Here is a 288,358-nt window from a genome sequence, read left to right on the forward strand (position 1 = left end):
ATTCACCCCGTCACATTTATTTAACGCTCAATGTGTCATAGGCTAAATATGTCATGAAACATACATACAGTACAACAAACAATCACACAAAAACACAACAGCCAGGAAAATGTCATTGTTATTACCATAATAACAATAATATAGTAGTGTATAGTAATTCTTGTCTTTTCATGTCCTAATTTAAGATGATTTTCTTTCTTTCTTTATGGAGGTACCTATTGATTGCTCTATTCTGCTGAGGCATAAAAAGTCCAAATCAAATTTCCACATAATGGACAATAATATTTGTATCATAGCCCATTTCTAATGTAATCATGTGTGTTGGTAATGTCACGTGTGATGACATATATTGTATGCATAGAACACTCTGTGTGGCAACTGTGTAGAAACACCGGATATTTCTGACAGGATGTAGGATGTGTATAAAGGAAGAAAAAGGTTTCTGTCAGAAGTGGGATTCGAACCCACGCCTCCAGAGGAGACTGCGACCTGAACGCAGCGCCTTAGACCGCTCGGCCATCCTGACTTGGAACATGACACAGGCAAAGATTACAACTTATAGAGCATACCGCCCGTCCATAAACTACAGTCTGTCATTCTTACCAGACTACTGTATTTGTTTACTGGAAGACAGCGTTATTCTGTTTAGTGGCTCAGCAGCAACAGTGGATCAACTACATGGCTCTCTTGCTCCCTCTGCTGGTGTTTTAGCTTTAATGGCAGCCTACAAACATCTGCCTGCAGCTGTAATCATCAAACTCATATGCTGGGCAAAACCTAAACATTTCAAGGGAATGAAAGTACAGATCTCTTTTCCTAGTCAGACTGAAACCAATGACTTCCTGCTTGCAGCTAATATTGGCTAAATATCTTGTTGTTTTCTGTGTATTCAGATCAAGCAACAAAGTTTTAATGGACAAACCATGCAGGAGTTAGCTGGACTCTGCTATGTACCAACAAACATGAGATGTTTGCAGCATGTGAAAAATTAACTTTTAAGGAAATACGGTCATGCTTGAAATGAGTTTTTGTTAGCTCATTAGCAATAACAGCAGCCACAACTAGCCACACTGTAAAGACTGTATTTGTACAAATAGATGTTGATTTTTTTTGTATGTGTAGGCTACAAATACTCTTTAACACTACTATATATTTTAAAAATGTGAGAAAATCTTCCTCTTCAGGTCTTTCTACTGTAGAAACACTCACGCCCTACTCAGTGTCACAATAAAACGTGTCTTGATTCAGTCAGCAGAAACACAATCGAAATAGACTGGATGTGTTTTCTCCATGTTTTACCTTCAGCAGGGGTTCCTAACCTCATCCCTTCACCTGTTTGGTGCACCCATGACAAAGATATAAACCATAAGACAGGTACCCGACATCACTTTTCAACCCGACTGAGTATATATCATCACCAGCATCATCAAAACACCAAATGATGGAAATTCACACAGAATAGTGTCATATTTTTTTTCTAATTGAGGCCCTCAAACGCTCAAATAATTCATATTCTGAATCTATGTTCGTTGTTTGTGCTTGGTGGCTTCTTCTGTTTCCTGTGAATGTGTCACTCAGTCTATAGAGTTTCTAATATGGAGCATCTGATTAGGAAACAAAACTTGTCAATGAATTAATGTTAATGTGTGTTTTTCCATTAGCAAGATGACAGAAGTATACTCATGGTCTTCTGTGTGTGTGTGTGTGTGTGTGTGTGTGTGTGTGTGTGTTTGTGAGAAAATCAGTTGACCTAAATGTTACCTGAATAACAAGAATTTAATTGAGAACTTGTTTGGCAGCGTGTCGTAAAGTGTGTCTGGGTTTTCCCTACGCATACTTGGGCAACAGCAATAGAAAGGGAGGTACCAGAATAATTATTTGAAAATGTTTCCAAACCTTTTTTACGTCACACTGCATTCATTCATCTGTAGCGTCGAACAGAGCCGGTTTCCTGAACAGGTTTTCATGTTTCATACTTTCAGCTCTTTTTGCAATATTGATAAATAATATGCCCCATGCATTCTGCGTTATAAAACACATCTGCATAATATATAAATGCTGGAGCTTGTTGTAATGTCCATGGTTTAACTGTGCAGTGAATAGATAACGTTCTCATTATCATCCAGATTTAACATTTCTTTCACCTTCATCCTGAGACTGTTTTGTCCATAAACTGTGTGTGTGTGTGTGTGTGTGTGTGTGCGTGCGTGTGTTTGTGTGTGTATGAGAGAGAGGAGTCGTGTGGTTTCTGTCTGGATGACGTCTCTGAGCCTATATGATGAATTTTAGACTAAATTTGAAGACATAAATGTTCTTTGACCAACCCATCCAGCCCGACCTCCTCCCTATGTGGTGTTCGTCACACTTTATACTTCCTGGTACACAATATATACCGGTATTTACGAATTACAGTGCATTCACTTTTTGTAAGTTTAGCTATGACCGTGTGTGCATGCGTCTTTGTGTACCAGATGATGTGGTGTATATATGGTGAGTATGTTATGAATGATGGATAGGAGATGGAGTCATTTACATGGGGACCTGGGATTACATCAAAAGTATACCTTGGAATCATCTTTCTCTCTCTCTCTCTCTCACAGCCACACTGTGTGAATGTGTTGAGTATGGCTGTCTGTCTGGCCAGTAGGTGGCCTGTGTGAATTGTTGCAGCAGTGTGACGACGGAGACTCGGGGGGCTTCAGCTGGATCAGGAACTATGCTTGCTGGACGGAGGAAACTTCTGGACGGGAGGTGTCAGAATGTAACCAAACCACATAAACATGGGCTTGTTCCTTCACAGCTCGCTGGGAGGGCAGCGAGGAAGACAAACAGGCAGGCAAACAGATAGATGGCAGACAGACAGACAGGAGGGGGTGTAAGACACAGACAGACCAATGGGAAACAAATGTGATTTGAAATCCGTTTTTTAAGAAAAGGTTGAGAAGCTTCCCCTGCCTAACAACCAACCTTTTCTTTTCTTTGCTCCTCTCTCATGTTTTCTCTCCATCTCCATGTGATTCTCTCTCTCAGTTTGAGGACAATGTGATGGATATCTGTTTTAAAGTCCTAGACAACTCCAAGGAGGCCCTGAAAAACTCAGAGATGGACATTGAGCATTGAGCTGATTCCGTCTCCGTCAACAGGATGATCATGATCTCTTCTATTTGCTGCTAAAACAATACTTCTATACTAAACAACTTCTCTTTAAATTGTATTCAGTTTCTGCACATGAAGGCAACAAATGTCCCTTCAACCTTCCTGGAGATCCACTGGGAGTACTTAAAGGGCCAGTGTGTTGGATTTAGGGGGATCTATTTGTAGAAATGGAATATAATATATATAATTATGTTTTCAGTAAGAATTGTTGTGTTTTTGTTAGCTTAGAATGAGCCCTTCATATCTACATAGGGGGTGGGTCCTCTGCACAGTCCGCACAGTAGCACAGAACCAAACGAAAGGACCGTGAGCTACAGAGTGCAAAACCGTGGTACCGCCAGCCGCCGTCTGACTTCTGTTGCTCCTAAATTAGTGTTATTATGGTAATGATGGCCTTTGAGCGAGGCGAACAGCGTTACCACGGTTTTGCACTTGGAGGCTCACGTTACCGCAGTCTTGGAAAGGGAGAACTGAGGGGAGGGGTACTTAGTTGGTTGCAATCTGCAACCACACCACCAGATGCCGCCAAATCCTACACACTGTACCTTTAAGAAATAACAGACACTTTATTTTTTTAATTCGAACTATTTAACTGACAGTATGACTCCCTCTTGTAGAATGATTTGCTCTGTACAGTTTTGACTGTGAAGGCCAATGCACACTTTCATTTTTTTGTAGACAGGAGTGTGGGATGAAATGTCCATGGGCAAGAGAAGAGAGAATTCTCACACACTATCCTTTTACTTGCAATGAACTTTATTTAGAAATACAGCGTTTCAGTCCTTAGACCTTCATCAGGTAGCGAAATGTATTTCTAAATAAAGTTCATTGCAATTAAAAGCACAGTATGCAGGAATTCTCTCTTCTCTTGGCTCTGTACAGTTTAAAATAATGTTGCAGACAGCCAACCCATCGCCTAGCTCAAACATCAATGTCATTAATAACATGTCAGATCAAGTGAATACTGGTGAAAAAAAACTTTATTGGAAGCATACTGTGCATATGAACACATTATTCATTATTATAAAAATGCATAATATTATTACAATATATTAGGATTAAATTATATTAAAAAATTGTGATGTCTTCCAACAAACAAACAAAACATACAACAACAGATTTTGTGAAATCACATTCACTTTTCAACAAATATATATAACAAAGCATATAGCATAATGTTTTTAACCCTGCACCTCAGGACTGAAGGCCCTGATGGTTTTCATTTCATTTCATTATCAGGGATTAGAAATCCGTGGTGATTTGGACCAGGTAACAAAGATATAAGGAAACTTCTTAAATTTGGTGATTCAGTCAGAAATTAAATAGTACAGAGGAGGAACATAAACGAAAAGTAAAAAATCACTTCTGTGTTTACATTATTTGCCATCTTAAGGCCGTCTTTCTGTGCTTTTTCATGTGGGCATCTAGTGCCAAGGATAATGCAAAGTCAAAAATATTCAAATCTGACACATAGTGGCTTTAAGGTAATTAAACACCACTATTTCTTTGTGGATAAGGTCACAGTCATCCATCTCACAATACAAGATGTGTCACTTTCAGTCAGCTCAAAGGTTTTTAATAATGTCGGCTGTACCTCTTGCGGACAAGCACAGTGGCGACTCCCTTCACGTCCTTCAGTCTGTCAGAGTCAAAGTCCACCAGGAGCTTCTTGGTCCCGGTCCGCACGGGTGAGAACGAGAGCTTGACAGACACCTTCTGGCCTGGAGCTATATCACCCCTGAAAAGAAAAGAGAGAGAGAGATGAATGCTTGAGTTTCATTTTATTTCAAGCCAGTAGTTGATTAATAGTTTATTTCACTCTGGAAGGTATTATAAAACAAGACCAACTGATCAAACACTGCTAGTTTGGCTACAAAGTGTGCTTGTGCTTCTGGGCTTCTGACATCTTACAGTTAGTATCAGTCTAGACCTCATTTTTTAATTCACGTTGGGTGGTTCGATATTGACACAACCACCATCTTTTATTCTAGTGTCTGTGACGTATGCAGTGCCTGTCAATTCTTTGCATGTGCCACTGAAGATGGTTGAATCAGTACTTACTTAACATGGACCTCAGTGGCCGACAGTAGGCCGGCTCCCTCTACAGTGAACACGCCACCCTTCAGATGAACCGGTAGAGGGTTGGTGAAGGAGATGTAGGCTGTTACTTCTTCCCATAAAACAGCCTTCCCAGGCACCTGGGGAAAAGAGATGACAGCTCTATGTTCAGGCTACAACTTACAGTGTAGGACATCACAGTTTCCAATCTGGAAACACAAAACATCAAAAGGCTTCCAATAGAAAAGATGGTGGATTTTGGCTGACCAAAGAATTTCAGGTACTACGGAGCCAGGAGAACTGAACTCAGGGACTAAATGTCCCTTTTGGGTTTCCACCGCATCTGAAGAACCGTAAATAGTATGCAAATTAGTCCGAGATAGATAGAGATGTGGTTTCATACATAAATTTAAACCAGGCTTGATCATGGAAGAACATTTTAAAAGCTGACATTTTGATCTTAAATGTTTAAAATCTCAAGCCTCCAGTCGGTTCTGTGGGGCCAGGTAGTAGTGGGTGCAGATTCACCTTCATGATCCAGGGTAGGAGTCTAGAGAAGGGGGTTATATAAAGGCTGGGTTTGTCCTGTTCGGATCCCTTTGTCTGAGACCATGCTGCCACCACAGTAAGTTTGTTCACAATAATTCTGATAATTTGTTTTAGACAACATATGGTTTATATTCTTTGAGTTATATTTACATGTTCTCTATCCTAATTTAATGTGTGTATCCAACTCCTTAATAGATCATGGTATTGTTCTGGAGCTGTGTGATATAAGCCACTTACCTGTGAGCTAAAGACAAACCCAGTAAGTAAGGCAATCCGTTTAATTTTAGAAGAAAGTGGTAGTATATTTTGTTAATTTGTATTGACTTATGTAAGTTATAATTAAGATAACTTATGTACCTCTTGTTTATTATTTCTAATTGTGGTAAGCATGGCAATATATTGATTTAATGTTTATTGCGCTGAAAAATCATCATCTTCATCCATTATCCATCCTTCAACCTCCACCCATTATCCTCACTGAATTAATGGTTAAATGGCTCTTGGATCCTGGTGTTTTAATGTGCATACCAGCTAGAAGATATATGGTCTAGTCAACTAATACTCCCAAACAAGGCAATAATAATTAACTTAAGCGTAGATCATAAAGTCTTTTTTTCATTAAATATCAAAACTATCGATTGTGGTGATTTTTTAATTACATATGGATTTTTCCCCATGACTGTTGAATCTGTGATTTTCTAACATACACCAAGAATGACGTGTGGGATGTTTCTCATGCAGTTATGAGAAACCTCAAACTCTTGACATCAGTAGTCTTCTAGCTCAACGTACACCTTATTCTAAATAATAACCTGCAAAATCGAATAGTTCATAGTTTCATTCTAATCGGTCCTCTGCCTGTCATTTAGACACAGATTACACAAGCATTATAATAAACCTTATAAATGCTTTCGTGGTCCAACTATGACCTCTAGGCGCACTCCGTGTTTACCCACCTGTACGAGGAGTTCAGGCATGCTCAGTGGGATGTTGGCCTCGGTCATGATGGGTTCGCTCTCCCCTGAAGCCTCTAAGAAGGCTCTCACCCTGATCAGATGATGATCAGAGGCACACTTGGCATAGTCGTCATAGTGCAGACGCAGCACTTCCTTGTGGGCTGAACACACACACACACCCCAATAGTATAGTATTAAACAGGAAAATCATGCTGCCACAAAATAAGAGAGATAAAGTGTGCAGGTAAAACACAGCATCCCTGTTGTTTTACAGTAGCCTATGCCTGCGCCACAGACATTTGCAGGTTTATTTGAGCAACTAACCTTCATAAGCTGGCACTCTCAAACTGATTGCTTGTCTCTGGCACTCCCCTCGGTGGAGACTGTTGTAAGTTACAGCCGTGACCAGTACGGTCAGCTGAGCATGAGCGTCTCTGCCTCCTTCATTCTTCACCTGCAGACAGAATGGATTCATGACTGGATGAATGGATTGACTGCTCTATTTGATCGCTCTGTTATTCCACTAAATGTCCATAAATCAAACAGAATACTAGAAGAAACACATTCTGACAACAGCAGCCCCAGATTCACTGTGTATGATGCCATCCGTCCATCCATCCATCCATCCATCCATCCATCCATCCATTCACAGTCTGAGCACTCCATACCTCAACAATCACATCAAAGTCTGTCCCAAATACAGGTTTAGCATGCTTGATTGAAATCTCCAGTTGTGTTGGTTCTACGCTCCCATTGGTTGGCTCTGTGACCCGGCGTCCCGCCTTCTCGTACACCTCTCTCTCCTTCTTGGAGCCTGTGGAGAAGATGTTGGTTCATGACAACCAATCCTGAGCATGTGTCTAAACGGATCACGATGAGCAGATATTACACAAGTTAAACGGTGGAAGTTACAGACCGCTGGAGCTTCAGAGCATCCATCAGTTACACACTCAACCAGTTGTATGATTTCTTTTGAATTACATGAAATAACATCTTACAAACAGAAGGCTACATATTGTTGGAGAATGCTGTATACTGAAGTGAATGTGATTATAGTCAATAAGGTGTTATCAGTATGGCTGCTGTAAATTTCTGCAATTACTGATCCTATTCTATCTACTCCTCTGTGTACGTCTTCCCAACTAACCCTCAGGATATTTGTAGTGCCAAGTGACATCTTCTCTTTGGTTGCCGTAAACACTTTTGGTGCTAATGTTCCTCCCCACAGTCGCCTGGTCCACTCTGATCTGTAACGATAACAACAATCATAATTATCATTAAATCTTTTTATTTTTTGATCTCATGTGCAGTGTTTTTTTTTAACTTGAACAAATATGAAAGACAAATCAAAACAAAAGTCAATCACCTTGCGCCGTTGGCCATCTCGTTGGACAATCCAGTGGATGATATCAGCGTTCACCTCAGCGAATATAAATGGAGTGTCATACTTTACTCCCAGATTTCCCTCCTTGATGGCCGTCACCGGACACGGACCACAGCAATACTCACCTGAAGGGTAAAAATAATTTTTGTCAAGGATTTCTTTAAACCATTTCTGGCGTCATGAGATAGTTGACTCAGTAACAGGAAACAATATTTTTTAATGGTGGTAATTCATATTAATTATCAGGCTGATAGGAAACACCAACCAGCCTTGAATCTAATATATCACAATATGATACCAGAGAAAGTCAGCAGTGACAATCTTGAGAACAGATAGATAGATAGATAGATAGATAGATAGATAGATAGATAGATAGATAGATAGATAGATAGATAGATACTCATTAAAATACACATAACACTGCTTCCCCTGATGATCACGTGCAGGATTAAAATGAGGGTTAAAAATTACACAATAAAGCTACAGGCTTATTTCCATTGTTATCCTCTGATGGTGGGGCAAGATGCTCTGACAGGTGCAAATACAATATCACATAAATCCAATCACATAAAAGAGTTAGTGCAAGGTTTGTGCAAGGTACTTATTGTGAGAGACTATTTGCCAGTCATTTCTTCATATAACCTGTTTAAAATCTCTCTCTGCTTCAATGAGTTTCAGAGATACTGGAAGTTTATTCCATTCAATTGCAGCCAGAGAACAGTTATAGTGGTGACAGTCAATGGTTATTTTTTAGTTATCAAGGAGGATAAGGTGAAAAATGTCTTGTAAGACACAGATAGACAGATATATAGAAGAGAGAGAGGTGAATAAAAGAGATTAGGTTAAACATAAGGAATGTACCATCACTCAGTTCTTGAGGGGTGGGGTCCAAAACCTGCCAGCCATCATTTCCTTTGGGGAGATCATCTCTCCTCATCCAGGACTCGACCCAACAGTGGAAGTTCCTAAAATCACGAGGAAAGGAGGAGATAATGTATTACTTGAGATGATGTAATGTCTTCTACTAAATCTTATTCAAAATGTGTGATGGTTCCTACCAGGAGCTGTCGTTATTGTTTTGCTCTATCCTCTCCAGTTTTTCATTCAGCAGGAAGTCTAGAGAGAGGTTTCCATCGACATCATGGGCTGAAGAGAAGTTGGTGATGAGGCGTGTTGGGATTCCCAGACAGCGCAGCACTGTGAAGATAACACCGATCAGATTCATTACTTTACTTGTTCCTTTCCATTTTATTTGGTTACCCAAATCTAATAAGCATATTTCTCAAAATGTTGAATTATCTCTTTAAAAACATGACTTGTACAGTCAGAAGCAATTACTCCTGAAAACACTTGTTTTTCCTTATCTTCAGAGCTATTACTCTTTGGGATCATTCCATCATGCTGCAGTGAAATCGGTGAAAGCCTCACCTGTGCAAGCGACGGCAGCAAACACCCAGCACTGGCCATATTTGACCGCCCTCACCCCGGCCTTGCTCCACTGTTGGAGGATCGGCACGCTGCCGGTCCATTTTTGCGGTGAGACTCCATCAGTGTACGGCTCGTGCCAGCGACCGGTCAACACACCCCTGTCACCTTGAGAGTTCACCTGGATGGGTGAAGACAACAATTCGAGGAGACATCTTTAAAGCTGTGAATCACTGCATGAAGCACAGGTTTGAAAATGGGAGATTTTCATGTATCTTCCTGATAATATGTGTATATAGGATCGTATGTCGGGATCATTTGTCAAACAGTAAGGTAAGTAAAGTGACAACTCCTTCCTGGGGTTTCTATTGAGCTGTTTTGATGGATAACTAATGTACCTTATGCGTTACCACTCAGACAGAGAAAACTAAAATGCAGATGTTTTTTTGTTGTACTGTTGTTAAACTGCCAGCATTGTTTTAGCAGCGAGTAGAAGAGATCGTCACCATCGCAGTGATTATCCTGCTGACATAGACGGGGTCACATCTCTGCTCAATGTCTGTCTCAGAGTTTTTCAGGGCCTCCTTGGAGTTGTCCAGGACTTCAAAACAGATATCCATCACAAAGTCCTCAAACTGAGAGAGAGAGAGAGAGAGAGAGAGAATCACAGGGAGATGGAGAGAAAACATGAGAGGGGAACAAAGAAAAGAAAAGGTTGGTTGTTAAGCAGGAGAAACTTCTCAACCTTTTTTTTGAAAACGGATTTCAAATCACATGTTTCCCATTGCTTGGTTTGTGTCTTACACCCCCTCCTGTCTGTCTGTCTGCCATCTATCTGTTTGCCTGCCTGTTTGTCTTCCTCTCTGCCCTCCCAGCGAGCTGTGAAGGAACAAGCCCATGTATGTGTGGTTTGGTTACATTCTGACACCACTCGTCCAGAAGTTTTCTCCGTCCAGCAAACAGAGTTCCTGATCCAGCTGAAGCCCCCGAGTCTCCGCCGTCACACTGCTGTGACAATTCACACAGGCCACCTACTGGCCAGACAGACAGCCATACTCAGCACATTCCCACAGTGTGTGTGTGTGTGTGTGTGTGAGAGAGTTACCTGTCCATAATTCCAGGGAATACTATTGATGTAATCCGAGGCCCCCATATAAATGAGTCCATCTTCATTCATAACATACTCCTCGAGCAGACTCTCATCGGGGAGGTACACCACATCATCTGGTACACACACACACAAATCATGATCATTCAACGCAGATGAAGTTTTGTTTCCTAATCAGTTGCTCCATATTCAAAACTCTATAGACAGAGTGACACATTCACAGGAAACAGAAGAAGCCAACAAGCAGAAACAACAACATCGCAATATACTTGTTCAAGGGCCTCAATTAGAAAAACACGACACTTGTTCTGTGTGAAATTCCATCATTTGGTGTTTTCATGATGCTGGTGATGATAAATACTAATATTGAAAAGTGGTGACGGGGACCTGTTGTATAGTTTATATCTTTGTCAAGGTGAGAGGATGGGGGTAGAAACCCCTGCTGAAGGTAAATATGGAGAAAACACATCCAGTCTGTTTTGTTTTTGTTTCTGCTAGATCAGGACACATGATATAGTTTAAAAGCTGCAGAAAGTGAATGCAGTTAGTCTGAGGAAGCACATAGCTGAGTGTGTTTGCTTTATGTTTTACCTTTGCACCACGGGTTAAAGAGCAGGTGGAACCTAATTTTGTCGGTCTTCTCTAAAATGCGTCCGTCAGGTGACATCATCAACACGGCCAGACGGTACTGGCCAATGAGGGCGTCCGATGGACTGTGCACAGTCAACAGCATTTCATCCTGCGCTCGCTGCTGGTTAAACCACCACTTGTCTCCGTCCCCACGCTCCTTCTGAACCTTGATCACCACCTCGTCTCTCTTACCTGAAGAAACATAAAAACGGTTATTATATAATTTACAAAATGGATTGTCAATTAATCTTCTTGCTATTTATCTGAGTCAGCATCACAAACTATTGTTCAAATCAGCATAAGAAAAGTGAGGGAAATACATTTTGCTACTATGAATTAAATGGAGGATTTATGACAAGAAAAGAGTGTTACCAGCTAGTTTACAGAGGATCACTGTGTTTTGGATCAAGGACTGACTAACTTCTAACTTAACTACTGTATATTTGTTCATTACTCTTTTTATGGGGCTTTTATGGGGAATATCTAGCTACACTCTTGGTTATCTTAGCCAGGTGGTAGGTCGTCTTACGAAAGCTGTTTATTATACTATATTGTTTTTGGCAACAAATCACAACTGATCCTACAAGAAACTAACAAGCCTGTGTAACCAAAACCTGACGTAGCTTATTCCTCTGTGCCTTAGAGCTCCATTGTTGTCTGAAAAACTATTAAAAACACAGTCAGTGAGCTATTTATCATAATAAACACAGGCACAAGAAATGCTTCCCCGGTGTGAATCTGTTTGAATGTAGCACAGCACCAAGACAGCTGTTGTTGCAGCTAACTGTAATCATCTAAAACAGTGGTTCTCAACTTATTTCTTGTCAAGGACCCCACTCACGGACCCCCATTTGATACGATTTTGGGACTTAGGGACCTTCATCTGAAAATATTTTGGTTGTTAGATATGATTAAGACCAGAATTCTATAGTTGTCAACTACAGTTGAGGAGGTAACCGTGAAGGAAGTGAAAAGACTAGTCCACGGGACAGGCTAAACTGTTGGTGTAGAAGAATCAAATTGACTGCAGCATCAAGTTCTTATGTGTTAAAATGCATAGGCCTATACTTATTTACTGAATAAGTATTTTTTTTTGTATTGAATGTCTTCTTGTTCTTTTTCTGGCTTGGTACACCATGCCTTTGTAGGGATGCATGATATGGATTTTTTTTAGCCAATACGGTAATTATCTGCTTCTCATGGCTGATACTAACAGGATAACGGATAATTACACATTTTTGTATTTTTTAAAACAAGTTCATAACCGGTAGTTTATACACACCTGAGGATAAGAAAGGCTGTGATGTAGTGAGCAAATATGGATGATTTAATATTCCATAGATCTGACCGGACCAAATCTAACTGACATCACTATTGTTAACACAACAAAAACAAAGAATGGTTCAAATGTTTTCATTTCTTTTTTAGTACATTAAAAAACTTGTATTGGAAATTGCAATCGTGTTGTTTTCCTTTTGAAACTGTGAAAAAACGTTTGCACCAGCAACAACATGTTTAGCTCTCTAGTCAGCGTGATTCTTCTTCTTCTTCTTCTTCTCTGTGATTATTGGCAGATCGCAAACCAACTTTAAAGGTGCATATTACTGTATCAGAGTGTTAAGATGCTGCACTTGTTAAGTTAATGAAAGCAATTTGGCTTTGTAATATCAGCTGATAATTTATAGGCTATAATTTAATAATACAATAGTGATAATACATAATAATATAAATTTCTTGGCCAATGATTTATTGGGCCCGATATAAATTGTGCATCCCTATTGGATTAGCATCAGAAACCCATCAGGCTAACCCCCCCTGGTATCTTCTAAGTGAGGCTGTACTCACCAAGGTGCAGGACCAGTTCCAGGTGGTGTTTGGGGGGCAGAGACCCAGAGCACTGCACAGTTATGGAGAAGGGTTGACCCCTGCGGACAATCAGGCGCTCCCTATCAATCTCCCTGGTGCGGTGAGCCAAGTTGTTTTCATGACTTCTCGGATCCACATCAATAATCAAACCTAACGGAGACAAAGATCAACAATCAGCCTGCAATAACTGTGTCTGTGTTTGGCTGTGTTGTGGCTACTGTAAATACAATATTGGCAGTGATGGAAGAGTTCACCTGTTGTGACCTTACTCAGAGTTGACAGAGAGTTGCACAGGTCACAAGTTGAACTTGATGACTAGGTTGTCGTCTTCAGTACATGTATTCTTGTTAAAGAAATATTTTCACATTTTGGGAAATACACTCATTCACTTTCTTGCCAAGCGTTAGATGAGAAGATCAAAACTGACTCTTGAACAGTAAATACAAAGCTGCAGCTAGGAGACAGCTAACTTGCACATGTATTGGCACAAGAGTAAGTACAATTGTGTACAATTTGCACAATAACCTCTTGCACATGGCTTGCTGATTAAAACTGATGAGTTGATTCTCAGTGAAATTATCATCCTCTTCACAACTTCTAAACACTCTTGCTTGAGCCATCACATGCAAAATGATCCTTTCAATTATGAAAATCTGTCTAACATACATTTTCATTTTCCATAAAAATCTATGACATGGTGTTACGTACTGTGAGGAGGTACAATTAGTTGCTCTTTACTGAACTACCGCAGGTTTTTTCTTAATGTCATTTTGTGGCAAATTTTCTGTTCACTGAATATGACTTTACATGAAAGTGATTTTTCCGTTTACAGTCGGCTACATGTAAAAAAAAAAAGATGTATACATACAAATGTGCATATCCTTTTTCTGGGCACTACAGTATTCACTTTTCCGAGTAAACTTTGACCTACTGTTGAAATGGGAATCTAAAAAGCTCAGTGTGATACATAATAGCCTTCAGCTAGACAGAACTGAAATTCTGGTATAGTACAGTAAGCAGTCAGTGTCAACAAAAAAGTAGAACAAAACAGAGATTTAACATTTCCAGGGTTGTCTGGTGAAAAAATGTGTAAGCATTTTGATCAACTTTTCATTTTGGTGGCATTAGCCAATTTACTGACACAGTAACTAGTTTTTTAAGCACAAATGTAAAACTGTAAAATGTAGCCTCCGTTGGCCAGTCTGAACCCTGGAGGAATTAGGATGGGTCATTCACACCAAAGTGTCGAATCATGCATCATCACATTTTTCACACACATAATAATCTCCCGAAAAGTTTGTAATACGGACTGCAGAGAGAGAGGGAGTAAGAGATGTAGACAATAAGCATTAACGATAGATAGATAGATACAATAGATAGATAGATAGATAGATAGATACAGTAGATAGATAGATAGATAGATAGATAGATGGATAGATAGATACAATAGATAGATAGATAGATAGATAGATAGATGGATAGATAGGTTGATCGATCGATCACTTACCCTTGTGGTTGGCCATAGCAGATCTTTCTATTCAAGTCTATTAAAATGTTGCTCCAAGTGTAATCAAGTGTCTTTACACTCTTCTTTTCATGCTTGGTGTCCACCACAGTCCTGTATTTATACACACAAGACTGTCCCTCCCACCTCTCTGACACACACACACTCATCCCAAAATACTCACTCACTCCACCTCATCTCCCTCTGTGACCTCTGACCTCTCACTTACCAAAAACCTATAGTCCTCTGTAGGTGTATTCATGTGTGAGTGTGTTTGCAGTGTGGGTGAGTGAAAGTTTAAAGTGAGTTTCACATCCCTTCTAAGACACTGGGGTCCTTGTTGCTGCGTATGTTGAAGGGTCGATGTTGCTGGTGTATGTGCATGCACAAATGTATGTGCATGTTTGAGACACTCATCACTGCCTCAGCACTGTTCCAGCTCAGTGGATGAGTAACATCCAGTCACTTCTTTTATCATTTCATCACATTCTTAAGAAAGTAACCACCAATGTCAGAGCCCACTCTCATTGACCCTTTTTGTTTAATTTGACCTACTGAACAAATCGGAGGTGTGGCCGGCGATGTCTGGAGTGTTGAAAGCAATGTTCTGCTTTCCATTCTACAAATACTTCAATTGCAACATAATGTGACCTATCACTGTGAAATAACCCTCCCTTGAGATTAACGGCGGGTTATTTTGGTCCTGAACAAAAAGCCAGCCACAGTACATACAATATTCCAAACGAGTCTCTATATGAGTTGGATATAAAAATCCTCAATAAGCATAACAAAATGAAGAAGTTAAAAGCTACAGATTCATACTAGTGATCAGTGAAAATGACTGTAAAAGAACAGCTTGGCATTCATCATGTATATGCCATGTTATATAGCTGTGTTCATGCTGGATGTGTTGTATCTTATGTTGCGTCCTCATAGAACCATCCAACATAGTACAGGTCATTTAAATGTTCATTTTAACCACTGTCAACATGGCTCTAGGGATGCCGAGGTCAGAGTGTCGGTCGGTCCACCACTTTGGTCCAGACTGAAATATCTCAACAACTATTGGATGGACAGACTGATAGACAGTTTGTACAGACGTTCATGGTCCCTAGAGGATGAATACTTGATTGATCACCTGGATATTCCTCTGGGGCACCCACCACGTCAACATTTTCCCTTATCCTGTGAAATATCTCTGGATATTTACTGGATGGATAAGCACAGCAATTTGGTACAAACATTCATGGTGCCCAAATGATAATGGCTTAAGCTGGGCATACACTGTACGATTTTAGAAATGTTGTTGTGTAATTCCTATTCCTACTATACAAGTAGATCGTTTGCAATGTAAAGCCAAAGCTCACGATTTATGTGCGCACACTGTACGATCCGATCGTCAGCCACGACCTGAGTGGTCACATTGTAGTAAGTGTCAAATAGAAAGAAAAACATGGTCCCTCAGCTCCTGAGGGCCGTTCGGGCTGTTGACAGTTGTCAATAAAGATTTGTTTGAAAGCTCAGAGGCAGGTAAAGTTGGTTTGCTAGCAGAGGTCTGTATGGTGATAATGCTAACAAGGCAGCAACGTGCTGCCTTGATTATCTGTGCTATCCCGTTTGCTGAAACGTCTAAAAAAAAAAGAGGCACCGGCGTATATGGACTCACAGGTGGCTCACAAGATAGTCCAGCTTTAACCGGAAGGTGACCTGTGAGTCAGGTGGGAAGGTGATCAGTCAATAACTCTGTTTAGGACCAAAAGAACGGATGCACTCCTCGTGTAGCAAAGGTGTGTGACATGTAGAGACTTCTTGCTTGGAATACTGTACGTACTGTGGTTGGTGTTTTGTTCAGCCATCTGAAGGCAGCAAGACTCTGACTTGAGAAGTGCCACATCAGAGCGCAGTGCCATTACGCATGAACTTTCACTGTGTTTGTTAGAAAGTGTTTCAGATCTGCCATCATCTTGATGAGCTCAGAGAAGAGTCACACAATCTGCACACAATCAGTGCTCCTATAAATAGGAGGGGAGAAGGAAGAACATGTCACTCTGTTTGCCCTGCTACCAGCCAGACCTGTTGTCCTGTCTTCATCCAGTGCATCTAAAGTCAGTTATTCTTAAGGTTTATTACTTTGATGATGCCATGTCTTTGTCTGTTCACTTTATGACTCAATTCATAGGTTAAACTGGAATATGTTTGTTTAAATATTATCTGGCTTTCAGGTAATTATGATTACAATGAGTAAATGTATGTGCAATACTGTTTATGTCAAGCATCTTCCTCTGTTGTGTATTTAATGCAGATACAGCATTTGACAATTTTAAAGGGGGAGTTCATCCCAATAAAGTCCCTTTTTGGTGGAAATATCTGGCTTTCTGTCTCTGATTCTGGTTGCCTCATGTCCGATACTTGATTGTCCCTAGTCTCCAGCCCTTGCCGATTTGGTCACCCAAACAGTGTTCAACTTCATGAATTCGCGTGCAAAGCAAATGGCACCAGGCTGCTACAAAATAACCACACACACCTCTACACACATCATATGGGTTCCACTCAGTATTCTGCCCATTTATGCAGGATATGTCCGATACAGGGTCCATTTATCCTGTATGTCACATCTTCTTTCCAACAGAATTTAGAACTTTTTTTTATTGAAATGCATTACAGTGTATGACGACCCCTCCCCACCACTAGGTGTGTGTTGGCTCACTGGTCTCTTTTGTTTCTTGCAGGCTCTGGTCAAGGCGGCGTCATCATCAGATGATGAGCTACACCTGGGCCCGGTGTAGCACTGATTAAAAAACCCTCTTCGCCATTCAGATCTCTCTCTCTCCATCCTCTCACCCCACTCCATTTGTGTGGACATAGCGGTGCGGCTGTTCTTTTTGTTTTGTTCCATGCACTCACACACATGCCTCCATGCACTCTTACACCACTGACTACTGGTGCTGATCTTTACATTTATTTGTTATTTGGTGATTATTTTAAAAAACGTATTGTTATTTTGCATCGACCTTGTCTCCACTCCCATTTTTGTTGCAGTCTAAGAGCCGGGCTGTGACAAGTGCAAATGCTTCTGTGTCACATTTTAAGATATGATGTAACCATTTATGATGAATCTCTGACCAACCCTTCTCTGGAAAAGATTTGACCCTTGCCTGATTCATGATTGACCCATGCCTGATTCTGCTGTTGGCTGCAGATTTGTGGTGCTACATATTCATAATGGGCCTCATTCAACAATATCTTAAATTTGTTATGAAAGGTCTTAAAAAAAGTCTGGGTCATATTCATATTTGCTCCAATCTTGCCTACCGCTGCTTTAATGTTATAACATTATATCAATTACAATAGTGTTTAGTTAAATAACAGACTTTGGCTAACTTGCTTTTAAGCCACTTCTGTATTATTAAATGCTAAGTTAGATATATCAGAGCTTTAAAGAGAGGCTGACTTGACTTGGATGTTCACTTTAATGCCTAAAAAATAATATGCACATCAAACTATATCTGGACCAAACCCCCAAAAATTAAATGGACTCTTCTGCAGCTGATTGATTTGTAGAGTCAGAGATGTACCTACATTCCTTTTAATTTTGTAAGGTTGCTACAACATTGAACAGTGTCAATTTAAAAGCACAGCATGTAGATCATCTGTGTACAGGCAGGTGTTTAAACTGGACTGTGTTATTGCAGACAGAGACAGAATCTGTTTTTGTGTCTCGAGAGCTTACTGCATTGTGTTACATATTTCAGTGGCCACAGATTGTCTGGCTCAGAGCGGGAAACAAGTAGATAATGAGGTCAGTGACCTCATTATCCCCCACACATCCCCCACACACACACACAATGAGAACAGTACAATAAATAGCAAAGATGATAAACACAAGCACCCAGTCCACACATAATCAGACATTGAGTAGCCTGGATGATCATCACTAGTGCTATAACCGTGACGTACACGGACACATTAGGTCGTTTATTGTAGGCCACACACACACGCACGCACGCACGCACGCACGCACGCACGCAGGCACGCACGCACACACACACACACACACACACACACACACACACACACACATTCACTGATAAAGTGATAGGCCTGTAAATGCCCCTGTTAGTGACTGAAGCTACAACAGGTCCACATGACCTCGTTATGGCCGTTCAGTGTAAACTCATTCCTAATTGAAACAGATTAAGATGAATTTGATGGAAGTAAAAAGGCAGCATATGAATTTCTTGTGGTCATGTGGCAGCTGTGAGCCAAGTGCCTGCCGGCAAATGCTGATTACACACAAACATACACAGAGACATAGGGTGTCCTCTAGATGATATGGACTATACAACATTAAATCCATCTATATATAAGCATGTGTATTTTATATGGTTTTAAATGAGTATGCCAGTAATTTATAATTACACTTACAGTACATAAGATTGAGAGACTTGCAGACTGGCTGGCTGGAGGCTGACTTTTGCTGCTGACTTTTAGTCTTTTTGCAGTCCCTTGCGTGGATCAGGCTCCAAAAATGCTAGATCCTACACTTTCCATAAAGCAACTCCCTAGCGTTCCTGTCTAAATGGTAGACACCTGCAACTTTCAATGTCCATGAGCTCAGACTTGGATTCTTCAACCCATCCTGAGATACCTGAAGTCACATGAATAATTTCCTTTGACTGAAGACATTGTACAATTGTTCTCACAGTCTGTGTGGTACACCCCATGAACAGTAAATTGACATTGAAATTATTTCTTTCCATGTGTGCCATGTCTCCTTTATGCATTTGTGCTTGCAATGCCAGTAGAAACACTTCCTGTCACAGGACAGATCGGACAGTGACATTAAGCAGAAGAGCAAACATTTTGTTAAGTAAATATGTGCCTTCCTGAGAGTGCATCTGCATGACTGGAAATGAGTGTTTGTATCAGCGTGATGCTGAACTGTGGAATTCTGGGATGGTCATGTTTCGGGAAAAGGTCTTCGACTGACCTCAGCCTCCCGATCACACCAAAGTGTGACAGAGTGACACACTATTGGACAGTGCATTGCACTTCATTGGTCTCTAACAATCATTCTGCCCAATTCTAGCACACACATGAACCCAAAGCAGGCCCACATTTATACATAAACGTAAACTATATGACACAAGAGGAGCCGATCCCAGCTGACATTGGGCAAAGGCGGGTTACACCTTGGACAGTTCGCCAGACCATCACAGGGCTGACACATAGAGAACATGCAAACTCCACACAGAAGTGCCGCAAGCCGGGTTTGAACCTGCGACCCTCTTGCTGTGAGGTGACAGTGCTAAACACTGCAGCCCTCTCATAGCATAGTATACCATAAAAATGTCATACTATAGTATGCCATATACATTTGTGGTATAGTGTGCCATAAAAATGTCATAAAAATGTCATATAGTATGCCTCAAAAAAATAATAATATAGTTAGGCATAAAATGCCATACAAATATCATAGTGTAGTATGCCATAAACATTGGTAAATAATGGCATAGTATAGTATGCCATAAAAAGAATAATAAAGTATGTTATAAAAATGTCATTATAGAGTGTCATAAAAAAATTCCATAAAATGTCATAGTGTAGTATGACATAAAATTGTCATGAAAATTTCATATTAAAGTATGACATAAAATTGTCATGAAAATTTCATATTAAAGTATGACATAAAATGTTATTGTATAGTATAATATGCCATGCAAAAATAAATTTAAATAGTATGTCATACAAAATGCCATAAAAAAGTCATCGTATGGTATGCCATGAAAATGTCATTAAAAAATCATAGTATGGTATGCCATAAAAAAATTCTAATATAGTATGTTATAAAACACCATAGCATGGTGTGTCGTAACCCCCCCCCCAATTTTTTTAGATATATATATATGTATAATGTAGTATTAAATAAATATGTTGTATTATTATATGACATAAAAATATTAGTGTATAGTATGTAAACAAAGTCATATTATGCAGTGCAAAAATAAATTAAAATAGTATGTCATAAAAAATGCCATAAAAATGTCATGATATAGTATGTCATAAAAAATTCATTAAAATCTTATAGCATAGTATGCCATAAAATGTCATAAAAATTGTCATAGTAGAGTGTATGCCATAAAAAAAATCAATAATAGCGTCATAAAAATGTCATAGCATAATATGACATAAAAGATGTTATATAGTATGCCATAACAATATCATACAAAATATAATATATAAATAGTATATATATCATAAGAGTCATACAAATGTCATAAAGATCATATAGTATGCCATAAAAGAGTCAAATATACAAGATATATAAAAGATACAAATATATCATGCCATGTCATAAAAAAGTCATTAAAAATGTCATAATATAGCATAAATATCATAGCATGCCATAAAAGAGTTATAGAATAGTATGTCATTAAAATGTCATAAAAAAGTCAAAGGCTGTATTCAAAACTGCCTACTGCATACTACTGACAAACGCAGTATGCAGTATACAGTATACAGTACATACTGCATACTGCACTCCTCAGTAGTATGCAGTATGAAACTGTTGAATCGATTCATTTTGCAGTATGCTAGGCCAGGCTTTAGCCTTTAAACAAGCTCTTAAAGCATTGGACAGAGAAAATGAACTCGTACCACTTTTCTAATATTAAGACAAACAGGATCATCGATGAGGGGGTGGATGAGGAGTGCAATAATGAACAATTCTGACTTTTTTATGACCTTTTTCGACGTAGCACACTATGACTTTTCCTGACTTTATTTGACATACTATACTATTACCTTTTCATGACCTTTTTCAACATACTGTACTATGACTTTTTTTAACAATTTTATCGCCATACTATACCATGACTTCTTTCAACATACTATACAATGACATTTTTTGACATACTATATTATGACTTTTTCATTAGTTTTTTTGACATGCTATACTATGACTTTTTTCGACATACTGTACTCTGACTTTTTTGGATTTGTCGACATACTATACTATGACTTTTTTTATTTTTTGATATACTATACAATGGCCCTGTTCAGACCTGGTATTAACATGTGTCCTCAGTGATCGGATCACAAGTGGACAGCTCTAAGTAAAGGTGTGAACGCACTCAATACACATTGAGGACACATTGAGATTGGATCTTTCAGACCACACTCAGAGGTGGTCTGGGCCACATATGGCCACATTGTTTTTAGCAGTGTGTACATAAATGTGTCCTGGGTCACATTGAAGGACCGCCTACTCAACTGACGTCCCGCTGGCATCCACGGGAGATTACCCCTCAAGGTCCTCTGTGATCCTTTCAGAGAGGAAGAGCTTGATGTAGGTTACATGAAAGTGGCTCATCTCAGTGCCTTTGATGTAACGTTTTAGTTGGCCCAGCATTCAAAGATTTACAAAAACAAAACATGGATTACATTGTTACAACCCAGCTCAAAGGCGGCAACAAAAATGGGAGACCAGACGAGTTTTAAAATAGTAAAAGGCATATTTATTTAATAAACTAGCAATAAATAACTAAACAAACGTGTAGAATCAGTCATTAGTAATGCAGGCATGTGTGGGTGTGTGAAAACGTCTGCAGCAAACAAAACCAAAACAGCTGTGCAAGCCAAGGAAGAGAGCCATCTGTGGGAAGGTGGGGAGCGTTTATATCACCACCACACTGAACGCAGGTATAGCTCATTAGCCCGACGACCCTCCGCCCTGCAAAACAAAGAACAACCAGCAAAAGGATACTGAGACACATAGTGGAGTGGAGTGGAGTAGTTGTCCCGTTCCCCCCATAAAAACGATGTTCCCACTGGGAATGCCGGTGGACCACAGTTTTTACAAATTATAATGAACTACATAGACTAATAATTTCAGAAAATAAACATATTTCATACTGACCGGTTGTATCCCTAAGCCCGCCAACCAATATCCACGCTGCAACTCAGCAACTCCAACACCTGGAGAAGCATTTAAGAGTTAACAGTATAGAGAGACAGAAGGCCAGAGAGATTAGACAGTAATAGTACATCACAAGATTGAAAAGCAAGATGTTCTTTGGAGGACTGGTCCATACATGGAGAAGCAAGAAGCAAGACCAGGTGGTGAACATACAGATTTTCAACCAATGTGCAAGTGTCGGACAATGTGACCTGAAAAAATTCCAGCAACCAAAACGCACAGAATTTATATAAGCATTAACCAAAAGTAGCACTCAAAGGTTCCTCTACAACAAAGGCTCACTAGCCAACCAAGTCGTCCCAAGATGCACAGCACAAAGAGGCAACCAAACTACAACAAAGCTCACACCAACCAAGGCATGAACTGTTGAGCTTATGTTCCCAAATCTAACAGGCCAATCAACTAACTTGCATGTCATGGTGCAAACATTTACACATCGCTCCTGTTACTCACTGTGCATGAGCAGAATGTCACTGAAAGAGGAACGTTGCTTGCTGACTTCTTATTTTTTTATATGAAAAAAACAAGATGTATGAAATGCACTTAGAGTTGTTCCTCTAACTAAAGATTGCATTGTTCTATGCTGTAGATACTTTTGGAGTAGTTTACCTTTTTCTCAGTGACAGTCTGTGTAGTATATTCCAAGGGTCACTCCACTTTTTTCATCAAAGTGGTTGAACAGGGAGTCATAAAGGACACATTCACTACAAGAGACATTCATTTTTTTTTTCTTCTGAATAAAACTGATCCAAATGACCATTCACGCAAAAATGTTTACAATGCAGTCAACTTAAATTATAGTATTAATAAACAGCTTGTTTAATGTGCCCTGTCAACATGCTACACTGTCAATAATTAGAAAGAAGGGTTGGTTGTGTCATGCCAATGCCAAATAAAGATGTTTTATTACTTCTGTAGACAGGGATATTGAGACATTTGTGGTCCTCGCCACGGGTTGAAATCTGTCAAAAACTATACTAAGTGTCATGTGATATAAGATGGTGAAAGGTTTCAACTACTGTTTTTCAAGATTTATGTTGGAGTTGACTAGTTATTGTACTAATTTTAATTGATGTGTTTATATGTTGGATCATCGCTACTTTTTGCAGATGATGTGGTCCTGTTGGCATCATCGGTCTGTGACCTCCAGCACTCACTGGATCGGTTCGCAGTGGAGTGTGATGCGGCTGGGATGAGGATCAGCACCTCTAAATCTGAGGCCATGATTCTCAGTAGGAAACCGATTGATTGCCTACTCCGGGTAGGGAATGAGTCCTTACCCCAAGTGAAGGAGTTCAAGTACCTCGAGGTCATGTTCGCGGGTGAGGGGACAATGTAATGTGAGATTGGCCGGAGAAGCGGAGAAGCGGAGCAGAATTGCATTTGCTTTACCGCACCGTTGTGACGAAAAGAGAGCTGAGCCGGATGGCAAAGCCTCCGGTTGAAGATGAGTGAGTGAGTGTTTATATGTGGGCTCCTTGATTCTGATTGAGCTCTGACCTTTAATGGAAACATTGTTTCTGAAGCTGTAGCTGATATTGTTACCCACATTTGTAGACTGGTTGATCATCTGTACATAGATAATATGGTGTGTGAATGCACTCTACTGGCAATTTGAGGAACTGCAACAGTCACATTTAGGACTTTTCCACTGAGGAAATGATGCATAACTTGACATATAGCCCTTGTCATGGCTTTCTTGGACTGTTATCTTTACTTTATTCTATCTGATAGGACAGTATCATGTCCAATAAACAACAAATTGCTTCAAAACCCAGTTATCAAAGTTTTGATTGTACAGAAGTAACTAAACCTCCCACTTCTCATCTATTTAAACTTTTATCTTCAACATGTGAGAGCAGTGTCATTGTGTCCTTTATAGATAATGACAAAATAGCCCATGAAATGCATTAAATGTCAACTTATAGCTGTGGCTTCAACATCAGCAACAAGACCCCTTATGTCCAAACCAACAGATGGGCACTCTGCAGTCTGTGCATACAACTGATTATCAACTATAATAACTGACTTCCTCATCGTAGCCTCACAAGAATTAACCAGAAAGCAAAACTCAGACAATTAAAAAAAAAAAGATCAACAATGAATAAAACAAGCTACAGACACCACAGCGCCTAAAACTTATTTCAGAGTCAACATTGGAATGAAACATCACCAAAGCAGCAGACAGCGTGGACATGTAAACAATAGCCTATAAACTCCACAGTGGCATAGAGCAGAGAGACTGCACAGTTTACACTCAGAGTTCAACACTGTGTTGTAAGTACTCCCCTGTCTGAATGGCACCCTGCAAGTCTTGAGCACTGCAAAGTCCTCCACAATCTGCTCCAGGTTCAACTACTGTACTCGCTCATTCTCAAAGCATAATATAACCTGTCCACTTGGTATCTCTGGTCCCACTGTGCTCCTCAAATTCAAAACGCTCTACTGTCACATCAGGGATTTACAGTTTCAATAGCAGAAAGTCCTCACACACCTCACCAAAGGTAAAAGCAAACGCAGAAGGGTAACATATTTTCTCCCAAATTACGGTCGCAGTCTTAAACACGTTAATGTTGTAAATTGAAACAAAATAAAACAAAAATAAAACAAAACTATTAAGTTAGGTTTTGGCAACAAAACTGGGTTAAGTTTAGTAAAAAAAAACATCATGGTTTTGCTTAAAATGACTACAACACTGAAACAAAATAAAACAAAAATGCTAAAAAATTACTTTGTTAGGTTTAGGCAATAAAACTACTGGATTAGGTTTACTAAAAAAACATCATGGTTTGGTTTAAAATGAATACGTTCTAACCTGCGTTCTTCCAGTTCAAGTCTTTAAATTTCCACTTGTAACAACAGTAATTCTTTGCACTGTTCAAAAGTTAATTCAGCACTCACCCCTGCTTCACAAGCAGACGCACCAAACGTGTCCGACTGAGAACTAACAGTATCCAGTTTAGACTGGAGAACACCCATTTCATACAGATTTCCTCCATCAATGAAACAATACAACAGGTGAAGACCAAAAGGTGAATCATGACAGTGGGAAGAAGGAATCTCCTACCACAGAGAGCAAGGCTGCCCAATGAAGCAGGTTTTTAAGGGCAGAGCACACACCAGGCCCAGCAGGTGTAGTTCATGAAGCTGACAACCTTCCTTCAGCACCTGCAACAGAGGAACAGAGCGTACAGTAGCAACAGGGCCACCTAGTGCATGAGAGGAGGATTGTCACATCCCGAACAGAAAAGAGAAAATACAGGCAGAGGGAAGGGTCTCTGCAGATACGGACACCACCACACTTCTAGTGGGTCATAAGTGATGATTGAGAGGGATTAGTTTTGTTTCAGTCTATACGTTGCTTTTTTTTTTTTTAATGAAATTCTTGCATGTGATACCTTTAACCCGACTTAAAATTGAAGAATTGAGTATTCTTTGGGAAGATAACAAGGAAGAAAACAAGAGAGACCTTCTTCCAAGGCTTACAGGCATCTTGACGGTGACATTAAGAGAAATTTCCAATTTTCCAATTTTACCTGATTAAAAGGATTGTTAGGAGGATTCCTTGTAAAGATAAACACAAGAGAGACCTTCTTCCAAGGCTTGCAGTTGTCTTGACATGACAATAAGAGAAATTTCAATAGCGTAAATAAATAAAAAATAAAAATAAATAAATAAAACAGGCTATTATGACACAACACAGTCTCACACCATTTTGTGAAATAATCACAAAATATAATCTATTTATTTGGTGACATACACATGAATTTCCCTTCACTTTACGTCACTATTTCACAAACTGCTGTGTGACTGGGCTGTATGACACCACTCTCCTACTGCATTTTACCTCATTAAAAGGATTGTTAGAAGTATTCCAATGGGAAGATTGAAACACAAGAGAGACCTTCTTCCTGGGCTTGCAGGTGTCTTGACAGTGAAAATAACATAAATTTCATTAGTAAAAACTAACTAAATAAATAAAACAGAATATTGTGACACCACTCTCCAGTGGGCAAGGAACAACTTCCAAAAAACGGTTTAAGTAAAAATGGAGTATTCCTTAGGAGGATGAACACAATAAAGACCTTCTTCATAGGCTTGCAGGTGTCTTAACAGTGGCAATAACAGAAAATTGAAATTGAAATACAAGGCGTTTTTCTTTATCAGGGTCAAAAAGGGATGAACTAAACTTAAACAACGGGTTGATTTTCATTTTCTATTTCTAAAAAACAAAAAATAAAATCACTAGAAGACAGAAACGAAAAAAACGCCATTTTTTTTAATATTCTACGACAGGAAGTTGTGTTTATGTAAAATATATTTGAAATCTTGAGCTACATAGGGTTTAATGGAGTTAAAACTTTTGTTTTGATATATCTTCAAAAGTATTAACATTTATTTTTGCATACTTTGTTACATATTAACTAACTTAACACTTTTGCTTTACTACACTTTGCACAATTTTATTGTTTTTCTTGATCAATGAGATGGCCTGAACTGGGCCAACATACCATCATATATTACCTTAAAAAGTAATAAAAAAAGTGGTAAGTAAAAGGTGTGAAGTTTCTGCGACAAATTTGTATTTATAAATCTTTAGGCTTTAGTTTTACAATAAATACATATTTTGATATTCATATAGATTGGTGGGGCAGATATCAGGGTACTATATTATTGCAAATTTGAACTAAATCCAATAGGAGAAAAATTACTTGAGATTAAGTAGGTACCCCCTGAGTAGGTGAGTCATATATTGATCAATTTCACCACATTTTGATGTATAAAATATTTTTGTTACGCCTACAATGTTCTACCTGAGGTAGGGGTATCTGAAAAATGAAAGCCCTTTTGAGGATTTGTGCCTCTACAAATAACTGACCCCTAACCTTTGAAATCAAAATCCAGGCCCTGCACATTGTTGGGAGGAACTTAAACTTAATTAGATTCGTCACATACAGGCACATACATGAAATTTGACCTCTGCATTTAACCCATCCTAAGGAGCAGTGGGCTGCTGTAAAGTGCCTGGGGATCAAATTGGGGTTATAAGTTAAGTGTAAGTGTCTTGCTCAAGGACACTTCGACATGCAGACAGTTGGAAACGGGGATGCTAATGACTGGGTTACTTTCACAAGTGGCCAAATTTATAGGTAGACTAGTGTCAATTATTACTGTACTATCCCGGAAAGTGAGAGTGCATTACCCTCCTCTAAACTTAAGGTGCAGACATAAATGTTTGTTAGTAGGAAGGCGCTATAGCGGCAGCCCCTCTTCTGATTGGCTGAATAAAATTATGAAATACAAATTAACGGATAAAATACAACCCTGTCACTACTGACTACCTATTTACAGTAGCTTAACTCAAAAAAGAAAATAGCCTTAACTGTCTTGCCTGTCAGAAGTTTATTCCTTCAGCCTACATAATTTAAATAATATTAAACATATGTTTTCATTCTTTTCCAACAAGTCTGTTGCTACTATCAACTATGCTTCAATTAATTTTGCCACTAGAGGGCATAGGTTGACACACAAGTCCTCCACCTTTATTTGTGACATTTTTCCAGGCTTTTTTTTCATCTGGTTAAGCCAGGGCTACTTTGGGACCGAACGCCCTTCTATCTATCTCTGCAGTAATAATTGTGTCACAATAGCACCAAAACCATGCAAGCAGCAATAATGTGCCACAATGAATGAGGCGGAGTGTAGCAGGAGGTCAACAGCCTGTTTTGTTTTTTTGCACTGATTATGCACTATGTAGTTCTCTATAAATTAAGTTGTCCATAAGTTCTCCATCACATTTCTATTTCTCAGTAGAAATCAGGGAGGAGTGTGGCCGGTGGCCGGGAGTCCTTTTTCTTACTAGTAACTTTTGGTTGCAGCTTTATTTGACTAAGCTGAAATATCAATACATCCCATTGTCTTGCATGTACACATTTGCAGGGAGTGTTTATAGCTGGTCTTCCTTATATTCTGGCCAGGGGAACTCATATTGTCCTATGTTCGTCACCACTGCTTTGTGTAGCTTTCACATGATTAAGTGCTACAGCTGAACTTTGCTCTGCAGTGACATTGCTGACACACACAAACTCGTCTATTGATCATGAAACAATTAGACACACGGCTTAAAAGGAACACAGGCGTGGGAAATAGTGAGCTGATGTGGTGTCACACCCTTTAAAGCAGAAGTTTATTGAACAGAGGTTGTGCAACAGACATTTGAGGTACATGATATGAGTTATAGTGGAGGCGGGGCAACCCAAAGGGAAATCTGCACCATTGAAACTTCCAGATATCACAATATTTATGGTTGGACATGACAGGTGTAGTTCAACCCATTATTATGTGGCAGTTACAATGGTGCGGATACACAATATTTCAGACCAAGACATATCTTTCTCATATACAGAATCCATATGGACTGACATTCAGAGTGATTGTGGTTGTATAAAGCAAGAACTGTACTTTGGCCATCCTAGGAATGCTGTTTTCCCTCTCTCGCACACAACAAGGCAGATGTAGCACCAACATGAACAGAAATGAACATGCTTGAACAATCTACGGAATAAACACCCCCAAAGAAATGTCGCAATGTTGTTGTGTCCCTCCTCCAATATAGGTTACGTCCAAGTGGAAACTTTGCATATTTCCTGTTTCCCATCTCACTGAGCAAGTTGTTTCCCCCACTAAAACAGTGAGAATCATCCACAAATGAAAATGCTAATTTATCATTGCTTCCCCCACCCCCATTGTACTCTTTCTCCTCCGTTCCAGGCTATCTAACTGCAGAGGTATAGGTTATGGATTTGTTTATGTTGTATTTTGTCCAGTAATCCTGAGGTATAGGAAATACCACTGATGCAGAATGTGACTGAAGAAGGAGAGCAAAATAGATAAAAAAGGGGGAAAGGAGACATGCTATCTAAGCAAACTGTCAAACTGTACAAAGAACATTTCCAGTCGAATACTCATTTCATGTTCTTCTATCACCATCTACTTCGTTTTTCTGAATGTATCTCTTAAGCAGTAAAATAATTATATTATAATACAAATGTTTATAAAATAGCAGCACACTCAAGTGACACATCACAACTAGGTAATGTTATTTTTTTTTTGTATAAATGAAACAAATTCATAGCTTTTAGCAGCGCAAAAAGACAACAATAACTCAATAAAAATATTGACACTTTTTTCTTGATGTCTTCACACCTCCTCCTCTGTCCTCTCTTCACTTTGGAATACAGTATCTCTAAATCTTAGAAAAACCCTTTTGCGGGCCTGGTCACCCCATAAAATATATCAAAACACAAATTGAAAAGGTGGTCTCAATATATAACACATGCAACAATAAATTGCAGGAAAGAAAATCACAACCATTAAGTTTGGGAGAGAGCTTACATCAGGCAAACAGAGGCAAAATGAAGAGGTCATATCAAATATTCAAACGGGGATGTTTTGGCAAATATATGTCATTACATTGCCCAGTTTTACTGAAAAACATCTCTTAAACATTAGATCCCCACATTTTTCTTCAGTCTGACAAACATACACTCAGCAAAGTTACATACCGTCATGAAAAAACTCAAGCATTAAGTCAAAGACACCTTGCTGTGGCAAAGCCATGTGTCCCATTAAAACAAAACCAAACAAAAAAAATCATCCGTCTCTTGTTTTGTGCTGATGTCTGTTTGGCTGATGAACCCCCTTGCCAATGATTTTAAGCAGCAAAGCTCACAGGGGACAGATGTGTTCACTGACAGACAATCGGCCTGATCTACACAAGCCAGCACCATAGAAAACTGACCAACGCACATCAGTTCAGGTGGTTTCGAACAAAGGCTGTGCTCTGTCTTGAAAATGCAAACCTCATTGCCCTCTGAAGAACATGTGCAAATATTGGATGTTACGACCACCCTCTCTTGTAGCTCATCGCTGCCCTGTGTGACTATCTGTGGCTGTGATGCAGATAAATATGAAGAAAAATTCAAGTAAAAACAAATATTCCATTGCTCTAAAATAAAATCAAACAGAACCCATGGATCAGTGAACTCTGTGTGTAGGCATTCTCCAATTCATATTGGCATTTTTCTATTTGTTCAAATTTTTCTGAAATGGTCAGACTCCCCATCAACTTGCACTTTGCTTCAATAGGAATGTTTTTTTTTGTTGTTGTTTTTTTTTTTTTAAATCGGAATGTCCTCTCGTTGCAAGTTGTGGAAAGCCTTTTTTAATTTGACTCTTGCTTGACAAGGGTATGTCTGACGATTGGGAAACCAGCCCTACAAAGTAAACCAAAGAAAAGGCTAACAAGGAAAAAAAGAAAACATCCATTCACCTCCAATCACCACCCAACGCATTTCATTTTACTTATCTCCTGGGGAGCATGTTCTCAAAGTGCTTTGCCATTGAAATCATATAGGGGAGCTGAAAACAACCCTATGTGGGACTCCAGATGCATTGACAGTATATTATCATCCTGTACTCCTCTAACCCACCCCATCCCCTCCCCCCCAACGAAAGTTCATCCTCACACAATCTGGCAGCGTACAGTCTTAGTTCCTCATTTAATTTCCAAGCAAATGGAAACCCAGAACGTTTTGTTCACTTAGCTGTGTCATTGTAGACATCCATTATGAGAAAATGTATGTTGATTCCATCCGAATACGCAGATAGGCCTTTGGGCATCTTTTTGTTCATTATCATCTTCCAGCCAGTGGCTGTAAATCCTCCACACAGCAGCATGCTCCTGCACCACTAAAGTCCTCTCTGTCCTACCATCCTGTGCTGTGCACTCTTGCGCCTTCCACAGTTCCACAGTGACTTCTTAGTTGCCTCTCTTTCTAATTCTTTCCACGCCACACCCTGTTCCCTCCCAGCTAATTAACACCGAGGAGTCTAACGTCCTCCAGACTTTAAAAAGCATAGCCTCACTTTCTTCAAGACATCATCCTCGCCTGTTTTCAACATGTGCCATGCATGCTTGCACACGTGGGAGGTCATTACTACTCCATCCAGACTCAAAGCAGCCTTTCACAACTAAGGAAACACCATATCGTAACAACGTGAAAACGAACGTATCTGTATCATTAACAGAATGGCAGTAATAAACAAACACCTCACGTGACCTCTGAGTCTGAGGTGTAACACCTCAGGAAAAATCCTCTTGGAAAGATAAGGGGCTCTTAGTGAAAGTCCCTCCGCCCATATCCTCCTTCGCTTTTCTGTCTCACTCATAGTGCATGCACACGAGTTTATTGTTGGCCAACAATGAACCATGATACATTGTTAATGCATGAAGGCAGTGATATAGCGTAGATGCCCTGTTATACTGATGGACAAAGTATGTGTAGCTTCCTCTCGCTCCATCGTCTTTTAACATAGAACCGTAAGTCTACAACTTGACTTTGCTCAAGTGCCTCACGCCATAGAATGCACACCGCTAATATAGATACAGGATCACATGTAGCATTCACACCACACACACACACACACACACACAAACAGGCATGCACGCAAACTGGCATACTCGCATACAAACACACACGCTTGCACACTGCACCCACACACTGACACACACAAGCAGCCTGACAAAAGGAGCTTATTGATCTCTACTACTCAGTTCCAAAATATCTCCAATAATAATAATATTAATAATAATAATAACTAATACTACTAATAATTATTATCATCCCGTCTCTTCCATGGAATTGGGACCCGCCAACTTTTAGCATAATGTTCTCACGGCTGTCTCTCTCTCTGTCTGTCCCATGTGGACTTTCTGATGGTCAAAGAGCTCGCGTCCTCTCTTACACCAGCCACGAATGTAATAGTGATAATACTCATGTATAACAAAACAGAGAAAAAAAACTTAAGCCCCACCGTGATCCCATGTAATTTCTGAATGGTTTCCACAACTTCTACCATAACAGCCTCATTATCAAGCTATGCTTAAAATATAACTTAAAGATCATACTATACAATCAAAAGGCAGAATGCAAATATGATTGGCTTCCCTTCTGTATATCCAAGGCACCACAGAGCTTCATCTGGTATCAAATTTGCTGCTTTTAGTACTAGAACATCATTGAAAATCTATTTCGTGGGCAGGTGTTTTTGACTTGAAGAACAGAAATTCTACAAAAAAAAAAACTAGCAAGCATTGTTCTTTTTCTTTTAAAGGGCTTGTGTTTTTAACATTTTTTGTTCTTTTGTTCTTTTTTTCTGCTTTTAAGAAAATTGAGGTTTTTTTCATGATGCTTTTTTTTTGTTTTGTAAATCCTGTGCAATGATGCCCTCTGACGGTTCACAAGTTGACATCGCGGACGTCTGTTGGGGTGGAGGATTGGTCCAGCTCGTCCAGGCCTTTCCCGCTGGGGCCTCTCTGTGTCTGCTGCTGCTGCTGCTGCTGCTGCCGCCCCTCGCGCAGGCTGCTCACCAACACGCGCTCAATCTGCTCCTGGCACTCTTTGAGAACATCCTGCAATGCAACAAGAGAGGGAGGACAAGCTGTAAAAATACATACATTGTACTCTGCTAATAGGGGGGCAGGAAGTTTCTTTCATTTCCAAATCAAGTCAATTCAACTTTCTTGAATGTCCACAAGTGGACAGCTCTAAGTACAGGTGTGAACGCACTCAAGACGCATTGAGGACGCATTGAGATCCGATCGCTCAGACAACATTCAGAGGTGGTCTTGGCCACATTATGGCCACATTCTTTTAGCATTGTGTACGCGAATGTGTCCTGGGCCACATTGAAGGACCGCCTACTCAACTGATGTACCGCTGCGATCCGCAGGGTCTCACTGTGCTCCTCATGTGCGCTTGTCTGCCTCGCGACATGGAAACGGCCTCTGTGCTCTACTGTATTCTGTCAGTACAACTGTATTTTATTCAATTATATCTTATTTATAGGCTACATATCTAAAGACTATCCGGCTAGGCACGGGAAGTGCATTATAATACTGTCGGAGATGAGACAGTGTTTTTGATGTTAATAAAAGGTACCTGAATTCACGAATATGAAGGATATTACTACTGACATTCACATAATATTATGTCACAACGTCTGCTGTATTAGCCATGTTTTTACAATGTGTTTATTTGCATATAGAGCGGGGAAGTGAGATCCGATCACAAGTGGTCACTCAAGACGCATGTGGAGACGCATTCTAATACCAGGTGTGAACAGATGCACTTAAAGCTTTCCACTTGTGTTCAGATCACTCAGGACGTATGTTACTTCCAGGTCTGAACAGGGCTTTTTTCAACATAGTAGAGGATTATTCAATGCAGCCAGAAGGTTTTTCAAAAGATATAGTACTACGGTTGCTCAGTGGGGAAAATTGGTTTCTGCAACTACTGTATCATCACAAGTAACAAGAGGAATCTGAAAACTTTAGTCAATGCATGAGAAACAGGGGCTCCTGGTGTGGCAGCAGAGGGGCCCCTGGGCAGCGTAGGCCAGGGGTTTTAAATGACCACCGACTTTCTAGCTGCTGAGCACAGACAAGGACCAGACCCAAGCATTACATCAGCCCACCAGGGTTGTGTACCGAACACCCCTATAGTGCTCGTGTGCACGGACACACATGTGCTTTAACACACGCACGCCCGTGCATGTACACCACTGCCTTCGCCATCCAACCCACCACCTCCGCCATTCCCAAACACACACAAAACCCAAAACAGAAGTAGCCTTGACAACGGCAGCTGAAAACACAGGTAGTACTAAAGCTATGTTAATTACATCCACCTCCTGTGGGAACACAAAGGTGGTGCTTTTTTAATGAGAGCCAGTCTGTGTGCCTGCCTGCCTGCAGGGGATCCATCTGAGACCTGGCCGGCTCGCCTTTCACCATCAAAGGCCGCGGCGGCAATCTGAGAATCCACCTGGGAGAGGAGCCTCTCAACAGCGCTGAGCCCTCATATCCTTCCCTGATGGAGGGTTGACGGAGGGGACAGCGCAGCGCATGAAGAGAGAGCAACTCATCGGGAAGGGGGAGACTGGAGGGAGGGTAAAGGGGAGAGCGGTGCTAAATGGGTTGTTAGCAAGAGCGTCAGAGAGAGGTCAAACTGTTTTTGAGTGAGGATCTGCGACGACAAAAGATATTCAGAAAGAGCAGACTGCTGCAGCAACAGAGCAAACTAATATGAAAGTTCCTGTCTGAAAGAGCTGATAGAGCGCTAACACTGCTCTCTGGTGGCGAAACACTATAACTGAATCTGAGTTGCTTGCTTGCAGCTCTGCACACGCACACACATGCACAACCCCCTGCCTTAAAGCACCAGGCGTCTGTGGGAAACATGACTGAGAGCGCCCCATGGCCGGAGGGATGGGTGAAAGTGTACCGCTTGTGGAGCGGGGAAACATTCTTTCGAAATTTACAGCTAATTAAAACCTGATGGGCCACAGTTTGAGCCTGTGTTACAGCTTCTGGTGCCGCTGGGCCTTGATGAAATGAGAACTGAGGCCTCTCTCACATCAGAATTGCTCTTCGGGAGCTGCACACGGGTGAGCGGCAAGAGGTCACGGTGTCAAAGGTCAGACAGCATGTTACAGGGTGAGACTTGTACCGTGTTGTCGAAGGGAAACTACACAGGTTTTTGATTTCTAACCCAACTTTCGGGATTGGTGATTTGTTGGAATTCTGTACATGTTGACAATGTTATGGAGGATTTCTTTACGAGTGTAATCTATTTAAAAGAAGACTAAGAAATCTATGGCATTACACGACCACTGACAAAATGACTTTTGCTGATATCTGAAGTCTGCATGAAGTAATTCCTGTCTTGATGTCTCTTTTATTTTGAGTGCTCCAACATACCGATGATTAGACTGAGAGAGTTTTTTGGGTCACAATCCACGAAAAATGATTTGATGTTGAGGAGGTCGGACTGATCTGGGCAGGGCGCCTCTGGGGGAGCGTTTTCCCCAGCAATGGGTCTGACGTGGAGGAAACCCGACCAGCGTCTGTCCCTTAATCTCCTCCAGAGGTCGGCCGCTAACATGGGCTACCAAAATCCTCCCAGCAACATGTACCCCATTGGTCATAAAATCTCAATTCCTGTGAGAAAATTAAGTAAAGCGAAGAACATGTAAAGGAACTGCCTGTGTCTTACCGCAAGAATGCACGCCTTCACTTCTTAAAAGACATTCTCCCCCCCCGTCTCTGCTGCTCTTTAGAGCGGCAGTTCGAATCCCATGCCAAGCCCCATGGGCTTCATTCGAGAAACTTTAATGACTTCAATGTGTGACTACTGGAAACACCAATACTGTTTTCAGAGAAGCTCTAGGTACTTGGATACCGAGGGGGCCAACAGCAACGAATAAGTTGGCCATGGGAGGTAGCGCTAAACTGAAGCATCTTATTTGGTAGCCTCAACCCGGAAAACACATAACCACCTCAGATCCTCCCTTGTCGTTACGGCCTCCATCTGCCCCACCTCAAACATACATCACACTGCACCAATCTGTCTTTCTGACAAATCAAGGCATGCGCATTATCCATGGGCGGCCTTTGTGACACCGGCGGTAGGGGGGAAGTCGTGCAGACAGAGAAAACCAAAAGGAAGAAATGTGTGAAGCCGTGGAATGTGTTTTAACTGCTGACTGTACCACACAAGACAGTGTTAGCTACTCTGGGAGGACTTGGTGGTCAGACAGCTGAAACAAACACACAGGCAGACACACACTACGGATCTCAGGGAATCCTAAAACAAAATATCCGGAGGCCGACACTGGAAATAAGGAGTCACCGCATGACTTGAATTTCCACAAGTTACAATAGAAAATGTGACCTCTCTCTTCCTTTAGCCTGCATGCCGAAACACCACAAGCGGTGACGCCACAGGCTGTGTTAATAGAGATAATCTTTCTTAATAAATGCATCTTTGTTGCAAGCATTCTGGCTGCTGTTGCATCCCTCCCCCAGAAACATCACATTTCAATTTCACATCCATCCATCGTGCAACTTGTGTGAGACCATCTCAGTGATATTTAGGCCACAATGGAAACCAGAATGATTAAAAAAAGAGGAACGAAAACAGGAAGAGAGGGAGAAATGGGAAAATGTGTTTCCAGTGTCTTGTTGTGTGACCCCGACTAAAAAAAAGATGAATGAGAGACTGAGAGATATTGACTCAAACAACAAAATATCACTTCTCTAAACTCTAATTCCTGTTTTATCATTCAAGAATAAAGGGAAGCTCTACATACTTGGCCTTCATGTACTAACTATTAGTCTTAATGTTGTGTTGTAGCGTATATATCTTACTATCACTACCAGCCCGTTTGCACGAAGAGGCGTACAAATGCCATAATAATGCTCAAGGTGTTTAGCGTGCATAAGTACGCCTTTCTTGATTTCCGCGGGTTATTTGTACACCATGTATCCTGTACTGACTGCAATGTAAACGCATCCCCGTATAAATGCTACAGTAAGAGTAAGTGATGTAGTATAAAAAGCAAGAAAGACCACTTATGGAGGGTGGAGAGGTGGATGGGCCCAACAAACACCGGACTTTTAACCAGTAAGTTACCTTAGTGATATTTGTCACGTGACAATCGTCTCATGTTTTTTTATTGACGTTTGACGTGTTTTTCATAGTTGTGTCATGTTGTTTCCGTACACGTCTTACTTTGTTTACTTATTTTAAGCCCAACCATGCGTACAAATGACACGCAAAAAGGCTAAAATGCGTACTCGTGACACGCAGAATGTCAGTGTAATGTCGTGGTATTTGTACGCCTTCCCGTGAGACCGGGTTGCAGCCACTACAGATGACTTGTGCAGTTTAAGGGAGTCACAACTGATCAGCCTCCCACTTGAAACTCAACACATTCTCACAAACTTCATATGTTCTCTCTGTACATTATGACTTGGCTCTCGGGCACACAACCCCGTCTGCTGTCCCTAACGGGAAGCCCCTTCCAGCGGCCCAAGATGGTGACTTGGCCCTATCACATTTCCACTGGAAAACCACAGCTTCTGGATACCACAGATGCCAGCGGGGTGCCAGGGGGGTGGCGTTGGCCATGATGCTGTTGGCAGCAGCAGCCGCAGAGGTTGGCGAAACTTTGCTTTGCCTTCATATTTTGCCTGGCTCTTTGGCCCGCTGGCTACGAGACGCCGCTCTACCATCTTGCACAGCCTCTACACTGCCTGCCAAAACCAAATACAGTATGTGTACACATTTAAACTCAGGTTCCTACCACCTCCCTGATGACTGGAGTCGAAATTGAGGTTGAGGTGACCCTTGGGTATTGAATTGACGTATTAAGTGGTTCAGCTTTTGGGAAAAGAAGGTAGGGTAAGTGTTAAAACGACACGGTCAATGATCACCATTTCCTCTTTTTTGTGTGTGAAAGCTCAATCAGTGACAAACAGTGTAAATAGCACTGAGGCCACTTATTAATGCTGACAACTACTTCTGGGCATCTGTCATTAGGCTGTGTTTTTTTTAACGTTTTATAACACGTGGTGCACATGTCTGATGCAAGTTCTTAAGTAACTTTATAAACCAAAATATACTCTGCGTTTAGTTTTGGCTGGCTTCATAGCAGTTTACACTAAAGCCTCTCATATATGTTGAATTAGGAAGGGTGCCCTCTGCTTTGCCTCCTGTGTTTACTGCGAGCCATGGCTTGTCTGAATCCAGGAATGTGAGGAGTTGATCACAGAGACACAGAGCGACTTAATTCCCTCAAGTCTAAGACCTCGCAGCCTAAACACACTGAGGCCCTGTGCTGCTGAGGTCAGCTATTTGTTTTTCCTCAGCTGCTGAGCGAGACTTCACACAGCTCGCACCAGAGGGAGCCATGCTTTCCAGCAGCGCTGCATTATGGACCATAGGAGGAGACGAGAGAGGGCCGATTGTCGCGAGGGAGGCACGACAACCCCCCCACCCCAGTGTCCTTTTCACACTTCAACAGCTTTCTTCCACCTCCTCCTCCTACTTTGCCTCCTTTTGGGACTGAATTTAACATACCAGGGCTTGAGGCTTGGGATCCGTGTCACGCCCTTTGATCTGCTCCCTGCGCAGTGAGCACACATGAACTCAAAATGTTCATGTTTAAATAATAACGGACTAAAAGCCCTTTTCATCATGTTTGGTATTAGGAGTACTCCTGCCAAGGCGGTGGCCTCAGACCTGGAGCTGGTCCCTAGGCACTGCGCTGTGGCAGCCCACTGCTCCTGAATAGAGAGAAGACTCCTTTCCCCAAAGAGACTAATAAAGAAGAACTTAACTTATCACCTTCCAGTCTCCCTGTCCTTACCCGCCTTAGCTTTGCCCACCTACTCAACCCTTACAGTAAGCTATAGCGAGCCGAAGCCCTCTGCGTGATGAAAGCCAGGCATCTCAGAGTCAGTCGAGGCCCTGCCTGTGTTTGGACTCAACTCACCCACCACCGCAACATTCACTGTACCCAGACAGCCACACAACGGCCTGGCCAGCATTCCTGTCAGTGACAGAGCACACTGTATATGCTCTCAACCTGGCTCGATTTAGAGGATTCTTTATATGAGGGGGCCCTGACGGGACTGATGGAGAGGAAAAGAAACCTGCCACATGCTACCACGTCTAAGTCCAGTCAAGTGTTTGCCAGAAAAGATTGCTTATAAACTGATGCAGTTCAGGATTTCTTTTAATGAAGACATTTTTGGTCTTAGTTTGATGGTCATTTTGATGTTTTTCTTCTCATGACAAATATTGGCACAACCTGCTTGTTTGCATTAACAGTCACAGATTGTAAAACTGTGTTTCACTGGAAATAAGATGAGTTATAATTGTGGCATTTCCCTGGAGATGTAAGCTGACCGAATAGATGAAAAGCTCCCAACGTCAGCAGCAGCTGGATTCAGCTTTGAATCATGGAGTTACTGTAATAATTGTACTTAGATGACTACCAGTGAATCCCTAACTGATGTCGGCAGAGATGCTAACATTAACTCTTCCTCATTCAAATATTATTCAGAAACATCCCCCCCAAATTTTCCAGACACAAGTATAGAGCTCTTAACTAAACCCTGACTAACTCAGTTCTTGTTTTGGGAAACCCCCCCACCCCCCGATATATATATATATATATATATATATATATGTTTAGTCCAACCAAGCTGCAATGAGTGTTCTGGATGTGACAGAGGAGTATAAAATAAACTCACCACTTCTGTGTTTGTGATTTTGGCCAGCAGGTCTGTCAGACTGTCACCCCACTGTGACTGGTCAGCTGAATCCAGCTGTAGGCCGCAGATCGCTGCCCCCACACTTCCTGTGGCAATCATGGAGGGAGGGTACATGGCGAATCTGAAATCTGTTAAGAGGAAGAAACACTAATTGAGTCAAATGTCTCCAGTGCTATTAGCTTGTAAGTGATACGAAGAAGTATTTATTGTTACGTTAAGCAAAGAGCTAAGATCTATAGCTTCAGCAAAACACTTTATTTACACTGGATTCTTTATTCACCTGGTGCAGTTTCTAAATTGCACTTTTCAATTCATACGCTCCACAGAAAGGGTACAGATACGTCCCTCCAAGAGACAATATGATTTGGTAATCTAGCAGTCAGCTAATAAATAATCCTTCTATTGCAGCGGGTCTGAACGCAGCGCTCACTAATGACCAGGGGCCTGGATAATGAGGGTTCACTTGGCTTGTAAAGGAGCTGAAAAGCAACCACCCTCACCCCGCTCCCCACCCCGGTCCCCCTTTCCCCAGCCCGGCCCCTTTTCTTCCATCTCCTGAGTAAATCGTGTGCTCGCTGAAAAAAGCCCCATAGCGCTTGGAAAGGGAGGAATAAAGAGGCTCAGTGCCTCTGCCAATGCTCACTGCTGTAGGTCCTTTTTCCACGTGTGGTCACAGGCGTGCGTCTCAAAGACCAATAACCTTGTTAGCTCCCCTCACTGTCATTCATAATGCAAATGAGACAGCTTGTGAACGGGCCAGAAGCCCGAAAAGGCAAGGCAACTGGCATACAGGGAGAGAGAGAGAGAGAGAGAGAGAGAGAGAGAGGGAGGAGAGAGAGGGAGGAGAGAGAGGGAGAGCAAGGGAGACAGACAGGGAGAGAGAGTTTTTCTCCACACACACACACACACACACACACACATACATACAACACACACACACACACACACTCCTTTCTCTATTCTCTCTTTATGTCTTGCTCAACTTCTACCTTTCTTTTTGGACAACACATGGCCTGCTTAGATGGGGCCAGTGAATGGCACACATGCCCCAGTCTTTGTTGCTACAACAGGCAGCGGTTTGCATTGGCGGCCCTCCTATCTTTTAGCATATTAATAGAGTGGCGGGCCCGCGAGAGGGAAGGCAGAAGAGTGTGACTCCATTGTCCAGAGTCATCACCTCATTTCACCCAATTGAGAGACACAGCATCCGTCCCCTCTCTGCTGATACCAATTCAGAGAGACAGGCTGGACAAAGAGTGTGGCTGGACTGGGTGGGGGGGGGGCACATGGGGTCGACGGGGGGAGGAAGATGAAGAAGGAGGGACGGACGGAATGGCGACAAGGCAACAGGGAGAAAAGAAGGGAAGGTGGTGGGCTTGGTGGGAGGCTGGAGGGGGGGGGGCAACTCCGATGCACATCACTCTTAAGTCTGTGTCCAGACTCTTGTGAGGTTTTGGAAGAAGAAAAGAGTCGCCCTCCAGCGACCCTCACCTCCTGCCTCCCATCCACCCCCCCACAAGTATTCCTCTGTTCCTTGGCCACCTATGGACTAGAGGAGTGGGCAGTGGGGGCAGAGAAACAGCCTGCACATTAACATATTGCCATATTCAATTGCAAAGCAAACTGCGTGCGATGGCCATGAAGGAGATTTTTCTTCCTTCTTTTTTTTTTTTTTTTTTTTAAATCTGGAATCAAAGAGGTAGGCCCTTTGATAGCTGTAAAGGCAGCCCCTCACTGCCTTTTTAACATGCACAGCCAGGCGCTTTCTCATCTTGTGGGCTCAGTGTTGACAAATAAATGAACTTATTATACACCCCTGTGTTAGCCGCTGGGCCTCTGCCAAGGGGCGATTTATTAAAGGCTACCTCGAGCCAAGAGGAAAGAGCACACAAAGCCCCTCAGCATTACATCACTGCTGTAAGAGCACAACTTTCTATAGAGGGGTAAGAGGACAAAGGCATACACGGATTTACTGTACGTGTGTAGTGAGCGCAGACTGACAGGCACGGAGGCAGACACCTAAGAGACACAGGCAAGAAACAATGCACTGATGCCTGCATGCTTTAAGATGCACACACACACACACACACACACACACAGCACACACACACACCCACACACACACACACACACCCACACACACAGCACAGACGTAGGTTTGTGGGAGAGCTGAGTGGCGGACAGTGGGCAGCAAGCTGATTTTTCGCACTCAAGACAAGACAGGTCTGTAGCAGAACAAGGACGCGCGCGTGCAGCCGATGCAGGCTGACACTCCGGCCTGGTGGCTGCTGCATGTGGGGGGAAGAATGGCCGTATTTTAGGAGGCCCTCATTGATATTCATGTTGAGGATAAACAGTGTATGTAGCTGAGTGGGGACGCCTGCGATGGAAAGCTCCCTGTGAGCAGCGGCTGGCTGGCCCGGCCTGCACGCCTCTCACCCCCTTCAATGGCCCTTTCTCCTCCCTGCGCCCCCTCATCTCCATTCCTCCGTGTTCCTACCCCCTGAAACTTCATCCTCAGGCCTCTGGTCACACAGTCTGCTGCCCTACATGGCCCACTCCTCCTGGGTGGCTGCAATGCGCAGTATGCACATTAAACTTGTAAATTAATTAAAAGTTGGAAAGTTGAACAACAGCCAAAAGAAGAAAGAAAAAACTCTCCTTCTCACCCTCTCCTCTCTTTCCAGCGCTATAAATCAGAGTCTTGTATTCTATACATGTAGCGCTTATTGACCTTGTTTATTAAAGGAGTAGCATTACGAGGACCCAGGGCCTGTTGACTGATTAAGGCCAAAAACAAACATCATTTTGGGATTGGCATGACAGTATGTTTCACCGCTAACGCAACACAGCCTGGTAGTCAAAACAAGGTCTGTAGAGAGCTACTCAGACGCTACACCTAGTGAGGCTCTTCGAGACACGCAAATAAACAACTTCCCAAATGGACATGAGGAGTTCGTCCAGGGAAGAAATCACTGATTAAGAAACAATAACTTGATACTGATATCTGTCATATTCCATTACCTCTTGTTCCACACTGTCACTCTGGAGACAAACAGAAAACAAAGCTTGGGAGAGTCTGAGTCATGCACCCTGCTCAAAACTGTGATTTCAACTCATTTGCCAGAAAACGGAATTCTTCCTTAATTATAGCATCCCTCGACAGCTCTCTTAAGTTTTACACCATCATCTCCACTGTCACAGCTGCAGCCCCGAGGCGTGGGTAACGTCAGCGACGAGGAGCATATAGGTTTGGATCAGACCAGAAGGTGAAATATTTAAAAAAACGATTTCTCTCTCTGTCTATCTCTGTAGCTGACATGATTTGGACAAACTCTCTCACCGGAAAAATAAAAGTTGGAGGAAGAAAGACTCTGATGTCATGACAAAAACCTTCAGGTCAAACTAGCTGCGTACTTTACTTCAAATCACAAATATTAGTCTTTGTGGTTAACGTGACCTCCAAGCTAAACATGTAAGCTTAAAAACATTTTGATTTCTAAACCTTTTTGGTGGGATAATTGCAGCTTCCAAAGCAAAAAAAAACTCTTTCTTTTTGTTTCTGGTGTGACTCAGCTGGCCACAGCATTTACAGTGTGGTGCTGATTACACCAGCGAGGTGAAGGAAGGGGGGACTCAGGACATGCCACTCGATGATTCACTCTGCGTGTCACATATTTGGGCGCATACTGTCAGGAAGCGTCTCCCTGCTCCATGTGTCGACGGCGCAGCCGGACCGGATGTGATTCCTCACATCAGTGGAGCGTGTGGAGAGACGATAATTTGTCGGAGGAGGTCGCTAATTTGTTAGGGTTCTGAGTCATCAAAGATGAAGGAGGCTGTATGTAAACAAACACCAGTAAAGACCATTTCATTGACCACATCTGAGATGAATCATTCATCTCTAGAACGCCGAACCGAGCCTGGAGGGGATTCTCCGTGCAGCAGCCACTTGGAGAGGAAGCAACATGGAGCGTTCCTGCCTCTGGACCAGTGAGACTCACCAGCTAAGATGAAAAGAGGACTTATGAATCATCTTGGAATATCAGACTAGTCACTGTTGCATACAAATTTACACATTGGCCTCGTCCTGTAAAGACAAAAAGCCTCCAGAATTGGCAGCACGCAGCTTGGAGACCTGTGTAGGATACAGACAAATCTAATAATCTAAATGCTCAATGCTCAAATCATAACATGGCAAACTCAAGTCCAACAGGCAACAACATCTGGCAGTGTGTCAGTGTGCTGACTTGACTATGACTTGCCCCAAACTGCATGTGATTATCATAAAGTGGGCATGTCTGTAAAGAGTAGACTCCTGGGTACTTATAGAAACCATTTTCATTCACATATCTTGAGGTCAGAGGTCAAGGGACCCCTTTGAAAATGGCCATGCCAGTTTTGCCTCACCAAAATTTAATGCAAGTTTGGAGCATTATTTAACCTCCTTTGCAACAAGCTAATATGACATGGTTGGTACCAATGGATTTTCTAGTTTCATATGATGCCAGTATCCTCACTCTAGCTTTAAAACTGAGCCCGCTACAACCTAAAAATCACAAGTTGCATTAATGCGTTAAAGCAATTAGTGGCGTTAAAACAAATTTGCGTTAACGCATTATTATCGCGTTGACTTTGACAGCCCTAGAATATAGGCACAACTGTGTGAGTAAAACGTATGTAAAGTGCAGGGTTTATGTACTCTGCACACTCTATTAATAAACATTTATTAGAAGTTTAAAGCTAAGCTTTGTTCTAACTCGACGGTAAAAAGTGACAAGAGGGAAAGTGAACCCATGCGGCAAAGCTTGACTTCTCTGGTGTTTGTTAGCTAGTGAATCATTATCATCGTTTGTCTCAGAGAAACTAACAAGTTAATCATCAAGTTACTTCACACAGTCCCAAAGACACTTCCACCACACACTAGGAAAAAAAGTAATCAAATACTATTCTGAGATAAAGAACGAGTACTAACTTATTTACATCCCAACTTGTAGCAAAATCTTCATTGTGTCCTCCAGGACAATTGACTCTCTTTTGGACAGCACTGTTGGCCCTGATCCAGAATTTTCTTTTGATCAACTTCTATGACTATTGTCACCATTCCATGCATACCATTACAGAGAGGGCTATTGGAGTCGGTATTAAAAAAAATAGACCATAATCCCTGCCAATATGGCAAGAAGACGGAGCTCAATAACCGCAGCAGACAGGTTGGGGTGCATCTGTCTGCCCCATGCACCCCGTCCATTCTCCCACTTTACCTCAATTGAATAAGAATAGAAGAGGAAGCTCGGAGTGCTTGGTGTCTGTGTGGAGGAATGGAGGTTCATAATCTCCCTTAATGAGCTTGTTTCTGGGCTATTATCCGGCGGCCTGCCTGAGGGAAACGCTGGTGTTTCCTATCAAGTGGCCCCGCAGCGCTGACCCTCGCATGGCTCTGCATATGAAATGTAAGGGCCAAGCCTTTTGTCTCCTTTCTCCCAGCCTCTAGCTGAGCTCCCGAGCCATTTGCATAGTCCTGAATGGACCAGCCAATGTTATTAATTAATACAGAGCCAGCCTGCGCCACCTGACAAAATCCCACCGAGTGGCCCGAACGGAACTGTTTCATCAAAAGAGAGGAGCCATTAGGAATGAGAGGCCTTATTCTCCACTTCTCCTCTTCTCTCTCTTGTTCCCTTGCAAACAGAGAACCGTGGTTTTTATGCATGTTTTCTTTTTCAGTGTAGGGGCAGCAGCGGTGGGAGTAGTGGTGGGTGGTGGGTTGAATGAGACTGTATGAAATAGGAAGGCCACAGGTGACCCGTTGTCGACTGTCTTGCAAATGTAAATCCTCCTGAGAGATCTCCTCCTTCTGCTGTGTCTTCACCTTCTCAGCTCCGCTCAGAGTGATGTCTCAAGGAGGATTCTCACCCGATAACCTCAAAGATTTACGGCTGGGAACGTTCCACAAATGGGGTTTCGAATTCCCAGAGATCTTCAGATGCACCAAAATGTTGACTCACTCGCGCTCCCTCTGTCTACGTCTTGCCCTCGCTCTCTCTGTTTGCCTGGATACAAGTCTGAGGAGAGCGTACGCAGATAAACGGCCTGTTGCTAATCCAGAGCCATCTCCAGAAAGTCTCTCTCCTAAAACACAATGTCAGGAGGACGACTCCAGGAGGCTCGTAAATTTATTTCCACTGCCTCATTGAAGCAATTAAGGACAAAGTGCATGCTGAGTCTTTCACAATGTTGCTTTGGGAATAGGTTCGATCACTGACACGCTGTCATTCCACACATTAATCCGCTGGCACAAAATAAGCGGTGAGACAGGGAGAGGAAGAGAGCAAGAGATAGTAGGGGAGAGTGAAGGAATGGGTGGAAACAGGCGTTTCTTCTTCTTCTTTGCAAACTTTGCAAGCATGAACTTTTGCTGCAAACTTTTCTCTCCCTATCATAACCATTGCACAATCGGTGCAGGGGATTCCATCACTTTATGTTGTAAATACCTGTCACCTCCCCTGTATCTATTCATCTAACTATACACACACTCCTCTGAATGATGTCAGCACAAGGAGCTGTTTCCCATGAGGGGGTGTAGTTAGCATTCCTGTATGAGGCCTGCAGAAAAGGAAGCTGCTGGTGGTGGGGGTCACCCAGAAAATGAGAAACAAAGGAGTGCCAAACAGCCTTATTGTTGGTCAATTGTGCATTTTTTCCTCATTCATGTTAACATAAATCCTTATGGGTGTTTAAGACAAGTAAAAGTGCTAGTTTCCTATCTCAACCTGTTGTGCGGTGTTTGTAGCTTTGAACGTTGAGTTGGAGGTGACGCAAACAGGAGAAACCTGCCCTATAGAGAATCTCAACATGGGAAAGCTATCATGTCCTCCAGCTGTAGGGCGGGGAGGCGTGAGAAGTTAAGGGGGGAGAGAAAGAGGGAAGGAAGGCGGCAGGGGAAAGAGATATGAAAACATGACATGCCTTAGAATTGGCAGCGCAAAAACAATACACTCCTCCGGCTTTCCCTGACTCCCCTGTTCCCTCCTGCATCTTCCCCGTCTCTTCAGATCATGTTAAAGGCTCCCCTGTCCCTCCCACGACTCGCTTGGATGTTTGATCTTGAGAGAACAATTCACCTCAAGAGCAGAAAGACAATGGCCTGCCTGCCTCCACCCCTGTCCATTCCTCTTCTCGACCCTGTGCGACATGGGAATGCCCCTCAACAAGGCTCAATCTGCTTTGAAGTGTTACTGGATGCTCTGGAAGCCACTGATACGCCTCTAAAACATGACCACATACCAGCCCGGGAGAAGACAAATGATGGGACGTCAGACCTAAGAGTTGAACACTGAAATGTCTTCCATGACACATGCTTTTCTTCGGCAGAATACTTTCCCATCGGAGGTAATGCATCTCACTTAAGTCACGGCGGGCCGGGACTGGCCCACAGCACACCTCTGAACAGAGCTGTTGCCGCATGTTACTGAGTGAAGACGGCTTTGAAAGAAGAATGTGCAGATAAAGATATTTTGCAACATGAAAAAATATGTTGATGCAAGCCATTATCGCTTGGTTTGACTTGGCAGCTTATCCATGATCAGTGTCATGCGCGAACACCAAAAAGAAAAAGATATGCTATCGAGATGACGCCGAAGTCTGCACGGTCATCTTTTGGATTGTTTTTTCGCAATTACAATTCATTTGGACAAACATCCGTTAATAATAAAGGACGTTAAATGTGTAAGCTCCCATCGTGTCCTACCTGTGGCACATAGGGCAATGAAGGTCTGGACATGTTTGCGTATAAGTGCCAGCTTATCCTCGGGCAGCGGCAGCCTCCTCACAATGTGCTCAATGAAGTCGTTTGGCGTTACTGCTGCCAAGTTCCACTTCAATTTCCCCAACACCACCAGTTCCCATTCCTGGAGAGAGAGAGAGAGAAAGAGACAGAGAGAGAGAGGGAGTAGAGAGCAAAGAGAGATAACCGAAATGAGAAAGACTGAGAAAGATTAAGTGACACAAAGTACAACCACCTATTTACATAGTGTAGCAGTTTACACGACACTTTACTGCATTTACGGCCAGTTACACTAATGTGAGTGAGTGTGCCTCTGTAGGCCCCTTACATTAGTATGTGTGGAGGTTAAGCGTTATTGTTATTACGTTAGTCTCTGCTTGGCCGGGCCTGGGACAGAGAAGCACCAGCAGCGACACCAACCCAGGTGACCTCACAACACTGTCTCCCTCCCCGTCTGTCTGTCTGGCATCTGGGGACTTTCCTAAAGAGGCCCACCAGAGGTTCTACTGTGTGTGTGTGTGTGTGTGTGTGTGTGTGTGTGTGTGTGTGTGCGATTGCCGAATGAAAATGGATAGGAAGGCTGTTCTTGTTGAGCAGCACCGGCAATAAATCTGCATTATTTTCTAAAGTTTAACAGTGTTTCATTATTTTATCTTATCTTATTCCATTCATCATTTAAACGATAAAAACACCCATTGTGTGTTGGAACAGGTAATGTGATTATCTTTCTTTGTTGCATGTTGTGTTTCGCTGCCAATTGTTAAAAGCCCCTGTTAAAGCCCTTAACTAAATCCACCATTTCAGCCCATATTATTCTTCATTTAACCAATGTTAAAGGGGAACTACACCCATTTCCAAAATTCATATATTTTATTCCTATGGTCTAAAACAGTGCGAAAAATATCAGTTAACATGAACAACTCTCTCCCAAATCTAAAAAACTAGAGTGCTAAAACTTAAATATGTGATGTCATCATGTATAAAGTCTGGAGCTGCTCCATACAATGAATTCGGAAAGATTTTATAGATGACACTGAGTGCATCCAAAGGAGATGTTCTTGAGTATACAACCAAGAACACTATAATAGAATAAAACTCATTTGGGTATAAAAAAAGAAAACAAAATCAGTCTCCTATCAATTGTCTATGGAGAAGCTCCAGACTTGTTACTAGAGTTGGGCGAAATTTTAATATTTTCCAACCAGAACGTCAGCCCAACAACCCAATGGCTGAGCGGCTCTCGTTCCGTGGAAGCAGACTATTAAATTAGCAAAATAAAATCCAAAACATCACCACAACCAGCTGGCGATGTACCCATCACTCAATCTCCGATAGACGATATATTCGTCCAATCGCCAAACTCTACTTGATACTTGATGACATCACAAGTTTGAGACTTACTACTCTGGTTTCTGGCTTTGAGAGAGAGTAGCTCATGTTCACAAATATTGACTGAACTTCCCTAGGCCATGAAAATAACATATTAGAATTCTTAATTTAGGTAGTGTTCCCCTTTAATAACATAGTTAAAGACTTCACGGGAAAAATTAAACTTTGGGCAGCATTTGACGTGAACAGTTTTGGATCACACATTACTCAACACCTTCTCTGTATCATCAGACTCACCGAAATCAACTTCACAAATCATTTTAATGAGGATCTCTTGTGCGAAATGTGACGACACATGCTAGTCTAGATGAGTGTGTGTGCGTGGGGGTGACACTAGGTGTGGTGTTCTCTTCTCTTAGAGTGTATTGTTACTTTCACTTCCTAGAGCAGGAGGTGATTAACGGAAGAGTTAGTGACTAATTTGGGAAAAAATGTCGTGGTTTGGTTCCGGACTGCAGCCTTGTGACCGGGACCACGGATGCTCTTCATTTTCCTTTTCAGCGAGAGTGAGAGAGAGAGACCACATGGACTCAGTCATGAGACAATTCAACATGGCTGCCACTGACCCTGCTAACAGCTGCAATTTTCTAATCAAAATGACATTTTTCAGCCTTGCGATGTTTTCTGATCTCCTTCATGCCAGAGACATGGATAGAGAAGAGGAAAGACTTTAAAAACAAAACAAAACAGGGATTTTGTTTCATACTCACGTGGGAGGAAATGAGACAATTAAAGCACCTCTGACTTAAAGGTTAAAGGTGTCTTCCTCAGCTTGCGTGGAGATGTGTAACCACTATCTCAAAAGATTCAATTATTTGATCATATGCAAATCATAAGGCCCCAGCAGTGGTTTGATGATTGCGTCCGCTCTACTGTTTGCAACATGGCTGCCTCCTGCTCTCGAACGCCTATTCCATCAATACCAGCGAGCAAGATTCGAGCCTAAATACAGCGAAGGCTTATGACAAACCTTGCAACACAGGCTCAGTGCTGACAGAGTGGCAGGCAGGCGGGCACCCACTTCCTTCTGCTACTGCCTTCCTCTGGTCACACCTTCTTTGTAACATTGCGGTTCTCTTTACAAGAAATTGTTACCAAAGACGAGGACAAAAAAAAAAAACACAAAAAAAAAAACGATCACATGCCCCGAGCAGCTGATCTCTGTTTCCTGTATCTGCATGTCAGCCAAAATACTGCCTTATACAGAAACACCGAGAGGAGAAGAGGCCCCGGCAAACCAGTTCAAGGACTGAAGGCTTTGTCTTCAGACTGAACATAAAGGTAGGACGTTCTCTTGTAAAGTGCAGCATGACATACTGTTTTATGTGAGTCCAGCCCGGCTAACGGCGCGGCACTTTTTTTCCACATTCTGTTTACTTGTCAAACCTACAACTTTTAAAATACGCTGACCACGCTTCACTGAAGACAGGGGGGGAATTAAATCTGACACAATATTCCCAAACAGATTCAAGAAAATGATCAGAAACCCAACAACAGCAGCTCATTTGGGAACTTGAATATACTGCAGCAATCAACCCGGCGAGTCAAGCAGGCGAGGCAGGCCCACAACCATCAGCCACGTCTGAATCATAATATGTGGCCTCTTTCACAACATGGGTGGGATTGGCTGTTGTTTACTGAGGAATGTTTATGTAGCACCGCAGAGCAGTGCGGAAACACTTATCTGATGTGAAACTGAGTTAATTAATTGGTTTGCGCTGGTGAAGGCAGCTGGTATTATCAGGCCAAAGAAGAGGCCTTAACAAAGATAGCAACACAGACATCTTTTCTACTCCGAACGACACACAATCTACCCTGCATCGCCCAGTTCTATGTATCGGCGTGACTCTGAGCTGCAGTTCAGCGTTGAAAAATGTGTGAGAATCCAAAATAGTGCAGCATGACATAATATCACAAATGTGTGCATCAATGGTTATTTTTGGATTGAGGGCTGAACTGTAAAAGGCAAACTTGACTGTCTCCGTGTCTCTCCCTCTCTAGCTGACAGGAACAGAGTCAGAACTTTGGCTGGAGTTCAAGTTGACCTCGTTGCTCTGTGCAAATATCTGCCACTAGATGGCGATGGAGACCACTGCACAGACTACTGGATGGATACTGTAAAGCCCAGAGGGTCCTGTACAGTAAAGAGAGAGCCATTGTGGGACAATCCACTGTGAGGCTTTTCGCTTTGCATGCACCTTTTGATGACGGCGCAGTCCAAAAGTGGAGGCTGGACCACAGAAATCAGTGAAATGAGAACAAACCCTGTGATGTTTTTGAGCTGAATTGTTTGAAATGAACACATTTTAATTGAATTAATACCTTAAAATTGTAAAAATAAACCCCTTAACATGATGTAGAAAAAGATGAACATGAAGATGTATGTCTGGCTTTAACCAGCTGATGATGACAGCATGAATCCTCAGAGTTGTGACTGTGAATTTAAGTGAAAATGTGTTGAACCAACTTGTTGCTTACCAGCAGCTCTTGTGGTCTGATGGAGTTATCTGTGTAGATGCAAAGCTTCTCTGCGGTTAATGGACGAGTCTCTTTCAATTTGGATGCAAGAAACATGCACACTGCTCCCAGCAGCTGCAGGTTACACTTTTTGGTGGGTACCACGGCTAAAAATCTGTCTAAGTAGTTCATGGCCAAGGGGAAAACTTCTTCCTCGCACTTCTGCTCCTCACAAACCTGAATAAAGAGACAGCAGACAATGCAGCAATGTGAAGCATTTAGGAATCAGTAAACCCAGCCCTGCAGAGAGACCTGACTTATTTTTTCCCAGCAACTTGAAATGTATATATAAAACTTTTATGAGAAAACGAAACAAAAGTGTTATCACATAAAGAGCAACATATAAATTCAATGACACACATAGTTGGGTGCAGGCCAAGAATCTGCGCCCAGCCCTATAATCGGTTGCGACATCATAAATTAATTCGAAATAGATTATTTTTTTGACAAAGAATGAAATGAGTCTCAGACAACATACATGTCAATAGAGTCGCATTCCTGCAGTTCATTCACTAAAGAAATGAATTCAAGTCACAATCAGCCAGAGCCAAAAAAAAAAACACCCCGACAGCGCAGCACACGGAAACACACTTTTTTTTTTTTTCTTCATTCGTCATATTTTCATAAAATAATTAAAAATATAGATAAATTGCCTGGATCGATTTTCTTCGCATCATAATGTTGAGGAGGATCTTCTGTATCAGACCCGACCGTTCTGATCCAAATCTATGCGCAATAAATGGGAATAAAACGTCAAAATAAAAGACAAGTAGCGAAAGGTTGGTCCGATGTGCGTCACCGGCGACCCGATATATATATTTCAAAAATTAATTAAAAATAATCAGTGGGTCGTATTGTGACAATATTTACATGAAAATAAAGCTGAAAGGTTCTAGAATGTTTACAGTCGAATGTTGACCACAAATATGTGACAAAGTGTCAAAAATGGAACATAATTCCAGAATGAGGCGATGCGTCGGAGGAAGACAGAAAGGACAGAAACTGTAAAGGCCCTCGTCTCTTCCGACATTTAAAACAGATACCTACAATATTCACAACGCTTTTTCACACCATTTATACATTCATCGGACACAAAAGACCCCCCTCTGTCATTGCCGATGGCTTTTAGCCGCTGTTATTGCCTTTAAGACACAGTAAAGTGCTCTTAAAAGCGCACAAGCGCTCCTTTAAAAAACCAACATGGCGATAGAAGAGCGTTGCATTGGAGAGGAGTTGCATACGTGTGCATGGAAATATTCAGCCTATCTCAAATAATAACGTTAAATAATCAACTGGCAGCTCGTACAGACAACGTGTGAGGCATATATATGAAAGAAATGCTCCGGTGTTACAGATATCACAGCTTGAAGTTTCATGAAACACGGGTCTTCGCGACCGCACTTTAAAAAATGGGAAGAAAATGACAGAAAGCGACACATTTGTGGTTATTATAAGGAATAATGAGACCTATAAGTCTCATCTGCTGTTAGAGAAATTGCAAAACAGAGCTCAGTAAAAGCAGGAATGAAAGAAAATGAGGAGGCTTTAAAAGTCGAGCACGGAAATAATAAAGACTTGTCAGCACTCGGTGTTTCGGTTTTATATACCTCCAACATCCAAGTCGCGACCATCCTCCTCATAAACGGCTGGATGTCTTTCTGGACGCCTTTGAAATAGGAATATTGTGGTAGAAACCTCTCCTCGATGGTCAACAAGCTCTGCAGGACTCTGTCATCGCACAGGAGGTTCGGATCTGGACGAGCTCGTATGATGGTGTCCATTTCGAGGCAGAGCAGCTCCATGGTGCTGCTGCTGGTGCTTTCACTTAAAGTCACAAAAATAAAAAAAAAACAAAAAGTAGTATTTGTCTCTCGGATGCGTTAAAAAGCGGCGTTTGCAGAGCGAAGAAATGCAAAAAAGGATGGCAGGGAAAGTGTTTTAGAGGCATAAAAAGTGAGACTGCAGGGGCTCCGGTAAGAGTAGTCCTGCCTCTCCTTCTTGTTGAGAACTTTTTCCTCTCTCTCTCCAGCACAGTGCGCCTCTACTTTCATCCGCCTGGCCAGATCAGGCGGATTCTCGAGCCTGCCCTGCTGCATGCGCACTGACGCAATTGCACTTCATTACCTCTGTCTGTAGTCTGTATAGACCAGAAGCAACATGCTGCACTGCTGTCCTCTCTTTCTTTCTTTCTTTCTTCTATATCCTGGCGTGCACGACAACTTTTTTTTTTAGCAAACTTTCATTTTAAACATCTATACAGCTGATATATACTTTGCCACAAAAGTAGATGCACAACACTGCAGTGAAAGGTGCAGGATACATCCATATAAACTCAACTTTTAAGCAGATTTACCGACGTTTTTCTTTTGGCTGAAATAAAGCAATTCTTTAAAAATATTTTGGGGATATTAAAGTATGTGACTGATGAATGTTTAATTAGAACATGGTGCATATTCTGGTAAAATACATGCTTTTCTCTGTTTTTAAAGATGTACTTCTTTATGTTGGTGCTGTGGTGACTGTCTTGTGATGATAATTACTGAATAATAGCAGTGTCACTTAACATGATTGAATGTCTTATTCAGTGTTGCATTAGGCACATTTTCAGCATAAGAAAAGCCTTGAAGGAACCAACTTGTTAAAGTGCAGCAAGTGACACCTCGTGAGGATATTTTGCATATGACTTTGGCTTATAGAAAGAAAGAAAGAAAGAAAGAAAGAAAGAAAGAAAAACTCCTAAAAGTAACTTAATTCGTGTTACTTTCTTTCTTAAACTTGTCAGCCAGCTTTGTCAAATGGACTCAGTGAACCCCAGCAGCAGAGCATATGACGCATGTATGTATGTGGCCATAAACACTGCATGTTAACTTATACGGCGGCGCGTGCGCGCGCACGGACACGCGCACAGGACAGTATCCACCCACCCACCCACTCACTCTGCACACGCGCACGCACGCACACCCACACATGGTCTTACGAACTATTTAATTTTCTTTGCAGCCACAAACTGCTTGCGGTTTAAGAGAGATAGCTTTCTAGGAAATGTGAAGCAGCGTTGACTTTTTTTTTTTTTTTTTTTTCTCTTTGCATAATCTTCTGTTAAAGATAACACAAAAGATGAGAGTCATTGGCTTTTTGCTCAGCCCAAATATTATCAACCAATTTAACAATTCCTGCTATGAATCTTTTTTTTGTTTTTATTATTATTTTTATTCAGGCTTCTGAAATAACGTCCTATGGAAAAAAACAAGCAGGTGAAAACGAAGAGTGTAAGTCATTGAGCAGATAATTAAAAAACCCCACTGCCAAATGATTTAGCCTCACATACAGTCACAAAGATAATCTGCATGGGTAAATATGTTAATCCCCCTCCTATTCTTAGTCAACTTCAAAGCCTGAGCCTTGAATGAAACGAGACTTCAGTGCATCAGGGGTAAGACTGGGGACTGTAAAGTCCTCATGCTGTTCATTTCCATCCGAAGCTTGTTGCCTATATAGCAATGCTTGTGAGAAAAGTGGGGGAAATGTCTCTTTAAAGTTTTTTTTTTTTCCAGTCTAAGTTGTTTCCTCCTCCCCTGTGTGTCTATTTGCATAGCCAATAGTTCCTCAGCGCTCGAACGAGGCTGTGCGATTGTTACTGGGCAGACTTCTTCTATACCTTCCTCTCTCTCTCTCTCTCTCTCTCTCTCTCTCTCTCTCTCTCCTCCCTCCACTGCTGTGGTCATCCATCTGTCTCACCCCTTAAAGGATGTCGCTGCTGCTTCTTTCTTAAACACGCACACCAGAGTGTCTTGAGTGGCATCATGTAGGATTGAAGTTTAAATGAATTCATGTTCGGTCGGAAAAGAGACTATACGACTTAGTGTTTATTATGTAGTCACACATTAAACATCAGGAGAGGAGACCAAGTTTGCGACACATCTGTGCCAGTGACACATCTCCTCTCCCAGTGCATCCTGAGTAAGGTGACGATGCCTTGATTGAGATCACTCAACAAACAAATGACTCCCAAATCAGAAAAAGTTATTGAAACTTCGAATTTAGTATGGACAAGAAAAATACTAATGATTTCATCCTTAATGGCAGATGCTTAAAAATAAAAAATAATAAAATAATTTCTACTCTATAAAGGATTGAATTCATTTTGAAAAATTTAAATTTAAAGTTTTTTTTAGTTCATTGAGGCACAAAAACGTGCAGCCGAATCCTCTCTTAAGGAGAAGACACTTTAACTGGTTGTGTTTCTACTTTGACAGAAGAAGAGGGGAAAAAATCTAATTAATTGGAATGTGCGATTGCTGATCAAATCGACTATTTCACACTTAAGTCAAGAAGCCAAACTGAATCAAATGTGGCTAAAAGGTGGAGAGGCAGGGGCTCCAAATCCTCCTCCACATCCAGCATCCATCAGCTGCCTCCAGCTCACCATGCAGGATGTGCAATTACGCACCTTGGAGAACCATCATCTCCATGCAGCATTTCACCTCAGGCTGATGGACACTTTTTGCCTTGTTACAAGCAACAATGAGTATTTTAAAGTAAAACAAATAAAATAGAAAAAAACACAACAGCATGCACTTCAAAATGTCCATATACACATACTCAATCATGACATCTTTCTTCCTTTACAAATGTTCTAAAAAGAGTCGAGATGAGTTAAATGCCAGCTTGTTCAAATAAGATAAGATAAGATAAGATGAACCTTTATTAATCCCCGTAGGGAAATTCAGGTGTCAAAGCAGCAACATCATCAGCAAACATCAGCAAACAGAGTGAAACACAGGAGAGGTAAAGGTATACAAAAATGATAAAAACAATAAATAGAGATATAAAAGATACAGGGTGAATGGGTGAACATAGTGTGTACAGTCCGTCAATCAATAAATGCAGTATGTGCAATAAATACATGTAATATGTACATATGTGCAGTCTATAAAGTGGTATATAGGATTTATAGAGTACAGTAAGTGTAAAGTGCGCCAGTGGTTCGAGTCCAAGATGGTTGCAGATAGTGCATGTTTAATAGAATAATATATAGATATCAAAATAGAAATAGAAAAAGCCACAGTTTTAAGATGTTTTTTCATCAAGTGACATCTTAAAATGAGGCTGACAATATCATCAAGGAACTTTTCTGAAACAATATCAAGCAAGGTTTGCTCCCCTTTTATCAAACATTTCAATAACATAACTTGTGAAGTCATATTAACACACTTGTCAAGAGGTTTTATTAGTGCAGCTCCTGCAGCGGAACAGTGACGCCAGCGGCTCCTCTGAGAGACAGATCACACATCACACATCACAGCAGCATTCAGTCCCCGGAAGCATTCAATTACCAGATCCGAATAGAATCGGAACACACCCCAGACAGGTTAGAACGTTAACACGTTCTGACACAGAACATTGGAGTGAATTCTGGAACAGTCACTAAAACACTGAAGTTTGAGAAGTTTGGGGAGATTCCTGCGCTGCACACTGCAAGAAATATCAAGTCGGATCCAATTATTGTAGACGGGTCCGAGTTTTAACATTTTCTTTCATAAGAAGAAGTGTAATCAAATGAATCAGAGCAGAGGGGCTGGGGGGTTTAGGTTGGTGGGTGGTCAAGCCCACTTCTCTGCAGCTTCATCAAATGCTGCTATTTCCTGGAAACCAGTGTCGGATCCTGCCTTGGTGCTTTGTTTTAGTGACAGATGATTGCAGAAAATCTCCGAAATTATTTCATTAAAAATGATTAAAAAAAAATGAACCACTGCTTGCGGATTTTTCCGCTTTGTTTTCATTAAAAATAAGAGAATAAAAGAATGAGGGTTGATTACTTTTTGCAGTGAGGATCGGACCGGTGACTCATCATCAGCGCGCACCTTTCTCACTTTAATTCAGAGATCAGTGACGAGCAGAGCAGCACCCCGGGGTGTCACAGTGGCACTGGGTGTTTTTATTTATTTTTGATGTATTTATTTTGATTTTACCGACATCGAAATGGGAATCATAAAAATGAAAAAAATGTCCCACATGTTACAAGAGAAGTGTCGGAGGGGAATTCTTTAAGCTCCTATCGAAGCAGAAACAGTTGTGAAATGACAGAGTGACACAACAAACAGCTCTGCCTTTTAAAGCAAGTATGAAAAGGTCTATTTTCTATGAATTTTTCACTATACTTCCCAAACAATGTGAAACATTAATTTGATCTTATATGTATAGCAAAAATAAAGCACAAATAGTGCATTTTTATTTTAATATACTTACACAAACACTATATGATAAAATCTATATATTAAAACAACAATCATCATGTAGGACAGATTCTCAGGTTTTAAGCTACATGTCCAACAACCTAAAAGTGAAACTAAAATGAGCAAGAATAGATTGTCAAGATTATTCATTTATAAAACAAAGCTTTCCAAAAATGTTGCTAAACTAGTTTAAATAGATAGGATCTCTTTAAGTATGTAAAAAGACAATACCTCAAACACAATCTAAAAACAACACACCTGCATGAGCAGGTCAGCAGCTGCCATGCAGGAAATACATCTCTTCATAAAATAAAATAAAATAAAATAAAAAAGATTACTAGAATGATATTATAATCTGACATGATCTAACTATTTATCTTGTTTCTTTTAAGCATTCAAAGAAACATAAATATGAAATAAATCTTATGTAACAAAGAAACTTTGGTGGATTTATGTGAAATTCCACCTGTTTCTATTTAGTTTGAATTCTGTATTAATTCTTCACATATCCATGTTTAAACTGTTTATTTATATATATACCAAATTTTTATCATGTCACATCTTAAGGATAATTTTGGGAAGGTTTTTGGTAAAGGTATTAACACTCCAGCTATAATAGATCATTGTTGAACGGTTGAAGACCTGCCTTATTTACTGAAATTAATTCAGAGATTCAATTATTTGTGAGAAAACAACATGAATAAAATGAAACATTTCATGCTTAAAATTCAGATGTGCTCATTTCTTCATTTTCAGGATAACAAATCTGCTTGATTTTGGTTTTGTTTAGATTATATGCATGTTTAATGTATAGCTATTGAATAAAAAAAAATAGAATAGGAGTAATGTTTACGGAGGTTGAAATCAGAGGAGGAAAAACGAATTAAGTGTATTAATAGTTTAAATTTTGACTTTAAAAATATGTCTTCATGTGTACACAACAGAGGTGTTCACACTGTAACAGTTTAACAAGAAAACAGATAATTCAATAACCCAGCAGCAGGTGAGGTGTACCACGGCCCTCACAAAAACACCCAGCTGCCTCCTCTCTTTCTGCTTCAAGTAACATTTTTTGGTATTCGTCTGCTGACTGAACCTCTCAGGTCACCTCCCATCAGGTCACAGGCGAACAAGGAGACATCTCAGAGAGCGACACCCAACAGCAGCAACATTTCCCCATTTTTGCCATATTTTTCTGTGGTTGAGTAACTCCAGATGTGTGTGCCAAACAACAACAATACAGAGAAAATGTACTCATCCACGATAAAACTAAAAAACACCAGACTTCATGCAAAACTTTACTGGAAAAAACTTTTCTCCAACTGAACAGTTTGAAACATCACAAACGGTTTATCGGCAAAAATGTAAAAACATTTTGGCGCGTTGTGTGTTCGAATGCTTCATTGCCTTCGGCTGCATCTCACTGATCCATGAAATACAAAGTGTTTGAGTCGTTAAACACAAAACAATTCAAAACTTGTGTTTTCACCGTATCAGAATCTGAACTTAAGACATTCAAAAATGTCTGGTAGTAATGCTGTTTATACGGGCACCAATAAGATCAATCAATGGCGGATGTTTCATCACCACATCCAGGATGGAAACAAGTTTATTTGTCCCAAATTAACAGACGTAGACGTAAAAAAATTGAGACAAATATCTGCCCAACAATCAGCTGATGTGATAAATGGCACTTCCTCCACATCAACATGAAAGAATCTTTATAGTTTTTACCTCCTGCACTGTTGGGTGCAAATTGTGTGATGGGAGTGTTTCCAGCAGTGGTGTGAAGCTTGTCCCTGACTGACATCTCCACTAACCACCTGTGGGATCTCTCTGATTCTCCCTCCATGACTGATGTTACAACAATGCAGCTCTGGCACTGAGCGCTCGCCCTGCAGACTTCCCTCAGACTCCTTTAGAAATTCTTTATGCAAACATGTCCTCCCGAATTCTTTGAGAGGTGCCCTTATCTCATTAGCTGGAAAACTAACAAGGGGGAGTAAAAAAAAAAAAAAAATGTAAAGAACAAAGTCTTAATTGTTGACATCTTTTGGGACAAGATGTTGACTGCAGGATGCAGAGGGAGAGATGAAAGCTCTCTCAGTTTGCAGAAACAAGACATCTAACTCAGGTAGATACCTTTCAGAGCCTCTGGTCAAAATGCATCCGATGCATGGCGGTGCAATGCTGTTCACGGGCATCAAACTGTCTTCAATGGCAGCGGAGATATTATGAATATGTGTGTGGTATACCTCTATTAATCCACATTAATTTAGCTATAGCATTAAATTGACAGAAGACCAGTAACGTCTTGTTTATGCTTGACACACCGTCAGAGGTTTTGCATGCCAAAATTGATGGCATTGCAGTTCTGCAGAACATCCCCAGTTCATGGTCATGTCATCTCCTAAATTTTTGCGACCAGACACTCATTATATGTGCTGCACTTTCTTGAAAGATCCAAGAGCGAAAAGGTCATGCCACTGGACAATAAGGAATTAGTAAGAAATGAAGTTGAAGTTTTGAATTTACCTAAAACAGCTGTAAACACAAAGCAGTAGCTCTCTGGTCATAGCTGTATCCTTCTCTGTGCAATCTGTTATTTTTATAACAAAAATAGATTCAATTCAGTTCTTTATTGCCATGTCAACACAGTTGATAGGAATTTGCCTCAGTGCATCTCTTAAATCACAGACAAGAAACATTACATAAGTAAATAAAATATAGTGAAAACAGTACACATTTATACATTCAAACATACATACTATGATACAAGTTTGTGTGGGATATTGATTGACTTGTTTATTTGAGTGTCCTGCCCAATTTGGTGCCCAACTCATACGGGCTTACAAGACACTGGACAACAACAACAACAACAACAACAAGCAAGATGGCCACATGACCAGTCATAACACACGGTTCCATGAATTCAAAGAAAGAAAGAAAGAAAGAAATTGTCAGAAAATTTCCCTAACAAAAAGGTCTTATCATCATAACTTGTCTTAACTTTTAAAAGAAAAAGAAATGTTCAAACAATACCTTAGTTTGTCGATTTTATTCAAAAACATCAGGTGACTCAGTGTTCTGTGACTGTACTAATAAAAGGTACAGAGTGCGTGTTGCGGAAGGCGCGTCACCGGAACAATAAGGTCTGGTAGCTCTGGCCAAACCTTCAGTTAACACAAGAAACAAACCGTCTGGTATTCATTTACCTTTCTTCTACCCCTCCACCCCATTCCTTCATCCCTGCCTCCATCCCTGCTTCCATCCCTCCCCTCATTCACATGCTTGACCCTGCCTTTTGAACTCCACCAACAACCTTTAATGCGGTCATCAAAATCTGGGGGCCAAATGAGCCAGATAGAGAGGTGGGCTTGGAGCACCGGCTGCTAAATAATGTCAATATTTCCTTGCCCTAACAGAGGATAAACTGCTTTCTCACACTTTTTTTTTTTCTCCTCCACATAGCAGCAACAGTGAAGGCTGCCTCGCTCCACACAGAGCGGCGCAGAGTGGCTCAGCTGCTGCTGCTGTCTCTTCCCCTCCAGCTCCTCCAGGATTTTCCCATGTTCATATCACTAGCCCTTGACTTTGTCACTCATGCAACAGCTGCTTGCTGATACCACACCACAGTTCCAGCCTATTGCTCTCCCTTCTTTCACTACGCACACCAACAACAAAGGCATTGTTAATCCAGTGGAGTCCTTGGTGCAGAATGCAAGGACTTCTAGGGAGAGCTTGTGGACGTCAAGACAATAACTACATTTTTGCAGAAAAAAACCCCCCCCTTCGGATTGTTTGAAAATTGTGTCTCTTGGTGGTTTGGGAGGATCAACATCCTGAGGACTTCCACCTGGAATCACAACAAGCTCAGACTAAAACACACTGAACTTGAGGTCAAAGAAATCTCACGGCTGGGCTTATCAAAAACGCTCACTGGCATTGGAATCAGAAAATCGGCTAATCTTGCCACACATAATTTATTAAAAAATGTTATTACAACTATGCACAGGGATGCTGGATGATATGAGAAATATGACTGCACACAGAGTGAACGGCATGCAGAGTGATTGAGCTGCAGAATAACCCTACAAGTCAGGTCATTCATACAAATCATGTTTAATCTATGATTCACATACCGCTCCCAATAACGAACAAAAGAAAAGCTGCCTATTTACACTGAGCGTGTCAAACACGCAGAGAGGTAACGCAAACATTGAAGTTAACTATATAGTTCCCAAAATAACTCAAGTCACTAAAAATAAAACCAAATATAGTGAACACCTGAGCGTACACATGCACACATGCATGCAGTAAGTAGTGCTACTGTTGCCCTTGTTTCCTTATCTCTCCTGCAGATGGTAACAGATGGCACATAGGATGTTAAAGCGTACAGAGGAGACAACAAGATTACTTCCACAATTATAGAGGGTTTCCCTCCTGTTGCAACTGCATCAGGTGCTCACCGATCTGCTGTCACTAATAATAAACACAGAGTGCTCCCAGCTTAACCCATTTGTGCCCCAAAACTATATTTAGTATGATAAGGAAAAAAATGCCACAACATTTGTTCTGATTGGTCAAAAGTCTTGAAATTTGGTACAGACATACTTTGAGCAAGTATCTAACAGTACAACTTTGAAATGATTAGATCACATTTTTATTAATAGTCAACTTCAGGATTTTTAAAAAATTTAAAAAAATGTGAACAATGTGTTTATTAAATGTTTTCCACATGAAATATTGTGTTTTTACACTGTATATGTATGCTTATCTTTAATAAATGCTTGATTGTGCTCCTTGTAGTTTCTGAGACACAGAGATTTTTGTATCATATTATATCTAGTCTTTGGGCACATGAGACGACTGTTTTTTTCCTAAAATACAATGGAGTCTATTGCAAAAACAGTCTGTCCAAAGACTAGATATAGTATGATAAGAAAAACTCACTTTTCAGCCACGGTTTGACCGATTTTTAAAATGTCTTCACATTTGTGCTTAGGCAAGCCCAGAGAACTCACACTTCCACCAAAGGAAATGAAAAATTTCAGTTGTGTTAATAAAAAAATCACACGCGCATCAGAGAGAAGATGCAGAAACACCTGCATCAAAAAATGACACATTCAAATAGACCAGCAAAGAAAACACCCACCCACACACTATGTGATCTTCTTAGTGATCAGTGGTAGAGACAAATGAGGGGGGGGGGGGCCACCACAGTGGCTCCCCTGGCAGACGTGCGAGCTTCATTACAGCACCACACATGAATGTGCGCACCATCCTCCCCACCACTCTGGATCAGCCCGCAATAATCTGATCCTTTTGGGAAACTGAGGTGTCGGACTGTAATTTATAGGCCGTATCTTTCAAGTCTTTCCCTCCTCGGCTCCGCCGGTGGCGTCAGCCGCTGAGCCACTGTGTGTGTTTAACGGCTACATGTGTCGCTCCCTATCTCGCTCTCCGAGTGGCACGAAGGTAAAAGGAAGCTTAACAGCCTGGGAAAAAGTTGAACAGTGTGAAATTACCTTGATCCAAAGATTCCTGCCACATACCAGCCCAATGAACCCATAACAGAGCAGGCACTCAGTCAGAGAGCCCTGCCTGCAGGGAACAGCTGAGACATTACAGAGGGAGGAGGAGGAGGAGGAGGAGGAGGAGGAGGAGGAGGAGGAGGGGAGATGGTGGGAGGTGTAGAGGGAGGTGAAAGAAAGAAAGAAAGATAAATGGGAGCAGGAAAGAGGCCCACCTCCAGTAATCTCCAGTCTCCAGTCAGTGGTAGGGGTCAGAGTATCTATATCTAATGTACATCCTATGATAACGCTGGACAACTGGTAGGTGGGGTACCACTCACTGGATGAAGTCAGATTTCGCACTCAGAGGCCCTTTTGGGGGGTTCTAGGAGGAGCAGCTGTAGGGCTGTATGATGTTGACAAGATATTGTGGAGAAATGAGATGACAATGCTTAGAATGATTCTGGTATGTTGTCAATGAATTTCCAATGAGTCATTGTCATTAAGCAACATTTATGAGTTGGTCAGCTTGTTGAGGAAGCTCAAATCGAAAATGAAATTCTTTAGAGTTCATGGAAATTGCAATAGCTTTTATTAAAAAAATAAATATATAAAAACAAAAAACATTCTGCAAACAAACAAGGCGGGGCTCTGTGATGTGAATGCATTTAAATTAGTTTATTTAGATGAAATTTAGATGTTTGTTGACCTGCTTGCCTTGGCCAGAGAGCAGTGCTTTGATACCCTGGTGAAGGCATGCGGGCCAAAATGTGATGGTAAATCATCTACAGTAAATAGACGCTTTGAATACGTTTCACTTCACAAACCTGAGCCTTGCTGTGTAAGAATGACTCTTACATTTTACTTTATTTACTGCTTTTCACTAAAATATCGTCCATTATAATCTCTTTCACCAGAGAGCAAAATTTGGATTCCGTAAAAGTTTAAATGTTGCAGCAGAAATCGTTTTTTTATTTCGGTTAAAAACAAATGTTTCTGTTGTTGTTTAACTTATATCATTCTCAATAGAAATTCCCTGTATCAGATGTGTCTTATATTAATCAACAGTATAATCCACAGCTGGCTGCAACCTATTTGACTATAAAAATCTAATAACACAATCTTGCAACCATCACTTTTATTTAATTTCTTTTATTAGCTCTTAATTTCATTTTATTTATGCTCAGTTACAGGACAGTTTTATTAGTTCTGCATATCCGTCTATCAATAAATATAGATGATATAGAAATAATAAAAGAAGAAAAGTGAATGGCTTTAATGACATCACCATCAGTGTGGCCTCAGACTATCTGACAAGTGATCAGTGATGTAAATGTTCAATGGATCAATAGAAACAATTAAACACCTCAATTCAAGTTGAGCTGAATACAGGCAGTCCAGAAAAAAGTGACAGAACAAATCAATATACTGGAAGAATCAGTGTCAGGGCAGCATCAAGGGATAGTGGCCAAAATACAAAAATCTATATACTAAATAACTAGGGCTGCACAACTAATCGAAATTTTATCGAAATCGCAATATGACCTACTTCAATTTTCAAATCGCAGGATGAGGAGGAAATGGCAATATTTGTTGAAGACGAAATGTGTGTCAAAATAGCATTTTAAATGAAATATTGTGGTGCTGCAGAGATGACCTGGCCTACACATCATATTCTACAGAATTAAGAAAACATCTTTGTTTGGTACAGATCTCTGCAAAACTCTCACCATAATCATTTTAATATGTTTTTCAACGAAAATGAGAATAATGATGTAAAAATGATCATTCCCTCTAATATCGCAAATCATATCGCAACTGCAATATCAGTCAAAATAATCGCAATTAGATGTTTTTTCAAAATCGTGCAGCCATATAAATAACTAAATAAAATCATCAAGCATAATAAATGCATAGAAAGGCAATATATTTAATACAAACATTTGCTGAAAAGTTTCTATGTAATATGGTAAGGCTGTGGCTTGTGTTTAACACACTTATTCGTATACATTGGTAAATGCGACTTATCTGATTGAGAATAACACAATTTTGGCGCAATTTAAGGATCAGATTATTTTTGTATTTATTTGTTGATTTATTTGTTTATTTGGAATTACAACACATTGTCATCCTCTAGGGCTACAACTAATGATGTTGTTGATTAATGTGTCGATTATTTTCTCGATTAATCGATTAGTTGTTTGGTCAAAAAAATGTCATGTGAAAAATGTTGATCGGTGTTTCTCAAAGGTATTCAGTTTACTGTATTAAAATAGTAAAGAAACCAGAGAATATTTACAATTTATTTCTTTATTTATTTTAAGAAACTGGAATTAGAGAATTTTGACTTTTTTTTTTTTTTTTTAATTACTCAATCTGATTATCTATTATCAAATAAATAATCGATGCAGCTCTATTATCTTCCACACAAAACCAGGAGTCAATGGTTGGACACACACACACCAACCAGTAAGCCAAATATAAACAACAAACAATGAATTTGACTGTATTAAAAGAATTCCTGCCCTGTGACACTGTTTGGGTTTATTTGGGAAATAAAGGCCATCGCAGGTCTGAATACATTCATGTGAATGATGGCAGAGGGGAGGTCGGTGTGGTTGTTGCCTCTATCTATCTCAGACTCAACAATGGAAAGATACATCTTGTGTTGGCAGAGGACCCAAACACCCCCGCTTGCTTCCCTGCAGTTCAGTCACCGTCTTTATAGGTTTATATCAGATGCCATCCAAATAAAGCTAATCACACGGTTTTTGACGTGACAGACAAATACCAGAATTACTTTTTTGGCACTATTTGACAATCTGTTCACAAAAGAAAAAAAGCATTTGTTTTTATTTAGTGGGGGGAAAAAATAGTTCAATTCGATTTATAAAAGGAAATCCCCACATCTAAAATGGAGAAGAATGCATTTGATGAGTAACTGTGAGTCAAATTCAGTGCACATCTTCATTGCAGTTTGGAGTCATTCAGGAGGAAATGTTTTGGTTAAAGTGAAGTTAAGAGAGGAAGAAGGAAAACCACACTGATAAATAGTCATCAGTAAACAAATAAATTGTCACACCACTTTTTTTAACTATTAAAAGCCACTTAAACATTTTATCTTACCCCCTTTACCACTGAGGGGATTCCACCCCTGCAAATGACACACCATAGGAGAATTACTAGAACTCGACATTGTCTAATCAAACGACTGATGACAGCTGGAGGAGGTGAACCCGTTTCAACCCGGGTAACTCAGAATCGAACAGTTCCTGTGTTTGTCGGTTGCACCTGTTTGCTGTGTGCCAGCTTGTGAAGAGTTTATTTTTATCGTCAGAATATCTGCCGTGCCTCTGCAGACGTGCTCTCTCTGGGTTTGGAAGTGTGACAATCGTTCACACCCAATTAGAGAAACCTGCTACAAGTGTCTGCTGCAGGTACTGATTCTGACAGTGCCGCCGGATGTGAACAAAGGTGCACTTTGTGCCACATCTAGAGCAATGTAACCGGAGAGCTGATGGGGAGTGTGCCATCAGGTTAATCAGGTGCAAAACGCTTATGCTGCAGATCTGTAAGGCATATAGTCAAATCGTGTTTTACTGCTGCAAACACATAAACACGTCTGTTATGCGAAAGGCACAGACTCCCTGTCTGTCACACAAACACTGTGACAAACAATTCATGACTATAGTTCAGGTTTTACACCACTTTGTGTCCAGCCCCAGTCCTCTGTGTGTACAAGGATGTTACTGCACTATGGAGCATGTTTAACAATGATAAGCAATGAGAGCACAATAACACACTGGTTGGGTGAAATGAAGCTTCCTAAGCAAGATGTTTGTTTGGCAAAACTAACACCTCTCACTAAACAATTCAACAATTTAAAAACAACTTTTATTTTTTGTATTCCTGATAATTGAGTTAGATTCAGTCAAGATCTGCTGTGTTTCAGACAACCCCGTCAATAAGGTGAAGTCTTTTTCATCTCTGCTTAGTGATCTATGAGCGTCTGGATATCCCCAGACCTCACTCTCCTCCCTTCAACTAAGAGAAACACAGACGTGCTTTCACCAGTAATTAGTCCTTATTGATTTGATAGGCCCACTGTCTACTTCGTGTCAAATGTGTATTTTTCTTTTCCCCCCAGCTTTCTCTGTGAATCCCGTTCGCATGAAAAGCGTGCAAAGAACGCCCTTCTTGCTTTTTTGTGTGTCATTTGTACACCATGTAGTCTGTACTGACTGCAATGTAAATGCATCCGTGTAAATATGTTATACACTCAAAGCTAGTGACGTAGAACAGAGTTTCTCAATCTTTCTTCAGCAAAGAACCCCTTACGAGATAGAGAATATACCGGGGACCCCCTCATGTATGTCCCTGGAATAATTTGACAAAGCCTATTTTTTACACTTCTATAGTCTTAGTTATGTGAAAGAACAACACAAGAGAAATGTATTAGAAAGATATTAAGACTATGTATTAAATATATTTGCAGATTCTAAGAGTTATACATTTGTTAGATTAGAACGAAATCTAAGAACTATTATAACGTACATTTAAAAATTAAAATATTATTCATTGGACTATGAAGCCTCTTGTAAAAAAATATATATATAAAAAACCACATCATGTTAATTTAAATGAATGAATTTGAAAACTTTTCACGGACCCCCTGGTAGAGTGCCAGAGACCCCTGGGGGTCCCTGGACCCCACTTTGAGAATCACTTACTTAGAATAAAAAGTGAGAAAGACTGGTTATGGCAGGCGGGTGGGAAGGTGGATGGGACGAAAACACACTGTTTACGTTACTGACGTTTGTCACATATTATTAATGATGTGTTTTCCGTACTTATGTTACGTTGTTTCCGTACGTATTTTACTTAGTTTATGTACTTATTTTAAGCTCAACCTAACTGCGGGCGTTACCGTAGTTTTGTTGCGTGGCGTACAAATGACCTCATGACACACAAAATGTCTGTGTAATGTCGAGCTAGTTATACGCCTTCCCGTGAGAGCAGGTTGCTCTGTGACTGAAGTTAAAGGTATGGTGCTGATTTTTCATTGTAAACAAACGTGGCTTTGTTTGCATTGATTTTCTTCCCGCCCAAAATGCATTGTTTGCATCCGTCAGGGCCAACAAACATGTTGAATGCATGCCTCATAACGTGTTTGCAAAGCCACTTTTTGCATGTTTTGGAATCTGCACTGTTCAAGTCACATGCGGTCTTCTTCTTCTCCTCTTTTATATGCAGTCTTTTTATTTTCGATGCACTACTGCCATTTACACATTTAGAAATAAGTATCATGTGCTAACGACATGCACATGCATGATGGTAGGGCAGGAGACTCGCTAATACAAAGAATGGCTCTACAGCACCTCTAGGAGTCAAAGATATTGCTCTATACAGATTACATTGCACAACATGTGATATGTGGTAATTAATCAAGATTTTAGTGGAAATTCAAGCACTGAACCAATTATAATTTAATTTCTTTTGTTTTACCTGTTAACATATGTTTGCTAATTGTATAGCAAGCTGCATCTCCACTCCAAACTCTGCGTAGGAAGGGGTGAGGGATCAACAAAACATAAGACTATGATGAGGGAGATCGTTGTCTGCTTCCCGCTTTCTATCAACAGCCAAATTTTCTTTTAACCATAACCACCCCAACTGTTCCCTGAAATTAACCAAGCCACTTTGTGCGTAAACCTTGCCATACTTTAACCACAGCAGTGTCAGACCACAAACAGCTTAACATTCCAAACAGCGATTTGTGACATTCTTGGAAGGCACTGAGATGATGTTGCCTTAACATAAACCATTACAAACAAAATGTTATTGTTTAATGTGGAGGACTTGTTGGATCACAAAATGCAGTCAAAGGACCCAAATACCAACACGAGCAGAAGCAAAAAGAGTAGCATTACCCGTCACTCTCCATCTCGTGTCAAGAAACACATTTTTTCTGCTACGATGATTATGACGCCACAGAGCTGACAACAGGTCCCTTCAGATATCAGACAGACGAGACCTGCAGCAATACAACAGGACCCTAGCCTGCCAATTAGACCTGGACTGAATGGCTGGAAACTCAGGTACCAGGTTGGGTGTGGGTCGCCAGTTGCTGGGACTGATGTAGACCAGTGGGCAACCTCTCGGTCTGAAAAGTGAAGCCGATGCGGAAGTGCCTTAAACTTGCATTCTTTGTACTCTGGTTGCAAAAAGAAGTCTGATTGTATATAAGTCTATGAGGAAATGACCCTACTTCTCACTTGATTTATTACCTCAGTAAACATCGTAAACATGAGTTTATGGTCTCAATCGCTAGTTTCAAGTCTTCTTCAATACAGCATGATGTTCATTTAGTAAATAACGGTCCCATTTAGAGTCAAATAGACCATAAAGCAGGGTATGCTTTAGGGCGTGGCTACCTTGTGATTGACAGTCGCTACCACAGTGTTGTCCAGTCTGGGAGTTGTCTGCGTTTTCATCTTAGAGCTTTAACCCTTTTCACAGTGTGTTTTATTATCGTGTCACTTCTGGTTACAAAAAAAAAACAAGATGGCAATGGCCAAAATGACGAACTCAAGGCTTCAAAACGGCAATCCACAAACCAATGGGTGACATCACGGTGACTATGTCCACTTCTTATACAGTCTATGGTAAAGACCTGTATTTCTAGGGACCAAGCTAAGTAATGTAATTCCTCAGTGTTTGATTGATACCTTGGGAACTGGGAAGAACCGGGAGGAATACACATCAACTCAACTTTTGGTCAATCCCCATCGGCATTAAGGAGCCGAACTCATTCATGTTCCATTACCTCAGGAATGTCTACTGTGGAACAAGGGAGCAGCCGCACATCACAGGCTGGCATTCACCTTTCAATCACCCACCCCCTCCTCCAGCCCCTCACCCCTGTAATCATGTTAGCTCATACATAATCACATTTCAATTACTGACAGGAGTGTGACCCTTGCCTCCCAACATGCCTAATCTAATACATGTGTTTCCTAAAAGACAGAGGGATGCCTTGTTTTGGTAGAGGGAAGAGAAAAAAAGAAGAAGCATGCATCAACACGCTGTGTCATGCCGAAGCTATAAAAAGGGATTCCGCAGTTTTTCTTCTGATTCGGCCTGGGAAGTCAGCGGCTATTTTTAGCGGGGACGTATGTGGCGCTTGGAAGTGATGTAAACACTTTGTCGGAGTTGGATTGGGGAGGAGGGGAGAGAAAGGAGGATGCAACAGAAGATGCATGCAGCAAGAAATAATCAAAGCTAGCAATCCCACGGACTGAGTGTGTGTGTGTCTCTATCAGCCTCTCAGTTTGTGTGTGTGTGTGTCGGGGGCCCTCTGAACTCCAGGCCTTTCTGCAATCCCATCGTTCAGGAGAGTGGAGAGAAAACACCAAAGATACCCTCAGCCATAAATCTACCTCTCCCCCCTCTCTGTCGGTCCCACTGGGTAAGGTAATTCTTTCCTTCAAGACTTTTTCATCTCGTCTCCGTCTCTCTCTCTCTCCTTCTCTTCTTCTTTTCCTTCTCTTTCTGTCTGCCTGCTCTTTCACTCTGTAATTCCCACTCTGTCACTCTGTCTCTGTGTGCTTAGCGGCCTTGTGTCATTATTATGGGCCAATTTGTGTCAATGCTAACATCCCATTCATCATGGGGGGAATGGTTTCCGCCAGGGCTCGGGGGGCTCACATACCTCGCCTCTCACATTTTCACCATGGTGGCATCCGCTCCGCCACGGGGTCGAAGGTCAGAGTTCCAGACCTCCTGAGTGATCACTGACTTCTCTGCTAACCCTCTCCCTGAACTCCCATTCCTGCACCCCGCCAGCTCTCTTACATTTCCAGGTCTTCCCCCTCCTTCACTCGATTCTTCTTGGTTTTTCTCTTCCTTCAGTGATACTCCCAAATCACCAGCTCTCCTCTGTCTTAAATCTCCTTCTATTTCCAATTCTGGCATTGCCTCATTTCTTCCTTTTTCCACATGCCCACAGTCATTTTACCTTTGACAAGACAAAACCGACTTTAGCCCTTGGCGAGTGTGCCACTAAAAAGCCAAAACACGTTTGATCAGTTCTGACTTTTCTCATTAGGGTTTCTGCAGAGAGGTCTGCACCACGCTCCATACATTATGCTCCTTTTCTCAAGCCTTATCCCACCCACCCGCCCACCAACCCTCCAGAACCCAACCCCCCTATCACATCAATGGCTCGCAGCCCTTACTCTCACTAAAAGCCCTGCATGCGGGTCGATGGTTTATTTCTTATGAATGAAGGGCCCAAACGAAAGTGCATTCCTGTCTCAGCTCTGAGAGGAAGCAGCTGGCTGTTTGGTGAGTTCACGTCAGACGTTGGTGTTTTTACATCCATGTTCTACACAGGAGAATAAGATTAAGCATAAAGTAAAGTAAAGAAGAGAATGAAGCAAAACAAAAACACAAACAAGAAGGACATGAACAACAGGAAATGGGGACCAAGAGGGATGATGTGCAGCGAATCGCTGCGGAAATCCTGCCACACCACCTGAGGTTGCTCCTCCTATGAACTGTAGGCCGGGACAAAGGAGGAATTGAAGCCGATGTCAAGGTGAAGGGTCAGAACGCAGAGCTAATATCTGCGGTGATGGTTTAGACTTATTTTTCCCAAACATGTTTCCCGTGTCCGTGTCAAAGCCTTCTCATGGACGATTTCATTCCCTGTTTAGAGCGTGGCAAACAAATTAAGACGGGTGCAGTTGACCCTCTCGATTACACAACGCAGAGAGCAAAGATTTCAGAAAAAGTCTGAGTAAGACCTTTCCTGCTATAGCCTGAAAATAAGCAGCTGAGCTGAAAGGATCCTTGTTGTTGTGAAGTTCCCCTTGCTTGTTTAGAGATGGTATTTGCTGTAAATCTGTGCAGTGAGAGCTTGGCTCCGGTGTGGCGCAGGCTGCCAGACGGAGGCAGGCATGAGGAAGGGAGGCATGTGGGGCACGCAAATCCGTCTACATTTCTCTCTCTCTGCCAGCTCCTAATTATGCTCAATTACACCTTTAACACAAGTGGGCCGCTGTGGACATTTCTCAGGGTGTGAGGTCAAGCATTTCCTGTGTCTGTGAATGGCCCAACGTCAGGGGAATTGTCTTGCATGGGCCTCCCTCTCTCCCTCCCTCCATCATTCACCCTCTCCGTCTTTTTGACCCCTCCTCCACTATAGGCCCCCATCCCAGACCTCCACCATTCACCAATGAGTCAGATAGTTGGGGCTTAACCTCTGTGACTTGCTAGAGCTCTCTTCTCTCAAACACAAACAAACAGGAAAAGGCATGCACACCCCCAACTCCTTCACGTATGCATGTGTGCATGGCAAACATGCAAATAGGACTTGCATTTAAAAATTTGGCATGTTAGCATCCTGAAACTCAAGATAAACTGTGAGAAAACAAAACTCAACAATTTTCTTTTGTGGCAAATGCACCACAGTTTAAGTGTTATGTTCGGCATCCAGTTTGACGCTCATCCCTCTCCAGTTAGAGACAGTTTTTTTTACTTTATGATGGTCTAGTTAATTTTTTATCCTTCCATTGTCAACAAAACACCTTAAGGAAGCTTTTGGCGTGGGCCTAAATGTTGATTACAGATCCAATCTAATCTTATCTAATCTAATTGACAAAGTGTGTTTTTGTGCGTCAATCCGTGAGTCACAGCTTCAGAACAAACGACAAAACCCGCCACACAATGGTAGTGTACCAACAGGTTGGGTTCCCACACCCAGTAGGAAAATAAATACTCCATAATCACTGCCTATCAAAACAGGCAACAGGGTAAACTGAAAATGGCGCATTCCATGGGAAATCCATAGCGAGCAAGTACATGCTCGCTCCTCCGCGCTGACATTTCAGAGACACAAGGGAGAGATTAGAGGCACATATGGGAGTGCCACAAAACCAGGATGAAAGATGGTTGAGGGAGATGGGGGTTAGGCCCCCTATTTTTATAAGATGAATTGGTGGTTGGAGTGACACCACGCTGATTGAACTGACTGAAGGTGAAATCTGGAAGAGCAGAGTGGACTTGGATGGATGATTTATTGGAAATAAAAGATTCGGAAATTGCACGAGCCACTGGCAGACAAATATTTGTAACATGTATCATATCACAGTTTTATGACATTTTTGAGCTCAGTAGGCAAGCTGTCTCTGCAGGAGGAAAAGGCATGAAAGGAAACAAACCCAGTAAGTGGGAGTAAGAAATAGTTTTTTGGTGAATGAAAAACCTCGCTGGCAAAAGAATGTATGTTTTGAACATCTTTGAATTTGCCCACCCACCACCCCACACAGTCCTACAAGCCACCACGCAGTGGATACAGTTACTGCAATGACCTAGCATTTCACTGTGCCAAGACGACAGGAGTGGAAACAAATATGCGGAAAAAAAAGTCCTCAGAGAAAAATGGAAGGATTTTTTTTTCTTAAATGCTGAGTAGAGGACTTTGGTTATTATTGGAGGTGGGGAAAAATGAAAGAGGTCATTCATGACAAAGAGCCAAGATATGAGGAAACCACACTTGTGTCTGCAACAGGCAGTGGGAAGGCTGAGCCAAGTCTTAGTCTCAGCTGTTGTTCCAAGCCACACATTTATCACACAGGCACTTCCCCAGCAAGAAAAGACCCTCACTGGCAGCCCGTGGAGGGGTGCAGACTTGCTCAAGTGACTAGATGACCCTGAATACCAGAGAGTGGCAGGTCTGTGGGATGAAAGGAGGACTTGTCTTGGCCTCTGTCTGCCCGTGTGACTTTAAGTGCTGTCCCACGTTAAGGTAGAGTTAGCCTTTAGAGAGAGACAAACTACCTGGCAAATATTTGTGTGCTGGATCCACATTGTGGGCCATATGAAGAGGAGGAAAGCTGAACTGGGTGGAATATGGCCTAAAGCTATTAAACACACTGCGTTCTCCTCCTTCACATTCTTCACCTTGGAAAAAATGAACAGGATAGAGAAGGTGGAAGGAGTGGGTGAGAGAGAGAGAGAGAGAGGGAGCAGAGTCCAACCTCCACTATAATAAAGAGCATTGTATGTAGCACTTCAGTGGACTAACGATTATAGGAAAGCTTTTCCAGGTTTTGGCCATCTGTCACTTTTATGAACAGTGCGGTAGGAAATTGGGTCTTTGGGTTGTTTGGCCTTAGAATAATGAGCCACTGAAAATGACTGTTATAGATGACCTCTCGGCACTGTTCTCATATGGAGCCAATCGAGATGCAGCTCCAGAGGCCTCCTAACAATCAGGGATAAATCAATTGGATGTTACGGGTCAGGGGTGTGGGTGCTGCAGGAGGTAGGCCTGGGAACAAGGTAACAACGCTCTTCCTGCATGGAGGAGGGCTTGACTATGGGGTGTTTTTGAAAGAAAAAAGGCCTTGTTCCAATCAAAGTGTCATCAGAATGCTTTAATGCCATACCTGAACTCTTAAGGGGCGATGCATAAAAAGACTAAGGAGGTACTTTGAGTATTACTCCTTCAATTAACCTTAAGAGAGGGGAGAGGATTTGCTTTAACACTGGGTGAAGTTCTGAAAAATGGGAACAAACGAGGGATATGGGGGAAAAGGAAGTGAGAGCGCCAGAGGGAAGGATGAGAGGGGGGATGTGTGAGCGAAGAGGAGAGAGAGGTGTGTATTCCAAAAAACCTATCAGTCGTAACGCCAAGCCCTCTTCGGATGCCCGTCAGACAAAACAGACCAAAACACCTGATAAGGTCGATTGTGAGAGACATTCCTCAGCTGAATGGATGTGTGCCGATGAGGGCACGTTGTGTGGTCAACAGTGCTCACACAACCGATACCAAAAATACAAGTCTCAGGAGAGTTTGCAGCAAAATGTCACACAGGTAGGTACTGTAATAACAAAGCGTATCATCAACACAGACACGTTCTAGCCTCTTTGTATGATTACTACAGATGGTATAACTTGAAGTTTCTCAGTGCTTTAAGTGGAAAAAAATAAGTGCCAGTACTCTGTTATTCACATGTTGGCCTGTGTATCATCCGGTATCAGCAATCTCTTGCCACCTATTCCTATTTATTCATTATTTCTTTAAGCATGTTATACTGGCGCCAGTTGTAATCAGCTGCCTGTAGTTTTATTGCTAGTATTATACTTGGGCTATGCATCTTCTATAGTAGGCCTATAATACTCTAATAATATTCACACTGCAACATGATGGGGTTAAGGTGGTGTGTTTAGTGTTAATAGTTAAAGTACTTTCCTGTGTTGTTTTTTGCATATAGTAGGGTATCATTCAGGTTTTAGGAGCAGTGTCCCAGTCAGGATGCTCCTACATATTATACAGCAGGATAAAGAGACTCATTCTCAATTTCTACAGTGAATACAGGATGCTAAGAGATATTGGGTCTGGGGCTCCTTGCCTGACTCCTTGATATTAAAATGTCTTGTTTTACATTTCGATACGTGTTGAATATAGAATATTTGACATACAGGTGTGGAAGCTTTGGAGCTGTTTGACTTTGATGAACCTCGGTTGAGTAACGAAAGTAACAAGTATTTAATTACTTCTGCTGATGAGTAATTAGTAAAGCAATGTAATCCATCAGATCTTTTTTTTTTTCGCAATTTTTCTCTACTGCAACTCCTTGAACTTCCTAATTCTCATTGCGCTCCATTGGAATTCACAAAAAAATGCCACTACACCAATAATGACAACATTTGTGTGTATTCACATTAGATTAGTATTACGTAGTATGATCGCATATATTCCTGAGATGCAGCAGGAAATTAATTCCAGAATTGTATTCTATTCCTTATTTTTGCGTTTCCATCAAGGGAAATTTTGAGGGGAAATTACTTCACAATAGGTAAACCTGCCAATTACTTGACCTATTTGTTTAAAACATATCCTGTCAGAACAGTGCTTTAACTGTAAAGTATAAGCCTAATAAAAATGATGCTTCAAATGTTGAAATATATGATCACCCAGAGGGGTGTTGGAAGCAGGAAGACGATTCCAGACATCCTTGTGCTACTCCAGTTTCCAACAGCAGACATCTGGTTGGTCCAGTTTCTCGGGTCACTTTTGCATGGTTAAAACCTCCTCAGCAGTACTCGGCTCTCAGTGAACTTCCTGACAGTTTGTTCCCCTGGGCCTTTTGCATGAAAGTTGGAAATGCCAGTATATCCTCAGGTAATGCAAATGCAGAGAATGATAAATGTGTTGTTTGAGTGCTTCACGGTGCAGCGGCCCTTTGTGAGAACAGGGACGGCTTCATTATTTCCATCTCTCCCTTTCTTTGATCCTGTCGGCTCCCGTGACTACCTACAGCCTCTAGTGGATCTATACCTCTAGGTCTAATGAAATGTCATATTGAATAAATAAGAGGAGACCATGTTTTGACTACCTTAAATGACACCATGCTGGGATTAGTGTAACTGTTATCAAGAAGGATGTGGGTGAGAAAAGTGAGTTACATAAATAGATGTCTGGAAAAACAGACGAGGACACTCCTTTTCTTTTCAATATTTCTTTTCCTTCTTTACATCCTGCTGTCCTGGACAGCAGCCTTGAGGAAGCTTTTCTTTCTGTCTCCGTCCCCACAGGAGGCATTTTGGAAGCAGCGCGCTCTACACGCAAAGCTCATATCAGAGGGAGGAGAGAGGGAAGGAGCTTGGTTGGACATACAGAGTGTGTGTGCGAGAGACAAAGGGAACAGACAATATGTGCGTGTGTGTATATCTTTAGTGGCTACAAATCCCCAAAGTGGACTGAGGAGTCATCCACAGTGTCTCAGGGTGCTATCTAACCTGTTTGGTTCGGTTAAAACAAACTCAGGTTTGTTTGCCCAGTTAGTACGGCTTGTTTGGGCTGGTGTGAAAGCGGTCAATCTAAATGTAGTGCGGACCAAACAACCGAATCGACCGAGACCGACTGAAAAGGTGATCCTCTTCCTCAAGCGGACTCTGGTGCAGTTTGTTTGTGGTGTGAAAGCTAACGAGCCAACAACAGGATTTTATGATAGCAGACGTGATTTTAGCATGATTCCAAAAGCTCAATAAACCTATCTGCTGATCGTGAAATCTGTTCAGGAAGCTTCTGTCTTATAATTGATCCGTATAAGGCCATGTATATGCGCAATCAACACATATGCACTTCAGTGCGGGTATTTCCTCTGAATAATATGTCAAAAGCTGTTAAAACTGCTGTGCTTGTAGCTGACATTTTTTGTCAGTTCATGAACTCCATTAAAAAGTGTGTGACAACCCCACATTAATAGGCCTCATGCGCGTGTCCATGCACTCCCCGCCATTCGCACCATTCATCTGGGAGTGTGCATTATTCATAACATGAGGTCGATTTGCATTATAATAATACTAATAATGCATATAAACAAGTTATTTCTTTGTGAGCTCTTTGTGACACTGAAGAACATAAATATACACATCAGAAGCATTAAACTGCTGCAAAAACTTCTGTCAGTCACCAGAATTTGATTTCCCCACGTGGGTCCTGAGGACAATTGCCAAAACTGACCAATCAACGAATTACCTGTCAGTCTGTATAACAAGTATAATAATATCGAGTGAATGTTCAGTGGAAGTTGCAATTTGTGCAGAGAAAAATGCTGCAGCTCCTCAAGACCAACCTGTGCCTTGTTTCTCCGGCCCAAGCAGGAAAAGTTAACAGTGGTTTGTCCGTTCTGGGCTATCGTAGAAACATGGCAGCCAGTGAAGAGAGGATCCGCTCTTTTTCTGCCAATAGATCCCCCTAAATGTTACACACTGTTCATTTAAGCAGGTGGAGAAAATGAAAGAAAAACTAACACATCCTGTATACAGGTACAGTAGATGTAAACATCCTGACAAATGAACAGAAACAGGTTTGATGTTTGAAAATGGTTTGAACAAAAAAATTCTCTCTCAGCCAACACAGTCCAACAGGCTTTGTTGGCATGAAATATATCAAGTTCCTCTCTCTCATTCTCTCCCTGTAGTTGAGTTATGAGGTGCCACAATCACTTGCTGCATGCAGACAGCTGCCCTGGCAAACTGTGGCAAGTAAGACAGTGTATAAGTTGGGCTGCAGGACCTGCTAGAGCAGGATGGGGATCACTGGCCAGGATGACGACAGGGGTTCAGTATCATTAACACATATGAATACGTTAAACATGCACAGGACAACAGGACAGTGTGAAAAAACACTCACACACACACACACACACACACACACACACACACACACACACACACACACACACACACACACACACACACACACATCTGGTATGGACACAAAATAAAAACAGAAACAAAAACCTCGACAAGCTGTTTGCTAGTTCTCTACTTCTGTACAGTTTGACCATGAAAGACAGATTAGAGGCCACCCTATAACAGCCCATTGTATTTGCTTTTCAGGAAGAGCCCATATGCTCAGTTCTTGTTACCACTAAAAGACCCCTGAATAACACAGCCCAATGAGAAGCATCGTGACAATACAGAGAATGGTTTCAGTGCATGTACATCTGTGGACTATAAAGTGTGTGTTCAGCTGAAGTGGCTTAAAAACAATAACAGACGCACAATCTGTTAGGTAAAGTTGGTGGGAGATTATAGTTGTTGTTTTTCAATGTATGTAACTATATGTAGTTACACACACATATGCCAACTGCCAGACACACACAGAAACATGTACACAGAATAAAGAGCGGATGTTCCTGTTGCTCTCCGACACTGTAGTGGGCGTTGTGGTTTACAAAAGCAGGAGAAGACATCTCCTTTACAGTGGCTGCATGCAGCCATTGTCCAGCACATGTGGTGTTTTATTCTCCTTGCTTCCTTGTTCTTGTTGTCCTTAAAATAACCTTGGCTGTCTGGTTTTGGTGCTTTTGAAGGAGGCAGAAGAGGAAGTGATTGGCTAGCGGTACCACAGACCAACGAGCCAATCATTAACAGGGAGCCGCGTAACACCTTATTTTGAAAACCGTACGTAGTCACACGTGTATACCTTCCGCTAACTTCACCGAGTCCTCCATCGCTGTCAGCCATTGATGTATACATTCATGCTGTCAGGTCGATATGGGCCGTTTGAATGCATTTACCGTCGGCTGATTTGATCAAAACAATATTATAGTAATAAAAGAATACAACCTTTTGTTTTCTCGTGATAAAAAGTTAATTATCTCATTATCGCAAGATAACAAACCTTGTTTTCTTGAGTTAACGACATAATTAACTCGTGATCTAAAAAAAAAGAAGTTTGAATCATGTCTGTTTAGGACTTCCGTAGTAAAATGCCCAACTACCTGGATATGGTACCCAGTTTGTTTAGCTTGTCTGGCATGTTTTTGAGTGTGCGTTGTTTGCACTACTGCATGTGTTGCTTTTTGTTTTCTATGTATTTAGTTTTACAGTAGTTTCAATTCTTTTTTGTTAGGACCAGGTATAATGTCTCAGAAACATGTAGCTATATACATACAAAATACATGGTTGGAGATAGCCTTGTTAATGATGCTACAATGTTTAATGTTTAATCTTCGTGCTACTTTTTACAATTGCGGCATAGCGTCATCTCCTCGAAGATCACGTCTGTTCAATTTCTAGGGTCAATGTCATGAGAGTTAACAGAAATTTATGCTGTCTGCTTTTTTTTTGGTAGTGATATATTATAGCTAAAAAAATAAATAAAATTAATTTACGTTCATTTTCATTTTTATTCGTTTTTTTAACCAGGAAATATCATTTCAGATTAGTTTTAATTAATCTTAAAGAATATATATATATTTTTACTAACAATATTTTTCACTGCTTATTTTGTTTTAGTCTCAGTTTTAGTGTATAACCCTGTATATATTTTATTACTTTATTTGCCTAATTTGCTATTCTCATACATAATGTTTTGAGGTGACAACAAGCAACATATTAACCAACTACAGTAAATCTGCACTCTATAGCAGATAGATAAATAGATAGGAAGAGGAAGGAGATAGGAAGCGACAGAGAAAGCAAGAGAAAGTAAGAGGAGAAGAGGGGAAGGGGAGGGTGCTCTGCACAAAGGAGAAGCCTGGATTAAGTCATGAGTGGCAAGCGACATAGGTTGGATTTTTAACCAGTGAGATCACATCCTCTTCCCTAAACAGAGGAGGAACTCATCCTCGGGTGGACAGGACGGACGAGCTGAGCCCCGCCACTGTCTGTCTGTCTGTCTGTCTGTGTGTCTGTGTGTGTGTTTGTGTGTGTGTGTGTGTGCAACAAACGGGACATCCATTATGAAGCTGAGACAGTGGCATGCAGCCCTGGCCCCGCACGCAGGAGTCTCCACACATGTCAGCAAGCTGCACACTGAGGGACACACAACCAGAGTGTGTGTGTGTGGGTGTGTGTGTTTAGGTGATCCATGTGAGAAGTACTTTGCGTCCATGAGTACGTGTGTGTGGATCTTTGCGAGTATTCTTCAGCATTATGTGAAAGCATGTATACACACTCATGTTGTATGAGGGTTGTGTAACTCTGTGGATGAGCTCACCAACATTATTCACTGAGGGGGCTAAAATCCTGACTTATGCTTCTTCATCAAATTACATCTTCAGAGCAGCTCCTCTGGATCCAGTGATCTGAGCATATCTTGTATTAACAATTCATACTAGTTGTTTGAGTAGTTAAATTTACAAGAGAGATTCTGGACCTATAAATTGAAATTTCTCTTAATTTTTTTTTCACATAGTGGAGATTTAACAATTTAATAACAGACCGCTGGAGATCGTTTATGTGCATGATCCTGTTGTGCAGTCGTGCGGAACGTAACCTAACGAAACAATCACCGCCTTTGCACTCTGCTCATAAAAATTTGCATATGTCAAAAACTAAAAAATGTACACGTTGAAATGATGTTAGTTGTGTTGAGAAATATTTTGTTCATGTTTCTACATTCAGAATTGTTTAGGACAAATATGATTTGTGCAGTTATCTATTATATATATATATGTATATATATATATATGTCAAAGTTAACGCGATAACGCATTGACGCAAATTTCTTTAACGCATTAACACAACTTGCGATTTTTAGGTTGTATCAGGCTCAGTTTTAAAGCTAGAGTAAAGATACTGGCATCATATGAAACTACAAAAACCTAAGGAATCCATTGGTACCAACCGTGTCATACCAGTTTGATGCAAAGGAAGCTAAATAACGCTCCAAACCTATGCAAAACTTTGGAGAGGAAAAACTGGCATGGTCATTTTCAAATGGGTCCTTTGACCTCTGACCTCAATATGTGAATGAAAATGGGTTCTATACCCGCGAGTCTCTCCTTTACAGACATGCCCACTTTATGATAATCACATGCAGTTTGGGGCAAGTCATAGTCAAGTCAGCACACTGACACACTGACAGCTGTTGTTGCCTGTTGGGCTGCAGTTTACCATGTTATGATTTGAGCATATTTTTTTTATGTTAAATGCAGTACCTGAGAGGGTTTCTGGACAATATTTGTCATTGTTTGGTGTTGGTAATTGATTTCCAATAATAAATATATACATACATTTGCGATTATCTATGGACAATCGTGCGATATATTACATATTTTAATATACAGTATATATATATACATATATAGATGACACAATGTCAATACTTCTATCCATTATTATGGTTTATTGACTTTAGCTTAGGTTGTACACATTTCAGGGATAGGAAGCATTTGAAGATACTGCAAAAATACCAATGTAGGCACTAGTGGACCAATTTTACTGCTTGAGTTCAAAGGGTTAACAAGGAATTTGCACAACTAATACTAATGAGGGCCGACGTAATTCTCTGGGATAATGCATAACATTCTTTAAAATACTCATGGAGCATAATGCAAGTCTTAGGTCAACTCTACCCAGTCCAGTATATCCCTGTAGAGACCACCTGTACCACCTGTATTTTCACTGTTACTAAAGAAATCCTCTCACACTGTCCTCCAGGAGACCTGCTGAGCCATAACTCACACCGGACCAGGACCAATGAGTGATGGCCGCAGTCTGTAGAGCTGTGGGAAACACAGACTGAACCACGACCTCCCTAAAATTCGGACCCGTTCGTAGATCTATCATTCCCAACTTGACTTTGTGATACAGTAAAGGTGCTGAGAGGAGGTCAGTGCTAAAAGCCTCATAGTCAGCAAAGGTTTGGATTCTAATGGAGAGACTTTAGTGAAATATCACAACACGACATAGCTGAAAGTCTTTCCAGGAAAAAAGGAGCTCAGTGTTCACAGGTCTCCGTGTCTATAAATCTGGTTTCTTGAGGGAATTCCATCACAAGATCAGCCTGAGGATGCAGATTTTTTTTTTCTGATTTATGTGACGAATGCTGCCTTACTTTTGTTATTGAAAAAGAAACAAATGTGCAGGCACTGGAACACACCAGGAATGCAGGTCTAATCTTAATCCCTATCACACATGTTGGGTACCTATCCATTTCAAGACTGTGAATCATGCATATTGCATAGAAGGAACACACACACACACACACACACAAACACACACACACACACACACACACACACACACACACCCTAGCCATCCCTACTTCTCTCCCACTTTCAATTCTCATGTAAAGAGATACAATATATGAAGCCAATCAAGGTTGCTCTTCCTCCCACACTCTATCCTTCCCTCCCACCTTCACTCCACATCCCATCCCAGACCAGTCATGACCCTGTGTGTAGACTGCAGGGTGGAGTAGTAAAAGTCTGGGTTTGGTGAGCTGAGTGGAGAAGCTGCACAGATGGAGATGTTCTCCCCTTACAGCCTCAACGCTGTAAAAAGAAATTAGAAAGAGAGAGGAAGAGCTAAAGGAAGAGATGGTGTGTGTGTGTGTGTGTGTGTGTGTGGGGGGGGGGTCTGAATCCAAAAGAGAAATAAAAACATGCAGCTTGTTGTGGGAATTTTCCTCCCTCGTGGAAATATTTCCTTCATGTCTTTAGCCGAGTAGCCTGTTATTCATCCCTCCACCTCTCTCTCTCTCTCTCTCTCTCTCTCTCCACCCCCCATTCCACCCTCCCTCCGCCCCTCCATCACCCCTCTCCAGACTGGGCTTTCACTTTGGGGGGCCCTCAGCTTCCCTCTCGGCTGACCAGGGAGCTTTCAAGGTACCCTGATGGATGCTAATGCCGGACTCTTTCAGATCGTTTTACAGCCGGAGCCTTTGATCTGCCAGCAGGCCTCTCTCCACGGGCTGCCTGTCCTGAGAAAATGTAAATCCCCGCCTTACAGACACCTGTAAAAAAAATACAGCAGAAAGGGGGACAGAAAAAGAAGTTACTCCAAAGAAAAAGGGGGAAGAAAAGATACAGTATTGTGACATTTGGGAAAAAAAGGGGGCATAGTTTAGATTGCGGCGGAGCGACAAAGAATGAGATGGAAATTGTGCGGAAATAAGAGCGAGTGGCAAAGAAAAAAAAGGGGGACAGGGCTGCAGAGAAAGGAGTGGAGAAACTGAGACATGGCAACCAACAAAGAAGGAAAAGAGGAATGGGTACCACAAAACAGAGAGACAGAAGGGACATGGATGGAGGCAATAGAAAGAAAGGCTACAACGGCAAAAAGAGAAGGAGAGTTCATCTAAAGACCCAGCATGGAGGACAGGGGGAGAATGGCTGTGGGAGAGAAAGCAAGATGGAAATAGTGGAGTAAAAGTTGGGTAAAAGCGGAGACAGATGGACAATTTGACTTGGGAAGAAAGAGACAGAAAGACAGAAAGGCGGCCCAGACAGACATATGAGGCCTGCTGCGCAGCTCAAGGGCGGATGTGTCTGTACGGTTGAAAACTTAGGAAGGAAGAAGTGAAAAAGAAAGCATGGTGAAGGGGGACTCGTCGGTGACAGCAGTGAAAGAGGCCTCCCTCACCAGCGGCAGCAGCAGCAGCGCTCTGAATAGCGGGGGCTGCTGCTAGACAGCTGGGTGCAGCTGATCGGTGGACAGACTCTGTGGAAGAGCGCTTGTCTTCCTGCAGCCAGCTGCTGTGTCCAGAGGCCAGCAGTGACAGCACAAGGCTCAGAATTGATTGCCAGAGCTGGCAGTTCAATGGGGTGGACGGAGTGCAGTGAGGTTGACTTCTCTGAAGTAGTGTGCACTGTACGGCAGCAGCAGAGCACAGCTGGCACTCACTGTATCCTCTTCTGAGAAAAAAAAAACAGAGGGGAGAGAAGAGAGATTGCTATTATTGTGATCCCTTCTTTCTTTCTTTCCTCTCTTTCTTCTGCTCTTCCAGCCACTTGCTATCATTTCTCTTCTCTTCCCCCCAGAGAATGGTGGAGGAAATGGCTGTCTTGCAGAGGAGATAAACTGCATTGAGAAGAAGTGCTCTGAAAGCTCCAAATGAGTCTCGCTGTACAGATAGCGTGCAGGTACAGAACTGTACACTAAGACATGAGGTTGCTTTGTATAGCTGGGGCTCTTCCTGTGTGAGATGCAGGCCCTGCGACTGCAAACCCTATGCGCTCCGTGTTTGAGGCTGATGTATAAATGAACTCTTGTGAGGCAAATCCAGCTTTCTTATTAGTGCTTTATTAGATTCAGTAGGAGGAGGAAGAGTGGGAAAACATCATGTATGTTTCTGGAACTAAAAATGTCCGTGGGGTGCATAGAAGCTTCTTGCGGACATGAAGTCAAATCTACCTCCACTGGCATGATCACAGCGCTGTCTCTCCTCTGATCAGCACTTACATTTCCTCACACTCCTTCACGCTCTCGCCCACACACGCGCCCCGCTGCTCTCCGTCTCCCTCCACCTTCCTGTTGTCCTATCAAAACAGGAATGATGTCATTCTCCTTGTAGCTCCGGATGGGAAGAAAACCGAGCCCAAAGTCCACAGTAACGGCCGCAGCATCCTCCCGTCCGCGTGATGTCTGTTCCTTGTCAGTCCGTCAGTCTGTCTCTGCGTCTGATCGGGCCACATCCGGCCATCCTGACTCCCATGCGACTCCCCCAGGCCTCTGTGTCAGGAGGAAGGAAGGAAGGAAGGAAGGAAGGCCCTGCGGTCACACAGGAGGGAGGGTTTGGAGAAAGGGAGGGAGGAAATGTGAAAGGGTGTCTTAGCTGGACCTGATCCACTCCATTGGAGCCTCTCACTATAGAAGGGCTGTTTGGACAGGGACAAGGCCAAGCACAAGAGTGTGTGTGTGTGTGTGTGTGTGGGTGTGTGCATCTATGGCTGCGCACCAAGATCATTACAGAGAGGGAGAGAGTTGTGTTCTGTTGTGTTTATTGATGGCTTCATTGAAAATATTCAGCATATAATCCCAGCTGGCCCTTTAAACTACAGTTGGGGACATTCGATGGTCTGTGTGTGTGTGTGTGTGTGTGTGTGGTGTGTGACTCAGTGCTTCTGTGAGTTTACTGTTCATCAGAGAGTGACAGCTTACCTCAGTGGAAATTCAACTGAGTCATCATGTTCGGTGACTGCGCTGAACATGGACGGTTTAGCACCTCTCTCCTCACAACACGCTTCTATAAGCGCATGCATATACACACATAGACACAAATACGTCAACCTAGACAGCTTTCATCCATTTTTGTGTGAGACAACGTGCGCGACCTGTGCTCAGTTGAGAAAACAATACCTCATTTACGCAGCGTGGGAACGGCCCCGGAGCATCACCTTGCAGGTTTTGCTTAGTCGACGTGTAAAAGTTGCGGAGGAAGACAGTGAATGCTAGAGGAGAGCTAGTTAACAGCGCTTTTGGCTTCGTCGCTGGAGAGCAGGGTGGAATTAAGAGCTTTGGAGAATGAGTTGGAAAAAGACATTTCCTGATGTGAGCAGAGGGGCTGCTGGGAGGAAGACCGTCAGGCACGGTGGCAGCGAGGCACAGCCACTGTCCACCACTTAGCTCCTCCCCCCCCCCCCGCTGCAGGCGCTGTGTCTGCTTGAACAGACCGGGAAGGTATGAGCTGAATTTAGACCAGTAATCGAGGAAAGGCTGGCAGCTACGTCTGAAGAACGCTGCTGGAGAGCCTTCGGGCAAACTACCAAACCGACCAGTGGCTCAGCTTGGGCTTTTACCCCCTGCTAAGGAAGTCCATTTGTTTTGGGAATTCATGATATAAAACCTATTACTAAGTAATATGCCTTTTAAAGGTGTCACTGAAAGGGAAAATCCAGATGCTGATCACTGAAGACTGCATGAATACTGAACCAAATTATACAAATTAAAATACCTAACTTTGGAATCGCCAACTATTTTGATAATCGATTGATCAGTTTGAGTATTTTTTAAGAAAAAAAAGTCAAAATTCTCTGATCCCAGCTTCTTAAATGTGAATATGTTCTGGTTTCTTTACTCCTCTATGACAGTAAACTGAATATCTTTGAGTTGTGGACAAAAACAAGACGTCATCTTGGGCTTTGGGAAACACTGATCAACATTTTTCACCAATTTCTGACATTTTATAGACCAAACAACTAATCGATTAATCGAGAAAATAATCAACAGATTAATCGACAATGAAAATAATTGTAAGTTGAAGCCTACATCTCGAGTGTGTGTGCAGAGCATCAGAGAAGGAGAAAAACAGAGACAGTGAGACAACATTCTTTCCCTATGTTTAAAGAAGCTGCCCCAGTATTGTGTTACGTGCCAGGCAGGGGCAAAGTGCCTGTTGTGTGTGTGTTTCTCCTCCCTCCTGCTTTCCTTTCGCTCCCCCTCCCATGTTTTCTTTCCAGGTGCTAACAACATGATTGGTTTCCACCTGTGCATCCCGGTCATGCTGCTCATTGGTTCCCTCAAACTTCAATAAAAGGACTGCGCCTTAAGAGTTCACGCTCTCTTTGTTCTCTGCCAACCCTTTCTCCTACAAAATTACGTTCCCATACAACTAAACTGCATTCTCAGTTATGTGTCGAGGGAAATATATTTTCTTCCGGATTACGGTCGCAGTTTTAAACACGTGGTTACTTTTGTAAATTGAAACAAAACAAAACAGAAACGCAACAAAACCACCGTATTCAACTGTTATCAGGCCATTAAATAGGCATAATTGGTCGCCATAATCACCATAGATATGGGTCATTAGGGGCCTACTACGCCTACATTGTAAAATTGAAAGTGAAACTTAAAAGCAACACGTTCTAACACGTTGTAAAATTACATGAAACTTTACGTTTTGAACACAAACAAAACAGCTTCTTGATTAACTTGATTAAGTTTAGGTAAAAACATCCCATTTTGGCTTAAAATAACTACGTTTCAAAAGTGAAAGTGAAACTTTACGCTTGTGAACACAAAGACAACTACACATTGTTGATTTCACACTGGATGCGAACCTTCTGCTACGCGTAACGTAACGTAACGTAACGTAACGTAATAACGTTAGTTCTTCATGGTTTTCTCCTGCAACTTGATTGGATGCTGTCAGATTGGTTCAAACAAAGTGGACCTGGTGTTAATTAAGTGTCTACTTGCTGGGAATGAACAGCGTTAATATTAGTTGATTCAGGCAATGAAGTGATTCGTGGCACACTTTTTAAATAACATACACATATCTTTGAGCATGGTGGAAGGTATACAGTATTTTCAGGTCATGTGACTCAAGTCCACACCTCTTGTATTCATTTTGGTGAAGTTAGGTTAGGTGTTTGTGTTCTTGTTTTCAGAGGTAGGGATTAGCAGGCCTAGTTTTGTTATATTGATTTCTATGTGTTTGGTACAACCCCTTTGTCCCACCTCCCCCACATTTTGAGAACCTTTGTTATACACGAATCAAGATGAGCTACAGATAAATCACTTTCATTTTCACTTATACTACATTTCTATACGTCTCCTTCACTATTGTCTCGGTTTCCCCCTATTTTCCCCAAGATGACGTCACAATTGTCTGCCAGTTACAGTTAAAAGTTAAACCATAAATCAACACATCACTTCCTGTATTGTGTCATTATTGTTTTGTTTGATTTATAATTTCTCTCCTTTTTTCCCCTTGTGTATTCAGCTGATAAGACTTACAGTCGGGGCTTGAAAAGGCACACCCTGCCTGCTCTTGTTCAGCTACTAAAAATAAGCGGTGAAGTAATGTGAAAAACACTGCTCTATTTACATTCTGGTAAGTTACAGCCTCTGCACTCCCTGCTTGCCTGCAGTGTTGAATCTGGGCTAAATGACTGAGGGGAAATTTCACTGCTTTTATTTTTTTTTTCGTCTGGCAGAGGGACAGGGAGAAACGGTGAGAAAGTGTAGATAGAGAGAAACAGAGAGAACCGAATAAGAAAAACTGAAGCTAGAGAGAAAAGAGATGAGTAAAGTATTGAGAAAACATCTAATACAAAAAAGATGGAACCAGTCAAGTAGAAACAAACCACATGATGGACATAAAAAGGTACAAAGAAAAGATGCCAAAGCAAAATGAGTAGAGGAGACAGACGGATGTCATCACCATCAGACATGTGAGTGTGTTTGTGTGCGTATGTACTGTGACATCTCATTCTTCCCTAATAGCCAACGGGAGGCGGGGGACAGAAATAACAGACACTGCAGGGCGGATGGTGGATACAAATCTCTCTGGCTGAATTTATGAATGATTGGGATCAGAGGGGCACGTGGACGGATGTGCGCGCTCTGCTCAGACCTTGCCTGCCATCACGCATCCCCTCTGACGACACTGCTGTCCTCAAACAGAGACGGCGAGACAGAGACAGTCAGAGGGATGATACCAAATGCCAAGAGGATCCACAATCACGCTCAGTGTACTCAGCTGGCTTTATGACGTGGATTCTTGAAGGAGGAAGCGCTTTTGCTGTCGATATAGGCTTTTTTTTCTCTCTTTACAGACATCACAAGCACAAAGCATTGACTGATATTACTGCAGCACAGCAACGCAAGGGGTTGTGGTTCGGATCAAAGATGTCACTCAGATTGTAATGTGTTCAAAAGTCATAAGGGCAGCTGTAATTTCTGCAAGGTCAAATTAACAAAATGCTACGAGATGCATGAAAACTTCCATGCATTTGATTGGACAACGCAGTGTATTGCTGGATGACGCTGCATTGCGCAAACAGCACACCATACACTAACAGATTCCATTCATGAACAAAACTTTTGACTCTCAGTCTCGCACAATCTCTCGCGATCAAACGTGACTTTAGTACGGAGGACAGGCACGAAGAATTATCGATATTTTGGCCCCAGTTTGTACTGAAAATTCACACAGAATAAAGAACAAAATATTGATGAAGTCACAGAGACACGTTAAATAAACAATTGTGTTGTTGCCACAAGTTGGTCACACACAAGTTGGTCCTCCATTTCTGAGGTCCATCTTACTACTACTTTATGCATCGCGTTTTGCATTAGCTCATGCATTAGCCGCGGTCGCCATGACAGCGGTGGTTTTCCTTCCACTTCGGTCAGCTTGGTTCACAATTGGCTATATCGTTCTTTCCCACGTGACTGTGTCGTCGTCTGTCCTCGGGGTTCCCCACACACAACAGGAGATCTGATCGTAAATACTGAACATGTTTAATATTTATGATTTAAAATCGGTGCGGCCAGGATGAACTTCAGAGCTGATCGGGGGATGTAAAAAACACTCTTAACACACCTCACACCACAAGAATATAATATAATATGGCAAGGTAATCTTTAGAACCATCAAAAAGTCTGGGCTTTGTTGACGGTTGTCCGGAGAGGGGAATCGGGCCTGAAATCGGCTTGATTCTCCTGTAGTGCATGCCCGGCATGAGTCATAGACTGCTGTGAGCTGCTCTGATAATATCACTTACATGATTGATCAGTTTGTCATATTCAAAGCATGACATCTACGCAAATCATATAGTGTTAAGATAAGAGTTATTTTAGCCCGCAGAGAGCCGTGAGATGAGGCAGAGCAAGTTGAGGTTGGTTGTCTGCCAGTATTACTGTTTTGGACTGATTCACGATGGATCTTTGAGAACATGGATCGTGACATGATGTATCAGTTGTCAGAAAGATGATCTCACTTACGTGGTTACAGATGGTATGCTGTTTAAATCTACTAATCTAGATACCAATTATGACTGAGCGACATAAATTTGTCCTTAGTTTTAAGTGCCACAACAAAGTTCAGTACGGTAGAATAAATCCAATTTTTGTTTATTTTTCAAAAACAATGTAGGAATTTATTGGTGTCTGCTTTTAAACAGGTACTATTGGAATAAGGGATCTGTTTGTTTTTATTAATCCTGGGTGTTATATAGTGAAAATCAGTCAAAACTGGTTAAATTAGCTATGTTTTAACTGCAAAGGTCCTAATCTGGTATCTTAGAAAAAGATAATGTGTGACCACAGAGCGGCAAAACAGGAGACCATTTCCACGTAGCATATATATCTCCAACAATCTCCTTTTAGGCTGGAAACAATTTAGAAGGTCTTGGGTGAGTAAAATAATCACGTATCAAAGCCTTGATTAAGCCACTTAGGGACTGATGGAGGGCAAAATGGTTGGATGTGGATAACTAGATCTGGTCTGTGCACATAAAGTGGCCGACCTTTATTTCATTCCACTGATTTCACTTCATTTATGACTTCTCTGATATTCTAAATTAATGACAGCAGGCATGGTAGCTGAGCAAAACCCAACCAGCTGATGATGAAACAAAGCACGGACTTAATCACGTATTTTGCCATCGCTCACCCTCCCAAACCACTGATGATGAGGAAGAAGAAGAAGTAAGAAGTTTGCATCTTATCTGCAGGAAACAGCATTAGCTAAAATTGTACTCTTGGGTTGCGGCATGAAAGGGATGGCATGGCTGCGGCCATCATTAGGACCTGTCCCCCGACGTGTGGCCTGCCTGTGATCCAGAGCCAGGGCTGGGCAGGAAGGCAGAAGGTGGGCAGGAGAGGGTCGGCAGCCCTGGGTGGGCTCCGCCACTTGGGCCTCGCTAATGGGCCGGCAACCATCAGCCTGGTATGTCGGTATGCAGGCCGCCACTGCTCACGCCGACGTCAGGGGACTTTAAATCGGCTGGAGAAAACAACTGAGTGGCCACCCTGCCCACCTCACCGTGTACACTCACCGCCACTATCCCTGACCAGCCACGTCTCAGTGAAGTGAAGCCAACAGAGCATAAACAGCCGTCAGTTAGCTCTGCGTGGTCCGGTCTAATCTCTGTGCTTTTTGTGTCCATGTTTCCTCTTTCTCAGAAGGAGCAAAACAGTCGTTCTCAGTTCACTCACATCCCACAATGCCCTGCACTGCTACCAATGAGAACTCAGCCTTTTCCCAGCAGTTTCCACGACGGCAGCTATTTTTCCCATGCTCTCCTTTCAGAGAACCTATTTGGGGCATTGAGGCTATCAAACCAGCTGAGAATGAAAAAAAAAATAACTCTGAGAAGTCAGGAAAAAAAATCAATTCAATATTAGGCACAAATCACTTCTCAATTTAACCACACCATTGTTTCTAATCACACTCACATCTTTGTATCAGTCTTTAAAAAACTTTTTTAAACAACTTTCTCCCAGCACAGCTCTTTTTTTTTTTCTGTAACTATATATACTGAAGTGTTGCATGATGTTTCCTGTTCTTCCAGAAACAATGAGCTAATCGAAAGGCCGAGCGGCTGTATTTACAGCTCCTTTTGTGACCAATGTGTCCGGGTGAATGGCTGGTCTGGCCCTGAGGCAAACATACAACCTGCCATTCAGGATAACGGCCGTGTCAATGAGAGAGGCATATCACCTTTGCTCCCGGTATTTTACGACACAAGGCTCCAGCAGTAACACAGCTCTGGGGCAGCGGGCAGCATCGCAGCCCCAACAGGGAGCTGAAGAGAAAACTGTCAAAGACGCAGTGTCAAGTGTCTACTGATGGGACACTCAAGTGTCCCCCATTGTACTGTAAAAAAGGTTGTGATGTACAGTGAAGCGCAGGGAGCTGAACAATAACAGGAAGGCAAGGGAATGTATATTCTATAAGAGCTCTTTGATACTATAACAAGAGGTTCTCACAACGAGACCAAAGGCTGTGACACCACAAGACAGCTTTCTGGCCGGCTTATCAGAGGATACTATTAATACCAGAGGGACGTCGTCCCCCCTGTCCCCTGAGGGAGAAAGATGGAGGAAGTCATCGATTCTTCCCACCATAATCTCTGGGAAGGACAGACCTTGCCTTTTCCCTTTTGGGTGACGAGGGTTATTATTCTAAAAATTTGAAAGGGCCCCCACAAGGGCTATTTCTGTGTCTCAGTGATGGCGAGACATTAGAGAGTCAGAGTCTGATCTTCTGTAGCACCAACAAACAGTCGTTGTCGCAGCCTCCCCTTCCCAGGACCGTCTCCTGATCTCTGGGGGTCATTTTAATCTGCGTAAGCCCTGTCGATCTGTCTAAACACAATTTGTTGATACTGTCCTCGCAAGAAAAATAACAGTAGTGGTAATTTCTTCGAATGCCTACAACCTGCAATTACCTGAAAAGGACCTGTAGTGGTCGCTTGCGTTATAAAAGTTGCCTCTCGGAAGCAAAGGCAGAAGTAGTTGTTTATGACACCATCATGATGTTATAAAGAGACTGCTGCTCGTATATCCTTTCCTATTAACAGACGGCGTTGGTTTCTTTTAATCATGACCACTATGTTTTCCTTACCTTAACAAGGCAGTTGATTTGAACCCAAAACCAAAACCATATCGTACAATTTTTGTGCCTAAACCTAACCAAACCCTATGGTAGCAGATCAGAAAACGCTGATACAAATTATTTTTGTAAGGCGTGTTACAACTTTTGATGAAAACATGTGGATATGATGATTTTGTTCAAAGTTGGATACTCATGTACACCTCATCCATAACAGCTGTAAGGATTTAAATATGGTAGATAAGAAGACAATTTCCAAATTCTGCCCTAATAATTCAGTCTTTACTATTACTACAAAATTAAATAAACTTGAATAGAGCTGTTGTCAACTATTAAATTAATCACCAAATATTTTGATAATTGATTAATCAGTCTCAGTAATTTTTCAAGAAAAAAAAAGTAACATTTTCTGATTCCAGCTTCTTAAATGTGAATATTTTCTTTACTCCTCTCTGACAGTAAACTGAATACCTCAGTTGTGGATAAAACAAGACATTTGAGGACATCATATTGGGGTTTGATCATCATTTTTCACCATTTTCTGCCATTTTCTAGACCAAACAACTAATCGATTAATCAAGAAAATAATCAATAGATTGATCGGCAATGAATATAATCGTTAGTTGCAGCCATAAACTTCAAACTTATACCGTAATATCGTATTTGGTGCATTTTTACTTGTTTGGACGAACGTTAAATCAGTCAGTGAAATGCTTGTCAAGATAGAGGAAGAGACAGAGAACAGACAGACCAATATGAGGACAGACAGAAAATAGGACTGATAGATTTGGATGCCAGAGCAGCTGTCAGAGCAGGTCCTGATGGCAGAGACGGTGGTGGGCGGAGGTGGTGGTTGTGACAGGATGAGGATGAGGGGAAGACAGGCAGCATCTGTGTGTGTGTGTGTGTGTGCATAAGTATCAATGCATGTGTGCTTTGTGTAGTAACACTCTTCCTCTGGGAGGCCCAACCACTAGGCTTGCCTGTGTGCGTGCGTGTGTGTGTGTGTGTGTGTGTGTGTGTGTTTGTGTGGATCTGGAGCAGTTAGAACAGCAGTAAAGCAGATGTTTCCTCTGTTTGGCTCTAGAACATGAACATGAAGAAAAACAAGGGCCTAACCCAGAAGACAGGATCTTATTGATCATACCTACAGTAGCGGAGTCAAACCTGCAACCAGTAAATAAGGAAGATAATACTAAAGAAGTCTCCAGTAAGTGTATTTTATCGCAATCTGCAATAAAATCCTATATTGTCCAGTCACTAGCTAGATATTAAATAGGTTAATAGTCATCTGAGTTTAAATAACTGTCAGCAATGATGGATCATGATATTCCATCACTGTATCGTGCATCATCCAGAACTTGTTAACAGTGTGCGACTGGTGTGCATTGTCAGTAATCATGTTGAGAAACAGTGAAGTAATCAGTGTGTAGAATCCACTTATTCTCACCATTAATCAGTACAACCCCCCTTGAGTTACACCTACCTATGACAATAAGTCAACACAGTGTTGAATGAATGTGTGTGAGAGTGATTGAATGACTGGAAGTTGGTGCAGTGGGCTCCACCTCTGTCCTACTAGTCCCGGTTTTGGTAAGCAGTGAGGAGCAGAGCAGCTGCACAGTCCTAATCCTAACAGGCAAACGTTGTGAACACAAGTGTTGTGTTGCCGCTGAACAGCCAACCACATGTCAAAAGTGTCGAGTCACCCTGAGAGCAGCCACTTGACCCAGGAACGCTCCATCACACTGGACTGCACTGTATGCATTTTTTTTCTTCTCGCAGAGTGGGGCTAATTAGTATGTAGAAAGTGTACGGTGTCCAATTGAGGTGCAAGTTTATGACAAGTGAGCTGGTCTTTTACAATCAACCCAATCCTTTTGTGTGTGATGAAACACAACCAACCCTGCATGTGCCAACATCTGTACAGAAATGCTAGTGCAACTCAACAGTGGATAACACCAACTAGGGCTGTCAATCGATTAAAATATTTAATTGTGATTAATCGCATGATTGTCCATAGTTAATCGCGATAAATCGCAAATTAATCGCACATTTTTTATCTGTTCAAATGAACCTTAAAGGGAGATTTGTCAAGTATTTAATACTCTTATCAACATGGTAGTGGACAAATATGCTGCTTTATGCATATGTATGTATATATTTATTACTGGAAATCAATTAACAACACAAAACAATGACAGATATTGTCCAGAAACCCTCACAGGTACTGTATTTAGCATAAAAATGTAGTTTCCCCTGATGAAAATACTGGGGTCGTGTTATGTTTCAGGAGCAGACATCAACATCATCACACAACCAACAGTCTCTCTTACTGATTCTGTAATTGCACTTTTCTCTTTCTGTTTGTTGTGCTCTCTCTTCTTCATACACCGTGGTGGCATTGAGACGTCTGCGTGTTTTGAACTATAATTTGTTGTGATCTCTGCCTCTCTCTGACTATCACTGTGAGGAGAACAACAACAGCCGTGACTTGTGAACGCATCTCCACCTGCTGCTTCCATGAGAGATGATACTGTAATGGTGTGTTACTGGTTTGCACTTTATGACTTATTTTCTTTGAGGTGTTAAGATGTAACTAAAAATACCATTAGGTTGTTTGTCATGTCTGCTGTATTCTGAAGGCGTACATTTTATGGAGTTGTCTTATTTTTGTTGATTTACGGATTTTATTTTATATTTAAATTTGAAAAATACATTTAAAAAGATATCAAAATTGTATGTATGCTGTTTTATTCAGAGTGCTTCTTATCCCCAGAAAGTCAAAACCAAGTGTTGCAAAAGTGTTCTCGTTTTCAATCCAATACAGTACATACATTCACATGAGCCTCACCTCTTATAAACATGCTTTTGACACCGTGTGAGAACACTCTGTTGTAACTTTTCATAGCAAAAGTAATTTGATTAGCAATTTAAAAAGCAATTCAGTCATTGTGTGCAAAACAATAGAAGCAGAGAAACCACCTAAAGCTAACATTTACAGGAATCCATGCTTGTGGGGTTTCGATGGCAGAGAAAGACACAGCGGTGGTATCATATCATTGTGATACTGAAAATGACAGTAACAAGGTCAATAATAGACTCTGCTGACCTTTACCTAGCTGAAAGCTACTTCTATTTCCCATTATCAGGGATTTATACACCTGCAGAGAGTCAGAGAATAGACAACGGAGCACAACACCAGCCATGAGCTGGGTAAACCAGACCGATATGACACTTAGTTAAGTATCATGCAAACATCAGCACAACTGTAGGCCAATCCAAGCTACACTTAGTTTCATTTCTAAAGTAAGATCAGTCAGAGTGTAATGAGCAAAAATTTCCACTACTCCCTCATAAAGTTTTCAGAAACAACCATGACAGAAGAAGACTATAAGCAGGCAGAAGAAAGCTTTTCAGGCTCCTGTGCACAGACAGACAAACCAGCGAGACTGGTTTCAATCAAAACAAAACTACAAGCCCAGCAGTGCTGTGATCTATTGTTAACAGAGATGGCATCTGGGATAGCAGGGGCATTCACTAACACAATCTATATCTTCTGGAGGCATTTACAAAACATTTAATTGATTCTTTCCTCCATAATGTATCATCCATATCTCTGTTACAGAGCCGTGTAACGTTTCAGGACACACAACATACATTTCCTGACACACAGCCTAGAGCCATTCGACATATCTTGTGTCTGTTTATATGCAGCTCGTCGTGAGTCATTCAGAATATGATCATTCAGGCAACTTTGGCTCAAGATCCAGCGAGTTCAAACACAGTAATGAGGCGCACGGGCGAGTGGTTGCTCACATGAATCAGTAAGCTCACGTGAGCTCAGCGAAAAAACAAAAAGGTAGTTGGTCTTACCTGAGATCAGCTCCTGAGGCTGGTCCTGAGCACTTGGTAGGATGCCATTCCTAGAAGACACAATAAGCAGCCAAGTGTGAAGACAAAGTGATGAGGATGAGTGATTTCAGATCATGGCATTTCAAAGATGCTTTGCTGATGACAGGCTGTGTTCTTTCACAATCAGAACCAGAAATACTTTATTGATCCCCGGGGGGCTCAATAAACTATTTGCTCTTATATGGACATAAAGAAATGTAAGAAAATAGAAATAAAATAATAAAGTAATCAAATAAAAAATAAGAAATGAGAATAAGAAATATTAAATATGCACAAATATTTGCACTACAGTGTGCAATTTATAGCATATAACCACAGTGCAAACAAGTAAATACAAAATGCTGAGAAGTGGGATCTATTAAGTGTACAATGGTAAAAATAAGAATTAAATAAATTGCTCCGGTTGGTGGGCGGTGATTGGTATTTCTTCAACTGGTCTCAACATGGCTGCCGGGTCACAAACTTTCCTATTTTACAGCTAAACAGAACACTACAAGATGTTTCTGAAAACATTTGAGGAGAGAAATAGGCATTACAGTAACAGAATATTGATTTACATTTGATCAGCGCTGCCTAGTTTGACCGTTTGATCGGAGTTTATCGGAGTGATTGACATCTGCTCAGAGACGGCAGTCTCCAGCTCGGCTCTGATTGGTTGTTTTCCTCCGGTCTGTAAAATCTTGTAGATGCCGTTAGGAGCACCGGAGGACACAAAGGCACATGATTTCTTTCAGATTACCTGTCTCATGCACTACTGTCAGGATATAGTGATCGTTTTATAAAAATAACTTTTTTTAATCATAGCTGTAAAATATAAATGCCAGAATGGTATAAATAAGAATTAAAGAAGAATACCTCTTGAAATGTACAGTATAAATACAGTATTAATGACAGAACATTGCACAGTTGAATTATTGCACACATTATTGTACAGTTGAGTTAAGTGAACTGTGAACTGTAAATTTACGTAATTTTGATACAATAATAACAAATTGGAAGTTCCTGTTACTAACAGTCAGATAAAATAAGCTCTGACACATTCAGTTATTTGATGTGTCATACTTTCTGGTGTCCTGTCAAATGGTACATGTCTACAGGAGCGTTTTTATCGTGAGGGAACGCCTCGCTTCCCAGCATTGGACGCTTGATGGGCTGCCACTAGACACACGGCACGAGGTACCAGATTGGATGAACACTTTCCTTCCTGGGCTGCTGCTCTCAGCTTTCAAACCGGAACCAACACGGTGGCCCGTTTAGAAACTTTATTGTCTTATATCATGAAAATTGTTCAACGAAATGTGTTTCTGAAAACATTTTATGCGAGGAATAAGCCATGTAGTTACTAAATCTGTCTTTATTTTGGATCAACAACAGTTAGTTTAGAAGTTCCTAGGGAGTTTCCAGAGGTGGCGAGTTGTGCCGGAGGCCCTTGATTTGCATAAAGTAGCCTAGTCCTCAATGTTACATATCGTCTCTTGAATCGCGCTGATATGCTACCAGAATGCATTGCATGGCTGCTTGCATAAATGGGAAGCGTGGAAAGGATAGAGGCTGTGGACATGTACCAAAAGAGTTTAAGTGAATGTGACATTTCCAGCACTGGGCTGGTTGGAAAAAAAGTTATTATTATTATTTTTTTAAAATTCCTCAATGAAATCACAATACTGCAAAAGTGTGTCTCATCTCATGGAACTAAATCTCATAATATTGGTTTTACGTAACATGAGAACAGAAGCCGGGTTAATGCATTACTCTGCTATTTTATTTTCTCCTCTCATACACACTTATCACTCATCACAATGACTTGGATGAGAAGAGCGGATTATTCCACAAAGGGGCCAATTGACTTAATGCTAAGTCTCCTTCCTATCAGGTGTAATCTCCTGCTTTCCCCATGGAGATCATCTTATGAGAGCGATGCAGCGAAAGCCTAAGGGCCTTTCACCACGTCGGGTCAGAGAGCTAGCTTCACTTCCGAAAGGTAGCGCCCCACCTCTCTCTCCTGAGTTCCTGCGGAGCTTCATTTAACAGTAAGACAAGGTTCACTTCACCTAGAAGGAACACAAGGAGTGGGAGAGTGATGGAGCACGGGAGGCGGGGAAGCTGTAGCATGAAAGCCAGTGAAATGTGAAGTTGTCAAAACACGCATTTCCTTTTTTTTTTTTTCAAAACAGAGTGAATACAGTGGGAACACAAAGCAGCTGAAAAGGTTTGAATTAGATCCCTCGATCTTCAGAAGTCAGGAAACGGGATCATATGAATGATGAGCAAGACATCCAGGACTTAAGATCCTGCATTGTGTGAGATGGCTTTTTAAACGTCTTCCATTATCCAGCCTCGTCTTTGAAACCTGAGCTCCTGGCAGAGAACATCAGTTACCCGCTTCCTGATAAACAAACGTAAGGCAACCACAGTAGGGAATTTTATTCAGTAGAACCTGACTTAACTGTATGCTTTGTGCTGTAACTCCATCCAAACCAATCTGATAATATGTATTACACTTTGTGAACGACAAATCCTGCAGGTCTCACCAAGGTGCTGCAACTTCCCCTTTCTCTTTGAAACTTGCTCATCGAGTATTTCCCTCACTCTCTCTCTCTCTCTCCCTCCCTCCCTTTAGCTCCATGTGCTGACACAACATATCATACAATAGTTTGCATGATATCTTGTGAAAAACATAATTTCGTGCATGTCCAGGGTCAATTTCCGCTCCAGTCTTTTCAAAATAAACTTCCGTCTTCACAGGAGACAATTTAGTTAGGTTTAGGCAACAAAACTATTTAGCTGGGGTTCGGAAAAGATGGTGGTTAAGTTACGCCAAACCGGAAGTCGTTACGTCACACCGGAAGTGGCGTAACTTAAGTACGGAAGTTCCATGACAAAAACTACTCAGTCAGGTTTAGGCAACAAAACTATTTAGTTAGGGTTCGGAAAATATAGTGGTTGAGTTACGCCAACCCGGAAGTGGTGTAACTTAAGTACGGAAGTTCCATGACAAAAACTACTTAGTTAGGATTAGGCAACAAAACTACTTAGTTGGGGAAAGGGAAAGATGGTGGTTAAATTACGCCAAACCTGGAAGTGGTTAGGCTGCACAGGAAGTGGCGTAACTTTAGTGCGGAAGTTCCGTAACCAAAACTTATTAGTTAGGATTAGGAAAAGGAAAAGTGGTTTGGGTCAAAATAACACCGTAAGTGCCGTAAGTTAAGTGCCTTAAGTACGGAAGTTACGTAACAAATACATAAACGTTGACTTCTGGTTTCACACGGGCACCTGGGCGAAAGTCTGGTGTTTTTTTTGACCCACCCATCCACCCCGAACGATTATGTGGATTACATACAAATTGATTTAGAAGAAATAGAAGACTTTATTCTCTGCTTTTCGTGTAGAAAAGGCAAAAATCTGTCTTTGGTCCGCATGTGCAAAAACTGCTATTAAAAGGGTACATTAAAAAAACATATCACATCACGACAGGAGACATTTATGGGATGAATACACATTACTGTGCATTTACTTTTCGTAGGTATAGCTATGAACGGTGTATGAGAACAGCCTGGCTGACAGTGTACTACCAGCTTTAAGGTCTGTGTCGTGTCCTGAGATGACAGCAGCTGCTGGGACAAGCCACACTGAGAGCAGCAGAATGCTTCAGTGGAAAAGGGAATCTCCTGCTACCAACAATGCTACACTCATTAATGCTTCAAACAGCGTTTGCTTGGCATCCTCAGTTCTGAAGCAGAAGATAAACAGCTGCATTTTATCAGGGTATTAGAAAGTGTCTCTGTTGTGTTACGCGACGCTAACAGATCATCCAGGTGGGTGACAACAAAGAGACAAGGGTGCAGGTAGGATCCCAGACCTATTCTGGGTCCCTAATCTCTCCATTCTGACACACACTTTGATTTGTGAGTCAGTCCAAAGCCTCAGCAAACAACCTGCCGCGTCGCCACCCAGGTAAAGACTGGGAGTAACTTTCTTTGGTCTCCTCTGCGTTTGTTTAGGGAGGTTCACTCTATCTTTTTAGCCCCAGGTTATCTGGAAAAAAAAATCAGTTGATTGGCAGACTTCAGTGTCCTCCCCACTCCCCTTTGTGAAGCGGTTTATTTGAGGCCTGTTAAGAATTCCCCCTCTCTGTTTGTCCCTCGCCAGCATGACCAGGCAGATGTTCCTCCACAGAGGTCAGCACGTACACACACACACACGCCGACTTATAAATGCATGAAAACACACAATCACACGTTGTTGACAGAGATGTTTCAGATCATCACAGGTAGAGGCAAGATAAATGATAGATAGCCAGGAAGAAAAGAGAGGAGAGAGAAAGGAGACAGAGGGGAAGAGCCGGAGGCACTTAATAGGACAAAGCCATGAATTCCTGTCCTGTTATAGCAGCTCAGAATCATTTGTTCTGGGAGAGAAAAGAGACACTGTCTTTTCACTTTTTGTGACTTCACACTTAAACTAAGAGTTCTGAGTGGGGGTGCTGATAAACAGAATCAAGTTATATCTATTCCCACCCATCTTTGACAGGTCCCCACCCAAAAACAGTGAACCCTGCCATACTGTAAAATGAGAACATTTGTTAACAAAATGTACGCTGTAAATAATACGTAATAATATCTCAAATGTTAGCATGTTTTTTAACTTTTTTTAGAAAAGAAAATGAAGTACTCTTTTTTGTCAAGCTACACAAAACACAGGTGATTTAACTGAGATACATGTGACAAAACAGCGATTGAGACAAACGTTACATCACAAGGATTTGTCTCAGAAAGGCAAGGGGAAGGTAGGGCATGGGTGCGAGTTGATGGACGTGTGTTGGTTTGGTATATATGTTTGTGTGTGTGTGTGTCTATGCTAGGAGAGGACTTGGCCATTTTAGTTGTGTGTATGAGGGAGATGAAGATGTTGAAGATTGCTTTTGGCGTGTCATTTGTACATCATTTAGTCTATATCATCCACGAAAATACGCCACACTGAGAGCTGGTGATGTAGAATAAAAAGACCGCTTATAGCAGGCGAGTGAGGAGGGCGATGGGTCCAACAAACACACAGCTTTCAACCAGGAGACCGGTGTTTTGTTTTGCAAGTTGCGTTAGTGACGTGTTGCTTAGTGACGTTTGTGACGTGTTTTCTGTAGTTATTGTAAATTGTTTCCGTACGTATTTTTCACTTAGTTTACGTACTTATTTTAAGCCCAACCATGACGTTTTTCCTAAACCTAACTAAGTATTTTTGTTGCCTAAACCAAACTGCGGCCGTTACCGTAGTTTTGTTGCGTGGTGTAAAAATGACACAAAAGGGCTAAAATGCGTCCTCATGACAAGCGGAATGTCCGTGTAATGTCATGCTATTTATACACCTTCCCATGAGACTGGGTTGAAATACTACTAGTACTACCAGTACTTTCACTCCTACTAGTGTTGGTTGATGACTAATGGACTAATGATGGGATGGAATAGGGATGGAGTATAGGGGATTGTGCTGTTGGGTTCAGCCAGTGGCCAATTTAGCTAAATTCATTAGCAAAATTCAGTTCAATTTGTTTTTTTATTTTATTTACTTCATCAACCACATTGCTGAACCAGTCACTATTCATGTGAGAATCAACAAAAACCCTGAGAAATAATCCACATCGCTTCAAATCACGCTTATTAACTGCACATGTTTTGTGTTTATGGGGACAGATTTTCAGTCTGTTGGTGGAACTTGACTCGACACAACAACAAAAAGACAAATTCAGCTTAAAATGGACCAACATTATACTGATAATGGTTGATGAGGAAGACACTCTGGGAAATAATGATCCCTGCATACCAACACAAATGGCAGGTGAGGCCTGATGGTAGAGAGCAGCTACTCTCACATGAAGACCGATGGGTTGAAAGCCGAATGAGACAGAGTAGTGAAAAAGTGATGGAGTAAAACAACATGGAGTTCAGTGATAATAGTAATAAATCAGATCTGCTGTGACCCCACACAGTGTCCTGCAGTCTCTGCGCGTCCCACCCCAATCCCTCACATGTCCCACTTAAGACGTGAAACCTGTGCTGACAGCTCAACCTGCTAACCTTTGTGACCCGTCCACCCCCTCCTCCTGGAGTGGGACGCCGCTGGAGAGAGGAAGTGACACGGCCGCAGAGGTTAAAGGTCGACACGGACGACGCATTTCAAATGCGAGGGAACAAGATGGATGGTGGCGGCTGCACTGGAGGCAGCATGTTTTTACTAGTCAAAGAATCTCAAATTCATAGTTTTTTTTCACCAAGTACAACACATGTTTTCCCTATTGTCTCAGTCGTGTCTTGATCTTGTATTTCTTCTTACTTGTCTTAGGTTTGGCTACCGGTCTCACCTTCTGCAGTCTCAACTGAAACCATTTATGCTGTTTTTTTTTTTTTTTTTTTAAAAGCCTGCTTCTCCAGCCCGCCCCCGTCTGTCATGATTCTGGCAACAGGCGCTAACGGGAGTAAACATAACAGCAGAGGATGCCAAGCCAAAGAAGGTTGCCCAGAGAAAACACGAAAGTCTCGTTCTTCCATTGTTTTGTCATCTCTTTTATGTAGCATGTCTTTTATAGGGAGCAATAATTTAGACATGCCATCATATGTACAGTATATGGCGCCCAATAAACATTCACTGCCTGCTAAGATCTAAGGAGCGAAACTTGCAACAGTTGAGTGTTCAAGTAATTAATTCATGTCAAACTGTTTTTCGAATCAGGAGGTGCTACTAATCCATACACTGGATACAGAACTAAACGTGGTTGTTACAGTTATGTGAAATAATGAACAGCCATGACAAGCCAGAAGAAATGATTTATGTTGCCTCTGTCACTGACGCTGGAGTATATGATTATATTGCTAACAGCTCTAAAGCTAGATCAGGAGCCGCACTATCATGCTGTCATTGGCTGTTGTGAACGCAGTCCCAACCGCTGATGTCAAAGTCAAGCACAACTGTATGCCAAACTACCTCCCCTGACCTCCATACTCCACACCCATAGCCTGACTGTTACGCTGTGTCCACACACGAGGCGTCAACCGCGTTAACATATAAATATATATATAAAGAGGTATATTTTATTCAGTTTTACGTGTGTATACAGCGATTGTGTGTTATAGGCTTTCAGCTAGAGCTACAACGATTAATCTCTTAGTTGTCAACTATTAAATCAGTGTCCTTTGATAATCGATTAATCGGTTTGAGTAATTTCTTATGAAAAAAATAAGTCTAAATTCTCTGATTCCAGCTTCTTAAATGTGAATATTTTCTGGTTTCTTTACTCTATGACAGTTAACTGAATATTTTTGAGTTGTGGACAAAACAAGACATTTGAGGACGTCATCTTGGGCTTTGGGAAACACTTTCAACATTTTTCACCATTTTCTGACATTTTATAGACCAAACAACTAATCAATTAATAGAGAAAATAATTGACAGATTAATCAACAATCAAAATAATCGTTAGTTGCAGCACTACTCTGATTGCTGCCAAATCGTGGGTGATCTACACCCAATGCTGAACCTGAACGCATCTTGTGTAGACACAGACAGTACAGTAGACGTTGCTGCTGAGCTGCAGATAAAACTCATAATTTTATAATCCCGAAATTTTTAGGCAAAAGATGAGGATGAGGATGCAGATTCATATTTATGCTGGTAAAACACAAAAAACTAGAGACCATCTTGCGATGGGATCGCACCAGCCGCAACGCCAAATTGGGCCAGGGGTATAAAGTAGGGGAGCCAATGGCCCCTTTTCCACTTCCTACCCCCCCTCCTTCCGGCGCCCTTACTAAGACCACACCCATCGTCAAACTCAGCCTTCATTTTGATCTCAACTACACACTTGTAAAGTTTCGTGACTGCATCTTGCACGGTCGTAATACTATCACAGTGAGAAAATCTGTCTGACAGACAGACAGACATACAGTATAAACACCTGGCAAAGTCCTCCAAACCACTTCTGTGGAAGTTCCTGCTACAGTAGGCGTCTCCATGACCTCATATTGCCATGATGACACACACACACACAGACTCACAAAGTGAAAACAATACCAGCGTAACTGTCACAGCTGGTAATTAACCAACTTCTAAAACTTCTGAACCCTTGTAAACAGATGCTTCACTTCTGAAACGTTTCTTCTGGACATTGAAACCGCGATGTAGCCGTGAATGAGCCGGAGCGCAGACGGATGTTGTGAATGAATATTTAAGAAAAATCATAGCATTAATGACATCACCCCCTGAGACCCGCGGGATCGCGGGCAATCCCAACTGACTTTACCATCTTTCAGAGGCTCCTTGACCTCTGACCTCAAGATATGTGAATGAAAATGGGATCTATGGGTCACAACGAGTCTCCTCTTTACAGACATGACCACTTTATGATAATCACATGCAGTTTGGGGCAAAATCCATGCAGTTTTTTTCATGCAGTATAAATGTGTTATTTTTGCCTATACTAAGATGGTGTATTTGAATATTTCTGCATACTGGGGTCCCTAAACAGTCTTGGAATTACATAACTTGGGTATCACTGTAAAGCTGAGACTCTTGTGGATCCAATGAACCCAACTGTATTCATGTGTGATGATTTTAGTCTCCATAGTAGTTTCATTGTATTGAGACCATTTTTGTAAATTTGACCTCACTGTATTAAAATGACCTGTGGTGACCTCTAGGATAATCACAGCCATTCTAGGGCATTCACAGGATGGACGGCTTTCCAAGGTAGATTGACAATAAGGGGGTTTCTGAGCAGTTTCCAGAACAGAAGTGCTCGCCATCCAGTCGCCGAAAAAATGCAATTCTTGCAGAAATCTCAAAATGTCAGCATGACACAGCATAACCGAATCACAGCATGACCTTTTCTATGGTGTTCCTTAAGGTCTTGATGTCTGAATGTGGTATTTTGGAGGGATTTTTGATAATTTTTATCAATTCTCGAGTGGAAAAAAAATTGTTCAATTTAGCACCAAAATCTGTGTAACAAATGGTATCAACCCCAAAATTGCTGCAACAACTTATGAGACATAATAGAGCACGGGGATGGACATCACATACTTCTATCATAATGTTCTAAGACCTTATACACTTTTACAATCCATTTGAATTAATCAATTAATTAATTACATATACTTAACATATAGTAACATATACTGTTGACCTGCTATCTCCCCCCCACAAACGGGTCTATTATGGGTCTCAGAGGGTTAAAGCGCTTTACATAAAACATCAGCTGAATAATCTGCTGGAATCTATGATGTGTAGTTAATGAAATCTGAGGAATGCTTTGAAAATACATTTTCACATTTTACAGTCTCAAAATATCACTAATGCCCAAAAGCATGCCTCATGTTCCCGCCTCTCTCTCTCTCCAACACACTGAATAACCAGAAGCTGAGTCTGCCATGGGGGCCACATTCTTGCCCTCTCCACACTCAACTGCCAGCACAGCACGTGGCTTTGTGTGGGCTTCGCCGATGGCTCCTTTTAGGAGTTCTTAATGGGTCACACGTACAATACACTTTGTATACCAAGCAGTGGACCTCCGCTGAGGGGATCGGCGGAGTCACCAGGGTTCAGGTGGAGGAACGGGAGACAGGGAGAAAGAGAGGAAGAGACCCTGTGGGTCGACAGCATATTGGGCGGGAGTTCAACCAATGCAGGCTTACTGAACACACTCATACTCAGCTCCTCCATGTGTTAAGGTCTGCCTGTCTGACCACTCGCAGTCGCTCAGAGGAAATGATAGAGAATGTCCAAATCTCCAAAATTAAATGAAAGACGCATTGTAGGCTCTGCTGGAGATATTTTACTATGAAGTACACACAAACACACATACAGATATACATACTGCACATACTGAATACATGTATACATTCATACACAATGAATACACTCACACAAATAAACACACGTAATACACACATATCTTCGCATACAGACACTTACAAGTGACACACATGCGCACATATACACATGTATCCACACACTCACACAGGGCACGCACACACATGGATATGTCCAACAGTGGTGAACAGCTGCATGGGTCGGTCTGGAGCGAGACCAGCCACCTCTTGGCCACAAAGGGCTGCTTGTGCCCCCGGCTCGCTAGGAACATAAAACACAAGAGATAAGACCAGACACTGTTTGCCAGAACCAGCGGACCTCCCCAAACAGGAACTGCAAGTGCAAGTGTTTGACACAAATACACACACACACACACACTCACACACACACACACACACACACACACACACACACACACACACACACACACACACACACACACACACACACACACACACACACACACACACACACACACACACACACACAGTTGCAGGAAAGCAAACACATGCATGTGAATTACACAGTACATGTTTGAATGTGTGGAGAACATTGTTAAATGAAATCCAAAGAGGTCAAATTTGTTAAAGCCCACCTCTGCTGAACTACCTGCCTCACATTCTCAAGCTCATCTGACCACTTGACGGCTCAGCAGAAAGTCGACCTGCTCTTAACAGGACTTTACAGGTGAACTGAGGCTCTGTTTGTTAGTTGGAATCAGCTGCTACTCCCGTTAACTTGCGGAGCCTGTTTGAAATATTTTAGCTTGTTGATAAAGCCGTTGAGAGATTAACAAGTTTCATTTCTTAAGAAGTGACTCATGATCAACAAACACAAGTTTTGCCATTGCAGCCAAACAAAGACTGAGCTTTATTTTTTTCTTTTGTGGACCACAGATGGAATTTTCCTTACATAATCCTTTGTGAGTCCACATCAAATGCAAAACTATCCTGTTTAAATGAAGTTCAAAGTCGAGATGAAATGAAAAATGCATTTTTAACCCTTTTAGATCACATCCCCGGTTAAATTTTGCACCTATTTAACGATATATATAAAAGAAATTACAAAAAAACAAAACAATTTATTGGTATTTTTATATCAAAATCCAATCATCTTTTTTTCCTGTAAAACAAAATATGAAGTCTGTTTACGTAGGCTAGTACCAACCAATTTCAACCAATAACATCATGACATCCATCCATCAATCAATCTGGAACTTTTAGAGACAAGGTAGGTGTGTGTGGAGGCTCCGTATCGTGCGAAGGATTTGATTTAAATCCCTCTTGTAACTGTGCACCGCTCAAATATTCAGTGTCACTGGGAAATACTCACAGTACAGAAGCTAAAGACACTCTAACTTCCGTTTCACTGGGACTGAAGGGCCCCGACATACCAACCCGATATCAAAGAACTAGCGGCAATGAAGGTGGACCTTTGAGTTGCCCTCTTGATTTTATTCGTTTGCTTGTTTTCCTCACATCCGTTTCTCTTCTCGTGCACTGATTTGTTTAAGCTGAACCACCAATCAGAGTGATTTCTCTCACCGACGACACCAAACTGTCTGATGGCCAACCGTCGGCTTGGTGTGTCAGGTCTTTTAAAGCGAGACTATGTCACTTTTGAAAGAATATATAACACATTCTTTCTCTTTTTACGAATGAAAAGTTGAATTCATAAACTATAAAATGTATAATTGCTCAAATCCATACACTCTGGGGTTTTCTCGCTATATTTTACTTTGTGTGACCAGTAGCTTTTTGTGGCTAATGATAGCAAACATTACATAATACACGTGTGAATTACTCAGAACTGACTGAATCAAATTGTTGACTCCTCTATACTTGTGCAACTCGTGCACTATGTGTTTTAGCATATATTAGCATGTATCTCGTAACCACACTTAACGGCAGCAAAGGTTACATAAGCTCACTTTCAAGGTTCTGTAAAATGCCGTGACAGTCATGAAGGACTTCCCACAAAAGTTTCTTATAAGTAGCTGGTAGAGGTGATGCTTTCTGCTCTGAGATGTTAGAAGTGAAAAGAGTCCGATCTATTGTGTCTTGAATAGGGGCCAAAGAAACCTGCTTCAACAATGAAGCCGTGCTCCATTCTACTCTATGTGGCTCTATTTCTGCTGAGTCATGATTTGTCCAGTCACCACTTGCAGGCCCACACAGACACAGGGCCACACACACCATGACACAGTAGAGTCTGTGTGGCTTGGATCAAGGTCCACTCGCAAAGGGGAGGAGGGAAAAGCCCCTAAACGTGACTGATGTCTTTGTCCTTATCGCTGCCCTTCTTCTTCCTCTCTCTCTCTCTCTCTGTCTGTCTGTCTATCCATCACCGGCCCCGTCTCTCGCCCTCACTCTGTCACTTCCCCATCTCTGTCCATCTGTCGCCATCACCACTCCCCATCCACTGCTCACATATCTGCTCTCGTCTCATGCAAAGCTTGTTTCATTTAAAACCGTGCAAAAATTAGTATCAATTCATAATCTCGTGGGAGTTCCTGCTGAGTGCACTAACAAACTTGATGACCTTTTTGGTGTTTTAAATATTTGTGTCCGTTGCATCAACAGGGTGTGCGTCTTTGTAAAGCCAGATGTGTGAGGAAGATATCGATGGGGAGGTATGGAGGCCAGACGCATGAACGCTGCTGCATCTCCCAGCAGTTTATTTGAATAATTTTCACTTCATTCATCAGCTGTCCATACTGACCATGCAGCTGTAGCTCATTCATAACCTCCACACACACACACACACACACACACACACACACACACAGACACATACTGTACATGTACAGATATGCTCCCTAGACAAAATTACTTAGATCTGCACCATGCAAAAGAGAAGAGTCAAATGTGCACGTCCGTCAAAAAAACACTCTTGGGTGAAACGTTAGCTTGTATGGTTTAGAGTGAGGTTTGGGGGATTTTGCAGAACTTCAGTATGTATACAGAAGGTGGAAGCTTAAACATCTGTGTACGCAAATAAGAGTGAGACGGCACTATGGTGTCTGAAACACCTGGTCCCTTTTGGGAACACGCTCAGTGTTTAATCCACAGACTCAGTCAATCACAAAGGAGCTCACTGATATAAAAGGCAGGGAGATATGGATGGACACACATGTGCACACAGAGTCATGAACATTTTGTTCTTAAAATACAACCTGAGGCAAGTATAACACAATATTATCTTATCTAACAGGTTAATTAATTATCTGTTCATTTAAGGTCAAAAGATTTGAGATGTTATGAGTTGTGACAAAAGCTTATGATATAACCAAGCCTGGATTCTGAATGATTCAGCCATGGGACGTGCAGGACAGCTATACAAAAGCGACATCTATCCATATAGGGTTATTTTCACACCAGAAAAAATCTATTGCATTGAGCAAGTGAGACTGAGAGTGTCACAATGATGAATGGGCCAGGGGTTTGTTCATACTGAAGCTCTACTTTCAAATTCCACTCATTCATGATCGTGAGGGAAGTTTGGACTAACTTAACTTAAAAAGGGGAAGTTCAGAGAGACAAACCAAAATGGCCACAATCAGCTGATGCTGCAGGGACTGGTTCAAGTAAAATGTTACTTTCGACTGCAGCAACACAAACTTACAGAATAGCAGCAGTCTGGAAATGTTAGTGTGTTAATTTAAAGATAGGCAGTGTTTTGTTTGCACCAACGTCCTCTCAGATAGTTGTGTTGCTGCATCAATTCTCAACACTATATACTGTATGTGTTGTCTTCATTTCATAAAACCAAAAGAAATGCAGCAAACAGCAATGCAAATAAAGAAACTGCTCATGCTACAACTGTTTTTTTTTAATCTTGATACAGGCTTTCTCACAATAACTGGCTAACTAACAGAATAGCCTAAATATAAAGATAGCCTAACTAAATCTTTATGTATTGTCTATCAAAGAAAACAAGTCTACTCAAGAGAAGCCAACAGAAAAAACTAAATGTGATTCTAAGAAATCAGCCTTTGCTTATAGGTTGACATCCTGTCTAGTTTCAACATTGAGTGGAAAAATACTACATTTCACCTAAAGATCTATGCTTCTTAGAGTTCCTTTAACCCTCTGGGGTCTGAGCCATATTGTTTTTTAATAGGGTCACGACTCTCTTAATATATAAACGTGTATAAATGCAGTACTATAAGGTGCAAGCAAGTAATTGATATTTATTTTTTTTCAGCACGACATGGGCTAGTTGAATAGGTATGCTGCTGTGATACAATATTATAAAAAGTTAAAAAGTTACCAGGCGAAGAAGTCAAAAGAAAAAGTAAAACAGAATTTGAATGTTTCAACAATTCATTCATTTTCATTCATTCAACAACCAACCATGTGCAAAATGTATCTTCACATTTGTAGCCCAAGGCCTCAGGTAATTCATTCATTTTGCGGCATAAAGCTATGGCTTATGTCTTTTGCATCATCATGTTGTATGCTCGTGATGATGTCATTAAGCTATGTTGCGTGTGGAACGCAACAAATCTATCAAAACGCCTTTGCACTTGATCTGCTCATAAAAATAAGCATATGTCAAAAGCTCAAAAAATGTGCAAAGCTCAAATAACTTATGGAGTGTTAAGAAATATTTTTTCATGTTTCTACATTTAGAAATCTTTTAGATCAATATGTTTTGTGTTTATTAGTAACATTTGATGAAAAACAATTCCCGTTTTTTTTATTAAATGTATGACATTATTTCAAATACTTTTGTTAATTTCTATGGTTTATTGACTTAGTTAACCTTTTAGCTTAGGTTGCATAGATTTTAGGGATATGAAGCAATTGAAGATGCGTTCCAAGAAATGACATATCAACAAAAATACCAATGTAGGCACTGGCGCCCCATTTTTATTGCAGAGTTCGAAGAGTTAAAAAAAAGTTTGTTGAGCTTCTGTCCTATTCAATGTGTTTGCAGTAAAACTAGTCACCAAAACTGTCCAACGAATGAGTTACCTGAATCAGTACAGGTGTGAAAGCGAACTAAGATAAATGATAAAACACAGAATTTTCTATTCCGTCTTCATATTTTATCATCCTAAATGTATGCTTTTGGTTTACGCTAATTTTAGCCCACTGTTCTCTGCTCTCAGGAACACAGCTCCTCTTAACATACGGATGTTGATCTTTTCATTATTAGAAAATAAATATTTGTATTTATGTTAAAGTTTACTTGAATTGCTCTTCGCCTCTATAGTTTCTAAGACGTCTGCTCAACGTTACCCCACCCACGTTAGTCTGTATATACTGAGAAAACCAATGTAGAGCAAAGCAGTAATAGAGCATGTCAACACGTATGACAACTTTATTCATTATTATTATCAAGTCAGAAAGTTACATACTGTAGCTTTAATGATGGATTGACTCTCACACTATGGTTGTAAGGAATCATTGCATGAAAAAAAAGTTTTTCCATTTGCATTACTCCAACAGTGATCAACTCTCTGGCACAACGCGGCGGCATTCTTCAAGTGTTTCACTGATTACAGCTAATTCCTACGTCACCTCCCCGTGCCCCGAAGCATTCCACCGCCGATTTCTATTTTAGATTGAGGTATTTGCCTGTTTTTCTCTTCATTTAGCCACTTGAAAAAGGTCCTGTGATCGAGCTCCTTTTGCGAAGAAAATCTCCCTCTCTCCCAGAGGGATCTGACTAAACTTTAACTGTTGTCGGGCAAAACAAGTCCACATGACAAGAGGGGGACTGATTCCCATGTGATTGGTTGATAATTACCATGTTTGGAATGACGGAAAGATTCTTTGAAATCTGTGTCGCCGCTGTTCATGGGCAATTTACTGTACATGAAAGAGGAAAGGCGGCATCACTGATTAACAGAAGCCAATATGTTGGAAGACTAACTCTACCTCTGGTGAACCCTGATCCAGAAACAGTACATCAACTATCAAGCGGTTGGTCACTCTTTCCAAATACACACACACCTTAGTGGTAGATTTAGCTCTCCTGAGAAAAAGATAATGATTGTGCAAGTAAAGTAAAAGTATGCACAAGTTAACACCCTTAACATTGATAAGATTAAAAAAAACAACATTTCATTGCTTTCAATTTAGTCACAGTTTGACTTGTGTTAACTGCTGTTGCTCTGACTCATAATCTTAAGGGTGGGCCAGCAGAGATACTGTATGCTGTGCAGTTAACTGCCTGTGTCAAACGGAGGTGAGCTGACATAATAATACACTGATACTAGCCTCCGATCGACAGCAAACAGGATGTTTCTTTGGGTTTGCCAGAGAAGGATGTGAAACAAAAGGTGAAGCGCGAGGTGTGGCAAGCGGCCGGCTGCAGGTTTGGAACAGCTGAGAGCTCTCGCTTTGACTCAGCATGTTGCTACACTGCTTTTCTGCTGCATCATGAGCCGAGCCATTGGTTGCTACAAGATTAGTACATAGCTCTGACCGGGGTCTAAAATTAACTTGTCTGCAACTGCAAAATTGTATCTGCCACTTTTGAAATCTATGCGCACAATGAAGGAATAACATGTTAGATCTGATGTGATTCAATGTTCAATATATTTTACACAAAAAACATTACATACATGGTAAATGACAGCGTTCAAATTACACCGTAGCTTCTGGGGGAGCCCTATTTTTCAGGGGGTGGAGGGCACTGTAAGGGTGGTCCCTTTTCTGTTTTTATTTCATGTTAAGGACAATGTGTTACGTTCTATTTGATAAGATGACTTTTGCTATGTCTACAAAAAAACCCAATAAAAAAGAAAAAAAACACAAAATTCAAATGATTAGGAAATAAATGATTGTATTTTTATTTAAATATAAATAATAAATAAGAAATAAGTTTCCTCTTTTTAGATTCCTGTGAAATCAATTGCCCTTTCTTGCTATTGATAAAATGATCTTCTTCCTTCCTGGATGGTCTCGAGAAACTCATACTTTGTACTGAAAAAAAACACATTTGGAAGCAAGCAGTGAAACAAACAATAAATAAAACATTTTAAGAGAGTGCAGATTTTAGAGTGCAGTTTAAAATGTTGTCATCTATCTGAGACATCTGTCTCTCATCTTTCTTGCCCTGCATTCAGTAAACACTCAGTTACCAGTTTATTAGGTACTAAAAACAATAGAGTCTAGTGCAACAGTCCTGCAACAAATCCTCACTTCAGGAAGGTTACAATATTCAGTTTTTTGAGACACTGGTGAACTGTATTGCATTATACAGACAGGTGTTTCTATTATTGTGTCCATCCCATTTATATCAGTGAGGATAGGCTAAATAATAGAACCCTCATGAAAGTATTGCAGGACTGTTGTATTAGACTGCATTAGTTTTAGTTAGGCGTACCTAAAAACCTGGAAACAAAGTGCATGTGTGTAAATTGCCTGTATATCCTGCTTGTCTCTATAGCTCTCAGCAGCAGCAGCAGGCTCTGACTGTAGTGCTTTCCTCTGCTGCAGCCAGCCAGTCTGACTAGCGCCCTCTATGAGCGGCAGGTCCTAAATGTTTCTGCAGAACAGAAACCGGCAGAGCAGGGCAGGCAGCTGGACGGGGACAAGTGCAGCACGGCCACCGGCAGTCCTCATGGCAGAGACGGTGGCGCAGCCCCCAGGAAACAGCTGCTCTGCTATCAGTCACACTTACACCACAGACACGGGCTGCACTAAGTTTCTATGATCATTCTTTATGTGGCCTTTATATGAATGCCTTTTAATATTATTAAATAATAAGGTGAATTCAGTTTGTTGAGCTATGCACATGCACAAAATGTGAACTCATGCCTGCATTTCATCGGAATTAAATCTTATGTCACAAACAGCTCACACTGCCCACACTCATGTTGTTTTGTGAGTTCCTTCTGGCTTTGTGTGTGCCAGCCGTGAACGAGCTAACCACAGATCAACCAGCCAACAAAACAACAGCACAAAGCAGAGTCCAGGATGTGTTCACTCAGACCAGCGGTAGATGAGGTTTAGACCAAGTCGAGGTGTTAAAGTGTGAAAATTACTAAATTCAAAACAGGAAAAAAAGCTAAGAACTTATACCACAGAGAGAAGTATGAGAACATTGAGCATCAATATCAATTGAATCATGGGAAAAATACCACACGCATAACACATTCCTGCTACTTTACCCTTAGAGAAGTAGAGCATGCCATTTGACCTGTGGCTTTGGTTTCTTTCTGTCTGTTCTCTGACTTTAAATTACTGCACAGTACATACTTTCATGTCCTGGTTACTGTCAGGTCACACCTTGTGTTTCTCACTTTCTGGGCATTTAAGAGAAAAACCCCATTCTCCGTAACCTTTATGCTTTGAATAAAAGGACACCATCTTCTGTTTATATAACTTGAATACAATCCTCTATTATTTTTTTTATTTTTATTTTTTGGGGGCTCTTTTTGACTTTATTGAACAGATGAAGAGTGGAAACTGGAAATGGGGAGACAACAACACGCAACAAAAGTCCCACGGATGGAATCAAACCGGTGATGCTGCGGTTAAGTGGCATGTGCAGTAACTATTCGGCTACCAAGGCACTCCACAATCCTCTATTCTGTGATTTTTTAAATAAAAAGAATAGGGCTGTCAAAGTTAATGCGATAATAACACGTTAACGCAAGTTTGTTTTAACACCACTCATTTCTCATTTCTTTAACACATTAACGCAATCAATCTTTCAGAGGTTGTAGCAGTTTTAAAGCAAGAGTGAAAGTCATAGTCGAGTCAGCACACTGACACACTGACAACTGTTGTTACCTGTTAGGCTTGAGTTTGCCATGTTATGATTTGAGCATATTTTCTATTCTAAATGCAGTACCTGTGAGGGTTTTATAATTTATATAGAATTAATATTTAATATTTGTCATTGTTTAGTGTTGTTATGCTGCTTTATGCAAATATATGTATATATTTGCTCATTCCTATGTTGATAAAAGTATTAAATACTTGACAAAGCTCCCTTTAAGGTACATTTTGAACAGATAGAAAATGTGTGATTAATTTGCAATTAATCACAATAATCTATGGACAATCAGGCGATTAATTGCGATTAAATATTTTAATCAATTGACAGCCCTAAAAAAAGAAACCTACAGAGTACCAAAGTCCCCTGTTACCAATGAAAATGTTGGGGGCTAAAGCAAAGTAGGTGGGGAAATTTACTACATGATTTATTCGGCATGAAATTACTCAAAATGAAACCTGATTTTCATTCATTTGAAATTGTTTATGCATGATGGGCTGGGACGTGTGTGAAGGGAATTTATGAGATTATGGTTCTTAAGAAACCAAGACTGAAAAAGTCGACAATTCAACCATTTTAAAACTTTAGGTTTTGGGTGTGGTTTCTGGTTTCAAACGTATGACGTGTTAAAATCAACATGCGTAAAGGCCAATAAGCAAAACATGTTTAAAAGACACAGGACATGTATCATCTCAAACTTCAGTCATGCCTGTGTTGGAAATGAACCCATCCTTCATTTAAAAATAAATAAATCAGAATTTGGTCCTCCAAAAGCACGAGACGGGAGCTTAACAATTATGCCCAGAGTTGATACAGGCACACGGTGGCCTAATCTTATCAGCTGGGGTGGAGAGGAGGGACGGCTGGTGTTATTTCCGTTGGCACTCTTTCACATCAGTGTTTGCAGTGGCATGACCACTCCACATCATCAACCATGGCAGGGAAAGGTGAGCACTTCCGTGTGAATAAAGTGCTTTAAAGGGGAACACAGCCTGAATTAGGAATTCCAATATGTTATTTCCATGGCCTTTCCAAGTTCAATCAAAACGTGTGAACTTGAGCTACTCTCTCTCAAAGCCAGAAACCAGAGAAGTAAGTCTCAAACTTGTGATGTCATAAAGTCTGGAGCTGCTTCATAGACAATGAATGGGAGACTGATTTTATGGACCCACAGAATGTTTGTTTTCTTTTTTATACCCAAATGAGTTTTATTCTATTGTAGTGTCGTCAGTTGTAAAACTAGAATATCTCATCTAGAACATCTCTCCTTATTCATTGTCTATGGAGCAGTTCTCCACTTTATACCCTATAACATTACAAATTTGAATTTTAGCACTTTAGTTTTTTGGATTTGCGAGAGAACTGTTCATGTTAACTAATACTTTTTGGACTGTCTTAGAAAAAAACACAATACATAGGAAATGCATGTATGAATTTTGAAAATGGGCGTAGTTCCCCTTTAAATAAGGAACGTGACAACTTCAAAGTGGAAAATAGCAGTAAGCAGTAAAAAAAAAAAAAAAAAATGAAAAAAAAAATCCCCTTTGCTATGTTTCAGAGCAGAATCTATCTGCTAACAAGGATTGGTAGGCAACAGTTTCTGTAATTCAAAACACGCTGGTTGAGATATAAGTCATCAATGCTGCTTTTATTTATGAGGACATCACCTGTGAGTAATTCATGTCTGTATCAAGAATCAGTGAAACCTTCCATTCTCATAAGCCTAAAAAAGAGCTGTGTGAATTCTTTTGAAAAGCACGAACAACTAGTCATCAGTTAACATTATGGATAACACGCCTGTTCCTGGTGTTTCTTTACTCGAGAGCTCCTGGGAATGCGGGGTCCTGGCAGGGCCGCGGTTAATATCACAGGGGGGGCAGGTGGGGAGAAATGCGAAGCACAGCGGGGTTTCATATCACATGTCTATAATGTCTGTCTGTCGTACATTCCTGCTTCGCAAAGCCCCGGTGTTCCCATCCATCTTCATGCGCACACTGTCTGCCACCTATACCTACAGCATGCACAATACCACATTTCTTCCTCATCCACACACATAAACGTCTGCACGCACACACACACACACACACACACCCAGGCATGCATGCATAGACAAAAACACTCCCCTCTATTTCTCAGCTGGGACGGTATGGCATTGAGATGTAAAATAATACTAATGGCCAAAGTGCAGTGCCTCAACAGTATCACTGGCCAGGCCGGATATTGAATCGCTAAGTTCTAATACATGATAGCCAGACTGGGATGTCCCCTGTTATCCCCCACCCACCCCCCCACACACACACTCCTCTCACAGATAATGAGGGAAAAATGTATGAAACAACTCATACTCATCCAAAATCCCTGTATCAGGTTTTCCATCAATAGCGTGCATTCCGTGCAATAGCGTTCGTTGTTGTAAAATGCACTTTAAGAGTCCAACTAAACTGCTGTTTCATTAAGCCGCCCCCTCCCTCCTGTCTTTCCTCTCCTAAGTCGCTGTTCACCCCTGTTTGGCCTCATGAAGGCCCACACCTCACTTCTGGGCTTCCTGGCTACTGATTGCAGCGTCTGACTCACAAAAGGCTCAAAACAAGCTGCTGGTGTCTGTACCAGGTACCATCTGGGTCTGGTTACCCAGCAGTGGAGGCAGTAGAGGAGGAGGGGGCAGAGAGGATGATGGCAGGGCAGAATGGGCCACGAGAACCTACTAAAGAACATGGATGTAAATGTGAAACACACTCACAGCCACGCACAAGCAATGTCTGGAAGATCTTGACGTTTGTGTTTCTGAAGTTTGCAGATTAGTCTTGCTAAAAGGGAATATGTTGTTTCTCTCACCTCAATGTTCTCACGCTTTGTTAAAACCAGTTGAAGGAACAGTTGGCACAAGTGTTTGCATATCCTGAGGTATTTTGGGATTTGATGAATCATACCATAAAGCAGAGGTTCCCAACATTTTTCACACCTTAAAACAAAGCTTCGTCTAGCTGTAGCGCCTTGTCCTGGTTGCATACTGTATGTCAATACATGGAGGCCAGTTCAACTAAAGATCTAAACTGCTTGGTGGGTCCCAACCCCTGGTTGGAAACCACTGCCTTTAAGTACCTTCAGGCACCCCAAACAAACCATAGTAAATGGTAAATGGACTTGCATTTATATAGCACTTCTCTAGTCTTCTGACCACTTAAAGCGCTTTACACTACATGTCAACATTCACCCATTCACACACACATTCATACACTGATGGCAGAGGCTGCCATACAAGGTGCCAACCTGCCCATCACGATCTAATCTAAACAATTTGCAAGCAAAAAAAAAGCAATTTGGGGTTCAGTATCTTGCCCAAGGACACTTCTTCATGCAGACTGGAGGAGCCGGGGATCGAACTCCCGATCTTCCGTTAAATGGACGACCCACTGCACCCCTAATCCACAGCTTTCCCAGAACAACCACTTTTGTGTCTATGCCAGATTCATCTCACATTTCTCCATGAGATACTTATTCTGTCACAGTTTTTTTAGATTTCTAAATATCCCACAAAATGTACGTTCATCAAAACCCTAGACTCCAGATCATGGGTCCATATCTGAAATAAAAATGTCCAAACACTGAAATCACATATAGAAAAAGACACATTCCAATATCACACATGACAGATATCACACTGAAAACATACATACACACGTACAGTACCACACCTCTGAAGTATAGCATGAGCAGTTTTTTTTTACTAATGAATCAATGACATTACTCTCTACTTTATCCAATCAACACACATACTATATAATCATCCTGTAAGTGTCATTGAAAACATTTTTGCAGATGAACTTATGACTAGCTCTATAAAATCTTGGCCAGATAACACTATCCTCTTGGTGTCATAGGAAGCGCCTGTACATCTCTGCACACGGCTCTACGTGTAGCCTATTCTTACCTATATGGTAATGGTATGCTGAAAAACAAATTGAAATATTTGCATGCACACCCATTGTATTGAGAGAGAAGATGTGAGCTAGATCAACATAGAAAAAGACAGCAGTGGTGGTGGTGCTTTCCTACGCTCTCTGCCTGCACACTGTCCACTGTCCAGTCTGTGTGTCCGCTGCACCACCTTTATCTCCCAGTCATGCTGCTGGGTGACATTACTGTATGAAGGATGTCCTGGACAGAACTGATAACGCGTTCCTCATCACTGAAGTCATTTCCTTTACCCACAATGCATCTGGGCCAGCTGGTGAACTAGTTTGTGGGTTAGCAGTGGGGTCAACCTGCGAACCCTCACTGCTAAAACGATATACAGTAAGTAGTGAACATATCATACCCCTGTAATAGCAAGTGGCTATATATTTTCAAGTTTCGTTCATTATATGATTTAAAAAAAAAAAGATTTCAACTGACACTTGCTCATGAAATGAGTCACTCAATATTTCATCTTATAAGAAAGGACCAGAGAGCTATGGAAGATGGAACCTGCAAAAATTTAAAAATAAATGAATAAATAAATGAATGACTCAATAAATAAATAAATATGTCATTACATGTAGCAAAAATAATATAAAAAGTAGCTGATAATTAATTCATAGAATGTGAAATAAATTGATATTTCTGTTTTAATTTGCTTCTTTACTTATTTTGTTAATTTTTATTTATGTATTTTTTATATTTATTGGTATTTATTTTATATTGTGTGTATTTATTTATGTATTTATTTATTTAATTATTTCTGCCAGATTTTCCCTTTGCATTTCACCCCATATTTATTTCCCCCAAACTTATTTATTTCTGTATTATTTTCTTTATATATGGTAGCATGAATTTATAACACATACCTCTGCAAAACATATAATACCACTGAAGTAACTAACAATGTTGCAACTGCCTTCAGTAAACAGGGAGCTGTCAGTCATGGAACAAAGAACAAGAGAGAAATTGAAGAAATAGGAAGTGATTTCTAAGTTCTTTTGGCAAGGAAAGTGATATTCACTCGGTAAAGAGCAAGCAACACAACTAGACAAAATTCCTTGGCCATCAGTGAATAACCCCCAACTGTTTTCTGAAGCAGAGGCGCAAGGGAATATAAATTATAATTCGTGGATCTCAGAGATTTACATATATAATACAGTACATGTTCTATGTTGAACAGCATACAGTATATGGCATATATTAAATACCAAGCACATCCGGTACTGTGGAATGCTCAAGCTTCTTGGCCGTGGTGTAAAGTTGACTCTCTATTTATGCTGTGAGAAAACTGATGCTGCTTTTTAAAAAATTAAAGTCTGCTTCCACTCAAAATTGGTCTCAGTCTAAATCTAATGATTTTGTGACATCACAACTCGTCTGACAAGCAATATACAACTTAGACAAGTGTGATGACCTGAGACTTGAAGCCTCCAACCTACATACACTGAGAACGGACTTTTCAGTGAAAACATCTTGTGTAAAGCAGTTAGCAGGGAGAGGGACAAAATGTAATGAATTTTTTAATTACATAAAAAAAAATCATATTCCATCATCATGGAAAAATCATATAAAACACAAGCCACACAGTGATGCCGGGATGACGTATTTTTGTAGGCCAACCCAGAAGTTAGAATCGCACGGGTCCCCACGACAAAAAGCGACGATGGGATTTTTCCATTGGGTTTTGGATTATTGCAGAAAATAAGCTCTGTGGCAAACAAACGTTTATGAAACCTACACGTTTTGTTCACCAAATCTATCTCCACAAGTGTGAATGCAATCGCCAGAAGTAAAAAGCTAACTTTAGGCTATAAAAGAACTACACCATGGTCGGATGAGCGTGAGTACATACAACGAGGATGTAAAGGCGGACAATTCGGCATGATGTTGTTTTGTAGTCTAATTTAGCCACTTGTTAGCAACCGCCTTTTTTAAGACACTTAAAAGCTTCAAAATTCACAAGTGGAACAAAACCTTAAAATCTCTTACGCTTGTGTTAACCACAGACCTTATTTCAGGCATCTAACTAAAAACCCATTCAAAAAGCCTACTGTCATCCAGATGAGGGAACCGGAGGTTCTAAAGTGCTAACTCATTTCCGGGTTTTAGGACTCATTCCTACACCACTTTAAGTTACAGTTTACTTTGACACAAATTTTCACTTGTTGGTCATTGCAGCCAGGGACTACAAACACAGAATCGCAGGTGAGAACTACTTAGACTATGCAGAGCTAATTGGACGGACTATACAGACTGTAGGACTGAACAGAGGGACATGGGAGGGTGTGTCTTTGAACAAGAGGCCAAGCGTGGCCAGATCGCTTCTCAGCAAAAGTTTGGAGAGGAACTGCTGCTGCTGTTGGCTCTGAAAGGAGAAGCCCAGTCAGGGTGGCCAAGGATGATTCCTCCTTTGTTCCATCTCTGTCACCTAATCAATTTTCTTTGGCAAGTCCTAAATAAAGTCATATAGTGGTACTAATGTTTTAATATAACGCCATGTGTCTGTGGCACAGTTATGGCCCCAGACCTCCTGATCCCCCCTTCTGTATCTTGATTCATTAGCGGGCTAAGGGGGCGGCATTTGTTCCGTGGCCCGGGCACGAATAACGGGAGAGAAGATGAGCAAAAGAAACAACAGAGGACGAGGGAGGGAGACACAGAGGGATGGAACAAGTAGAATTAAGTGAGTAGAGAAAGAAAGAAACACATAAAGAGACAGAAAGAAAAAATAAAGCCTCGGTGGTCTGTCCATTTTACCCACCATGCAGAAGAAAAGCATCATCATCAAAAGCTTTAGAGTCCAGGGAGGCTAACAGAATAGAGTGTAGAAGAAGAAAAGGGAGGAAAGGAAGAAGTAGAGGAAGCAAAGGAAGACGATGAAGAAGGGGTGAAAAAAGCCGCCCGTCTGAACGGGACTGCTGGGCTCAGCAAGTTAGTGATTACTGATTAGCCAGCTCGGTCCTGTAGGGAGGCCTGTCTGTCCTTGGCTTGGGAAAACAACATAAAAGGGAGCCGGCTGTTTTGTGACGGGACTTGAAAGCGTGGTAGCTATCGGGAGACATTAGCCTTATCAATGGCCGGTCACTAGAGCCGGGCTATATGAAGCAACAAGGGCACTGCTTTTCCAGAAGGAGATAACCAACGCATACCTCGGCCCACATTTGCATGCACCGGGGCAACAGGCAGGCAGAGAGACACAATATGACAGAAAGGGAGACGGGTCTAAAATCTAGTGAGGCTTTGCCAACTGAGGTAATAATGCCAACTAGGCAGTCAGTCAGTGTGTCCTGCCCAGTGCCCAGATGGGTGTGGCAACCTGGCACACTGTATCTACGTAGGCCCGCTTGATGCTTCTCAAACCATCCCGTCTTCTACTGGGTTTTCGCATACATGTAGATGGAAGTGAGAGGTTAACAAGTGCAATGGCACCTTTCAATCATTGAAAAGAACACCTTGACACTCAGTGTGTGTGTTTGACTGGTTTGTGGGAGAGTTTTCCATTGGGTCGAGTCCACTAGTCTAATCTGTTGAACTTGGGTCAGTGGAAAAAGGCAGCTTTGACAGGGACAGAAGGTCTGGTGCTATGGTGAACTATGACAATGTGAGAAAACATCAAAAGACTTTTTGGAAAGATCCCCTGTTTTCCTGCATCACCACTGTACATAACACATTGGACCAGCCCACATGCACACCCAAGCCCTCCCAGTATGTTTGTGCTGATTGATTTTTGCGGGGTAAGGTCATTTGGAACAGCTGCTGATAGACCCGCAATTCATCTGGAGTTCAAAGAGTGCTCGGGTCGGTCAGTGTCGTTCCTGTTTGTACTTTACCGAACGGCAACGTCATCAGGCGCCCTGCCTTGTCAACAGCGTGGGTGGCAGGGCAGTTAGTCCGCCTGTCAGTCAGTCACTTTTCGATCTGCTATCACAGCCATCTAATCAATGCAGCTGAGCCACAGAATGGCAGTTCAATCCAAGTTTTTTTGGCCTGGACCTGTAGTAAATGTAGCACACTCATCATCAGGGTTTCCAACTTTGGGAGTCCCTTCAAATTAACTTGATTTTTCTGGACAATGAAAAGAATCACACACACTACATTCTAAAAAAAAAAGTGAAAGAAAAGATTTATTTTCCTAATTATTATCCATAATTACTGTGACTGGATAATCAGTGCATGAGTCAGTGATCAAAGAGTCAGTGAATGAAAGTTACCTGGGCATAATACACCTGACATTAACTAAATGTTAGCCTAATCCTGCTTGTGCCCGCTCTGTTATGTTTGCGATATTTGCAATGCACAAACATCTGGAACAAGGTTCAAAGCAACGCGCTCCGCACTCCGGCGCCACTTCCCTGCATTCGCCCCTGTCTGTCATTCACACATTGTTTTCTCTCTTGTCTTTGTCCCATTTCTAACACCACGGTCTGCTTCAGATCTTGTTTTCCTTTCTCTCTCTCCCACTCTTTCTCTCTCTCAGCTGACTGGCTGGCACACCTTTCAGAGGGCAAAGTCCCCGAATGAGAAAACAGAAGAAAAGACACGCGTGCACGCACACCGGCGCGCAACTGAACACATGTAATCATATGCAAACACCGGCATGCGCACTGGGGTGCAGACACGTCTTACGCGCAAACCCATTCACAGATGACTATGCGCACGGAGAGGCGAACCTGCGGCGTACACACACAAGCACACACTTCCAAAGTCCTCCAGCGTCATGCCTTCCCACCCTACACTTGATAAACCCTCGTGTGAGCCTGACAAAGCAGGAGAGGGCACTCAGCAGCCTTTGAACACTGGAGCAGGTTGCATAAGACGGCTCAGAGTACCACTGGACTGTATTCACACACTGAGTACTGTACCCAGTACTGTATGACTCAGACAAAACATTCAAGCAATTAGATCTGAATGGGTTTGCAATTTCACCTCTAATACATTGTTAAATCATTCATGACGATCATTAATATGGTTGTCAGTGGTATTTATACTATAAAGGTCATTTTTGTAGTTCTACAGCCCAATTGTTCACAGAGTAATCTGCTCCATCTGATGCTAAAAGTGTGACGGATCGACCGAAGCAGACTGGAGGGTAAAAGCATGATTTGGATTTGACTTCTAAAATTATTCACATTCCATTGCATCATACAATACAAATAGAAACAAATGTATCAGCATCATGTGGTGCTGTTTCCGCTGAACAATAATAGACGATTGTTGCACAAGAAAATGTCCAAATCGAGGAAACAACAATGTGAATTGCATGAGTTACACTGACACTTCATGGTCTGGTACCCTTAAAACAGTGAAGTAAATACTACTAAGAGAGTCTTATTCTATGTTTTTCATGTGAAAAGAAAGTTTCTGATCAGGAAGTTGGCTTTAGTTTGTTTCCTCTCAAAGTCTAATGACACTTCTCCGGTGGAAACTCCAAAGTTTCAGAACTGTGACCGCAACGGATGTTAGGCAAAGCATTTTTCATTCTGTTTTTTAGAGAAAGGTGTCTTTTTGAGGTCAAAATGTTGCACATAAGGCTGGGCAATATAACGATATATATCGTCAAAACAATATAAAAATATCTTTTGTATATATTTTTCTACATCGTTTCTATCACGATATAGGTTAGGCCTATATTTATTTATTTTTTCTCTACAATTTCCAAAATTGCAATAAACTGGCGGCAAAGAACGTCATGTGGTCGAGCAGGATCATGTGTAATCATGATGGTTAAATTTGAGTGAAATTGCTGAAAAAATCCTGGTTAACTTTTGCAGGGAATAGCCAAATCTAATTGCCATCTCAACGCAACCAGGAAAAACACCAAAATAATATTTGTATTTGTATTATTTTTATGCATTTTAAAAGTCATGCTTTACTGGAGACATTTTGGCCGTCATACATTTTATGCAGGACTAAGTTCCTAGTGTCTACATCCATAAGGAATGAATGGAGAAGTTGTTGAAGTTCAAAGCAGCAGTTTCCATCCCTGAAGAGGAAACCAGAGCGCTCTGTTTGTCATTGATGTCATCGCCAGCAAACCACACTTCAAACTGGTTATGAGGCAGCAGGGGTATTCACTCCAAAACACAGAGGGCCTTATTTGTTCAAGCTGCACACTCCGCGTGTGTCTCTGTGCTTCTACCAACACTGTGCGCTAATGCTCCCCACATCAGACTTTCTCAGTGGCCTCTGTCACATATGACTGCCATGCGTCGCCATCTCCATCTCCATCCACCTCACCTCACCTCCAACGGGCTCGGTCAATTAGTACGTAGCATGGAGAGCGCAGAGCAGGCTTCTGAAGGGGCCTCCCAGTGGGGGATGTGAACAGACCGGCGGAGGAAACAGAGCTGTATTTACTGAAAAGCACATTTGGGATGCACTGATAGTAATCTGACTTTAATTTAACGGGTAAAATGGGGATGTGAGTGCATGCATGTGTGCTCGTATGTGTGTATAAAGCTCGGGGTTTGTGGGAGCCCTGCGCTGAGTAATTGAGACCGTATTTCAAACAGCCCAGACCAGATCTTGACTCAATCACGTCTGGCCCCATGGATGGGGTAGACCAGGGTCTACATCATTGTTTGACAACGTGTATGCTGCAGATTGATTTTCTGGTTCCAGTGGAAAGGGGCAAACGGATGTGAAAGGGAGGTACAAGATTATGGATCGTGAGGAAGGAAGTAGAGAAAAGCGTAGCATTTGGACCATGTGCTGCAGTCTGCATTGAGATTTTTCTTCTCCTTTCGGGGATGACAAAGCCCAGAAATATGGAATCTATATCTTGGTTCACATTTTGAGTAACATGACTGGCATTCACAAACTCTTACATTTCCACTCAGATGTTAGTTATGATGTTGTCTTGTAGACTAAAAGAGAGCAAGATGTGAAATGAATTGAATTATTGAACTGCTTAATTCCAAATCTGTAAAATTGTAAAAGCGAGAGAGGAAATCAATTACCAGACTGTACAATCAGCATATAAATCGCAGAATGGGCCACTCTGGGCTCTGAGAAGTGAAGCCAATGCAAAAGTGCCCTAAACCTGCATTCTCCTCTGGTTGCAAAAAGAAGTCTGATTGCATAGAAGTCTATGAGAAAATGACCCTACTTTTCACTTGATTTATTACCTCAGTAAACATTGTAAACATGAGTTTATGGTCTCAATCTCTAGTTTCAAGTCTTCTTCAATACAGCATGATGTTCATTTAGTACATTATGGTCCCATTTAGAGTCTGGGAGTTGTCTGTGTTTTTGTCTTACAAACTGAACCCTTGTTTTAAGTTCATAAAAGTTAATTATGACCTTTTTGGTCGCCTAAATTGTCTTATTCAGTGTTCGGTACTTAACTCCACCCTCTCATGTCACTTCTGGTTGCAAAAAAAACAAAATGGCGAAGGCAAAAATGCCGATCTGGAGGCTTCAAAGCAGCAGTCCACAAACCAATGGCTGACGTCACGGTGACAATGTCCACTTCTTTTAGTCTATGATAAATCGACAGAAATGGTTAAGGAAACCACACCATTAAATGTGATGCAGAGGTGGGTGGATAGAGAGAGCTAGGAGGTCTATGAGTGAGGCAGAAAGAGAGAGAGGGTAATCAGTGGTTGTCTGGTAAAACTGGGTCTGCAGTCTGCTGCCTTCATCTCCTATAGAAAAGAAACAACTAATCATACTTGGCACAGTGAAACCGCTAATAACTTAGAACTTTTTTATGATTATTTAGTGTTAATCTGAAACAGCCGCTGAGTTTCTTTGTCTTTCTCTGTCTTGACGTACGTTCGGTCTCCTATGGGGCACTTGCGAAATGACATGATTACCTTCTTTGTCTTTCTGGTTTTACTTAAAAAGCAAAGACCATTCTAGTTTAGTTAGTGTTGTGTTTTACAGGACAGACTCCTAAACAGAATGAGACACAGCTATGATCAACACTAAATGCTGAGAGAACGTACTTGCAATACTGCTGCCAGCTGTTCACTGGGTATTCCAGGAGTATCCGTGTTTACACCATTGAGCCTATTGAGGAATACAGCAAGTGGGTTAAATTGACGGATGGATAGATTTAAAATAATCTGTTACTACTGTATATGTTAAATTACTGTAATTTGTATCTTTTATGCTCATCTTTTTACATTTGTTTTAAAGTCCATGAAGTCTAAAGAATAGGTCAGATATTGTTCTTTCACAAACTGAGGCATTCATTTTAAAAGCAATCATATAATGATCTCTCTTAAAGTCAGAAAGGCAGATGCTAATACATTTAGCCTTTCCTTGGGACAATGATGCTTGTTGCTCACATACAGTATGTGGTGCTACAGCTAAAGCCATAAACAGCTGATATAAGGTTACTGACTGATGCATCTATGGAAACTCTGTAGAATTTTAAACTTCTGTATAGCCGACAAACATTGATACAAGACGTTCGTTCATGCACCTACTGGGTCATCAGCAGCTCCTGCCCACCACATTTACTAAAGCTTTTGCACCTGTTTTTCAGGCAAGGTGCTCTGTCTCTTCATTGCATATGCATTATAGGTGCATCTAGCAGTGAGGAACCAACTGAAACTTCTCCCGTGTGCCAAGCGTGTAAAAGAACTACGGTGGTTGAGGCGAAAATGCGAATGGCCCTCTCCAAAGTCAGTGTTTGGTTTGTCCGTTCTGGGCTACTGTAGAAACATGGCGGCTGCCCCCATGAAGAGAGGCTCCGCTTCGTATTTAGATATAAACGGCTAATTCTAAGGTAAAAAAAAAACACAACTATTCTTAGTTTCAGGTGACTATACAAATATACTTAATATTATATTCCATTTCTGCCAATAGTTTCCCCTAATACCCTTTGGGGATAAATAAAGTATGTCTTCTTCTTCTTCTTTTCTTTCTAAATAGTACACACTGTTCCTTTAAGGGTGGGTCGGGCAAATAACAGGAGACATATTAACACAGGATGATTATGTATTCCACTGGATTTGCTGAGGTCACGCTATTTGTGACTGTCAGTTTTGAAGGGAAGAAAAGGAGCTGTAAACAGGGTAGATGGGATTACAAGAGTCACACGGAAGGTTGTAGTGGCAGAAGTAAACGTGTATTAAATATAGGATTATACTGTATGTAACATAATCTTGATTATTAGAGACAAAAATAATATATACACAATATGAAATTACTGTGGCGCAAACAAATTGGGGACAGGGAATTGTGTTTTGTTTTCATCAAACATAAATGTGAACTGTAAAATCACTGCAGACCGCAACAAAACTCGCTAGTCAGTGAAGTTAATATAAACCACGGCCGTCTCCTAGCCCTAACTATGTGGTTGTGTTGCCTAAACCTACCTTCCTGTGAAAATGGAAGTATATTTTGAAAGGACACTATGCATGTAACAAGCGTGTATTAACAGGCCGTGCCTGGTCCGTCCACAAGTAAGGCAAGAGGGGTACCTCATGCATCGGTCTCCGATGCCGAGGAACACTGACCAAGCTGCGGTATTTGCGAGTTGGGAGTGAGAATGTGTTGCAAAGACATGAACAGATTTAAATAAAATACAGACAGGTAATCCAGTCGGCCAGGTGATTTGTATTGGTCTGGATTTGGATCAGTGTTTGGATTCAGGAATTTCTTAACATCGCATGACATTTTTTATTATTTTTTTCTCATTAACTACTGTACTTGGATGAAAGTAGGCCTACAGTGTACTCTTATGCAGATCTGGATCCAAATATATTAAAACCATCTATTATCATAATAAACTGAAGAGACTGTTCAGTCTCTGTGAAATTACAGTATGCACGCTCTCTTTCTCTCACAGTAATTTTTAGTTGCATCTGTTTTTGTTTGGTTTTGTTTTTTCTGATGCCAATCGCCACAGCAAAGCAATGTTGGCTTTTTAAAGGAAGTGAAGCACTTAACAGCTCACATTCAAACTCCAGTGACTTTCTGGAATGTCTGACGTAAGCACAAAATTAATAGCATGCAACAATGAAAACTATGTCTCAAACATTTATCAGCTGTTGATATATTTGAGTCTTTTCTGAAAGAAACATTTTCAATCAATTAGTTCAGCTGACAGCAGGATTATTTCAATGTTACCAGATTTTGTGCAATTATAATGACACAACAAAGCACTCACCACGTATCCATTATCTGATTTCAAACACATGATCAAAACCAACACACAACATGGTTTGAGTTTCACATCTTTAGGGATCATCCCACACTAGCTTGGAAACTGAACTGTGCGTGGGTGGGTGTGTTTCATACTTCCAGTTTAACTGCCGTACTACCTGTAGGCCCAGGAGTTTTTGTTCGCTCCCGTCTTTGATCTATGCTCAATTGTGGCAGAATGATTGACCTCAGTCAGACCTGATAAAACATTCCCCACCTACAATTATTCTTTGCGATTCACATGAAGAACACGTTATTCACAACAGGATGATCTCAAGAGTCATATAAAGGCTCCATTAAATCCAGGCAGTGTATCAGATTTCGGCTGCTGGGTTAGAAATGGCAATTCTCTTTGCACTGCAGGAATGCAACACAGATGCAAGTACTCAGCAGGGTAATGTATACAATATGAAAGCAAAAGAAACAAACTTATTATACGAACCTGGTTACCGGTTTTACGGGAAGTTCATTAAAAAAAAAAAAGAAGAAAAAAAGCGGTAACAAAGATAAGATGTGAATGAATGTATGAATACGTGACCTAAGGTTTTCATAATGTCAAGCAACATATGAAAACAGTTTTCCTCCACCGTGACGTCAGATTATTATACGACAAAATGCCATAACATCCTGAATGTGCTGTGCACTTTTTTTCCTCAGTCAAGACGTGGGTAGCTGTACAGAAGGTGGTGCAGATCAAACACGGTGGCCCGGGGCAGCTTAGATCCAATTCCACTTTGTTACAGAGGCCTGCATTTATTTTCTGACATTTACCATACAGTGAAGTCAGATGGAGCCCTCGTGGAAGAGGCCCCTCAGTCGGAGTCTCCCGAACCAATCAGCGGACGAATAAAGGAAAGGGGCGACTTCAGCCGGCACGAAAAGGCCCCGGGAGCATCTGACTTCCATTGCAAAGCCCAGCCTGTGTGTTCCACTTAGCCACCGGTATTTTGAGGAGATGCACGGCACCGTTTACCAGAGCCCCGCACTCAAACACACATGATGTCATTGAGGTTCTATCATTACAGGCTGCAGATGATGCTGTGTCGGGCCGGGTTAGTTCCCACGCTTGTTTTTTGCAAACTTTACTTTGGGCGCAATAACACACAGAGGTTTCCGGCTGACACATAAGGTTGCGTAAGGAAGGAGAAGAGAGAAATCCAGAGGGGGAGATTCAGAGAGAAAAAGTGAAGCTCGAGACAAGAGTTCCTGATTTCTTTTTTTAATTCCTCTCACGTTACAATCCATTTCACAGCATCTGTCTGAGCGTTTCGTCAGTTCTCTGAGGAGTTTCAAAGACAAACAGCAGTGAACTAGTTCCTGAAGACCCTGCTGAACAAATTAAATCTTTGGTGACAGCTCACATTTCCTTTCACTTAAAGTGGCACTACGCACAAATTCCATAATAACCTTTCAGCATATTGTAATTCAAGTGTTCTGAGTGAAAACTAGACTTCTGCACCTCCTTATGGCTCTGTTTTCAATAAAAAAATCTAGCCTGTGACGAGAGACTTTGGCCAATCACAGGTCAGTTCAGAGAGAGAGAGAGAGCGTTCCTATTGGCTGTTCATTCAACGGAGGCAGCTGTCAATCACTCGCAAACTCCGATCAAGCGGTCACACTAGGCAGCGCTGATCAAATATAAATTAATATTCTGTTACTGTAATGCCTATTTATCATGTAAAATGTATTCAGGAACATCTTGCAGTGTACTGTTTAGCTGTTAAATGAGAAAATTTGCTCTGGGCTGGTGGGTGGTGCTTGGTATTTCCTCAACTGATCTCAACATGGCTGCTGGGTCACAAACTTTCTCCTTTTACAGCTAAACAGTACACTACAAGATGTCTCTGAAAACATTTGAGGCGAGAAATAGGCATTACAGTAACAGAACATTGATTCATATTTGATCAGCGCTGCCTTGTTTGACCGTTTGATCGGAGTTCACGAGTGATTGACAGCTGTACAGAGACGGCAAAGCACCAGCTCGGCACTGATTGGCTGTTTTCCTCCGGTCTGTGAAATCTTGCGGATGCCATTAGGAGCACCGGAGGACACAGAGAAACATGATTTTTTCAGATGACCCGTCTCATGCACTACTGTCAGGATATAGTGACCGTTTTATAAAAACAAAATTTCTCTAATCATATTTGCTCAAATTCTACCTACTTCAGCTTTAAATGACCAATCCTAAACAGCTATCATCATCTGTTATGAGCAACGCGATACATAAAGTATGCACAGTGAACACAGCAATGTGTTTTTTCCCAGCTGGCTATTACAGGTTTACAGTATAAGTGGGTGGTAACTTCCAGATAAGCTCCACTGTACTTCACCGCATTCATAATGTGAACAAGCAGCTTCCTTGAAACATCTGAGCACTTGGAAGGAATTCTTCACTTAAGATAAGGAGTACAGGTAATCTGGCCCAAATAGGCCATCTGCTGTTCCCACAGCCAACAACAGAGGCTAATAACACGCTGCATCCAATCAGATTGTACCGGAGTCAGCGCGAGATAAAGGCAAAGCAATAAAATGAAACAATCTGGCGCTTTGACACTACAAGGAAGAGAGCTCGCTACTTCGCTGCTGAGCTGGGGGCAGGAATGTGCTCTTTGAACCAGCTTTATTTAACAGCGGAGCAGCATGCGTGCAGCACGCCCTGAGTCTCCGAGCTGGCCCAGGGACCGTTTGCTCCTGGCGTGGGCACGTCAGACGCGGGGCCACCGGGTCAGGGAGCTGGCATCCTCACCCCTGGCACAACTTGCTCCCCTCGGGGGCGTAGGGGCTGACACCGGGCTCATGGGGAGCACCAGACAGACAGGGGCCTACCAAACAGCTTGTGACCATAACCAACAGTGGCAGAGAACAATGAATGCAATTATTTACAAGAACACAGTCCAAGTCTCTTTTAGTCTCTCCCTATTACGCCTGTTTACTCCCACTCTCCTTTTGCGGGGCAGCATGGAGGGGCTGTGACCCTGTCGGTACAGTCGTCAGCAGGACTTTTCACAGTGCCCAGGGCTACCCCTGCTATTCATGCTCCACCGCCATCAGGCCTGAACAGGGTCCAGCTGCAGCCTCTCTCCTACCGACTTCACATTTTGATGAGAGGTCAACAGAGATGCATCAAACTTGAGCAGTCGAAGTTTGCGCAAGAGAAAAAAATGTATAAAACTGCATGAAAATGAATACGGTTTTCTTTAGGTACAGTGTTGAAGTCATGTGGAAACGATCCGCCAAGGGTTCAAACAATAATACAGTGGTGAAACATTACTTTCATGCACCATTAGGAAGGAATCTCTCTTTCTACTGGTTTTAACTGCTGAGAACCTGTGGTAGGGAGGAGCTGAGACCTGAGTGGGCAGAAAAGTCGGCCGAAGAACAAATACTATATTCAGCCTCATAAAATGGAATCATAACATATCATTTCAGGTAATAGTTTTTAAGAGGATATATTGTTTTTTTAACACAGTACAACCAATGAGTTAGGTCACTGATTGAGATACATTTGCCAACAGAAAATGACTATTTCTATGACTATTAAAGGTGCTACATACGGGATTGGGAACATTTCGACTGCCTCTCAACGGCTCTCAACATGGCGCATGACAGCTTAAGTGCTGACAGAGCTAACAGTGTTAACCTGAGAGGGAACCGGAGGGTGGGCGCTACGCTTCCACCATGATGCCGTCGGTTGGGAGGGCGTTATCAGCTGTAACCACCGTATGAGAGCAGTGCAGAGCGGCGGCTGTGAGCTAGCCAGTGGGGCCGGCTGCACATGCAAGAACATGCACTAAAAGCATGTGCAGCCGGCCCGGCTATGTCAACAAAGCACATAGAAGCTCGGATTACAACACACACAGAAACCTCATTCAAAATTCAATCACAAGAAATAAAAAGCCAGTCTTCCCCTTTGTCTTATTTAAGCTGTATTCACACCAGATCAGGCGGTGCAGCGGAAACATACAGTAATTCTTCCCATTCATTTTGAATGAGACGACGATAAATACTTAACAGAACTGGTATCGCTTTTATTGCTTAACTGTGAGTCTGTGACTGTTTGATTTCTGAACAACAGAATGAAATGTGCCTAGCCTTCAATAAACACTGTTGATGTTGGGCATTTATTTGAAAAGGAATACACAGGGCCACTTCAACATAACATAGAACTATGAAAGCAACCAACTGACCAAATGAGAAATGAAGAAAACGAGGGCATGAGGCAATTCAATGTTTCTTTGTTTAGTTTAACGGCGGTTGGCAGGCAATTCAATTGAATTCAACAACTTTATTAGACAATTGATGTATGTTTGTGCACCAGTGATTTGATTTAAATGATATGGCTCGTCTCTCGATACATAACGTTACATTACAGGACCCGCTAGTGTCCACAGCAGTATCGATAAGCTTGGACCTCATTGATTTTGGGGTTTTGAGAAATTTGGAACCGGGTCCTTATAGAACCGGGTCTTGATCTCTATCACTAGTTATGCATTTGGGCTGCAGCTGCTGTGGCTGCACGGGGTGCCGAAAAAAACCTGCAGCGGCCTGTGGCGGAAAAGTAGAAACGGAATCAACTTTTTGAGAAATGTAACACTACGTCACGCTACGGTGACGTTAATAGTCTCAGTTAATGGGCCATTAAAGTGACTCACTCACACCGCCGCATAACCTTTTGGCGAATCGCCGCAACGCCTTATCTGGTTTGAATGCAGCCTTAGACAGTCACACTAAATATATTGAATTGCTGGCATGATAAAGTCATGTTGAATAAATGCCATCCTAGTACTGTTCAGTTTGAATTATTAGTATACATTACATTTTACATTTATTGTGACTGAGACCCCAGTGGAACAAGATGGCCTCCCCATCTCCTCCACCCTGAACCAACTCCAGCTGAGCAAACAACACACTCGATGCGGAAGCTACAGAAGAATAATAGCGCCCACGACTGTACAATAAGTGTACATTCCTGCTTTACATGCAAACACAAAAGCATACATGCACTCTCTCTTTCGTACAACCACAAATACACTCGTACACACATACAGTAGAGACAGTTCCATTTTTCTTTTCCCCTGTGGCTCTTGGCTGTGGCCCTTTAGGAGTCTCCAGATGAAGAGAGCGTGGAGTGTGGCAGAGGGTCCTTCCATAAACAATAAACAACAGTTATCTTGTGTGCGGCCGTCTGTGTCAAGAGGCACACGAAGCCAAGCCCAGCATCTGAGAGGCGTCTGCTCCTCTTTCCGCCTTTGGTCTTGTCTCTTTCAATGGCTTATAAAAGTGTGGATGTGTGTGTGTGTACGCCCACGGGTGTGTGTCTGTGTTCACAGCACAGCACAGGGCTCCTCTGTATTGTATTCTGAAGCTGGCTGGAAGTAAAAAGGCAGAATTAAGAGTGGCGGGGGCAAGAGGAAGAGGGCTGCCAGCACACTGCAGAACTGCAGGGAGCTCCCCCAGATCCCAGCTGCCCAGGACTGGCTGAGAGCTTCAGGCGAGTGCCAGGCTTCCCTGGCCCTCGTGGAGGTGGGCCAGAGAAAGTGGGAGGAGTGGGAGGTACACGTCAGGAAGAAAATGCCAAAAATAATGTCTGGGCCTATATAAAGAAGGCCTTGGGAGACACACAATGCTGACATACACAAGAAAAACTCAATCTGTTGGCAGGTGGGAAACATTAGGGGTACTTTTTTCAGATCTTTTCACAGAGAACAAAACAGAGTTTTCAAATTATAATCAGCTATATAAGGTGTTCATATTTTATGAAGCACTCAACTTCCTGAGTGGCCCAATGAAATGGTCTTCCAGTATTGGTAGCCTGCCCTTAATGCTTCAGCTTCTCCACAGGGGCTGGCAGAACAGTGGAAAACAAAGTTTATCTGGAACTGTTTAATGCATTATTTGTCTAACAATCAAGGAAGTGAAACAGATAATTATAGCTTTTGTTGGGTCGATGGCCAAGATAAGCCAGAGTTCCGAACCATTAACTGGTTGTGCTTTTTCTGGCAAACACTGAGTTTGTAATGCAGAATACGCTGCGAGAGCCCAAGCAGCGAGCTAGAAGATCGAGAGGTGTACAGGGCTCCTTGAACTGCCCAATGCCAATCAATCAATCAATCAATCAATAAAGTCTTCAGATAAAACTCTTGGGTTTTTCAGCGTTACACTTAGTAGTACTTTAATTCAACATGAGATACTTATCACCACAACAGTTCCCACCCTCCTATCTCTTGATCCGCTTACATCAAATGATATGACTCAATGAAAAATTGAGGCCATTAACTATACAATATTCAAACCATATGTAAAGCCAACGTCTGATCCGACTCCCACCACTCACTGAAGGGAGTAATGCCGTACAAGCGTCCAAAGTGGAATGTGGGCTCTACTGTAAGCAGTAATAATTACAGCTCAGGCAGGAGCCTGTGGAAAACCCCCGGCTGGTCTAGACACTTTTGCCCTCGGAGCTGACCCAGGAATCGACCGGGGCGCTAATCACGGCGCTTGGCAGACAGCGGCGTTTTTTCCATAGGGTCCTCAAAGAAAGCTCTTCCTCTACAGAGGCAGGTAATCACAACAAGAGCACATCCCGCCCCGGTAGCAGGCCAATGAATGCACGCCTGCTTTGTCCACTCCAGGAGGAGTTGGGCGACTATTTCTGTGCTTCTGACAGAAACAAATAACCCCTGTGTCACCCTGCTTGTCAGCCTGCCTGCTAGGGGGCCGGTGTTGGTGGTGTTCGTCATTGTGTGCTTCCACCCTGGGGCCAGTGACAGGAAGTGAGCTCCACTATGACAAGGGAGAAAGCCATTTACATCGACAGGCTCAGTCTTAACTCACCAACACTATATAACGGTGATGGGAAACTCAATTCTGAGGTGTTGAAAGTTCAGAAATAGGACTGCATATGGCATCATTCTAGATCCTGTGACTTAACGGGCTAAACTTAGAGTTCCACGTGGAAAAATAAGAGAAAGAAAGAGATACACCGTATATTCAAGCTGCTGGAATTCTCTTAATACCTCTAGTTTCCTGCCACACACGTTTACAGCATTACCTCCAACCACCAGGGTCCCCAGGTTTGCTCTCCGGGTCAAAGTCCTGACGTACACTGCCTGCGTTTTCCTATAACCAAACCTTTTCCTTTGGACACCTGGACTTTATTTGTCACGTCCAGAGGGGGCCATTTGGATGCATTTCATTACCACTGCTGACACTCTGTTTTCTCTGACATCTTATTACATACGACAGCTACACTGGGAACGGATTGATGTCAGGGATGCTATTGTTGGACATATTGTTCCATTGCTGTGAGGTGATGGAGTGTGAAAACATCCCACATAACAACTGGGTAAATGTATTACAATGATGGAAGAAATTATTTAATTAATTAATTTACTTATTTATTTTTAACAGCTGTTTACTACTGACCATGTATGGATGTGATATGATTACTGTCTTCGTTGTATGGCCTGGCTCAGGTTAAACCCTGTATTGTTTGCTATCATCACGCGACAATCAATTATTTTTCTCTGCTCTAAAACAGTAGTTGCCAGTGGCAGCCATGATACATCCAGGGCAACAGCACAGTGAAGGCTACTATTTTGGAGTGACGAAGAAGAATTGATTTCTGGTTAAACAAGTTGATTTTTTTCTGGGTTAATAAATTATGGTATCGGATCGGTGCATAGAGTGGTGTACTTTCCGTTATCCAATGCCGAATTTGGGGCAGTACCAGACGCATTTCTGATACTGGTATCGGAACAACTCTAATATTAAAGTCTGAAAAGTGACTTATTGTTGGATATTAATGTTTTTGGTTTCGGTGCTGATGAATAAAATATTCAAATGTATAACAACATCAAGACTAAAACCTGACTAAAGCTTACTTTTACATTGCAGAAATTGGTCTTTTAATGTGATTATTTCATTTCATTTGGACGCTATGTGAACGTTAGCAAAGCATCACAGAAAGTTGTTTATTTCACAACGAGGAGCCGAAGCATTGGTGGAATTAACACCAACTGCCAACAGTTCTCACAGTTCCAAACAGGAGGTCCCAATTTCAGTGGCCACCAAATAGTGTGGTGACATAAATGTGGAGCACTTGGTGACAGATCTCATGCCAGACTGCTTTTTATCTTCCCCACAACTCTGAGTGATCTGAGTGATGAATGTGCTTAAGCACAGACCGACAAACTAAATCTTACTCCCTCCCAAGCTGAACCCCAGAGACAAACCCAGAGCAGGTATGGAGCTCAGGTGGAAGCTGACTGCAAATTTGTTCTATTTTTCATGCAGACGCACACACACACACACACACACACACACACATGATCTATTGGAGGCACACAAAGCAGTTGTTTTAACTGAAAGGGACTTTAACATTCAACAACCACAAGAGGACCTGCTCAGTGGCAGGACAAGTTGGCCAGTTTACAATCTCCAGGCTGTGTAATCAATACATAATAAGTTAAAAAGTAAAGCCATGACTTACGTTAAAAGCTTGCGCTGGTAACAGGTGGGCTCAGGTATTCGCTGGTCATTTCAGCCATGTTCATGATGTCACTCAGGTGCGCCAAGAAAGAGCAGCATGCCCCAAGCATGAAGTCTTAATGTATGTATGGCCGAGACAGGCTGTGTGGTGCTGCTTCTTTCTGCTTTGCATGGCATCATTCCTCTTGTCTTCATAAATACTTTCTGAGTGGAGTTTGACTTCAACATCTGGATGGCTGCCTGTGATAAAAGAATACAGAGAGCAAATTTAGAATACACATATTGTTCGGGGGAATTCAAGAAAGAATTATTGCTGTTGACTGTGCACACTGACAATTTTTTTTTTTTTTAATGTGTGTGCACTTAGGACATGCTTGCAACAATGCAACGTATCCTCATACAACGGTTCGTATATCTTATGAAAAGTTATTCCTCATTTTTTATGCGTGTTCCTATAAATGTCCAGCAACATGTGACGCACATGTCAATCTCTGCTCCAGTCTTTTCAAAATAAACTTACGTCTTCACAGGAAACGTCTTGGTTAGGTTTAGGCAACAAAACTACTTAATTAGGTTTAGGAAACGATTGACTTGGTTAGCTTTAGGCAACAAAACTACTTAGTAAGGTTTAGGAAAAGATTGTGGTTTGGGTTAAAAAAAAATTTGGAAAAGGCATCATTTAAGTACAAAAGCTGTGTGACTAAAACTACTTAGTTAGCTTTAGGAAAATATCATTGTTTGGGTTAAAATAACTCTAGAAGTTGCGTAACTTAAGTAAGGAAGTTACGTGACAATGAATCAATGTTGACTTCTGGTTTCACGCCGCATACGAACACCGGTCTCCTGGGTGAAAGTTCTGTGTTTATATGACTCACCCATCCACCCTAACTACCTCCCTCCGCAGTGTTTGTCACTCTTTATACTTCATGATTCATGATTACGTGGATTAAATGTGAATTAATTTTGTGGGATTTATACGAATTATAGTGCATTGCTTTTTGTAGGTATGAAAATAATCAGAAACAATGTGAGTGCCTCTGTGTACATCCTCCTTCCCTCAGCCCTGTGGACTCCTGATGCCCACAGTGATCTAGTCCCTCTTAGCCAGACCCACCAGGCCTAGCCCACCCTGGCACTGGCACTGGCACAGCCAAGCTGACAATTATTATCTACCTCACTGCCCTTGGTAGCAAGCTGACGGGATGGGCAGCATTTGTCTGGCTGGAGTATACAGTATCTGTCTGCCTGCGGAGGGTCAATGAGTGCATCCTGACCCCCCCCCCCCCCCCCCCCCCCCCCCCCCCCCCCCCCCCCCCACCCGCCCTACCCAATATTAGACCAAAACAAACTCATCTACAATAAGTCTGATTTATAAGTCTAGTAAGACTGGTAACACAAGTCTGATTAAAAGCTTGTTTGGAAAGTACTACTTTCAATAAGTTTTTTGTGGAAGTCAGAAAAAAACTGTCAACAAACAGCACTCTTATCATAGACAGAGGCTGAGGTCTACACAATGTGGCAGATGTGTGTATGCAGGAAACCCCGCTCTAACTGACAAGGGCTGTGGTGTGAGTCATCCTGGGATTTTCTGACAATGTGGTCTCCTGCAAAGCCTCCTCCACCTCTCCTCTCATCACCTACCACCAGAATCCCTCACAGTCCTCACCATTATCATTTCATCCTAGGCAGCAAGCAGAGAGTCTCACCAGTTACTGATGGTGAACCTGCAGGGATTAAGTTGCTACTTCCTGAAATAAACTACAGCCACTTTCATTTCCTCAAGCTCTGGCAACGCTATTGTATACCTTTATGACTCAACCACACAGTGACAAACACATCTGGGTCTGGCAGGGCCAGAAGCTCTTCCTTTAAAGTGACTCAACTCTGACTTTATACAAGAGCCCTCATCTCCACCACTGTCAACACAGACCAGCCAGCAGCTTTCTGAAGACCTTTGTGACTCATCAGAGAGAACGCGGTGCTGAAGACAGGGCAGGAGCAGGCGGTAGGCAATACTGTGGAGCGAACAATAAAATGCCGATAATGACAGATATGGCCTGTGACACAGATGGGCCAGGACTGTTTTAGATAGACACCCACCTCAACAGGCTGAAATTGCAGAGTTCAAGGAAAACACTCAAACTGACGGATCAAAGAGAGAAGACTTATGAACTTACATTATAGCCTACAGATGGTGCAAAGTGGTGTTTTGGTGTGGTGATGCAGAAGACTGGTGTACAATAAGTCATCCCCTCAGTCATAAGTGGAAATGATTTTTTAAAAAGCTGTTCATGAAGGAAGTTCTCTGTGAGCCCCATCGCTAGTTCCATCCACTGGTACTTTGGCCCAAACTATTAATAACTAAAGAAGTGACCGACACTCTTGACTCCTGAACTGGGAACGATCATTACGGAGTTAAAAATAAACACATTAGCTGCACATCTAAGTGAATCCAACTAGGGTTCTTTTTTAGGCTTGTCACAACAGTCTTTTTAGAGGTTTGGGACTGTGGTGAGGAGTGGGTGGCCCAGCCCTGACCCCCATTCATCTCAGTGAGATACAGTAGGCTAAGTTGTGGAGGAGCGTTCAAAGGCGGCGCATCCCACAAACATGAAACACACACAGCACACAGCACACAGCACACAGCACACAGCACACAACACACAACACACACACAGAGGTCAAGAAAAAGGCTAACCACAGAAGCAGGACTGTGTTTGTTGAAAACTTATCTATACACCGTGTCTATCTGTGCCGGCTGGTATCATACGTTGATCACAGCTATACCTGCGAAAAGTAATGCAGCGTAATTTGTGTGTATCCCACAAAGTCAGTTTGTATGTAATCCACGTAATGTCAACCAGGAAATATAAAGAATGGCGAACGTTGAGGTCGGGGATGGATGGGTAGGTTAAAAAATACCAGGCTTTCATCCAGGAGACCGGCGTTGGTATACCGTGTGAAAACAGAAGTAAGGGTTGATGTATTTGTCACGTAACTTACATACTTAAGTAAAGCCACTTCTGGTGTTATTTTGAGGCAAACCACAATCTTTTCCTAAGCCTAACTAAGTAGTTTTGTCGCCTAATCCTAACGAGTTCGATCTCCTCCTAAACCTAACTAAGTAGTTTTGTTACCCAAACCCAACCAAGTTGATCTTTTCCTAAACCTAACTAAGTAGTCTCGTTACCTAAACCTAACCAAGTTCATCTTTTCCTAAACCTAACTAAGCAGTTTTGTAACCTAAACCTAACCAAGTCGATCTTTTCCTAAACCTAACTAAGTAGTTTTGTAACCTAAACCTAACCAAGTCGATCTTTTCCTAAACCTAACTAAGTAGTTTTGTAACCTAAACCTAACCAAGTTGATCTTTTCCTAAACCTAACTAAGTAGTTTTATTGCCTAAGCCTAAGGAAGTCGTTTCCTATGAAGACTGAAGTTTATTTGAAAAGACGGAAAACAGCGGAAATTGACACATATTGCTGGATATTCGTAGGAAAATGAACAAAAAAGGAGGAATATCATATGAACCTGGTTAAGAAATTCTGGCTAAGGAAACAGATGGAACAGACGGACAGAGAGATGAAGAAATTCTCCCTATCTACACCTGTCTGGTTCTCCTGACCCTACATCCCACTGGCACACCATATCACACTCCCTGATCCCACTGAAGCTCCTTCTGTCTGTCCAGTAGTTCAACTTCAGGGCAGGAAAACCCTGGCTACTGCACGAACAAAATGTGAATATTAACAACGGAGACAAGAGACAAATTCATTCCACTCTAACCACACTATGTCAACCACAAAATATGCGGAAAACACGACTGCACAAACATCATCCGGGTCCACAAACGGCGACAATCCACGAAGATGCGACACCCGTGATAACCCTTCCTGTCTCCATCTACAATCTTTAAGAGCTGAACACATCAAAGATTGGAACAGTGCCGCAGTCTCAAAGTCCAAACGATCACTTGTCTCAGCTTGGATGTGATCCTAGAAGTTTTTGACATCCATGTCAACGAGACAGGCAGGCTCATTCAGACAAACTCGCTCCTTCCTGGCTCAGCTCTCTTGTTCTCACAAGATCCAATACATTCATAACCAAACAGTGGTCAACAGCAAGGACATAAAAAGCTTGTGATTCATAAGCAGTGCCAAAAGGGTTTTCCATAATACGCTAACTTCTCTGTGATCACTCATTTTAAATGTCAAAATGTGTGTGTGAGTGTATGTGTATGTCCTTGTCTCGGTCTCCCTCTCTAATTACAAACACAGAAGACTAGATGTACTTGTGTTGTTTATGTGCTAAGACAAAGTCAGTAACACATAAAATGTCAATGATTTCAGGCATTTATACACAAGTGAATTTCACGCTTTAGAGACAGTCTTTCAAAAATAGACCCAGCGCGTAAAGATAGCGGAGGGGGAGAAAAGAGCCGGGGTCACCCGTGGCTCATGGACCCGGTCGACACACACACATAAACCGGCTAGAATGGTAGAAGATCATCTCCGGCAGCCATGATAACGGAGCCAGAATGTGACGCAGACACATTCTATGAACATCGGAAAGCAAAGCAAAACTTTGGTGAGCGGGCATATGGAGAATATGGAGATGTGGGGTTTTGTAAGGATTGACAGATGGAAAAGGAATGGCAAGCTGGTTGCTCTGAATGAAGGAGCAAAGTGACTTGTGCTGATTAACAGTGAACATCATCATCATCACAGTGCGCAGACATGCCACTCCACCTGAAACATCTCCTGTAAATGCAGCTCTGGTCTGACCATTTCAGACTGGCCAAGTCGATATCATCTTCTGTTCATTATCTATAGCGTCTTTGATATGCATGCTTCAAAATGCTTTTTATTTTCATCATTTATTATTACTAACTTTAAGGAACAGTGTGTAACATTTCGAGGAATCTATTATCAGAAATGGAATATAATATTCATTACTATGCATTCATTAGTGTATAATCACCTGAAACTAAGAATCGTGTTTTCGTTAGCTGAGAAAGAACCTTTCATATCTACTTAGGGAGCCGATCCTCTTCATGGAGTCCACCATGTTGCTCCGCCATGTTTCTACAGTAGCCCAGAATGGACAAACCAAACACTGGCTCGAGAGAGAGCCTTTTGCACCGTAGTTCTTTGACACGTTTGTGAAACTGCAGAGTGCAAAACCGTGGCAACATCAGCCACTGCCTGACTTCCGTTGCTCCTAAGGTAGTGTTATTATGGTAAGGGTGGCCTCCGAGCGATGCCAACGGCGTTACCACGGTTTTGCACTTGGCGGCTCACGTTACCGCAGTCTTGGAAAGGGAGGAGTGAGCGGAGGGGTACTCGTTTGCAATCTCTAACCACACCACTAGATGTCGCCAAATCCTACATACGGCACCTTTAAATTCAGTGTATTCTGGTCTTAAAATGGTATTGCTTGTATTCAATTTGGGTTATTATGTTGTTTTCTACTTCCTTCTGCTCAGTCACTCGCATGTACTGTACAAACCCAAATAATGTCGGCGGAGCATGTAGATGCAGCGGCCGGTAGAACCCATGAACTCTGCTACATTTTTTGTTTTAATTTGTTGTCTTTATTACTGGAGCACGTATAGATATACATAGAGATACAATTATCAACATCGATAACATGCAGCGGACCTTAAGACGATCAAAGGGGCGTCTAAGGAGTCTTGCGAGCCAGAGCCAGACCTGCCCACTAAACGCCACCAAAAGCAGAGTCCACTACACCAGAAGAAATGGAGGAGAGCTGGGACGGGAGCTAAGCTAACCCAGCTAGGACCTAAGGCTATTCCACTACCCAGCCTGCTCCTGGCTGATGTCATGTCGCAGGAAAATAAGATGGATGAAATAAGACTAACTTAGCAACAGGAGATCGGAGACTGACCGCAGGACAGAGCACAGGACTCCAGTGGGACGAGAGGAGGTGGACTCTGAGTTAACATCAATGATGCTTGGTGCTCAAACACAGTCCAAGTTGATGGACAATGTTCTCCTGATGTCGAATTTTTTATGTTGAGATCGGCCCTTTGATTTGCCCAGAGAACTATTTTTGTTGCTGCTGTTTACATTCCTCCTGGTGCAAATCCAAATGCACTACTGTTTCTGTTTCATCTTTTGTTCTGTCTTTTCTTTCTTGTGTAACAAATGGGCTACAACTGTATTTCGTTGTGCAACCCTGTGTTGCATAATGACAATATATGATCCTTCAATCCTTGCATTAATCTTCCTCTTTGTCTCTCTTTCTCCCCTTGTCTTGGACACACACACCCCATTATCTGTCACTCTCATCTCTTGGATTCTGCCTCTCACTGGCCCTTGGCAACATCTTGAATATTCATAACTGTCCTCTGATGAGCATGCTAAATGGGTGTCAAGATGATTTGGCCACATGACAGAAGTGGATTGTCTTTGATAAGCCCCGACTTGAACCAGAACAAGGCCTCAAGGAGGAAAAGAGCGGCCGAGAGAAAAGAGACATTGACCCCAGTGCGTTTTTTGGGTGCTTTGTTGAACCAATCAGAACCCGGGAAGCCGGACCGTTGGCGCTACGACTGGGCAGCAATGGAGAGGTCAGTAGGGGGGCGGACCCCCACGGTGGCCCCAGGGGTGAAAGTCATTGTCACCAGGCTTTAATGGGTCCCAAAATTCCTCAACTGACCAAAACCTGTGAACGATTGAGAAACGAAAGACATTTGTGATTCAAATAGGACCTCCGGGGGCTCCACCATGAGGTCTGCAGTTGGAAAAGCTTCTCAGAGGAAACAAGCACTCTCCCATTCCCATTCCCGCAAGGATAAGCCAACCTGGTCCCCTCCACCCCCTTTTTTGTTACATTTTCATATTTTTACATCACAAAACTACGGGATTTAGCTTGGTTTACTTCGACTTTAGGACAAAGCAGCATTCATTTGGAAAATGAATTATTTAATTCATTTGGCCATAGGGCAAAGTGAATAATCATGGTGGGAAAATAAAGCACAGTAACATGATTTGGTGTCTTTCCTGCAAAGGAATTCAATCATTAAAAAAAGCCAAAGTATCTGTTTGGAATCACAAACAGCAACATAGCTTGTTTGTTAGGGACCTGCATTAGTTTAACTGTACAGAGAAACGCCAATGTGTAATTTCAGAAGGTAATAATTTTATTTCCTTTGTTTATTTATTTATTTTTCCGCTCGTATTAGTTTGGCAAAAGCTTCACAAGCCACCTCCGAGCTCGACAGCAGAAATAATAGGAAACAGTGATTTCTTTATTTTATATTCCCTTTGGAGTGGTCCAACTTTCCTATAGGCACTTCAGACAAAGGCCAGAGCGCAGAGCTGTTTGCTTGTATATGTTTGCACTGTGCTGTGTGCTGCTACAGATGTGCAGGTCTAAATGGGAACCATATCTACCTCTTGATAATGTGTTTATGATTTAGGATGCAAGACTACCCATTTAAACGACCTTTAAGCCTCTGTTGAACACAGACAGGCCAGAGTTTAGGAGTCTTTGATCAAATCAGGTATTTTTAAAGTACAGTGATAAGTACTGAACATATGACATAAGCTCTGATGATGGCAAAGAATATGCATGATTTTATCCATCATGTAGGAATCCTGGATCCACTTAACTGAAGCGGTAGGTAGAGCGCTCTGATCTGAGTTTATACCCCTGGTCGCTACATAAATCCCATCATCCCGTGGGAGGAGTGGAAGGCTGGCACTGCAGGCTTTGTTTTCCTCTTGTCAGCTTGCAAACTCATCTGCCCTCACTGTCCTGTCGCACAGTAAAACCCTGCCCAGCCTGGAGGGTAGACAAAGACCACCAACCACTCTCGGACCATCCTATCCCACAATCTGCTACTGGCACCACACGTTTACCAGGAGCACATAAACATGTGCACGCACACATGACAATATAACCTCAGTGGAAATCACAAACCCGCTCCCTAATCTTCACTAAATCTGCCTCCCCATTTGGCTTTATCTGTCTTTTGTTATCAGTGCTGGGACTGGAGAATGGCAGGGGGTCACAAGGGTAAGACTTCTTTTCCAGCATCTGCTTAAATAGAGGTGGGTGGGTGGGGGGTGTGGGGGGCAGGAGAGCAGAGCTACGCAGGACAAGGGGCCTCCCCTTACTCAACTCCTCAACCCTCCACACCCCCAGCCCCCGACTCTGATATTTTTGGAAGTCTTTTTTCCTTTATTCTGTCTTTTTTCCCCCTTTTCCTTTCCTCTAAAACCAAAATAAAGTATGTGATGGATGAGTGAGCAGAGGCAACACCTCCCCCATCAATCTAGAGCCAGTCGGGGTTTAGGGAGGAGGGGGAAGCCGTCCCTTCACAGAGGACTTCCAGAGGACCCAGCAGCATGCCCCCCATCATGTCTCTCTCTCACACACATCCGCTGGACACACACATGCATGACCAGCCGTATCACAGAGTTGTCATGCGCAGCGTCCACAGATGCATGTTCAAAGCACATGAGTACACACATACAGGACAGGCATGAAATGACAGATAAGCAACTCTGCACATACACCCTGCCACAGCACGATTCACCAACCCCTTTACAGCCCCAATAGGAGCCCCGAGTCTATGGACCCCCCTATTCTCACAGACAGCCTGATTTCAAACCAAATAATGTAAAATTGCCATAACCCAGACAGGAAGGAGAACGAGCGAAGGGGGAAAAAAAAAGAATGAATGCAAAAGAGAGAACAGGAGGGGTGAAGAAAGGAGACACCAAATGGTCCTGGTTAGTGGCTGCAGAGCACAGAGAGATCTGAACAACACAGTCAGTCTCTCTCTCTCTCTCTCTCTCTCTCTCTCTCTGAGAGCACCACCAGCACAAGGAGTAAATTCCAAGAGAGTGTCGTCACCAGGAGCAAGCGAAAGGCAGGGAAGTGGTTTTAGAAGAAAAAAGAAAACCCTGGTTTAAGCCTCTGGGTAAGTTTGTGGGTGGTTTGGTGGGTGGTGTTGTATATATACACTCTATATATACTGTATGTGTGTATGTGTGTGTGCACGTGGGTACATACACACAGTGGGTGGGTAGGTAGGCGTTGGGGGGTTGATTGCAAAGGAGGTTGCATTCTCATGCTGTATGCACAAAGATACAATATCTACGTTATGCATTAAGAAACACATGCGTTATAAACTGCAGATGTGCACCGAATATAAACAATCAAAGATAATGAGCTGATGACAGCCTGATGGATTGACAACAGCCGACTGTGGTCCATGGGACCCATGACCATTCACTTCCTCTTCTGTCTCTTTCAAAAACACACAGATAAAAGGATAACCATCATACTCATGAAGACGAGAAGAAGGAGGGGGCAAGTAGAAAACACCACGTGTTGTACAACGGTGGCATACAGTGACTGTAAAAGGTTTAACAAAAACAACCCGACATGTATGGCTTTGCCTGCTTTCTTCTTCTTCTTCTTCAGTGGTCTTCCTGTGTATTGCGGTAGATTGGTCCACAGCGCCCACTACAGTCACATCAATTATCGGACCCACTCATTAGCTGGGAGCGCTAAATTTCTTTTTCTGTGTAACAAAGATTCAAACACTCACATAGTTGTTGTTTAGACTGAATATGGAGCACACGTTAGAGGTGGCACAACTGCAAAGTTAACAGACTTTCAATGAAATGTCTTAATAGAATTAAGAGAGAAGATGTGTTTGTTCAAGCTGTAATTGATTCAGCTTGAGTGAACAATGTGAGCTAAGTTGCTGTGTGATTCCAGTTTATGAACCAAAGGTGACAAGAAGAAAAATAAGACGAGAAGAAACTGGAGTTCAAGATAAGTTTTGAAATCAGTCTGGGTCGGAGCTACAACACACTCGCAATGGCACACTGCTCCCAAACACAAAGCTATGTCTATAATGTTGGTCCAATGGCTCTTTGTAGTGAGTAAACATGGACAGCAAAATACACTGTATCTCCTATTCAATAAGATTTCCCCTATACAGCTGCTGATTGGCTTAACGCTGGCTGCACCTGATTCGACTATTATCAGCCCATTAAACCTGCAGTAGGCAGAATGTTTTTGGCATCATTGGGCAACAATTCTATAATAACCATTCAGCATATTGTAATTCAAGTGTTCTGAGAGAAAACTAGACTTCTGCACGTCCTCATGGCTCTGTTTTCAGGCTTTAAAATATCTAGCCCTTGACGGGAGACTTTGGCCAATCACAGATCATGTCAGAGAGAGTGTTCCTATTGGCTGTTCATTCAACAGAGGCAGCTGTCAATCACTCGCAAAGTCAGATCAAATGGTCAAACTAGGCAGTTAACAACTAGGCTGATTGACAGCTGCTCAGAGACGGCAAGACTCCAGCTCAGCTCTGATTGGTTGTTTTCCTCCAGTCTGTGAAATCCTGCAGATGCCATTAGGAGCACCGAAGGACAAGGAGGACACCGGAGGACACAGAGGCACATGATTTCATTCAGATTACCTGTCTCATGCACTACTGTCAGGATATAGTGACCGTTTTATAAATATAACTTTTTTTAATCATATTTGCTCCAATTCTACCTACTTCAGCTATTAATAGGCGTTATCGGTCACTATAACCATAGATGTGGGTCATTAGGGGCCTACTATGCCTACTACGTTGTAAAAAATGAAATCAAAACTTAAAAGCAACACGATTTAAATCTGAATGAAACATTATGTTTTTAACACAAAAACAATGGCTTCTTTAGATTTAGGAAACAAAAACACTTGGTTAAGTTTAGGGAAAAACATTGTGTGTTGGCTTAAGATAACGTTTTAAAAGTGAAAGTGAAACTAAACGCTTGTCAACAAACGAGATGTGAACCCCAACCCCCTGTGTTTTGTGTCCCATCCATCGCCCCCTGACTTCCACCCTATATGGAGGTTCACGCTGTTTATACTACAGCGCCTGAGAAGAAGCGACTTACGCTTCTGTTCCTGTTATAATTACGTTTGCTAAAGGTCACTGTTGTCTTCTTTTATTCTTTCATTTGCTGATCAACCATGTAAATAAATGATAAAAACCTAATATTGGGTGTAGCAGGGCCCTACTGACTCACATCTATGGGGCTTAAAACGACAGATAACGCCTATTTATTGGCCTGATAACAATCTAATCGGCTGCTTGATCAGTGGTCTGACACCTGGATGAGTTTTCTGTGAACTAATATGGTTGTGACGGACATAAATGCACACACACAAATAGTTTGCATGGTAGTACAGTATGTGTGTGGCACAACCTCCAACCAGCAGAATTATTGCGCCTGGGCTCATTTGCAGCCAACACAGCCCCAAAACTGTGGAGATCCAACTCATGTATAGCCAAACCAGATTCATCAGACTCCAGACAGCTTGATGTGGGGACGGCAACCCCGTGTTGTTGTTGTCATTTTTGTTTGTGGGTCAGGCAAGGGCTTCCGGTATTTTGATGCCACACATTGTCAAGTGTGTGGTTTTTTTAAAATATGTGTTTGGATAAAAAATGGACTGCGGCCCTTTTGCTGTTGGGTAACCGCATGACAAGATAACGAATATGTTTTAAAGAGCCTGACTTCCAGGACAAGACATTAAAAATCCCTTTACACTCCCATGTTGCTGAACTGATCATGGAAGTATGTATATTTAACTCAAAATCCAGGAGGAAAAAAAAGGAAAATTGACCCACAGCAAAACTAAAAATACGGGTTATCACAAGCACACAAGGAGAGGAGCTAAACATAGCAGCAAGCTTCTGACACAGTGAGAGAGAGAGATGGATAGATAGAGATGGAGAAATAGAGTGAGAGAGATAGCCTAACTAACAGCTGTGAACATTTTCCATTTGAAGTGAAACATTCCTGTGTGCTCGTGGCCCTGCACACTCCAGCGGGCTTCCTCTCAGCTCCATGTGGTATTTGTCCCCAGCTAAGATCCAGAGAGTGGGAGAGCGAGCTGCAAACTTTCCCAAGGATACCATCCAGCCACATGCCACTCTTGCCCTCCCTCTCAGCAGAACGGCCCCGCTTTCCTCTCTTCCCACTCTCCTCCTACGCTCCCTCTCTTCTCTACCACCTCCTCACCACCATCTGTGGCTTACCAGGACATCATTTTCATTAACGATTTGCCCCTGATTGGAGAATCATTCTATTCTAGTAAAGGCCACCCGTTGGATGTTTAAAGCCTCAAAATAAGCACTTTCATGTCTGAGCAGTAGTAAAAATATTTAGCCATGAATGCTAGCGGCATGACTCTATGGTTGGCAATGTTGGTCTGTCCATCTGTCCAGCACTGTGGTCCAGAAAGAAATATCTCAACAACAATTGGATGGATTGCCATCACATTTTGTACAGACATTAAAATGGGAACACCACTTAAATTAAGAATGCCAATATGTTATTTCCATGGCCTAGGAAAGTTCAATCATTATTTGTGAACATGAGCTACTCTCTCTCAAAGCCAGAAACCCAGCGAAGTAAGTCTCAAACTTGTGATGTCATAAGGTATAAAGTGTGGAGCTGCTCCATAGGCAGTGAATGGGAGACTGATTTTGTGGACCCACAGAATATTTGTTTTCTTTTTTATACCCCAATGAGTTTTATTCTATTGTAGTGTTGTCAGTTGTGAAACAGAAAATGTTCCAACATACTCAGAATATTCCCCTGGGTGCTCTCAGTGTCATCTAGAACATATCTCCCCATTCATTGTCTGTGGAGCAGCTCCACACTTTATACCCTATGACATCACAAATTAGAGTTTCAGCACTTTAGTTTTTGGATTTGGGAGAGAGTTGTGCATGTTAACTAATATTTTTGGACTGTCTTAAACCATAGGAATAACATTTATGAATTTTGAAAAAGGGCTTAGTTCCCCTTTAATGGTCCTCCATGGTTCCCCGTCGATTTTTACCCATATGATTTTGGTGATTCCTGACTTTTCCTTTAGCACTCAGCATGCATTTGCAACATGGACCAAAGTTGTTGCACCTAGGGTGTTGTTAGGTTTGCATGACTAAACATAACACATAACACATTGACTGATCTACATAGGGGAAATAGTAAAGACGCGTTCAAACAGGCCATTATGTGAACACGGGTGACGACAACATCAACAATCATGACTATGTGACTTCTCGCATGTTTTCGTGACAAAACGTAGTTTGGAGACCACATCGGGGATTCCTCCTGGTGAAAGATCTTGTAGTGTGTGACCTTCTGTCACCGGTCAGTCATGTAGTGTGAAAACCACAACGACTTAAAGACTCCCCATTACAAAGACAGCAAGTTGTGTAGTGTGAACAGTACAGCAATCTGACGACTTTGAAAGCCGTGGAGTGTGAACTTGGCTTAAACTAGCTGTTTAACGCTTCCTCTGAATGGAAACCGTCAGTCCTGCTGTGTGTTTAGTTCCGTTAGCTGTTAGCTCTGTTGCCAAATGCACCGTACGACTCCCATCTTCGGCTAACAGCTAACTAGGTCTCCTCCTACTGACACAAGAAGACACGCTTCGTTGTAGTCATTGCTCGGTTCAGTTTGTCATTTGCTGAAGCAGTTGTTGATCACTTAAAATATGTTTTCAAAAAATGTGAATTACTATAATCACGAGAGGCCCTTGAGCATACAGTGATAAATGAGCACAAAAAAAAAGGCTGATGTGCAAGATTATCCGTGGACAGACGCACTCACATGACTGAATACATAATCTCCTGCCAGAGATAACTAATGACGTTCTCATCCGCTTCACCTGTACTGTTGTCCTACTTAGCAAATATTAGCATGCAAAATAAACTGGTGAACATTATACCTGCTAAAGATTAGTATGTTAGCATTGTCAATTTGAGCATGCCGACATTAGCATTCAGCCCAAATCACCGCTATACCCAAGTACAGCCTCACAGAGCTGATCTTATCTTATAGACCTTAGTCCGGTTTAATTTCCATTTGCATGATGATACGTCATAGGCCATTTCTGAGTTGGTGCCTGGTGCCACCAGAAAGTGGCACAGTGCAAAAGTGGCACGGTGAAATTCATTCACACATCCTTGCAACATAGGTGGTGCAAGAAGCTGGTATGTACTGATTACTTGGGAGTCTTGTAGTGGCTACCGTTAGTTATGGCGTGGTATGTAGTACCAAAAATGGACACAAAGAGGAAATGTTTATTGGCGTTGCTTCTCATATGGCAGGGCAGGGTTGGATAAAACTGGATGTTGAGACAGCTATTATGCTAACTTCCTCTATTATGGTCTCCACTCCCTCAAAAGTCTTCAGTCAAGATGATTTGCAGTCGGTCAACGGTGTAAATTTGCATGTCAAAGTTCACCAAAGCGGAACGACACAAATTTACTCCACCTTATCCTCATCTGATCACGGCAATTCCACTGCTATAGGGGAGAGGTGGTATGAATGTAACAGTTTTCAGATAAACAGAATTTTAAAAGATAACGTCACAGAGAGAAACTCATTTTAGTTGTGATCAACAACCCACATGTGTGTTCTTTCAATACCAGGTGTTTTTTTTTATAAATGTGGAATGACTTTGGTATAATTTGACTTTGAACGGACGATGCACATTGTTACATTCGACCCTGTCAGTCAGAAAGTAACACAGTAATGGTATAAACTTGAATTATTTATATCATTCTAGTTTTTATTTAACATGTCTGACAGTGTCCTTGTTAATATGTGATTGCAAACATACTATGTCCTTCATCTTAATAAAAAATGTAATTCCATTTTCAATTTTTTTTAATATTTTACAAAATAACTGTTAAAGAAAATGTAACAGTATAACAGTGATTCTGATTCATATACTAGGGTGTAGAGGGACGAAAAAAACCCAGCTGTTACTTTCGTCTCGACAATGACTCCTGATAGTTGAAACTGATTTGCTGCTATACTGAAAAACTCTGACGTGTCAAACTTCAGGAGGTGTTAAAATACTAAATAATCCGTCAAATGACTGTGACTTGTGAAACAATAAAGACAACTTGTCATTCAAAAAAAATGGCCGCTTGAGTAAATTTACTTTCAATGATCCAAAAACAGCTTTCCGGGTAAAACACAGCGACAGTATGACGTATCCATGTGATTTTTCACAGTTCTGGTACGTGTTGCGTGCTGTATGTGCTGACATAGTTTGTCATATCAGAAAAAATCGCCGCATTACTTTTTGTACTAGCTCTCCCCTAAATACCTGTGTAACCGTGCCCTATCTTTGAATTTATTAAATTATTATTTATTTTATTATTTTCAATGTTACAAGTCTTTTTGTGTATTTCCCTCCGGGCCATGTGGTCCCACCGTGTCCCCCTCTGTCCAAATGCACAATAAATAACCTGGACCTCTTTCTGCTCTCTTCACCGCCACATCTCATGGCTGTCACAACTGTAACTGCCATGATATGTGAGTGTGTGAGTGTATGTGTGTGTGTGTGTGTGTGTGTGTGTGTGTGTCCTCAGGATCTTGGCTGTGCTCGTGTGTCCACAGGATCTTTGGGTCTCCAGTTGTGTGGGTAACATGATGCTTCGGCCCCAGCCAGTTGCCGCAGATGGTAAGAGCACAACAGCTAAGCGCAAGAGGGGAGCGAGGAGGAAGTGTTGTTATCACCAGCTGGCTCAGTGGCTCAGCCGGAGCAGTCAGTGAGACGAGTGCAGCAACAGGAACGCGTGGGTGTGCATGGAGGCTGTAAGGAGGCCCCTGCAGTCTGAGAGGGCAAGCGTTAGGAGTGTGTGCACGAGTGTACACGTATGCTGTTTCTAGGTACAGTACGTGTATCCACATCTGCATTAGTATGCGTGCGTGTGTGTGGCCTTTGATGCTCCACAACGCGGTGGCCCACACATGACGTACTTCTGGCCCGGAGCATTTACTACGACCTTCATTTCGCTTGTTTGTGCAGCCTTCTGAGCGGACGCTGAGAAGCTTATACTTGTTGCTGTGTTGTTTTAGTCCTGATTACCCAGCGTTTAATGTCTAAATGTTACAGCAATTTGCAAACATTTGAGATAAGTCAATACTGGGAGGAAATATCGCTAGAAAAAAAATCCCCTGTAGTTTTATTTTCTCGTTGTTCTTGTTGGGCAGTTTTCTTTTTCCAGACTGATGATAGGATGAGCAGAGAGGAACATCACAACTTGAACCCCCTGTAGTTTGTGTGTTTGGGTGCTTTACATTAACGCCTGTCTGAGCTGATGCCTCTCGCAGTCTCTGAGGGATTCAGACCTAAAGGAGCGAGGGCCTCCGACAGTTGGGAGGATGCAGCCACGAGACCTTGTGTACCAGTAAAACTAAAACAAGAACACGTTTCCCGTAACATACATTGATTCCCCTCCCATTTTTAGTGTGTGTGTGTGTGCGGTGAGTGTCTTTGTGTGGCCTTGCGCTGTTACTGAGTTCACACACTCACAAGTCTGCCTGGGAAACTTCTGCAACATACTGTATAAACTTCTAAAGATGAAACAGAAAGCTACTTCGAAACTTATCATTGCAAATATTCAAAAGTCTGTTAGCTGGGACTCTGCTGCAAGCCTGTAAAGATACGGCAACACATCATTTTCAGAGCGCTCTCTTTCCAAGCAGGCTCTACTCTTTCCACATAAATCTTTCCATATTTACATCTCAATTTATAAAAAGTCCAAGGCCGACATTCCCTTTCTCCCATCGTGTCATCCCACCCTTTCCTAAAGGCAGTTATTGTTAGCACGTGGCATCATTACGGCCAAGCAACAAAAGGGATTGTCCACTGCAACAAAAAAAGGGGGGACCAAAGCCTGACATCATCTCTTCCTTGTCTCTTTTAATAGCTTTTTGATGTTCACATTCAGTTACACCTCTGCCACACTACATCTTTAAGAGAGTGGAGCTCCTGTTAGGGAAGGCACTGTTACATAACAGAGCCCCCCCCCTTCCTTTGCACATGTTTCAGAGTGTGACTGCCATGAGTTCAACACTGAAAAGGGGGACAGAGGACCCTCTGAATGATCAGAGCTGGTGGAGGGAGGATAGAGAGCGGTAGCGTGCGTAGTAGTGCGATGTCCTCACAGTACATCATTCCTCCCCTCTCTGTCACCCCTCCACCCTCTCCCCCAGGCAGTGAGCCGTCCCCAGTCCACGGACAATGGGACTGTTCAACCAAAATAGTACCTTGCTTTAGCTGGGCTTCCTGCCTCTGTCCTGGCCTTGCAATATTTCTTTCCCCTTATCAAAAGGGGAATCCAGTGGATTGATAACTCCAAATAGTGACTGGAGTGGAGGGGGGATGCAGTTAGGAGACAAGGTCCGCAGAGCGTCGAGCAGACGACTGCAGATGGGGGAGAGATGAGGAGGAAAGGCCCTGACACACCAAGCCGACGGTTGGCCGTATAGTTTGGATTATATATTTGGGTCTGTCCACCTAGTTTTTGCCGTATAGTTTGGATTATATATTTGGGTCTGTCCACCTAGTTTTTGCGTTGCGTCCCGCAGCGTCGCCTCTAGTGCGCCCATGTCTAGAGTTTTTTTGGGCGATTCAGCATGTTGAATCGGCGGCGGAGCTCTTCGGTGAGAGAAATCACGCTGATTGGCAGTTAAGCTTTAGCGAATCAGGGCACGAGAAGAGAAACGGACGTGAGGAAAGCAAGCCAACAAGTAAAGTCAAGAGGAAAAACACAGAAGTGACAGCGGTGTGAAAAACGCTGCTTTTTTTCATGTACATATCATAACCACGGATACAGAATACCGCTACCTACTCTTACGCAGGCGCAGAACGTACGTGCTAACTAGCCGTTGGCGGTAGTCTTTGCAGTGTGTTCGAATGAAACTTGTTGGCGAAGACAAAGGCGACGTGAGGCGATGCAACAGTCTGCCATCATCGGCACTAGTTCTTCGATGTCGGCTTGGTGTGTCTGGGCCTAAAGGCTCAGTAGAGCTGTGAAGATAAGGAGGCTCAGGACTGAGGGAGGACTAAAACAGAGATATCGCACACTGCAGACAAGAGAGAGCGTGAAGAAGCAAGGAGAAGACTAGAGGACAGCGTAGAGTAGAAGGTACCGACACTAGCTTCCTCTTTAGCTTAGTCGGTTAAAATGCACTTACAACACGTCACAGACTGATGGACCTCTGCTAACTATCGCAGCTGGCATGGAACTCTCCTGAGATTAGTCGACTCTGACCAAATAAAACCGCAGACAACCGTGCTTCACGTCGCAGGAACAACAATGGACACGCATGCTGTCAAAAAGAGGGTGTGCTTGCCCACAGAAAACACAAATGACATCTTTAAATAGGCTTAGTGACTGCAAATTCCCCTAAAATCTTTGCCTGTAGAGGGTAAACAAAGTAAAAGGAAGTACTGTGAGAGTCATCGACATACACAACTTGAGAAGCATTTGCATGATCCTCTGAATATCTGTTAAGTGCTGGGTGAAATTAAAAAAAAAATCTGCCTATTTCGGATTGATGTGTTAACCTTCAATGAGCCTAAGAATAATAAGGAGAAAATAAGGAAAAATAAAAGAAGTCAACTCCAAATGCACCAAATGTTCTTAACCATCCAAATCTACTCTGACCCAGGTGTGCTGAATGATGATGAATCCCACTAGATCATAAATTGGAGGCGTGTGGCCGATAGTATAGTAGTATAGAGATAGATGGATAGATGGATAGATAGATAGATAGATAGATAGTGTTTAAGTCATTCAGAACCACGTACAAAGTTTTTATAGTCTTAATTGGGATCAATGGACTAACAGTATTTCTTTAGCCCACAAATTTAATAATCCAATCATTAGAATTACTCTAAAACATATGATAGTCTAAATTTGATTATATGATATTCATGCGTTTTTTATATTTCTCAAATTAATTTAAATGGATGTTTACTTGTGTAGGACAAACAATTTTTGTGTTCATTGTATATTAAAGAGTTAAATATACCCAGCAATCAGAAATGGACACAGGACATTTTTCAGGGAAAAATACTTATTTCAAAACCGTTTACAAGGAAATGTTACATCTTATCAAGTTTTAAAATCTTCCACGTTCATTTCATTTGTAATGAAAAAAAAAAAAAACAGAAGGTAAACAAAAACGGTGGGTCAGGACTACAACAATTACAAAGTCTGGGCACGTTATCGTCTGAAGAAACAGTGGTTTGTGCTCATTCACGTTTGAGTTCTTTGGCTTTCGGCCACGGACTTAATTGCAATCAGAAATGGGGCACATTTCATCTGGTAGCTGGCCTATTTGGCCTCCTGTTCACAGCGTTGCATTCTATTGCTGCTTTATTTTGTTAAGCCTGTATGACCGCTGTCATGCTCACATAATGCCGCCTTAATCGGTGCTGATCATTCCAGTTAAACATGACCGACCTAACGAGAGCTCCGACCTCCATCATCATCAGACCCACAACAGTTTCTGAATGTTCGTCAAAACAAAGCAATAGTCGGAGAAACAAAAGTAAAACCAGTTTTGCAGGAGACAATTTTGCAAACATGGTATAAAAAGAGCTTGAGACCACATGAAGGACTGAGGGTAATATGACACTGCTCCCCAGATTTCTGAGAAAAGCAACCCATCTCTCTTTCTCTCTCTGAAGCTCTCTATGCTCTTGCAGCCTGAAGACAGACCCTGTCCTCCCTGAGGGTTCTGCTCGGTGCAAACCCAAGAAAGACTTTTTCTCTGCATTGTGTAGAAGACATGTTGTGAAAGGTTTTGGCTCTGACTGTCTGACAGCAGTGGGGGCTGTCTGTGTGAGGGCCTCATTCATAGCTGTGGAAATATGATGTGGTGAGTAGATGCATATGGGGCTGTACATCTCTCCCCCTTTCCGTCTGAAGTGCATTCAAACCACGTCGTCCTACTGAGAGCGTTATTATGCTGCCCAGGGGAACACATCGTCTCTGTGGCTGCATCGCCGATCTCTCTGTGGACTCTGGTTTCTTTCTCTCTTTCTATTACACAGTGCAGTGACTAACTGGGAATGCACCTTGTCTATCCCTAGAGAGGACCACCAGGACTGAACAGCACGCGTCCTCTCATCGGCAAATATCTCCAACCCATCCTGCCACCATCCATTCAGTTTACTGTGGGAACTCTTGGGGGAATACATTTCACTTAGGCTACAATGATTTTAAAATGATATGTCTGTGTTTTATTAGGAGTGGGAACAAAATGTATTCACCTATGTATCGCAATTTTCTTTTTTACAATTTGTAAATTGATTTTTTAATGCCAGAATCTATATATTTGCTTCATTTGAGTCTAAGTGGAGGTTGAAGGAAGTTACTGCTTTTATTGTTGTAGTCTGAGCAACGTGACGTCATATCCGTTCCGTATCCATTAGCCAAAACAGTTGGCCACAGCGACCAGAAACGAGAAATTAGAAAACGTCCGAGGGTCCACGTGGACACAACCTGCACCCTCAAATTTTAAATCCAAAGTGGTAAACACAACACATACAGTTAAGTATGGAAACACTTTGAGTTTCACACATTGCAGGAAAAGCAGAGCTAGGCATCATTGCTAAAGCTGCATGCTAACTCTGTCATGGACAGGAAACATTATCGTATTGCGGTAAAGTGCGGTCAAGCCAGCCGTCACTCTCATCTCTGTGGTCAAATCGGCCGACGTCAACTCTAGGGCACCCATATACTGACATTTATGTTAAATGCATTCAAACGGCCCCGATGGAGCTGACCATGGATGTATAAAGAGAACAGAGCAGACGGGAGAGCTAGAGACCACCTTGGAGAAGTTAGCGGAAGTATACACGTGTGACTATGTCTGGTACTGATAATACATATATGGAAATAAGATTAATTGGATTATATTCACCAGTATAAAACATTACATGTCCCTTGTAAATTAAAAAGAAAATACCACTAATTTGTGAGGGAAATGTCTTTATTTTTTTATTTCTGGGTTGCCAAAAAAAAAAATGTAATAAATAATGCCTTACAATGACTGATATATATATTGACTTCAGGACATCTCTGTCTACATACATGCTGAAAATCAAACCTTTGTACTGTGTTCATTGAGATATTTTCCGAGGTAAAAGTCCCTAGAAGTGTGTAATTCAACTTTTTCCCATTTTCTAGTGTTACAAAAGTTAACAAAAATTGCAATAAATCGTAATATCGAATCGCAAAACTTGTAGAATAACAATAAATATCGAATCTGCACCTGAATATCATGATAGTATTGAATAGGGAGATAGGAGTATCGTCGCAGCCCTATGTTTTAAATCAGATTACTATCAATAAAAAAGATGTGTCCTATATTATCAATGTGTGCAAAAGCCAATAAAATTATGATCATCCTAAAGGACACTGTATAGTTTCAGGACAGCGACTATAAAGGGATAATACCAAGGGGAATTTCTAAGGTATCAATACATTTCCTCCAAAAGCACATTTAAGCGTGTGAATGCACAAATGCCTGCAGGTCAAACTAAAATGAGATGTGTGTGTGTGTGCACAATAAAGCAGGCCATCGCCGAGCAATGTGACCATGTGATGTCGTTACATGTGAGCTTGAGAAGATTGATACAACCCCAACTGAGCAATCCACAAAACCAAAATGAGTCACAAGAACAAAACCCAAGCACTGATCATCAGTAAGTTTACTCCAATTCAAAACAAGTAACACATACCAGCAGCACTTGGGATAGAATGCGGCCCCATACAATTAACAACAATTGGTTGCATTCCCTTAAGGATTTTCCCAGACAAAAGTGCTCGCCGTATCAATACTGTCCCTAGCTCCCTCCCTCGCCTGCAGTGCTGTGGTATCATATCTGGCCTCTTTGTGCGCAGGGGGATTTCCAGCCGCTGAAACGGTGAGCCGGTTGGGAATGGGCAACCGACCTCTGGGCAGCGTTTCTTTAACCGTGTGGGAACGGAGCGCTCCATGTGGGACTGGGTGACACTTGACGAACACACACATACTTTCACACAAATCACGGTGACACGGTGACACAGTTGGTGTGACAGTGTGAAAGCGACAGGGCAGATTTTGAAGTGACACCACCAAATTGTTGGCTCTTGTGGTAGACCGTCAGTTTTACCTGACCTTAACACGGAGGCAGGTTGTTTTCTGTGGAAGTGACAGGACTGAGGCTGTTCCAGCTGCAATGATACACGCACAGTTACGGTTGGTGATGACATGAGGGTGCATGTGCTATCACAGAAGCTCAGTGATATAGCACTATCGCCTGAAACAAAAAGACAAAAAAAATTAAAAGGTCTTGGGTTTGAATCCGTGCATGGCAAAATCTACGAATAAGGTATGGTGAAGTTCGGAGTTGGACCTCTTTAAGAATAAGAAAAGATCACAGTCATGATAAAACCCTCATGGTTTGAAAACAGTTATGACAGGTGTGAGACAGGACTCAAACTCCATTCTTTGGTGTGAAAGTCCTACACATGAACCGCCCATCCATCATCTCAACATCCACACAGTAAGCTCGCCGAGGTAGTCGGTTTTACCGGTGTTACTGTTCGGGCAATCACCGATTACATTACTTGCCCACTGCCTCAACAGTCGTTCAGATTTATTAAAAAATAGAAATAAAACCCATTCAGTTCATTTCTGCATATCAGGTCCAACATTCTGCAAATAAAAAAACTCTACTTAACTCAACTCTAAAATACTAAGCGTGTTATCGGACGACAGACGCTCCAATTATGAATTTATAATATGATAAGTGTCTGCTCTGTAGCAGCAGAAGCAGCAGCAGCAGCAGAGTCTCAGCACAGAGTAGCAGGAGTCAGATTTCACCTATCTTGTGACGAGGAGAGTTGACCAACAACACAATGGCGGAGGATTTGGGGTCAAATATTCGGAAATATTTCGGTTTTCTTGTTTTTTAAAGTTTTTTTAGGGCTTGCATTTCCTTTATTAGAGTAGCTGGAGAATGACAGGGGGGAGGAGGGAATGACACACAGCAAAAAGGTAATATTTCGGATTTAAACCCAATGGGGAACCTGATAACGATAATGAGGCAATCTGTAAAAAAAATATCACATCATTCAAATCCCTCCTCAAAACCCACCTGTTTAAACTGGCATACTCTCTCTAGCACTCATCATCACCCATCTTATGTGTCTGTACAAATATGTCTCTGTCATGTCCTGTTGTTTTTATATTGTTTTATCTGTCTATGTTTTAATTAATTCTTGTAAGGTGTCCTTGGGTGTCCAGAAAGGCGCCACCAAATAAAATGTATTATTATTTATTATTATTATTAAAAGATGGAGATGATCGCGACCGTTCTAGACAATAATAGGCCCCACAGCAAAAGCTCGAACGGAGAGGCCAGACTCACGGCCATCCAACACTAAAGATCAAATTAAGTGCTCTATAGATATTGAGCGTCATCGATAAATATCTCATCCTGTAAAATGTCCGGTGTTATCGGTAACACCGGTGTTGACACATGTTTATTAACTGGTTGGAAATTATCCTTACCACACAGGATTTTTACCTGACTACATAAAGGAAACACTGAACGTGACCGCTGAACATTAATGAGAGCAGAATCATCTGATGAACCTGATTCTTGTGCTGAAGTACGATAAGGGACATAAAAAATGCTGCATTCTTATATAATGTAGTTGGAAATACAATTATTCCCATAAACTTGAACAAATAATCACACATTTGCTGAATCACTATCATTCAGTACTGTTTGCTCCTGTCCACCATGCTATGCAGGAGTTCAGGCAATTGTAAATGGGGATTTAGTCATAGGTGCAGTATGCCAGAATTTTGCTTTCAGGAATTGATTACCTTAATTGAAAAAACAACTAAATCCGTAAAAAAAGAATTATAGACGAGTCCCTGGTTCTTATACAATTCAGAACCAGTTCTAAAACCAAACCCTACCTAATTGGCTACTGTCTCAGCAACATCAGGAACTTTAAAGTAACAATAATAAGTCAGTGTAGGCAGGAAGTATTTGGATTTGAAGTCAAAACAGCAGAAAAAAGTGCCAACTTTCAGATTTGAGGATCTTTGAAGGTATGAGCATCCATATTTGTTCATATACTTTAACCTTACTGCAATTCCTAAACGGTTAATAATCGGTTAACGAGGGTCGGTTATCAGTTAAAAAAAAATTCTAAATTAGCACCTTCATATTTAAAGACAAAAGTCAGCATTTTAAAATCAGTCATGTACATACATACATTTCATATAAATATCCATGAGAAGAAAGCACAACAGACAACTTCACTTGACAATTCTTTCACTGTATAGTTGTCATCTCCTATATCAGGTTTGGCAAACAGTTTATTGTAGTTGAGGCTGCGTTCCAAATTGGGCGTTAACAGGACTCTGTTTACATGGAGAAACTCCAACTACTATGGGAACAGTAAACAGGTATCAGCGTCAAGTATACGGAACAGATTGCCAGTGCTCAGTCCACATTCAACTACAGAACAAAGCAGCAAACTAATCAAAGTACCTCAGCGAACTACTGCTGCCATATGGATGCTCTAGTTGAAAATGGATCTCTGTGTCTTTGCTTCTCTGGTGCACATTTTAAAAGCCTGAAAGGCACATGCGACTGCTCTGTAGTGTGACAAATTCTCTACATTCTTTCTGATCAAGGGAATAATAAGAACTACTCAAAGGTGCATTTGAAGCGGATACTGCAGTAGATCACGATGTGTTCAATAAGCACACAAAGATGGAATTCATCAGAGAATAAAGAAAACTTATGGTAGATTGAAAAAAGCGTTAAAATACAATCTTAAGATAAAATTGAGTAAATCCTCTCCACTAATGGAAAATTATCGTATAATCATGCATAAACACAGTATAACTGAGTGATAATGACATTCAAATATAATGTGAGAAGTATAATGCAATAGCTGATAAACCGGACACATGTAATTACAATTGGAGTACTCGGACAAAGAACCTTACACAGAGTATGTGACCTTACATAGTGCAGCTCTTGTAAAAGCAAAAACCTAATCGTGTGTCTCAATGACTGAATCGCTACAAAACATGTCTGGCCAATGGTCAGTAATGAGCAGACAGAAGGTTAATCAGATCTACTCGGCAAACGCAGAAAGCCCCAGCTGCACAGAAACCATTCTTCTCTTAACAGACTTGTAATTGCGGAGACAGACAGACAGATGCGGCTTACAAAACAACTCGTGAAGAGGAATGCCAGCCATTTGGCATGTACAGTACAACAGATGAATGGCTTTTGTTGAGGGGTTTCACCGGGCCTAGTTGACAGAGGGCTAAAGTCAGTGCTCCCCAGCCCAGCAGACAGACGGGACAAAGACGGGCCAGTGTATTTCACCCACAGTTTTTCTCTAGGGGCCTTTTCACAGCTAATCCACTGGGCCTGAGAGGAGCAGCAGGACAGGTCAGTAATGCTGCTCCACCTCTGCGGAGGCCTGAGTCTTTGGCAGCATTATGGAGGCAGATAAAGGAGCTAGACGCTGCCTTCTGTGTCTCTGAAGTCACTCTTGTCGCGGCTGATCCTGATCCCTGACATCGGACTATTGGAAGGAAGGCTGGCAGGTCATTGGCTCAGTTTGATGGCCAGGTAAGCTGCTGTAGAGCCTGCTGTTACTATAGTCTGCCCCGGCTGGACGCTCGCACTATGGCCCGGCTGTCATGAGATCAACAACAGACATCCCTACCTTCCATAACCACCTCCCTCCCTATTTGTCTTTCTCTCTCTCTCTCTCTCTCTCTCTCTGGCACTCTTTCCCAGCTCTCCACCCTACTTCTGGATGCCCTAAATCAGCCCACTTTTTTAATAGTGGCCAATGCCTCTGAATCAAAAGCACTCTAAATATGTCACATTCCACATGGTACCTATCTCTGTGGTGGCAGGACTTTCTCACAGAACTTAAACCCTATTTTTCTTTCAATGAGAGTACTCTATTGTTGTTCGAATTGTCCATCCAAACCCTAGCAACTTCCCCAAATCGGTATGCCGCAGGAATTCCTGGCTCCACTGCCAACTCCAGCTACCTGGTAAAGGGGATTAGGGCTGCTTTATCCTTTAGTCAAGAATGCGGAATGGCTGAACTTCTGACCAAGTCAGACAGGCTTGACATTCAAAGCCTGTGTTCCAGGGTGATGCCTCCAACCTCTGTTGTCCTTCCCTCAACTTAAATTTCCATCAGGACAATTTGATATCAATAGCACTTAAAAAACTATTCAAACCATAACCTACTGTAGCTAATGACTAGTGATGTAAGGTACAAATAAGGTGGTGATGTTGACACAAAAGCGTTCATGGAACTTGAAGATCAAGCGTGGAAGAAATCGGTTAACACCCTCGCAAAATGCCTGGCCAACAGCCATATCCTTAATATAATTATAATCCTAGCGTTCATGTTTGAACACCATCCATCCCGATCAAAGACGTTGAGTTAGAACAGGTAAACCATGTGCCCACCCATTTATCCCACTCCTCCTCCTTGGCCTCCAGGCTATCACGTAAAAATAGCTATCATCGATAGCATTCCTAAGTCATGACATCGTGCTAAAGGTGACTACCACTCCCAGTAAAACGGCGGCAAGTCTCTCACACTCAAGCTCATTCATGAATACTATTCATGCGCAAGCCTTCCCATCGGAAAATGAGATTGCACATGGCCCCATCAAAACACGAGGGAAAAAAAGACAGGGCAAAACATGGGTGATAATTATATGAAGATTGTTAGTAGCTACTAGCATTACTAACACATCAATCACAGATCAACAACTTCCACAGCATAAATAAAAGAATATAACATTGGTGAAAGATGTATACATTTTCTCAATCAACCAAAGCCAGTCTTGAGAACTGGCACAGGTGTGAGGTACATGCCAGGGCAGGACTGTGCTACAGCGGGTATTAAGGCAGGGCGATGCTTCCCCTCCCATTCAGGAACGTTTCAAATAAAACAACTTGTTACAGCAGTTTGATTTTCATTCACAGCTTGTTGAGCAGTCCCAGACACATTTTCAACATGGGAATTATGGAATTAAACAGCACCAATATGGAAACAAAACCAGCACTTCAGAAGACTTTTATTTATGTGTTATACAGGACTGTCAAAGTTAACGGGATAATAACGCGTTAACGCAAATTAGTTTTAACGCCACTAATTTTCTGTAATGCATTAACGCAACTTGCGATTTTTAGGTTGTAGCGGGCTCAGTTTTAAAGCTCAATTTTGACGAGGAAAAACTGGCATGTCCATTTTCAAAGGGGTCCCTTGACATCTGACCTCAAGATATGTGAATGAAAATGGGTTCTATGGGTACCCACGAGTCTCCCCTTTACAGACATGCCCACTTTATGATAATCACATGATGTTTGGGGCAAGTCATAGTCAAGTCAGCACACTGACACACTGACAGCTGTTGTTGCCTGTTGGGCTTGAGTTTGCCATGTTATGATTTGAGCACATTTTTTATGCTAAATGCAGTACCTGTGAGGGTTTCTGAACAATATTTGTCATTGTTTTGTGTTAATAATTGATTTCCAATAATAAATATATACATACATTTGCATAAAACAAGCATATTTACCCACTCCCATGTTGGTAAGAGTATTAAATACTTGACAAATCTCCATTTAAGGTACATTGTGAAGAGATTAAATATGTGCGATTAATTTGTGATTAATCACGATTAACTATGGACAATCATGCAAAATACTCATGATTAAATACTTAATCACTAATACAGCCCTATATTATATTATGAATACTGACTTTAGCCAATGGCTCATCCCCTTCAGGTGCATCACTGAGCATCTCATTAGTTCTATGAGACCACAACAGTCTGACTGTACAATGCTTCCTGTCCAAACAGTCCCATCCTCAACCAACTACAATGTATTCATGCCAACACTGTATATAAGATAATATAAATTGCTTACTGAATTTGTATGTAATATTTACTTCTATTATTTATTATCTTCACTTGATTTAGACTGTATCTCTTTTTACATTTTCTGTATGTACGTCATGTATTTAGACGTCCATCCATAAATATGTTCTGATTGTTGTAGTAACAACAAACAGCTGTACTGCTTGCTCACCGCTTGCTCATAATTATTATACAACAAATGACTCTACTTCTTAGTAATTTCTTTAGGGTTAGATAAGGGCTTCATTACGAAACATGGTAAAGATACACTGAAAAAAAAAAGAAGTCATCTGAGGTAAGAGAGGTAACCTGTGTTTCAAGCGTAAACGTAAAAAATTCTAAGAAACCGTCGTTAGGCCACAGCCCAAACTATGATCAAACAAAAAAAACAAATCTTGTATTTATCTCAAATCAAAACCAAACGGGGCTTTTCCATTTTTAGTTGCTGCCTGCCCTAGTGATACCACATAAGTGATACCACATAAGACAAATGAACAGTATAAAAAAAGAGAGACGAATCTTACAAAACAAGGTGTGTCTTTGGCAAGATAAACGTGTCTTCCTCTAGAGTAGAAAATGAATAAACAGGAACTTCTCCTGTCAATATGTTTATTCTAACGATAAAAATGAGACACTGTGCTGACAGGTTTCCATCTACAGGACTGTCACGTAGAAATACCTGTACCAGTGCTTCTGCAGCTGGATGAGATGCTTCTCTGATTACACTACAATCTCTCTACTTCCTTAAGCTTCACTAACCAGTGTATGGAAGTATATTGATGACATGTTTGAGGGAGCACAAAACAAAGTGCGACCCAGTCTGCAAGTCAACATTTAAGAGCGCACAGGCACAGATTTATAAGAGCAGAATCAGATCTGAGCGTGAGTGACCCCCATTTTTGACTAGCAAACTGGAACAGGACATCTGGATGTCATTGTCATGTCTTTTTCAAAGTTAAAGTCCACACAAGGACAAAAGTCAGTTTTTGGATATATTGCTCGGATCAATTCAATGATCAATGAACCAATACCATCGATGGAAAGTGAAAACATTGGTACATATCATCATCTTTAAGGAACGCCTTATTTTGAAATTCCCATGGTCTGTGTCACCATTTCTGTCCAAGCGGACGTCCATTAATAAAATTGTCAAATCATATTTTATTTTGTTGACTTTTGTGAGTTGATATAAATGTAACTGATTGTGTTAAATGGGCATATGATATTGTCTCATACCAATCTCAAACCCCTGAAATGAATCAAAATCGAAATCGTATCGTGGCAGATTTTTTGATATCAGCAAATATTGTTGGCCAGAGAATTGATTATCACATTGTATTGTGATGAAACTTGTAATTTAAACCCCTAGTTTATTTAGTATTTATTAGTATTTATATATAGTCCTTTGAATCCCACATGGTGTCGGATCAGACCACAGTAAACCCAACCACCCCATATCAAGCTCATGAGATTTCTGAGGGCAGTATTCTGCTCAGAAGTGACAATGAGCCTCATTTATAAATGCTTTCTTGTAATGGTTCTAATAATTATATCTATTCAAATTATGCATAAAAACGAAAAAATAAGAAATAAGTAAAATAAAAAAATAAAAAATCACAGAAGAAATGTTGTTAACACCAAGCTAACACAGCCATTATGATATTTAGCTAGTAACTAATTTTAAACAAATTTGACTCTCAGAATTCCTCTGCCATAGAGGCTTAAAGACTAGATCATTTGCCAACAAACTGAATGTGATTTTAGTCAATTACACATAATACAGAAACCAAATGCTGCTCTTGTCTTGCTCTTGCTCTGGCAATTGCCACAAAATGCCACGATCCCAGCTTTTATTTTGAAAATGGAAGGAAGGGTCCAACAGGATGACGCTTCACTTCCAGGTCAAAGGGACCGCCAACAGTGAGCTTTGATTATTACGAGTGTGACAATCTGTATTGCTGACTCAAACAATTCCTCTCATAAGCTCAAATGATCTGTTAGGTTCACCATTCTGTCCTCCCTCACGCACAAATCTAATTCTGTTCCTACAAATCGTTTGTCGCCAATATACTTCCATACCAGCGCTGCTGTCCTTCATGGGGAATGGGAGGCACTGTGAGGGGGATGCTGCGGTCGGCCTTGCCCTCCTCTCACTTCTGAAGACCAGCTGACTTATATCAGAGGGACAAGTGTATCAAGGACAACAACATCAGGCATACTACTGAGATAAAGGAACTAACCTCCTCCCCCAATCTACTACAGAATGGAGGCAGACATGGCAACCCTGTCTCCCACAAAATTACGTTCCCATTCAACTTAACTGCGTAACCAAAATTTGTTGGAAAAAGTATTTTCAACCGGATAACGGTCGCAGTTTTAAACAGTTTTAAACAGTTTTAAACAGTTTTAAACAGTTTTAAACGCGTGATTAACGTTGTAAATAGAAACATAACAAAACAAAAACGCAACGAAACTTACTTAGGTTCAGGCAACAAAACTACTGGGTTAGGTTTAGAAAAAAATATCCTAGTTCGGCTTAAAATGACTTAGACATTGAAACAAAAAAAAAAAAAAAATGCAACAAAACTACTGGGTTAGACTTAGTAAAAAAAACATCAAAGTTTAGCTTAAAATGACTTAGACATTAAAACAAATCAAAACGCAACAAAACTACTTAGTTAGGTTTAGGCAACAAAACTACTTGGTTAGGCTTTGGAAACAAAATTACTTAGGTGGGTTCAGGAAAAGATCAACTTAGTTAGGTTTAGGCAACAAAACTACTGGGTTAGGCTTAGTAAAAAAAAACATCATGGTTTGGTTTAAAATGACTTAAACAAAACGAACACCAGTCTACTGGGGGAAAAGTCCGCCCACCATTAGTGTATTTCTCGCTTGTTATACTTTTATTCAATGTATTTTCATTCACGGTCACTGAATATACCACGTCACCTGCTCTGCGCGCCACTCATTGTACTATGTCACTCACTCACTTACAGAGGTATTTGTGATACGTAAAAGACAAACGTAATCCGCGACAAAATAAGTTTCCTTCCAAACGTAATCCAGAATGCAAATCAGTTGTATGGGAACATCATTTTGAGGAGACAGGGCTGGAAATGTACATAAATCCTCCCCCCTCACAGAAACAGACAAAGGCACACACCAGTATGTTCACATACAACATCTGCATTAATGTAAATACAAATATTTATATTACGTTCTCTGTAATTGTTCATCTCAATTAGTTAATCTCCGCTTGGGAAATCTCACTGGCTTTTTTATTCCTCGAAAACCCCGGGGCAGCCAGAGCAGGCAGGACTGGGGCTCTGGCCCGACACCTGATGCCCTCCTCCTGGCACCAAGGGCCACTGAAAGATTCCTCAGGCCTGTGAAACCAGCCGGCTGTGCACAGGGTTCAAAGATTCAACAAATTCCAGGGCAGCTCTCAGGGGACAGTTACTTTGTGAACGGCCACACAGAACCAAAAACCCTCCAAATATTTGAGAATGGTAATTATAGACTCGCTAAACTTATCAGGGACCATACTGAGGAATACTCTTGGATGAAATGCTGTATGGTTATCATTATTTATGTTATATATTGTCTTTTTTTTTTTTTTAAAAAGCAACATTATTTCAGTGCTTAGCATCTTAGCTTACTGCAACTATTTTATAAGAATAATATAATTTAATTTAATTTTACACTATAGTAACAACTGTGAGCAACTGCAGTGGTTAAGACTAAACCTGCCATAGTCCATAAAGTGATTACTTATGGCCATATGTAGAATTAGATGATGGATGAGGAAAAAACTATATGCAATCTGGGACTATAAAACTTCCTATTGGGGTGGGAAGCCGGGTACTAATAATGTGTGTGGGTGTGTGTGTGGGGCCTGTCCAGATGGACAGAGGGCCAATATGGACGGAGTGGGGTCATAACAGAAACCAGAGTATCAAAGCTGAGAAAGAAACTTGGCACTTTCAAGTAGCACTTATCCAGGGGTATCATATAAACTTAACCCTGCTGTCAGAATGGCCGCCTGGAAGGAAATGAGTTGAGGGTCATGACCTTGAAAGCACGAGTCAAACGTCGCCGGCCACGGCACACAGAGAGTCACAAGGTAAGCTGCGCAGTCACAGCCTTGGCGCGCCAGATGGCTCTAAAATCTGAGTCGACGGCTGATGGAAATCTCTGAAGACCCACGTCCTGTCTCAGCCCCCTCCACATGAGCAGCAGACTGGTACATAAGTAACGGGGCAACTGTCACAGGACGACCACACACCACTTCAGACCACTTTTCTCCCATTTCCACTAAATCCACAAACTCATAAGTGTCAACATTAAAAAAAAAGAGGAAGAAGGAGACAAATTAGGTAACAAAGATGTGAAGCCATATGTTTAACTTTTGCTAACTTTGTTCAGTAGCTTGTTCATGATCTGAAAACTTTGCATAGTGGTAATATTTGCTTCACAGTGACAAATGTTTCAGGCTTCACTTCCAGTCAGCCAGACACAGCCCAGTGCGAACGAGCACTCTGATGTCATTAACCACATTGGCAAAAATACAAGTAGGCCATAATGATGCATCGCTACTTCGCTCCAATATCGCCATGGCAACAAAAGTAACAAATAATTGATGTCTCTTTCGCACATTCGTTCCACACTCATACGGCAGTTATTCACTTCATATTAAGCAGGCCTCGCTTCCAATAATTTTCGCTTCATCATCGCCTAAACTGTAACACTGTGAGATGCTACTAAGTGTCTGATGGATGTGCTACGTCTGCCATGTTGGTTGCTAGAAGAATTACGCTGGCTTTATTGTAAATGACAAGATAATTTCTTGACTTTTAGAAGAAGCTGAGTCAGGACACTTGTCTTTTCAACTTCCCCCTGAGTCATGTTTGCAGCGGAGAGTGAAATACTGCTAATGACTGGTTTTGGTCTGGCCCCTTGACTGACACAAGGTAGGATTAAGGAGTCTCACAGTGTCTGCTCTCATTCCAAGACCAACTGAACATCCAACTAGTTAAAAGGTTCAGTTGGCAATATTGCATGGCGGACAAACTTTGCTCAAAGTAACAGCGAGAAGTTGTCTGGCTTGGTTGCATTACTCATTTCAACAGTATTTCCCCAAGCTTAACAAGTCATAAATACTATCATGGATGACAATTTGCAAATTAGTTTTATTTTTTTTTGCGGTTAACTTTACAGAGTCAACCTTTACAAATATAGCAATGATGCTGTCAAAGGAAGAACCCACCCCCCCTGTCCTCCCTCTCTAATCCCTGGCTTATCCCACCAGGTCTACTGTCTCTACACACTTCAAACCTTCAGTCACCAGCTCAACCTGAGGCCTCCTGCTCGCCGCCATTACACCACGCACAATGGCTCGTCAAGGTGTCTTATTTCTGAGTCACATTCTTGGATGAATGCTCTGCTGAAATCAAATCATGTGGAAATGAACACACAATAGGTGGTCTCTGTCCAGCTTGATTGGTAGATGTGAGTATTTTGAATTTATAAAAGTGAAAACACAGACAGGGAGTTTCAATAAAGTGACATATACAGACACACAGTGGTGGAACGTAACCAAGTACATTTACTCAAGTAATGTACAATTTTTGAGGTACCTGTACTTTATTTGAATATTTCCCTGTTATGCTATTTTATACTTCTATTAAATATTCTACTTTTTACTTCACTACATGTATTTGATAACTTTAGTTCCTATTTACTTTGCAGATGTAGATTAATCATACAAAATATAAATCAACAAAGCAATTATGATGTATTATTACAGATTAAGCTACCCAGCAGGCCTGTCACAATAACTACATTTGTTGGACAATATATTGTCCCAGAAATAATTGCGTTAAACAATAATATTGTCATTTTAAGACTATTTTATGCCACTGGTATAATGATAATAAAACAGTATAATAATGCAAGTACATCATTTAAAAGACTTTTAATCCTTAAAGATATTCAGACATTATTATTGGAATGTGAAAAAAATATATTAAAAGATCCTAAATAAATAAAACATACATAAAATAAAAACACGCAACCAAAAACAATACATAAAATGGACTCTCGGGCTCTGTTAACAAAATTAGTTACTATACTGTTAATAAACAACAAAATGATCATTTATAATGTTTACTAATTATTAGTAATGCTATAAATTATGTTATTCCAACAGTTTATTGTTGCACACATTCTAACATTGTATATAAAACAATGTTAGAATGTGTGCAACAATAAACTGTTGGTATTTGTTAATGATTAAGATATTATTTGTAAATTTTAAAGAAACTGTAAAATATATATAAACATTACAAAGAAGGATATTTGTAACACTTTGTTAATGGTTAATAATTGGTTTGTAAACCATCTATGAACATTATTTGGGTGGCTATTATAAAGTCGCAACTGACTGTTTTAAATAGTTCATAAATAATTTGTAAAGCTATAAACATTATTTAGCTAGATAGTTAATACTTTGTCAATGGTTAATAATCGATTTCTGGCCAATCTATCTATGTAATGTTTATAGATGTTGTACAAACAATTTCTTAAAAGGTTTACAAAATAATTTGGTAATCACTAACAAATGATTAATATAGTATATAAACTGTTATAATGTGTGCAACAATAAACTGTTAATAAAAAGTTTACTAATAACTGTAACTGTTACATACATACAATATAGAATTTATAAACTCATTATTTCATATTACACAAACTAATGATAAAATAACATAAATTATGGCATTACTAACAACTAGTAAACAGTACTAATTAACATGTCATTGTTTGTTAACAGTAAAATAACTATTAACTAAGTTTAATTAATTATAAATTAACCATTACTAAACCATAATATATTATAATAGAGTGTAACTAACTGGCCTACCCAGCAGTATATAAAGTAATTCAAATTAGCCCCACCTTGACCAGCTACAACATTTAAGTTATGTACACATTAATGCATCACTAATTAATAATATAATAATAACATATCTGAAATGGGCCATTCTGTATAATGAATACTTTTAGTTTTGGTACTTCATTTATATTTTGATGCTAATCCTTTTGTTCTCTTACTTGAGTACAATTTTGAATGCAGGACTTCAACTTGTGACTGAGTATTTTTTACAGTGAAGTATTGCTACTTTTACATAAAAGAGCAGAATACTTGTTCCACCACTGCAGATATACAGTATATAACAATTACATCGGTTTTAGGTTCTGTTCTTGTTTAGTCAGCAACAATTGTTACTCTAAAGATTTTCCCATTATCGGTGATGTGACATCCTACATTTCGTGTCCAACAGGAAACTTGAAAGCACGATTTCCAAATCATTTCCTCTGTTCAGCTTGTTTTGCCGATATGTAGCAATATCTCTAATGAAACAGTCTCTTATGAAATAATCTGACTGATAGCCTTCCCGGCACTGAATCTAACGGCCAAAAGTGAGCGCATGCTGATATTATCACCAATACATGTTTCATTTGCGGAAAACTGACTCATTGAGTTGTCCAAAGCCCCAACAGTCGTTTGGTATTGAGCTGTTATGATGGGATGTCAGGACTCATTGAATACAGCCTGAAACGTGACTCCTGAAACCCCCCTCACCTAAAACTGCCATGCAAAGACACATTATGATTCTTTTAAAATTAGAATCATTTAATTTTGATATAAACAAATATATCACATTAGATGCATACATGCTTGTCTGATACAGTACATCATTTCCAGAACTAGCCTACAATGATAAAATACATGAGAAATGGCAGGCCTGTACCAAGCAGATAATACTGGTATCAATACCCGTATCCTGTGGACACACGCTTCAGTACTTGTGATCGTGCCTGACCCTCAAACCCTCGAACTCAACCTGAGGCCTCCTGTTCAGTGCCACTACAAGGTGTTGGCCTAGCAAACGCACATTATGACCAATAGAAATAAATCACAAGAAGGAGAGGTATATAATTTATCTTCCCCAACCCCTTATCCCCCAATGAATTCCAGATAGGTGTGAAAACAGTGAAGTCAGAAGGTCGTGGCTGTGCAGAGAGTTATTCTAGGGAAAAATTATTTCGGTAGACCTTGTAACAGTCACCACTCTTTCAGCTTTCTTGCATGAAGTTATATTGGTGAGTCGGTTTTTATTTATTGGCACACAACACATACTTTTAGGGGTGTAATAAAATATTGATACTCTTGAGTATCACAATGTTGTGTTTTGTGATGCTGTATCGATTCTCAACAGTTTACATGCAAAGACTTGTGGCAGACAGTAGCTTAGATTGCACCAAAAGTAGAGCTATGATGTTGGATGTTACAGGGACTGTGATAAATGCAAATGCAGATCCTGTTCTGATTGCATAAAAAAAAGTTTACTTTTTTTAATCAAAATTGTATGCATATGGTGGTGTGTTCTTTATGACAATATATTGCCTTACTTACTGTATGGCAATTTAATGAATTGTAACCCCTTGCATTGTGATACGTGTCGAAACACAAATGTGTGATATTCTGATCAAAGATAAAGGTTCGACCCTAATAAAATGGACATTTTCTCTCAAAGCAAAAAATTCTAGCTGTTATAAATAGTGTTAAAAAAAAAAAAGTTAAACAGTTTAAAACTACAATTTAGTTTTGAATAGATTTCATGTTTGTTAAAATTATATGCATTGGCAAATCATACACAATCAAATATCATTGTATATAATATGTAAAGAGTGAGGATTCATTTTAAAAATCAGTCAACTTGCAATTCACCTCAGGTTTCAAGTGAAGGTTGGGCCTCAGGATTTATTAGATGAGTTATAAGATGAGTGGTTATGAGTTATGTCTAACTATACTAAACAGGAAATAGAAAAAAACCAACCCAAAACACCAGTTTCCTCACATTCCTAGAAATCCTCCAAAAAATGAATACCAAGAACAGGACGTGCATGCAGTCTTCACTGCGTCACTGTGTTTCCATTCTGCTGTTTGGTAGCTTGACAACAGTTGCTTTGTTGCCTCTCACATATGACATGCTCAAACTTTTGCGTTATATGCACTGTGACGACGATGAGGTTGAGAGTTACTGGTAAAATATGTCATTATTCTGCATAACTGCAAGGTATTATATTTATGCATGCTCTGAAAACCGCCACAAGTATTGCACAGCAGATAAAGCATGAAAAGCATCACGCTATGAATGACAGGATGGATTAAAGATACCGAGATGATGATAATTTTCACAACTGAGGTTTGAGTGAAAATAGCACTGTGACCTAAAAAGAATACTTTGATACACAAAATGAAGTTAGCAATTGACCATGTGGTGTTCTAGTGAAATGTGTGGTTTAAGTCGGGGAAACTACCCACACATTTCTTCACACCTGCCTACCAACGGCTGTACAAACAAACATGTAAACATGGATATTAAGTTTTACATGAAACCACACATACAGTGGGTCCGTCAAGCCATGCAAACACACACTCATACATGACTCATCCTCACGTATCCTTCTATCTGGAGCGAAGGTCATACACTAGGGCTGTCAATCGATTAAAATGTTTAATATTTTAACTGTTCAAAATGTACCTTAAAGGGAAATTTGTCAAGTATTTAATACTCTTATCAACATGGGAGTGGGCAATTCATTTTTGGAAATTAATTAACAACACAAAACAATGACAAATATTGTCCAGAAACCCTCACAGGTACTGCAAGAAGCATAAAAATAAATGCTTAAATCATAACATGGCAAACTCAAGCCCAACAGGTAACAACAGCTGTCAGTGTGTCAGTGTGCTGACTTGACTATGAATTGCCTAAAACTGCATGTGATTATCATAAAGTGGGCATGTCTGTAAAGGGGAGACTCGTGGGTACCCATAGAACCCATTTTCATTCACATCTCTTGAAGTCAGAGGTCAAGGGACCCCTTTGAAAATGGCCATGACAGTTTTTCCTCACCAAAATTTAGCGTAAGTTTGGATCGTTATTTAGCCTCCTTCCTGTCACGCTAGTATGACATGGTTGGTACCAATGGATTCCTTAGGTTTTATAGTTTCATATCGCTAGTTCATACGCTAGTATCTTCATTCTAGCTTTAAAACTGAGTCTGCTACAACCTAAAACTCGCAAGTTGTGTTAATGTGTTAAAGAAATTAGTGGCGTTAAAACTAATTTTGCGCTAACGCGTTATTATTGCATTAACTTTGACAGCCGTATTATAAACACTTGCATACAACTTAATGCTGGCTACAGGAGAACTGGGATAGTCACGATGTGGAGTAGACAAATTGCGACTGGATCAAAGTGAATTGTTGGTTTGGCTGGCAGAGTATCTTTCAAGGGAGACTGGTTCAACGGTTAGGCCCCAGATGGTTGCACACCTGTGGGCCTCAAAGAAAATACCCAGCCCTGAGAACCTCCAGAGCTCCAGGATGCATATTCATAAAGCTTCTGAGAGCCTCAATCTGATCCATCCATGACCACAGATCAGGTTACACTTTTCTGAAAACGGGGGACCTTTCTAGTATAGTCTAGAGAAAAAAATTATTGCAAAAAAAATAAATTAAAATGTGATGACTCTGATTTGAGACTGAAAACAAACCTTTTTTCACACCAGGCCCCTCATTCAAAACTCCCAACTGCTCAAACACAGCTTTTGTTGTGAAATTCTATACATACATATGCCAAATGTAAACCCTCTATTCTGTGCATTGTATTCACTATATAAGTCTGACGCTATGTCCTTCCTTTGTGTCTTTATAATCACCACCGATGGTAATGCAATCAAAAAATGACTCAGTAGCAGCACAGGTGGTTGAGCTGACGTACCATATGGTGGAATTTAAGATGTATGTATTGTGTTTGGCTTCAGCCGATCGTGGCGAATATTAAAAGAAAATCAATTATGTTTGGACAGTTAAATTGCCCCAGTGTTTATGAGCTCACTCTTTGTGCTTTTACACCTGCCCAAGTGAGTGGAGATAATTGGTCTCGATGGAGTGAGTACATCAGTAATAGGTTGCCAGCGTTTTACTCCACCTAATGAAACAGTAAAGACACTGTGGGGACAGCGTCACAGCATCTCAGGAATGGCGGGTTGAGATGGTGAGATGAATCATATTTCATTGGTAATGTAAATCTCATTTACCAATATGTACGTCAGATATCGATGCTGACTGTTTCATCTAAACTAATGCTCAAATGTTCAGTTATTTACTGGCTCAACACAACACATTTTGTAACTGCTCATATTTCATATATTGGAACATGCTTGAAACACTAAGTTAAATAGAAGTTGCTACATTGCAACTAGGGCTGTCAATCTATTAAAATATTTAATTAATTGCAAATTAATCACACATTTTTTTTATCTGTTCAAAATGTACTTTAAAGGGTTCAAAAAGATTTGTCAAGTATTTAATACTCTTATCAACATGGCAGTGGACAAATATGCTTGCTTTATGCAAATGTATGTATATATTTATTATTGGAAAGCAATTAACAACACAAAACAATATTGTCTAGAAAGCCTCACATGTACTGCATTTAGCATAAAAAAATATATGCCTAACTCATAACAGGCAAACTGCAGCTCAACAGGCAACAACAGCTGTCAGTGTGTCAGTGTGCTGACTTGACTATGACTTGCCCCAAACTGCATGTGATTATCATAAAGTGGGCATGTCTGTAAAGGGGAGACTCGTGGGTACCCATACAACCCATTCTCATTCACATATCTTGAGGTCAGCGGTCAAGGGACCCCTTTGAAAATGGCCATGCCAGTTTTCTTTTTCCTCGGCAAAATTTAGGTTACGTTTGGAGCGTTATTTAGCCTCCTTCACGACAAGCTTTCAAACTCCACACGCAGGCTTTCCGTTCAAAAAATGTACGTCTCCCGCAGAAATAGGGATTACCTTGATGACATCATCAGGGTTATTCTTTTAAGACTTTGGAAAGCTCCTTCATAGCCACTGTAGACATTACTCAACTGTTTTCAGGGGCTGAGTATACTTCTCATGACTAGTAAACTGAACTTTATGTGTAAGATTGGTGGAGTGTCCCTTTACAAACCTCACAAAGTTTCTTGTGAGTCTCTCGGTAATATGAAAAGCTGTCCACAGATATGAAAGCTGCAGTCGGTAACTTTGAGTAAATAAAAAAAAAGTTATTTTTATAAAACGGTCACTATATCCTGACAGTAGTTCATGAGACAGATACTAAATAAATCATGTTCCTCTTTGCCCTCCTTTGTTCTTAATAGCATTTGCAAGATTTCACAGTGCCAAAGGGAAACGACCAATCACAGCAGTCTCTACAGCAGCTGCCAATCGCTGCTCGCGAAACTCGTGAAATCCAACTCAAACTAGGCAGCGCTGATCAAATATGAATCAATATTCTGTTACTGTAAATGCTTATTTCTCATCCCAAATGTTTGCTCCAGCTGGTGGGCAGTGCTTGGTTTTGGCTTGACTGTTTTCAACATGGCGGCCAGGTCTCAAACTTTCTCATTTTACAGATAAACAGTACACTAAAATATGTTTCTGAAAACATTTGAGGAACGAAATAGGCAATACAGTAACAGAATATTGATTCATATTTGATCAGTGCTGCCTAGTTTGACAGTTTGATCAGATTTTACGAGTTTCGTGAGCAGTGATTGACAACTGCCCAGAGTGCTCGGCTCCAGCTCGGCTCTAATTGGTTGTTTTCCCTCAGGTGCTTTGAAAACTTGCAAATGCCATTAGGAGCACAGGAGGACACAGAGGAACATGACTTTTTTTTTTAAAAGATTATCTGTCTCATGCAGTACTGTCAGAACATAGTCACACATTTATAAAAATAACTTTTTATCATATTTGCTCAAAGTTATCGAGTGCAGCTGTAAATATGTGAATCGGGGTTAATATTAGACCTGGGCTTATAGATAGAAACAGGTGGTTAGTACTAAAAACACTATTTGGATCACCAGAGCTAATTCTGTCTGGTAATATTTCTGTATGTGAGGCACCATGATTTACTTCACGATTATGTCCCTTTCTCTGTAAAACAGTCACTGTAAGCCTATTGTACACATGTGATTCCTTACAAGCCCCTGAGCATGTCATGGTGGAACTATGCTGTCACTGTTGTCTAGTTCAAATCACTTGATGCCATAATATGACAAGTTTTAGATATTATAAATCCACATCACATTTTCTTCCCATTTATTTACTCTTTTTGCCCATATCAAGCCATGTACATATGGGCTTCTTATCATCACATTACTTAACTAACTGTATATTCCAGTATACTCATTATGGCATGTGGACCCTCTTACTAAGGAAATAATTAAAATGAATGCAGCAGTTCCATCTTAAGGTCACCAGTAGGTACTACAACAAGTAACAAAACATCTTTCCCTCATGGTCCTTCTTTCTATTTATACGTCTGTTTCTCTCATATACAGACACTCTTTTTCTACTGCTTACGAAATTCAAACAAGAGGATATTCATTGTATGTGTGTAATGAATCTGCAGGACAGTGGAATGGGAGAGAAAAATATGCATTATCTGCGTAGGAAAGCTCCATCAGTGAGACTATTGAGGGAGTTGCACTCGGAGGAATTCAAAAGGTCTGCATGTCATTGACCAGAGGGTTCCTGCAAGCTATGGGCCCAGTTTGTTTGTTGCAAATCGCGATTTTCTGAATTGTTAACAGCCCCATTATTTTCAGGAACACATCCTTCCCGCGTGAAAGACAGGAAAACACATGTACTCATGCATAGATACACAAATACAGGCATGCGTGCACACATGCACTACACTGTTCTGGGGTGGGATGTTTAAACCTCTCTTGGCACCTGATCAGACCGAGTTTCCCATGAAGTTTTCTGTGGAGCAAAAGTGACTTGAACTGATTGTAGCGGATAAGTGGCCTAAGCAAATAGCCCTTCCACTGTGACAAGGGAGTGGAGAGAGCAATTAGTCTGGTCTTGAGATCTACAATTCCATAACCTCAGATAAACCTTCTTGATTACCCCATAAAACTGGCCTTTCCTGAATGGCATGTCATTGAGGAGAAATGAGGCCGTGTAAAGTGCAAGGCTGGCAAAAGTCCTGGAGCTCAGCGAGCTAAAACTTAGCGCCATGGGAACTACGCCAATCATCCATATTATAAGTTGTGACAGAGATAGCTCTGGGAATAAAGGCATACCAAACGAACACAACGAAAGCATTTAAGCGCAAACAACAGCAGCACGTTGTTGGCAGGTAAAAGGGCGTTGTCTGCCAAAGCAAAGATGAGCGCACGCTTTTCTTAACTGCTTTTAAGCATTGGCACTCTGTGATGATACTGAACTTTACGCCAATCCTAAGGCTTAAAAAATGAGAGAGAAAGTCATTATTCATTCAGCAGCAGACTTTAAGCTGCAGTTAAATGTTCACAATATAGAACTCAGAGCAGGCCTAATAGGGCTGCTTGATTGTGGCAAAAATCATAATCACGATTATTTTGGTCAATACTGAGATCACGATTATTCAACACGGTTACTCTACTCTTGGAAAAATCATGCATTTAGAAAGAACATTTTGTAGCCTACATTTTAAAGTTGAATGCATCAATTTGGTGCACTTTGAGAGCAAAATTAAGAGGCTAGATCTGTGAAGAACTTTGTGCTCTTGTAAACAATTTAATCATAAACACATTGGTTGTATAGGTATGAATGGTGATGACATGGCAAAAAAGTCACCCACAAAGCATGGTAAACAAAACGGGGTCCATGTTTCAAGACGGGTCGGGTGGGCTTCCCAACATCGCCGAACTCACGGTGCACTACTACGGAAGAAATACGCCCGGCAAGCGCCAGCCAGCCCCAGGGAGAGTTCCCCAGGGAGAGTTCCCCAGGGAGAGTTCCCCAGGGAGAGTTCCCCACGTCGAGCGGCCGTTCCTGAAAGCACACCGCTGTAAATTAATGGATTTATAACACGAGACAAAACGAAAGTGTCAATGCAAAACAGAACACGGAACAATAATCGTTTTATGACGATGATTAATTGCAATTGAAATTAAATTAATTGCACAGCCCTTATATCTAGTAGGGGTGGGAAAAAAAAATCGATTCACCGATATATCGCGATTTTTACAATTTTGAAATAGATTTTTTAATGTCAGAATCAATATATTTGCTTCATTTGAGTCTATGTGGAGGTAGAAGGAAGTTACCGCTTTTGTAATGTGACGTCATATCCGTTCCGTATCGGTCACAAAAACAACCTCAGTCAGCCTAAGCGCGCTGAAACGACAATGCAGAAAGCGGCAGAGGATCCGTGGGGATACGACCTGCACCCTCACATTTATATCCAAAGCAGCAAACACTACACATACAGTAAAGTATGGAAACACTTATGTATACACGTGTGACTACGTCCGGTTTTCAAAAGAAGGTACAATACATATCGAATCTGCCCCCAAGTATTGTGACAGTATCGAATCGGGAGATAAGTGTACTGTCCCAGCCCTACTATCTATTGTTTCCACACAGCTCTCAACATGGAGACGGCTGAGCAGCTAATGGTGCTAACAGTGCTAATAGAGCAAACAACAGCAACATCTCTCCCTGTTGAAACTGGCTGCTGGATCGAGAGTGGAACAGCGCGGCAGAGAAGAGGGCAGAGGGGAGTCACATTTACAGTACAGTACAGTACATCCTAGCTGACGTCCCAACAGCTGATACAGCCTCACAGCTCACAAGACAGCTACTGCACATGGTCAGGACGCCGCTGCTGGCCAAGACGCCAGCTACACAGCAAAGTACAGTGCAGCACAGTGCAGTCAAGTATGATCTAACCAGTCGAGTCTAGCGGGCTCCTACAAATACAGTAGGTGCCTGGTACAAACACAGTACACCACAGTGTGGCTCAGACTGTCTGGGTTAGGAACAGACTGCAGCTAACAGATACAACACAGTGTGGAACATTACGATACACAGCATGGAAAATGAAATTATTACACTGCAGAACAGTCGAGTGTAATATGGTACAGACACAGGACAGCGCGGTGAAATGCACTGTAGTGGCGTCTAGATGGGATGTGACCAAAACACCCAAGCGTAGCTGCCCGGTAAAGTACAGTAAAGGGATTCAAGATGAGGGGGCTGAAGGGATAGAGGGAAGGAGGAGTGGAGAGATTGAGCGTAACAAGCAAGCACACATAAAGCCTGTCTCATTCTTTTTTCCTCCCCTCCCTCCCTCTCTCTCTCTCTCTCTCTCTCCCTCTCTCTCACCATTACAGCAGCATTAGAAGCTGAGCTGCTCAACTGTTCCAAGATGTCAGAACTACAAAGCTCCCTTGAATGAGGGAATGTGGGGCCCAGGGCGGCGAGTGGGTCTGGAACAGCTGGCCCAGTGGTGGGGCCTCCTGTTCCCTCGCTCTGCAGCCGCTAGCTAGCTTGGACAAGACAGGGATGTCTGGCTGGGGGGTAGTGTGTGTGTGTGTGTGTGTGTGTGTGTGTGTGTGTGTGGTGGGAGGCTGGATCGAAGGGGAATGTTTCTGTCTTCTCAGTGTAGGAGGGATGACACCAGGATCACCAGCCAGGTCCCCCTGACCGACGCTGGAGAGGACGTGATGGGTGGGGACAGAGGGGGAAGCATGTGGCTGGGTGAGGTTGAAACTGCATTGTTGTCAGTGATCAAGTTCATTTCAGGCTATGAGATTTCAGTGAACAGTGGTTGGAACATTGCACAATGGCATGTAGGGTACATCACCAAAAAGGAACTGAGGAAAGTGTACAAAGAGTACAAAGTAGAGATTCAGAAAGTTATAGAAAGGCAGAGTCCCCCCCTCCCCTTCCGTCGTGCCCCATGGGATATTATTTCACAAGTATTGTAGTCAACGAAGAGAGATAAATAATTCTTTGATCCCGTTTGAATTGTGGCATGAATTACACAAATGATGCAGTGTTGCCAGATCTCACAAGAGAAACAAGCAACCAGGTCTACAGAAACAAACTCTCCCCCTCAAAAAATAAAAGGCCAAAAGAAGCAACCTTACCTACCTATCACAATATGAGAGAGGCGGCCACTTGATCACTTCATATATATGTGTGAATTTATTTTGGATTGCATGCATTTCTTTTCATTTTTGCAATGCATTGCATTTTTGCATCCATTTTTAGCCCGTAAATTAAATTTTTTTCTTGTTATAAACTTAAAAAAGTTGAACATTTTATTTAATTTTTGGATTTCATTTTTAGCTTGTAACATAACATTCTTCTTTTGTTAAATAGCCTAAAAGTGAAGGATTTGAAAATTTAAATAAATGTTTGTATTTCACCAGATAGTACCTGGATTTCACAAAGTATCTGGCATTGTTAGTTAAACTCCATCAACCGCGGGAAGATTTGTCTCACAACAACAACCACACTCTGAGTGGCAGCGGTGGCGGTGAGCAACTGTCAGTCATCTGTGTATGTGTGTGTGTGTGTGTGTGTGTGTGTGTGTGTGGGGGGGGGGGGGGGGGGGGGGGGGGCGGGCGGCGTAGGTATCGGGGTTGTGTGTACGGATCCTGCAACTGGATAAACTAGACAAGTATAGAGGAGAGCAACAGGAGCCCAAATAAAAATAAGCAACTTCACTTTAGAAATAAGCCCAAAAAAACGTAACCTGCGACTACCAATATTTGTAGATGTTTGTCAAGTCAAGAAAGTTGCAGTTTGCACTAGCAAGCTAGGTAACTGCTATGTTCCACGTACAAATCTAACGTTATCTTACCTGATGTGTTTCATCCAGCGACTCCTGGTCTTTTTATCAGCCGGGAAGAGAAAGAACAAGCGAGACCCGTTGCTGGTCTGAGTACATCCCAGTATGAAACATACAGGCGTCATTCTAATACGTATTGTCAAAGTCTTATACTTCAACAGTTTTACAACAAACTGCGGCCTTCTTGACTTGCAAAATTATCTTTTAAATTGACAAACATCATATGTGTAATTCATGGCGCAATTCAAACGGGATCAAAAAACTATTTGTCTCTCGCCGTTGACTACCTTGCATGTTTTTTTCCAAAATAAGGTCCCATGGTGGTCCACCGGAAGTGGAGGGACTTGGCCTCTCTATTGTATGGATTTATTCTGCAACACACACACACAGAATTACGTGCGCATGCACACATGTGGACAGAGAGCTGCATCTCCATCTGCTCATGCTCTGTGCTTAGGGAGACATGGAAAATTACAGGGAGAGAAGACTTGTGGCTTCCATCTCGTCTTTGGTGTCAGAGAAGTGTGACTTAAAAGGGAGGAGGATGAAAGGAGACAAACTATTTTCGACAACTGTAAACAGGAGAAAGCTCGGAGCTGTTGAAGCGTGTCACACAGAAAGGAGAAAAAGGATATCATATAAGGTTTCGGCAGAGTTCAAGGGAGGTATCGAGTTAAAATGAGGCTTAACTCTGCAGCACCGAGCCTCCGTTTCCAAGAGCGTGAACACAGATGAACCTATTGGTGCTCATGCAAGCTCGATGTGAGGCCTCCACACATGATGCTGGAAAAGACGGCTCAGATATTGGAGAGAACAGGCACAATGTAGGCAACGGAAAGGGACTTTAAGCAGCTACATCTGCACTCACGGATATAGAAGAGCCACAATTAGTAGCTGCGATTGAAATACGACTGAAAACAAACTCAAGGCAAACATTTAATGTAAGCCACTATAAAGTAAATGTGACCAACTGACGTCAGGTCCCATGAACAGGGTTCTGTTGTTCATTTAAGATATGGCACCATTCAAGAATCTCACTGTAATTGTATTGTTTTTTATTGCCGTTTGTTTTTTTTTCCACGCTTTTGGGGGTGTTGTCATCTGCATTAATGAGATACATATGAATTTGCTGGAGCGTTTTCTGACACATAGACGCATAAAGATGCACCACACAAAAACACGAACATGAGCAATATAAGTGGCTATGCAAGCACATCTGCACGCTGCTTACATACATACATCCACACCAACACACACACAAAGCATTCCTATTGGGGGTGTGAGCACTGGAGACCTCATAGATTGTGAAGTGCACAAATTCCAAAACAGCAGAGTAAAACATCCCCTTTTAAAGAGCAGACTGGATTATTTTACAGGAGTTTCCGTTTGAGGGCGCCACACAGTCGACCGTGCACTCGCTCCGCACAACAACATAAAGCTGAGTCTCTGGGCGGCCAGGAGAGGCATCCAACTAAGATTAGAGCTGCTCTTAAAACCGGATCTTAATTGTGTACGTTTGTAATTATACAATGGTTCGCCTCCTTCCTTCAGAGTAACTTAAACATCTGGAATTGGGCATGACAGAGGCCTTCTTTACCACTGCAGGAGAAGAAAAAGTAAGCGAGAGTGAGACAGAGAGAAACAAGAGAGAGAGAAAGTGAAAGAGAGAAAGGACGAACAAAAGAAGGCACAGAAATAAACTGGTGAAGGTTCAGCAACTGAGACTAGTAAATGCAGGCTTTCCTTTCTAGTGTGCAAGCATGTGAGGTATGTGCTGGAGGAGGACACAAAAGATGATTCCTGGAGTTCCTCTTTTGGCCCAGAACACAGCAGTGGACCAGCCAGCCAGCTATTCAATCAGCCAGGCAGCCCAACAGCTCCAGCTGCAGCGACTAGTTCTCTTGAGGTCTCTCAGCAGATTCTTGGAGGCTGCAGTGCAAGCGGCCGCATGCATCTATGCAGACTTCACCGCAGTGCATTCAAAAAAGTTTCGGGCTGTATTCAATTAATTCTACATTAACTTATTTCGCAATTTCATGAATCGATGATTAACAAGTGTGTAAATGAGTTGTGTGTCAACTGCCCTGACAACATATCCTCATACAATCTTACGAAAAGCTATTCCCCATTTTTCGTGTTTTCCTACGAATGTCCAGCAACACATGTAGATTTCCGCTCGTTACATGGACACGGTCTTTTCAAAATGAACTTCTGTCTTCACAGGAAACCACTTAGTTAGGTTTTGGCAGCAAACTACTTAGTTAGGGTTTAGGAAAAGATCGACTTGGTTAGATTTAGGTAGTGAACTACTTAGTTCGGTTTAGGCAACAAAACTACTTAGTTTAGGAAAAGATGATGGTTTGGGCTAAAATAACTTCAGGAGTGGCATAACGTAAGTACGGAAGTTAAGTGACAAATGAATCAACGTTGACATCTGGTTTCACACGGGGTACGAACACCGGTCTCCTTGGCGAAAGTCCGGTGTTTTTTGACACACCCATCCACCTCGACCTCCTCTCTACGCTGTGTTTGTCGCTCTTTATACTTCCTTGTTCACAATAACGTGGATTACTTATGAACTGATTTTGTGGGATATATGCGAATTACAGTGCATTACTTTTAGTAGGTATAGCTACGAACGGTGTATGAGAACAGCCTGGACCTGAATGTCTCACAGAGGTCCACCAATCACAACCGTTGCATCTGCAGTATGCTTAAAAAAATGCAAGTGTCTCTTTCGAGAGTCACAGCATGGTGCAAAATCCCTCTTAAGGAGATAAAACTTGACGTGGGACCTTACTCACACCAAATGTGGATGAACATCATATTCAAAGCACATAGTGTGTGCAGGACAAAAATGTCAACACTGAACACTGCAATTCTTCTTTAGAAGGGGTTTTGTGAGGGGCTTCATGATGTGCGTCAGAGGTTTGGTATTATAGTGGTATCTGGTCATCACGCTGAACAACTTTCTTGGAATTTGCGCTGCTGTTGGACATGCAGAATTGTAGGCCTGAGGATCCTTTCTTGCCAAAAAACTTGAGAAGGAGCTGCGGCTACTGAACGGCACGCTTGTATTTTCGAGCAAGTCAAACGTGCTGATTGACTTACAGTGTAGTCCTGCTACTCCCTTTGCAGACTGTTTCTCTGTGCATTCAGTCAATGGAAATCACAGAGACAATTTCCACTCCAGTGAATGAAAAGATATATTCATTTAGACAGGGGTTAAACTCTGGTTTGATTGACATAATGGCATGGAAACAGGTAATTCACTTCTCCCTAAAACTGCTGCTTGTGACAGCCTGCGCTTTGAAACCTGAGCCGGCAGCAATCTACCTCCTGATGCACGTATAATGTTAACATTAAATGAGGCAATAGCACTCATTTCCTTAGTTTATTATTGCACACACTAGTTACACAAAGAGGGCAATCTTACACAATTCACTTCTGCAGCAGGGATTGAAAAAAAAAAGAAAGAGGAAGCTTCCTTCTGTGGGAATGGAGAGGACAAACACTGAAAGTCACAGGAGTGCGGTGGTGGGTCAATTGAAAATGGAAGACAAGGCTGCAAGAGTAGCATGTTGCTGTTCATTCGGACTTGATTCCGAACTCAGATGGGATACGGCAGTCTTTATAAGAGCTTTGTTGGAGAGAGGATAGGTGAAGGTAGATACTGTAAATTGAAGAGAAAGTAATGAAAGAGAGCAAAAAGAAGGGAAAAAAAACACAAGTTTTAGAAAAAAAGATTTTAAAGGTGCAGTGTCTAGGATCTGGCGGCATCTAGCGGTGAGGTTGCAGATTGCAACCAACTAGCTTCTCCTGTGTGCCAAGCATGTAGGAGACCTACGGTGGCCGACGCGGAAAACGTGAATGACCCTATCTAGAGCCAGTGTTTGGTTTGTCCGTTCTGGGCTACTGTAGAAACATGACAGCCGGTTCCGTGAAGAGGACCCACTCTGTATGTTGGTATAAACGGCTCATTCTAAGGTAACGGAAACACAATGATTCTTATTTTCAGGTGATTATACACTAAAGAAAACATACTTAATACAGTGGAAGCTGCTTATAGTGATTACTTCTGTCCAAGTTAAATTGATCAAGCAGATGATTATTATAACCACATTTTTTAATGGCCGGCTCTGTAGCACGAGCATGAATGCAGAATGGTGCCGATTTGCCAGGGATCCTCATTCTCTCATCCGGTAGCGGCACGGAGGGAGACGATGCCGGTCTACATGTGTGCCGCAGAGCTGGTTGAGGATCGGAAAAAGTTTCACTTTGGGGGCATTACGTGTAGGGATGCACCGATCCAACTTCTTCAGTCCCGATATAGTGATACCTGGGCTTTGGGTATCAGCCGATACTGAGTACCGATCCAATACCAGTGTTTAATTAATGTGCTGAATGCCTCACTGTGTGGAAGTGACTGGGATCATTCTTTTATGTGTAAGGCAACATCAGACTTGACTTAAACATTGCTTTCCTAACTTTGTAAAACAAAATGTGACCAATGCATACATAGATATACATGTATTTAATTGTTCTTTATTATTAAAATAATAAATCGTGCACCAGCAACTTTGTTGTTATGTATGAAAAGACCCCAAATGAACGGTGTGAGCGAACTACGTGATTACTATAAGCAACTTATTTAAACAGTGTTTGTATATAAATGATTCTGTCCCAAGCTTTTTGATCCATATAAGTGGTTGAGCACTGTAACCATGATCATTATAAGCGATTTCCACTGTGATATTATATTCCATTTCTGCCAATAGATCCCCCTCAATGTTACATACTGTTCCTTTAAAATAATCAATTATAACAGCTTTGTGCCGGTCAGGCCTGCAGTTAGCCCGAGAGTCAAATCACCCCACGTACTTAATACGCCTGGGATGTAAGGCTAGACACACGGGAAGATGGATGTGAGGAAAGAGTGAAAATATGGCCAATTCTATTACCATGAACTCACTTTTCCTGCTGAGCCTTTAGCAGTATGACGGATCAAACAATTATCTGACTAGAGGATAATATGTTAAAGTTGCACACTAATAAAGACATCTGCTGTGAGTCTGTCTAAAAAAAAAGCTAAGATGAAAGGGCACCCAACAGTAGACGGACGGACTGACAAAGACAAGTGGCACCAGAACCACATTTAAAATTTCTCCCCCATTTTCCCGTCAGGGCCGACAAAGAAAGACAACCTATCCTGCGTCACATGAAACACCACCAAATGTCACTCGAGTATCCCAAATCCCTACAATGAGTCAATTATACCTCTCCTCAGTCACGGGCAGAGTACGTAAAGCCAAGACATTTGGTGACCTGAAATTGACTCCGGAGAAGGCAGGCACAAAATAACAGTCCAGAGCTGACTACAATGCCCGCCTGCGAGACATTAGCCTTAAACTGTCTCTGTGGTATTTTCTCTAATGCCTCTAAAAGACACTGTCTGGCACACTGGGATCTAACTTGATAGAAATGACATGTGACCACCACCAGCGCGAAGGCAAATGCTGTGTTGTTACGGTGTTATACAGCAAACTATTATCAGAAAATATCAGGTGTGTGGACGTGGAGCGTATGCGTGTGCCTGCTTTCCTTGGCAGGTGGCATTCCCTTGAAAACACACACACACACACACACACATACCCTCAGTGTCCTCTACATGAGATGACTCACATGCCGTGACATCTGGTTAGTGTTGGATACATTGTTCGGGGCAGCGCAGTGACTTAACACGACGCATAATGGAAGGAAAAGGGAAAAGGAGAAAGCCATGGAATAAAATACATTATAAGAATATTAGGCCTCGGCTCTCCATTAATGTTTTTTCCTCTATTAACAATGGGATACCATACTGCCAGCACAGGGGACAACTGTGAACTCTGGTAAAGAGACGTGGTGAGAGAGGTCAGGGAACAAGAGGCGGAAAACATTAGAATCAAAGTGAGTTCTGTCTGCACACCTTTACATACATAATAGCTTGTTGGTGGACTAAACAGGAAAACAGTGTGAAGCTGGTGAAGATAGTGTCAGGTCTGGTTTAAATGAAGGGGGGGAAACAATAGCCTTAACTGTGCATGCATGAAAAAGAGCTCGAGAAGCAAAATAATCTGCAATGAATTTATCCTCTCATCCCTCATTACTGCATCCCCCCACGGCTTCATCTGGGAGAGACACTGGTAGAGAGAGGCTGCTGAGGAGACCCACCTCCCTCTTCTCCCAGCACTGCCTCAGGAATGCTTTTCTTCTGGCCCCTTAGCCCCATGTGTAGACGCCCTCTCCGCAGGGTGTGTTTTGCATGTAAAGCAGGCTGCAGATGCTGTCCGCAAAAGCGACCAGGAGGGACAAGGGGGACCGGGACACAAGGAGGCCCCACTGCCATGCCACCCGCCTGGCCTCGCCTCGCTTTTGCTGCCACCCCCTCCGCCGCGGCTCCCCTCCCACCCACAACACCTCTCATTACTTCACCCCTCGACAGTCCCCCTTTCCATCCCCGGTTCGACATGCCACCCCTCCATCATCCCCCCACCACCCCCCATCCCCTCCACCCGCCCCCTCGACCATCCCTCTGCCACCCTCCTAGCACACGCAGTTGTGTGTCTCCTGGGAAACAAGCTCTAGTTGATGTATAAAGGCACGCTGAGCTCAGACAGAGACACACACACATACACACACACACACACACACACACCATACCACTTCAGTGGAGTGAAAGACCTGAGAAACGGCATTTGGACACAGAGAGAGAGAAAGAAAGAGAGAGAGGAGGGAGAAAGAGAGTGATCACCTCTAATAAAATGGTTCTTTACAATCCTGTTATGCATATTCGGCTTGACATGACTACATTCAGGGGAAATAATTAACAAGTGTATGGCGTACATTAATATTGCATTTGACAGCAGACAGGTGGCTGGCTGGGAGCAGATGTTAGGAGGCAGCACATTGAGAGGGAGACTGAATGAGCGGGAGATGGAAAATTATTCGGTTCCGTACTATAAACAAAACTAACTAATCGCTGGAGTTTCACAGACTTTGTGATTTACAGTTAGTCCATTAATCTACTAGTTGATCAACAATAAAATAATTGCAAACAATTTTGACTTTTGATAGTCGTTTAACTCATTAATCAAGAAAAATTGCAAAACAGCCACCAGCAGTGCAAATCTGTACTTTTTTGTTTATTAATATTAATCATTGTAAATTTGGAGTTTCAACCGTCGATTGAACAAAACAAGCAATTTGAAAATATATCTCCTTGGGCTTTGGTAAAGTTTTACTGGCATTTTTCCACTTTGTTTTCCTTTTTTTTTTTTTACAATTTATAGATTAAATCAATACTCAATGAATTGAGAATATTTAAATAATATTTTTTTTTAAATGCTAGTTACAGCTCTGTATAACATACAGTATCTCTTATATGATCTACAGTGAAGCATCCATCACATTATTCATCCTCCAAGCTCCTCTGTCTGCTGCACACAAAGCACCACAGTGTGGCCAGTCAGGGTGGGTGCAACTGGGATGACATAATGGTGTTTTCCATCCAACCTCTCCACTCCCAGGATCTGTACTGTGCTGAACAAGGTGTGGTGGTGTGTGTGTTTGTGTGTGTCTTTGGTGTGTGGTATAGGGTGAATAATTGTAGTGACAAACTATTTGGATAATGACCTTTTTTGTTACGTTTACAGTATACACACTCATCAGCAAGTCTTTACATGTGTGATCCCAAAGAACACCTTTGCAACGCCTTGCAATGCTTATGTAATCCACAAACCTGCTTTGTGCTGTTCTGTTTAACGAGAAGTTACTGCTTCACAAAGTGACAGACAGACAGACTAGATTGGACTGATTGCTGTGTGGTTCTTCTAAGAATTGCAGTGCAACAATTTGGCAAGCTTGTGGGAAAGCTTCATGCGTTGTCATGAGGCACCTGACTTAACCTATAGCCATTGATATAGCATTTAGTATTATGTGCAAAGCAACACCCGGCAGTTGAGTGTTGAGCAATACCTTTAGAGGGAGGCTGTTGAACATCTTCCTACGATACATCTTCCTCAACAACACAAAAAGGAACCATCAAATAACAAGAGTAAACATTGAGGGTTGATGCCTCAATTGACCCTTCGCTAAGCCCCGCCCCCCGCTGCTACTCCGTCAAGCTGTCAGAGCCGCATGGAGCGCACAGTGTCACTAACTGCACTCCCCGCATAAATATAATTTTTGTAAAAATTAAAAAGCAATTTTAAAGAGAAGCAGACAGAATGGTCCTCAGCATGCGGTTGAATGATATATTCAGGATGTCAAATAGGGCTGCTCGACTATGGCTAAAATCATAATCATGATTATTTTTGGTCAATATTGAGATCACGATTACTCATCAACTTCGGAAACATCATGGATTTAGAACGGAAATTTTGTAGCCTACATTTTAAAAATTCAATGTATCAATCTGGTGCACTTCGACAGCAAAATTAAGAGGCTAGATCTATAAAGACGTTTGTGCTCTTGTGAACATTTTTATCATAAACACATTGGTTGTATAGATATGAATGGTGATGATGCAGAAAAAACAGACACACCCACAAAGCATGGTAAATAGGACGGGGTCCATCTTTCAAGACTGGTCACGGTGGTTTGCCGACATCGGCACACTGATGACAGTCCACCACGGGTGACAGTTGCGCCGGGAGCAGGGAGCCCTGTCCCTCCCTGCACGGAGAGAGGGCACAGCGAGCACTAAGCGCCGAGGTCTGGGCGAGAGGTGCTGTAAAGCGGAAACTTCACCCCTGGCCTTTCCCAGCCAACTTAGAGCCAGTCGCGGCACACCACTAAAGAGGAAATACGTTCGGCGAGGGACAGCCATCGTGAGAGTTCTCTCGAAGGCATCCTCCCACAACGAGCGGCCATTCTGGTAACCACACCGCTGTAAAGGAAAGGGGTGCGCTGGATTTATAACACAAAACAAAACAATAGGATCATTGCAAAACGGAATGCGGCACAATAATTGTTTTTTGTCGATTATCTTGTTTTCATAATCGTTGGAAGCCAAAATCGTAATTTTAATTGAAATTCGATTAATTGCACGGCCCTAATGTCAAACTGATTCAGCAGTGAAATCAGTTTAAAAAGATAACTATAGAAGCTAAAGCCTACAGATCATGGTGTAAAAGTGAACCACCACATCACCTGGTGATCGAGACAGAAGACAATGAAATTAAGGAGCAACACTGTTCCTATAAAGCCGTGTAAGTCTTTATTAACCGTTACAGTCATTAAAAAGCAAAAGCAGCATGTGTATGCATTCGGTATACCTTCAGTAGCTAGCGTAGCACAGTGCTAATGCTAGTTAATGATGTGCTAATGTGCTCTGCTAATGTTAGCTTCACAGCTTTTTACATCGAAACGTGACGTTTTAGAAACATATATCTCCTTCCAACCTCTCCGGGTAACGAGTATCACTATTAAACGTTTTACCATGACTAGGTCGAAATCAACAAAACCAGCCTGAAAATAAGGAAAATCTAAAACGACTGCATGAGAGTCTATGGAGCAGAGCCGGATAGTTGTCGGACCCTGGTCGGAGCTGGCCAACGCTACGCTATGATTGGCAGTCTGCGTTCGAGGGGCGGGACTGAGCGAAAAATCGTGTGAAACTGAGATGGATGTGTGACCAGAACACCAGTTTGTGTGGGCTTCTCTGTTTCCCCCTAAGCTGCACCAGGCCGCTAACCTGAACCGCCGGATGGTTTGTATACACAGAACCATCTGAGAAGCCGTCGTTCAAAAGTGTTTGAGAAAGGGCGTGTACTTTCAAAAAACTACTTGGCAGGTGATTGGATGAACCATCTGTCAATCAAACTCTTGCCGTAGCCAGTCAGGAGAAGAGCGAAAACATCTTTTCCATTGAAAAAAGCCTTCAGTGCCGTTCTTTGCTCTTCTTTCAATGAGGAGATACTCTCCAGTTCTGATATAACTGATGCTGTTGAACATCTACGCTAACCTCTGTAGGAACCACCTTTGTTGTTTTCAACGAACAGTCGCCCCTTCGTGTCGCCGCGTCACACACACCTAAGCCACGCTTGCAGCTACAAGTAGCTCCTTACAGCAAGCTGATTGGCCCGTGATCTGGCTTGCTGGACACGAACACAATGTTTGAAGCCTGACAAGATGGATTTTGTGTGATATGTGATCCTGCAATATGTGATCTTGTGATATCGTGAGAATCCAGATGCCGTGCAAAGTAACCAGTCCTCCTCTCTTTACAAAAACGGCCCTGTAACATAGGCGGCACTTTACTCTACTGTTCAATGTACATTTTGCTCTTTCTGTACTGAAACGCAGTAATGGAGTCTGTAGCTCATGGGGTCTACAGATAAGACTGGATCTTGAGAATGAGAGAGGATGAGCATCACCAATGTTTGTAGAAATACTCACAAGAGGTATTCCCATGGTTGAAATGCAGACTTGAAATCAAATCAACTACTTCCCTTTTCTAAGTCTAAACACTGCAATTTCTCAAAAGCATCTACTTCTCTTGTCTACAGTTGCTGTCTGACTCTGGAGCTAAGGAGCCCACAGCAAACACATGGGTCAGGAGGCAGGAACTCAGGGAGTCTCGATGCTTTGCTCCAGCATTTGGAACCACTCTCAACCTATCACAAATTCCTCTTTCTTGGCAGCTATACAGTTTTCCCTCTCTCTCTCTCTCTCTCTCTCTCTCCCTTTCCTCTTTTCATCAGTGCTGGCAGTAGAACTGTAGCCTACATTCTGCACTAATTAACAACCTTCGGAGGAAGACCACCAAACTGGTGAACTGGCACACTCGAAGCACACTTACAGTAAGACTCTCTTTCACTCTGTTTTTATCTGTCTTCATTCTCTGTCCATCCATCTAAAGGTTGTGCTGTGTTGAAGGTTGAGTTGCATTAGTCAACACAACTTTCAGGCTAAGATGGGGCTCCATGTAAAGCTCAGCCTCTTCCAGACCACACACACACACACACACACACACAAAAACACTTTCAGACACACACAGTGAAAATGATCTATGCCCTTGCCATTGACCCTGCTATTAACTCTTGCATGGCAGCTAGCCTTGCAGTGAAAGCTTGCTGTGTGTTATCAGAATAAACAACATCCACATGGGCCAAGTTGGTAGCCCTCCCTCTGCGACATACAGGAAACAGTGAACAATACTTATTATACTGTAATATACAATGTTGCATATTACAGTGCTTGTTACATACTCTTTTATTTTTGCATATAGACTATGTTAGTGCTTCGGTTAGTACCTTAACATTGGTATTGACTCCACCAAGTCCACCAAGTCCACCTACTTCTGTCTTCATCCTCATAATCACTATGTCTACTGTACTGTATAATACTGCGGTGCTTTAGTTGTCATAGCAATGTCTAATGAACAATGAATATACGGAACAATTTAGAGCAAGTGATGTTTTCAATCCAATATGATAAAGTGAATTTCCACTTCTCTCCGTGAAGCCAAATTTTCTGGGATACCAGGACCTGGGATCTTAACCCATTATATGGAATAGCAGGCAAATTGGACTCTGGGGAGAGTTGACTGGATTTTTGTGTTTTAACATTAGACTCAGGCATTATCAATTGTTTAATGAGTCTGGACTTCAGGTTCATGAGCTTACCTGGGTGGACATATTTTGAATCTAATATTCACTTGAGCCTCTTCTCAGATTCTTGACACCTATAGCCACACCTCTATGTCAACTTACAGCTGGCTTTATGCTTGACACAAAGGGGTTAATGAGAGTCCCACCATAGATATCTAAAGAGTAGCGTCTTTAGTTCACAACAGATTTTACCCATGGATGGCACCCCTACAACACTAGACGAATGTATCATACGTGATTGTCACACGTGGCATAACCCCTTAACTCAAAAATGGGACTGTGAGCATTTTTATATTTTTATTGCCTCTCAACAGCTCTCAACATGGCGACAACAGCGCTAACACCGCAGATAACAGTGTTAACCTGTGGGGGAACCAGAGGGTGGGTGCTACACTTCCGCGATGACGCCATCGTCGGCGTTATCAGCTGTAACTTCCATATAAGAGCAGTGCAGAACAGCGGGCGTGAGCTAGCCAGTGGGGCACGCTCACATGCACTAAAACACGCGCTGGCCTGGCTATGTCAACAAAGTACAGAGAAACTCAGATTACAACACACACACAGAGGGCGAGCAACTTAATTCTCTGCTCAGGTAGACATTACTCCTCTATATCTTTACATAGCAAATAGTTGTTTGCTGCTGTGTTAATGCTCTGGATATCAAATTTAACACTTTAAAGGACCAGTGTGTAACAATTAGGTGGGATATATTGGCAGAAATAGAATCAAATACTGGTAGGTTTTCTTTAGTGTATAATCACCTGATAATAAAAATGGTTGTGTTTTTGTTACCTTAGAATGAGCCGTTTATAACTACATAGGGAGCAGGTCCTCTCCACGGAGTCCAACATGTTGCACCGCCATGTTTCTACAGTAGCCCAAAACGGACAAAGCAAATTCTATTAGCTTTTCCTGCTTGGGCCGGAGTCGATAACGTTACTCGCTCCCGTCGCCGCCGCCGCTCTCTCTTTCTCTTGCTTCACCGCTCACTTCCCACGTACACACACACAATCAAAGCACTCTGCTCCAAATAGTTCTAGAGAGGGCCACTCGCGTTTTCACATGCGTCACCGTAGCTCTCCAACACGCTTGGCACACGGGAGAGGCTTCAGTTGGTTGTAATCTCCTCACCTCACCACTAGATACCGCCAGAACCTACACACTGTAACTTTAAGTGAAGGAAACTATGTATAGTGAATACCGACAAGGACACATCTGACTCCCAGGTGTCATTCAACATTGGATTTGTCCCTGTATTTGATGCACATGCGTGTTACCATGGCAAAAAATGTTTCGGTACATGGTGAGAATAATTAGGATACTTACTTTGGCTTTGCACTGGGCACCATGCTTAGCACACAGAGAGGAGCTGGAGAGTGCGTTGACTTTGCTGTTTTTGCCGATAGAGGATTAACTAATGGGAAAGACGTGTTTTCCATCGCACTATTGTCTTTTTCTCCATGAAAACTAGCACAGGAATGTTCAAGAAGGCCAACACGCGCACAGGAGCTCATACACTGGAATGTACACAAACACACACACACAAATACTCTGCGTCAAAACCCCAAGCTGCAAGTCTGGGGCATCAATCGAGTCTCTGTTCGTTCGCCTCACCCTCCTAGTCTTCACTGCCATCTTCAACCACCAACGTCCACACCACATAATTTGTCATAGAGCAGCACGACCTAAAACCAGACAAGCAACCTTTAAAGTGCATTTAAATCAAAATCAGGTACATGCTCTTTTTTGACAATACAGTACACTGAATAGCTTGGGTCTCACTGGTTTCCATTCTTAGTCTGCCCTTGTGAAAGTTACTGAATATGGGGGCAGAGCGGGGAGGTCACAGGCTGTCTCAAACTCTTGTCATGAAGTAAATTCTTAACATTTCTTAAATGCCTTGATTGCCAATGTTGCAAGCAAACAGTAGCTCCCAAATAGATGGAGTGCATTAATCAGGGCCACAGTGCCATGAAACTAGGACAGAAGTTAGAGAAGTGGTCTTGTGACCAAAGGGGCAATGTTAGTTCAAATCCCTGGAGCAGCTGGAGAAATGTGGTTGAGGAAAGTGATTGGACTGGGACAAAACACCATCTCCTGATTCGATACTATCAAGATACTTGGGTGCTGATTCGATATGTTTTGACATTTTTAGTTATTGCGATTTTTTGTGATTTGATATTACGATTTATTGCGATTTTTGTTTACTTTTTTTAACAATACACCATGGGAAAAAGTTGAATCATACACTTCTAGGGACTTTTACTTTAGAAAATATCTAAATAAATACTATAAAAAAAAATTATTTTCAGCATGTATGTCGTCAGAGATGTCCTGAAGTCAAATATATCAGTCATTGTCATTATTTATAAAAAAAAAATAGGGAGGTGAATTGCTTTTTTTTCCCACCCCTAGAAAGTGAATGACAAAACTTCTGTCAATATGCCCTTGAGGAAGACATTTAATCCACAAATATCCTGTTTAAGAAGCCCAAAAGCGGAAGTCTGCACTGCTACAAGGTGTGTGGTTTTGCCTGAATATAAAACAGGACATTGCCGGTAAATAGTTGAGTGTGTTGTTTCAACTTTCCCTGGATAAATACAGCACATAAAACATCCCTGTCTTCTTGGAACCATCATGAAAAGTGCCAGGCAAAGAAAGACAATTGGTATTTATTGTCCACCTTCATCTGACAAACTCAACTATGAGTCAAAAGCCTGACAAGATAGCCCAAACATATAAAACAAGAGGCGAGGGGTAAAGAATGAAGGAATTCCAGGAAGACGGTGGGTCCAGGGAGACGGTTTGTCTTGTTTCCCAAAGTGATGCTCTGGCATGCCAGTGATCACAGACAGCCTTCCAGCGTTAAGTGATTCTGAATAGCAGTGAGGGGACAGCGAGAGGACAGAGCAACAAGACTGCTGGACCGGAGCAGGGCGAGTGGTGCTGGCAGGGCCGGCGTATTGTTCTGGGAGTCGAGCAGGAGGCTATCACGGCCCAGGCCAACCGCTAGCCACGTGCTCCTCGCCGAGGCCCGCATGAATTATTACATTTCATTTTGTTATCTTTCATCATGGTTCATTACGGACAGACAATTGAGCTTCAAGAGAAGCACCACGCTCAGAGGTTCCCCCCAGATGCCCTCGGAAAGAGAGAGAGAGAGAGAGAGAATCCCTGCACTCTCTGCTGAAAAGGACGGAGGAGGATGGACAAAAACACATTGTCTGTGGATTTAAAAAGGAGGCTTATGGCTGCTATGAAAAAAAGAAATGTGCTTTTGGAAGGAGAGAAGAATGAATCTGCCCGCTGATGCACGCTCAATGAGATGTACGCTAGCGGAGCCATAGAAAAGAAGCGGGAATTGAAAGGGATGGAATCTGAGGCAAATGACACTCGAGTGTTTTGAAAATAACTGACAGCTGCACAATAGGACACCAAAACAGACTGCAATCTGCCCATACATAGATGAAAAGACAGGGACTTGAATAGAAGTGCGACCAAATACATACAGAGATACTGTCCATTCACGGCAGAAGTGGATAAATAGACAGCCGTGAAAATGGACATGAAAGGTGAGGTTTTGCTCTGATAAATGAACCAAACAAAGAGATAGCTACAAGGAATTTGTGAAACAATTAGGCCTTCTCATTTTGAGTACATGAAGGCCACAAGTGTGCTTAAGTTTAGGCCTTGAGAATTTATTTTTTGCCAGAGGGTCACACACAAAAACATTCAGATTCACACAGAGACAAAGCAGAGACCAAATGCCACTTTAACATTCAAGATGTGATGAGTTCAGTAGGGGACATTGGCATTGTTAGACCTAATCATAGCTGATTACAAACCTGTCTGAATCAATGATGTATGAATGAATGAGCCATAACAATCCAGAAGAGATGCATGTCTGTTGGTATAATCACAGAGTCTCTCCTCCTGAAGCTTTGTCATATGCGTCTGTATGTGTGTGTGTGTCCAGAGAGGTGAGTATCAGAACACACTCCTCTTGTCACTCGCTGTTCGCTGCATAACACAGACATTTTCCATTCTGTCAGCGCGAGCAGCGAGCACACTGGCTCCTTCTAAACTCAGCCGCCACTTCATTAAATGACTTCAGACTCTTGGCAGAGTCAGTGGGAAAAGTCTATATTAACTGTGTGTGAGATCCACGGGGTGACCAACAAAGGCCATAGTTGTTCCTCTACGCTGGGTGCTGCTCGGGGGAATTCTGGGGCCTATCGGGGTACCCCTCCGCCGGGGCCCTCTGCCCCATTTGTGTCTCGCACATGCTCTTGCTTCTTCTTCTTCTTCTCTCCCTCTCTCTCTCTCAGACCTCACATACATACAGAGGCAGACAAATACACACACAAAAATGCACACTAGAGTCACATAAAGCTTTGCTGACTTTTGCCCTACTTTCCAGGAAATAGTGTCGCGATTGTGAGTTACTGTAAATCAGCAAAAATAAGGCCAGAGCCGTGTGTGTGTGTTGAGGGAGTTTTGACATCATTGATCACATTATGAGGGATCAAGCAGAGTTATGGGTTGCATGAGGGAGTGTGTGTGTGTGTGTGTGTGTGTGTGTGTGTGTGTGTGTGTGTGTGTGTGTGTGTATGGGGGGGGGTTATGTGTTTAGACTGGAGAAAGGAGGGAAGGGTAGGAGTTGATGTCTCTTCTCGTAGTCCAACGCGAAGGATGGCTCATTTGTTTACAGGAGGCTCAGATGGAGAGGCGGCAGCCTGATGGTACCTAATAGCCAGGAGGACAGGAGGACAAGCTGGCAGCTGAATCAAAGCAATTACCATCGCTCAGCCAGGTCAAAGTGCTGGGTCATTCGGGAGCGGATGGGCAGAACAGTCAGTGGATCAGGAGTTGTATAATTTGTAGGGCTGGGTAATGTGTAAAAAATGACGATGCCAGTACCAATACCAGTACCTTTAAAGTGATACCGAGTGCGCTGGGCTTGGATGCAATTTTTTGTAGTGGCCAAACGGTGGTACTACAACTTCCGTGTCCGTCACGTGCTGCCATTGGGCCAAAAATACTTTTTCCCATAGACTTACATTGGGAAAGAGGCGTCTGTAACTCAGCGAATATTTAGTTTGAGGTAAATCAGCTTTCCAGTATGAACACTTGAATAGCCCTTATTTAAATCATTAGGTCCTAAAAGTTGTAAAATGCACTAATAACCGAATCCAGAGTTATTTCCCTTCCTCCGTTCTTGTGAATGAGCCCCAGACCGAGGCTGGACCGAGGGCTGGGAGGCGAAGTTAAAGGAAACACTACTGCGCCTGCCCTATGGACCCAATGGATGCAGAAGATTGACGGATGATCCGGGTACTTTATCACTCGGCGGTCGAGTCATTTGGCTTCATGTGCACTTGAGCAACTCTCCTAGGAATGAACGGGAGCCCACCTGCAACGCTGTATCCAGTTCTCTTTATACATTCATGAGACAGACGAGACGAGCACTGAAGTGTGGGAAGAAGAAAAAAAAAAGTATTAAGATGAAGAATCCTTGTTTAACCACAAAACATTTTTACAGCCTCATCTGCGGTTTCACGCCCGAAGACAAATAGAAAGACAGATATAGACCCAGACACACACATCTATGATCTGGAAGTCTATTTTTTACAATTTCTTTTTCCGATGCTGATAAATCACACACACACACACACACGCACACGCACACGCACACGCACACAGAAATGCTAAAGCCTCTAATGATCCACCAGATGTATTGAGAAAGGTGCCAAAAGGACACTACAGCTGTACAGTCAATCAATCGGATTGACTCAATATGCCACTTCTAATAATGGCTAACTTCTGTGGTGACCTTTACTCAATCTGGTGGATTTATTTGTTCTAATTAAGCAGGTTAGGGCCACATGCCTTCACAAATTAAGTCATCCATCTTGATGTGACAAGGCGGAGGAGGAAAGGCCAATTTACCCCCCAGGAAAAAGAGCAATTTCTTCAATAGCAGGAGGTGAAGAGTCTGTCAGAGAGGGTTAACATTCACACCAATACACAGAATGCACCTACACGCTACATGCTGTCTATGCCAATGCTGGTATTGTACATTTCTTCTTCTACAGGCAACCAATGGTGGACAGTATGCACTGACTGCACTGCACTGTACTGTACAGTAAATGAGGTCCTGTGCCTGTTAGTCTCGCACTATTGTAGAGTGTCAACACCAATTAATCAGGTCCACGTGTCCTCATGCAACGGTTCATATTCTTACGAAAGGTTATTCCTCATTTTCCGTGCGTTTTCCTTCAAATGTAACATGTGACGCACGTGTCACTTTCCACTCCAGTCTTTTCAAAATAAAACTACGTTGTTAGTTTTAGGAAAAGATTTACTTAGAAAGGTTTAGGCAACAAAACTACTTATTTAGGTTTAAGAAAAGATAGACTTGGTTATGTTTAGGCAACAAAACTACTTAGTTAGATTTAGGAAAAGATTGCGGTTTTGGGTTGAAATAACTTTGGATGTGGCGTAATTTAAGTACAGAAGTACATGACAAATAAATCAGCATTGACTTCTGGTTTCACACAGGGTACGAACACCGACCTCCTGGGCGAAAATCCAGGGTTTTTTGACCCACCCATCCACCCCAACCTCCTCCCTATGGGGCGTTTGTCGCTGTTTATACTTCCTGTTTCATAATTACGTGCATTACATACAAATTGATTTTGTTGGATATATACGATTGTGTCCAGCCAACTAAACACATCTTATGGCATGGCCGTGTGGTTGAAAATAGTCCGCAATGTCTAGATCAACAGAGGCTGGAGCCAGCGGGGGCTCGGATGTGGACTGATACAGTCCAGTGAAACGCCTCCTCCGCCAGCCCTGATAAACACAGTTAGCTGGGGGACTGGGATTGTTTCTCCTCCTGTAACCCCACATACTCAAACCTCTGTGCATAATATGCAGTGTAGTGATGACAGCGAGTATGTGTTTATGTGTGAGTGCTTCAGAGGGAGCGTGGGTGTGTACACTGTGCTGTGTGTCAGTTTCTGTGTGCACTACTGAGCTGCACATCTGAAGCTGGAGCATAACTGAGGACACAAGGATGCATATAAGCACAACAGCAACACACATTCATTCACAACTTTTCATCTTCCTCAAACACGAGCCCTAAGGTTCCTTCACGTGTTCATTATCGGCCCACACACCATGTGAAAATACAATTCAGTCTAGAGTTCATCCTCCATGTTGCCAAAACTACACAACGCTCACCTTTCACTGCAAACTCCTCATCAGAGGAAGTTTACTTTCAATTAAAATAAGCCACAAAAACACGCACACACACACAGCCGCTAACCTTCAGGTGACTCCCAAGCATCCTGAGCCATCCACCACATCACACAAGGAGATTCAGAGCACAAAATGAAGGAATAACACCAGGCAACAATATGGCTCAGTCCTTTTCACCATGGGGTTTCACTCTGAGAAATGTTTGGAGTTTCAAAATACTACGTCCTTCCTACAGTATATGAGCATTCTGAATAGGGCCCTCTGTCTCTAATTGGCCTCTTTTACTTTTTTATCAGTGTTCGTTTCTCTCTCTCTCTTCCTCTGTCGAGCTCTCTGTCTCTCTTACAAACACACACGCAATGGTGTGTGCAATGTGCAAGCACACATACCCGTGCAGACTACATTCCCATCTAATCCACATCCATCCTCTCCGTGGAACACGATTGGTTTTGCTTCGTAGTGTAAACTTCCAAGTTGAGGTCAGACTTCGGGGTCACAGGGGCCTACAGAGGGCTATGGAGCTCAACTTCAAAGAGAAACAGCCATAAGCAGGGAGCCAGCTTGTTAGTGCTTTCTCTGCCCTTAGTTGCACCTCTCACATCCCCTACATGTCTGTGTCCTATTGTTAATGCCAGACAGTCAAGGCTGTGTTAGCTGCCTGGCGGCGGCATTCAAAGTGCCTTTGATTTTTTCTTGGGTCCACTTTTCTGAACAAACCAGTGTTGTAAATCATACAATGAAATAATAAAAACATATCTACATTCTGTAATTGGTTGTTAGTATGCATTAGACTCCAAACATCATTTGTTAACTCAGGAATTAAATCTAGCTGTGACAGTGTGAGGCATTTTCCATGGCTGGCAAAGACCTTTGAGATATTTATTGATTTTGTGTAGAAAGGTGTGGTAGCATTAGCAAACAACTAACAGGCAGAGTAAGGACTACTTTAAAGTTAGGGTCGGTAATTCTGAGAAACCATCAAGAGTACACTAAATTTAAAAAATGATCCAACCAAAAATCTCAGCCCAGTGTTGCCAACTCTTTTCCAATGAAAGTAGCTAGCAGCACCAGCTCCAAAAGTATCTAAATCTAACAAGAAAGTCGCCAAGTAAACAACACTGACAGCTGTCCCTTCAGGCCTCCCTATGAATGTAAACAACAAACATGGCTACTGTTAATACTCACAGCTGTGACTGCACGCAAAGAGAATAGAAGCATAGAGACAAAAATCCGGCATCTTTTTAACAACAGCCGCTGCCGCCATTTTGGACTGAAAACGGTTATTATATTTATAACAGTTTTATTGTTCAACACAGGCCATTTCGGTAGAGACAATAAATATGACAACAGAATACAAATGATTTTGTTTTACTTTTGTGCGGCACTTTTATAGGTGGATGTTTTACTGGCGTCCAGTAGTCGCTTTCAGTCCAAAATGGCAGAAGCATAGCTTTGCTGCTGGGCGCTGATGTTGCTATGGGACCAACAATTGACTTTCACTTCTTGGCAATATACGTTTTTGGTGCACGAGCAGAGTGCACGCAGGTAGACAGGCAGATAGCCCGTCCAATCATTACATTCAGGCCAAATGAAATGATCAGACAGTCTTATTACAGTCCTGCCTGCGACAGCCACAGATACTTGATTATTTTCCTTTTTTTGTCAGAGCATTTGATTTATTGAGTGCTGTTGGGATGTAACGACAATTTCAACAAATGTAACAAAAAAATATTTGAACAGCACTACCAACCTTAGATTTAACTGCCTCAATTATTGATTATGGCTGAGTATCAAGCCTTCAATGCACGGTACTGTTACCGACCAACATTTGGAGGTATCAAAAACTCAAGCACAGGAAGCCGGCATCAAATGCTTTATCATATCCATAATCTCCTTTACTAATGTTTTGATCAGATATGAATTAAATCAAATTTAGCAAATTTTAGACTGCATTTTTTAAGCAAACTTAACTTTTTAAGCAAACTTAACAAACATCTTCAATAACTGCTTGTTAGACAGCATTTCATATTTAAGAACTTTTTTCTTTGTTTAATAAATAAAACAGAGCTTGTAGAAAAATATGTGTATTCTTCTAAAAGTAAGGTTATGAAAAATGTTGTCTTTTCGTATTGATACTAAAACTCAGGTACTATATCGACACTAGTATCCAAATATTTCACACAATGCACACCCCTAAAACTGATCTTTTGTTGCAGTGTAAATTAACTAACTAAATAAAAAAACTCAATGTATTTATTCCTATAACTGAGGCTGATAGAAACTCTCATCACATACAGTATTCATATAAGCATGTCACATTGAGGTAATGTTTCTTACTGAGTGGATATTTAAACCCCCAGTTTTTGATTTCATGAACGTTACATTTCTGCCATCTAGTGGTGATGTCAGAGAACAATAGCTGTGCTTTTTATCTGTATTAAAGGGCAACACCAATGTTTTCTAGCAATGATGGTGTACATATAAGTGTCTATGATAAATCATTGTATGTTTGTCATTTTATATTAATTCTATCTTTTTTCATCACTGCTGAAGCATTTTACAATATCAGAAAATATGCTTGAGACACTTAAAAAATGCCATGCAAATATCTGAATGGATTTCAATGTCTGTCATAGTATGAAAGAAATGGGTTGTACTTGAATATTTAATCTATATATTATTATAAAAGTGGGTGCATTTTTGCAGTCGCATTTATCTGATCCACACATTCTATAACATAACTTTATATATACACTGCATATATGCATAAGCAGAGGTGATTTAACCAAAAACACATATTTTACCGATGTATACTAATATGATTTTAAAATCGAATTTCTGATAAATGATAACGCTTAGTGTTATTTAAAGTTGTATGCAAAAAATTGATAGGGTCACTTTACATAAAGTAACTAGAATGCTGTGAAATCATAAATCAGCCACCTACTTTTAAAAGTCAGTTTGCATATGCATCAAGTTGATACCAAATAGTTTTGTTGATAGCCAGACAGATGTGAGTCTACTTTAAGATCTTAAATACACATTACTGATTCACCAAGAGGGAGTACTGCTTGGTTAATACAGTTGTAATAGATGTTCAATCGTACTACAGGAGATGCCGATGGGATGGCTTATATTGCACAGCATTTCCTGACCACTAGAGGTCAGAGTTTTACCATATATGAACGACACCCCGGGTAAACATCATTGCCACATTAATTACACTCTCTCCAACGGAGTCAACAAACAACTGGAAACAGAAGAATCAAAATCCAAAGAGCTCAAGGGGAAGCTTAATCCAATACAGCTTCTTCTGCAGTGAAATTAAAAGTCACAATTGATCCAGTACTGCCTGATAATACCATGCAAAGATGAGTGAAACATTCACTGAGACCTTGAATTTGTTCAGTCCTCGAACACATAAAACAAAGGAGCCAAAGCTCTTTATAATGTGTCATGAGATTTACTGCCCATAGCTAAACATATTAGTAATTTATCTAATCTTAATATCCTATTTTTTATCAAAGCAAATCAAACATTTTAGCAAGGAAATTCTTCTTATTCTATCACAACAACACTTGTTTATAAAAAGTGTCTGAAACAAGAAACAGTTTTGGAAAACAGGTGGAAATTTCTTCCACATGTTTCTAAGACAGAATTTTTCTATATAACATGAAAATAATTTTTTTTTTAAATATTTTTTTTTCTGTGTGCATCCTGTGTGTATCTGCATGTCATGTACTATATCTAACGATCATTTGCAAGATAAGTTTCAATTGAAAAAGAAATCTGTTCAAGAGAAGTGGCCCCGTCTACCACCTAAAAAAAGAGTATATCCGGCAGACTTCGTGACATAACACCGAAGTGTACGTTTGGGAAATGCATTGACACGTCACAGGGGAATTTACATGCCACAACATTGTGGTGTCAGCAGCTGATATACTCATCAGACAACAAGACGCATCTCAAAACAGCTGTGAAGTCTGAACCACTGTACTGACTACCAAAAGCTACCAGCTTGTCAGTAACGACGACCGCAAAAAAAACAGAAGTTATCTTTCTACTTCACTGATCGCTTCGAAAAACACAACATGCCTCAGCGAGTAGGCACACATTATGCTACTTTTAATAATGCAGAGCTGTGAATAACAGTAAACAAATACAGTATGTAAAAAATATACAGCAATAAAAGCTGTGCTGTAGTCAATGCATCATAGATTCATGAAGAAACCAAGCTTTCAATTATTTTGGTTGGCATTTGTGGAGTGACAGAGGCACATATCCTTTCAACAGTGGAGTTAGATATAAATGCATGGACACTTGATTAGGGATGCACCGATACCGATACCGGATCGGATATTGGGCCGATACTGACTCAAATAGCTGGATATCAGTAACAATGGGGCTGATCATTTCAATTCAATTCTATGTTTATATACATTATACAGTATCCTGGAATTTAAATTTGAATTGAACAAATTGTTTCATCATTACAAAGATTTATGCTTGAATTGTAGTTCCTGTTCATTTTGAAGATTTTTTTGCCAAATTGTTGATGTACGATTCATTATTTTAAAAATAAATAACAAATCACTAAATTTGTATCTATATATTTATTTATTAAGTTTTGTTTTACAAAGTTAGAAAAGCAAGATTTAAGTCAAGCCTGATGTTAACTTATAGATAAAAGAATGATCCCAGTCACTTCCACACAGTGAGGCTTATTAATTAAACACTGGTATTAGATCGGTACTCGGGTTTGCTGCTGCCGGTTACAGCGTTATCCGTCAATACTGGACCAATTTCAAAAATCGTTGTCCCCATTAGTCTCTTACACAAAAACATGGAAAATAGAGTCCAGGTTGAAAAATACCAAAGTTCCCCTTTAAGATGCACACAAACAGCAGAAAATGAACAAACGAAAGGCTGTAATATAACATGGCGACAGTTCATTCGATATGGAAGCTTTTAATGTGTAACCCATGTAAGTGCATTCCTACAGTATTTCAGCTGGCACAATCAGCATCGTCAGTGTTCTTCCTGCAGAGCAGCTGCTAGATCTCATAGTTGACCCTGGTCCAATTCTATAGTCGACACATCCGTACATACAATCTGACACTGCCTGAACCACAAAGTCATGTAAATAACGCAACTGTTTAGCAACAACTGATGTTTATCACTAAAACTGCGCACAAGTTTTTACTTGTAAATAACACAATTTTGTTGTCTTTTGTACATAAGACAATACTGTTCACAAACACAAGTGCAACTCCTCTGATACTGCAACATGTTGAATGCATGAATAAACACTGTTCTGCTTTTTTCCTCAGTGTGGCTTAGCCACTTTTTCATCACATGTACTTAGCACTATTCTGTATTCCTGTAACACATCAAGCACTAAGCCAATAAACTCCTAAAATAACTACCGCATCTTCACAGTGCAACTGCATGGTGCATTTAAAGCCATAAAACCACCAAAACACAGCGGTCTGTCTGTCTGTCACTGCTGACATATACGCCTTGTTTGTGTTTAGGAAGCGTGACAGGAAGTGATGACGTCGGTGCGTCTCATGTAAGATGGCAACTCGGCTTGCTGTTAGAGCAGCTCAACATGAAAACAAACAATTCTCATCTTCTTGCAAGGTGTCATCAGATAACTGACACGCAGGTTAAATATTTTGATTTTCAGCTGAACTCCAACAGCGGTAAAAAAGAAAGTCCCAGGTCTAAAAATATTATTGAAGTGAAGAGTGTTGAAGTGACCACACTTCATCTTGCAAAATTCACCATCCACTGAGGTTCATTTGGGTCTATCAGATGCATCCGATCAGTGACATATGGAGAGTTTTTAGACGATGACGTGTTGCTATATATTAAATGACCATAATAAGCGAAGTGAGAACTGTGGAGTGTCATAGTTTCACTATTAGACATCATATGACTTTATCAGTTTTGCAGATCAAAGTCGTAAATAATGAGGAGGAATAAGGAGAAAGAATTTGTGGAAACTGGTCACCACATTTAAAAGTTGTGGTATTTCCACACACATCAATCTTCAGTATAGAGAAAGAAATGGTTAATGTGATATTTTTTGTTTTTCATAAATGTCAAATCAATAAAATACCTTATTTGGGTATGTATCGACTTCAGGAAACATACAAACATACAAATATTACTCCTCTCTGAAATTGTTCATGGCTCCTACAGGGTATTTTTGAAATTCTTTTCCTATCTGTTTTTGCTTTGCTTTCCATTGTATCTATCTAAAATTGTAACAATAGCAGTTTAAAGTAAGCAAAAACAAGTGAGAGACATTTTGTGATCCTTCCTAACCACTAATTGTTCTCTTTGCAGAGATTTACCCAATATTGGTTAAATATCATCGCAGTTAAAGCTCACAGTTTACATTTTAACGTCTTTGCCACGGTGTCAGTTTACATCCAAAACAATACCAAGAGGCCAAAGGCTGCAAGAAACAGAGACAAAAATACCACTAAGTGTTTCACGGTCCAAGGACTTTTGGAGGCGAGTACGTACAGCCCGCTAAGCTTTTACTGAAAGCTGTTTGTCCAATAGTGACAGAGTAGCGACTGCTGAGCAGAGCTGAGATGCATGTCTTCAAAATAGAAACCCACCAACAAAGAAGCACAATCAAGATGAAAAAAACTGTCGAAACCACGAATGTACTCAAAAGAAATGCGTCACACTTCCAGAGAAGTTACAGTGAAGAAACTCGTGATTGCATGTAGTCCCCCCCCCTCCACACACACACACACACAAATACACCACCACCACCACCAGGCCTGAGTCTCTGCCAAAACTTCAGCCGATTCAATCTGACAGGAAGCTTTTCCCTCCCCCTTCTTCCTCAAACCCTCCTTCAGCTGAGGTGGGCGTGCTGCTGAGGAAACACAGAGCATGCAGATGTTGATGTTCCACAACGAAAGTTGTGCCCACATCCGTTCAGAATGAAAACTTTTGTATAGCCTATAGCAGGCTGTTCAGACTAACAGTAAAACAGCAGGCAGCAAAACAAGGGACATCTACAGTGCAGTACACTTTCAGCACCACTGGAGTTCCACCCAATCCGACTATCTGGCCATTAAATAGCCATTATCAATCACTATAAGCACCATGGATGTGGGTCATTAGGGGCCTACTATGCCTACTCTGTTGTAAAAGTGAAAGCGAAACTTAAAAGCTACACATTCTAACACGTAAAACTGAATGAAACATTAGTTTTGAACACAAACAGAGACAACAACTAGAAATGTCTGAATTAGGCTAAACAGAAACTTCTAATCTGTGGTGAGTGAGTGAGTTTGTGAGTGGGTGAGATAGAGAGAGAAAATCCTAGGGAATGTACTTGCTATTCAGAAATATATAGGAAAAAAAACAGCTGCCATTAACACGTTTTTGAATGGTTTATGGGGAGATTTTAGGACATAATAGAACACTTTAACATTAACACTTTCCCCTGTCATTGTCTACCTGCTGAGTCAATGGATTGTCACATTTTCTTGTCTCGCAGCAATTCTTGATACCTAACACTTATCACCACTCTGACACATTCAGAGGCTAAGCAGCTGCCAAATAACAGGTCTGTCTCACTCAGTCAGTGGGCAAATGCTGAGTGATTTCCAATGAGCTCTGCTCCATCATTAGTCTGCTCATTGAAATTAGGCCTGCCGACAAAATCAGCCAAAGGCTTTATATCTTTAAAGCACAAAGTTACACGTGTATGTGTGTGTGTGTGTGTGTGTATATATATATATATATATACTGTATATACACATGCATATGCATATACAGTATACATACATGCACATCTGCATATGTACATATATATGCATATGCACATATGGTAAATGGACTTGCATTTATATAGCGCTTTTCTAGTCTTCCAACTCAAAGCACTTTACACGTCACCATTCACCCATTCACACATTCACACACACGGATGGTAGAGGCTGCCATGCAAGGTGCCAACATTGATCTAATCTAAATACTCATTCACACACCGATGGCTAAACTGACGGAAGCAATTTGGGGTTAAGTGTCTTGCTCAAGGACACATCGACCACATCGACATGTGAGTGGAGCAGCCAGGGATTATACAGTATATATAAACTGTATATATATATTGAGGAAAAAGTGAAGAAAAAGTGGTTAAGAGTGAGTCTGATTGTGCAAGAAAAAAACGTATAGTTGTCCTGTGTGCTGAGTGTTTGTCTATATAGCACTTTACATATATATATATATATATATATATATATATATATATATATATATATATATATATATATATATATATATATATATATATATATATATTAGGGATGTCACGGTTCAGGTAAAAACTTTGAACCGTTCGGTTCGCTAGTCACAGTTCGGGGCGTGTAAGTATTGAAATCCACGCCTATGGAAGGAGGCTGGGACACGGGTGGACATGGGTCTTGAGGTATGGGGTATAACACATGCGCAGTGTAACTGAAGCTGCGGTCGTGCGTTGCTATTGGCATCTCTGATGCACTGACACAAGCAGTGACAGATTGGAAACTGGAGAGAGGCAACAGCACAATCCCTGTAATGTGTTTTATATTTATTAATTATTTTTAAATAACACAGTGGCACAGGAATCCAACCGTATTCCTTTCCAAATACTGCACTTTTTGAGTGGAAAAACTAATCTTTCAATTAAGAGCTGATAATCAGGGAATTGAAACATATGTTATACAGTTCTGTTTTTTTGTTTAGTTCTAGTTGAGCATATGCTTCATTTAATGTCAGTGGCCTTAGTCTATAATTGCATCATATTTATATGAAAATAACAAAGCTGCATTTTTTTTTATTTGCACTAATTACTGTAGAAGACCTATTCTTTCAATTAAGATCTGACAATAAAGAAGTGTTTATGTTCCTTGTGTAAGCCATACTATTGTTAAGGCAAACATTTGTTAACTTATGTTTGCCAAATAAATTAAAAGCATGTTGAAATCAGAACATGACCGCCCTCGAACATGTACCGAACCGAACCGAAAACCGTGATGTATAATGATGAACCTGATGTATATACATACATACATATACAGTATATATATATATATATATATACTGTATATGTATGTGTATGTATGTGTATATGCGTATGCATATACACATACATATATATACATATACTGTATGCATAGGCTATATACAGTAAATACACATATACACATACATATATATACATATACTGTATGCATAGGCTATATACAGTAAATACACATATACATATACATACAGTATATAGATACACATGTACTGTACATGTATACTGTAGTATACATCCATACACATGCATATATGTATATATATATGTATATATATACATAAACACACTCACAGTGGGAGTACACAGTGTCAGGACAACTCTAAGTTGTATTCTTGCATAATCAGACTCACTCCCACTGAGGAGGGAAAATCACAACTTTCTTATAGACGTTTCTCGAATTGAATTAAAGTCTCATCTACTGATAAACCGTTTTAACATGCCTGCCACACAGGCTAATGACTCTTTTAGCGGTGTAAAATCCGAACTTTAAGCAAACTAGACAGTAAAATACTCTAACAGACAGAGACCGATGGGGTGTCTGGGTAGACGGGACTTTAACGTCTTACTGTAACGTAAAGGGACGAAGTCATTACATTGAGGCTTCCTCTAATGTTATCTTCTAAGAAGGTTTTATAATGTAGCGTTACGTATTCTTTGTCGTTTTGTATAAAGCATTGTTCTTCGTCGCTTGTTAAACTTCCATGCCAGCTGTTTTGCAGCAGCAGTAGCGATACTACTAGCCTCCTCCTACTACTACTACTACGAGTCACGGGAACACACACAAACCATCGTCTTGCGCGCACACGCTGCACACAAACACGCATTTTATTAAAAACTGTGAATAAACACAACTCCGTCTTACCTGTGTTGGTACTTTGGGCTCACTCGGCTGCAGCAGCGTCGCACCTTTTCGTAGTAAAATAGAGCAGAAGAGCTTTAAAACAGCGTGAGAGTTGTTTACAAAGTTTCCTCGTGAACTCCGATTGGTCTGAGTGAGTTTAGTTGACGCCCCAAACCTCGGTCACTGGGCCACGTCTCAATACGGTGTTTCCTTTCCTGGACTCGCTGCCTTCCTGCAGACAGACACTATTGACGACGGAGGAGGCGAGCTGTTGTTACACGTTTATGGTGAAAAAGTAAGTGTTTCAGCTTTTTATTTATTTATTTTTTGAAGCACAAGTTGACCCGTTCAGCCAATTCAGCTGCACATGCAGATACACACGAGGAAGGCAACACGAGACCTATTACAGCTGTCAGCAGGGGTGCGTTCACTGCCTATATGGCCAATTAGTGACAGTCACAATTTGAAGCAGCACATTCAGCACCCACGTTTCCATAATAGCCTATTAGTAGTAGGCTATTCAGTGGTGGAAAATAACTAAGTAGACTACATTTACTCAATTACTGTACTTAAGTACGATTATGAGGTACTTTACTTGAGTATTTCCATTTTCTGCTACTTTATACTCCTAATCTATGGAGGACGGAACCTGCCAAAATTAAAAATACATCGGTCAATAAATAAATGACTCGATAAATAAATAAATGTGTCATTAAAGGGACTGTTTGTAAGAATCAGAAATGCTTGTTAACAGCGACACCTGTGGCCCTTAAGTCAATGAAAGTCAGCGTCGGGCTCGCGCTTTCGCTCTACATAGACATGAACGAGCATCGCTCAAAACTGTGAGGCGACACACGTCAGCTAAAACCACAATATCACTCTATATTTCACCTGCTTGGCAGTAATGTTAGCTGACCAGACGAAGGTCTCTCCATGAATCAATGCTGATCCTAGTGTTAGCTTTTCCTGCCTCAGCCTCCCGACCGCGGCCGGAGGGAGACACCGGCACCCGGTCGGAGACGATAACGTTTCTCGCTGCGGAGCCCCGTCACTTCACAAGACACGGGAAACCTCTGTTGGTCTGGAGGAGCTGCAGCATTTATTTCTGCACAAACATCCACTGCACATTCACTAGATATTCTCAGAGCTACAAAGTCTTCTGCAGTGTGGAGTGTGCGCACATGCACATGAGGTGGAGCGAGCTGAGTGAAGGCAGGCAGGCAGAGGAGCAGAGGAGCAGAGTACAGCTGAGACTCTGGCCCTGGAGACCAAAGCTACGGTCTCCCCCGCGTCCTCCGACTGCGGCGAACACTGTTTTGCAAGACGGGCTTCACTAGATAGAACTTTGTGGTTTTGGTGCTTCCGTGTAGTTTGTGTTGGAGTCTGAGTCTGAACAGCGTAGCCAAACGTGAGCGCGTAAATTGACATTTCTGTTTTAATTTGCTTCTTTATTTATTTATCTTTATATCAATTACCTTATCTATTTACTTCTCCTTTTATTTATTTATGGATTTTTTTAAATGAATTTTTAAACGTATTTATTTATTTTTTCATTTAGTCTTTATTTATTTGTTTTTAAACATATGCATGTGCATTTATTTATTCATTTATTTCTGCATGATTTTCCCTTTGCATTTCACCCCTTATTTATTTCCCCAAACATGTTTATTTCTGTATTCTTTTCTTTATACATTCCTTTATACGTTTATTTTTACATTCCTTTATGCATTTCTGCCTCATTATGCACTCAACGTGTGTCATGGGGTCAGAGCATCGGTCAGAGTGCATTGATCATTCCCAGCTTCGTACAGCGGGTCATCGGCCTGCTGCTGCTCCCCCCCACCGACGCCTCGTACCGGTACAGGTGTGCAGATCAACTGTCTGAAGCGGAAGCTGAGCCCGTTCTCTCCATCATAGGACTCGGTGCCTTGCGGAGCGCCAAGCGGTCCAGGGTGTGCCAAGATTCGGTCTCTAGCAGAGAGAGTCGCATTGCGTTTAAATGATGATGATGATGATGGTGATGATGTAAATGATGATGTATTATTATAAATTAGACAACCCAGCAGTAAAGTGATTAAAATGAGCTCCATCTTTACCAGCCGCAACATTAAAGTGATGAACACATTAACGCATCAATAACTATAATCCAATAATATACATTATTCTGCGTAATGAGTACTTTTACATTTGGTACTGTAAGCATATTTAGATGCAAATACTTTTGTACATTTACTCAAGTAACATTTTGAATGCAGGACTCTTACTTGTAACAGAGTACTTCTACACGGTAGTATTGCTACTTTTACTGAAGTAAAAGATCTGAGTACTTTTTCCACCACTGGTAGTGATAATAATGATAAAAGAATCGTCAAAGTACCCCATAGTCTACACCAAAAGAAAGAAGCATCATGTGCTACATAGCCTAAACTGCATTAGGAAATACATCAATGAACACCTCACAGTTAACTTAACTTGTTCAGTGAATAAAATCCATGCACATGCCATCCATGGATCATTTTCCTTGCAGTAATGCAAACATATGCAAAAACTGTTCAAAGTAGTGATAGTAGTAGTTTTTCAAACAGCAGTTATTGTCATTTATTGTGGCCTGTCAATTTATAATGTTTTATAAAAAGGAAATGTAACGCACTGCAGCCTTACGCCATGGTTTGTTTTATTTAGCTGTGAGGTGAGCCGCCACACATTCTGCTGCACAGTGATGTAGTCATTGCTTCTCACCACCTTTAGGCTGCCACACATAACACTGGAACAAAGTCCCTGTAAATTAAAAGTTGTTTGAATTTGTATATATTTAACTGGATTTTACCCATAGAACAATAAATCATAATGCTTTACAGGCTCACCACTCTTCCTCAGGCGGCATCAAACAGGCAAAGAGAAACAAGAACTTCCAGGGACTACCTCTATAGATTTGTTGTGTTTGTTTTTGGTGCCTAATGTGCTTTATTGAATGAAAGTGCCTTTGAGCAAATGATACACTGCCGTTTTTGCATCTGGCAGCTTCCAGTCTGATTTACTGTAAGGGACTGTATTCTCCACACAGTTTGTGACGGCACACTGATCTCCTACTGTATATCAACTGCCTGAGTGTGTTCACATATCAAAATCTAATTTTCTCACTGTCTGAGAGTGATTTTACCAAACATCACTTAGCATGCTGTAAGCTGAATCTACTGGAGACATACAGTAGGGAATTATTTCAGACGCTAATGACGTTCATACCACTTAACAGGTATGTATTGTACTATACTGTATGTTGCTCACTGGGTCATCAATTTACCAAAAACTATATATATTGAGATGGAAATGATTAACCCCCTCACTAGAGTTGGCGAGGTCATTAAGGTCACAATAAAGTTGTACAAGAGCAACTCCATCTTCTAGAAATCATGTTATATGCTACTAATTTGATACAGTAAATACATTTCTTAAGAAAATAATGTGGCTGGGATCACTTTTTCTTCGACGTCACATCCGTTGGATTTTCTCGGAATAACTGGCCCAGGTTCTTCACATTAAAAGCAGTCTACGGGCTGATAGAGGAAACCCAGAAAGTTGTAGAAGGTCTCATTTTTCAGGGTTAGGTTACAACCTGTTCACACATTATCAATAAAAAAACGATTAAAACGTGTATACATGTAAAAACTTACATGCTGTACATTCTCTTTATAGGCAATCAATGTGTGTTCCTCCAACACCCCCATTGGCCCAGCCTGGCAGAAGAGGACATCATCCGGGGAATGGACTTCCAGAAGGCCTCCCATTTTTGGTGTCACTACTTTCCCAATCTTGGAACCCATCTGCTATCGGTCTGATGACTAATATGCCTCTGGGGTTCCAGTGTAACCAGCAGATATAAGGGCCAGGACTTACTTTTTCATGCGCTGCTCATTGTTTACAGTCCAGTTAGCAATTTCAGTTGCGAGACTGGAGTTGGAGTTGAGAGACGACGTGTACGAACAGATTGTTTCACAAGTAGCCAGTTTACAAGCTAATTTTAAACCAATAAAAAGCTGAATCATTGTCAGACGATATCCGGTGGGTTTAGAGATTTGATTTCGGCCAATGCGTTCCGCCTCTCCTGCTCTCCACATGAACTGTTTACCTGCATTCAACCAAAACCTGCTCGAACGTCAGTATTGGTCAATATTACTCAGACTACAAACAGAAACCAGAACGCTTCTTATACCAAAATCTTGTCCAGTTGCCTACAGATTCTACATGTGAATGCAGAATCTGTTTATAGCTATTACCACTTTCCAGATTATTGCACAACAATTCCCACCTTAACCCTTGACCCTGATACACGTCTTGGAGTACAGGACAGGCAGTTCTCATCATGTGACATCCTGGTGTGAACAACAGTGACCTCTCACCAGCTAGTAGAACACATGGAGCCTCATGAATGAGTGAAAAAAAATGTCTCCAACTCAACAACTGAGATTTCTTTTTTACCTGACACTGTTGTACATGGATGAATCACATAAACTCCTCTAGACATGCTGCCAGAAAAGCCGTGTATCAAAGACTAGAAATGACCTTGGTCAGCAACTGTGAAAACAAGAGAAGTAACAAATGAAGACAAAGAAAGTCACTAACAACAATCAGCAAGCCTTAACCTTCCTGCCAATACATACATTAAGTTGTAATGTCCCATTTATTAATAAGTAGTTATAGCCTCAATTGATTTCGAAGCATTTTAATGACCTCTAATCTGCTAATACAGTCTGTAGTGTAGGCATAATACAAATGGCCATTACACCAGCAGCACTGAAGTTTCCTTCCCCCTTTTTGTGAGCATACATTAAGCATATAGTATACTGTATGTTTCTATTATCGATCCCCGTGTCTATGTGATATCTCCTGTGTAATATAAGAACGTAATGAGAATGTATGTGCGTATATTGAGTAAATGTCTATGCATGTATTCATCCAATTTAAGGTGCCGCATGTTATCCTCCCATGCCTGCTGCTTCAGTGAAAGTCACCTGCATTTCTAAAGCCTCAAAGAAGGTTCTGATTAATGAATATGAATTTCACAGGAAGAGCCAGAAATAGAATTCACCACCTTGGTGGGCTCACATAATAAGTCTATTACAACAGTGGATTTAACAGAGGGGCTGGCTTTGATGAGACAAAATAATAATTTTGAATAAAAGGGAGAAAAAAAAAGACTATTTCTTCACAGGCGTCATGGTGTCCATATAAAAGGGAGCAGGGAGAAAGGACGTCAAAGAGGGAACGAAACAAATGTGTTCAAAGGTGACATTTCAATATTTCACAGAAATACATGGTCAAACCTGTTTGAGGTTTAATAACTTATTTTATCCTCTTTCCGCTTAATATCATTCACACAAACATATGCACAACGAATTTGTAAACAAATTCAGGCAGGGGCTTTTTCTGGTAAAGCAATTTTGGCATGCTGTGACAATTTCAATGTACTTACGTGTGGTACTGTGTGTTTATGGCAAGAAATAATATTCTATTGATGACCAATTTCATCCACAGTATGACAGCTAAAGGAACATTTTGTGACATTTCGGGGGATCTATAAGTGTAAATGGAATATAATATTCATAGTCATTAATTAATTAATTATGTTAAGAATCATTGTGTATTCTTTAGAATGAGCCCTTCATATCTTCATAGGGTCCGGGGACCCCCAAGGGTCCGTGGCACTCTGTCAGGGGGTCCACGAAATAATTTGCTATAAATTATAAAATTGTGCTGTATCATTAAGAAGTACATATCTCCAGATGGGGAGCATATGCACCAATAAAACAAGCATATTGAGTCCATTACTACCACCCACGTTAGCTTTAGGCCAATAGAAACCTCTGATATGATTGTGACACATCTCGTCTGTGTGTCATGAATCAGTCACTTCATTCAGGGCGCAACGAACCGTTTCTGCCGCTGCTTAACATAGCTTATTAGCCAGCTAACCAGCATGGTAAATGGTGAATGGGCTTGCATTTTTATAGTGCTTTTTTAGTCTTCCGACCACTCAAAGCGCTTTACACTACATGTCAGCATTCACCCATTCACACACTGATGACAGAGGCTGCCATGCAAGGTGCAAACTTTGCTCATGAGGATCTAATCTAAATACTTTCACACACTGATAGCTAAGCCTTCGGGAGCAATTTGGGGTTAAGTATCTTGCTGAAGGACACTTCGACACGTGACCGGAGGAGCCGGGGATCGAACCACCGACGTTCCGATTGGTGAACGACCTGCTCTACCATCTGAGCCACAGCATGGAGAAATATTTGAGTCAGTCCATATCATCAAGTGACGCTAAGCCCTAAGCTACATTGAGCAAATATGACAACAGTTATATCAAGCGACAGTGACAGGAGACCAAAATGCGTCGCGTGTCTTCAGGTGCCAGCAAACGAAGCCATGAAGGCAGCTGAGCTAAAGTGATATGATATAATTTTGGGGCAGTGGTGGCCTTAAGGTTAGAGAAGCAAGCTTGAGACCGGAATGTCGCCAGTCCAATCCCCTGGACCGGCAGGATAAATCTAGGTGGGGAAAGTGAAAAGCAGCGCTTGCCCCTCCCTCATTACCCACCACTGAGGTGCCCTTGATCAAGGCACTTAGCCCCGACCTCTTCAGTGGCCTGCAGATCAGACTGTGCTTTTACTGGGCAGCTTCCAGGTGTGAATGTGTAACTGTGTGAATGTGATCAGGGTGTTCCTGAAACGAAGAGCATTTGCTCTCAGTGAATCCCCTGAATAAATAAAGGTAGAAGAAGGTTACATAGTGGTGTTAATGTGATTCAAATTGAAAATGTGTTTAAATTTTCTCCCCTTTAAGGAGTCCCTAGCCCCAAAAACTTTGAGAATCTAGAAAGAGCCTTTCACGTTTTTATGTTACCTGCAGGCCACCGTAGTTTTCCAATATACTTGTGAAACTGCGGTAAAGTGAGCCGTAGAGTGCGAAACCGTGTTACCGCCAGCCACCGTCTGTTGCCACTACAGTAGGCAAGGCAAAGGTCCTGAAAGATACCACGGCGTTACCACGGTCTCACAATCGGCGGCTCACGTTACCGCAGTCTTAGAAAGGGAGGAGTGAGCGGAGGGTTACTCAGTTGGTTGCAATCTGCAGCCACACCACTAGATGTCACCAAATCCTACACACTGTACCTTTAATAAATAAAACATGCAGGGGGAACTAAAAACATAGTTGCTGCTGTTGCACAAACGTGTTGTAATGAAAGAGCTGAACATGTTTTAGTCGCATTCTACAAGTGCCACTTATTTAATGATTGTCTTATCAAATCAATTGGGATATTTTGTAGATCTTGGTGGAGACAACAGTCGATTCAACCATGGCCATTTTAGCCAAAGAAAACTCCAGCTTCAGTGAGCAATCAAAGAGTTCTTCTGAGAAAACACCACTGAAATGATGTGTTTGATTGCTGTTATCCTGCTGTGCCGCTGCTGTATGCTGAGAAAGGCAGGTTAGACCTAGCAGTCCACTATTTCCTGATAAGAGTGTGCAGGCTTTGTAGAAATGGGACAGCGGGGAAAAAATGAAAAACAAGGAGCAAGGAGCACAAATATAGATATATAAAAGATTATAAATGACAACAAAATATGGGTTTGCTTTTTGTACCTTTCAGGTAAATCCTCAGTGGTCCAACTGGAGATTACGGAAGTTAAATCTAGAAAAATAATATCACATCATAATATAAAAGTAAATACATTCTATTCCATTAAAATGTAGTACACTCTTTTCAGACGGAGTACCATAATGACTGTGGACAATTTCATCACGTACCAGCTCCACAGGGCTTATTCCCACCCAGAGAGGTGGTTGCATGATGGCAATCATGTTCTTTGATTGCACTGCTTTCACGGCCATCCGGCCCCTCGGGGTGAAGCTCAAAGTGTAGCAGGTGGACAGCAGTATGGTTTCCTGGATTACGGACTATTTAATTGACAGATAGTGCAGTTTGGCCTCGTCCAGAGAGCATTGTGGTGGAACTGTCTCAGAACAGAAAGGAGGCTCGCTGGGAGCCACGCCTCTCATCTTTCTCTCTCTGCACAGCATGCAGGCTTCAGATTCAGCTCAAGCTCATGTCACATCCAGAGTTTTTTTTTTGATGGCTCATTTGCTGTAGGATGCGTCAGTAGGAGCAGAGAGGAGGAGTCCATCTGCACCTGAAGATTAGAACTAGTGGTGGACTTGTATCAGCACGGGGCATGAAAGAATTCTCTGTTGTATTCTTGTTAGTAACGTGAGTCCAAGGAGCTTAAGCGTTAACCTGATTTTGCCACTAAACACTAAACTAACCCGTTCAGAATCCAATTATGTTCCAAACAAAAAAATATTTTAATGGTGGATTTCAACTCTACATTTTTTTTTTTTATTGCTAATGATATAGGAGTGCATTTAAATACTTAATTATGTGTTAGGCTTCCTCCTTGCCTCATTGCCTCACGGTCAGCCATTCTTGCTGAACAGGGTGTAGCTTTACCTGCAGTCCAATTTAGACAATGTAGAACACTATTGGCTCATAGACATCCAATCAAATAAGTCTGTGCATTTGGGTGGAGTCAAATGACAGTAATCATAGATCTAGACATCCTAGAAAAAGTTATTGGGATGGTCGGGGATCTGAATGGGTTAAGCAATCAAAATGTTCCTAGTATTGCATATTGAGTTAAAGATGCTAAATACGGGATTGGGAGCATTTCTATTGCCTCTCAATGGCTCTGAACATGCCGACGGCGAGTCGTGTGGCTTGCAGCTAACGGTGCTAAGAGCGCTAACAATGCAAATAACGCTGAAAGTGCTGACAGACATAACAGTGTTAACCTGAGGGGGAACAGTGGGTGGGTGCTACGCTTTCGCGCCACAGCTTTCGCGTGTCGTTATCAGCTGTAACTGGTGTATGGGAGCATGGCAGAGCAGCGGCCGTGAGCTAGCCGTTGGGGCACCCTCACACGCACAAACATGCACTAAAAGCTTACGCGGCCGGCCCGGCTATGTCAACGAAGCAAGGAGAAGCTCAGATTACAAGACACACAGAGGGAGAGTGACAGGTAGACATTACTCCTCTATATCTTTACATAGCAAATAGCTGTTTGCTGCTTTATTAATAATCTGGATATCAAATTTAGCACCTCTAACAGATGTCTGGTGACTTAACAATAAAATTATATAAACCATAATAAAATAAACAATAAAATAGCACTTAATTTGATGGATTAGATACATGCAGTGTGCTGTTAAACAATATGCACTTGTGTACAACCTGCCAACAGAGATCTTTACATTAGTATCATACTAATTCAACAAATGGGGTACAGTAATAAATTAACCAATTCATATTTGTTGTGCACTTTCTTTGTGAAATGTAAATCTGAATAGACAAGTAAATATTGTATATTCCATCACATGTTCAAGGTAATTTCCTGTAAGGGAATAAAATGCAAAAAAAAATAACACTCCTATTTGAAGGAGAATTCTTTTCTCCTCACCAGATAGCATATGGTTCATAACCACTTTGCCCCAAAAGCGGAAACATGTTTCAATTACTTTTTTGCACAAATTTGCTTTGTGAATGTACAATATATGTCATACTATCTTACCTTTTTTTCTACAATTAGCTAAAAAATCTGCACAATTAAACTGGCTATGCCCCAAAGCGCTATATACTGGCAGTTTGAATATTAGAACTATGCATGTTCATCTGTGTTTTCTCTCTGCAAGAAACACGAATGGCTCGCAACCAGAGCCAACTGCCTATCTCTGAGAAGTGTGTTTACAGGTAACTAAATTTAATTGGAAGATATGAGAATAGAAATTAGTTCTTTTTTTCAGACAAGAAAACAGTATGCAAATCAATAAGAAGAAGATATATATATATATAGTGTATATATATATATATATATATATATATATATATACTGTATATAAAGAATTGATTGCTTAATTAAGCCCCGCAGTTTTGATCTAACTGGGCGCAGCAAGGTTTTTTCAGTGTGTGTTTGCTTAATCCATAGGCTCTCCTGAGGGTCAGACAACAGCACAACAGTAATTAAATCAAAGAACTGAAGGGGAATGAGGAAATGTTTTTCTTTTCTTTCTTAATCTTCCTTTCTGAAGTTGAACAATGTAGGAACATGTTGGTGTATGTTAATGTTATTATGTTTAGAAGATATGATTCAGAGAATGTTAATTATTTGCAGATTTCAGATAGCTGCTGGCTTGGGACTAGAGAACAAAACACTGAGAACAGAAGAAGAGATTTTAAATGAATATGAGATAGTTACTCGTATGTGAGGGACATATTAATACAATATAACCTTGTTAATATGAGCCCTGTAAAGGACAGAAGCTACTGTAAACTCAGCCTGAACCAGTTTCCAATTATTTTTCATCAATCTCATTGATCCTGACAAAATTCTCATCAATGTTTCATTATAGAGCTCTGATGCCCCTGATAGCTGATGAATTGATTTTGACTTTGAGCAGATAAAGATAACTTACACACACACACACACACACACACACACACATATATGCACCAAAAAAACAAATACCCATGGCGGTCCACTTAAAATAATTAAAATCAATCAAATCAGAGTTTGAGAATGATCGATGCGTTGAATTATTGTTAAACTCTCTTTAATAATAGTTCAAATAGCTATAAAATCAATAGTAATAGACATTCTTTATATAGCATCTTTCATACAAGAAATGGAATCAATGAAGGAATAAAGAAGGAAATGAAGGAATAAAGAAAGTACATTTACTCAAGTACTGTACAATTTTTAGGTACTTTACTTGAGTAGTACTTTACTTCATGCTATTTCATAATTCTAGACTACAATATTTCAGAAGGAAATATTGTACTTTTTACGCCACTACATTATTTTACAGCTCCTTTCACAGTTTCATTTCAAATTAAGATTTTATATTAAAAAATATATGATAAGATTATGAAATACAACACATTGTTAAATATTAAACCAGTGGTTCCAAACATTTTTGGTTTGTGACCTTTTACATAGAAGTACTGTCTAGTTGGGGCTCCTTGTCACATAGTGTGTGTTTGATTTTCCTTTTACTTCAGATCCAAAAATGATCCAATAATTTACAATAAGAGGAAGATGAGAGAAAAGTAAAACAAACCACCAAAAAACGACTATAAATCTGTGTAGTAGAACTTTGCTTTTTCTTGTTTTCTACTCCCTTAATCATATGACAACCCCCTCAGATTTATCTTATGGCACTTTGAAGGGGACCCGATCCCTAGGTTGGGAACCACTGGACTAAAATACCTAAATGTACAGTCTATAGTGGGGGAAATAACTCCACCAGTTAGGAGCAAATTATTTTACTTTTGATACTTTAAGTACATTTTGCTGATACTGTGCTTTTTTAGGATTTTGAATGATGGACTTTTCCCTGTAGTGGAGTAAAATATCTGAATACTTCCTCCACCGTTGAACAGACCTATACATGCTGTTCCTTGACCACTAAATGTTCCTCAGCATGACGCTGTCCACCCAACCATCCACCCCAACACGTCTGAATGATAAGAGAGGAGAGGGTGTGTAAGCAGGGAGGTCAAAAAAACTAACAGTGCCTTCCCGTGGCTGATGGCTTTTTGTGTGAGGCTCACGTTGGGATGCCCAGGGAGCGCTAGCAGGCTAATTAGCACAGTGCCAAGTGCTTAATCCCCATCTAAGTCATTAGTCTGTGAAACAAACAGTGGCGCTCAGATTGGAGGTAATTAAGAGCGATCCCTGACACATTGGCTGAGTGTTATTCCTCTAAGCTCAGCGTCACTGTGGGGGCATCTGTGGCTCAGGGTGTAGAGCGGGTCGTCATTTAATCCCAAAACTGGCGGTTCAATCCCCGGCTCCTCCTCCTCCTGTCCTTGAGCGAGACACTGAACCCAAAGTTGCTTCCCAGCAGCCCAGTAGTCCTAAAATGCTTGGGATGGATTAAATGCAATAGAGGTCAAATTTCATGTATGTGACGATTGAAATAAAGTTGAAGTAAAACAACTCTCCAGCTTGCATTCAGTGGCTCAGAAGCGTTCACAAAATGTGCACACACTGTATGCACACCCACGTGTGTGTTCATGCAGTACTCAGACTGACTCTCCTACAAGAATTCTATTCTATTATATATATACTATTCCCAAAAGAATATTAATGATTGCTCTTTTCATTCTCTCCTCTGCAATCATAATGCATTATTTTCTTTCATTCATTCCCACTTTTATCACCCCTGATTGTAGTCATGCCTGACATTCGACACCATTAAATTTAAATGCCTGGTTGTTACAGCCAGTCATGAGCAGACATGTCTATGTTCTCGGGGAACACATGTCTTAGGGTGCCCGTGTGAAATTTATGATTCACAATTAAAGCCAGTGAGACAGACTCAAGGCAGCTCTGGTTGGCTCACCTTATTTAATTCTTGATATCATTACTGAGTCATTTCTATCACAGTCTCTCACCTCAGTACCTTGATTGCAGTGTCGAAAGATGAACTCTGCCTTGTGGACAGACATTAGCATCATAGCAATCATTAGTTAGGCAAAGGAGTAATAAATAAAAGAATAAAACATGAATGTATGATTTCACTCGATGTTCTTGGCGGCTTAATCACAGCAGATATTTGTGTTTTTCATTTAGCACTCTATTTCATTGCAATTCTCTGTGTGGGCATTTATAAGTCGACTGTTAATGGCATGCTCACCAAGGACACAAGCATGCTAAATGGGGGAGAACAGAAAATCCATCACTTCTAATCTCTGTGGCTCTGATGTCTGAAGTCCAACAACTGCAGTCATTGCCTTTCTGTAATATCACATTGGATGCTGCATTAGTTTTGCACACTGGGAGCACAGCGCCTCAGAAAACTCACCTGGCAATTTGCAGAGGGGCTTGCACCGGTGATCCTTTAGTTAAACATCTAGAGGGCGTAGTTTGTGGATGATCAACTAGTTGTTAGTTATATTATGTCACCACTTAATCCATTGTCTTCCACTGGGAAGTATGATCACCAGGCCCTGTACACTACCACACTGCACCCACAGAGAACTAATGATCTACTAACATTTGGAATTTAAAAGGGTAGCCTATTTTAAATTTCCAGTTGTTTCAAAGTGGTGTTGTATGAGGTACTTATTCATAGTCAGTGTATTACCTACAATATAGACGGCCGTCGGCACGCCCCCCAGTTTGGAGATACAGCCTGATATTGATTTTTTTAGGTGAGCCTGTTTTTTAGGAGGCTAAAATATGTTTTGCTGCTGGCCCCGTCCACAGCAGTACATTGCTTTGCTACCATGAGGAAGATCCTGTTTCTCCAAACTGGGGGCGTGCCAACCTTCATCTACGCAACTTACGATATTTAATTAACCTCTTAAAAATACGATGGGCCGCCGATCTTTCAGAGGTTGTAGCGGGCTCAGTTTAGAAGCTATATATGAAACTAGAAAACATAAGGAATCCATTGTATTCCATACCAACCATGTTATACTGGCTTGTGGAGAAGGAAGCTAAATAACGCTCCAAACTTGCGCAAAAGTTTTTCGAGGAAAAACTGTCATGGCCATTTTCAAAGGGGTCCCTTGACCTCTGACCTCAAGATATGTGAATGAAAATGGGTTCTATGGGTACCCACGAGTCTCCTCTTTACAGAAATGCCCACTTTATGATAATCACATAGAATTTGGGGCAAGTCAGCACATTGTAACAATGACAGCTGTTGTTGCCTGTTGGGCTTGAGCCTGCCATGTTATAATTTGAGCATTTTTTATGCTAAATGCAGTACCTGTGAGGGTTTCTGGACAATATTTATCATTGTTTTGTGTTGTTAATTGATTTTCAATAATAAATATATGCAAACATTTGCATAAAAAAAGCATATTTGCCCGCTCCAATGTTGATAAGAATATTAAATACTTGACAAATCTCCCTTTAAGGTACTTTTTGAACAGATAGATAGATAGATATACTTTATTGTCATTGTCATTGAAAACAACGAAAAAAAACAATGAGAGTCTCTGAGAAACTAGTTTGTCCGTTTGATGGGGGAATCCTGTTTGTTGCAGTTTGTGGGACTTCTTGTTGCTCTCCCTTGTCCCCGTCTTAAAATGTTACACACGCTGGTCAAACACACACAGTTCCTCCATCGCATCGCCGTGGCAATCTGCTCTATGTCAGCTTCTTGGCTTTGTTGTAAAGTGAATCCACGACTTTGCTCATGTTCTAAAAAAATGTGTGATTAATTTGCGATTAATCATGATTAACTATGGACAATCATGCGATTTATCGTGATTAGAAATATTTTAATCAATTGACAGCCCTACTGACTATACAGTAGATAAGTACCTCATACAATCCCACTTCAAAACACCTGAACTATCCCTTTAAAAAGATCAGAGTGGTTACAATTAGAATTTTGGCATTTGTAAGGCCAACAGATATTTAAGGAATAGTTTGATATTTTGGGAAAATATTTGCTTTCCAGCTGAGGCTTGTGCGGTTAATATGAAGCTATAGCCAGGAGATAGTTAGCTTAGCACAAATAATAGAAAGAGGGGGAAACATCTTGCATGGCTCTGTCCAACAGGTCCAACTGTTCTTTGATGAGGATGACATTGACAGTTGAATGGCAAGTACCTTTGTCATTTCCTCACCCTGTTTGAAATAGTCAAACAAATACTTATAGACACCTGAAATTATACAAGGATTGGAGTTTGTTCCAATCTTATAAATTATATATATATATATATATATATATATTTTTCAATGGCTAATGTTGTTTCCTTGAAGTGAAAAAGATGTTGGGTTTGATTACTGGCCATGATCATTTCTTTGTGGAGTTTTGTGTGTGAATCCTCTTGTGCATTTTCCTGTAACAGCCCCAAGACGAGCAGGTTGGGAACATCACAGACTTTATCACATTCACACCTACTGGAGGCAAATACAGTGGGTGTGAATGTGAACGTTTCCTGACTTCTGCATAAAGGATGCAAGTTATCAAAACAACAAATAAATCTGTCATGAGTCTGTCACAACAAGCAATGTAGATAAGCTTCACACTTTCAGTGAATTTGTGTGTGTGTTTGTATTCATACCTGTTAGTAAAGTATATGCTTGCTGGAATTAATTTTTCTGAGCAAAACATAGGCATTTGTCATCAGCACTCTGGGTCCTGGCAAATTGTAATGTTTGTAATATATAAAAGAGTGTCACTGATTGGATAAGTGAAACATTTGAGCGTATTTTCAATCCTCTTTTATCCTCAGTGTATTTATTAAGCCATACCTTCTCCAGAGTGGTGTTCCAGTAACATTTCTGATCTGTGATGGACACAAGTAGAGGCTTGCAGGTGTGTGTCACCGCCAGTAGGGGGAAGAAGAGCACACAAAGTGACAGATGAAGACAACTCCTTGTGGCTCAATGCTCCAGTCACAGCAAGCACAGGGCAGATGAAGTCATCTGTTTGCAAGATACATAAAGGAGCAAATGGAAGTCTTTCCTGTGTTTAATTCCCCTCTTCATCATTGCTCTAACAGACAGGCAGGTTGCAGGCATGTATGGATATGCCACAGAGACAATCACACCGGCTGCGGTTGAAAAGTTAAAAAAATGACGTCCTAATGTCTTTTCCTAACCACTTTTCCTTGACCTCGAAGGAAAACGTCATGAGGTCAAGGAAAGATATGAGGGTGAATTAATAAGGACTTAGGAAAAGACAACCGTGGTGCTCAGAGAATCCGACTGCACTTACACTATAAGCTCCGTAAATATGATGCAACAGCGGTGGATGCTAGTGAACCGGGTCTACCGACGTGAAACTACAACAGTGACAGGCTGTTTCACCCGCGGTGTGTACATCGACCTATAATAAAGGATTATCTTACTTTACGTGGACAACTGCCGAAAAATCTCTTGGAATTGAAATAAAATGGAACAGCATAGGCTACCACAAAAGTTCATATGATAAATAACTAGTCGTTTTTTAGTTACAGTGAAGGAGTAGAACCATTAAATGTATATTTATTCCTGCTCCTTTTCAGGACGTAAAATTTATTTATGTTGATTATTTGTTTATTGACAGCTTGCTATAAGTTTACTGTTCATTAAATGTGTTATTCTTGTTTTGTTTTTTACTTATTTGTTACTTGTTCGAAAAATAAATAAATAGAAAGTGAAACGAAATGGTTGTCACTGTCCACTCATATTTATCAACATGAATCCCAATTAGTATATGACTGTATGAAAATATTATGCAAGATAAGCATATCATTTGTTTTCATGAACGGCCGAATGGTGTGTCGCTTCTAATGTTGTGGTTGCAAGGAATTGTGGGGCGGCATTATCTCCTTTCCTTTGGTAAAGGATGGTCCAATGTATCCTATGCTAAAGGAGATAAGAAAGGAAGCATTGAAGCACCTTTCCTTAGAATTTAGAGAATTGGAACAGCTCTTATTATGGCTGCTACTGAGAAACTTCCGGGTCATTTCACTCCTTTAGGAACCTTCCTATAAGCAAAAAAGACTTTTCGACCGCAGCCACTGTATTTATTATTGAGCAAATTACACAGGAAAAGCAAGAAGACCTGTTAGTTGTTGCCACAAACACATACTCACATGTCGCAGGAGGCTTTTCACAAACGAGATGTCTTCTTTTACAGCAGGTATGATGTCAGCCACCTTTCAAAGGTCCTTTTTTTTCATCAGTAAACAGAGTCCTTCATCTCATCAGGGGTTCCAGAGCAACAGAAAAGCTAAGGTCTATTCAGACCACCCACTGATCCATCTGGGCTGCAAGGATCCACGTGTTACATCCTTGACTCTTCACAAACAGAGGAGGGAGCAGAAGGAGCACAGTCAGGGAGGTTGCGTGTGTATGTAATGTCTGTTTCATACTGATCTTTCATCAGTTGACTCAGTAGATAAGCGGAATTAAAACCTGATAGCACATGTACATTTGTACAATATATTGGCTCTCAACAAAGCAGAGATCCCAGCCCTCGGCTGCAAATGGATGACATATGACATCACCTTGCATTATTGTGAATATCTAATGGAGGTTTACTGCTGACATTTAGCTGGAGAAGGAGGAGTGGAGTCATTTGTGCACAGAGCAAGAAGAGATTCATAAGTGAATATAGAGTAAGGGACCTTGAAAAGGGTATTGTCTACTTTTTATACATAAGAGTTTATACAGCTTGTAATGTAGTCTTATGAGGTATAATACACATGTTGGTATGAGTATATGTTCTGTGATACAATTACACATATATGTGTAATCATGCCAAGGTGACAAGCTTTCAGAAACAAATGAGCACATGTGAAAAAAATAATAATATGTGTTTAAAAGTGATTGCTGTATCTAACATTGCATTTCAGTCATTATAATAACCAGTAATAAATAATGGTTGGGTCAGGGAGACCAGCCCGTTTCTGTGCACAGGGCCACAAATACAGACGCTTTGTCACAGCCGTCGGCGTGTGATATGAGACACACCGGGCTTTCAAGTAAATGTAATGTCAACATATCCGCGTCCAACAAACACAAGCCTTTCATCCAGGAGACCGCTGTTCGTGTCCTGTATGTTAAGTTTCACTTTCACGTTACAATCAGCTGTTCGTTCCTGTCACGTGTTCACAATTTTCAGTTTCATTTTCACTTTACAAACATAGTAGTTGTAAGCCCAACCATGTTGTGTTTTCCTAAACCTAACTGTGGTTTTGTTGCCTAAACCTAAAGTGATGCCACGGGTAACTATAATGATTAAATACAGTGACGCCAAGGGGCGTGACAAAGCGACCGTATGCAGGGTCTGAAATTAGCACCTGCCACCTGCCAAATGTGGGTAAATTGTTGGCAGTGGCGGATAAAATCGTCAGGCCACCCGCCACTTTGGCAGACAGGGAAAACGCTAGTGATGGGAATAGAGGATTGGTGACCGTTGGTTCCTAGTTGTCTGATTCTTTGGCATCTCTTCCGTCCGTGACTATCGGTTCCTCTGTATTGATGCTAAGTACGCATGCACAGTGACGCAACAGCATAAGCACGCTGTGTCAAGCCGGTGGGCAGCACAGTCCTGCTTGGTTAAATAACAGAGCTTCTAATGCTAAAGGAGGTGACATTGACTTATTATCATGGGGTGTTTAAGCTCTGCCCAGTAAAAACGACTAAGGTAGGTAAATTACAACGTTATCAAATGTGTTCAAATGTAATCTCATAAAATGAAGTTTTTGGCGAGAAACTTGATTAAATCCATTTTTTTGAAGGAGATGTTTTCACAGCAATATAAAATAGATATTAGAGAGAGAAACATAACCTGTTTAACTTCCTAACACTAGCTCTAAACAGCTAGCCAAGATTTGTTTAATCAAAGCAAATATTCAAATAATCAGAATCATTTGAATTGTGTGTTTAGCAGCACCCAACAGCCACTCTGCACACAGCAGATGACAGCCAGAACAACAAGGGAACTCACAGCGATGTAATAAACCTGTTTTCATCTGTCAAATACAGACCCAAAGCATCTTAAGAGGGACTTGTGCCGATCTATGTATATTGCTTGTGCTTGGTATCAGAGGCCGAGAGGCCTGACAAAGCGCCGATATTTGACGACCTGAACGGGCTGCACACCTTGCGCGTTGTTATTGGCTGGGGGTTACACCCCCACGTGGGACCCAAACGCTGTTTGCAGATGACCAGAAGTGTCCTGAGTAAAGCAAAATAAGAAGAAAAGAGAAAATACAGGCAGACCCTGCAGAAACAGACACCACTGCACATTTCTAATGGGGCACAAGGGATGATTGAGAGGGATTATTTTTGTATCAGTCTATACATTGTTTTTTTAGGAAATTGTTGCATATTATATATAACTCTAAGCACGTGTTTACTGCAACTGTAACGCCAAGAGGTCCTGACAAAGTGTCAGTATGTTGGGATGAGAATGTGTTGGGGAGACACCACATACACACCTGTCTTAGAAGACAACTCAGAAATTAATAATTAGATTTTCTCTGTGTTCATACAGGTGGTTGTTTTCCTGATCACCAACTGAAGGTCAGAGTTATATTTACCACTGCATCACTGGAGTGGATGTGAATGATTAAATTAGGAGGTACAGATTAGTGAGGCGAGATGCTGTGATCAGAGTGAAGTGAGTCACTTGATTAAATAGAGTTCTGCTCCTGAAACTCTGTCAGGATCAGGTACACAGCAAATCCACCGAGGTGGCATCTGAAATTACACAGGAAATCATATTCTCCATCAGTGGAATGACGTTCAGTGAGCAGACTGCATTTTCACACTGCCAAGCCAGCCTGAGAGAATACTGCATCCAAATTTAACACAATTGCACTTTGCTTAACTCTAAACCATTTTACATTAAAGTACATTTGTTTAGGTAAAATTAAATAACTTGTAAATACAACACACATTGAAAAGACACAGTAAGGTTGGATAATTGGATATAATCTATTTACAATCAGCGAAATTTACATGTTTCTTCAGTTATCTGCAAATTAAACAGTTTTTTTGGGGAAAGTTTGCCCTGCCGTGATGACTCAATAAAGCTTCACTAAAACACACACCCCAGTCGCCAGAAAAAATGTTGCCATTGTACATTTCTGCAATCGACAGGATACGTTGAATGACAACACATTCTCACTCCCAACTCGTCAAATACCGACGCTTGGTCAGTGCCCTTCAGCATCGGAAACCGACGCACAGGGTATACCTCTAGCATTACTTTTGGACTGACCAGGGACGATATGTCAATATACGCTTGTTACATAGTGCATAGTGCCCTTTCAAAATAAACTTCCGTTTTCACAGGAAGTTAGGTTTAGGCAACACAACCACTTCGGTAGGGTTAGGAAACGGTCGTGGTTAACCTTAGCTTCGTTGACTCACATGACTAATGACTCACGGGACTCACGGAACTCACGGGACTCACGGGACTGACAAGTCACGTGACTAATGACTCACGTGACTAACGAATCACGGAACTCACTGGACTGACGATGCGAGTCACGTGACTGATGACTGACGTGACAACATAAGTTAACATTACTTTTAGTTTTACATGGGACACGAACACCGGCCGCCTAGACGAAAGTCCTGTGTTTGCTTGAGCTTTGGTTTTAGCTGCTACTAGCATAACACACTCAAATCTCTGACCAAACTGACAGCGGTCGAGTTGCATTGTGGGCAATGTATGTGCCAGGTTTTGACAACGAAGCAGAATTCATGGAACAAAAAGGATGATATCTCTGGTTCTGCAGCATCGATTTTGATCATTTTCTTTTTAAACTGTCCAATGTGAGTCCAACAATGTTATAGGCAATACTAAATTGGTGCAGTAGCCTACTCTTTAAAGTGGATTAGCCTTTGTGATGGATTAACTTTAGTGCTACAGTCTCAATGATGCACCCTAGTGGTCATTAAAAGTACTGCTCTTTACTTTCCCCACGCAGATTTATCCTGTTGGTTTGCGACTTTCCAGCTCCCTAAACTCACCTCCACTTAACAACACTGTGGATAACTTTAACTCTATGACACTATTGTGCCTCTGTTTATGCAAAAAAAACTCTTTTACTTTCTGAAAAACAACAAATTTCCACAGACAGATAAAACAAAAAAAAATCCGCCCCTAACATCATGTCAAACCGCAAACACATAATTGAGTAAATCATTCAGGGTAACATGCATATACCAGAAATGTATTGATTTGCAAGAATCAATCCTTTGTGACATCTCAAGACATTTTGAAACACTTCTGAACAGTCTGTCTACACAAAATCTCCAGCAATGTTAACCAAGAATTCATTGAGAAGACAAAATTGTCACTTCAATTGATTGTTGTATTAGTGAATCAAATTGAATTAAAAAAATTCTGAATGCGATCAAACAATTTTGAGCAGGTATGGTAGAAAACAGGTTTCTTAAAATTGAGGGCACATCCTTGTTCCTTCTTTACAAAATTAGCATAAAGAGCAAGAATTCATTCTTTCAGGAAAGCGAAATATAAAATTGCTTGTTACAGTATTCAAATGTATTCTTGTGACCTAAATTAATAAAAAAAACATTTGTTATTTCACCTTCCTGTAAGGCATAATGTTTTAAGAGCAAACCAGCTGCAAACCACAACAAACTGACCTCATGTTTTAGTAAAAATGGCCAGTTGGGCATTTAGTGATACTTCAAGGGGGTGGCTGAAAATGTGTGGAGAATATGTGAACACATATAGTGAGAATAAGTGTGGCTGTTTGGTACCCTGTGCTTTACACTTGCCATGCTACGTAGAACACAAGGCTGTACAATAGAATTACCTCTATTTTCCACTAGTTTTTGGATACTAATATCAATTACTTTCCATTTAACCGTTAGTTTAATAGTAGTAAGTCACAGGGCTAGTATTTGAGTCTGGTCTCTGTCTCGAGTGTGCTCTTTTTTAAAGTCTTGTAATCTCTTCTAATCTAATCATCTTGGTCTCATTGCTTTGGCTTGCCGGACACAAAAACATTACTTGAGGCAAGATGGATTTTTCGTGTGATCTTGTGATATCCCGAGAATCCAGCTGCCGTGCAAGTAACTTGACTACAGCCCTGGAAAGTAACGGCTCATTCGTTTTGCTTGACAGATGATGATGTTTGATATTTTCAATACAGCACAATTAATTGAGACTAAATCGAGACTAGAATACTCCACTGCACTTTTGTTTGCAAAGATGAAGACATTTGTTTTTCTTTACTCTGTGGGGACGCAACACGCCCCAGACTTAAGGCTACATCAGTACCATCTCAGTACTTTCATATGTTTAATATAATGTATTTTCTTATTAATAGTTGAATGATTATTTGAAACAGGTGTGGTATGTGGCAGGTGTGTCAAAAGTCAGCTGCCTTTTGAATGTGTGAGAACATTTGTCCAGTTTGGACCCCAAAAACAGCTTTTTGATGCTTAAAACTGTCAAAACCCTTTCTGCAACCATCAGTAAGTCCACACTGAGCATGATGTGACTGATTACACTCCCTGTCCTTCCTACCTGGAGTGTGTCTGTCTCTCAGCAGGGTACCTTGTTAGCACTGTTCTTGTGGCTGCAGGGCCCAGTCGCCGGTTCTGATTACTCCATGCTTTGTTAGTCATGGTGATTGTCACCATTATCACCTTCCTCATCAGTGAAATGGTGGAACTGATAGTAATTGTAATTGCCTGCTTAGTGGTTGAGTGTGTGCCTTTTTTGGTCCTCCCATGGCTGTCTGTTGTCTCAGATAATATGTAATTAGCTGTATAATCGTTGGTCTTTAGAGCTTGTTTTGGCAATTGTAAATTATTTTTGCCTCGCAGTGAGGGAAATAAGGCTAACACGTACTCTCTGAAGCTCACATGGAAAGCCAGATAATTTGGTGTTTTCTAGTCATGGTGCTTTGGTAGAAGACGGAGAGGTAATGAGGACCATCATGTTTGTTTTTAAGCGTAAGAGTTGCTAGTTAATCTTGCACTCTTGCACTCGTTCTACTCGGAGAAATCCACTGCTTTTGATACACAGTCTTATCTCGACTTAAAAACCTCTAACTTCTGTGAAAGGCGGTAGCACAGATGGAGAGAAAGACAAAAGGATTTCACATTTTAGTTCTAACACAATTTTCATTAAAAGCAAATCTCAAAGGGCAACAAGGGAAAGATAAAATGTGAAATGTTCAGAATGTCAGAATGGGAACAAGTATTAAACACTGATAACTACACAGGGGGATCATCTGTTCTTTGTACTGTAGTAGTACTATACAATATTAAGCTAGACACAGAGGCTTTCTGTTTCATGTCATTTTTCTTTTAATAAAAAATCTTCATTCCACTCTTATTCACAGCCGCACAAAATGAAAGCGATTTATAGCATAGAAAGATGTGATGCATGTAAGTTAGGAACATGCCCACGTATGCAAATTTACAGTCCCTTTAGCAGGAAGCTGCACCCGATTCAATGGTTATCAACTTATTAAATATGTGTGCTGTCAGTCGTTTTGACTTGAAATAACTATGTTTCAAAAGTGAACGAGAAACTTAACACAAAGACAACGACACATTGTTGGTTTAATACAGGATGCAAACACCGGTCTCGTGTGCGAATGCCCTGCGTTTTGTTTCCCATCCCACCCCCACTTCCATCCCTTATGGACTTTAACACTGTCTATACTACATCGCCTGACTCACACTTTTGCTCCTGTCATAATTACTACAGTCGCAAGTGGTCGTGTCGTGTTCTTTTATTCCTTCTTTCGGTGTGCACCCATGTGAATCTATGATAAAACCTACTAGTAGGTGTAGCAGGCCCCTTCTGACCCACATCTATGAGGATTATAACCGATAACGCCAATGTAATTATATATATTAATTGAACTACTGTTTAACAAGCTGGTCCCAGGCCAGCCATAGTACACTCAAACCACTCAAATTACTAGATAAAAAAATCAAAGCACTTGTACTTTGTATATAAACTCATCCATGATTTAGCTTCAACAGAAGAACCGACACAAATCGTGTCACAAGGGGGTCTATAAGAGGAGATTGCACTATTCTGTTGTGGAAAAGTGCCTTCAGCCAGTCAGCCCGGTCTGTCAGAGGTCAGAAAGTGGAATAGAATTCCAATTCATATCAAATAACTAAACCACCTATAGATCTTTCTGTACCCAGTTAAAACAATGGATGATTAATACATTCACGTCAGCACTATACTCTCTTTTTGTGGCTTCTATCTATATGTTCTGCTTGTCTGTAATGTTGTTTTATATATACTGTATATATAAATGTCATCACAGCTTCTACTGCTTTTAACAACTGTGTGTCCTTGTCCAACATTTAAACTGCATGTCCTGTTTTATGTTTTTGTTCTGATGTATTTCAGGAAGACTTTTGAACCGCCTACCTTGTTTTGTTGTGATGTATTTTAGGATGCCTTCTGTAACACCTTGGCCAGGGACAATAGATGAAAAAATACCCTTTTGGCTAATTCTGCCATTTTTTATACCATGTGTATTTATTAAGTTGCACAGCCCCTTCTCAAAAAACTAAACAAAAAAAAACCTAAACTAAAATAATATAACAAATAGTATAACTGTTGTTTGTATACTGCTGTGCTTTTTGTGTATTACTGCACTCTCACGTTTGAGTCTTAAATGAGAATAATTTTCATGTCAATGCCGACTTATAAACAAAGGTGGCTGGCTGTTGAGAGCTTATCATTCTGACGGGGTCATGCCATTGTGGATGGCAACACTTTCGCTTTGCCCTCAACTACTGAGAGATTAAATAGCTCATTGGAAAGCTCTCATCTTTCCATCCAAACTGGTGCCTCATTGATGTTCTTAATTACCTTAATGAAATTAAACAAAGACGGACTGTGATTTAGATGAGAAGATTGATACCACTCTCTGTTTGATCTTCTAACTCTCTAACTAAAAAAAGCAAATAAATGTATTTCCCAAAATGTCAAACTACATTTAGTCCTTTAAGAATCTTTGCCTCGTACAACCACATCAGGGTAAAAATCAATTCAGTGTACTGTATTGTTTCACCATTCATCCAAATGACTTCTTCATTTCTGACGTCAGTGATTTAACCTGCATTTGATTCACACCATGCTACCAGGCAAACATTATCAAACACAAAGGCTAAAGTCAAGGAACAGAAGCACAGCAAACAGGCTTTCAAAGCCTGTGGTTAACTTAATTAGGTCTCACTTAGAATACAAACAAAGGCCGACTGAAAAACAAAACAAAACAGACCATCAAAAAAATCAGATTAAAGCACCAAACAGAGCCCCACTGTCATCCCATATGTGGCCCGAGTTTCTGAAAATACGAAAGGATTTGGACAGACCACAGTATTGCTAGTTCTAAAATCTTGGACCCATGCCTGGTTCACCCAGAGGATCACATACAAAAAAAACAACAACATCAAAAGCAACATTGTCTTTTCAGTGAAGTGAGAGACAGTTTACAGATTTGTGAATTTGTCAGATCAAACTATCTCTGAGGCCAGGATTCAGTGATTTACTGTCATTTACTGCACAGGACAGAACCCGGTTTAGACAGAGGAAATAGACAGTTTGAAAAAGGAATTAAAGTGGCTGTACACTGTACATCAAGTTGTAAAAATCCCCCACGGCATAGCTAAGAGGGACAGTAGTCGTAGTTCCATTCAATTGTCAAGCAAATTTTAAGCAAACTTTTGAAATGACGCAAAAAAAAGAAATGCGAATTAGCAGCGTTTTCATCGACTGGTTTGAAGCCTATAAATTCTTCTACAGCATAGTTTGGTCAGACGTTGGCTACGCATGGCTGTAATCCACCAGTAAACAGAGTAGAAAATTGAGAGAGGTCAGTGGCGTAAATATCAACGGTGCAACCGGTGTGGTGCACCGAGGCCTAAAAAAAAACACCTTCCTACACCGTGTCCACACTGAATTCATTATATGCACTTCTGTTATTTCATGTAAACAAACCACGAAGGCTACCAATGAGCTGTGATGGAGATCAGACTAGTGATGTGACCACTTATCTTCTTTCGTTTGTTCTTTTTAAACAGAAAGCACACGTTTAATATTGTGATATTTACTGGAAATGACTGGAAAACCTTCAGCTCTCTTGCGGTCTCCCTCCAGCCAGCTGCCAACTTATTACGTTTTTTTTGTAGTGAAATGAGGAGGTATCATTTAAATAACTCCTCATTTCAACTTCGCCAATTAGCCGCTCCCGGTCCATTGAGGCGATTTCAAGGCGAGCGACAGGAATAAATAGAAACAGCTGGGCGTCTGGCAAAAGTTCAGCTCAAAACGACACGCCACGTTGCGCTGCATTGCTCACGGCCAGGACATTCTATTAAAAAAGGACATGATTATTAAGCAATGTTGTTAATATGCTAGAAAAATGTGCACCTACTGAAATCTGTGTCTTTGAGAACAATGGGCGGCTGAGTCCTGAGCAGGCTGTTGAATTAGTGTTGATAAATTTGGGCTTCGGCTGCTGTCCTGTATCTTAGGCTGGTTTGCAGTGTGGGAGTTGCATGGTGAGCCTCTCCATAGTGGCATAGAAATTGTCTGCTTTGCAATTGTCTGGAGTGGTTGTATGTATACGTGTGTGTATACGCACGAGTGTGCGCTTGTGTTTGGGGTGAAGGCCCAAGAAATAAATTTGCACCGGGGTCAGTCACAACTATGTAACACTGTTGAGAAAGGTCTTCAGGAATTTGTTTCAATTGGGCAAGTTTAATTGTTCTTCATGTCAGCTAGTTTGGCCATGTTTTGTGCTGTCCAGAAACAAAGAAAAGCATTCGCAAGTTATGGGAATATCCAGTTTTCCGTATCCGTAATCCATTCAGCCATTCATTTTTTCAATCCACAATCCATTTTTTGCAAGTTTTATCATTTTCTTTTTAAATTTCCATAATTTTTTTCTAATGCAATACTTCAAAATGCAAATCAAAATATGTGAATGGAAACACAGCTTCTGACACCACTTGTTCAGACTACATGCTACTTCTGTATTTATTCAACACATCCAGATTGAGGCCAAGTGCAAGGAAGCAGCATCACTGAGGAGATGTGATGTTACACAAAAACACAAAAACTAAAGTGCCTTCTGAGTAGGTGTCCTCAAACACAACTTCCACCATGGAGGCTTCAAATCTCTACAGAGATAATTAGAGTTTTCCCGCTGGATGCCAGCAGTGAAGAAGACAAGCGGTAAAAATGGCAAAACATCTTTGACTTCATAATAGCAGTCCAGAGGACAGTTTTAATTCTGTTCTGACATTTCACTAACAAGCCGAGATGGGTCTTATTATGTTAAATTGCAACATCATTTACCTGTGACTGTGAGGGGCAGTGATTACCGGAACAAATGACTATTGATTATAGTGTATGAATGGTTTTATAGCACGGATATTAGCAGCCGTAATTAAAAATCCTTTATCAGGTTATCTTACTGGGGAAGGTTACACAATTTATGATTTCCAGAGCAGCAAGACACTCAATAAATATGCAGAAACTGCAGAAATCTGTTTAATTGTAGCCTCAGCTTGTTCTTTGTTGTTTTCCATATGGGCTGGGCACCAAATGGTGCAGGACACTCAAATAAACAAATCAATCAATCAAACTTTCCACTGACATGTTTTGGCCTTAACTTTCATCAGACTGTAGGTTCAGACTCTTTAAAGCAACACAAATGAAGTAAAACTTTTCTAATCACAAGCCATGGAGGACACTCCGCTCCTATCACTCTACATATATGCATTAAAAGTACTATAGTACATTATTAAAATAATCGTTACCTTGAGGAAACATTAAAGCTCTCCGGTTCCAAGTTTAGATTCTTCAATGATCATTATCATTATCATTATCAACCCCATCAACGTCATAGTCATTAATATCCATCTATCCGTCCATTCTTTATGCTGTTACAGGTTGTGGGAGGCTGCAGTGTATCCCATTATACATATACATATAGGGTGAGAGACAAGCTATAACCTCCACAGGTCACCCGTCTATCACACATATGCAGATAAACAGACCTACAGGTAATTTACAGTTTCCAACTATAGTCTAACCGGCATGTCTTTGGACAGGCTGTTATCATACACCAAGTATAGGCGTTAGGGGCGGGCCCTCTAAAAAGGTCACTGTGCTCCCACAGTTTAATCTCTCCTGACAAAAAAACTAAACTCAAATACTTTAACAGCTATACGTAAAATTAAGTCATACAGTTTGGTAATGGAAGGACTTAACACTGCAATGCAAAATAAAGCACAAAACAGTGGTAGTTTGCATTTAGGAAACAAATTCTTATTGTACTAGCGTGTACAACACCCCCCTCCCTGGCCAATTAACAACAACTACCATACCCGCATTGTAAGACCAGCCGATGGGCATGATCTCACTCGAAAATTGCGAAACTAATGGAAAGAAGTTGTGTTGAGGAGATTCTGCATTCACAGTCAGGGAGACCCAAGCTGTTCTAGTGGTGAGTTCATAAATCCACTTATGCACCTTGATGAAACGTCTCTCCTGCTTTGTAGTAGGCACTGTGAGTGGTATTATTTGCACGTTTGTAATTGTGGCTACTTTTCTGGTTGTAATTTCATACCGCTTCTTGATGTGGCTTAAAGATGTTTTTTATCCTTTAATTAGTTGTGTAACCGGTGAAAGTGGCCCAATGTTATAGCTCTATTAATGCAAACATTTAACAGATTTCTCGCAGTTTATAACCTCTGGTTTTGTGGATGTATAGCATGTGTGGGAGTGTGTGCGCGCCTTTGCCATAACAAGTGACACTATGTAGATGAGCGCCTGTGCCTCTCTGTCATAGTTTATTTCTTTCATGATAAAGTGAAGGTGGCCCAGTGTATAGGTTTATTAGATGCAAAACATTTAACGGATTTCCCGCTGTGCATCTTAGTTTACAACCTCTGTTTCGGTGGACGTAATAGCATGTGTATGCGTGCGGGCTCACCTGTATGCATAAGTGACAGTATGTAATACGCCTCTTTGCCGTTTATTTCTTTCATGCACCATAATAATGTTGATTATACACTTAATAAAGGTTTTTAAAGGTTAATGCTCCGCCGACCCTGCATACACCGTTCTAGCTATAGCCTACCTACAAACAGTAATGCACTGTAATTCAAATACATCCCACAAAATCTATTTGTATGTAATCCACATAATCGTGAACCAGTAAGTATAAAGAGTGGCAAAGAGGAGAAGGTCGGGGTGGATGGGTGGGTAAAAAAACCCCAGAAAACACAGACATTCACTCAGTAGACCAGTGTTATCCTGTGTGAGTCACGTGGCTTCCGCACCTAAGTTACGCCACTTCTGTATTTAACCCAAACGTTGACTTATTTGTCACATAACTTAGGCAACTTACTGTAGGTTTAAGTAATGCCACTTCCACAATCTTTTCTTAAACCTAACTAAGTAATTTTGTTGCCTAAACCTAAACAAGGTTTTTCCGGTGAAGACGGAATTAGACGGTTTAATTTGAAGACTGTATGCATGTAATGAGTGGAAATTGACACCTGTTGCTGGACATTTGTAGGAAAACTCAATGAACGAAAGGAATATCGTTTTGTAGGATATCATATGAACCGTTGTATGAGGATACGTGAGATGTGAGATGAAACCAATGTGAGCATAGAAAGATCATGCAAACCACAGACTGAAATGACCCATACCGGCAGATCGGGCTCAAACTCAGGTCCTTAAAGCTGAAGTAGGTGAGAATGGAGCAAATATGATTAAAAAAGTTATTTTTATAAAACGGTTGCTATATCCTGACAGTAGTACATGAAACAGGTAATCTGTGCCTCTGTGTCCTCCGGTGCTCCTAAAGGCATCTGCAAGATTTCACAGACCGGAGGAAAACAAGCAGTCAGAGCTGATCTGGGATCTGTCAAGTACCGGTCACATGACCAGAGCACAGCCAATAGGAACGTACTCTCTCTGAAATGACCTGTGATTGGTCAAAGTCTCACGTCACGAGCTAGATTTTCTAAAGCCTGAAAACAGAGCCATGAGGAGGTGCAGAAGTCTAGTTTTCTCTCAGAACACTTGAATTACAATATGCTGAAAGGCTATTATGGAGTTTTTGCCCAATGATGCCAAAAATATACTGCCTACTGCTGCTTTAATATGGTATCTTTAATTGCATAGTTTCTTTGAGGGGCCCAACATTATGGATGTCTTGATTTTTGAATGTTTGACTTTACTTTAGTATTGAAATGAGATTATGGGACAATCTTTATCCAGAGTAACAGGTACATTGTTTCTGTAAAAAACAAGGTGCTGTTGAGTTTTTCAAATGTTAAGTGCATTTCTTAAAAAAAAAATACATTTTTAATACATTGAGCACAACTAAATTCTTTGTACGTACTTTGTATTAGGGTGGTAGCAGAGATCTCAGAGATGGATATCGCAAAACCTCTGCAGATAAAATAGAAACCAGATGCCCTGGCTAGATACCACGAAGAGGAAGTGGGAGGATGAATGTTTTTATCATTTGGATGAACCGACTCTTTGCTTTTAATAGATCAGATAACTGCATCGTACACCTGGAGATTGTTAGATGAAGATGATTAAAACAGCAGTTGATCATCTGTGTTTGTTGTTGGTGTAATGTAGTATTTACCTCCCCTGACCATGGAGCCGAATCGGCAATACCAAGATGATTGGGCCGCACAGCTTAGATTCCAAAACATATGCCATTCAACTGGAGCTGCATTCAAACAACACACAGCTGTTTCCTAGTCTGTTATTTATTATGTGTGCATATGTGTGTGAGAGACACATAATATGGAGGTGGCGTTACATTATACTGTATGCAGAGCCTGCAGGCTGGTTATCTATATTGTGTTTTTTAATCAGTGCTGCATGTTTCTACATTGTTCTACTGATGTTTAGTGGCTTCATGCTGTTTTATTACTCGTGCCTTCCTGTCTGTCCAGTCTGTATCTATGTAATCTCATCACACAATCCCATAATCAAATGTTTTCCTTCGACTTGCATAAAATATGCTAAACAAACGTCAAACCCGTTCTTCCAACTGATGTTTTTTTGCTTGATAATGTTTGTCCTCTGAGTTGGAAACATACAGTATGACTATAAACATTTAGTGCAACAATCCAAAGAATAAATCGTGGTAAAATAAAGATCGTTAAAATGTACGTCGTGCATATAGACAGGGCTCGTCTCTGTTCTGCTGTGCCTCTCGACATCAGTCCGCAGTCCGTCCGAGCACACAGCAGAATTAATGTGATGAGGGAGCAGGACTGAGAGAACATAATGAGGTTTATAATTAGCCCGTGGGTTAGAGGGCTGGCCGCTGGAGGTCAGGCCCGAATGCTTCTCTCTGCTGTCAGGTTAATGCATGCATGCATGTGTGTGTGTGTGTGTGTGGGAGGTGGTTCATTCATTCCTGACCACCAATTACCCCCCCCCTCCCTCCCTTCTTCTAATTCAACTTTCAGTAATTTACATCAAGTTCGCCAAATCCTGAATTCACAAGTAGAAGAGTCTATTCTGCATCTTTTGAATTTGCAAACAAAAACAGGGTTATTGTTACACACAAGCCTACATATATATATTTTTTTATCAATCAGCTGTACTAACTCAGCCCTCCGAATGACTCCACTGTATCAGTGTTTATGCAGAGAGATGGGCTGTGGGTGTATAGTAATCTATATTGGAACAACAGGATCCACTACACGACTAGGAAATGGTCTCCGTGCGGGCACTTAGAGGACTGCTGTCAGCCGCGACTACAGTTGGCAAGACGCGACCGTGCGAGGGAACCAATTTGGCAGCGGCGCCGTATCACCCTCACAGTGAAGATCAAAAACCACAGCTTCCACCGGCTGCTGTCAAAACTGCAGCGCTGGTTCCAACAGATTGCTCACAAAACACACCGTAGCGCACCGAAGACAGACTTTTCATCGATTTATTTAAATCTACGTCCTCTCCCCCCCCTCCCTTTTCTCTACTATGTTATCATTAAACATGACCTGAATTCGGTGGGTTGTAAACCTTTATAGTGGCGGGGTTATGATATCACAGAGGATGACATTTTTGATGTCACAGCTGTTAATGGGGGATCTAACCTGGAATGATGGCTCTGTGGTGTAAGGGTTATGAGAGCTGTAAAAATAATAGAGCGCCAAGCCAGGGTTTTGTTAGTCGGTCACTTCCTCTGCTACCCTCCCAGTAAAATACCTTCAGTGTGTGTGTGTGTGTGTGACAAGTAAAGATACAGAGATCATTCCAAGACACTGGTTTTGCAGGCTGGACTTGTGACTAAATTGGATCCGAACAATTACAGGGGAGAAACACAGTAACAAGCAATGTAACACGTTGGCCAGTAACTTCTAGACTGTACCGCTGAGAGTTGTTAGGTTTCCTCTTATACCTTTACTTAAATCTATATGTGCACACACTGCACTTTTCTGCCATTTTGCATCACGCAGAACAGCTTTCTCGTATTCTCTTACCCGGTTGACCTAATAGTCATTCAGTGTTGGGGAATCTGGACCATGTTTACATCCTATATTATGACCTTTTTCTTGAATTTAGTTTCACTTATTCCTCAATAATCTCTCTGAGTGTAATGAGTCTTATTTTGTTATGCTTGCTTAATAAGGGCAACCTATCTTCACAGAAATATTTGGAATAGGCTCTAAAGTCTACCAGCTGCACATACAAGATATTGAACTACTGAAAACGCCAAATCGGAATGTTTAATATCAGATCAATCAGAAAATAATGAGGACAATTATATAAATGGAGACATCTCAATCACTTGTCTGTGTTTGGTTCTTTTGGCTTAAAGGCTCAAGCACATGACAAGTACTGTATGCTGCAAATTTTTGTTGCTTTTTTGGTTTTGGTCTCCTTACTTTTACATTGCCCCTCATACACAGGACAAATGACAAGCGAAAAGCAGCGTGCAAATGACATGCGAAGAGCCTAAAATGCGTCCTCATGACATGCGGAATGTTCGTGTAATGTTGTGTTATTTATATGCCTTCCCGTGAGACGTTTCCGTGTTGCCATGTTGGCGTTCCATATGACCAAAACACCTGCAAAAATAATGACACTTCCATATGTGCTAATAAGCAAATGTAATTCGTCAGTGCCTTCCAAAACTGTTAAAAATGACTGTTACAGAAATGATTGGTGACTGTTTTCCACTGCTATTATCAAGGTTTGATTAGGTTTAGGCACAAAAACATGGTCATGGTTGTGATTAAAAGAAACCAATATTGAGAAAGTTTGTAGAAAACAGGATGCAAACAGCAGTCATGATGACAGCAGTCAGTGTCAAAGTCACAAGGTTTTTAGACTCATACATCCACCTCATCCATAAGAGGTTTTGTTGTATTTTAACAATGTCATGCTACTTCCACAAGAGGGGAGTCATTATTCGCACAGCGACAAGAGATCGTTGTCAGGAAAATGTAGGAGAAGTCATTTGAGGTATTTGAACACACGACCAATGCTGTCTCCAATTTTTTAAAGTTGCATCTAAAATAATGTACATCGTAAACACATTATTGTCTTCAGTGGGATAAGGGATGTTGGAAGATGGAACAATTATCTGTAAATCTGTAATCTGTAAACATCGGTGTAAACCATATCTCACGCTATAATGTTGTCCATTTCAAGCCTTGTTAAACATGTTAGAACTTAACTCAATGCAGAGCCATTTGGGAGAATTTTGTACCCAGCAAGGTGCACTGCTGCCAGCAGCTATCCTATTATCTTTTCCAGAAAAGCAGGTGATTTTCCATCTGGAGGAAGAAAAATAACTTGAAAAGGGAGTGAATGAGAGATCCTTCAGTTGAGAAAGAGAGGAGGGAAGATTATAGTTGGCGTGCAGATCAGTCATATGGTGGCACTTCAGCGATGGCTGGGAGATTGAAGAGTGTGTGCGTGAGAGTGTGTGAATCTATGTGTGGGGGAGGCATCAAACTAGACAATAAAAATGAAGTGAAAAATAGTAGAACATCAAACAGAGGAGGATGTGGTGAATAGTGTAAAATAAGTAGGTTCACTGAACGCTATAGGACGTGTTTTGAAGTGTCAAGGTCAAGTCTTTACCAGAGTCAAACAGTGATAAGCAACTGAAATTTGTCAAATGTCAGTGCAAATGGGAAAATGTGTGCATGATCTCGTGGGTGGCCACTCCTCTGCTGCTATCACAGCCGCCTCGCTACAACAAAGTTATCACCTGGCTCCCATTGAAATGAATAGACGCAGCAACTTCCCGCTTCCAGGTCTACGACATCTGAAGCAAGCAATGCAACTGAGTTAAGAGCCACATTGCCCTTCATGGCTTGTATTGTCCCATCAGATCGGAGCAGTGGTCTTATCGCATAATTGAGGGCAGACTGAAGTGGTCAGGTTTTCACACTTGGTCCTTCTCATTTCAGTTGGGGTTCCTCTCCATTTCAATATGGCGCAGTTTGAACTTTGAGGGGGTTCACAAAGAAAATCTAGAAGGAATGTAATGTTTACAACACAGAGAGGTCTAATGTATTGGGAATTATGTTGTATTGGGTATTGGGATGTGTGTAGCTTACATATTACACCCTCCAAACAGAATGTGATGTGTGCAAACGTCAGTGACGAAATCAGTTTGCATTGTTTTCTACCAGAATGAACTAACTGGCCAAACAACGATGCGCTGTGTGCGTGTTTGAGCTGAACTTTTATCAGACGCCCTGTTTTTATTTATTCCTTATTCCAATGGACGAAGAATGGCTGATTGGTGAAGTTGAAATGAGCAGTTATCTGATACGATACCTCCTCTTTTCACTACAAACAACTAAATAAGGTGGCAGCAGGCTGGAGGGAGATCAACAGGAGGAGCCTGAAAGTTTAATTAGGCTACTGTTGGCTGTATTTTTGTCTTTTTCAGTAAATAGAGTATAAAACCTGCATTTTCTGTTTAAAAAACGTCAGAAGAGAGCAAGTACAACTCACCCATCTGTTAAGTGGTTACGTCTCTAGTCTGAACTGCGCCTATGCTCAGGATGCCTCCCAGCATGCACTTCACTGCCACGTGGTGTATGCTTGAGAAAACTGTTGTACGGCATGTGGAGATGGAGATGTGATGGGCTTTAAAGTTGTACAGTAGTAGCATGTGTGTGTGTGTACATGAATGTGTCATACTTTTTTGACATGTAAAGCGATCTTAAAGATGTATTAAGTGATTTTTTGACCTCTAGGGGGCAGAAAGACACACAGGCTAATAAAGTCGCTTTGTTAATGTGTTGTTTACCGGAGGTGTACGTATGGGTGTGACCAGGGGTGAAAGTAGGCCGGTACGGTGTACCACTAAGAAAATCAGTGCCTGTACGCAGTACTGAGAAGAGGGGATAGCAGCTGCCTGCTAAAACACACTCAACATACAACTCGTTACTCACGATCGTATTTCCAACAAGAAAACACATCTGCTAACATCAGGTCCACATACAGTTAGTTACCTACGTTATGTTTTCGGCTCGTCTGTTTGTACACGCATTAAAGTCTTTTCCGATGAGGAGGGACACTCCGCCTGCGTACTCGCTTGAATCCGCGGGGTCTGACTGCGCTCCTCATGCAGACAAGCGTTCCACGAGTAAACGGCAGACGCTATGAGTAGCAACCATAGAAACGGCATCTGTGCACTAGGCTATGCATGCCTGCAGGTACAACTGTGTGGTGTATCAAATATCCCTCATCACAGCTCGATGGGTTGACACATGTTGCCATGCTGTTTCACTTTCATTAACACTGCCAGACAGAGCATTTGTGCTGCATTCATGCGGTGTCGGAGTAATCGGAAATACGAGTTCACAACTGGTAAAATTCATGTGAACATTCACAAATTATTCTGCAGCACTTTCACCATTTAAATAAATAATTTGCTATACGTGATGTCAAGTGTTTAGAATTTCTTTCTACACCACACAGGCATTGAATGGTATGTTCAGGGATGCATAAAGCAGGGAGTGGGAGGAGAATATCAAGCGATGAAGGTTGGGGTAGCCTAGTAGTACAGGAACTTCAATCTACTTTCACCCCTGGTTGTGACGTATGGAAGTTTAACATTATGACGCAGATAATAAGTAACATTAAAAAAGTCACTTGTTTTTTTCCCAATCTCCCGCTCTGTGGCTGCATCTCTGAACAACATAACTGAACAGCATCACATGGTTAATGCCAATCAGACAAAAATCTATCTTAGAGCTCATTCTATTTCCCGGTGGTGGTGAAAATTGACAATTCAACACTTAATGCTGTTCCACAACAGAACAATTTTCCAAAAGAGCTCCAGGCTCACTGTTCCTGCTGTACTCTATGATTTAACAACATCTCACGGAAGCAGAAGCAAGAAGGACTTTTAACTTAATAGCACAGTAATAGGTGTTGTGCAGCACTTTCCCTATTACAGCTGCAACACTGTGTGGCCTTGTGTTTCATTTGTCATTTCTGTGCCACTGTTTACATCAGTGCTACATGAAATAGTTCCTCTTAATGGTGCATTGATTTTTGATGGCTTATAAACTTACTTTTTACTTTAGTCCGCTAATTCAATAAGAATATTTGCAACAATATAATTTAGACATCAACTAAGTGGCACATAAAACATTAATTTTTACTATGTGATATACAAACCATGAGAAGCATTTTATTAGCCATGTGGTCGGTCAGTCTGTCAGTTCAACACTTTGGTTTACATATCTCAACAACTTTTAGATACATTACCGTACAATTTTCAACAGATACTCATATCTCCTCCTAGAGGACAAATCCTCATGACTTCATCCTCTAACTCTTCCTCTAGTGCCTGAGGTTGACATTTGTGCTTCCCAGTGAAATGCCCCAACATTTATTGGCTAGATATTCATGTTGACAAATGAACTGTAATAACTTTGGTGATCCTTTAACTTCTTCCATCATCAGCTGAAAAATGTAATTCATCCAAATCCAATTTTGGTCCACGAAAAACTGTACTGTACAAAAAACTGACATTCCCATCAGCTTCTATTCTACTTTGTGTTGAGTGCTATATATCAAATTTTAATTCTCAACATGACCTACCTAACATAAGAGTGCCGTTTTGAAGCCTCAAGTTCGGCACCATCTTGTTTTTTTTGCAACCAGAAGTGACATGAAAGGGCGGAGCTACTGTAAGTACAACCAAACGCTGAATAAGACATTTTTAGGCAACCAAACTGTTGAATTAACTTTTATGAACTGAAAACACACTGTGAAAGGGTAGCCCCGCCCTAAAGCATCCCCTGCTTTATGGTCTATTTGACTCTTAATGGGACCATAATTTACTGAATGAACATCATGCTGTATTGAAGAAGACTTGAAACTAGCGACTGAGACCATAAACTCATGTTTGCAATGTTTACTGAGGTAATAAATCAAGTGAGAAGTAGGCTCATTTTCTCATAGACTTCTAAACAATCTGACTTCTTTCTACAACCAGAGGAGTCGCCCCCTGCTGGCTGTTAGAAGGAATGCAAGCTTAAGGCACTTCCGCATTGGTTTCACTTTTCAGACCCAGAGGTTGCCCGCTGGTGTCAACATTCACTTGTTACATGCATATACCGTATGTCTTTTCAAAATAAACTTCCATTTCACAAGAAGTTTGAGAACGGATTGCTACTGTAAGTACGGCGGCATAGAGTCGCTAGCATGACTGCAGGCTGTAGGACAGAAAAGATTAACTTTACCATCAGATTCTTCTTTTTTCTTCAAATTTATTTTCCATCGCAAGGAACGAATAAGTTGTAATTTAATGTAACCAAACACATTATGAGAAAAAAAATAATATATTTGATTACACTTTATCGCCAGATTCCTCTGAAATTTGTTCCAGCTTTGCAAGGAATCTGGAATTAAAGTTTGATATAATCAAATCCAATTCATAGAAAAGAATAGATGTGCTTCCTTGACATCTGTGGCAACTATCAAATTCAGTACAGGGTGAGTGTGAACACTTAAGCTCTGTCTCTTCCAGGTGATTGCTGTTCATCCTTTGTGATCAGAGAGCAACAGGGATGAGTCAGGGGCCTACAGAAGGCTGTCGGGTGTCTATGACTCTCTGCTTCTGTCATCCTCACCCGCAGAGAAGGAGCAGGAAAGGCGTACTGAATAAGGTCGGATTGGAAAGGAGACAGACATGGAGCTAAATTCAGATGTGCTGTTGATAAAAGGCACTGCGGTAATGAGCGTTTAGGTTAAGAGAATGCTAGAGAGGGAGGCAAATGAGTGACAAGGAAAGAGTGCAAAATGTACCCTTTCAATCTAGGGGTCTGCTCTCTTAGTAACCCGTAAAATGGGTGGTTACGACAAGCTCCCTCTTCCTCCTACATCTATCTTTCTCACTGCCTTCTGCCATCTCTCTGTATCTCTCCTGCTGCCCTTCTCCTACACTGCTCAGCGAGGAGATCAGAAAGCATCAGGCCTGAGACAGATAGGAACAACAAAAAGCGGAGGATAAAGATTATCAAACACTGAGATGGAGGTGATTTGCCGGCTTGTGTGTCTCCTGAGACCGAGTTAGCTGAGACCCCTCCCCCCCCTCCCCCGCTGCTTGATAATGAAGTCAGAGGTCTGGTGGAGAGATGGCTATGATCCTTGGTCAGTAAAGCCACAGAGTGACCGTGAAAATGTCTCACTTACTCAAGCAATCAGTGTCGACAAAGGTCGGCCCACGCCAGGTTGGCACGCCCGGCCAGGCTTTGGAGGGAAAGTTTAGGACAGTAATTCTAGGAGAAGGAATAGAGAAGTTGCTCAGGGACAGAGGCTGGAGTGGTGCTGTAGCTTTGCTGAGTGAGCAGAAGTATTTTAAAGCTGCATGAGGCAGGATCGTTGGGTGAGAATACGCTCTCCTTATCGGTCTGAATCTCTAAATTGAGCTGCCACAGCGAAGGTCTTTTAGTTGCACTATCATGACCACATGGATTTGTCTGAAGTACATGTAAAAGCCCTGAAAAGGGGAGTTTAGCATCATACAAATATTTAAGATACTGGCTTATGATGCATGCTTTCAATGCAGAAAACATACAATTAAAATCAATAAAAAATAGAAATAAACTAGAATTACCGCCTTGCAGTTGTATGCCTCCGCCAACCAGTCAAGTTGCAGTTTACATCCATGTCGGTCCAAAATCCTGTTCGACATTTGTGTGAAATTGTTATATTTAGGATATGAATTACTTGAGTTATGGCCAAATACGGGTTTTGTGCGGTCACAGTGACATTGACCTTTGACAACCAAAACAAATCCTTGAATCCAAGTGGACGTTTGTGCCAAATTTTAGGAAATTCACTCAAGCCGTTCTTAAGATATCACAGGAATGGGACGAATGTGAGGTCACAATGACCTTGACCTTTGACCACCAAAACCTAATCAGCTTATCCTTGATTCCAAGTGGACGTTTGTGCTAAATTTGAAGAATTCTCTGCAGGCGTTCCTGAAATATCGCATTCACAAGAATGGACTGGACGGACGGATGGTCATATGTATGTATGTAAAGAGGGACAGATAATCCGAAAACATAATGTCTCCGGCCACGGCTGTCGCTAGTGCGGAGGCATAATAAAACAGTGTAACCTACATGTATCAACAACAGCTATAACAGTATTTTACTCTAATACACTAATATACACAATTCACCCTACACACAAATTAACTGAAATTATTATGAGGTGCTAATTATGCTCTCATTCATTCACACTTTGCATGCTCTCTCGCTTCTACTCGATCAGCTGACCATGGGCGTTAACTCGTTCTCTCTCTTCTGTCTCTACTGCTGTCAGTTGTCATTTCAGTGCAAAATCGATGCGACCCTCCTCCACCCCATTCACCTCCAGCTCTCATCACATCCAGCGCCCAGGGTTCCTTCTGCTGAGCTCATCAGAAACTCCACATCTTGTTCACCACCACTACCAGCGTCTTGACTCCTAGACTCTGTTCCTGTACTACTCATGGCATCACTAACCCTCTAAATCAATGACGTTGCGATGGGGTCTTATCACCAAAGACTATTCATATTTCTAAACTTTATTATGCATCATGTCAATAAATGCAAATTAAGTCTCTCCTGATTTAACTGGACTTACTGTGTGTTCAGACAGAACACAAAGCAAATTTTGCCCAAATCCCAGGGCTTTATGAATCTACTTCATAAATGTGCAGACATGAGAGGAATAAAAAGAGAGTTCAGAGATCGGCTGGAGGCTGAGCTAATCACAAACACACAAGCATACACCCACACACATGCTTGGTGAGTCCATTGCTAGCTAGCTTAGAGTAAAGTCAAGTCATTTCATGTTTGGACAAACTGCAGCAAAAGTGCCCTCTTGGATGCCCCTATGAAGTGCCATCTAGGGTGCCCTTCCAGTGGAGAAAACATGAAGAAGTGCCCTCTGAGGCAATGGTTCCCAAACTTTTGTAATATGGCCACATTTTCTAGTTTTAGTTACAGACATGCCCATTTTATGATAATCACATGCACTTTTGGGCAAGTCATAGTCAAGTCAGCACACTGACACACTGACAGCTGTTGTTGCCTGTTGGGCTGCAGTTTACCATGTTATGATTTGAGCATATTTTTATGTTGAATGCAGTACCTGTGAGGGTTTCTGGATAATATTTGCCATTGTTATTTGTTGTTAATTGTCTTCCAACAATAAATATATACATACATTTGCATAAAGCAATCATATTTGCCCACTCCCATGTTGATAAGAGTATTAAATACTTGACAAATCTCCATTTAAGGTACATTCTGAACAGATACAAAAAAATATGCGTTTAATTTGCGATTAATCGTGATTAACTATGGACAATCATGTGATTAATTGTAATTAAATACTTTAATCGATTGACAGCCATACATAAAACACAAGTACACTCTGCAGTTGCCAGTGAAACGCTATATCCCCAAAACACAATAACAAAAACATATTCTATAGCTGACCAGCAAAAGTCCCAAACGTAGTGATGAATTAAAAAAAGAGCAAACTGCAGCACCAGTCCCATCCTTATCATCTCCAGCCAACTGATTACAAAGAAGACAAACACTGGCATTACACACGCGTTACATGTCAAGTCCTCAACGTCTGTTTCAGATTCGAGAACTTGACTTGGCTTTTAGATTGCATGAATGTGTGTGCCGCCAGAATGCATATACTTGTGTGTACACGAGTGTACAAATTGAGCAGCTAGCAGGACCATCATCTCTCCTGGCAGCATTGCCAGCACTAAATAGCTCATTAGCTGTTGGCCATAATCCTGTTGTACACTCTCTGCTTTGCCAGATAACCAGAATGGCATCGCTGCATAAAAAGAAAAATGAGAAGAAAGGCAGGCTCTTTGAAATTGCAGCCGTTTAATCACCTTCCCCTCTTTTTCTCTGTTCTTCCCTCGCCTCGTTGGCCTGCCGCGTCCCTGACTGACTGCCCGGTCGAACATGATGTAAACTTTATTCACAAAGGCGGAGATCAAGAGTTTGACATCATTAGAGTTTAGACATTGCAACCATAAGTTCAATTTCACTCTGTCCGTGTGAGAGTGATACGTAATGGCTGGAGTCATCAGTAGTCCTGAGATAGACGACAAATGAGCCTTGCACATTCTCTCTCTCGCCCCGCTTTCTTTTTTCTTGTGCCATCCGATTTTGTTCACATGAATAGAGCTGCGACTAGCCAAACCCACTGAGAGCAGTAGCAGCTTTTTTTTTTATTTCACATCTTCTTTTTTTGTTGCCTTTTTTTTTGCTTTTCCCCATCTCTTTTTAAATATTTTATGATTTTCTTTATTTTTGCAGCTGGATGACTAGAAGATGGTCTGTTATGTTGTTTGAGTTTGGAAAAGTTGAAGAGGGCATCTAAGGAGATTCTGCCCCTACTTTCCAACATCATTGAGTGAAAGTTGTATCAGAACCAAGTCAAGTATGTTCCCAATGTATGGTCCCCAAGTAATATTTCATTTGTTGAAATCCAAAAGGAATAGTTCGACATTTTAGGAAATAGCTTATTTACTTTCTTGCCACGAGTCAGATGACTGTTACCATTCTCATCTCTGCAGTAAATATGAAACTAGAGTGGGCAGCCAGTTAGCTTAGCACAAAGACTGGAAACAGCGTAAAACAGATTGCCTATAATCTAACCAAAACTGGTGGAAAGCAGGTTGCTGCAGTGCACCCAATTTGACTGTCAGGCCATGAAATGTGTGTTATCGCTCGCTATAAGCACCATAGATGTGGGTCAGTAGGGACCTACTATGTGTACTACATTGAAAAAGTGAAAGCGAAACTTAAAAGCAACACTTTCTTATACGTAAAACTGCATGAAACGTTACGTTTTGAACACGAACAAAACAGCTTGTTTAGTTCAGTAGGGGAAAAAGATCGTGTTTTGGCTAAAAATAACTACATTTCAAAAGTGAAAGTGAAACTTATCGCAAAGACAACTACACATACACTGGTTACGGGATGGTCTCCTGCGTGAAAGTACTGTGTTTTGCTTTTGCTCCTGTCATAATTATACGGTCACTAGAGGTCGCTGTCATCTTCTTTTATTCCTTCTTTCGGTGATCAAGCATGTGAATAGATGACAAAACCTACTAGTGGATGTAGCAGGACCAGACTGACCCACATCTATGAGGCTTATAACCACTGATAACACCCATTTAATGACCTGATAACTGTCTAATGGGCTGGTTCAGCTTTCCATAATCTCCATAGTGTTAACAAAACAACTCGGGTGCTTCTAAACTAACCTAGAGCCACATCTCTAGGTACCTCCCAGTATAACAGACACAAAGTGGCTAATCCAACAAAACAGAAGATACAATATGACAGATACTGACACATACTGGTTTCAAATTCCTACCTATATCAAAACAGTGGTGAATTTTCTGTTTCAGTTTAGTGTCCACTGCTAATTTGATATAAAAAACAATTTGTTAAAGTCTGTAAATCTTTACCAGAAACTCCAGCCTGGTCTTCTAAAAATTACGTTCCCATTCAATGAAAGTGTATTGTCAATTCCGTTTGGAGGGAAGCATATTTTTCTCCCGGATTATATTTGTTTTTGACGTATCACAAATATGTTTATAGTCCGTGGAAGTCTGCATCGGAAGGAGGTCGGGTGGATGGGTGGATGGAGACTGCTGTTCGTGTCCTGTGCGAAACCAAAAGTCAGTGTTGACTTATTTCATTTTACGTCCGGAACTTAAATGACGTAACAGCAAACATACTTATTTTTAGCCAAACTATGATGTTTTTACTAAACCTAACAAACTAGTTTGTTGCGTTTTTGTTTTGTTTCAATTCACGACGTCTACCACGTGATTAAAACTGCGACCGTAATCCGGGAGAACTAATGTTTCCCTCAAAACATATATTGAGAATGCAGTTTAGTTGTAGGGTAACGTAATTTTGTAGGTGAGAGTGTTGGAAGCTCACACAGTACCTTTCAGAGTAATACAAAAAATATCTGAAATCCAACTGAATGCTAATCAAACCATTATTAATTTACCAGTGGGGGCCATTTTACCGGTACAGTTTGTTGGGCCTCTGAACAAAAAAGAAGCAACATGATTAAAAATGGTGATTCATCCCAGCACTTCACTCACCGAAATAACCAAACTGCATGATTTTTTCACTTTGAATAAATAGCTGTGGGGGTTAATCATTAAACACAACAGTAACCATTTTCTTATGCACAAATCTGGAGCATATTAATTTAAACTGAATCATTTTATAAAATGGTCATGGCAGTGATTGCTCTGACTTAATCCTGAATTGGGCCAGTTGACAGCTAATGAAATCACAGTGTGCTATGGACAACATTAAAAACATGACTAAAAAAACAGCAGTCGTAGCTGTATTATTATTTTTTATTCCAAAATCTGTTTAAAACTGGATATTGACTGAATGTTAAAGTAAAAAACTTCAATAAATGCGCAAAAGTGTGTGTGCCATCTGTGTAACTGTGTCAGAGAGAATTATTTGATCAAATTTTCACATCGTGCTGCTCAGTTCTCATATTCACATTGTAGCTGCAGGATTTGAACATAAATTACTGTTCAAATTTGTACTAATTCTGTCTTGCAGGCCAACAGATCTCAAAGGAGTTAAGGGTGTTAAATTCAGAAAACATGAGCATAATGTGTTCACGTGTGGCTCACTGATCAATGGCTTTGGGATGCAGATCTTCAGTGTGAGTGTGAGTGAATAACCCAGAGGCATACCCGTTAGTGGATGATTGTGCCTATTTCTTTCATACTGATATAGTTGTAAGATTGACAAAGAAGTTGATATTTTCGGATACTGAGCAGTTTCTGAATGAGTCAGGGACATCAAACCTCAAGCTGAGAGATGACATTTAATAGTTACCATAATAAATCAGAAATGAGAAAGTGGCTTGTCCTTGGCGTCTCAATTGAATTCAAATTTAGTTGAAAAGTAATCAAACCCAACCTGCAACCAATTTGTCTCATTCAAATGGTTGTAATAAAACCATAGTTTGATCTATTTGTTAGTGTGCATCATATAATTATCCAAAAGGGAAGAGCTGGTATTGTTACAGGGACTAGAACATTGTCTTGACACATCAAATTTCCCAACAGACTAACGGCTATATACACATCCTATGTAAAGGTTATTCCCCGTTTATTGAAAATTGTGTCTTATTTTCAGCCATCACGGTGTGTGGCTGTTATTGTTTTGCCTCTGTGTGTGTTTATACGTCTGTCTGTGGACAGATTTTGTCAATTCGATAGCGTCACAACTGTGTAAGATGCAGCCATGAAACGTTGCAGTAGTTGTAGTTGAGATCAAATTGAGTTTGGTGTGATGGGTGTGGTCCGAGCAAGGGCGCCCCAGAAGTATGGGGGTAAGAAGTGGGGAAGGGGCCACTGCCCCCCCCCCCCGATTTGATCTACTAAGTTAATTGTTGAGATCTTGGAATGCTGGAGAGTGCTCCAGGGATGACGTATTTTTGTAGGTCAACCAGGAAGTTAGCATCGCCCTGGGTTCCCTTGACAAAAAGTCTATGGGATTTTTTTCCATTGGGTTTTGGATTATTGCAGAAAATAAGCTCTGTGGCAAACACACATTTATGATATTTACAAGTTTTGTTTTTAGCAAGATTATCTTCACATATGAACACCATTTGTGATTTTGGGAGTTTGAATGCAATCGCAATCCAGTAAAAAGCTAACATTAGGCTATAAACGAATTACACGCATGAGCGCAAGTATACACGAGGCTGTAAAGGCAGACGAGTCGTCATGATGACCTATAGCAGTTTCATTTAGCCACTTGTTAGCAACCGCCTTTTTTAAGACATATAAAGGCTTCAAAATTCACCAGTGGAATATTTACTGACGTATTTCATATTGAAAAACAAAATGTTAAAATCTCTTAAAGCTCGTGTTAACCACAGACCATACTTTAGGCATCGAACTAAAAACCCATTCAGAAAACCCATTGACTTCCAGGCGAAGGAACTTGAAGTGCTAAAATGCTAACTCATTTCTGCGTTTTAAGACTCATTCCTGAGAGGAAGTCAGATAGGACATGAACTAAGTCAGTTGGTCATACAGCCCAGGCTTTAAACAGACCCCCAGGTTAGGTTAACTTTATTTGTAAAACATCTTTCAAACACAATTCCAGGTGTTTTATAGGCCGAATACATGCATTAGAACGACATAGATAACTAGAGACAATCTTGCGATGGGATCACACCAGCCGCGACGCCAAATCAGGTCGGAGCGTATAGTGTGTGTGTGTGGGGGGGGGGGGGATGCCCACTTCCCTACATCCTATCCCCCTTCCTCTGGCACCTTTACTCAGACCACACCCATCTTTGACCTCAACCTTCATTTTGAATTGTGCTACACACCTGTAAAGTTTTGTGACTACATCTTGTACGGTTGTGACCACTGTGGTAGTTCCCTCTAGTAGGTGTCTCCAGGACCACATATTGCGATGATGACACACACACACACACACAGACTCACAAGGTGAAAACAATAAAATAAAAGGCCAGAAATACAGTTACAGTGCAGTAATAAAATGCCCACTATTCAATAAAAGAAATACAATCAATCAAAGGGAAAAGGGAACAGCAGAGATTTTGAAAGTGGCCAAACTTGGTGCATTTAAGATAATCAGGAAGTTGAAGCCATCTGTGTGCAGCATACGGTATTGGCTTAAAACTGCTTCATTGTGCTTAGTTCTGGCACCAGGCGCTACCAGATGACTGCTTCCTAAACATCTAAGAGATCTGCTGAGTTTATATTCTTCAAGCAGATCAGAAATCTATTTTGGTCCAGAGTTGTTAAGTGATATAAACTAGCAGAAGCACTTCCATAGTAATGCACTCAGTTCTCTTGGTTCTTGGTCGAATGTTCTAAATGAGCTGAAGTTTTTGGGAGGAGTAAAGATTGTAAAAAGACCAGTACTGTAGTCCACCTTTAATTAATGCTATTTGTTTGAGATGACAAAATGCTGATTTAGTCATAGCCTTGATGTGGTTAACATGGTATGAAGATTTCTAACTTTCATCTTTATAGTCCTGGATTCAAGCTGAGCAAGAAGTCTTTCCTCCTTGAACACAATGATTTCTGTCTTGTCTTTATATACTAAAGGACATTAAATTGCATCGACTTACTTGCTCAATGGGTCAGTGGGATGACGGTGGGAGAGCTAAGTAAATCTCTGTGTCCTCTGTGTTGATATAATAGGCAATCTTATTGTCTTGAGTGATTTCACACAGAGGGAGCACGGGTTGAATAAATAAGAGGCCCTAGCATTGAATGCTGAGGTGCAGATAATACACTAACAGAGAGTTGGATACTTACAACGGCTAAGTACTTTGGTACAGTATTTTCAGTGGCTTCCCAACCTAAAGTTGCAATGCTGTTAACTTCCTGGTACACCTGTTCAACTGCTCGTTAACGCAAATATATAATCAACCAATCACATAGCTGCAACTCAATGGATTTAGGCATATAGACATGTTCAAACCAAGCATCAGAATGGGGAAGAACAGGTGATTTAAGTGAATGTGGTATGGTTGTTGGTGCCAGATGGGCTGGTTAGAGTATTTCAGAAACTGCTGATCTACTGGGATTTTCATGCACAACCTTAGGGTTTACAAAAAATGGTCTGAGAAAGAGAAAAATATCCAGTGAGCAGCAGAGCTCTGGGCCAAAATGCCTTGTTTATGGCAGATCTCAAATCTCCATCATATGATCATATCTCAAATAACCACTCGTTACAAATGAGGTATGCAGAAGAGCATATCTATACATGCACAACACATACTGTAGAAACATTTAGCAGATGGGCTACAATAGAAGATTTGAAAAATGTTGCCTGGTCTGATGAGTCTCGATTTCTGCTGTGACATTCAGATGGCAGGGTAAGAATTTTCCGTAAACAACATGAAAGCAGGGATCCATTCTGCCTTGTATCAATGGTCCAGGCTGCTGCTGGTGGTGGTGGTGTAATGGTGTGGGGGATATATCTTGGCACACTTTGGGCCCCTTAGTATCAATTAAGCATTTTTTAAAAGTCAGTGGTGCAATGTAACGAAGTAATAATACTTTATTACAGTACTTCAGTATTATTTGGGAGTATCTGTACTTTACTTGATTTTTTATACTTCTGTCGTCTTTCACTTTTCCTCCACTACATTCCCTAAATAATTTGTATACTTTTACTCCTCTACATCTCCCCTAAGGATCTCCGTTACTTGTCACTATTGCAAGAAAGCAGGTTTGGTGAATCAGTGGTCCCACAGCTTGCAAGTTACATCATTCACGTGATGGGCAAGTGCAAACGAAGTGCTCTCAAAGTCGTATTTAAATTTTGATTTCCGCTCAAATCCAGGCAGGCTGCATGTCAGATCATGCTATGTGCTACTTGTGATTAAGAGGGAAGGAAAGACTGGATTTTAAGGGCACGGTCACAAATGCGCAAACGCAGGTGAATAACCATCATCTGCCGAGGCGATTTTTCAAACTGAAAGTTCACCAAAGTGAACTGCATTTTGAATACAAAGATGCAAATTTGCTTCACAACCAGAAGCGAATGTTTTTTTGCTCTTTTGCTCGTATAGAATGGAGGTGAACAGGAGGCAAATATTAATTTTAAAGTGTATATTAATTAAAGTGTGACCGCCCGAAAAACTTCATAAATCTCAAAATTCTGATTTGCTTGCTTTTTTATAAAGCAATTACTTTTACTTCCAATACTTATGTACATTTGATATCAGAAAATTACTTTTGATACTTAAGTACAGTAATTATCAGATACTTTAAGACTTTTATTATCCTAATAGGTGACTTTAACTTCTACTAGTCATTTTCTCGTTAGATATCTGTATTTTTACTCAATTTGGCTTTCAGGTACATCATCCACCAAACGACACAGCCTACCTGATTATTGTTGCTGACTATGTCCATCCCTTTATGACCACAGTGTACCCATCTTCTAATGGGAATATTATAAACACTCAAACTGCAACCACATTCACTACACATGACTCACTCTGGATAGGGAGAAGGAGATACCGAAATATAAATTTGAGCTCAAATGATGCATGCATGCATGTGTGTGTGTGTGTGTATGTCACATGCTCACATGCCCGTGTGCTCACACTCTTGACTGCACACCGGTGGGTGGCAGAACTTGGTTGAATTTGTATGCCAGGAAAAAAGAAAATCACTTAACGTCACGCACATTAGCTCATCTCCCCATCAGATGCCAGCCACACATCAGGAGAGCCTGTAATTATGAAAATGGTTAAGCAATGAGTGGCATGAGGGAACATCAGCAGTGTTATAATTTACAGTGTGAATGACAGGAAGAGACCCAGAGAGAGACGGAGAGAAATGCTTTTTAGGAAGCCTTGGGCTCAGTTTGTTGCCCCACATTGAGATTAAAGCTCAAATCTAATACATGGCCTGCGGAGCACACTACCCCCTACTGCCAACCACCACCCCGTCATCCCACCCCCATTTCCCGAACACTGACAGTCAGGGCCTCAGTCAGCCTGCGCCTTAGAAGGCACGCTATTACCATCAGTTAGCAGGAAGCGCCATAGGCATCTCTCCGGCATGATTTGCTTTGTCCTCTTTTATAGTGGCGTTGTTGAAACACACGCATTTCCTCATATAAAAAGCAAGACATTGGTTAAAAAATATCCTTGCGGCTGTCGTCACTGCTGTTCTACACTAAAGGTCAGCTCTCAGAAAATAGCTTCTGCTTCTTTTTTAAATTCTGCAGGCTGAACATGGCTGTCATGAGGGAAAATGCTCTTCTCAAGGCGGCCAACAAAGGAAACCATGATGCTATAATTGATTGTTTCCCACTGCTGTGGTACAGTAATTGTGTACCTACAAAGGAGGTAGTGATATAGTAAATATCGTGGGGGGACATGAATAGGCCACTCTGTCTCTGTTGGAGGCAGAACAGTTTTATTCTCACCTCCACACCTCCTGTGAGCCACCACAAGAAACCACTTACTGTAACTATGTTGACACAGATAATACACTAATAGAGGGTTGGATATTTGCAAAGTATTTTGGTATACTTTCAGTGGCTTCCCAAGCTAAAGTTGCAACCATGCATGATGGGATCTACACTGTAAAACTAATGAGGGAGTGACTATTTTAATCAGTTGCCATCTGCATGCATCAGGACTCCAACTGACTCACCACATATTCCCTTTCATATGATCTTAGATAGTCACAACTATGATGTAAAATAAGGATGTCCACAACTTTATTCTACCATTTAATCACTGACGAGTGTTAGAAGTTGATTAATCAGTGGCCGTGCCCTGCTGTCAAGCTCTGCTGGACATCAGCGGTGCTTTGATGGTCTTCAGAGGAAATGGGCAAGGACAAGAAGCTTTTTGAATGTGTGTGTGTGTGTGTGTGTGTGTGTGTTTAATGCTCTCTGTATGACAAGCTTCATGCTGAGAGGAAGATGCATCATCTTGATAAGCAGCTTACCAGGGTTGTGGTTAGTTCAGTCCAAGACAAGTCCAAGACAAAACACAGTCCACAGACAACAAGTAAATGCCAAGTCCAACTGGGCTTGAGAAAGAAAAAAGACTGCCAAACATTACTGTAATTCCGCTTCACAATTTTTGGATTATGTTGGAAGAGCCACGTGTATCCATACACAGATGTAGTCCACAACTCTTTATTTCTGTCTGTACAACATTACCGTCCAGGTTCTCACATGTACCGAGCTTTGCCCCTCTGGGGAACTGTCTTTGTTTTGGCATCCTTACTGTTTTGTTGCATGTTTTGTTGGTGCCTTCTACACAGTGAAACAGTGGTGTACTGACCATCTGGCACACCGGGACAAATCCTAGTGGGCCGCCGCATCGGTGGGACCATGGACCGTCAAATAATCCATAAAGTTTTTACTGGCCGTCATTCGGGGTGCACATTAGAGCTTACTGCGTGCGTGTTCCGGGACTGGGCTAACCAGGGTTGGGTCTAAACCAGAAGTTGGCTGGCAGAAATCTCTAGTGCGCATGCTATGTCCATAGAGCCCCCCCTTCCCAACCGTAACTGACTGTCTTATATACTGCCATTATCATTTCCAGAGCGTCAAATACCGAGGCCTCGTCATGGCCGTCGGCGTGTGTTACCACCACACAAGGCATCTTTTAGCACCAGTATGAGACGCACCGAGCATTCCATTAACTATAATAGTAAACACTCAGAGAAAGTGCGCTGGGAGTGAAAAAGACGCAACTGGTTGGCGGGAGGGGAAGTAGATGGGTCCAACAAGCACAAGGCTTTCATCCAGGAGACCGCTGTTCGTGTTCCGTGTGTTCAGTTTCACTTTGACGTTACAATCAGCTGTTTGTTCGTGTCCTTTGTTAACAACGTCCAGTTTAATTGTATCTGTACAAACATAGTCGTTTTAAGCCAAGCCATATAATTATAATATAATTCCAACAATAACTCAATAGGGTATTATATCATATCTGGACTTCACATTGAGCTTTACTTCCTTTTTTTGTAATTTCTAACATTGCTATAATATTTCAAATTATTCCTGCAGTACTGTAACTCATTATATTTCTCTGTCATCAGCACTATAGTTGCGCCTTGTGAACTTTATCTTTAATTTATCACGTCATATACTAACATTCATTCTGCAACAATGACTCAACAGGGAGTTTAGTATAATAAAGTACAAAAATGTGTAAAGAACTGTGCATCTGTGTGTCCTGTCTAGAGGTTCTCCACATTATGGGTAATGTCTCCCGGTTATCTATGGTAAATAAAGCACGTCAAAGCTGAACATCAGGATTTTCACACCCAGCCAGAGCAAGCAGTAGATTTTGGTGATATCGAGACACCACACACACACACATACGCACACGACACGAAACATCTGCTCTTTCTGCCCTTTTATTGCTGTGAAACTAGCGAGCTAAGTCACAAATCCTAGAAGACTGAAACAAGTCAGAGGTGATGAACTAAAACATCTTAAGACTGGATTTGGAACTGCATTCGAGTGCTACAGCTCTAACACTTACACCAGAGAGGTACATCTATTTTACCACTTATTCTATCATTTTCTTTTCCGCTCATATACGCGGTCTCTTTTTCCTCATGTGCATATGCAAAGGTCCATTGTTTTTATCATTTCAAAACGATGTTCACCACTGGACCTATCTAAGTAGTCTCTCTTTATCCACCTCCCTCTAATCCTGTGACTTTCTCTAAACCCCTCAACCTCTGCTTGAATTTGATTTACGATATAAGCTCTCTGCTCTGACATGGGCTGTGGTCCTACATTATGTTGTCACATCCTGTCACAAAGAGAGGCCAGACTGGAGGCACAGCACAGGATCAATGTTCAACATCATTCTTCTTCTGATGTTTTCCTCTGAGGAGCGCGGTTGCAGTTAGAAACAGTTTGTGCATGAGTGATTTTCCACTCTCTGTTGACTCTCTTACTGTAATGCACCTAGTATAACAATGCCAGGACAGGCTGAGAAGAACAACACACAAAGCCATCCATTTTTCATGGCGATCCCTTCGAGAAGTTTGCCAGTCAATATGCCCGACAAAGAGTGATGGAAGTGACAGTGGCTCTGTAGCTCTCCCTAGGCCAGCCCTGTGCTTTGTGTTTGTGAGTGGAAATAAGCATGTCCTGCTCCTCAATCGATATGGAACCAGGAAAAACACAGCAGAGGAGGGTGTGCACTGACGTCACTTGATAACCAGCCCCTCACATTCTCTGTGTGGCAAGCCACTAGCTACAGCTGCTTTGACTGGGTAGAAGTGCCATAATGAGAGAATACGAATTGATATCTTGAAAAAAAGAAAGAAAAGGCCACCGGAAACAACACTGATCCATACAATTTACCAGTCAGCGGTCTCATCCTTATGTATTGTCAATTGTTCAAGCAACAACTCTCAATAAACATTTGCAACAAATGTGAAAAAGGTAGGACATACTCTAATATAAAGGGGCCATAACCAATATATATTTTTAAATTATTAATTTATTATTATGTGAACAGGCTGTTCTCATACACCGTTCGTAGCTACCTATGAAAAATGAATGCTCTGTAATTCGTATACCATGAAATCAATGCGTATGTAATCAGCGTAATCGTGAACCAGGAAGTATTAAGAGCGACAAACGCCATGTAGGGAGGATGTCAAGAGGATGGGTGTGTCAAATAAACACTGGACTTTTGCCCAGGAGACCGATGGAAGTCAACAATGTATTTGTCACGTAACTTCCGTAATAAAGTTACGTCACTTCTGGGTTATTTTAACCCAAAACCACAATCTTTTTCTAAACCTAACTAAGTAATTTTGTTGCCTAAACCTAATGAAGTCGATCTTTTCCTAAACCTAACTAAGTAGTTTTATTTTTTTTTAAACTGGGGAGGAAATTGACACGTGTCATATGTTGCTGTACATTCGTAGGAAAACGAACGAAAAAATTAGGAATAACTTTTTGTAAGAAATGATATGAACCATTGTATGAGGATACGTTGATGTGAAAGGGGCTTCTTAGTTTGGACCCACAGAGAATTATCACCCAATTGCAGTTCCTTTCAGCTAATTATTGTGGATTTCTGGTCCGCAACTGTTTTCACTCTTACTGCTCTTACAGTGTTGTGTTTGTTTTCAGCTAAAAATAAAATCCACTGTACACTATCTGTCCACCACCAAACAGCAGACAGACAAGGTTAGTGACGAGCATGTGAACACAGCGGAGCATTTAGGAGCTAAAGAGCCAGATATTTCCCTCAGGAGACAGTGGAGACCAAAAAGTAAAACGAGAATGAATATCGAATTTAGAATCATCAAGGGGCCAGATACTCCAAACTCCAATTATGTTGCTCTGTATCTGCTGGTTGTGTAAATAAGCAGTTGTTTGCTAACAAGTTCACCATACTCCATATCAATGTTTGTTTGCTTGTTTCTTCTGCCCCCCAAGTAGGGAAAAAAACACAGTTATTGCAGTTTCAGGCTCCTCAGTTATGAATTTATCAGCCTTAGACTGTACAAGGGTGGAATTTTCAAACTTAAGTGTTGACCTGCCTTGTTTTCGTTTTTCTTTCGTTCGTCTATTGGCCAAAACTACAGTGCATTACTGCAGGCTGTTCTCATACACTGTTCGTAGCTATACCTACAAATATAATGCACTGTAATTAGCATATATCCCACAAAAGGAGACTGATGTCCGTATCCCATGTGAAACCAGAAGTCAACATTGATTGATTTGTCACGTAACGTCAGTACTTATGTTACGCCACTTCCAGACTTATTTGATCCCAAACCGCAATCTTTTCCGAAACCTAACTAAGTAGTTTTGTTGCCTAAACCTCACCAAGTGGACCTTTTCCTAAACCTAATTAAGTAGTTTGGTTGCCTAAACCTAACCAAGTTCTTTCCGGTGAAAACAGAAGCTTATTTTGAGAAGACCGTATGCATGTAATGAGCGGATATTGATACGTGCGCCACGTGTTGCTGGACATTTGTAGGAAAACATATGAAAAATGAGGAATACATTTTTGTAAGATATACAAACCGTTGTATGAGGATACGTTGGTTACTCTGAGGAAGAAGTACAGGCCAACAGGAGTATTATGACACAAAATGCTGGAACTTGGACTGTATAATTATATATCGGAAGTGCTATCTTAATGTATGAAATATTAAGACATCTTGGTCTGACATACTCATTGAACCTTCCTTTGCATGCTTCAATATATCAATAGGGATGCTTCCTCGTTATCAAACTCCTCAGGAAGTAGAGCCATCCCACTGCGCCCACTCTTCCTACCCTAGCACCCAGCTGTCATTAAAGAAGCTGGCTCCTTTGAAATTCAAATTGTTGTTGAAGTTGATCAAAACACTTTCTAGGGCTCCAGCGGTAGCCATCTTTGGTGTGTAATGTCAGTATGGTTGCACATGTTGTTCTCATCTGTTACTGTATGAGTATAGCTAGAGGGACTGGCTCTACAAAGCCATTTCTTCTTACGCACTATACTTCACTTTTATTGATTCACTAAAAGTTTAACAATTTTTTATAATGGAGCTGGACTCATTGTTTTGGTCTCTCTATATCAAGTCTGGACTTATTATAATCCTACTGTTGGACTTCAATTGAAATGCTCCTACTGTTTTTATAACCATTCATTGTTCCAATTTTCTTTTCATGTTTGTAATAGAGTTTTTCCCACCTGGTCCAACTGCACCCCCGGGGGATTCTCTCTTTGAATTCACTCTCCTGTGCAATTTTCTCTTTGTGTTGAGTTTGCTTTTGAGTGTTTTTATTATTATTTTTTTTACTGAATGTGGGCTTTTGTTGGAAACCATTGCTGACGTGGGTCTAGAAAGCCTAATGAGGCATTGCATGTGATGTCTGACTATACAAATATACCTGACGTGATTAATCATTATTATCCTTCCAATGCTATTACGTTTAAATAAGTCTAATTCATTAAGTCATTTGCAGTCATTCTGTGTAACTATACGCCTGTAATTTCAAAGGTCATCCAAACTGTTATTGCTGCTGCTAACAGCTGTTAACTGACCATTGCAAATTAAATACACCCCGGCCTAGAGCCATACATTTTAAGTTATTGCTGCTAACTGCTATTGCTATTAATGGTGCAATGCCTTGGCTCCGCTTTTTGTTTTTGCCCTTCCCAGTTTCAGATGGCTTTCTGATTGGGCAGTGAATGTTATTGGTGTCCTCAAACTGTGTTCACTTGTAGATCGGCACGTTGCTTGACTTCTAGAGGAAACGCGTGACATTCCAACTTGAGAAACGCACTCAAAAGTTCACCCGTGGCTCACCCTCACTGTTCTCTCTCTCCCTGCCGAAGGAAGAGTGCAGCAAGCTCAGCTGGAGACAAACGATGGTAAAAGTCCATTAGCGAGTTCTGCATCTTGGTAATTGCCTCTCATTAGCCTCGTCTCTGCACCAAGGTGCCACGACTCGTCATGAAATTCATCTATGAACTCATATTTCAACGAGGTGTACGGCGGGAAGGGCAGGAGGAGGAAGCACGGCGGCGAGGGAAACAACGTGGAGGATGAGTGAATGAGATGTAGAGAGGAGGAAACAGAGGACATGGAGAGAGAAAGCAGAGTGGATAACATAGCGAGTGTTGGGGACTGAATAGTAAAAGAAAAGGAGGAGAGTCCGACTTCTGAATGGCTCCATCAGGACAATTTTGTCATTTTATCTTCTTGACAATCAACAATGAAACTATCAAGAATAACAATATTAAATGAAAGTGCTCTTACTGAACAATGAGAATCAATCTCTACTATTTCACATAGAGGATGATGTGTATCTTTAACTAAACACACAGTAAATAACAACCTGTTCGAATGGGTCTTTTTTTTATGTCTTTTTTTCGCACTGTCATTACCTTCAAAGCCGGCATGGTAGTTTTTGATCCCTAGAAAGACCAGATGCTGACTCACTGCCAAGAAAACCATGGGAATACAGGGCATGACAGGGTCAGACCTGCGTGAGTGTATGCACCAGAAATATTACCTCTCATTATCCCAACTCTGACAGACATGAGAGGGTTGTGAGGAGGCAGGGTGAAAGGGGAGGAGAGGGGAAGAGAGGAAAAGGACAGGATGTGAGAATGAAGAAGTGGAAACAAATGAAAAAAATGTGGGGAGACATAAGGACAAGACATGAGGGAATGAAGGGGACAGCATCTGGGAGAGGACAAAGAGAAGGAGAAAAGAGAGGAGGAATGAAAGTAAGATAAGAAATCATCATAGGATATAAAACAGGATGGGTGAAGATGGTAATGGCCTCATTGGAATTCTGACTGCAGCAGTGCTGGTCTGGAGAAAGATTTCAACTCACCTGCAGTCTGTAATTTCTCAGAGTAAATTGGGAACATTGTGAACATGCATGTGTTTGTTTATGTGTGTGTGTGTGTGTGTAAAGGAGGGGATGGGGAGTTGGATTTTTTTATGTGTTGTTTTGATCGGTAGGAGAGCAACACTGAGGCAACCAAGGCGTCAGACACAGTTAGGGATTACTACAGAAATAAATTATTACAACATATGAATTAAGATACTAAATACCACTAAAAAAACAACTAAAACCAAGGTAACATTACCATAATCCAACCTCAAATAAAAGGTAACCTTAAAAGATGTATAAAATGTCCTTGAATAAAAGTCTTTGAGTAAGAACCGGTGACGTTGTTCTCGTGTTTCCGTGCCTCACCGGCTGGCTCGTCCTCTGGCCACCATGGCAGCTGTTCACTCGTCACTATTTTTTTTTTGGGCTGGCATGTGTGTGTGTGACCCTGTTCCCATTTTATTTTGTAAGTTACGTGTTTTCCGTACTGATGTTACATTGTTTCTGCACGTCTATTACTTAGTTTACCTACTTATTTTAAGCCCAATCATGACGTTTTTCCTAAACCTAAATAAGTGGTTTTGTTGCCCCCTACTGGTAGCCTATTGTCCCTTCATACAGTAGGTTAAATTAGTTTTGGGAAACCCCATCTATGACCTCAGCACACTGAACTTTACTCTGTGACTCCATCTCAGTAAGACATGAGATTCAGGTTGAATATTGCAATGATTCACACTACAATCTGGAAATACAGAAGAGGCTAAAATGATCACGTAACATCTGAAAGTGAATGTTGTATATTGAGCGACAGTGGCCGACGTGAAAACGTGAATGGCCCTATCTAGAGCTGTTGTAAGAGTAGCCAAGGTCATTTGGAGAATAGTGGAGCCAGCGTGTATAGAGAATATAATTGAATGACATCTGACTGAATACAGAGTATTGATCAATACGCTGCATGCTTTTCAGGGAGGCCCGTGCGTAATTGCGCACTGAGCCCCTGTAGCAACACCCCAGTCACTAAGCTTTACAGTCTGTGCTATAGCCACACAGTCCATTCATATTTGCAAGTTTTATTGACAAAAACAGACTGACAAGGCCATGGTATAGAAAAACTTAAACAGTAGGCTACAAACATACATCAAAAAGTGCACAAGTGCATTTTTTAAGGTAATACTACAACCTCTCAGTACCTTAAACAACCCAAAACATTAGAATGTGTGTGTTCACATCATAACATGCAAGAACATTTCATCCAGAAATGCTATTGTGAGCCTATCAATTACTTTTTTTTTTTTGCTCACGGATGCTGCAGCTGGCTCCAGTGAACTGCAGGGATCAGGCCTGTATGCAACTGAATAAGATGCATAGTCTTGCCCTGTGAAAATGACCAGGTTGAAGAGATAAACTCTGGTACATCTGAACCCAGCCATTAGCTGGTGTGGTGGCATATGGCAGAGCTGTAGCCACAACAGCTGGGACGCCATAGAGCCCCATAGTCTTAGCTGCAAAGCAAAAGATTCAAAGCAAGTTTTTCAGTCGCATTTTTATCAGTTGGGAAATATTATTCTATTGTTCTATTGTTTAGAAATGAATTCTGTTTGTTTTGTTGTTAAATTAAGCCTATAGGTTCCTCTGTAATTAATTTATCAGTTTGTAATCAAGTTTATCAGTCTACTATAGGATGGATGGAATTGAAACTACCTAGCCGGCATTATGATGGCGCAATCTATCACAACTGTACAGGAGCTATTCAATCAATCAATCAATCAATCAATCAATCAATCAATCAGATAGACATCAGATGTTGCAAGAAAATATGCTTTCCAGATGATTTCCTATAGTGTCCTATAATAATTTGTCTGCATGCCTACTGACCTGTTGCGACATACATAAATTGGTTTAGCAAGAAAATCACATCGAAAAAATATCTTCCATAAGGATCATGACGCAGCAGGTTCAGCAGCCTCTCACAACGTTTAAATGAACTAATTCATCAATGTATTCGGGAATTCTGTCTAACAATATCCTTGAAACAAAATGGAAATATTGAAACTCGCATCCGCATAAATATGCTATGGAGAAAGACTGCTTATGGTAGGTGGCGTGGGGCGGGAGGTGGATGGGTCCACCAAACACAGGACTTTCAACCAGCAGACTGGTGTTCAAGACCAGTGTTCGTGTACCAAAGTGTTGAGTTGTTTTGAAGTTACCTTAGTGACGTTTGCGACGTGTTTTCCATACATCTGTTACGTTGCTTCCACACATATTTTACTTAGTGTACGTACTTATTTGAAGCCAAACCATGAAGTTTTTCCCAAACCTGACCAAGTGGTTTTGTTGCCTAAACCTGACTGTGGCCATTACAGTAGTTTTGTTGTGTGGTTTAAAAATGACATGCAAAATAGGCGTACAAAACACGCGAAAAGGCTAAAATGTGTTCTCATGACATGCAGAACGTCCTTGTAATGTTGTACTATTGATATGCATTCCCATGAGATCGGGTTGGTTGTCACTCAACTGACGCCACCACGAGGCTTGAAGCTTAGATGCTGTTTCTACAAATCCTTCCAAAAACAGTTTTATCCTCTGACGAAGAATGAAAATGCATATGCACAATAGCTGTCATATCATTAAAATTACATTTACTTAGACAAAAATTGGAGGCTTCAAATTTCAAATGAACTATAATGGATAAGAATAAAAGCTGGAATGTCACATGAATGTTTGAAACGTTTCATATTGTCAAGATTCCACGTGGCTCCATAATCAGGCTTGTAATGTGTATTGTGAGCGTATGTGTGTTTGGGGGATGCATGTATATGTGTGTGTGCATTTGTTCCACAGTTTGACTGAAGCAGAAGACATCAATGACAATTTTCAAGAGGTAATCCCTGTAGTATTACCATTGCCATGTACTGTTCATGAATTAGTCATGACATGTCAATTATTGATTATTAGTTGTGAATAATGAATGTGGCTTATTTCCCTCCAAACTCTAAGTAAATTGGAAACAAGTAGCCATTTTAGTCGAATAAGTAAGGCTCTCATCACACTTACACACCTTCCATTGTCACTTTGTTCATGAACGCTGTTTTTTTTTTATCATTGCTGTGACATTGATTTAATTAGTTGTAATGATACATTCTACTCCCTGAGAATAATACATCTGTGAGAGCTAATTGCCACAACAAGGACTGACTGTTAAAAGCAGAAAAAATAAGTCTGAGACAATTTGTTGTCGGAATTTTATCGTTTTGATATGCAGTTATACATCGCTGTTGGTCAGTGGACTCTTCAGATGAAATTAGTGATACAAATAGGAAATGCTTTATTCTTGGAATCAAGACAAAACCGTCAGCTTCAACTAAGCTTTTCATCTGTTCATAAATGAGACTAAAAGCAAATGTCTATTTAATCATCTAGGGTTTTACTTAACAAAGTGCCATGCAGACAAACACAAAGTGACAAACAAAAGTCATTACAAAGATTGCATGGCTCAATAGGCATTTGCTTACTCTGATGTCATTTAAAATACGCTGCAACCAATCAAGCAATCAATTAATCAATCGACTACAATAAATGATTACATCACTTCAGACATCTGATTGGACAAACACATCACTATTTAGGCTGTCACTGGTCTGTGCTTCAGATTTAAAAAATGAATCAAACCGCTGTTTGTGTCCCGTAGAGATGCAGTTTTACATCACCTGTTGTGTCACACACTGTATGTGGACCAAAATTTAATTTAAAAAAAAGCTTTGACCTTTAATTTATATGTGATTTATACACACAGCAAATGTACAACCACACACAGGCTGCTTTCTCTATTCATGTGTAATACACATTACAGCTTATCTTAAAATTAGCCTGGCCCTATAGCATATAGTCATTGCCCCAACAAATTAAACTTGTGGCAATATGCTGTGAGACAAATGCATTATTAGCCTACACAGTCATCTTAATGAAAAATGAAGCAACAAACACGTTTTCGTTGCAGAGTCTGACGTGAGCAGCTTTTTGAAAAGTAGCTTACGGTCTGTGCTTTAAGCAAAGAAATTGCCTAATAGGTCTATTTTTATTAATGCCCAATTAACATTATGCACCACAGGCGGTTGGTTATATGAATCTTATGTCGACAGGCTGACGAGCCCAAAGGCTACAAAGCGTAGGCTACGTGCACCAAATGACGGATGATAATTGTGCTTCCGCCAAATTACTGGAGCAAACACCACCCACGTAGATAAACATTCATGTCCGTGCATATTGGTGGAGGAATCCCTCCTCTGTTGCTCTTCCATCCAGGGTTTTTTTGGGGAAGTTTTTCCATCCTAAACGAGGGTCTAAGGACAGAGGCTGTCGTATGTGCACAGAATGTAAGGAGCATTTGGGCAAATTTGTGATTCGTAATATTGGGCTATGTATATATATATATAATTGACCTGACTTGACAGAGGCTGAGTCATAATGGTTGCTCTTGAACTATTCTGTACTCTATTCTGCACTATACACTATAATATAAAGCCTCTCTAAATGCAATAAGCGCAAATAATTGAATGACATTACTAAAAGAGATATAGAAAAAATGGAAATGCTTTTTACTATACTGAACATCAATGTATTTGTCGACTAATGGGTAGTCAGTGTTAAAGGGAGCATCATCTGGCCTTGGAAGCATGCTTACAGCAGTGAGGAGTATATTCACAGTGTATACTGTATATACAGATTGTATTATAAGGGAAGTGGACCTAGACACTTCATTCAGAAATTGGAAACGGAAATGAGCCTACAGGGTAATTGTTTTGTACATACGGTACCAATGAAATGTGTAGTCTGTACCTAGTAAAAAAAAGCCATCACTTGATAGTAAATGTCAGTGAGTACCTCAATGGTGTGTTGCTTTAAGAAAGTGTTGCATTCTGGATATGTTGATGCTAGCCTGTTAAAAACATAAATATCAAATGGTCATGTCACTTGTGTGAGATGACTAGCTCGCCACAATATTCTTTATACTATAGACCCTTTCATTGCCATTCTGTTGCTAGGGCAACAGCTTTGGTCCACGTTTTCTTCAGCTACTGCATTAACAAATACTGCGATCAAAATCACACACTATGCACTACATTCCCAATATGTTTACTATTGTTCAACGTACTTTTGTGTGAATAAACAGTTGTATGGATCTTTTTCGAACGCACTGAGCAGAAATTTATATTGTCGCTTCCTGAGAGCCTCATCACCATTTGTGAGAATCATAAAGTCTGAACTAATTTTAAAAATATTATTACGCCTCGCAGGGGGAATCGTATAATTACACTTAAAATTGAATTTCAGAGCTGTCTGCCAACATCTATTATGAATATTGTTGTCACTACCTCATTGCATTGTGGGATATTTATGCCCCTGTAGTGTCCAGCATTTGCATACTGGAATATTTCTCCGGAAATAGTATGCATTTTGCGTACTATTGATTTCATTCTAAGGTTTCGTACGTACTAAAAAATATTTTTTAGAATACTAAATAACATGTTAATATAGAATTTTGGACACAACCAAACATTGCAACAGGAAATACACAGGGGCCTTGTCAAATTTTGAAAAGTCTATATGTTGTCCAGTAAACCTCAATGAAGTTGGTTTCTGTGTCAAAGTGTATTTTCTCTTTAGTAGATTTTATGATCTGGTATGTTATGTACTAAATAATGACACTGTAGTTTGTATAGTTTGCTACTTTTATAAGGGATGAGGGGAGCAACAAACACTGGACTTTTAACCAGGAGACTTCTGTTCAAGACTTTTGTCGACCAGTGTTTTGTTTTGTAAGTTACATTAGTGACGTTTGTCACGTGTTTTTTTGATAATGTCTGTGACGTGTTTTCCGTAGTTGTTTCCGTACTATTTTGACTTATTTTACTTACTTATTTTAAGCCCAACCATGACGTTTTTCCTTACCCTAACTAAGTGGTTTTCTTGCCTGAACCTAAGTTAGTGGTTTTCTTCCTTAAACCTAACATGCTTACAAATCACACATGAAAAGCGGCATACAAATGACATGTGAAAACCACTAAAATGAGTGCTCGTGACATGCGGAATACCCATGTAATGTCTTGGTACTGTATTTATAAGCCTTTTCGTGAGACCGGGTTGGTATTTATATATGTTTAGCGTATGCTAGCCCAATAGCACATACTACTACTATGCTGCTATAAAAAGCATATAGTCTAGTTATAATGTTTTGAAATCTGTATGAAAGTGGTTATTATTATTCAAAACAAAATACACTGACATTGCAAATTTATGGATGACAAATGAAAAACCTAATGGAAATGGTCTCTTCCAGGATGACGATGCCTCCGTCTACAGGGCATGATGTTGAATTGAACACCATATGGGAGATTTTGGACTGACCCCACCATCATCATCAAAACACCAAATTAATGAATATCTACTGAAATAATGGTGTTCATCCCTCCAGCGCAGTTCCAGACATTGTACAATATGTCAAGCCACATCGAAGTTTTTCTGCGATAAATATATTTATATATGTTTTCTATAGGAAATGTAAAATCTAATTCTGAAAATATTGAGAGTTGTCTTCTTCGGAGCTTTTGTTCCATTCTTTCTAGCAATGCCATCATATCTTCAGTGTGGGCTCTTCAACTTGCTCTCCACATTTTTTTCATGCATTTCACTACTTTGCATTTGTCCTTTGTTCTTTCAATTATTTTGCTTTCCTGTGTTTTTCTTCGTCTCCTCCCTTGAATCCCTGAGCCCATAACCATTAAACCCCTTACCAGTTCAGCAGAATGAGAGAAAGTTTGATGTACCATTTTTCTGACAACAGTCCTTTATTTTTCAAATCCAAATTCGAGCACAAGGTCCTCCTGAACAAAGGAGAACCGCAAAACAAACCTGGGAAGAACACATCTGATATTACCGTTGTAGAGAATTAATTGTACTTACGATAGTAGTTTGAATCTTTTATCATCCATAATGAATTAAGTACATTTAAGGGTTTCAAAATAAAGGACCTAGAGCGAGTCAACTACTGTTATCATTTAGATAATCCTGCAAAATGTTTGAGCAGATAAAAGGGTAAGGGAGATACAATGTTTCTCTAATGGTTATGTCATTACATTAAATATTAAATACTGTCATTTGTGGTGACATCTAATTCTGGCAGGAAGTCAGAAATGTATTCAAGTGCTTTCTGTGCTCTCAACTCTATGTCAGTGCCTGATTTATTACTGATCACACAGATACATAGTACTTTCAATCATTTTTCAAAATGTCACTGCTGGCTGTTGGTTTAAAGAAAAGTATAAATATCAAAATCAATACTCTGTCCAGTTCATAAAAGGACATGACAAAATTACCCCACTCTACATGATGGAATATTTCTATATTTTATAGCCAGCTAGGAGGTTAAAATATATTTATGACATGTCAGTAATGTCAGTTTTCAGTCAATATGATGACAAAATCTGGGGATTAGACAACTTCTACATGCAAGACTGCATGGTTTACAGATATGTACGAATGTACCATGCCAGCTTTTTGTATATTTCTGCCAATTTAATGCAAATCATATATATCTTGCATCACTAGCAACCACTTGTCAAAGCATAGAAATGTGCTTTATATCGTTGAATGAGCTTTTTCTTTTAGGCTGCCTCTGGGTTACATTCTTTTCTTTGCAGCATGAAAATCAAGTTGCAGACTTGCTTGCGACAGATAATCCATTCCAGTCAACATCTTGTCTTCCTGTTGTTGTTTTGTTTTTTTTTCTTGCCAATATTATGTCATTGTTCAATCAATGTGCTATTAAAACTGCATTACTGCCCATTATTAGTTGGCATATGCGGTCTGTTCCAAGACCTCCAGTGAAATTGATGGTTATATAATAAGTGATGGCACATGGGCAAATGTTGGGCTTCTAGGGCTTTTGCCAATGTGCCAGTGATATCTTGTTACTGTAAACACATTACATAACAATGTGAAGTTGGAAATCTATCCAAGCTTGATTTTGCCTGCTGGTTCTGGACCTCTGAAGTGCCTCCAATATCTCCAGTTTTCCAGCTGTCTGGTATTGTGTTCATTGACTGGCAATTGGAAAAACAACAGAACCAATCAGTGCAGTGTCAGCAGGACTAAGAATGTCTAATACGCTGATGTCAAAATGAAATACAAACATAATGCAATACAAATACAAAAAAACAAAGTGTGTGGTCTCATGTTATTGCAGGTTTAAAGTTAAATGTCCTTCATCGAGCTGTCCGGCTGAAATTCTGTACCGAATCCTCACCCCATGCCAAGCTCACCGACTACATGACCTTCCAACAACTGTGGATTAGAGAGCCACCATCTGTCTTTTAGGACATATTCGTTACATAATGTGCAATGTTGAAGAAGAACAATGGGATCCTTGCAAATGACACAGGCAGAGAAATTGGCCTTATTACTACCTTAGTGCCAAAGATGCATCTTTTGCATGAACGCGGGACACGGACGAACAGCTGATTGTAACATGAAAGTGAAACTTTTTTTTTTTAAAGTTATTTTTTGGGGTGATTTTTAAGCATTTTATTGATAGGACAGTGGATAGAGTGTTGGAAAGGGGGAGAGAGAGAAATGACATGCGGAAAGGACCACAGGCCGGATTCGAACCCGGGTCCACCGCTGCTAGGACTGAGCCTTGGCATTACATGGGCGCTCGCTCTACCGACTGAGCTAACCAGCCGCCCACATGAAAGTGAAACTTAATGCACAGGACATGAACAGCAGTCTCCTGGATGAAAGCCCTGTGTTTGTTGGACCCATCCACCTCCCCTCCCGCCTGCCCTGTTTGTCTCTTGTTCACTCTTTAAACTATATCAGCACTTTCTCTGAGTGCTAACTGTTGCTACAGATGGGTTTACACTGTAGTTAATTGAAAGTCTGGTGCGTTTCCTACAGGTGCTAAAGGGTGCCTTGTGTGTTGATATCAACATTGTCGGTAACTTATGCCCTGGGAATGAGAACGGGCTAGAGAAGTTGTGTTCTTAAATCCTGAAGGTCCTGGTATGGTGTGTCACCTTCTTTCAAACAGAAGTGAAAAGAGACATGAGAGGACTGGGTAGGGCACTTCCTCATACACTGCTCTGTATGTATGTCTTGTCTTGTGATTATTCGTTGAATAAAGCTCCTGTAATGAGGTGAGCAGGCTTCACTATCTACTGTAGGACCTTTCTGTTTGAAGTAGTTCAGTTTCCAAAGCAGACTGTGAAACCTGGTCATGACTACTTAGTAAAGAGCAGCTTTCTTTAGTCTTCTTAGGATGCCTTAATGATCCGTTGTCACTCTGCTCATATAGAGGTTATCTGTGATGTGCATACTCAGGACTTTGAAGCTGCACACTCTCTTCCACAGATCTTATGAAGGGGCCTGGGTAACTTGGTTTACTTCTGAAGCCAACTTCAATCTCTTTTGTTTGGCAGGCATTGAGAAAGACTTGTGTCATTGATATACAGGAACTGGAGACTTCATTGCCATATGGGTGATTTTGATTGGTTTAGAAACATGTAAGGACATCAACCTTGGTCAGTGTAGATTTTCATGACGTCCTCAATGTCATCTTAAAAATCTCCCACAGCAGACCCCATGGTTGTGTGTTCAGGAAGCACACACATTTTCTGCGATGCTGTCTGTACCGGTCACATTACAAAGGTCCAAAGGTGAGGCTGTCACAGTTGTTTGGTGATTCAACCCTCTATTTTGAAATCGAAATGAGGGCTTTAGTTCTCTTGATGCAGCTGGAAAGGTTGTCCCCAATTCTGCTTTGTCGAAAGATTTCAATGTGGCATCCCAGGTGTTGAGCAGGGAACAGACTTTCGGCATCTAGCCAGGGCCTTTGGTTCACATACTTGCAGATGAAGCCAGTGACAGCTGATGTATATTCCTCGAGGTTTGTGTAACATGTGCCTGTGCGCCAATCCATCCAGCAGATGTTGAGATTTTTCACAGGATAAGTGGAAACTTTGACCTGCTGGTGGTGCTACAGGAAAGGTACGGACGTCACCAAAGTCATTCAGATTTACCCCACAGGTACCCTGGATATCTATAACAAATTTCATGACAATGCATTCAAAAGTTGTCAATACATATCACTATAAAACAAAAATGTAATTGGTAAGTTTTGATATCATTTAATAGTTGTTGACATATTTCAGTCTGGACCAAAGTGGTGGACAGACAGACTGACAGACAGACCAACAGATCGATGTTGCCATCCCTAGAGCCATGCTGCTAGCATGGCTAAAACACCCCAAAGAGAATGCTGTGGTAACATAATTGTTATGGAACATAATGAGGTGTCAAATACACCATGCATTAGTCTGCAACAACCACTACTATAATGTTTGATTGAATAAATGCAACCCACAATTGCCTAACCCCCCATCTAGACTGCAAGACGTGTTTTTCACTTGCACGTCTCACACAATACATATGCTTTCATTGTAATTCATGTCAGCACTGGCTTAGTGCAGGCGTGCATCTCAGCTCCGTCTCACGGGTATAACGTTATAAGCGTTTATTTAGGCTTCAAGTCTACTGAGCAAACTGTTTATGCCTGTTAATATGTCACTTTATTAATATGTTTTCATGCGATAGAGTAACAGTTTAGGATCCTAATATGCGGTCAGGTTATCCGAATGATGCCTGTTTGGAAATTTGCTGAGCATGCTTCAGTGTGAACAGTCTGTTTGTAAAATCATACTTCATACTTCGTTCATTTAGTAGGCAGTATGCAGTACATACTGATTGATTATTAGTATGCAGTAGCTACGTTAGTGTGCGATTTCAAACACAGCCTGTGTCTCTGGCCGTAGAGCAGCGGCTGAGCAGCGATGATGCACTCAGCTGTGTGATTACTCGCGGCCCCTACCGGCTGGTAGTATTAAACACACAATAAAAGGTGTTTTGAGAATGTGTGAGTCACTGCAACCATGAGAAGTCCTTGAGCACGTGGCCATAAATGAACATCCAAAATATTATGCAGTTTGATGTCACAGTATGCCAGATTAGCCGTGGACAGACACAGAGATGCACACACACACACTCACGCACACACACAAGATATCTCATTATCTCCTGGCTGAGATCATTTAAAAAGTATGCAAATGTACTGGGTGAGAAATATTAGAAGAATATGGAAATATGATTAAATAATGTTAATTACATTTGTGTGTATACTGTACATACTCACACACTGACCACCTTTTTAGGAAATATAAGCTCTTAATTAGGTCTGGATTGACACACAAATTAATGAAAGCAATTGGACATTAACTACGGACACAGAAATGTATAATTTCCTCCATTGTGTTTAGTACAATGTCCAATCAATGAACACAGGGAAATGAGGGGAAAGCACTAATTAGAGAATGTTTTACATCCACAGAGCCAGCCTGTTGTTTAGAGAAGGTATGCTCTGTAGAGGCACACAGCTGTGAATGGAAATGCATTGTGTGTCCATTGTCTCTGCTCTGCAGTGGCCCCACACCCCAGAGAGGTGATAAGATTGCTAATTGAAAAACTGTTTTTTGCTTTGTATCATTCTTGTGTATTCCTAATGGTATTTATTGTATAGTTCTGATTACTTCAGCAGGTTAGTTTGAAAGGGAACTGTTCAGAAATACTGGGAGCACTTAAAGTCTGCGGTGTATTTGTCTCCTAGTGTAGACGTTTGTATTGGTTACCGTGTGTGTGTGTACGTGTGTGTATGTCATTGTGTGGAAAATGTGAGTACCTCCGGTGTTGCCTATTCGTTTAAGTGGCTTTTCTCATTTTTCTCGCTGGCAAACACTTACAAAGTACAAACGACCGCACGCTCAGCTGGCAGTGTAGATGGGGAACAAAGTAGACACTTACATGCATACACATCTCTGTATTGTTGTACACTATAGGATCTTCATTCATTCCATATAAACCCTAATCCTACCCATATCCCTCACTGTATATTTCAGCATAAACCCTAATCCTAAACTATCGAGGGACACAAATTAATAGGGTCCAAAAAATCCATGATTTAGCACAAAAAGATGACTCCAAAATTGGTATGTAAATGAAAATAAACAAGAGGAGACGGAAGGCGCCAAGGCTGGATCTCTATTATAGTATAATGAATGACCTTGCATAATAGGCATTCAAATTGCCTAGGCTTAGGCTACTCAGTGACACATGTTTTGAGCAAGGATATTAATCTATTCGAGCAAGAAACACAATATACAGATACAACTTCTTTCAGAGTAGTTATTAAGGTGCCCTTATTTGGAGTATATTATTATTTTAATCAGTGGCATCAAACAGTTTGTTGCTGACTTTATTGAATGTATCCTGTTTTTCTAATCTGGTATAGCTACTCAGCAAAGATGCAAGGGCACTGAGCATACAGCACTATCTGGCTCCAGTGTTTGTTTTGTTGTCATTTGGTACTGAGGAGCGGACACAGCTGACATAATGAGTATTCTAACTATGAATTCCAACCATGAGAATATCAACAAACCCTGGCCTGAAAAGAAGCCCTGTGAAAAAGGGAGGCTGTTGCAAAAGTGACCTCACTGCAGATGCTCTCCTTTTTTATTTCATGGGGGACATGAGGTGCCTATAAGTATAGAAATGCATGCACACCCACACAAATACAGGGGTTCCTCTCTAGCTTATAGCCACGGTCCATTTGGCTGCCGGCGAGGCCTGCAGTTGTGGAATTGCCGTGGGAGTGCAGAGCTGCCTTTGCCATTAAAACCTGCCAGATTAACGCACTGCTAGACAGCTCCGTGGACACCTCCTGCTGGGCTGCACGAAAGTCACAGTCCATATGGCCCCCTGCGTCTTCTCTCCCTCACACAGTCACACACCCCCGCAAACACACACACACATACACACACTTCCCCTTTATTCTTTGTGTTCTTTTCTCCCTGCCTGCCTCCCATAATTCTCCTGCATTTTGTTTGTCAGCTGTGAGAAGCCTTCCACCGATTCGGCGTACCTGAAGCTAAAGCCCGTCTGTTCCTCCACGGCCATTCACACACTGATGGGAGGCATACTGTAGATTTAATTGGATTCTGTGAATTTATTATGGTGATTACTGGAACACAGCAGGTCCCAGAATTTAATTCCCCGGTGCATTGTGCAGCGGTTAAATTAGTGCCCATTTGGACAATGTGAAAGGTGGTGCAATGGGTACGGGAGAAGCCGAGAGAACAGAGGCGATTGAGGAAAATGGGGGCTGGAATTTGGCCCAGGACAACATCATGCCACTGTGTGACAGAGGGATGCAACGCCGTGTTTAACGTTTCATTTACGCCCAAGTTCAACACATGTACCCTCAGACACATGAGCTACCAAGCTCTCTGTCTTCCTGTCTCTCTCTCTCTCTTCACTGACTCCATTGCATCCATTAGAGACGCGGTGAATGTGCACGGATATCAGTGAGTGAGTGCAGAGTGCTGAGAGCGAAGGTAGACGAGGCCATTCAGGGACAGCGATGTGCAGCGAATACTTATCCAATCATCCTGCCTCCTGGATTTCAAAGCAGGCAGAGTGCTGAGCTGCTTTCAATATTCCCCTGCCTTCTCAAAGGAAGAAACCACAGAGAAGCTCCAGCTTTTTTTTTTTCTTAATAGGCCCTGACAGAGATGAAAACAAACATAGTCAGAGTGTCGCAAGCAGAGCTGAAGGATCAATATTTTGGCGGGTCAAGTGTGAGCAGCATGCATAAAACCAATCAGCTGAGTCTGATCATACTCTGTAATGAATGCTTGTCACCAGGAGTATAAAGTATGTACATCCTTATTTTGTGTGTGTGTGTGTGTGTGTGTGTGCGTGCGTGTGTTTGCGTGTGTGTGTGTGTGTGTGTGCGTGCATATGTCTGTGTGAACTGTACTACTTTATGTGCTCAAGAGTTTACATAAAAATTGTGTAGGTCGTGTTATTTTGGTCGTTGCTCCCTGAGTGAAGTGACTGATTCATATCAGAGGTTCTATTAACCCAAAGCTAACATGGGTGGTTATGGACACAATATGATTGTTTTATTGCCGCAAATGGTCCTCATCTGTAGATATGTGCTTTTTAATGATACAGCACAGTTTTATAATATATAACGACATGTTTTGCGGACCTCCTGACAGAGTGCCACCATGGATGTATTAAAAGAGCTGGATACAGCGTTGGAGGCGGGGCCCCGGTCATTCCTATGAGAGTTGCTCATTGGCGCATGAAGCCTAAATGGCTCGACTTCCGTCTGGAAAAGTACCCGTATCTTGGCGGACCATGGGATATGCGCAGTAGCGTCCGCTCGGTCACATGACTCGGTCACGGGGTCCCAACGTCACGGTCTGGGTCTCACTCACATGAACGGAGGAAGGGAAATAACTCTGGATTCAGCTATTAGTGCATTTTACAACTTTAAAAACTTAATTTTTTAAATAAGGGCTATTAGAGTGTTCATACTGGGAAGTTTATTCACCTCAAAAAAAAATATCCGCTGAGTTACAGATGTCTCTTTCCCAATGTAAGTCTATGGGAAAAAGTCTTTTTGAGCCAAATGGCATCACGTGACTGACACGGAAGTTGCAGTACCGTCGTTTGGCCACTACGAAAGTCCGGATTGTCGACCGGCGCAATTCCTTGGGGCTTGAGTGCCACGGACCACTGGGTGTCCCCGGACCCCACTTTGAGAATCACTGGTGTAGGTAATGGGGGAGGGAGAGAACAGGGTGGACAAAGCAAGAGGAACAGCAAGGGCAAAAGATGTCCAACTTAAACTCAACATGCATTTAACATTTACCGATACTTTGTTGGGAACCATCGTCCATTTCCTGCTTGTAAATTGTCTGGAAGGGAAGCGAGGTCACCCATTACAAGATGAGAAGAAACCTGGTATATGCTGTGTTCCAGATAGCAGAACACTTGGCCTCGGTGCTGAGTTTCAGTTTGTGGGTGGCTCCTTGTGACATTTCTCTCTCTAAGTCTTTGGAGGAAATCAGATTTAGAGGGTCTGATACACAGTGCAGGTGGTCCTCACTCTCATCGTCAAGCATCGCACACAAATCCTCCAACTGAAATATCTTCATCCTTCTCATTCTGATCAAATTCAGAAAGACTTACTCAAAGTTTTCAGTCAAGGTAGACTAAACCTTTCTCTCAATGTGATATGCACCATGAATCTCTTAATGCGGTGCAGCCTATAGTAGCTGCAATAACATTCTGTCTGAGGTCCTTTTATCATGGCTCAGGGCTGCAGACGTCCACAGTAGGACAATTTCCTCAATCATGCCTACAAAGCTGTCTTACACTGAGCTCTGAACAAACATAATTCTCTTGCTCAAGCTTTTTTCTAAGCTGCCGGTGCTTGGGTAATGCAGTTGGACTCTTTCAGGGCTCAACAATGGGAATAAAACACGCCTGAATTTTCTCAGTATGCTACACATTTAGCTAGTTAAAGCACTTGTAGCAGCCAGGCTACACAACATTATGGCTTAATTCAGAAAAGTGGCAATAAGATATTTAAAGAGGTTTTAATCAATGTTTTTTGTCCACTTGGGGGCAGCACTGTGAACATAAAACGGACATATTGTCATTGACTCTATGTGTATCAATGAATCCACATGCTCATATGTAGTGTGTATTAAGTACACATTGTTTTTCTGCAATGTGAAAAACTGGAAAAGACAAGATAATTTAATAGCATGAAAGTCTGCCCTGACAACAGACGCCCTAAAGGAGGGTGTGACAGGCAGAGGGGGAATTTAATTCAAGGCGACAGTCATAGCATCTTGGCCTTGGGGCAACCATTGTTTTGCTGTGTTTCAGCTTTATGCCCAGGATGAAAACCAGTTTAAAGCTAAAACAAAACAGCTGTATAATTCTTATGAAGACAAAAAGCTGCATTTAAGTAATGGCCCAACAAGTCACTTTGTAAATAGGTCATTTTAAACCACTATTTTAAGACACTATAGCTGAAAGTCTTGTTTTTGCTTGGTTTAAAGTGTCATCTTGCTACAGCGATGTAGAAGTGTACTTCAGGGTGTGGTCAGGACACTCTGACATCCCAGTTGGGTGTGGTCAGATATGCAACAGACTTGAAACATGACAGTAAAACACTGCTTTTCAGCCTGGTATGAAGTTACGCTTTAAAATCATTTTAAAGGGGACCTATTATGCTTTGGTGTTTTTTTCCCCCTTTCCTTTAGTGTGTTCTATAGTTTTTGTTTGTGCATGTAAAAGGTCTGCAAAGTTACAAAGTCCAAAGTCCACACCAAGGGAGTTACTCTCCCCCACAGACTGCAGCCACGGCTGACATAAAGAAAGAAACACCGCTCCTGACCTGCCTGAAACGCCTTGATTGAAGTGCGGCCTTTTCCGTAACGTGGTGATGTCACCAAGTAAGATATTTGCATAATACCTGCCTAACCGCTAGTTTGGCATGCCCTCAAACAAAGCTAGTTACAGCGGAGCTGGAGCGGAGTCAGACGAGTTTGGTTCGGTTGACCAATCACAGCAGACAGAGGGTGAATAGAGGTGCTGCAGCACAGTCGGTATGGAGGGAACTGCAGAGTCGGGTTACTGCAAGCAACCTCTTTCACATTTATAGTCACTTGATCCAGTGTCAATCTTGGAACCCATCAGTCCGATGACGATTTAACATCTGCCAATATTTCAGGGGTTCCGGTGCAGCCAGCAGATATCCGGGCCAAGACTTCCGTGTGCTGATCACTGCTTATAGCCCGATTAGCAACTTGAGACACAGATGGAGTTGGAGTTGAGAGATGACGCATACGGCTAATCTCTATAAACAGATATCTGCATATGAATGCAAATAAATAAAAAAATTGCTAATAAAAGCATGCTTCCGATACCAACATCTTGGCCCGTTACCTACAGAGTCCGCATTCTTATGCAGATATCTGTTTATAGATGTAAATTACAATAGAAATGTTGATCATAGCCGCCTTTAAGTAAAACTACAATCTATTGCCACTAAGGAGTTTCAGATGTACAGAATGTCTGAAATGTTGTGATATTTTGCTTTCTCATTCTTTATACTCGGGCTGAAATTATGTTTTACCCCTCTTCTCTCTAATTGCAAAAGTGCAACTTCTCCTTATACTACTACAAGCGCAGACGATTCCCAGGAAACTAATGAGCATGGTCCAGAGCTGGTTACAGTAGATTAAGCATTGCAGTATTTAAGCACGTTCAGCCTCTCTGCTTAGCTCACTTTAAATCACTTGCTCTGCAATCCTTTCACTAAAAATTGCATGGAGAGTTTAAATATGATTTGAAAATCAGATTTTTATCTGAGAAAAAGCTGAGTCTTGTTGGGAGCTGTCATATGTGATAATAATATGTAAATACACATTTTTAAAGCAACAAACGCTATGAATTCTTCCATGACCATAATTACGTCTGTATTCATTTAGCATGCTTTCAAAGAGGGATATATTCCACTGCTAATGTCGGCTGTTAATGTGGTTTTGAGTGGTCAAATTGTTGTTAAAGGGATGAAAGTAAGACACACTGATGACTGTCTAATTTGAGGACATTTTCAGATAAAATCATAGAGATTGGGTTATTATGTGACAGGTCCTGTTATGAATTGAAGTATACATTGCAATTATACAGTATGTCTTCGATTAAAATGGAAGTGGGCAGCAGGATGGCTAACGGGATGGCTCATGAAGACTTTCTAATGGTTTTGTAATTAAATATTGGGCTTAAAAATTCCTGGCAAGAGTCCGCTGTGGAATTGTCTTTCCAGTCTCACACACTTCGCTGCACATTCGCAGACACATAAACATGCAAATGGACACCGGTTTGGACTGTTCCAATCCTCTTAATTGGGTGTGAAATGCAACTTACTTGCCGCCTGTTGTGAATGTGGATCAGCTTGGCTGTGCTTGTGTGCGCATATCCATGTCTTCATGCACAGACGTTTTGTGTGGATGTACTGTATGTCCATATGCAAATGAGTTTACTTAGTGCGTTTAATGCTGTCAGTGGGAACGTTCATTTTTGCATATCTTTTTTCTTGACACCCACTGACCTATAAATGTACTCCAATTGCTATACTTTCTTTTAAACCCTCATTAACCCCACGCTGAAACCAATGAAGCAATCTGTATATTCTCCGTTTCTCTTTGCAATACCCCCCTGCAATCAAACTCACTTAAAAAGACATAAGCTGTGTGTAAACTGAACCAAAGGGAGAAAATGGCAATGTGAATTTGTGTGTATATGAATTCTGCCCTGGTCGTGATTTAGTTCTACCTCTGCATTGCAAAACATCAGCAAAGAAGACAGTGAATGTCGCACAAAGTTCACATGCAGTGTTCTCTTATGTCACACTTGAATGAATGAGAGATTTTGTTTCGAAGGTGATGAATGGGATGTGGCCTTCTCGCCTCTTCAGAGTTTTCCCACACGTGGCTCTGACCTGAGCTCTGTGGACAGAATAACCTTGGTTGATGCCACTGCTGGAACACACACATGCACAGACAAACAGCTTTCATTTGATTTTCAAAGTGTTTCCAGTCAGCCCTTTCTCACTCCCAATGCAGCAAGTACCCAAGTTTGGTCGGTGGCCCTCGGCATCTGATTCCGACACTGCGAGGCACCTTTTAGTGTCCGTATGAGACGGACCGAGCTGCCAACCAACTCCAAATATTATTATTAGACGCTCAGAGCAACTTACGTAGTATGAAGAGCGAGAAAGTCCACCTGGGGACGGATTGGAGGGGAGGTTTCACCCACGAGACCACCGTTTGTGTCCTGTGTTGCTGACTTATTTGCCTTAGTTTTGTTACGTAACTTCTGTGCTTTACTAATGCCAGTTACATAACAAGCGGAGTTATTTTACGCAACAAACATTGTTATTTTAACCCAAACCACAATCGAGTACCTTTGTTGCCTAAACTTAACAAAGTAGTTTTGTTACGTAAGTAAAAGTAAAAGTAGGTAAACCTACATTGGTTAAGTTTATCTTGAAAAGAGACTGTATGAATGTAACAAGTGCAAATTGTGCATTTCCTCTGAACACGGAAGTTTATTTTGAAAAGAGACTGTATACATGTAATGAACGGAAATTGTACATTTCCTATGGGGGAAGTTTGTTTTGAAAAAACACCATATGTGGACTAGGATTGGGCGATATGTAAACATTTTCCAACCGGCCATCGTTGATAGTCTTCCTAACAATCATCAATGCTGGTTTGGTCTAAATAAACCCTTATTTCATCGCACGTTGTTTACTCCCACTGTCTTTCTCTCTGCCCGCTGAGCAGCAGCTGAGCGTCTCTCGTTCTTCGGAGGCAGACCATTAAATTAGCAAAATAAAATCACACATGAAACATTGCCTCAAAAAAACAACCGCCAATGTACTCAGCCAATCGCCGGTAGTTGATATATTCGTCCAATCGCCCAACCCTAGCATGTACTGTGATGAGCGGAAACTGACACACCATCCCTGACACGCTAGAGGGGAATACCTAGAGCATCATAGTTTGAAGCGTAGGGCCACTGACCAAGCAGACGAGTTGGGAGTGAGAATGTGTTGTTCCAATGGATGCACTCGGAATATATTGACAATTAAACTGTTGGGTGAACTGCAGCCCTACATGAGCTCTGTGGCCATTTATAGTTTCATAGACAACAGAGGAAAGCACACACATTATTAGCCTCAAGTGAGATATTGACAAAATTTCAAATTGCACCCAAAAGATCAGCTGCAATAGTCTTATTTCACCAATGAAAAACTAATGACTATAAACTGAGCCTCTTCACTAACATCTACAGTGGTACTCTAAGGGGAGTTTAGCCAGTGCCAGCTCTCTGTGCCTATGCAATGTTGTTGCAGCGCAGATAGC

The 288,358-nt window shown here is 41.2% G+C and overlaps 2 protein-coding genes, 3 long non-coding RNA genes and 1 other non-coding gene across 7 annotated transcripts; 1 reads left to right on the forward strand and 5 right to left on the reverse strand.

Moving 5' to 3' along the window:
* Positions 1 to 443: 443 nt before the first annotated feature.
* Positions 444 to 526, reverse strand: trnal-cag. The gene has a single exon. It is a non-coding gene; the product is annotated as a tRNA-Leu (tRNA).
* A 3,726-nt stretch (positions 527 to 4,252) lies between these two features.
* On the reverse strand, positions 4,253 to 14,728 carry tgm2l (transglutaminase 2, like). The gene is made up of 15 exons (XM_037765957.1): positions 14,640 to 14,728; positions 13,112 to 13,282; positions 11,228 to 11,458; positions 10,634 to 10,752; positions 10,035 to 10,163; positions 9,532 to 9,709; positions 9,162 to 9,300; positions 8,965 to 9,068; positions 8,086 to 8,228; positions 7,867 to 7,966; positions 7,388 to 7,533; positions 7,044 to 7,173; positions 6,720 to 6,880; positions 5,218 to 5,354; positions 4,253 to 4,894 (listed from the first exon to the last, which is right to left on the reverse strand). Exons 1-15 carry the CDS (start codon positions 14,653 to 14,655, stop codon positions 4,732 to 4,734), a joined length of 2,067 nt encoding a protein of 688 aa, XP_037621885.1. The 5' UTR covers positions 14,656 to 14,728; the 3' UTR covers positions 4,253 to 4,731.
* Positions 14,729 to 28,761: 14,033 nt separating this feature from the next.
* LOC119487396 (G1/S-specific cyclin-D2-like) lies at positions 28,762 to 55,598 on the reverse strand. Its single transcript, XM_037768237.1, has 5 exons — positions 53,099 to 55,598; positions 51,453 to 51,668; positions 47,550 to 47,709; positions 39,779 to 39,927; positions 28,762 to 33,088 (listed from the first exon to the last, which is right to left on the reverse strand). The coding sequence occupies exons 1-5, from the start codon at positions 53,291 to 53,293 to the stop codon at positions 32,915 to 32,917; spliced, it is 894 nt and encodes a 297-aa protein (XP_037624165.1). The 5' UTR covers positions 53,294 to 55,598; the 3' UTR covers positions 28,762 to 32,914.
* On the forward strand, positions 49,440 to 51,625 carry LOC119487398. The gene is made up of 2 exons (XR_005206702.1): positions 49,440 to 50,255; positions 50,976 to 51,625. It is a non-coding gene; the product is annotated as an uncharacterized LOC119487398 (long non-coding RNA).
* Positions 55,599 to 81,880: 26,282 nt separating the features above from the next.
* On the reverse strand, positions 81,881 to 212,598 carry LOC119487397. Of its 2 annotated transcripts, XR_005206700.1 has the most exons (6): positions 212,464 to 212,598; positions 137,958 to 138,196; positions 96,713 to 96,762; positions 84,955 to 85,263; positions 84,136 to 84,407; positions 81,881 to 83,506 (listed from the first exon to the last, which is right to left on the reverse strand). It is a non-coding gene; the product is annotated as an uncharacterized LOC119487397 (long non-coding RNA). The 2 variants fall into 2 exon arrangements; XR_005206701.1 differs by lacking the exon at positions 84,955 to 85,263 and having other exon boundaries at positions 84,136 to 84,404.
* Positions 106,564 to 121,503, reverse strand: LOC119487399. Its single transcript, XR_005206703.1, has 3 exons — positions 121,278 to 121,503; positions 119,211 to 119,216; positions 106,564 to 106,574 (listed from the first exon to the last, which is right to left on the reverse strand). It is a non-coding gene; the product is annotated as an uncharacterized LOC119487399 (long non-coding RNA).
* Positions 212,599 to 288,358: the final 75,760 nt, after the last annotated feature.

The sequence above is a fragment of the Sebastes umbrosus genome, chromosome 4 (genome assembly GCF_015220745.1).
Source record: "Sebastes umbrosus isolate fSebUmb1 chromosome 4, fSebUmb1.pri, whole genome shotgun sequence".
In the NCBI taxonomy this organism is placed as follows: domain Eukaryota; kingdom Metazoa; phylum Chordata; class Actinopteri; order Perciformes; family Sebastidae; genus Sebastes; species Sebastes umbrosus.

What these genes read in the sequence shown, in the direction of transcription:
- LOC119487396 (XM_037768237.1), bottom strand. Translation starts at nt 53,293, where the DNA reads ATGGAGCTGCTCTGCCTCGAAATGGACACCATCATACGAGCTCGTCCA. An exon ending in TCGCGACTTGGATGTTGGAG is followed by an intron (nt 51,669 to 53,098) that starts GTATATAAAACC and finishes CTCTTTATTCAG; the next exon opens with GTTTGTGAGGAGCAGAAGTG. An exon ending in TCAGACCACAAGAGCTGCTG is followed by an intron (nt 47,710 to 51,452) that starts GTAAGCAACAAG and finishes CTCTCTCTCCAG; the next exon opens with GAATGGGAACTGGTGGTGTT.
- tgm2l (XM_037765957.1), bottom strand. An exon ending in TTCCCTGGAATTATGGACAG is followed by an intron (nt 10,164 to 10,633) that starts GTAACTCTCTCA and finishes TCTCTCTCTCAG; the next exon opens with TTTGAGGACTTTGTGATGGA. An exon ending in TGCTGCCGTCGCTTGCACAG is followed by an intron (nt 9,301 to 9,531) that starts GTGAGGCTTTCA and finishes TTATCTTCACAG; the next exon opens with TGCTGCGCTGTCTGGGAATC.